Below are 288,358 nucleotides of genomic sequence, written 5' to 3'. Positions count from 1 at the left end.
GATGCTGGTTTACACCAAAGATGGACACAAAATGCTGGAGTGACTCAGCGGGACAGGCGGCTTGTCCACAAAGTGGATGGGGTGCAGCAGCATCTATGGAACGAAGGAAATAGGCAACGTTTCAGGCCGAAACCCTTCTTCAGCCCGAAACGTTGCCTATTTCCTTCGCTCGATAGATACTGCTGCACCCGCTGAGTTTCTCCAGCATTCTTGTCTACGTTCGATTTTCCAGCATCTGCAGTTCCTTCTTAAACACAAAGTGGATGGGGTCAGCTTTCCAGCGTTGGGGGTGGGAGGGAGTGAGGAGTGAGAGGGGGAGCAGCTTTTGGCACTTCTTGTCATCGCTGAGCTTTAAAATTAGTACGTTTTGGTTTCATCCGCCCACTCCCGCCCAGCACCATCATCTACACATTAAATCACCCATTGTTCCATCCTCACCCACCAAATATCTAAAGTCACAAACAATCAATCATGTGGCAGTTTAATGCATTCATCACAGCCAAGAAAGCACATTTTAATCTTATTCACACAGATTGGGCTCAGCAATTTTCAGCCTCTCATCGGCGCTACAAGAAATAAAAAGCAGGGATCGTTAAACATAACGCAGGAACGATATGCTTCTTTGGGGGGAAGCTGCTAATGGCATTCACTTAATGTCCACTTAAAGCCTTTTTAAAGAAGCATAAAATATATTGCCATGTCAGTAAATTAACATTCATTAAGATTTGGCTCATAGGATTCAGATTCGGAATCACCTCTCTCACAATATCAATAGACAATAGACAATAGGTGCAGGAGTAGGCCATTCGGCCCTTTGAGCCAGCACCGCCATTCAATGTGATCATGGCTGATCATCCCCAATCAGTACCCCATCCTGCCTTCTCCCCATATCCCCTGACTCCGCTATTTTTAAGAACCCTATCTAGCTCTCTCTTGAAAGCATCCAGAGAACCGGCCTCCACCGCCCTCTGAGGCAGAGAATTCCACAGATTCACAGACTCCTCCAACATCAGGAACATGTTTCCTACCTCTAGCGTGTCCAAGCCCTTAACAATCTTATATGTTTCAATGAGATATTCACTCATCCTTCTAAACTCCAGGGTATACAAGCCCAGCTTGCTCCATTCTCTCAGCATATGACAGTCCCGCCATCCCGGGATTTAACCTGGTGAACCTACGCTGCACTCCCTCAATAGCAAGAATGCCCTTCCTAAAATTAGGGGACCAAAACTGCACATAATACCCCAATACTCACTAGGGCTCAGTACAACTGCAGAAGGACCTCTTTGCTCCTATACTTGACTCCTCTTGTTATAAAGGCCAACATGCCATTCGCTTTCTTCACTGCCTGCTGTACCTGCATGCTTACTTTCATAGACTGTTGTACAAGGACCCCCCAGATCCCGCTATACTTCTCCTTTACCCAAATTGACGCCATTTAGCTGGTAATCTGCCTTCCTGTTTTTGCTACCAAAGTGGATAACCTCACATTTCTCCACATTAAACTGCAGCTGCCATGCATCCGCCCCACTCCCCCAACCTGTCCAAGTCACCCTGAAGTTCCTGAACACATCCTGGATGGCACGGTGGTGCAGCGGTAGAGTTGCCGCCGTACAGCGACAGAGACCTGGGTTCCATCCCGACCACGGGTGCTGCCTGTACGGAGTTTGCACGTTCTTCCCGTGACCCGCGTGGGTTTTCTCCGAGATCTCCGGACACGTCCCACATTCCAAAGACGTACAGGCTTGTAGGTTAATTGGCTTGGTATCAACGTAAAATTGTCCCTAGCGTGTGTAGGGTAGTGTTAATGTGCGGGGATCGCTGGTCGGTGTCGAGTCGCTGGGTAGAAGGGCCTGTTTCCATGCTGTATCTCTAAACTAAACTAAACGTCACGTCCATTGACGGAGAAGAACAAGTATTTTGACATTCGTAACACAGGGAGTTAGTTCAACCACGGATGTATATGTAATCTCTCCGAAATGGACAACAAAATGAGAAATGTTCTGTTCTCCCCTCTCCTTGTCATGTTACATCTCAATGACATTTTATTTGTTCCCTTCCTCCCTTCCATAGCTGCACAGAGTCTGATATCCAGCACATTCTATTTCTATTTCTTTCTATATCTATTCTCAGTGAGAGAGACACACGGAGTGCTGGAGTAAACTCAGCGGGTCAGGCAGCATCTCTGGAGAACATGGACTGGTGACGATTCAGATCGGGGCTCTTCTTCAGAAGAAGGCTCCCGACCCGAAACGTCGCCTATCCATGCTCTCCAGAGACCCGCTGAGTTACTCCAGCACTCTGTCTCTTTTTTATTTGTTGCAAACCAGCATCTGCAGTTTCTCTGTCTACATTCTCACCGAGCTTAGGGCAGGCTACAAACACAGGATTCACCATGCACATCTTAACTTCACAGCAAGGCACACAATAGTTCCCATGCCTTTTCTGCTTAATTACACAAGAAAGCACAAACAACTCAATTTGCAAGCTGGATCTAACAGAGGCAACACATTTCATGATACGCTGAATATTCTCACATTTTAAATCTGCTGCTTTCATTCATAAGTGATGGAAGGACTCGAGCCACATATATTGAACGGCGAACACAGAAGGAACGATATTCGTGCCTTTACATTATTTCTTCATGTTTAACAGACCTACCTTGATATGTAGTCGCTGTTGCCAGAATGCTCGATGTCAGAATAATTCAACTATACCATGGTAACAGAGTTATTTTCAAATGGTTCTCAGGAAATAATGTGCTTAAAATGAATCATAGCATCATGGAAATAGGTATAGCTTGAACACCCAATAGATACAAATCTGCATCATTATCTTTTATGTAATTTGTTCAAATGCTTTGTTATGTAATATCATTTCATGCCCGTCTAACATGCCATTTTCCTTTTTAATTTTTTTCTGACCTACTGTGGATACAAATTTAGTGATTTGATGGGAAGGACTGTAATTATTAGTACTCGAATGAAAAGATGATGAAGTTTATGCTAAAATCTGTCCTAGATAAAATAATTTTAAGTGGTACAATGTTGGACCCAAAGAACAAAGGTCTGGTATAGGATAGAAGGTCATCATAAGGTCATCAGTGTTAAGAGTAGAATTAGGCCATTCGGCCCATCGCTGGGATCTCTGGTTTCCTCCCACACTCCAAAGGTGCACAGGTTTGTAGGTTAAATGTGTAGGAAGGAACTGCAGATGCTGGTTTAAACTGAAGATAGACACAAAATGCTGGAGTAACTCAACAGGACAGGCAGCATCTCGGGGGAGAAGGAACAGGTGACATTTCGGGTCGAGACCCTTCTTCAGACTGGAGTTAATTGGCATTAGTAAAAATTATAAATTGTCCCCAGTTTATAGGATAGTGCTAGTGTACAGGGATCGCTGGTCAGTTAGGGTGGGCCGAAGGGCCTGTTTCCATGCTGTATTTCTAAACAAAACAAAACTATATTCTGCACTCTGTATCTGCCCCTTTGCTCTACCTATAGTCCTTGAGTTTCAACTGATTGTATCTTTGTATGTTACATCTGATCTACCAGCGTGTGTAGTTCCGTGTTTCTCCATGCCAAAATAATATTTTCTCAGAATCAGAATCAGACTTTATTCGCCAAGTATGTTTTGCAACATACGAGGAATTTCATTGGCCAGGTCAGTCATACAATTAAAAGCAACAGATAAACTAAAAAACGCATTTTAACATGAACATCAACCACAGTGACTCCTACACATTCCTCACTGTGATGGAAGGCAAAATAAAGTTCACGTCCTTCCCTTAGTTCTTCCTCGGTCGTGGGCCTCGAGCCCCCGTTGACGGGATGATCTTGACTCTCGTAGCCGGCGGCGTTCGGGCTCTCCGCGTCGAGGCGATCAGTTCCTGTATCGGGGGGGATGTCAGCTCCCCCGCGCCGGGCGATCGAACCTCGGGTCGGGGCTGGTCGAACCTTCCGCGACGTTGGAGCTTCCCGACTCAGCCTCACCCGAGACTGCGAGCCCTTGATGTTGATTCCATGGTGGCTGCGGTGGGAGCAATCCCAGGCAAGGGATCCCAGGCAGAGTGCCCGGAGAATGTGATCTGAAAATTAATCACATCTCCGGGAAGGTAAGAACTTGAAAAAAAAGTTCCCCCCAATCCCCACCCTCCTCCCACATAAAACAAACCAAAGAACATTAAAACAAACTGTTAACGCACTAAAAAATAAGAAAATGGATGACAAAACGAACAGACTGCCAGCGGAGCAGCCATCGCACCAGCGCCCCTGGTGGTTTCCGTAGATAATTAACAACTTTACATTCAATTCAAAGGCATCCTGTTTGTACGCTTCAATAAGTTTCATTATGGTTGGATTGTTTAATGGTAATTGTTGGGGAATAACTTTTTTTTGGAAAGATTCATTTCACCACCCAGCTTTCTTCTGCCTTCATTAGATAATAATAATAATAATAATAATAACTTTATTTGTTAAGCACCTTAAAAACAACCAAAGCTGACCAAAGTGCTGTACAGAAAAAAGAAAACAAGCAAGACATCATAAAACAGGCAGAACAACAGAACATACAACTAACACGAGGCGCATAAATTACATACAAAAATCCAAACAATAAATTAAAAAACATAAAACACGAGTACGAACCACGCAGCAAAACCAAGCAAATAAAGTTAATAAACAATTCAACACCTTACTGGTCTACAAAGGCCATGGAGAATAGATATGTCTTCAGGAGTGACTTAAAAACAGCTAGAGAAGGGGCCTGTTTAACGTGCAGAGGCAATTCATTCCACAATCTCGGAGCCGACACAGCAAAGATACCCTATTTCGTTCTCCGAAAACATCTATCTATCGTTAGTTTCTGATGGCGGACATGATATTTAGTTTAAGAAAGAACTGCAGATGCTGGAACAATCGAAGGTAGACAAAAATGCTGGAGAAACTCAGCGGGTGAGGCAGTATCTATGGAGGGAAGGAAATAGGTGATGTTTCGCGTCGAGACCCTTCTTCAGACTGAACTCTTCGAACCCTTCTTCGGACTTTAGTTTAGTTTAGAGATACAGCAAGGAAACAGGTCCATTGGCCCACCAAGCTAACCAGCGACCCCCCCATACACTAACACTGTCCTACACACACTAGGGACTTCTTTAGACTCAGCACGGAAACAGGCCACTTTGGACCACCAGCGATCCCCATCGACTTGGTCTGTCCTATACACTAGGGACAATTTAGAGAATCCAATTAACCAACAAACATGTACATCGTTGGAGTGTGGAAGGAAATCGGAGCATGCGGAGAAAACCCACGCAGGTCATGGGGAGTAGGTGCAAACTCAGGATCGCAGGCAGGATTGAACCCGGGTCTCTGATGCTGTGAGGCAGCAGCTCTACCGCTGCATCACCGTTGCATTTCATGAGCTAGAACACAAAGTGCTGGTGTAACTTAGCTGGGTCAGGCAGGCTTCTATCTAAGTCAATGGGACAAAAAGCTGTGCTAAGTGTTGTTGCTTCAGGGAAAACCCTTTGCACCATTTGCCAATTTCAAAAAGAAGCATTTACTCTCTTTCTATCTTACAATTTCGAAAGGACAGCCTGTGAATAACCACTCTGGCAGTCTGAAGAAGGGTTCAGACACAAATCCTCGTCTATCCATGTTCCCCATAGATGATGCCTGACCCGCTGAAGTACTCCAGCATTTTGTGTTCTACTTAAGATTCCAGCATCTACACGTCTCTCTTCAAATGAGGAACTCCTTGGGCTAAAAAGATAATAGCATAACTACAATAGACAGTAGACAATAGGTGCAGGAGTAGGCCATTCGGCCCTTCCAGCCAGCACCGCCATTTAATGTGATCATGGCTGATCATCCCCAATCAGTACCCCGTTCCTGCCTTCTCCCCATATCACCTGACTCTGCTATCTTTCAGAGCCCTATCAAGCTCGCTCTTGAAAGTATCCAGAGAACCAGCCTCCACTGCCCCCTGAGGCAGAGAATTCCATAGACTCACCACACTGTGTGTGAAAAAGTACATCTAAAAACTGCAGTGTTTACTGATTTCTAAAGAAGCACTTACTTTTATAGAGGCATAGATAGAGTCATACAGCGCGGAAGAAAGCCCTTTGGCCCAACTCGTCCATGCTGACCAAGGTGCCCCATTTTAATGATTGTCAGAGCTCAAATTGGTGGAACAACACCTCATATTTCACTTGGGCAACTTACACTCCAGCAGTATGAACAGTGACGTCTCTAACTTCAAGTAACCCTTGCTCTCCTTCTCTCTCCATCGACTCCCCCTTCCTGGTTCTGGCTGCCTCTGATTGCATTTTATCTCTGTTTCCTTTTGTTGTTACGTTCTCCCAGCTAACAATCATCTATTCAATAGTTTCCTTGATCTCCATTCCCTTTGTCCTGTTTTCACACCTTACACCTCCTTATCTACCGTCTTTCGTGCCCACCTTCCATGTTTCAAATGTTGACATCGCTGTCATCGTCCGTCCTGAAATCTTCCGGCGCCAATCAGTGGAGCCATCGCTTGTTGCAATAGATGATGGTGGTAGCAGAATTAGCTCAGGATACTTCCAGTTTCCAAACCCCCCCGCCACATGGACACTTCTGCTATGGGGCCTTCCTTATCTATGTATCTCCCTCGCTCCTGACATCAGTCTGAAGAAGGATCTCGACCCGAAACGTCACCCGTTCCTTCTATCCAGAGATGCTGCCTGTCCCGCTGAGTTACTCCAGCATTTTGTGTCTATCCCCATTTAAACTAGTCCCATTTGCCCGCATGTGACCCATATCCCTCTTAACCTTCACTACATATGTTCCTATCTGTGTCTTTTAGATGCTGTTATAGTCCCTGCCTTAACTACCGATTAGAGGGAGTTAGATGTGGCCCTTGTGGCTAAGGGGATCAGGGGACATGGAGAGAAGGCAGGTACGGGATACTGAGTTGGATGATCAGCCATGATCATATTGGATGGTGGTGCAGGCTCGAAGGGCCGAATGGCCTACTCCTGCACCTTTTTTCTATGGTTCTATGTTTCTATAACCTCTGGCAGCTCGTTCCATACACCCACCAACCTCTGAATGAAAAGGTTGCCCCTCTGTTTCCTATTAAATCTTTCCCCTCTCACCTTTAGCTTACTATCGCAACGTATAAGAAACATTTGGACTGGTACATGGAGAGGATATGTTTAGAGGGAAACGGGCCAATCACAGGCAAGTGGGACGGGCGTAGATGGGACATGTTGGCCGACATGAGCAAGTTGGGCTGAAGGGCCTGTTTCCATGCTCGATGACTCTGTGACTCATCATTTTGCACTTTTAAAACAACAGCCCAAGCATAACTGAGCTCTGGCTGTCTGAAGAAGGGTCCCGACCCAAAACGTCACCTATCCATGTTCTGCACAGATACTGCCTGACCCGCTGAGTTACTCCAGCACTTGACGTTCCATGCAAGACCCCAGCACCTGCAATTCCTGGTGTCTCTTTCATAATATTCCTCTGCTCAGTTCATTGTCACGTGTACTGAGGTACAGTGAAAAGCTTTTGTTGGGTGCTAACCAGTCAGCGGAAAGACAATGCATGATTACAATCGAGCCAATTATAGTGTACGGATACATGCTAAGGGAATGACGTTTAGTGCAAAGTTAAGCCAGCAAAGTCGGACCAAGGATAGTCCGAGGGTCACCATTGAGGTAGATAGTGGTTCAGCACTGCTCTCTGGTTGTGGTCAACCTCCTGATTGTGAACTCCTTGGGCTAAAATTAATTAGCTTCACAGCAGCATCACTAAGTCTAAAACCTGCACTGTTTGCCAATTTAAAAATACGTACTTACTTTTGTGTTGAGACTCGAGACCCTTCTTCGGACTGCGTCTCTTTTCCCGTGACTCTCAGTCTGAAGAAGGGTCTCGACCCGAAACGTCACCCATTCCTTCTCTGCAGAGATGTTGCCTGTCCCGCTGAGTTACTCCAACTTTTTGTGCCTATAATCTTTGGTTTAAACCAGCATCTGCAGTTCTATCCTACAAAACTTCCATTTAGGACTTAGATGAGGACAAACTTTTTCACCCAGAGAGTTGTGAATCCAGAACCAGGGGAATCCAGAACCAGGGGCCACAGTTTATAAGGAGTAAGCAATTTAGAACGGAGACGAGGAAACACTGTTTATCACAGAGAGTGGTGAGTTTGTGGAATTCTCTGCCTCAGAGGGCGGTGGAGGCGGGTTCTCTGGATGCTTTCAAGGGAGAGCTAGATAGGGCTCTTAAAAATAGCAGAGTCAGGAGATATGGGGAGAAGGCAGGAACGGGGTACCAATTGGGGATGATCAGCCATGATCACCTTGAATAGGCGGTGCTGGCTCGAAGGACCGAATGGCCTACTCCTGCACCTGTTGTCTATTGTCTATTGAATTCTCTGCCACACAGAAGGCAGTGGGGGCCGATTCACTGGATGTTTTCAAGAGAGAGTTGGGGCTCTTGGGGCTAAGGGAATCATTTGGCTCTTAGGGCTAATAGAATCATTTAGTTAGATTCAGCTCTTGGGGCTAACGGAATCAAGGGATATGGGGAGAAAGCAGGAACGGGGTACTGATTTTGGATGATCAGCCATGATCACATTGAATGGCGGTGCTGGCTCGAGGGGACAAATGGCCTACTCCTGCACCTGTTGTCTATGTTTCGATGTTTCGACTCGCTTTTGTTCTATCTTGTCATTTGACAAGCGGCAGCCTAAGAATAACTGTGCTCTCGCCCGCAGGCAAAAGAGATGCGGAAGATGGTGAAGCTGGAGGCAGAAATGGCTCGTCGACCAGCGACAGTGGTCTGAATTCCCCAGAAGCCGACTGAGGCGACACGCAACCGTCACGCACACAACGAATGACGACGTCCAAACACCGCCGACCCCCCCCCCATCCACGACTTCGCCATCTCTTCTTACCTCACGAACCTTTTTTGTCGCCATCTATTTCCAGTATCAAAGATTCGACATACACTGATACAAGTGGCTTCGATGTCAAGAGCACTTTAAAGATTGTTAATTCCATTTAATACGTGTCCCCAAGTAATGTTACTTTCATCGCCAATTCCTGGTTAAGGTAGTCCGTAAAGCCAGTGTCGGGATTTCATTTCGAGTTCAAGTTCAGATTCACATTTATTGTCACCGATTAAGGTGCAGTGATATTTGAGTTACCATACAGCCATACAAGTAAAAATGGAAACACAATACACAATACATTTAGCATAAACATCCACCACAGTGGAATCCCCATTCCTCACCGTGGTGGAAGGTTATAAAGTCCAGTCATCTTCCTCCTTTGTTCACCTGTGGGTGGTCGAGGCTTTTGAACCATCAGCGTTGCCTCTGACTACAGTCCGCTGTTCAAGTGGTTTAACTAACAGCTGTTAGATGGTAAAATGGTAACTTCAGCGGGAAAGGAACTGCAGATGCTGGTTTATACCCAAGATAGACGCAAAGTGCTGGGGGCAACTCAGCGGGTCAGGCAGCATCTCTTGAGTAAAAAGGATGGGTGACGTTTCATGTCGGGACCCTTCCAGCATAGCAGGTACGGGGATGGAGTGGTGGAAAGTCAAAGAACTATAAATGAAATGCACAGGAATGGAAAGGTTACACAACAGGACCTACCTTGTGATCTGCAAAGAAGTCTTTTTTTATCCAATGTGATCAGTGTCTAAATGTGCAATCATTCCCAATATATATATATATTCAGTCTGAAAAAGGGTCCCAACCCGAAACGTCGCCTGTCCGTTCCCTCCACAGATGCTGCCTGGCCCGCTGAGTTACTCCAGCACTTTTACTCATATAGATATGGGCCAGATACTTTAGGGTAGCGCAGCGGGTAGAGCTGCTGCCTCACAGCGCCAGAGGCCATGGTTTGATCCCGACCTTGGGAGCTGTCTGTGTGGAGTTTGCACGTTCTCCGTGACCGCGTGGGTTTCCTCTGACTGCCTCACTTCACCCAAACACGTGCAAGTTTGCAGGTGAATCGACCCTCTGTAAAATCGCCCCTAGTGTGTAGGGAGTGGATGAGAAAGTGAGATACCATAGAACTAGTGCGATGGTCAGCATCACCATGGTGGGCCGAAGGGCCTGTTTCCATGCTGTATCTCTAGATTAAAGATACGCACACCATTGCTGGTCTGGCTGTAGAACTCTTTATCAATTATATTTAAATTATAAGATATATTACTCATGATTTGAGGTGTCTAGGCCATAATTACAGTTTCAACGAGAAAGATCTTGCCCGTGTAATATATTGCCAAAACCTTTTCACCCTCCAAGTACACGGGATGGCACGGTGGCGCAGCGGTAGTGTTGCTGCCTTACAGCGCCAGGAACCTGGGTTTGATCTGGCTACTTGTCTGTACGGAGTTTGTACCTTCTCCCCGTGACCTGCGTGGGTTTTCTCCTAAGACGTGCAGGTTTGTAGGTTACACAAAAAAGCTGGAGAAACTCAGCGGGTGCAGCAGCATCTATGGAGCGAAGGAAATAGGCAACGTTTCGGGCCGAAACCCTTCTTCAGACGGGTCTCCAGCTTTTTTGTGTAACCTTCGATTCTCCAGCATCTGCAGTTCCCTCTTAAACACAGGTTTGTAGGTTAATTGGCTTCGGTAAAGATTGTGATTTGTGTCCCTAGTGTGTGAAGGATAGTGCTGGTGTACGGGGACCCGTGGTCAGCGCGGAGCCAGTGGGCTGAAGGGCCTGTTTCCGCGCTGTGTCTCTAAAAATATTAACCAAACTACAAGACAAAACATTGATTTATCATAATTGGTTATAAAAGTAGAAACGGTTTCAAGGAGGTGGTTCACTATTCCCCACATCAACAACAACAAACACCACATCCAGAAAAATTCAACTCGGCATCAGTTTTACGCACTATAACAATAACAGTATCGAACCCTACTTCGCCACTAATGTAACCATTCCTTGTGTTACACAATACACAATACACAATACAATTTATTTGTCACTTAAACCTCATAGAGGCTCAAATGAAATGTTGTTTCTGCAGTTATACACACATGAAAAAAAAGACCCAAGACACAACACAATTTACACAGACATCCATCACAGCGCATCTCCTCCTCGCTGTGATGGAAGGCAAAAACTTATGTTACAGGTCTCATTACACAGTCCTGCATAATAAATTAATATATTGTACCAAAAAAACAAAAATAATTGAGAAACAGTGAATCAGGGAGTCCCAATTAATATTCTAGGCACATAATGTGAACAAATTCTATATTATTACACTTGTGCAGGAATGTCGAGGGTCTATTTCTGATCAATAGCAAATAATAAAACGTCAAACATTATTTTCTGAGGTTTGGACAAAGATTTGGAGTAAGATTCTTGTAATCCAGCCAGCAAGTCAGAAAGAAAAATACGCATCACTCTGCACCAGAGATTCAAGAATCACTTTCCTTGTAAGTGAATGAGTGGTGTTCTTCGGGAAAAAAGTTGAAATTCAAAGCATTTCCCATTTGGCTAGTGAAACACTGAACAGAGGCAAATAATTTATGATAATATGTCTTTAAATGTAACATTAAATGATCATCGTTAAGAATGCTGCTTGTAGCAAAGTGCGAGGATCGCTAAAATGCACCATCTCTTGTAAAACGCTTTGAAGAGAGGGGTCAAATCTGTGTCGAAAAACTATTTTAAAATGTTGTTGCCAAATGATGTTATCTGATGTACATTAATGATCGAAACACTTTTTTTTTTTTCCATTTTGACAGAAGCGCCGTACAACAGAAAGCAAACTTAGTAACGTTGAAAATATTGTCATGAAATATTGTCTGTAAATATGTATTAATACCATACCCATCATTTAAGACCAAAATGTGTTTTAAGGCATATCAATTATACTAAGGGCTGTGTAATTGTGTAAAACTTGCAGACTTGCTAAGAATATATTTGTCTATCGGAATGCAAAATTTGTGTTATCAGCCATTTTGAGGAATCCTTCTCCAGCAAGCCATTTACCCCAGTATAACAGGTAGCTATGACAGCACATCCATTATGGTATTGTATATGTAGGTATTACCGAAATGTATTGCATAACTACTGTAACAATCCTTTCGACGTACCTCTGATGAAACTAACTGGTACTAGAATTGCTGCTTTCACAAGGAAACAAAGTGCAATGTCAAAACATTGGAATCATCTAAATTCTGCAACTCGGGTATATAGATTTTAAAAGCAAAATTCTATTTGCTGGTAGATAACGCCTTTAAATGGCTGTTTTACATTGAATGATTGTCCCGCTGCTTATAGAATTAGCGATAGTAGGTTTGCTGAGAAATCATGTATTGGTTTTGTTTAAATATATATATTATATATAGAAAGAGAGATTTGGTGAAAGGTGTTTTATATTTATATTGTGTCTCAAATTACAAGGTAGAAGATCATGAACCTTAATCAATGTCCTCTTGATTCTTTAATACGATTTTATAGTTTCTGTACCCCCATTATAATTAAACAAACAAAACTGAGAAGTCAGTGGCTGGCTGGAGTACTGTTTTATAGAAAAGCCAATAGTGAAAGGGCTGGATAGAGTGGGTGTGGAGAGGACTTTTTCGCTAGTGGAAGAGTCTAGGACCAGAGGGCACAGCCTCAGAATAAAAGGACGTTCCTTTAGAAAGGAGATGAGGAGGAATTTCTTTAGGCACAGGGTGGTGAATCTGTGGGATTCATTGCCACAGACGGCTGTGGAGGCCAAGGCGATGGATAATTTTAAGGCAGAGATTGATAGATTCTTGATTAGTACGGGTGTCAGGGGTTATGGCAGGAGAATGGGGTTAGGAGGGAGAGATAATCAGCCATGATTGAATGGTGGTGTAGACTTGATGGGCCGAATGGCCTAAATCTGCTCTGATAACATAGAACATAGAAACATAGAAATTAGGTGCAGGAGTAGGCCATTCGGCCCTTCGAGCCTGCACCGCCATTCAATATGATCATGGCTGATCATCCAACTCAGTATCCCGTACCTGCCTTCTCTCCATACCCCCTGATCCCCTTGGCCACAAGGGCCACATCTAACTTATGAAATAATCATCCTGTATATCACAGTTTTTTTTGCAATTAGAAGCAAACTTCTTGGAACTATTTACAAATTTTGCTTCAGCATAATACAGTCACTGTAAGAATAATACGAGTTTTAATTTCCGAAAACATATTCAGATTGGTGTTGAAAAGAAAAAGCAAGAATAGAAAATATACTGTTAGTGCTACATTCGAATCATTTTTCACTCCTAAGTTTTAAAGAGGTAAATAAACCCAGTTTAGGTTCAAAATGATTTGAATGCCAGTTATGGTTAGTTTAGAGATACAGCACGGAAACAGGCCCTTCAGCCCACGCAGTCCTCGCCAACCAGTGATCCATGCACACTCATGCTATCCTACACGCATTCGTGACAATTTTACAATTATACCAAGTCAATTAACCTCCAAACCAGCACCTCTTTGGAGTGTGGGAGGAAACCGGTGCACCCGGAGAAAACCCACGCAGGTCACGGGGAGAACGTACATACTCCGTGCAGGTAAGCACCTATAGTCAGGATCGAACCCATGTCTTTGGCGCTGTATAGCAGCAACTCTACCCCTGCGCCACCGTGCCGCCCATATACCTCACACAATAACTGCATATCATCTGCCCAAGAGTTAAAAAAAAATCTAGTGCCCCCCCCAATGTCCCATAGATAAGAGGTGAGTGGTCCTGAGCTACTATCTACCTCATTGGAGATCTTCCAACTATCTTTAACCATCTTTCGCTGGATTTTATCTTGCCCTAGCTCTTGTGTATGCCCCAGCTGAGTACTGCGCACCTGTATGGAGTAGTAGTAGACATACTAGCCTGGTAGACACGAGCCTGAACAGCACCTTGCGAACCATCACTGGGTGCCTTCAACCTACTCCAGTCGAGCAGCTCCCTATACTTGCAGGAATTCTGCCTACAGGGATTCGAAGGCAAGCAGCAACTCTGGCACTATCTCGTCATGCCATGGACCCAGATCACCTCCTCCATCAGGCTATCAGCAGAGAGCAGAGGCCACCCCGACTGAAGTCCCGTCACCCATTTGCTCCACATGGAAAACAACTCCGAGCATCCATCCAGCCAACTGAGACAAAACTCACTGGATAGCCACCAAGTGGTCACAGGAGTGGAAGGCAACCTCATCTCCATTACACAGCTACATCTCTTCACCACATAGAAGCTGTCCAGGGTCTCACCTCCCCAGAGGAGCGTGGACGGGTGAAGCTCCACAGACTTGGTACTGGAGTTGGGCGTTTCAATGCCTGCGTGTGGAGATGGGGGCTCCCTCTGCCAGAGCCCAGCCTGTGAATGCGGAGCAGAACAACCAGACAGCCAACCATGTCATCTCTGGGTGCCCGCTCTACCACCCCACCAAATGGAGCTGTGTCAGGGCCTGGCAGACATTGACGCCACCAGAGGCAACAACCTGGCTGCTCAACACCCGGCTTGATATCTAACTATTCCTTTGGTTTATTGATGTTTCATTCGCAAGAAGAAGAAGATCTTGCACCTAACGTTCCACCCTTCATCCTGTATCTGTACCCTGTGGACGGCCCGATTGTAATCATGCATAGTCTTCCCGCTGACTGGCAAGCACGCAACAAAAAGCTTTTCACAGCACCTGCGACAATATTAAACCAAACTATAAACTCATATCAAAGTTCCCAATTATGCAAATATATATTTGTGTCAATGCTTAACAAAATGTTGAAAAACCCTTTGTCATTTTTAAGCACCAAACATAGAAACATAGAAAATAGGAGCAGGAGGAGGCCATTCGGCCCTTCGAGCCAGCACCGCCATTCATTGTGATCATGGCTGATCGTCCCCAATCAATAACCCGTGCCTGACTTCTCCCCATATCCCTTGATTCCACTAGTCCCTAGAGCTCTATCTAACTCTCTCTTAAATCCATCCAGTGACTTGGCCTCCACTGCCCTCTGTGGCAGGGAATTCCACAAATCCACAACTCTCTGGGTGAAAACGTTTTTTGTCACCTCAGTCTTAAATGGCCTCCCCTTTATTCTAAGACTGTGGCCCCTGGTTCTGGACTCGTCCAACATTGGGAACATTTTTCCTGCATCTAGCTTGTCCAGTCCTTTTATAATTTTTATGTTTCTATAAGATAACCCCTCATCCTTCTAAACTCCAGTGAATACAAGCCTAGTCTTTTCAATATTTCCTCATATGACAGTCCCGCCATCCCAGGGATCAATCTCGTGAACTTACGCTGCACAGCCTCAATCACAAGGATGACCTTCCTCAAATTAGGGGCCAAAACTGTACACAATACTCCAGATGTGGTCTCACCAGAGCCCTATACAACTGCAGAAGAACCTCTTTACTCCTATACTGAAATCCTCTTGTTATGAAGGCCAACATTCCATTAGCTTTCTTCACTGCCTGCTGTACCTGCACGCCAATTTTCAGTGACCGGTGTACAAGGACACCCAGGTCTCGCTGCACCTGCCCCTTACCTAACCTAACCCCATTGAGATAATAATCTGCCCATTGAGATAATAATCTGGACAGGAAAAAGTGATATTTTATCATTGCCCTTGGTGTGACCCAACACCAGTTTGTTCCCATGTCCAGCATGCTTTCTCAGCTAATCTTCCAATCAATTCAGTTCCTGCCTCTTAACCCCATTTCTATCAAACAGTTGACAACAAAATAGAAACATAGAAAAATAGATGCAGGAATAGGTCAAACTAAACTAAACTAAACTAAAAGATGAATATATATCACTGATCATAATGTTCTAGATTTAGGGAACACTTTGCTATTTTAATTCTACTCAATGCAATCTCTTGACATTGATGAAATAGTAATAAAATGTAGAGTCTTTTTAATTTTCATCAACTTGGTTTTAACTTGTGCAGCATACAATACAATGCAATACCGTTTATTGTCATTTGAACCTCAAATGAAGTTCAAACGAAATTTGGTCTCTGCAGTCATACAACAAGAAAAGAACCAAGACACACAATTAACACAATTTACACAAACATCCATCACAGTGAATCTCCTCCTCACTGTGATGGAAGGCTAAGTCATTGTCTCTCCCCTGCTCTCCATTCTTCTCCCGATGTTGAAACCGCGCGGGGCGATGTGAGGCCCCGCTCCGGGTCGTTTTCAGCCCCGCAATTTGGGCGGGAGAACTTGCCGTTGCGGGAGCTCTGAAAAGCGGTCTCCCACCAGGGACCCGCGAGCTCCCGTGTCACCGTCCACCGTGCCTGCGGCTGGAGCCTCCAAAGCTCCGAAGTCGGGTCGCAGCCGCGCGCCACCACAGCTCTCCACGCTCCGAAGCCAGCCAGCTCCGATGGTCAGTCCGCAGGCTCTGCAACTGGAGCCCCCAAGTCGAATCCGGTTGGAGGCCGCTCCACGGTGCTAGGCCCCAACGACAACGGAGACCCGACAGGGAAAAGGTCAGGTCCCCCGTCCAGGGAAGAGATTTAAACGTTTCCCCCCCTGCCCCCACATATACACAGTTACAAACAATATATAAACCACTACAAACTATACACTCAACAGGACAAAAATTAAAAAAAGACAGAGGGACTGCAGAGGCCGCTGCAAATGTCGGTCGAGCCGCATTTAAGGGCCCGTCCCACTTAGGCGATTTTTTTAGGCGACTGCCGGTGACTAAAACAATGGAATTCACCGAAGGCTGCACCGGCAACAACGTCCGACAGCCCAAATTGTCGCCACTGTCGGCGAAAAATTTTCAACATGTTGAAGATTTTTCGGCAGTCACCTATAGTTGCCCAAAATCGCCTAAGTGGGGCAGGCCCTTTAAATTCCCAGTGAGTTCCACTGTAATTGGGGACATTTTTAAAACTAGAAAGCTTCAGTAGTGATGATAGACACAAAGTGCGGGAGTAACTCAGCGGGTCAGGCAGCATCTCTGGAGAAATGGATCGGGACCCTTCTTCAGACTGAGAGTAGAGTGGATAGGGGGGAGGGGGGAGGGGGGAGGGGGGGTGGAGATTGAAGGTGGGAAAAGACCAGAACAAACGGGGGGCCGGCAACAGATGACCAAGGAAAGGTGGAGCCCACAATGGCCCACTGTTGGCTGGGGAAGAGATGATAACAAAGAGATACAAGAATGTGATCAAGAAGGAACTGCAGATGCTGGAGAATCGAAGGTAGACAAAAAAGCTGGAGAAACTCAGCGGGTGCAGCAGCATCTATGGAGCGAAGGAAATAGGCAACAGCACCTCATATTCCGTTTGGGGAGTCTGCATCCTGGGGACATGAACATCGAATTCTCCCAATTTTGTTAGTCCTTGCTGTCTCCTCCCCTTCCTCAGTCCCCCTGCTGTCTCCTTCTATCCCCCAGCCATCGGGCTCCTCCTCCTTTGTCCTTTCTTGTCCCCGCCCACCCCCGCCCCCGATCAGTCTGAAGAAGGGTTTTGGCCCGAAACGTTGCCTATTTCCTTTGCTCCATAGATGCTGCTGCACCCGCTGAGTTTCTCCAGCTTTTTTGGATACAAGAATGTGAACTGTGGAACTAGCAGAACATAGAAACATAGAAAATAGGTGCAGGAGTAGGCCATTCGGCCCTTCAAGCCAGCACCGCCAATCAATATGATCATGGCTGACCATCCGAAATCAGTACCCCGTTCCTGCTTCCTCCCCATATCCCTTGATTCTGTTAGCCCAATCAGTAAATCTAACTCTCTCTTGAAAACATCCAGTGAATTAGCCTCCACTGCCTCTGTGCCAGAGAATTTCATAGATTCACAACACTCTGGGTGAAAAAGGTTTTCCTCATCTCAGTCCTAAATGGCCTACCCCTTATTTGTAAACTGTGTGACCCCTGGTTCTGGACTCCCCCAACATCGGGAACATTTTTTCCTGCATCTAGCCTGTCCAATCCTTTATGAATTGTGTATGTTTCTATAAGATACCCTCTCATCCTTCTCAATTCCAGTGAATACAAGCCTCAATTCGTTCATCATATGTCAGTCCCGCCATCCCGGGAATTAATCTCTTAGACCATAAGACATAGGGGCAGAATTTGGCCATTCGGGCCATCAAATCTACTCCGCCATGTTAAATTTGTGTTGACTATGTGTTTTTGTCATTTTTTTAAATTATATGTATGACTGCAGGGAAACAAAATTTTGTTCAGACCGAAAGGTCTGAATGACAATAAACAAATCTAATCTAATCTAATCTAAATCATTTGATCATGACTGATTTATTTTTCCCTCTCAACCCCATTCTCCTGACTTCTCTCAATAACCTTTGGTGCCCTTATTAATCAGGAATCTATCAATCTCCACCTTAAAAATACCCAATGATTAGGCCTCCACACCTGTCTGTGGCAATGAATTCCACAGATTCACCACCCTCTGGTGAAATAAATTCCTCCTCATCTCCTGTCTAAAGGTACGTCCTTTTATTCTGAGGCTGTGGCCTCTGAGCCTGGACAGGGATGTTCTGCCCAAAGATCCTATAGCGAGCAAGGTAGATCACTCAACGAAAAAGACGTAGTACGGTCATGGGCAGATTCGTGGGGAATTTTCGGGCTTCCGTCCCCGCACCAAAGATCCCGTAGCCGAGCAAAGATACTAGTGCGGAGTCGGAAGCCAGTTCGGTTACGGAAACATCCTCGTAAAATTAAAAGTTATTTGGTAAAAATCTTCTCCTCATTTTCAGAATTATCATTTATTAACACAAACTGTTCCCCCGCAACGTTGATTACACTGCGAGTCGGGTCGGGTCGGGTCGGGTCGGGTTACTGAAATGGATGAAAAAAAGGCCCACGTTCCACTCCGTTGCGTACTACACCGTCAGCCCATTGCATTTAGCAGGAGTGGTCTATCTTGCTCCGCTATAGGATCTTTGGTTCCGCCCTTTAAAATGACTAATAGTTCTCAGATGATGTCTCTCCCAGATCTGCCACCTCCCTTTTCTCTCTAACTTCAAGTAACCAAGGAAATCACGGAATAAAGGCCTAGACTATTTTCTAAATTGGGAGAGAATCCAGAAATCGGAGGTGCAAAGGGACTTGGGACTTGGGAATGCTGGTGCAGGATTCCCAAAAGAGTTAATCTGCAAGTCGAATCGGTAGTAAAGAAAGCAAACTCAATGCTAGCATTTATTTCATGAGGACTTGTATACAAAACCAGGTGAAGTAATGCCTAGGCTCTATAAGGCGCTGGTCAGGCTGCATTTGGAACATTGTGAGCAGTTTTGGGCACCATATCTGAGGAAGGACGTGCCGGCTCTGGAGAGAGGGTCCAGAGGAGGTTTACAAGAACAAACTCAGGAATTAGTGGGTTAACATATGGTGAGCGGGGGACCTCATTGAAACGTACAGAATAGTGAAAGGCCTGGGTAGAGTGGATGAGGAGATAATGTTTCTACTTGTGGGAGAGTCTAGGGCTAGAGGTCACAGCCTCAGAATTAAAGGACGTTTTTTTAGGAAGGACGTGAGGAGGAATTTCTTTAGTCACAAATTTTTTTCAGGCCATGTCAGTGAATATATTTAAGGCAGAGATAGATATTCTTGATTAGTACGGGTGTCAGAGGTTATGGGGAGTAGGCAGGAAAATGGGGTTAGGAGGGAGAGATAGATCAGTCATGACTTGATGAGTCGAATGGCCTAATTCTGTTCCTATCACATGATCTTATGAACCCCTGCATTCCCTCTTTCTCCATCCCACCCCCACCCAAGTCGCACCAGCTTCTCGTTCACACCTAGCAAACAGCTATCAATGGCCCTGCTTACTTTATCATCGTTTCTTCTTTGCATTATCTTTCATTCATTTGTTCTATAGCTCTCTACATCACCGTCTATATCTCTCTTTTCCCTTTCCCCTGACTCTGAGACTCGACCCGAAACATCACCCATTCCTTCTCTCCAAAGATGCTGCCTGACCTGCTGAGTTACTCAAAGGCAGACAAAAATGCTGGAGAAACTCAGTGGGTGAGGCAGATTCTATGGAGCGAAGGAATAGGCGACGTTTCAGATTGAGACCCTTCTTCAGACCCATATGGGTCTCATATGGTCATAAGGAATAGGAGTAGAATTAGGCCATTCCGCCCATCAATTCAATTCCATCCACTCCACCATTCAATCATGGCTGATCTATCTCTCCATCCTAACCCCTTTCTCCTGGGGTGCTGCCCGACCTGCTAAGTTACTCCAGCTTTTTGTGTCTACCTTCCTTTTCCAGTCATTCTCATGGGTGCAAACACAGAGCTTGCAACCCCAGCTAGGCCTTTGATACTATGTATATCCCACTCTATATACACTGCAGAATGGTCTCAACCCGAAACGTCACCAATTCCTTCTCCGACCCGTCAAGTTAGTTTGTGTCTACAATCAAAATACAAGCTGTTTGAAAGAGAATCTTCACCCAATTTCCTCCATTGAATCGTTGACTATTGAAACTCTCCAGCGCATGTTTCTGGATGGTGGAGAGGAGATCGCAAGGGTTTTAATCCTTGAGTTTGATTTATTGTCGCACGTACAGTGAAATGCTTCTGGTACGTGTTAACCAGTCACCTCCAGAGATGCTGCCCGACCCTGCGGAGTTACCGCAGCTTTTTGTGTCTATCTCTAGCGAAAAGACTCTACATGATTACATTCGAGCTGCCCACTGTGTACACGCATAGGATAAAGGGAATAACGTTTAGTGCAAGATAAAGTCCAGTCAAGTCCAATCAAAGATAGTCCGAGCGCCTCCACTGTGGTTGATCAGTCAGGACTGCTCTCTAGAGACATAAGAATCATTCAGTCATAGAATGATACATCGTGGAAACAGGCCCTTTGGCCCAACTTACCCGCACTGGCCAACGTGTCCCAGCTGCACTAGTCCCACCTGCCTGCGTTTGGCCCATATCCCTCCTATCCATGTACCTGTCTAACTGCTTCTTAAATGTTTGGATAGTCCCAGCCTCAACTATCTCCTCTGGCAGCTTGTTCCATACACCCACCACCCTTTGTGTGAAAAAGTCAGCCCTCAGATTCCTATGAAATCTTTTCCCCTTCACCTTGAACCTATGTCCTTGATTCCCCTACACTGGGCAAGAGACTCTGGGCGTCTACCCGATCTATTCCTCCCATGATTTTACAGTAGACATGTCTATAAGATCACCGCTCATCCTCCTGCGCTCCAAGGAATAGAGTCCCAGCCTGCTCAACCTCTCCCTATAGCTCACACCCTCTAGTCCAGGCAACATCACGGTAAATCTTCTCTGTACCCTGTCCAGCTTGACACCATCTTTCCAATAATATGGTGCCCAGAACTCTAGTTGTTGGTCAGATGGTTCAGTTGCTTGATAAAATATATCGTCAGTAGACAGGGGGGAGTAGTACCGTGAGGAATATTCAGTGAGAAGTTTAGCATTAGAAGGAAGGGCAGGGATTCAGCGATATCACAAAAAGCTGGAGTAATCTCAGCGGGTCAGACGGCATCTCTGGAGAAAAGAACGTGACATTTCGGGTCGAGACCCTTCATCAGACCATTTTCTCCAGAGATGCTGCCTGACCCACTGAGTTACTCCAGCTTTTTTTTGTCTATCTTCAGTGTAAACCAGCATCTGCAGTTCCTTCCCGCACACTAGGAAATTCATGGGATCGATGGAATCCGGTTTCACTCTCAAAAATATGTAAAAATTAATGGAGAGAAAGGGCACAGCCGCAGAGTAGCTGCCTCCCAGCGCCAGAGACCCGGGTACGATCCTGACTGCGGGTGCTGTCTGTACGGAGTTTGTACGTTCTCCCCGTGACAGTGTGTAGGATGTTGCTAGTGTGGGCGGAATAGCCTGTTCCCACATTGTATCTCGAAACTAAACCAAACTAAGCTTAAAATTAGCTGGGGTGCACAGTGGCCGATCTTTTCACGGAATCATACAGCGTGGAAGCAGGCCCTTCAGCCCAACTTACCCATGCTGGGCACCAAGATGCCCCATCTACACTGGTCCCATTTTCCTACACATGGTTCACATCCATTCACACCCAGCCTGTCCACGTTCCACATCCTCGTGAAGAGAAACCCAGTAACGTTCATGACCACTGTAGACATGCCCAGAAGTCTGTGGAGGCCAAGTCAGCGGATATTTTAAGGCAGAGATAGATAGATTCTTGATTAGTGCGGGTGTCAAAGGTTATGGGGAGAAGGCAGGAGAATGGGGTTAGGAGGGAGAGATAGATCAGCCGTGATTGAATGGCGAAGTAGACTTGGTGGGCCGAATGCACCGAGCCCACACCAACCAGCGATCCTACACAGAATGTTTTACAATTATACCAGGCCAATTAACTGACAACCCAGAATGTCTTTGGAGTGTGGGAGAGAGTTAGGTCGAGCTTAAAGATAGCGGAGTCAGAGGTGGGGTAGACTGACTCCCCTGCCCAATCTTTGTACACCTCGCAATCCGTTCCACTCGTCACTCTAATTGCATGTTTCATGTTTCTTGTGTGTTTTTATGACTGAGGGATCAATTTCCCTCCTGGAATAAATAAAGTTCTATCGTATCGTATCGCCCCGACTGGAAACGTCGCCTACGACCCAAACTCCCCCCTCCACCGATGCTGCCCGACCCGCTGAGTTCCTCCAGCACTTCGTGTTTTGCCTGAGATTCCAGCACCTGCAGTTCCTTCCCGTACCTCCATTGTAAAAAAATGTCTAATTATGTCAGTAAATGCGTTGTTTTAAGGAAGTCGTGGGATGGGTGGATGGGTTGGTGGAAAAAGTGCGTGTGTGTGGGACATACACACACACACACACACACGATGTCCAATTAGTACTGCGGCGATAATGGGTGGAGTTTGACACCTAGAGTTTGATACTGTGTGGGGAAATGGGGGTAACGTGTAATCGGATTCAGATTCAATTTTAATTGTCATTGTCAGTGTACAGTACAGAGACAACGAAATGCAAAATTATCCTGTGAGATGAGAGAGACGCTGGCCGCTGTCTAAAGATGAAACAGAACATGTTTCAAACAGCGGTGGAATGACATGTATATTTAACACCCACCGATGGACAAACGTGGGAAGATATTTAGGATTTTTATATAAAATCATTCTTATTTGCAAAATTAGAACCCAAATTCGGGAATGGTGCATTTGGAACCACGGGGGGTAGGATAATGTCGTGCAGGTTTACAGATGATTCTTTCACCAGTTTTAAGACTCTTTTGCAGTCGTGACATTACAATGTGTGGGCTGCAGGCAGCCGCGACCCCCCGGCGATGCGTCGGCGTGGCTCATTGCTGGAGTTGCTACTGATGATAGATAGCACTCTGCCGCAGCGCTGCACACCGGAGATCTGACCCCCTCTCTCCCCCCCTCTCTCCCCCCCTCCCGTCCACACCGCTGGGAGCCTCCACAAATACCTCCGTTACAAAGTGCCAGCGCTGTGCAGCTCAGAGCCAAAGCTACAAACCTCTCTCTCTATCTATCCATATCTCTCTCCCCCTCTATCCAGCACAGAGTTGGTGCGCTGCTCTGTGATATAGTCACACAGCCACACTGCACCAAATAATCCACTCTGGGATTCCTCAGCGCTGCCCTGCGTATTTCAAGAGAGAGAGAGAGGGAGACGCGAGAGAAGAAGGATTAAAAAAAACCCTCTCTCTACACACGCTCGACATTCAGCCACATCTCGACTCACGGCGCTGGGAATTAGAGCGACTGGCCTGAGCGGCGAGCTCTGAACCGTTCCGCGTTTCCCTGCCTTTGACCAGAGCTTCCAGCTCATCCAGCGCTGCGGACAACACGCCGGCCGGCCACGACTCGGGCGATGGAAACACTGAGGAAGCTTCACTTCACGCCGGCACTGCATGTAATCGCCTTCATACTCAGTAAGTACACGCGGCGGCGAGGCGAGCAAGCGGGGATTAGACCTCTCCACTGATGCCAAGGACACTTGTCTTGCATATACATGCAACACCCAAATATCAACGAGTAAACTCAATAATTAAAACTAGAGAGGGAACTGCAGATGCTGGTTTAAACCGAATTATCATTAACTAGATGTCTGTGCCGTAGAAATGAGATTTGTGCTGTTATACGTCATGTTTCTCGGGGTATCTAAATGTTATCTAAATGTTATTAGTTGTTCAAGTTATGATATCGGATGGAAGCAGCAGGCACAAATCTCGTTGCACATATGTGCAATGACAATCAAATATATTATTATTATGTTATACATCTTAACCCCTTGAGCATTCCAATGCATATTACTGTTGCACCATAAAGGTTTGCATTGACGAGGTCGACCTTACATAGGGCGACTGGGCTTATTTGTATGATGTGCAGGAAGGAACTGCAGATGCTGGTTTAAACCGAAGATAGACACAAAATGCTGGGGTAACTCAGCGGGACAGGCAGCATCTCTGGAGAGAAGGAATGGGTGACGTTTCGGGTCGGGACTCGGGACCCTTCTTCAAAGTGAGAGTCAGGGGAGAGAAACACCTTACACCCCCATATCTCTGTGTCTTCCCCCCTCCCCTGAATCTCAGTCTGAAGAAGGGTCTCGACCCGAAGCGTCACCCGTTCCTTCTCTCCAGAGCTGCTGCTGTCTGTCCCGCTGAGTTACTCCAGCATTTTGTGTCGATCTCACTTGTAACATGTTACACTGATCGTTTGATGGGCGAGGGGGGGGGGGGGGGGGGGGGGGGAGGGGTGGGGGGGGGGGGGAGAGGGAGAGAGAGAGAGAGAGGGAGAGAGAGAGAGAGAGAGAGAGAGAGTGAGAGAGAGAGAGAGAGAGAGAAAGAGAGGGGGTGGGGGGGGGGACTACTGCAGTCTTCACACAGACAAATCCCGCGGACTTAGCGAACGCTTGTGAAATATTATTCAGATGGAAAAATAACACACAAGAAAAATTCTGCAAAAAAAAAAAAAGAGGGGTCTGTTTGGGATGGGATTTCTTGACTTGAAAAGTGAGGGTTTTTAATACGTGCGGGGAATCCGTTTCCCAGTAAATTACAACAGACTTCACCGCAATACTGCCTGGGATGTTAAAATGCAATTCGACCATCCATACTGTGCAGTGTTTACCACAGACACTGTTGCCATCACCCCCTCCATTGTACACACATGCAGATACTCCAAGTTATTAGGCATTCTTTGCTAATGTGTCCCCTTGCAAATACATCCAAGCCTTTCAATGAACTGTGCGTCGGGGGGAACTGCAGATGTTGGTTTACACCGGAGATAGACACGAGATGCTGGAGTAACTCAGCGGGAATGGCATTCCACGCCGGTGGACCACATGAGTGGCAAGGGTGTGGGGTCAAATTGTGATTTGGGGAAACTGTACTGAATGTATGTATGTATAGACTCCGTGAGCCTCCGTATGTATTGTATATATCTCTCGAATATATTTCTCGAATAAAGTCTATATTTTGATTTTTTTTTTTAAATCATCTCTGGAGAGAAGGAGTGACTCGACCCGTTCCTTCTCTCCAGAGATGCTGCCTCTCCCGCTGAGTTACTCCAGCATTTTGAGTCCACCATCGACTTAAACCAGCATCTGCAGTTCTTTCTTCCACATACATGTAAATTATCCCTAGTGTGTGTGTAGGATAGTGTTATACTCCAGCTTTTTATGTCCATCTCGGGAAGATTCATCAAGTCGTGATGCAACTACATAATGTTATGTTAGACTGCGTTTGCAGTATTGTGGGCAGTTCTGGTCGCCCCGTTGCAGGAAGGGATGTAGATGCGGTGCTTGGGACAGGGTATAGAGTAGTTTTACCCAAATTGAGTTTTAGTAGATTTACCAAAAGGAATGGGTCGAAACGTGTGGAATTCTTGTGGAATTCTCTGCCTCAGAGGGCGGTGGAGGCAGGTTCTCTGGATGCTTTCAAGAGAGAGCTGCATAGGGCTCTTAAAGATAGCGGAATCAGGGGATATGGGGAGAAGGCAGGAACGGGGTACTGATTGGGGATACACAAAAATGCTGGAGAAACTCAGCGGGTGCAGCAGCATCTATGGAGCGAAGGAAATAGGCAACGTTTCGTTGCCTATTTCCTTCGCTCCATAGATGCTGCTGCACCCGCTGAGTTTCTCCAGCATTTTTGTGTACCTTCGATTTCCCAGCATCTGCAGTTCCTTCTTGAACACTGATTGGGGATGATCAGACATTGAATGGCGGTGCTGGCTCGAAGGGCCGAATGGCCTACTCCTGCACCTGTTGTCTATTCAGGCATGAACCCGTGTTAAGGAACGTCACCCGTTCCTTCTGTCTGTATACCCTCTTTCAGTGACCTATTGGTTTTGCAGAATGGCACAAAACCGTGTAAGACTTTGGTGATTGTATTAATGATGCATATGACTAACATATTCAGGTTTTTTTTCCAACCAATTTCTATTTTTTTTAACACAATTACCTCGCATGTTCTCTGCAAGTGGCCGGGGTACTTTATCGAGCCTTTTGGAGAATTGGGAGTCATTGTGTCCATTTTTTTGTGGTTGCAGATCTCTTTCCGGGCGTCGGCGGGGAACAGGAGACTGAGAATCTCTCGGGTCTTTCCAATGACCCCAATAAAGATATTTTCGTGGTCCGGGAAAACGGCACGACGTGCCTGATGGCCGAATTTGCAGCGAAATTCATTGTGTCCTACGACGCGCGGGCCAGCAACTACGTGGATGTAAGGACGGACCCAACACACACACACCATCAATCATGTCCTGATTGAAATAAGCACGAGTTAACCAGTTTAGATTTAGAGACACAGCGCGGAAACAGGACCTTCGGCTCACCGAGTCCGCGCTGGCCAGCGATCCCCGCACACTAACACTACCCCACGCACAATCTACGTGTATACCAAGCCAGTTAACCTACAAACCTGGACGTTTTTGGAGCGTGGGAGGAAACCGGAGATCTCGGAACAAACCCACGGGGAGAGAACGTGCAAACTCCGTACAGGCAGCACACGTAGTCGGGATTGAACACAGGTCTCTGGAGCTGTGAGGCAGCAACTCTACCGCTGCGCCGCCCTGAAAAGGGCGGCGCAGCGGTAGAGTTGCTGCCTCACAGCTCCAGAGACCCGGGTTCGATCCTGACTACGGTTTCAATGCAGATTTTTAAATTTAAGTTTAAGTAATTAAGTAAAAACTTAATTACTTAAACTTAAATTTAAAAATCTGCATTGAAACTATGATCTTGAGATAATCGCTCTGTATATTTTAATTGGGCTAGTTGGTCAGGACATTTCCCCCCTCGTTTACTTATTTGACCCGCAATGTGTATGGTTTACCCCCACCCACCACCCCGATGTAATTCGCTTGCACTTTTCTTTGCTCTTAGCTCATTACTGAACAAGCTGACATCTCCATCCCTCGGAGCGCCGCTGTTAAAGGAAGATGCGGGCGAAACGAATCCGAATTGCATATTTCATGGGCTGACAACGCGTACAGTTTTAAACTCAACTTTGTACAGGTAAAATAAATCAAAGTTACCGCACTCATTTATTCCCAACTTCCATTGACTCCATCTACACCTCACGCTGCCTCGGCAAGGCCAGCAGCATCAACAAGGACCAGTCTCACCCAGCTCACTGCCTCTTCTCCCCTCTCCCAGCGGGCAAGAGGTACAGAAGTGTGAAAACGCACACCCCTCCAGATTCAGGGACAGTTTCTTCCCAGCTGTTATCAGGCAACTGAACCATCCTACCACAACCAGAGAGCAGTACTGAACTACTATCCACCTCATTGGAGATGCTCGGACTATCTTTACTGGATTTTACCTTGCACCAAACATTATTCCCTTTATCCTGTATCTATCTGTACACTGGATGGTTCGATTGTCAGCATGAATAGTCTTTCCGCTAACTGGATAGCACGCAGCTAAAGAGCTTTTCACTGTACGTGGTCGACTAAGCAAAACTACAATAAAATGGTTATATTAATATTATAATAAACAAAAATAATACGGCTTCATGAGTTCTAGGAGCAGAATTTGGCCATTCGGCCCATCGAGTCTACTCCGCCATTCAATCATGGCTGATCTATCTCTCCCTCCTAACCCCATTCTCCTGCCTTCTCCCCATAACCCCGGCCACCCGCACTAATCAAGAAGATTCATAGAGGTTTATAAAGAGAGAATCTATTCTCTGGGTGGCTACGGAATCCTAGACAAGTCACACTTGCTGCCCGACACACTGCTTTGCTGAAGACCCCAGCATCTGGAGCTCCTTGTGACTGTAAGTTTCACGTAACTCATCTGACAGTTAACGCCCAGTTGGTTAAATATTTGTACAATGTTACAAGCGAGTCAAAGGGAATGCGTGGACACAATTCTGCGTCAAAATCGCCATCTCGTTTTCATAAGTTCATAAGTGATAGGAGCAGAATGAGGCCGTTCGGCCCATCAAGTCTACTCCACCATTCAATCATGGCTGGTCTATCTTTCCCTCTCAACCCTCTCAGCGATCAGCCATGATCACAATGAATGGCGGTGCTGGCTCGAAGGGCCGAGTGGCCTCCCCCTGCACCTATTTTCTATGTTTCTATGTAACCCCATTCTCCTGCCTTCTCCCCATAACCCCTGACATCCTTACTGATCAAGAATCTATCTATCTCCGCCTTGTTCCAAATGTTGGGCGAGTCCAGAACCAGGGGCCACAGTATTAGAATAAAGGGGAGGTCATTTAAGACTGAGGTGAGAAAAAACTTTTTCACCCAGAGAGTTGTGAATTTATGGAATTCCCTGCCACAGGGGGCAGTGGAGGCCAAGTCACTGGATGGATTTAAGAGAGAGTTAGATAGAGCTCCAGGGGCTAGTGGAGTCAAGGGGTATGGGGAGAGGGCAGGCATGGGTTATTGATAGGGGACGATCAGCCATGATCACAATGAATGGCGGTGCTGGCTCGAAGGGCCGATTGGCCTCCCCTTGCACCTATTTTCTATGTTTCTATGTTATAAATATCCACTGACCTGACATCTACAGCCAACCTTCTGTGTTTTTATTTGCGATGTTTCTTGTTTAAAATCCCGCTCTGTTGATTTTATTGCTAAGATTGTTATATATGTTATAATTAAGTGTTTGCAATCTATAAACTGGCCTTGCAGGAAACGCGCAATAGAAACGCACATCAAGAACACTTCTGGAAAGTCAATGAGGTTCAGTTCGTTTATGATATCTCGGAATCCGGCCCCTTCAAAGACTCGGCGAACCGTGAGTTAACCCCTTGTTATTTCTCATGTACGCGGCTTACAATGAATGGCTCGTCTGAACACGGAGTAGATTTACAGATAGACACGAGATGTTGGAGTAACTCAGCGGGGCCGGCGCGGTGGCTCTGGAGAGAAGGAAGGGGTGACGTTTCGGGTCGAGACCCTTCATCAGACTGAGAGTCAGGGGAGAGGGGGAGACACAGAGATATGGCAGGGTGGGGTGTTAAAACGAGAGATCAGAGGAAAATGTAGAATACATATTTGTTAGCTGAGGGGAAGCTGACACCGAGGGATACAAAATAAAATGTAATCAGGAGGACAGTGAAACTAGTCGGGGAACTAGCGTGGGGGAGGGATGGAGAGAGAGGGAAAGCAAGGGTCGCTTGAAGTTAGAGAATGCTACACTTTTGTTAGATGCGGTTGATGCTAAACTCTGAAGATCCCAAATGTCACCTATCCCTTTCCTCCAGCGATGCTCTCTGACCCTTTGAGTCCAGCTTTTCATGTCTTCGGTTTAAGCCAACATCGGCAGTTCCTTCCCACACACATCATGTGTGTGTGTGTGTGTCTGGATTAATTCCTACCAACTAGAGACAGTCTTCGCGTATCACTGAGAGGAGGTCCCTAGGGTTATGTGTAGGAAGGAACTGCAGGTGCTGGTTTACACCGAAGAGAGACCCAAAGTGCTGGAGTAACTCAGCGGGTCAGGCAGCATCCCTGGACATCGCAGACTGAAGAAAGGTCTCGACTGGGAACGCCATCCATTAGACCTCTCCAGAGATGCTGCTTGTCCCGTATTTTCCTATTCCAGCATGTTGTGTCTTATTTCCCGAGTAATATAGGTCTTAGTATACCTGTCAAATGTCCGCCGTCATTTGGTGCATAATGTTATAGACCCCAATTTCTGAGCAAGGATGTGATATTGGCTGTAAAGGCCAAACAAACCCTGTATAAACGTAGATCAGAACGATTATTCGGGGCATAATATTATATTGAATTAAAAATAAATAAAAGATGGACTTAGAAACGATCATAATTGGAATTCTCTGCCTGGTGGAGGCCGGTTCTCTGGATGCTTTCAAGAGAGAGCTAGATAGGGCTCTTACAGATAGCGGAGTCAGGGTATATGGGGAGAAGGCAGGAATGGGGTACTGATTGGGGATGATCAGCCATGATCACATTGAATGGCGGTGCTGGCATGAAGGGCCGAATGGCCTACTCCTGCACCTGTTGTCTATTGTCTAATTGGGGGCATTGATGTGGCAAATCGATCACACAAACTATTGTAACGTCAGTGCGAATTTAAACGTGCGACTGCTAGCGACCCTATCTAGCTCTCTCATGAAAGTATCCAGAGAACTGGCCTCCACCGCCCTCTGAGGCAGAGAATTCCACAGACTCACCACTCTCTGTGAGAAAAAGTGTTTCCTCCGTTCTAAATGGCTTACCCCTTATTCTTAAACTGCGGCCCCTACTTCTGGACTCCCCCAACATCGGGAACATGTTTCCTGCCTCTAGCATGTCCAAACCCTTAACAATGTTTCAATGAGATGCCCCCTCATTCTTCTAAACTCCAGAGTGTACTATTGTATTGTATTGTATTGTATTGTATTGTATTCAAATTTATTGTCATTGTCTCAATTAGAGACAACGAAATGAATTTCCCTTTACAGTCAGTATCATAAAAATAAATAAATAATAAATATTAAAACATATTAAAAAAATAAAATAGAATTAAAAAAAAAAAAAGCCCAGCTGCTCCATTCTGTCAGCATATGACATTCCCGCCATCCCGGGAATTAACCTTGTAATCCTACGCTTCACTCCCTCAATAGCAAGAATGTCCTTCCTCAAATTAGGGGACCAAAAGTACACACAATACTCCAGGTGTGGTCTCACTAGGGCCCTGTTCAACTGCAGAAGGACCTCTTTGCTCCTATATTCGATTCCTCTTGTTATAAAGACCCACATGCCATTCGCTGTTCGATTCACCTCTACCCCATTGTGGACATTGGACTTTGTCCCTGGAACTGGTGCGCCACTGATAACTACATTCCGTGCTCTGTATCTTCCCCTTCGCTCTACCAGTCACGGTGGCGCAGCGCTAGAGTTGCTGCCTCACAGCGCCAGAGACCCGGGTTTGATCTCGACCACGGGTGCTGTCTGTACGGAGTTTGGACGTTCTCCCCGTGACCTGTGTGGGTTTTCTCCAGGAGCTCTGGTTTCCTTCCACACTCCAAAGCCGTACAGGTTAATTGGCTTGGTAAATGTAAAAATTGTCCCTAGTGTGCAGGATAGTGTTAGTGTGTGGGGATCGCTGGTCGGTTCGGACTCGGTGGGTCGAAGGGCCCGTTTCTGTATCTCTAAGCTAAACCACTGTACTTGGTTGTATCTGTGTATGGTATTATCTGATTTGATTGGATAGCATGCAAAACATACTTGTTTCTCCGTCCCTTTGACAATAATAGTGAAACCAAAGAAATAGTGTACACATTGCACACACAAGTGCATTTAATCTGCAAACCACGATAGATGATCCTTCTGCTAATGATGGACACAAAAAGCCGGAGTAACTCAGTGGGAAAGGCAGCATCTCTCAGGCAGCATCTCTGGAGAAAAAGAATGGGTGACGTTTCTTGTCGAGACCCTTCTTCAGACAGAGTCAGGGGAAGGGGAACTGAGAAAGCCGATCAGTAGCTAGAACCAACAAATGGAATAGATGCAAAAAAGCAATGGTAATCAAGGAAACGTGGAGCCACAGTGGGCTTGTCTCGGCCCGAAACGTCACCCATTCCTTCTGTCCAGCGATGCCGCCTGTCCCGCTGATTTACTCCAGCATTTTTGAGTCTGTCTTCGGTTTAAACCCATCTGCGGTTCCTCCTTACATATCATTCAGCCAACGTTGGATGATTTAATATTTTGTCATTGCATTCTCTCTATTACTCAATACAACATCAGTAAGAATTTAGACACAATATGCTGGAGTAACTCAGTGGGGCAGGCAGCATCTCTGGAGACGAGGAATGGGTGACGTTTCGGGGCGAGACCCTTTTTCAGACGGTGCTTCTGAACTTCTCAGTCTGAAGAAGGGTCTCGACCCGAAACGTCACCCATTCCTTCTCTCCAGAGATACTGCCTGTCCCGTTGAGTTACTCCAGCATATTGTGTCTATCTTCCACGTATAACCGGCATGTGCAGTTCCTTCCAAAACATCAGTAAGAATTTGGTTTGTAGAAGGGTCCATACCTGAAACGTCACCCATTCCTTCTCTCCAGAGATGCCGCCTGTCCCGCTGAGTTACTGCAGCTTTTTGTGTGTTTGTTCACCTCAGTATAAGGCAGCTACTGAAATGGAAAGAACCCTTTAAATTACCGCTGACATTAAGGTTAAAAACTCTTAAGATCAAATTCTATACTTAGCCACAGACGTCAGGTGAGGGCCTAGTACCGTGTAGGCCACGGACAGGTCCAGAGAGCCACCGACAGAGGCTGTTTTCCGTAAGACTTTGTTCCCTTGTTTGTTGCAGCTGGGAGACACACGGCCACCTCTCGTCACCTCCATCTCTTCCACACCCCGCTTGGGAAATCGTACAAGTGCGAGGCCCAGGAAACCATCTCCGTCATCTCCAGCGACCACCAGAAAGTAGTGGCCATCCTTCTATCTCAAATACACATGCAACCCTTCGGCTTCAAGCGCGACTTCATATTCAGTGAAGGTGAAGTATATCCTGCATACCAGTGAGACCACACTGCCCGATAATCTTTTCCAAATAGCCCATGCTGACTGCGACCTATAATATGGCCTCAGGTGAGAGGGACACAGTTCAAAGTAAGATTATTCCCTTTTGGGATTCTCTTTGAAATGCCATTGAGCTCGAAGATTGAGGGGGGATATTTAGAAGATTGTGGGGGGAATCTTATAGAAACTTACAAAATTCTTAAGGGGTTGGACAGGCTAGATGCAGGAAGATTATTCCCGATGTTGGGGAAGTCCACAACAAGGGGTCACAGTTTAAGGATAAGGGGGAAATCTTTTAGGACTGAGATGAGAAAAACATTTTTTACACAGAGAGTGGTGAATCTCTGGAATTCTCTGCCACAGAAGTTAGTTGAGGTCAGTTCATTGGCTATGTTTAAGAGGGAGTTAGATGTGGCCCTTGTGGCTAAAGGGATCAGGGGGTATGGAGAGAAGGCAGGTACAGGATACTGAGTTGGATGATCAGCCATGATCATATTGAATGGCGGTGCAGGCTCGAAGGGCCGAATGGCCTACTCCTGCACCTATTTTCAATGTTCTATGTTTCTATGAGCTGGTAACAACTTCTCTTTTGTGAAGCAAGGAGAGGGAAGAATTACATTTCATGTTTTTCTACACTCCTAATGGGCCTGTCCCACTTTGGCGATTTTTTTGGGCGACTACAGATGACTGCCGCAAACTTTTCAATATGTTGAAAATATTTCGGCGGCAGTGGCGACAATTTTTGCTGTCGTAGGTTGTCGCCAGGTGCCGTAGGTGAATTCCATTAAAACTCCTCCTTGGCAGTCGTCTAAAGAGGGGCAGGCCCTTTACAATGCTACATACGACAGTGATCGCAACTTCTACTGAAGTGTGGATGGCCGTTGGCTCACTGGAAGCTTATCCCCCCCTTTGAGCATGGAGAGCTAAGTTTGTGATCGGTGTTTAAAGAATGGGCTGAATGACTTTACACAATGCAATGTAAAGACTAGAGAGCATAGCGCAAAAAATTAAGAGGGTAAAATTAAAAATTAAATGTAATTAAAATGAAGAATATGTATATGCATACATATACACGCACATACATATATATTCATACATATACATACACACACATATTTTTCTATACACACATATATATATATATACACTCACACACTGTATTATGGTGTTTACAGAGTACTACAATTACGTGCCTGTTCCTTGTGGGGAAAGTATGTAACACAGAGGGTGGTGGGTGCCTGGAACACGCTGCCATGGGTGGTGGTGGAGGCAGATTAGATAGTGGCGTTTAAGAGCGCCGCATGTATATGGAGGGAATGTGTAGGAAGGAACTGCAGACGCTGGTTTACACCGAAGATAGACAGAAACTGCTGGAGTAACCCAGCGGGACAGGCAGCACCTCTGGAGAGAAGGAATGGGTGATGTTTCGGGTCGAGATCCTTCTTCAGACTGAGAGCCAGGGGAGAGGGAGACTAGCGATTTGGAAGGGTATAGGTGTGAACACACACACACACACACACACACACACACACACACACACACACACACACACACACACACACACATACACACACACACACACACACACACACACACACACACACACACACACATATATATACACACAAACACACACACACACACACACAGATATATATATATATATATATATATATATACACACACACATATATATACACACACATATATATATATACACACATACATACACTCGAACACATATCACATACACATGCACATATATAAACACACACATACACCTATATATACCCAGACATACATATATACATACTGTATATGCATACACATATCTATACACAGACACATACACATATATACACATACACACAAATATATACACTCATACACACACATACACAAATACTGTATATATACACATACACTCACACACACATGTACAGTGCATTAAGAAAGTATTCAGACCCCATTTACTTTTTGCACATTTTGTTACGTTACAGCCTTATTCTAATATTCATTGTTTTTATCATCAATCTATACACAATGCCCCATAGTAAAAAAGCGAAAATAGGGGTTTAGAATATTTTGCAAAGTAATTAAAAATAAATAACTGTAATATCACATATACATAAGTATTCAGACCCTTTACTCAGTGCTTTGTTGAGGCACCTTTGGCAGCGATTACAGCCTCAAGTCTTCTTGGGTATGATGCTACAAGCTTGGCACACCGGTATTTGGGTCATTTCACCCATTCTTCTCTGCAGATCCTCTCAAGTTCTGTCAGGTTGGATGGGGAGCGTCAATGTACAACTATTTTCAGGTCCCTCCAGAGATGTTCGATCGGGTTCAAGTCCGGGCTCTGGCTGGGCCACTCAAGGACATGCAAAGACTTGTCACGAAGCCACTCCTGCGTTGTCTTGGCTGAGTGCTTAGGGTCGTTGTCCTGTTGGAAGGTGAACCTCCGCCCCAGCCTGAGGTCCAGAACACACTGCAACAGGTTTTCATCAAGGATCTCTCTGTACTTTGCTCCGTTCATCTTACCCTCGATCCTGACTAGTCTTCCAGTTCCTGCCGCTGAAAAACATCCCCACAGCATGATGCTGCCACCACCATGCTTCACCGTAGGTATGGTATTGGCCAGGTGATGAGCGGTGCCTGGTTTCCTCCAGACGTGACACTTGGCATTCAGGCCAAAGAGTTCAATCTTGGTTTCATCAGACCAGAGAATTTTGTTTAGGTGCCTTTTGGGAAACTCCAAGTGGGCTGTCATGTGCCTTTTGGGTGGGAGGAGGGTGTCCCCCTCCCATTGGAATTGTGCAATATGGTGCATACTGCAGCGAGTCTTTTAACTTACACTTGAATACAATATATATGCTTTAAATTGGATTGGAGTGTTTTTGAAAGGGGGGAGGCTGTGCGATCACTGACCACTGGCCTTGGGGGTACCCGGTGAGGGAGTGGAGCAACCGAGTGGGGAGAGGGTGTGGAAGAAGGATGTCCCCCCTCCAAGGGTAGGAACATTTTGAATTAAGGGACAGAAGTTTAGGGGTAACATGAGGGGGAACTTCTTTACTCAGAGAGTGGTAGCGGTGTGGAATGAGCTTCCAGAGGAAGCGGTGGAGGCAAGTTCGTTGGTATCATTTAAAAATAAATTGGATAGGCATATGGATGAGAAGGGAATGGAGGGTTATGGTATGAGTGCAGGCAGGTGGGACTAAAGGAAAATAATTGTTCGGCACGGACTTGTAGGGCCGAGATGGCCTGTTTCCGTGCGGTAATTGTTATATGGTTATATGATTTCAATGTTTTTTGTATGAAGTATTTTTAAGAGGTAACTTTTTAAGGGGTAACTTTATCCACACAAAGGGTGATGGGTGTATGGAACAAGCTGCCAGAGGAGGTAGTTGAGGCAGGGACCATCCCAACATATAAGAAAAAGTTAGACTGATACATGGATAGGACAGGTTTGGAGGTATGGACCAAAAGCAGGTGCGTAGCTGGGACATGTTGGGGGGTGTGGGCAAGTTGCGCCGATGGGCCTGTTTTCACACTGTATCACTCTATGACTACATTATACCTCCCCCATGCATGAATGCTTCAAAATCAAGTGATCGAGTTTTATTGCCATATACTCAAGCATAGAAAATAGGTGCAGGAATAGGCCATCGGCCCTTCGAGCCAGCACTGCCATGCAATATGATCATGGCTATTCATCTAAAATCAGTACCTCTTTCCTGTTTTTTCCCCATATCCCTTGATGTCGTTAGCCCCAAGAATTAAATGTAACTCTCTCTTGAAAACATCCAGTGAATTGGTCTGCACTGCCTTCTGTGGCAGAGAATTCCACAGATTCACAACTCTCTGCGTGAAGAAAGTTTGTTCTCATCTCAATCCTAACTGCCCCCCCCCTCTATACTTAAACTGTGACCCATGGTTCTGAACGCCCCCAACATTGGGAAACATTTTTCCTGAAGTTACAGCAAGTGAAAATTTAGCAGGCAAGCAGGATGCTTTCACTAACCACCCCCATTTGTAGTCCACTATGTTCCACCGTTTCTACCCAGTGCTTGGTACTTACTTCCAGCAGCCACTGGTTGTCCTCCAGGATGCACTCTCAACCCCCCTCTCTCTCTCTCCCCGCCCCCCTCTCTCGCTCTCCCCCTCTCCCTCTCCCCTCCTCCCTCCTCCCCCCCTCTCTCTCGTCTCCTCTCTCTCCCCCCTCTCCCTCTCTCTTCCTCTCTTTCCCCTACTCTCTCTCTCCCCTCTTTAATCCCTCTCTCTCCTCTCTCTCCTCCCTCCTTTTCTATCTCCCCCTCTCTCCCTCCACACTCTCTCCCTCCTCTCTCTCCCCTCTCTCTCTCTCTCTCTCTCTCTCTCTTTCTCCTCTCTCCTCTCTTCCTCTCTCCTCTCTCCTCTCTCCTCTCTCCTCCTCTCTCCTCTCTCCTCTCTCCTCTCCCCCCTCCCCCCTCTCTCTCCTCCTCTCTCTCTCTCCCCTCTCTCTTTCTCCTCTGTCTCTCTCTCCTCTTTCTCTTTGCTCCACCTCTCTCTTTCCCCTCTCTCTCCTTCCCCCTCTCCCTCTCTCCCAGTCCTCTCTCTCTACCCCTCCTCCCTCTCTCTCTCTCTCTCTCTCCCCTCTCTCTTTCTCTCCCCCCTCTCTCTCTCCCTCTCCCCCCCCCCTCCCCCCCTCTCTCTCCCCTACCTCTTTCCCCTCTCCTCTCTCTCTCTCTCTCCACTCCTCCCCCTCTGTCTCTCCCCTCTCTCTCCTCTCACCCCGCTCTCTCTCTCTCCCCACTGTCTCCCTGTCTCCTTCCCCCCCCTCTCTCTCCCCTCTCTGTCTCCCTCCCCCCTCTCTCTCTCTCCACCTCCCTTTGAGAGTCTGTCCCTTCGGCACAGAGACTCTCACGGCAGCGGAGCTTCCGACGCCTCCGACGGCCCGGGACACTCGCACTGTCCGGAGTGTTCCATGGCCGAAGTTGCAGCGAGCGACTCGCTAGCCGCGCAAATACTCGTCAGCCCCCGCAAACTCACCGGCCCCGGCTCCCCGCATCTGTATCCGCCCGCTGCTTCCATCCCTCCCTCAGCCCCAGCTCTCCAACACCCGCGGACCATGCAGTTTATCCGAGTTTTTACATTTTTGTTGATCACAGAATTTCTCTCCACAGAGCGTGAGAAATTTCTGATCAGCGTGAGGGTGTGAGAGTTTGCTTGAGGGCGTGAGTCTCACGCTCAAAGCGTGAGAGTTGGCAGCCCTGTTCACTGTTCATACACACTAATAATAATACAAACATTTTATACAAGTTGGACAAAGATCACTTATTACTGCTTTATAAGAGTTAAGTTACTTTAAGACCATTTCAGAAATTATGGCAGTCAACTAACAAATTAAAGCAAACTAACAAAAAACATGTTCCCTTTCCTGACCACCTGATAAGTACTTTAACGCTGTTAAATAACATAGGGATATTGATCTCAAGATTCAAAATGTGAAAAGTGGGAGCAATTTGGCTTAAACGGTCATTTTAAACCCATTCGGATCTGCATAGTCAGTTATGCAACATGTACATGGCTGGCACAATTTGTCCATGATGATTAAGTTGGCATTCTGCGTGCCCAGGGGCTGGCTGCCGTTCCCAGATCAGCTCGCGTCCCAGGGACTGGCTGCAGTTCTCAGGCCGGCTGGCCTGCCCCGACCCCGCAAAAACGAATTGAAAAAAAAACCCCGCGGTTTTTCGGGTTATGGGCCGAAAACCCGTATATTGCATATTGGGAACAGTTTGCAAAAGATCTAAACACACTACTGAGGACTCCTCGTATTTATACTTCATTAATAATCCATGGCCATTCCGAAACACCCCCCCAACCAACCCCAGGTTTTACAACTGATTCTCCTGGTTAGTTCCATCTCCGGCTGCTTCATGTTGTCGGCAGCTGCACATCCAACCAAGAAAGAGAAGAGGCGCACCGTCACTCACAGCCGCCAACTGAGCCGCTTCCCCGGACCGCACAGATCCCTGGCACACGGCGCTAAGGGACAAATTGCGCAGGGACTTAACTCAGCGTGAGAACTTGGCCGTGAGCGTGAGGGTGTGAGAAATTGCTCCAGGGCGTGAGTCTCACGCCGAAAGCGTGAGAGTTGGCAGCCCTGCTTTTACTGAGGAGTGGCTTCCGTCTGGCCACTCTACCATGAAGGCCTGATTGGTGGAGTGCTGCAGATATAGTTGTCCTTCTAGAAGGTTCTCCCACCTCCACAGAGGAACTCTGGAGCTCGGTCAGAGTGACCATCGGGTTCTTGGCCCCCCCTTTGACCAAGGCCCTTCTCCCCCGATGGCTCAGTTTGGCCGGGCGGCCAACTCTATGAAGAGTCCTGGTGGTTCCAAAGTTCTTTCATTTAACAATGACGGAGGCTACTGTGACCTTCGGTACCTGCAATGCTGCAGAAATTGTTTTATACCCTTCCCCAGATCTGTGTCTCGACACAATCCTGCCTCGGAGGTCTATGGACAATTCCTTCATCTTCATGGCTTGGTTTTTGCTCTGACATGCACTGTCAACTGTGGGATCTTAGATAGACATATAGACTGGTGTGTGTCTTTCCAAATCATGTCCAATCAATTTAATTTACCACTGGTGGACTCCAATCAAGTTGTAGAAACATCTCAAGGATAATCAATGGAAACAGGATGAACCTAAACTCAATTTCATTTCACTGCACATCTCGTATGTGTATGTGATGAACAAACTTGACTTGAATTTTGAGTGTCATAGCAAAGGGTCCGAATACTTATGTAAATGTGATATTTCAGTTATTTAATTTTAATTACTTTGCAAACATTTCTAAACACCTGTTTTCGCTTCTTCATTCTGGGGTATTGTGTTTAGATTGATGATAAAAAAAAAACGAATTTTTATAATAAGGCTGTAACATAACAAAATGTGGAAAAAGTGAAGGGGTCTGAATACTTTTTGAATGCACTGTATACACACACATACACACATGCACAGACACACACATATATATATATATATATATACACACATATATATATATAAACACACATACATATATATATATATATACACACATATACACATATATAGACAATAGGTGCAGGATTAGGCCATTCGGCCCTTTGAGCCAGCACCGCCATTCAATGTGATCATGGCTGATCATCCCCAAATCATCCCCAGTCCTTTTTTCACACAGAGAGTGGTGAATCTCTGGAACTCTCTGCCACAGAGGGTCAACGAGGCCAGTTCATTGGCTATATTAAGAGGGAGGTTAGATGTGGCCCTTGTGGCTAAGGGGATCAGGGGGTATGGAGAGAAGGCAGGTACGGGATACTGAGTTGGATGATCAGCCATGATCATCATTGAATGGCGGTGCAGGCTCGAAGGGCCGATGGCCTACTCCTGCACCTAATTTCTATGTTTCTAATCAGTACCCCGTTCATCCCCAATCATACACACATGCACGTATATACACACACACATATATATGTATATACAAACACACACACATATATATATATACATATATACACATACATACGCACACACATATGTATATACGTACACACACACACACACACACATATATATATACATACACACGCACACACACATATATATATATATATACACCCACATATACAAACACCCACATACCCACAACTACACATATATACACACACACAAATATAAATACACATACATACATACACTACACACATATACACACACGCATATATATACATACGCACATATACAGCCACACATGTATAAACACGCACATACACACATATATATATATACACACACACACACACATATATATACACATATATATATATATATATATATATGCACACACACATATATACACACACGGACATATATACACATGCACACATGTATCTGTGTAAATACCTATACATATGTATAAATGCACATGCACAAACACACACATGTGTATTCTAATATTTATAGGGCAATATGTTCACCTATCGGTTGTGCAGCTGTCAGTAAATATAAATAGTGTTGCATGTGGTGACATCTGGCAATAAACCACTCATGAACCGTGCCCGCGTTCTGGGTTTAACACCATGCTGTTGATTTCCCCTGCAGCCTCCACTTGCGTGGTTGACCAACAGGAGGAGCTGGAGGAGATCCTGCCGCTGATTCTGGGGCTGACTCTGGGACTGCTCATCGTGGTGATCCTCGCCGTCTATCACATCCACCATAAACTCACGGCTGCCACCCAGGCCCAGATACCCAGGGACAGATCCGAGTACAAGCACATGTAGCGCGGTCCCTGCCAGCGCAGTGAGTCGCTGCAATGTAACGTAAACCAACAAAGAAGCACGTCAGGGGATAATATATATATTTTTTGTTTTGTTTTGTTGAAATTTGGCGGAACACATAATTAAACGCCCCGGGGGCTGTTGCTGTACATATCTAGGCGCTTGTTTAGTGATTAGCACCGCACCATAACTGGTGACAAACCAAAAAATAAAAACTCAGCAATCTCGTCACAGCTCGCAACGATAACAGAATGTGAACGAAACCATTAAACTGCGACATTAGTAACCTAATCCTAGTAGCGTTTGGTGATTAGCGTGGCGTCTTACCTTTGCTCCAGTTATATAGAGACTGGCGCATTTTGCAAGATGGGATCTGACTTACCCCTGTCTCACGGTACGAGTTCATTCCAAGAGTTCTCCCGAGTTTGTCCTGATTCGAACTGGGAGATTTACGGTAATGGCCGCTCGTCAGTACTCGGGGCTCTCGTGGACATTTTTCAACATGTTGAAAAATCTTCACGAGTCTTCCCGAGCTTACCTGCCATTAGCGAGTCTTACCGAGTACCTGCCGCTAGCGTTACGAGCCGCTAAGAGACGTCCCCGAGCTCTGACGTACCCGCTACGTTCATTCTCCGTGCTTACCACGAGTTTGATTTTTTTTAAACTCGGGAGAGCTCTTGGAATGAACTCGTACCGTGGGACAGGAAAGATCATTTACACACCACCTGCTAAATCACGACCCCCTAATGTCACCTATTCCCTTTCTCCAGAGATGCTGCCTGTCCCGCTGAGTTACTCCAGTATTTTGCGTCCATCTGCTAAATGGAAGATAGACACAAAATGCTGGAGTAACTCAGCGGGCCAGGCAGCATCTCTGGAGAGAAAGAATGGGTGACGTTTCGGGTGGAGACCCTTCTTCAGACTCAGTCTGAACTTCTCAGTTTGAAGAAGGGTCTCCACCCGAAACGTCACCCATTCCTTCTCTCCAGAGACGCTGCCTGTCCCGCTGAGTTACTCCAGCATTTTGTGTCTATCTTCGGTTTAAACCAGCATCTGCAGGTCCTTCCTACACATGTACCAAGTGGTGTAGCATTGCCACATCGAATAATAATGTTATTCAGTGGTTGGGAAATGATGTTACCAGCACTCTTTCAAGCCTAACCCAATAGAAAGCAGTTTGCTCTTGTTTTAAGTTTCGGGCTTTGCGTGTACATCGAATCCAAGTAAACGTTGTGGACTTTCTGCAAAACTTACACAAAGTACGGACACATTCACGTAAGAACAAATGACCGAGCGAGACATCACGAGAGTAGCAGAGATCCGATTATAGCATGAAATCTTTCCTTTCCAAATTGTTGGGAAGTTTGGTTATTATTAGACACTTGCTTTGCAGGAATGGCCATGTTTCGTGTAGTTTAGTTTACTTCATAGATACAGCGCGGAAACAGGCTCTTCGAGAAACTCTTACAAGCACAACCTTAATAGAAAAATATATATATATATATAGTTGCTTAATCAATGATTTTGAATGGAAGTCTACTATGGAAATAAACTGAAGCCTTTTTCTTTGATTAGTTTTTGTTTTGTGTAGAGAAACAGCGCGGAAACAGGTCCTTCGGCCCATCGCCGACCAGCGATCCCCGCACATTAACACTATCCTACACACACTAGGGGCAATTTACATTTATACCAAGCCAATTAACAGACAAACCTGTACGTCTCTGCAGTGTGGGAGGAAACCGAAGATCTCGGAGAAAACACACGCAGGTCGTGGGGGAGAACGTACAAACTCCGTACAGACAGCGCCCGTAGTCGGGATCGAACCCAGGTCTCTGGCGCTGCAAGGCAACAACTCTACCGCTGCGCCCCCGTGTCGCCGTTAAAGACTGCGCGCGTTACTTTATTGTCGATCAGAACGACTTAGCCAATTAACTCAATGAAATTCCCTCATATAGGGGGGTTGCACGCAAGGTCATCAGGTCAAAGGGCGTGAGCAGCTCAATCCATGTGGAGTACATGGCAGCTTCCGGCATACACTGTTAATACACGAAACGCGTATTTTCTTACCCGTTAAAAACGCTGAAATGGTCATTTTTTGCGCTGTAAATAATGATGGAAATCGGGGCAAGCGTGAGAGACATTTATCCGACTTCAGAATTCCAAAAGTGAGGAGAAATGAAGGTAGAGAGAAGTGGCAGCTGAAGGGACAACGACAGGTAAAGTGCTTGGCGAACATTGGCCGTGCAGATATCAAGATTGAAAATATTGGGAATTATCGCCTTTGCTCACTGCATTTCATCAACAGTAAGGCATTATTTGTGTTTTTTCTTGTTTCCTTTGGTATCTAAAAAGTTTCAGACGTGATAAATCTGGCTGTAAATTTTTTTAAAATCACCCATGGTTCTGAAGTGGGTTTTTAGATGCAAAAAAAAAAAAGCTTCTGAAGCTAAATTTATCATTAAAAATTCTCCAGAGGTACGATTGGTGTGTGGAAAAGTAAGTCTTCTATCATTATCCTATTGAGATGTATATTTTGGCAAATAATAAAATGCCTTGACAACTGAAACACCCACTCCCTTTCAATAGGTTATTGTCAATTTGCTGAGGTTGATTATGTTCAATTAACAGCTGACAATTATGCCATACCATGGCTTACATCTGAGTAAAATGTAATTCAAAACCCACGTACGGTTAGCGATATTTTTAATGATGAAGGAAGGCAGGAACGGGGTAATGATTGGGGATGATCACATTGAATGGCGGTGCCAGCTCGAAAGGCCAATGGCCTACTCCTGCACCTATTGTCTATTGTCTAATCCAGTTGGTAGACTGCGACGAGGGGGGAGAGGGCACGACTCGGATAATAGTCGTGTCCTCGCCAGGAAGTGACTGAAGGACGGTTTCCCCCTTACCCTACTCTCTCCCCCACATAAAATACTAAACAAAAACCCCAAAACATACTTTAAACATACTAAAAATTAAATTAAATAAAAAGACAAACAGACTGCAGGCGGAGGCAGCCATCAACAGCGCCACCAGATGTCCCCATCAGGGAGAGGGAATGCAGGAGTTACTTGAAATGAGAGAAATCAATGTTCATACCGCTGGGTTGTAAGTTTATCTCCACCCAGTTTAATCAGGTGCTAAATCTGCGAGGAATTAATCTACTTGTCAACATAATTCAGAGTATTTCAGTCACGATCCAAATCCCAGGTGATAAGGAATAGGAGTAGAATTAGGCCATTCGGCCCATCAAATCTACTCTGCCATTCAATCATGGTCTGAAGAAGGGTTTCGGCCCGAAACGTTGCCTATCTCCTTCGCTTCATAGATGCTGCTGCACCCGCTGAGTTTCTCCAGCATTTTTGTGTACCTTCGATTTTCCAGCATCTGCAGTTCCTTCTTTAACAATCATGGCTGATACATCTCTCGCTCCTAACCCCATTCTCCTGCCTTCTCCCCATAACCTCTGACACCTGTACTAATCAAGAATCTATCTATCTCTGCCTTAAAAATATCCACTTGACTTGCCCCCCACAGCCTCTGTGGTAAAGAATTCCACAAATTCACCACCCTCTGACTAAAGAAATTTCTCCTCATCTCCTTCTTAAAGAACATCCTCTAATTTTGAGGCTTGTCCCAGTCACCCCCACTAGTGGAAACATCCTCTCCGAGTCCACTTTATCCAAGCCTTGCACTATTGTACTCTCCTCCTGTTGCATTGAAACTGGGATTGAAAGGCATAGGAGTGGTCTTTCCATCAGGGCTGATCGGAACTTGGTATCAGCTTCACTTTCCTAATCAATGCCGTAATCAACAACCCCTCTACAGACAAAAATGCCCCAGTCTCACTATTGTGTCAGAAGAATGGTCCCGACCCGAAACGTCACCTATCCTTTTCCTCCAGAGATGCTGCCTGACCCGCTGAGTTTGCCCAGCACAATGTGTCTGTCTATCTTTGGAAAAACCAGCATCTGCCGTTAATTGTTTCTACATTCAGTCTTGAATGTATTCAGTGACTCGACCTCTCAAGGCGAAGAATCTCATAGATTCACCTCCCTCAAGGGGGAGAACTTTCTCCTCCTCTCGCTCTTAAATGGGGACCCCCTTCTTCTGAAACCATGGCCCCGAGGTAGGAGGGAGGAAGGTATCCCTCTGTGAAGCCCTCTCAGAATCTTACCTTTGCAGAAGACCACCTCTCGTGCTAAACATTAGTGAGAATGGCCCCAAAATTCCTCACCATTTCCTCAGGCTACCAGCCTTTAAATCACCAAACTCAACCAGTCAGCTATCTCTGAAATGCTTCCCATTGCAACTACAACCCCCTTCTTAAGTCAGGACCTTTAAAGATATCCATAATTGAATATAATGTTTAGATCCCATTCCTTGCCATGGCAGCCTCGCCAACGGTCTGTCTGTTTTTTCGTCTTTTTTGTTATTTTTTGTGTGATTTCAAAAGTATGTGTTCATGTTCTTAGGTTTGTTTTATGTGGGGGGTGGCGGAGGAGGTTGGGGGAAATGTTTTCAGTCTCGTACCTTGCCAGAGATGCGATTGTTTTCCGGATCGTATCGCTGGTCGTTCTGTGGCCTAACATCATGGAGCTGGTGGCCTTGCTCGGGACTGACTTTGAACCCCACTGCGGGGACATGGAGTTACCATTGGAGCCTGTGATCCCTTGCCTGGGATCGACGCTCCAACCACAGCCTGCGGATTGCAACATCGAGGAGCTCGCAGTCTCGGGTAGAGACTGATGTCGGGAAGCTCCAAAGTTGCAGGAGGTTCGACCAGCCCCGACCTGGGGTCCGATCGCCCAGCGCAGGGGAGGCTGAGATCCCCCCCCCCGATGCGGGAGCTTGATCGCCCCAACGCAGAGGGCCCGACCGCCGGCTACGGGAGCCAAGATCGTCCCGTCAACGGACGGCTCGAGGACCCCGACCTCGAGCCTTCCGTTGGAGAACAAAGAAGGGAAGAAGATTTAGCTTTTTTTTCGCCTTCCATCACAGTGAGGAATGTGGAGGAGTCACTGTGGTGGATGTTTATGTTAAAATGTATTTTGTGTGTTCTGTTGCTTTTTATTGGTGTGACTGTATGGCAAATCAAATTCCTCGTACGTTGCAGAAGCATGTTACTTGGCTAATAAAGTATGTTTATGATGATATTAGTATAGGGGAATATTGGAAAGACAAAAGACAACCCACACTTGCTGAAGAGAGAAATGTAGTTAGCACCAAATGGGGGAGCTTGATGGAGGTCATAGTGTGGAGGTGATGCAGTGTGGAAACAGGCCCTTCAGCCCAACTTTCCCACACCCACCAACATGTCCCATCTACACTCGTCCCACCTGCCGGGTGAGGAGGGCAAGTGTAGTACAACTAGAAAAACAATGTACCTATAGTTTTATGTCATATTTTTCCAGCAGGATTCTTGGCACAATCCTATTTAATAATGCAAATGCATTACCTCTATGTAAATTACACTAAAACCTTGAGGTGAGTCCAATATATCCACCCAGTGTATCTGCATGGACTCCATATTGTGATATTGCCCTTTCATTTGCTTCAGCTAGCTTACGTTTTCAAATAGCTTTAAGATGGTAAAGGGTTTCGGCCCGAAACGTTGTCTATCTCCTTCGCTCCCCAGCAGTTTTTTTTTGTGTACCTTCGATTTTCCAGCATCTGCAGTTCCTTCTTAAAAGCTTTAAGATGGCATTCGACATCAAAAGCTCTTGTTTATTTCACGTGTTCTGCCACCAGTCCAGTGCTCTCGAGGAGTTTGTGCAGTTCCTCCTTTGGCAATGGCCAACATATCTGCTAATATATTATTTGTGGGGAACACAACATGTCTGCAACAGGGGTGTGTTTTGGAAAAAACATGACTTGTCTTTGCAGCACAGCTGATCATTAGCTCCTAACTATACATCTGTCGATTCCTTTAGGTCTGTTTTAATTAATGCTAAACCAGAGAAGAAAGCTGAAACATATTTCACAACACAACCGTGGACTTGTTTAAGATGGCACCGTGGTAGAGTTGCTGCCTTATAGTGCCAGCGATCCTGGTTCAATCCTGACCTCGGGTGCTGTTTGTAAGGAGTATGTCATCCATGTGACCATTTGGGTTTTCTCCGGGTGCTCTGATTTCCACCCACATCCCAAAGACGGCAGGCTTGTCTGAAGAAGGGTCTCGACCCGAAACGTCACCCATTCCTAGATTCCAGAGATGCTGCCTGTCCCGCTGAGTTACTCCAGCTTTTTGTGTCAGTCTTCAGTTTAAACCAGCATCTGATTGATAAAAATACTTCCTACCCAGGTTTGTAGGTTAATTAGCTTCTGTAAATTGTCCCCAGTGCAGGGGCCACGGAACATTTTTGAAAGTGGGGGGGCTGAGCAATCACTTATCACCGGCCTCGGGGGGGGTACCCTGTGGGGGGGGAGCACAGGGGGGGGGGGGGGGGGGGGGGGGTGTCACAATTACTATTTTTTTGTTGTTGCTCGACCTCCAAAAACTGGGTGGAATTTTTTAAATGTGTTATAGTTTCTATAATGTGCTATTTTTTTTCTCATTTTCACTTTCTCTTTCTCTCGGGAGCAACTCTCTCTCTCTTCCCCTCCCTCCCTTCCGCTGGGCGACTAATCACAGCACTTCATTCACTGCCCCATATCTCGGCTATAAACCGCACTGTGATTAGCTGTTGAGCGGGAGGGAGGGAGGGTTTTGAGTCGCTTTCCTCCACTGTGTGCGGCTTGTTCTGAGTTTCTGGATAGCTGAGGTCCTCAGAAGAAGAGAAAAATACGCCTGCGGGCCGGATAATTTCGGGTTATGAAGCATGTCTCGCCAAAAAAAAATGGAGGGGCTACAGCCCCCCCCCCCAGCCCCCCCCTTGATTCCGCGGCCCATGCAGTGTGCAGGATCGCTGGTCGGCACAGACTCGGTGGGCCGAAGGGCCTGTTTCCACGCTGCATCTCTCAAAACAATCAGTACGAAAAGTTGCTTAAATTTGCACCAATTTGGAAACACTACAAATTATCAGATATATGGGAATATCGGAATCAAAGTTAAAAATATATCAGTTGTCTAACTAAAAAAAATGAAAGAAATCGAGCTCCATTAGGATTGTTTTAGATTGTATTTGAAACGTTACTGCTTAAATTGGATGGAGCTTCATGCACGCTTTGAAACATAAAATTGTAATTAACACAATTAGCACAGGAAAGCAATTGATAGTGATTTTCAACTTTGCTTAAAAAGCATATTAGTAATAACCTCGTTCAAGTGAGTTTATTGTCATGTGTCCCTGATAGGGCAATGAAATTCTTGCTTTGCTTCAGCACAACAAAACATAGTAGGCATTGACTACAAAACAGATCAGTGTGTCCATATACCATTATATAAATATAATACACATGAATAAATAAACTGATAAAGTGCAAATAACAGATAATGGGCTATTAAATGTTCAGAGTTTTGTCCGAGCCAAGTTTAACAGCCTGATGGCTGTGGGGAAGTAACTATTCCTGAACCTGGTTGTTGCAGTCTTCAGGCTCCTGTACCTTCTACCTGAAGGTAGCAGGGAGATGAGTGTGTGGCCAGGATGGTGTGGGTCCTTGATGATTCTGCCAGCCTTTTTGAGGCAGCGACTGCGATAGATCCCCTCGATGGAAGGGAGGTCAGAGCCGATGATGGACTGGGCAGTGTTTACTACTTTTTGTAGTCTTTTCCACTCAAGTTGTGATTTAAAATTCTACGAAAGTTGAGGACAGAAATCCAACTGACACTCCAAAGCAGTGTTGAGGCAATGTTGAACACTGCATCAGTTTTCACAGTGTTCATTTTTGATTAGACCATATTGAAATCTTCAGACGTTCTGTGTACAAAGGAGCTGCAGATGCTGATTTAAACCGAAGATAGACACAAAATGCTGTAGTAACTCAGCGGGACATGTATGAAGTACTGAAAGAACGAGTCGTTTAACTTCATATAAAGTTTAATATCCATGTACAAGTCAGACACTACACAAAAGCCTCTGCGTAGTTTTACATCTTATCAAAACTTGCCCAGCTAACCGCACACCTCAAGATGGCATTGTGAAAACCCAGCATGGATCATGGATTGGGTCAGCAATATAGTAAAACCGGGCATGGATCAGATCAGTATTATAGTGATTGATCTATAGCACAGGCAGCATCTCTGGAGAGAAAGAATGGGTGACGTTTCAGGTCGAGACCATTCTTCAGACTGAAGAAAGGTCTCGACCTGAAATGTCACCCATTCCTTCTCTCCAGAGATACGGCCTGAGTTACTCCAGCATTTTTTGTCTATCCTCAGATGCTCTCTCAGACAGATAGAATAATATTCTGAAGAGGATGAGGAGTCAATCCTGTAGTAATTGCCAAAGAATATCCTTCAATCAATATCGCTATTACAAATGTTCTCCTCAATATCATAATCATAAGCTCATAAGTTCTAGGAACAGAATTAAGCCATTCGGCCCGTCTCTCTACCATTCAAACAAGGCTGATCTATCTTTCCCTCCCAACCCCATTCTCCTGCCTTCTCCCCATAACCCGTCATCCTTCCTAATCAAGAATCTTTCCATCTCGTGTTAGAAATATCCATTGACTTGGCCTCCGCAGCCGTCTGTGGCAATGAATTCCACAGTTTCACCACCCTCTGACTAAAACAAATCCTCCTCACCTCCTTTCTAAACTTAGTCCTTTTATTCTAAGGCCTCTGGACCTAGACTCTCCCACTAGTGGAAACATCCTCTGTTTTAGTGGTACGTTTCTTCCCGAAACGTCACCTATTCCATCGCTCCATAGATGCTGCCTCACCCGCTGAGTTTCTCCAGCATTTTTGTCTACCACTGTAGTTACATCCTCTACAATCCCTCAATGTAACCCATCATCAGATCCAGGGAATTCGCTGGCTTTTATTCTAATTTAGTTTTCATTACATATTCACCTTGTTGATCTTAATCATCTTCCCTTTGCTCTCTTAATCTGACAACAGATATAAAAATATTGGATTCATATCTTTCTATTCACTGTCACATATGCTGGTGACACTCTCAAAGACACGTGCGATTATCCTCATTACTCTCTTTTCATGTAAGTGCAGCATCTCTATCCATCATACCGGCCTGACACATGCATAATCTAAGCTGACATATCACACACCCACCCAGGACACTGAGATTTAATTGCAAATGTAAATTGAGGTGCTAGTAATTCATTGTAGAACCAACCTGGACGTATCGCTCGCTTAAAATCTAACTAAAGTTATGGAATTATTAACATATACTAGAACAAATGAGCAACATTCCACCTGATTTTTGTTCAGAATGGAGGGAGTTGGATAGTCATAGAGTCATACAGCGTGGAAACAGGCCCATCCACACTAGTCCCACCTGCCTGCGTTTGGCCCATAACCCTCTGAACCAACTTTCTCAGACATTTCAATAATGTAACACTTCTGAAATGATTTCAAGCCCCAGTTTAACTTCCAGTGAATGTAAGCCCAGTCGACTCATTCTTTAAGGCATCGGAGGACCTCAACATCATCATATGCAACTACAAAACAGTGCCGTTGCCCAGACCAAGGGCCTTTATGGTCATGTTAACGCTCTTTGACATCTTTAAAAACGTTGAACGTGAAGGGTAAAAGACAGTGTCAGAAACGTAGCTACGCTTGTGTACTGCCTCAGTGGAATTACTATTTTTACACTCTTGCGAGTATGATTGTGCCTTTGTCGAGACCCTTCTTCAGACGCTGAAAAGTCTCGACCCGAAACAGTAGGAAGGAACTGCAGATGCTGGTTTAAACTGAAGATAGACACAAAAAGCTGGAGTAACTCAGCGGGACAGGCAGCATCTCGACCGCAACGTCACCCATTCCTTCTCTCCAGAGATGCTGCCTGTCCCGCTGAGTTACTCCAGCGTTGTGTGTATAAGCCAGCTACTGAAGTGGAGAGAGCACTTTAAAATATCACCGGCATTAAGGTTAAAACCTCTAAAGATTAAATTATTTACTTTTCATTTTGGCTTGTAGAAAATAAAATTAAAGCACCAAATTAATTAAAAACATTAACTAGAGGTTGGTGTGGCAGGAATTATTGCAAAGTTTAAGAAACAGTTAAACAGGTACATGGATAGGACAGGCTTAGAGGGACATGGGCCAAATGTAGGCAGGTGGGACTAGTGTAGATGGGACATGTTGGTTGGTGTGTGTGAGGTGGGCCTGTTTCCACGCTGTATGAGTCTATGACTCTCAAGGGAAGCAATTAAAAAGAACTTACCTTTCCTTTGCCTCTTAATCCACTGCTCTGTAAGTCTTTACTGAAATCCTTATCATGGTCCCATGGTCGACTTTGGTCTAGATATGGATGCAATGGATAGATACGGATAGATATAAAATCTCTACAAGGCGACTCCATTTCATGGGGAGCACAGCGGTGCAACAAATCTACAGACTTGGAATGTCTGGGACTCTGCAGGCAAGTCTATAATTCATTGGCATTATAGAAACATAGACAATAGGTGCAGGAGTAGGCCATTCGGCCCTTCGAGCCTGCACCGCCATTCAATATGATCATGGCTAATCATCCAACTCAGTATCCTGTACCTGCCTTCTCTCCATACCCCCTGATCCCTTTCGCCACAAGGGCCACATCTAACTCCCTCTTAAATATAGTCAATGAACTGGCCTCAACTACCTTCTGCGGCAGAGAATTCCAGAGATTCACCACTCTCTGTGTGAAAAATGTTTTCCTCATCCGGATGTGTGTCAGGTCCAGACACACATTTACGAGGATGATGCCAAGACTAGACGGCATAAGCTGTAGGGAGAGGTTGGTCAGGCTAGGACTTTATTCCTTGGAGCGCAGGAGGATGAGGGATGATCTTATAGAGGTGTATAAGATAGTGATAAGAACAGACAGGGTAAATGCAGCCTTTTACCCAGAGTAGGAGAATCAAGAACCAGAGGACTTAGGTTCAAGATGAGGGGGAAAGATTTAATAGGAACTCGAGGATCAACTTTTTTATATGGAATAGGCTGCCAACGGAGGTGGTTGAGGCAGGTGCTATCACGTTTACGGAGCATTTGGACAGGACGTAGATAATAAAGGTTTGGAGGAATATGGGCCAAACGCAGGCAGGTGGGACGTGTAGATGGGGCATGTTGGTTGGCATGGGAAAGTTTGGGATGATGGCAGCATCTCTGAAGAAATGGAATAGGTGGTGTTTCGGGTCGGAACCCTCCATCAGGCAGTCTCAAATCGAAACGTCACCCATTCCATTTCACCGGAGATGCTGCCTGACCCAGCTGAGTTTCTCCAGAATTTTGCGTCTATCTTGGGTGTCAACCAGGATCCTCAGTTCCTTCTTACACGAGTTTCAGAACTTCTTTGTTAAAGTACAACTGTGCTGAAATGCTGCAGTTATGCCCCTGTCCCACTTAGGCTATTTTTTTGGCGACTATAGGCGACTGGGGTGTCGCCTGTAGGGTCATGAGTCGTCTACTCAGTCGTCCAAAGAATCGTAGCGTCTTTCTGTTCGCTGCTGGATTTTGAAATGTTCAAAACTGTTCGGTGATGGTTGGCTTGATGCCAATGAGCGTAGCTTGACTTCTCCTGTCATAGGTTGTTGCCAGGTGACGTAGGTTGTCGCCAGGTACTGACTTTAGTGAAGTCCATTGGCGACCACCTACGTCAACCTACGACAGGTACCGGCGACTGAGTTGTCTTAAGTTGGCACCGACAGGGTCGTACCTTGTCATAGGTGTGGTCGCAGGTGGACGTCCTGATGGTTCGCCAGTTGTCGGTAGCTTGCCATCGACTAGGTGGTAGGTTGTTTTAACATAGTTGTGGACATTGTCATAGGGGGCCTAAATGGGACAGGCCCCATTATTGTTAGTATCATTGCAAATGCTGACCTGAACGAGTGGTGGCGCTATCGAGTGTGGCAGCCCCGCCAGCAGCTGTCTGTCCTTTCATCCTTTTTTGTGATTTTTAGTCTGTCTAAAAGTTTTGGAGGTCGTTTAGTCTTTTTTATGTGGAGGTGGAAGGGGGAAACCGTCTTCTCATTCTCTACCTGGTCGAGGATGCGTCTTTTCTCCGAGCCACATCTTCCCCCCCCCGCGGCCTACCAACTGGATTGGCACGGCAGCGTGGCCAGAGCTTCAGCAGCGGCGCAGCACTGAAGTACCATCGCAGATTGGGCGATGCCTTACCGGGGATCGCCATGTTGGAGCTCCGGAGTGTTGGGCCTGCCGACTTTAACACCGTGGAGCTGTGGTCTGCAGAGCAGCGAGCCACGGGCGGCGCTGACTTTAACATCGCGGAGACCTGGCATCCTTCGCCGAAGATCGCCAGTGTTGGAGCTCCGTCCAGCTCGGCCTGTGGACTTCGGAAGCCGCGGCCCCCGGTAGGAAGCGGCCGATTCGGATGCTCCGGGCCGCTGAGAGTGTTCTTCCGTTCTGACGCCGGAGTTTCATCATCCCGGCGAGAGGGCCTGAAACATCGGGCCGCCGTTACGGCGACTGCGGAGGCCTCAATAGGCCCCGACCACGGGTGAACAAGAGGAAGAGGACTGAACTATGTTGCCTTCCCTCACAGTGGGAAACGTTGATTCCGCCGTGGGGGATGTTTTATGTTAAATTCTATAGTATTGTGTTTATCGTGTTTGCGTGCTGCATGGTAACTCAAGTTTCACTGCACCAATTGGTGTCTGTGACAGTAAATGTAGCTTGAACTTTATTTAGCATTGGGCCATATGAATGATGAGTTATACCTGACATTATTTTAACCATTAATATTTCAGTCATTCTTTGCAAGCATTGGACTTCAAAATAAAGACATTTATTTTTAATAAATAACCAGCATCATTTATTTCATCTATAGGGACGCACATATTTATTTCACTCCACGCCGCACTATAGCTTACTAATTTCCCATCAAACTCTGCATGACTGTTAAAACATGCAATCACGCATCACAAACATCACATTTAGATTAATGAAATAAACATTCACTTACGAGTAGAAAGCAGCAAAAATATTTTAAAAAGTCATTAAATAACACGTGATTAAACAAAACTGTTACTTTATCAAATTGAACAGGTTCATTAGTGCCTCAGGTCAGAAACAAACTGTTTCAGTAATATTGTGAACAAGTCTATTCTGTTCTGCAACTCATTGCTTTTTTGTTTATAAAGTTCCTAACCCACCCCTCCCACATCAAGGGAAAAACAAAACCCCTCTCAATACTGTTTGCTATCACAACAGTCACTTCACCACAAAATACTGTTTTAGATCATCAGAAAAGAAATCCCAGTAAGGTACAAATCCAATCCAGAACACAGTGCACAGCCAGAATGGTAGAAAAGTGCTTACCAAAGAAGAGTCACAACTTTAGAGAAATACAAATCCCACACATTTCAATGAGCAAAATTCTCTCAACGAGTCCTAAGTGTGCCGTAATCTAATACAATGTCAGAGCCAGAGAACTTGATGTGAATGCCATCCCTGGCTCATGGGGAAAGGCAGACAAACTGACCTCCCAAGGAAAGTACGTTCAAGACGACAGCACTCAAAGCCAACAGAGCCACGTTATGGGAGATACTACTCACAACTGCCTGACTGTTTACGCATGGCACTGTAAATCCAAAAATAGGAAAATGGTAGCTCAGGCAGCTCCTAGAACAATAGATTTAGTAAATTACTTTATTTCGCTGTGTAAAATTTTTGTCCAGCCATCGATTTTAATATTCTTCATTCTTCATTTTCTGATGCTATCCTGAATTGCTTAAATTTCGTACGAACATTGTGCTAAGATTCTTAAATCCACTTCATTCAACGGTATCTATATTGCCTCATGAGAGGTACAATGCAGGAGGGTGGTCCGGCTAACTTGAGGAATGGATGTTTTAATAACTCCTGGGCAGATGCCCTTTGTAAAGGATCCCTTACTGACATCGAGTCCAAAAATCCCCGCAGTACCGATGAAGCCTAAAGGACATCAAGAGAAAAAACATTAAATAAGGGCTCTCAAAAACCTGAAATTCAGTAACATTTAACATGTAATAAAAGAATCAAAGACAATGCACGATTTAGTTTTAAATCATTAAATAATTAATTTCAATTTATTAAATAATAATGTAAAAATAAATCTTAATTATTCTATCATAAAATTAGAATAAAAATGTAAAGATAAATCTCACATTGATTCCTTGATTATTTTATTGCAATTAATAATTTAAAATAATTCTTACATCACCCTTAATTATTTTATATAATTACAATTAATAATATAATAACTCTTATATTATTTATTTAAGATAATAAATTATCACCCTTACATCACCCTTAATTATTTTATAATATATTTACAAAAAATACTTTAAAAATAAATCTCACATCATCCTTCATTATATAATTAGAATGAATAATTTAATAAATAGGGGCGGCATTGAGTCGCAACGGTAGAGTTGCTGCCTTACAGCGCGAGAGACCTGGGTTCGATCATGATGACTACGGGTGCTGTCTGTACGGAGTTTGTACGTTCTCCCCGTGACCTGTGTGGGTTTTCTCCGAGATCTTCGGTCTTCTTCCACACTCCAAAGACGTACAGGTTTGTAGGTCAATTGGCGATGTGTAATGTAAATTGTCCATATGTGTGTGTAGGATAGTGTTAATGTGCGGGGATCGCTGGTCCGTGCGGACCCGGTGAGGGCCTGTTTCCGTGCTGTATCTCTAAACTAAACAAAGGTAAACTATACTAAAATCTTGCATCACCATCTTTTTATTATATAATTGTATTAGTTCATGACAGTAGAGCTAATAGGACTTGATGTTTCAATCCCAGTAATAAGTCGGCACTCTTAATATTGGCAGTGGTGTTGGAGTGGTGAAAGGTAGGGTAGGTACGTCATCGGAGTCATCATGTGGGCACCCTCCTTCTTTGACGTTTCATTGATAAGCCCACAATGCCTCCAGAGAGCTGAACGGTGATACCTGGCGTCCCAGTTACATCCCCCTCAGTTCCATACTCTCCTGTCTTCATCTTGCTGCCCAATTGTTGTCTTTTCTTTTAATCCAAAGCCAATTGCTGCTTTTCTTCTGCTGAATTTGACAATGACTTGATTGCTTGTTAGAGGGAGCGACCCCTCACCCCCATTATCTTCAATAGATTGGTCGTAGATATAGCAACAAATCCCCTGCTTCCCACTTCTACAGGGAAAATCTTGGTCTTCCAGCCATTCTGGGCAGCTTCAGTTGCCAGTTCAGAGTACTTGGTCTTTTTCCTCTCATAAGCTTCTTCAACACCATCTTCCCATGGTCAGTTCCATAACGTATGCCAACTTGGCTGTTGCGGACCACAGGGCAATGTCTGGCCGGAGCGTTGTAGCCACAATGTCTGAGGGAAAGACGCTTTTTTTCCCCAAGTCCACATCCATTTTCCAATCCCGAGCAGATTGCAGAATACTTGCCTCCGTTGATGCTCTGGAGCTTGGCCTGCCGGTACAAATGTTTTGAAGTAGACATTTCATGCCGATGTTTGTGGGGAAGCATTTTTGCTCATTCGCCTCTGTTCCAGGATTGATGCCAGCTGTCTGAGATCTTGGTGTGCCACCAAGTGTAGCGCCCTTGGGCGAGGCATGATTATTCAGTCAAAAAAAAAAAATCTCTCGTCTATCCTCGCGCAGACAAGGCATAAAACTAAATGTATGAATCACATTTATGCATGGGAACAATATTACTTGCATGAAGGGTGTACAAATTCTGTGTTAGTGAAACAATGCAGAGCATGAAAGCATTACAGTTCAGCATTTGGAAACAGACAGAGACAGACGCACGTGCACACACCATGAAATTAAAGTACAAACAAGAACTTCAATGGAAAACAACCTATTTACAATCCGTTGAAAGATTAGATACTTTCCCCACAACCGCCTCAAAATGTTTGAGCAATTCACACTCCACCAAGTAATCAGTAATACAAAGGGAGACGGGTAAGGAATTACATGCAACTTCTCTCTGTTTCCAACTCATTTTAAACAATTTTCCCTCACTTGATACTTTACTTTAGAGATACAGCGCAGTAAATGGCCCTCTGGCCCACTGAATCCGCACCGACCAGCGATCACCTCCATACATTAGCACTATCCTACACACTTGGGACAATTTACAATTTTTAACTGAAGCCAATTAACCTACAAACCTGCACGTCTTTGGAGTGTGCGAGGAAACCAGGGCACCCGGAGGAAACCCACCCAAAAACGTACAAACTCCGCACAGACAGTACCCATAGTCAGGATAGAACCCGGGTCTCTGGCGCTGTAAGGCAACAACTCTACCACTGTGCCACCATACTTGTGTATTAGATTCATTACATGACTGTTAAAACTATTATGGATGACTGATATACCAAAGCCAACCATCAAAACAGATTAAAACTCTACAGGATCACACAGACAAATTACATTCAAGGAATAATCATCTTTGGTTTTCTACGGTTTCGTTAAAGGTAACGAAACTCCAACAAGTTGCATTTTGAAAGTAAAAGCAGGTCAATCAGCAATAGTAACCAAATTGTTGTAGGGAGTGCTGAGGAACTTATTTCCTGATCATATAGATTAAGATATGATATGGCATTTAAGAAACGTTTTGATAGGCACATGGATATGCAGGGAATGGAGGAATGTGGATTATGTGCAAGCAGCTAATAGTTGGTCTATTCATTGTTTTTATCAGAGTGTTTCTAATAGCCCTGTCCCACTGTACGAGTTCATTCCAAGAGCTCTCCCGAGTTTAAAAAAAAATCAAACTCGTGATAAGCATGGAGAATGAACATAGTGGGTATGTCGGAGCTCGGGAACGTCTCTTAGCGCGGACGGCAGGTACTCGGGAAGACTCGCTAATGGCAGGTAAGCACGGGAAGACTCGTGAAGATTTTTCAACATGTTGAAAAATGTCCACGAGAGCCCCGAGTACCGACGAGTGGCCATTACCGCAAATCTCTGAGTTCGAATCAGGGCAAACTCAGGAGAGCTCTTGGAATGAACTCGTACCGTGGGACAGGGGTTTTACTCTGCCATCTCAACAGAAACTGACCAAACTGACAGTTCAAATGCAACTTACTCACTGAGGCTCTTTTCTTTTCTCAGGAGGTTTAGGAGAATGATCTCAATGGGTTATGGAGAGAAGGCAGGAGAATGGGAATGAGAGGGGAAAATAGATCATCCATGATTGAAAGGCACAATAACCTAATTCTGCTCCTATGATGTAAGAGTTGTGAAGTGCTATCTTTATTATAGGGTGACCACTTACCAAAGGGGTCACAACCGCATTACAGCTGTATAGGTTTTAATTAGATTCCACGTAGAAATTTGAGTTTTGATCAGAGGTGGAAGAGGGCGGACTAGTGGGAGGAATTGGTACATGAAAGAAAGAGGCAAAAGGGTAGTAGTGTTCCTTAAAATTGGGAAATTCAATGTTTATTCCATTGGGTTCTGAGTTTTCGCGGACTCGGTGGGCCTGTTTCCGTGCTGTATCTCTAAAACTAAAACAGCCACGATTGAACGGCAGAGTAGACTTGATGGGCCGAGTAGCTTAATTCTGCTCCCTTCACATGACCAGACCTTGTTAATTCCCAAATCATTCTCGTCAAATAGCTGAGAGAAATTGTCACCTCAAACTACAATTTTTCCATTATGACTTCTGAGAAGGCTTCACAAATCATGGGGATTGCTTGGACTCAAGTCAAGTCAAGTCGAGTTTATTTGTCACATACACATATGAGATGTGCAGTGAAATGAAAGTGGACTTTTGTGCAAAAGACAAACAACCAAACAACTATAAACACAATCATAACACACATATTCTTTTACATAATAAATAATGGAAGGAAAAACGTTCAGTAGAGTTAGTCCCTGGTAAGATAGGCGTTTACAGTCCGAATGGCCTCTGGGAAGAAACTCCTTCTCAACCTCTCCGTTCTCACCGTATGGCAACGGAGGCGTTTGCCTGACCGTAGCAGCTGGAACAGTCCGTTGCAGGGGTGGAAGGGGTCTCTCATGATATTGTTGGCTCTGGAGTTGCACCTCCTGATGTATAGTTCCTGCAGGGGGGGCGAGTGAAGTTCCCATAGTGCGTTCGGCCGAACACACTACTCTCTGCAGAGCCTTCTTGTCCTTGGCAGAGCAATTCCCAAACGAGATGGTAATGTTCCCAGACAAGATGCTTTCCACCGCCGCTGCGTAGAAGCACTGGAGGATCCTTGGAGACACTCTGAATTTCCTCAATTGCCTGAGGTGGTAAAGGCGCTGCCTTGCCTTACTCACGAATGCTGAGGCGTGTGATGCCCATGTCATATCCTCGGACATGTGGACTCCCAGATATTTAAAACTCATGTCCTCATTTACAGTACTCCAACTCCATTTAAATCAATATGCCATCAAGTTAAATGACATGGATAAGTTGTAGTATCAGTGACTTCAGGTGCCACTGTTTAAGAATAAGGAGTAAGCCATTTAGAACGGAGACGAGGAAACACTTTTTCTCACAGAGAGTGGTGAGTCTGTGGAATTCACTGCCTCAGAGGGCGGTGGAGGCGGGTTCTCTGGATGCTTTCAAGAGAGAGCTAGATAGGGCTCTTAAAGATAGCGGGATATGGGGAGAAGGCAGGAACGGGGTACTGATTGGGGATGATCAGCCATGATCACAGTGAATGGCGGTGCTGGCTCGAAGGGCCTAATGGCCTACTCCTGCACCTATTGCCTATTGAATTGAAACCAAGGCCATGAATGTGTTTTGCACTCATCTGTTCAAAGCCTGCTTAAGGTGACTCATCAAAAGGTGAATTTGATGGAATCTTTTGAAAGAACATAAAAATTCTACCTTGTGCATATCCTTTAACCTTGGCGGAAGATTGTCTCGTATTCTCCTCATGGCCTGAAGTGGTGGCTCATTGAAGTACGGCGGCTCCCCATCCACCATTTCTATCACCATCACACCGAGAGACCATATGTCCACCTGAAATACAGTAATGTCCTTTCATTCATGCAAATACTCCAACACAATGATTACTGCACTAAGACTTGGCTTATACTCTCTAGAATTTAGGAGATTGAGGGGGGATCTTATAGAAACTTACAAAATTCTTAAGGGGTTGGACAGGCTAGATGCAGGAAGATTGTTCCCGATGTTAGGGAAGTCCAGGACAAGGGGTCACAGCTTAAGGATAAGGGGGAAATCCTTTAAAACCGAGATGAGAAGAACTTTTTTTCACACAGAGAGTGGTGAATCTCTGGAACTCTCTGCCACAGAGGGTAGTTGAGGCCAGTTCATTGGCTATATTTAAGAGGGAGTTAGATGTGGCCCTTGTGGCTAAGGGGATCAGGGGGTATGGAGAGAAGGCAGGTACGGGATACTGAGTTGGATGATCAGCAATGATCATATTGAATGGCGGTGCAGGCTCGAAGGGCCAAATGACCTCCTCCTGCACCTAATTTCTATGTTTCTATGTTTCTAATGCATAATGCAGTAAGATTATAGCCTGAAATATAGTCGCTGAAGTTAGGATGGAATGTAGGATTCAACAATTTCTTGTGCAAATGGGCTCAAAAGACTGAAGGACATTTCATTACAATTTTATAATTCAGAGAGAAACAACATGCATTTTGGCTGGAAAGCTGCTGAAGATGAGTTGAGAAGAATGAGGGGGGGGGAGGGGGATCTCCTTGAAACATACACAATAGTGAAAGGCTTGGATAGAATGTGTAAGAAGGAACTGAGATGCTGGTTTAAACTAAAGATAGACACAAAAAGCTGGAGTAACTCAGCGGGACAGGCAGCATCTCTGGAGAGAAGGAATGGGTGACGTTTCGGGTCGAGACCCTTCTTCAGACTGGCTAGGGAGAAGGGAAACGAGAGATATAGACGGTGATGTGGTTCAGCAGCTTTCCAGCCAAAATGCATGTTGCTTGTCTCTGAATTATAAAATTGTAATGAAATGAAGGCGGTAGGCGGCGCAACTCTCGTCAGCAGCGGCCTCTGCAGCCCGTCCGCGTTTTTATTATTTTTTGTCTATGTTTACATGTAGTTTTTTTGTTATTTTTTGTTGGGGTGGTGTGTGGGGGGTTGGGGGTTGGGGTGGGGTGGGAGGGAGGGGGTAACTTTTAAATCTCTCCCTGCACTGGAGACCCGACCTTTTCTTGTCGGGACTCCGTTGTCGTTGGGGCTGAAATGAGGAGCGGCCTCCAACAGAAGAAACCGGGGACTCTGGTGCCGACTCACCTCACCGCCGCGGAGCTGGCCGAGTCCAGAGCGGGTGGAGCGGTGGTGGAGTGCTGCTGCTGCTGCTGCTGCTGACTCGGAGGCTGCAACTGCGGGTCTGGCGGACGGCGGCACCGGGAGCCCGCGGGTCCCTGGAGGGAGACCGCTTTTCAGGGCTCCTGCAACGGCGACTTCTCCCGCCCGAGTTGCGGGGTCGAAGAGCTCCTGGAGCGGGGCCTTTACATCACCGCCCCGCGCGGCTTGGAATGGCCGCGGGACTCTGCGAGCGCACGCGGGGGCTCTAACACCAAGACCCGGTGTGCGACCTTGCACCACCCGGCGTGGCTTTAATGGCCGGGGGACAATCGCCATCGCCAGCCGGGGGCTTTGACTTTGACTCTGTTATCAGCGGGGGGGGGGAAAAGAGTGCAGTGGAGAGATAAGTTTTTTTTGGCCTTCCATCACAGCGATGTGATGGATGTTTATGTAAAATGTAAATTATGTTGTGTCTGGGGTCTATGTGTTTGTAATGTATGGCTGCAGAAACGGCATTTCGTTTGGACCTCAAGGGGTCCAAATGACAATTAAATTGACTCTTGAGATAAAGAACAACGAATGAAAGATATGCAAAAAAAAAAAATGAAAATAAAGGAAACAGGCCATTGTAAGCTGTTTGTAGGGTGAAAATGAGAATGTGGAGAGGATGTTTCCACTAGTGGGGGAGTCTAGGACTAGAGGTCATAGTCTCAAAATTAAAGGACATTCTTTTAGGAAGGAGATGAGAAATTTCTTTAGACACAGGGTGGTGAATCTGTGGAATTCTTTGCCACAGAAGGCTGTGGAGGCCAAATCAGTGGATATTTTTAAGGCAGAGATAGATAGATTCTTAATTAGTACGGGTATCAGAGGATATGGAGAGAAGGCAGGAGAATGGGTTTAGGAGGGAGAGATAGATCAGCTATGATTGAATGGCGGAGTAGACGAATGGCCTAATTCTATTCCTTATGACCTTATGAACAACAACATACGGTCTTGTCCTTACTTCGGTTCCATAGGGTAATCTAGAGATGACCTCTGGTGCCATCCAGTATGGTGTGCCAACTAGTGACTTCCGCCTGGGGACTTCTTTTGACACTTGGGCGCAAAACCCAAAATCCGACAATTTAATCTAAAAAAGATAAAAAGCAAACTAGTTGAATCACTTTGCTGCATTTAAAAAGAAGAAATGAACAAATTAAATTGACAGATGTGGTTCATTTGGGGCAGTTTATCTCGGCAACATGTTCGACACAACCGAAGATGGACACAAAAAGCTGGAGTAAATCAGTGGATTAGGCAGCGTCTCTGAAGAAAAGGAGTGGGTGAAATTTCGGGTCGAGACCCTTCTTCAAAGGTCACCCGTTCCGTTTCTCCAGAGATGCTGCCTGACCTGCTGAGTTACATAGAAAATAGGTGCAGGATCCATTTGGCCCTTCGATTACACTCGCATTTTGCGTCTATCTTTGGTGTAAATCAGCACCCGCGGTTCTTTCCCACGTATTTTGTGAGCCGAAGGGCCTGCCCCTGTCCTGTGCCGTACAGTTCTGTATTCTTTGGATGTTTATCACCTTATCTCCATTAACTTAAAATTGGAGACAAGTTGAAACACAACTATTGGGGGAGCAAAAAAAAACAACTTCTTGTTGATTATTAAAGATTCAAATTATATTAATATTAATCCAATTAAGATATACAACCATAAATCTGGATTGTAGGAAGTAACTATAGTGCTTACCCTTCCATCACTAGTGAGAAGTATGGAGTCACTCTTGATATCCCTATGGATAACACCTTGAGAATGTAGATAGGCTAGAGCTTTCAAAACAGATAAGCAAACAGTTGCTATTTGTTCTTCATTCATTCTGCAATTGAAAAAAAAAAACATGATCACAACTACTTTATCCCATGTCAAAAGATTTTTCTGTCTCCAGGCTGATTGCTGATGTTTTCATTACCCGTTTCATAGACTCTATGCTCTTCAAAGAAACTCTAACCCTCTGCACATAATGTTTTTTGCTTTCTGTTTTTTTGTTAATGACAATCTAAACGTTTTGATAAGTGTTTCACCTCATCATGTGCTCCACTAAAAAAGTTGCACAGTGGCGACTCTTAAAAAGTTATAAACTAGATTTTCACATTTTTAATACAGAATGATACAGTGTGGAAACACACTCTTCGGCCCAACTTGCCCACGCCGGTCAACATGTCCCAGCTACGCTAGTCCCCACTTGCCCGCGTTTGGTTCATAACCCTCCAAACCTGCCCTATCTGTCCAAACCTGGGGAGAAGGCAGGAACGGGGTACTGATTGGGGACGATCAGCCATGATCATAATGAATGGCGGTGCTGGCTCGAAGGGCCGAATGGCCTCCTCCTGCACCTATTTTCTATGTTTCTATCCATGTATCTGTCTAACTGTTTCTTAAACGTTGGGATAGTCTCTGCCCCTATCTCGTCTGGAAGCTTGTTCCATACACCCACCACCCATTGTATGAAAAGGTTACCCCTCAGATTCCTATTAAATCTTTTCCCCTTCACCTTAAACCAATGTTTTATGGTCCTCCATTCAGCTACTCCGGGCAAGATACTCTGTGCATATTCCCAATCAGGCCCTTTGACATTTTAAGTAGCTTATAGGCTGGTGATTTACCACAGACACTAGTAACAAGGAATGAAATGAAAAAATGAAATGAAATGATTCAATTTATTGTCATTGTCAGTGTACAGAGACAACGAAATGCATTTTTAGCATCTCCCTTGAAAGGGAGACACAGGGCGTCGCGGTGTGCCCGCGCCTGCCGCCGTAACATTCCATTACAGGCAAAGGTGGGTGAAGTGTCTTGCCTAAGGACACAACGACAGTATGCACTCCAAGCGGGATTTGAACCGGCTACCCTCCGGTCGCCAGCCGAACTCTTAGCCCATTGTGCTATCTGTCGTCGAATGATTTGCCAACCGGCATGTTTTTGTGAACAAAAGAAGCACTGAGGTTAAATATACTGGTTTTGATCTTTAGATCTAGAATATTTGTCAGAAGCTCATTTCTACTGCTGATAAGTATTCAGTGATGAGCACGTTAGGAAAGTATCAAGCCACCTGAAAATGCTTTCGAATTTTGCAGCCTTGCTCGGGAAGTTGCAGAGTCGTAGAGTGATACAGCGTGGAAACAGGCCCTTCAGCCCAAGTTGCCCACACCAACCAACATGCTCCACCTACACTAGTCCCACCTGCCTGCATTTGGTCCATATCCCTCTAAACCTGCCCTATCCATGTACCTGTCTAATTGTTTCTTAAACGTTGCGATAGTCCCTGCCTCAACTACCTCCCCCGGCAGCTTGTTCCATGCAGCCACCTAAAGTTAAAAATGGGTAGGGCAAAAGCATATGAATATACAGGTGTAGACTGGTGAATTTCAGCGTTGGGAGTTAGAAGATAGTGTCTTTCAGCTTAGGGATCTTCACTCACATATGATACGCAACTCAAATGTTCACTTACGTAAAATGCAAGTCTGAAAAATTCTCAAATGTGCAATGGGTGAAAACATTCCATTGAGTGTATAAACGCCACAAATTGCTACAAACACCAAATACAGCTGGAAGAATCTTCTGTAATCTTGCATATTACAGAATGGTTACACATAAGAATACTTTGACAATTCATCCAATGTAAATAAAAGCAGTAAATAGATTCCAAGTGATCAAAATAAATTAATCTGATTGATTGAAAGAGACAGCATAGAAGCAGGCCCTTCGGACCATCAATTCATCCATTTCACCCTCAACAACTTTACGTTTGACTCCTCCCATTTCCTCCAAACACAAGGCGTAGCTATGGGCACACACATGGGCCCCAGCTATGCCTGCCTCTTTGTTGGGTACGTTGAACAATCCTTGTTCAATACGTACCAGGGCCCCATCCCCGACCTCTACCTCCGTTACATTGACGACTGCTTTGGGGCCACTTCCTGCACCCACAAACAACTGACTGACTTCATCCACCCACCGCCAACTTCCATCCGGCACTCAAATACACCTGGACCATTTCCGACACTTCCCTACCATTCCTTGACTTCACCATCTCCATCGCAGGGGACAGGCTTCTGACCGACATACACTACAAACCCACTGACTCACATGGCTATCTGGACTACACGTCTTCCCACCCTGCCCCCTGTAAAGACTCCATCCCCTACTCCCAATTCATCCGCCTACGCCGCATCTGTTCCCAGGATGAGACGTTCCACACCAGGGCATTGGAAATCTCCTCGCTCTTCAGGGAACGGGGATTCCCCTCCGCCACCATAGATGAGGCTCGCACCAGGGTCTCTTCCATACCCCGCAACACTGCTCTCTCTCCCCATCCCCGCACTCGCAACAAGGGCAGAGTCCCCCTAGTCCTCACCTTTCACCCCACCAGCCGGCAATACAACAAATAATCCTCCGCCATTTCCGCCACCTCCAACGTGACCCCACCACTCGCCACATCTTCCCATCTCCCCCCATGTCTGCCTTCCGCAAAGACCACCCCCTCCGCAACTCCCTTGTCAGTTCTTCCCTTCCCTCTCGTACCACCCCCTCCCCAGGCACTTTCCGTTGCAACCGCAAGAAATGCAACACCTGTCCCTTCACCTCCCCCCTCGACTCCATTCAAGGACCCAAGCAGTCATTCCAGGTGCGACAAAGGTTCACCTGTATCTCCTCCAACCTCATCTACTGCATCCGCTGCTCTAGATGTCAGCTGATCTACATCGGGGAGACTAAGCGGAGGTTGGGCGATCGTTTCGCCGAACACCTCCGCTCAGTCCGCAATAACCAACCTGAACTCCCGGTGGCTCAGCACTTCAACTCCCCCTCCCACTCCGTCTCCGACCTCTCTGTCCTGGGTCTCCTCCATTGTCAGAGTGAGCAACACCGGAAATTGGAGGAACAGCACCTCATATTCCGCCTGGGTTGCTTGCGTCCGGATGGCATGAACATTGAATTCACCCAATTTTGCTAGCCCTTGCTGTCTCCTCCCCTTCCTTAACCCTCGAGCTGTCTCCTCCCATCCCCCTGCCCTCGGGCTCCTCCTCCTCCCTTTTTCCTTCCTTCTCCCCCCCACCCCCCCATCAGTCTGAAGAAGGGTTTCGGCCCGAAACGTCACCTATTTTCTTCGCTCCATAGATGCTGCTGCACCCGCTGAGTTTCTCCAGAATTTTTGTGTACCATCCATTCACACTTGCTCTGTGTTATCCCACTTTCTCATCCACTCCCTGCAAACCAAGGGCAATTTACAGCGGCCAGTTAACCTACAAACCTGCATGTCTTTGGGATGTGGGAGGAAAGCGGAGCACCCGGAGGAAACACACACGGTCACACGGAGAATGTGCAAACTCCACACAGACTGCCAAGACTACTTGCGGAGTTTAAAGCACATATCACTGGCAGCTTCTTTGAAAAGGACACCAGATTGGCCTTTTGCAACACGTGACCCAAGTTGGTCAAGGAATATTGGCTTGTGCATGAATCATCCTCCATAATTTCAAGCATGAGTTAGGAGCAATGTAATAGGCAAAGGTGATGCCTTCTTACTCCACATGACCCCAGTAGTAAATTTACTCTCCTCCCTTGAAATAAACCCGACCAAAACCGTAACCTAACTGATGGTAGTTATAGATTCAATTACAACTTTGCAAAGGGAATCAGATAAATACCTTGAGAAGGTCTTACAGAGATACGTGGAAAAGAGCAAGAGTGTGGAACTAAATGTTCTTCGAAGGAGCCATTAAAGACTTGATGGACCAAACGCCTTCGCTGCTGCTCTGCTTATTGTTTTGAATTCCGTGTCAATTGTCTACCGAGGTTGCCTGCTGTTGGATCAGATTGCAATTCACTGCCAGTAACACTCAAATATTTCAGTAGGTGGCTCTAGTCCTGTTTAATGCCAGGTTTAAAATTAAAAAAAAAAAAATTGTGTGAATATTGGGTGCGATTAATCAGGTATTGGGTGAAATTGAAATAAATTAGGATCGAAAAATCTTTTTTCAGGGTAAAAAAAAAAAGATCTTGTCATCTTTTCCAATGCATAAAAAAAGCCAAGAAATACTAATTATTAGGATTGATAATTATAGCATAAATCATGATGACAATCTCTACCATTGCGCTTGGCATGCCATGCACAAAGATTTGTTAACCTACTGGGAAATGGTTCAGTGGGTATCCTTGATCGGCCATATGGGACCATGAGACCATCTGTTCGACAAACCCACTGCGGGTAAAATGCGAGAGGAATGGATGAAATGGAGCAATGAAACATCACAATGACAATAACAAGACAGATGCATTAAAAACATGGAGTTTAAAAAGCTAACATAAAATAATAACAAGTGCACAACAACTGGCATTTAAATATATTTCTAGTTTTCTTTCTTGGACTACTACAATCATATTTTACATTTCAAGATTCAAGATTCAAGATAGATTTAATTGTCACGTGTGCCTGATGGCACAGTGAAATGAATTTCCATACAGCCATACAATAAAAATCAACAGGACACAACACACTATAGGGTTTGACATAAAACATCCCCACACAGCAGAATCAAAGTTCCCCACTGTGTGGGAAGGCACCAAAGTCAGTCTTCTTCCTCCACTATTCCCCGTGGTCAGGGTCTCCCCGTGCCCTCCGCAGTTGCCGCTACAGGATTGCATAAGTTCATAAGTGATAGGAGCAGAATTAGGACATTCGGCCCATTAAGTCTACTCCGCCATTCAATCATTGCTGATCTATCTCTCCCTCCTAACCCCATTCTCCTGCCTTCTCTCTATAGCACCGACACCCGTACTAATCATTGATGCCCAGGACAAAGGCTTAATAGGAGCCCCAACCAAGGAGCCAGTTCCTAGCAAGGTTCTACCTTCATAAATAAATTGTGAAAGACACTACAAAGATTGCCTGACCCGCTGAGTTACTCCAGGTTTTTGTGTCTATCTTCGGGGTTTAAACCACCATCTGCAGTTCCTTCCTACACTTTTACAAAAATTATATATCACATCTGAAAATACAACTGACCTAGTAAAAAAAGTAATTTACTCTTTACACTTCCTACTGTATTAACTGCTCATCACACACTTCTCTATACATTTAAATTGTTCCACTTTCACCAAATGCTTTCCGTGTTTTTAAATATTTTGCTTTAGGATGCAGAGCTCAGAGGGATTTCAGATAACACATATTACCTAATAATAATAATAATAATATCTTTTATTGTCATTGCACGTCAGTGCAACGAGATTTAGTATGCAGCTCCAACCGATGAAAAAGAAAAGTAAAATAAATAAATAAGCTGTGTGTCGTGACCATCCGAGGGAGACAGTCCATGGGGGGGGGCACTCAGCAGGGCCGGTTCAGAGCCGCTATAGCTCTTGGAATAAAGCTGTTTCTGAGTCTGGAGGTTCGGGCGTAGAAGGCCTTGTAACGTCTGCCGGAGGGAAGTAGTTCAAACAGTCCGTTACAGGGATGTGATGAGTGTTTATGGATGCTGACGGCCTTCCTGAGGCACCGTGTGTGGTAGATGCCCTCCAAGGCTGGTAGCTGTGTCCCAATGATCCTCTGCGCTCTGTGGACGACGCGCTGAAGAGCTCTGCTCTCCGCCTCCGTGCAGCTGAGATACTGCACAGAGATGCCATACGTTAATATGCTCTGTGGTGCAGCGGTAGAACGTTGTCAGCAGCTGTTGGGGCAGACCAGTCTTTTTTAATGTCCTCAGGAAGAACAGTCGTTGCTGTGCCTTCTTGACCAGCGCAGCGGTGCTGGTGGACCATGTGAGGTCCTCTGAAATGTGAGTGCCCAGAAACTTAAAGCTGGACACTCTCTCCGCACTTTCCCCGTAGATGGCGATTGGGGCGTATTCTCCATTATGGGACCTCCTGAAGTCAATAATCAGCTCCATGGTCTTGAAACAAAGAAGGGTCTCGACCCGAGACATCATCTGCTCCTTTGCCCTAGAAATGTCACCTATCCTTTTTCACCAGAGATGCTGTCTGACACGCTGAGTTACTCCAGTTTTTTGTGTCTTTGTTCAAAGCACTGCAATGATGGTTTATACCAAAGATAGACACAAAGTGTTGGAGTAACTCAACGTGTCAGGCAGCATCTCTGGTGAAAAAGGATAGGTGACATTACGGGTCGGGATCCTTCTTCAGAGGGGTGTCTAGCAGCCTGAAGAAGGGTCCCCACCTGAAATGTCATCTAACCTTTTTTTCTCCAGAGTTGCTGCCAGATTCGCTGAGTTACTCCAGCACTTGTGTGTCGACTACCTTTGGTATTTTGAACTAACATCGGCAATTTGTTTCTACACCTATTCGGATCCTGTCTGACATGGGTCAAATGGCCAGGGTTTAAATGCAGTAGCATTCTCCTTAGTAACTGTTCCCCCTCCAGTTTCACATCCTCATAAATCTATCCACCCATTTATCTGCACACTGACATTCAGACAACTCATACTCTTTCAACCTACATAGGCACTGCTGACAAGTCAAACACTGCTCTTTAACCAAGTAATTTATCACATATAATTATATATAATCACATTTCTTTCCTTTTCCTGCACAAGCGTGGCAGCAGCAGGACTTGACGGGGGTGGTGCATGGTGGTTAAGCTTGTTCCATGAGATCACTTTCCATGACTGCTGGCGGTGAATGGAATTGGCAGGGACAGTGGTTGGAGACACAGCGAGGACATACTGCTCGAGGTATGTGGCCTCGCCAACCTCCTCACTTCAGGTCAATTATTCCAAGTATACCTGAACTCTCCAAATCCACTTGGTTTCATCATGCACATCCTTCAATGGTAGCCCAACATGCTCTGGCCCATTACTGTTGGCTTTAACGCTGCAAACCACCCTCCTCCCCTTTCCACTCACTCCATTCCCCATGTGCTTACACCCAGCCCCACCCCAGTGTGAAACGAGTTAGCCACTCTTGGGAGAAGAGTAAAGAGGACTCAGCGGGCCGAAGGGACTGTTTCTATACTGTAACTCTAAAGTCTCTCATCAACTTCTACAGTTGCAACTTCTACACCTTCTTGGTTTGGCTACAGCTCTGTCCACGATGGCAGGAAGTTGCAGAGAACTGTGGAGGTAGCCCAGTTCATCACGCAGACTAGTCTCTCTGCCAACTCCAACTACACCACACTGCCTCGGGAAAGCAGACAACATAATCAAGGATCATTTTCATCCAAGTCATTCCCTCTTATTTATTTATTTTTTAGTTTTAGAGATACAGCGTGGAAACTGGCCCTTCGGCCCACCGAGTCCGCTCCGAACAGCGATCCCCGCACATTAACACAATCCTACACGCACTCGGGACAATTTATACTTATACCAAGCCAATTTACCGACAAACCTGTACGTCTTTGGAGTGTGGGAGGAAACCGAAGATCTCGGATAAACCACACGCAGGTCATGGGGAGAACGCACAAACTCCGTACAGACAGCACCCGTAGCCAGGATCGAACACGGGTCTCCGGTGCTGCAAGCACAGTAAGCCAGCAACTCTACCGCTGCGCCACCGTACTGTCCTCTTTTCCCCTCTCCCGTCAGGAATAAGATACAGAGCTTCAGATTTAGGAACAGCTTCTTCCTCGCTGTTATCAGACTTCCATGAAACTACGATATAGTTCTGATCTCCCAAGCAACCTCATTGCAGTCCTTACACTTTTTTTTTAATCTGCACTTTTTCTACAGCAGTAAATTCATAAGTTCTCGGATCAGAATTAGGCCATTCGGCCCACCAAGTCTACTCCGCCATTCAATCATGGCTGATCTATCTTTCCCTCTCAACACCATTCTCCTGCCTTCTCCCCTTAACCCGACACCCGTACTAATCAAGAATCTGTTAATCTCCGCCGTAAAAATACCCAATGACTTTACCTCCACGGCCGTCTGTGGCAATTAATTCCATGCTATACTACTGTGTTATTGTCTGCACATTGGTATTTTGTGCTTTGCATTACCTGTAATACTTGTGGATGGCTTGATAGACCTCATGTACAGTATAATATGCTTTGACTGGAATGTAGGCAAACTAAGCTTCTCATGGTATGAAACTGTACAACTCCTCCCCCTTCTGTCGTGGGGTGGACTGACTCTCACTTTAACCCCCCCCCCACCCCCCCCCCCTCCAAAACTTTTGCACATCCCCAATCTTTTCCACTCGTCACTTTTATTTAATGTTTCATGTATCTTGCATTTTATGACTGTTGGCAGATCAATTTCCCTCCTGGGATAAATAAAGTTCTATCGGATCACATCGTATATCTTGGTACACGACAATAATTAACCAAAGATAGACACAAAAAGCCAAAGTAATTCAGCAGGTCAGTCGGCATCTCTGATGGAGAAAAGATGGTGACCTTTTGCGTCATTAGTCCAGCTTTATATGTCCATCTTCGATTTAAATCAGCATCTGTAGTTCCTTCCTACACCTAATAATAAACCAAAACCACTCCAGGGGCCTGGCCTCCAAAATTCCTTGCCTGTGACCCAGTAATCACCTGGCCAGCAAGATAGGCCCCTTGCATCTGACCCAGTTAAGCTCAAGTGAGGGCAAATCATGAATGAATTCTGGAAATGAGCGGCATAGTGACGCAGCTGGGAGAGATGCTGCCTCACAGCGCCTGACACCCGGGTTTGATCCTAACTGTGCTGTCTGTACGGAGTTTGTACGTTCTCCCTGTGACCGCGTTGGTTTTCTCTGGGTGATCTGGTTTCCTCCCACACTCCAAAGATGTGCAGGTTTGTAGGTTAATTGGCTTCTGTACATTGTAAATTGCCCCTAGCGTGTAGGATAGTGCAAGTGCATGGGGTAATTGCTTCTCGACACTGACTGGGTGGGTTGAAGGGCCTGTATCCACGCTACGTCTCTAAAGTCCACTACAGAGATGTATGGGGTTACATTCTGGAGACATGACATTCCAGTACTTTTACTGCAAGCACATTCTTTTCATTTTAAGCTTCTGATAGTCTTTTACAATCTTCATGGCAATGGCACATGCGATTATTGTACCAAGTATAACTGATCAATGGTGTTTTATCATTAATGTTTTATTATTATTAATGTTTAGTGTTTTCGGAGTCATTCGTAACTGTCAATGTATGTCATGTTGTTGTTACTTGTGGGCGGAGCACCAAGGCAAATTCCTTGTATGTGAATACTTGGCCAATAAACTTACTTACTTACCATAGAGAAAGCATCATTTCAATGTACTTTACTCAAGTCTACCCAGTAAATAGATGAATGAAAGAAACATTATTGGAACTGCAGCATTATGTGCAGATTCATTGGCCTTTATGGAACAAATCAATAAAATTAATTTTGTAGGGCTCAAATTGTACATTTAATTAACTACAGTTAATTATTTTTTCCATTAAATATAATCAAAGCAATATAGTTGGCAGATCGGAAAATTGATTGTTACAATAGTTTTGTTGAAAAACAATATTTAGAGAATTGAAAGCAAACCTTGTATGTGTAACAATATCTGTCAAAGCGCCACCTTCCAGGAACTCCATAACTACCCACAGTTCGTCTCCAACCAGGTAACTGTTGTACATGTCCACCACATTTTCATGGTGGTAATCACGCATTATGACAACCTTCAGATTTAAAACAAAAAAATATACATTAGGAAGTCATAGATCTCTGAAGCAAAACATAAAAGACAGGACACAAATTGCTATGTTTTACATTTATATACTCTTTCTAAATTCATAGTGATAGTTCCCATAGGATTAAAAACATCATCCCGAATAAAGAACGTGGTGGTACATTAGTAGGACAGCCATTGACAATTCTGTAGGCATTCTCCAGCCTTGAAGCTCTGCTAAATCTAGCATTGAGGGACAAAAATATTAAGGCTGAAGAAGGCAATCCAGACCTGGGAAAAGGAACTGATAAATATTTTGTCTGAAGAAGGGTCTCGACCCGAAACGTCACCCATTCCTTCTCTCCAGAGATGCTGCCTGTCCTGCTGAGTTACACCAGCATTTTTTGTCTATCTTCGATTTAAACCAGCATCTGCAGTTCTTTCTTACTGATAAATATTTTCTTGGACTTCAAACAAGTCTATGAAAACAGTGCATGGACAGAGTGCATTATCATTCAACGTTCAAGATTTGGAATAAGAACATCTACTGAAGTAGCCTCTGTTAAAATTGAGCACAGGAATCATGTTTGGAGGTAAACAAAAACAATAATGCAAGTGAGATCCCCAGAGATTTATTGGACCAGAATTTCCTGCTAGTAGTGCTCGTCACTCATGTACAGCACGGAAGCAGGCCCTTCAGCCCAGATTCCATGCCGGCCAAGTGGCTTATGGGGTCAGTCCTGTCCGCCTGCATTTGGCCCATTGCCCTCTAAATTCTTATTGATATATTTGCCACAAAAGTCTTTTAAAAGCCATGATTGTATCTTCCACAATTTCTTTGGCAGCTCATTCCAGATATTTTCTGATGGAAAATATTATTCCTGATGTCCCTCTTAAATCTCTCCCATCTCACATTAAGAGAAGCCTCTGCCCTCTAGTTTCAGAATCCTCTACCCTGGGGGTAAAAAAACGGAAGTTCACTTTAAGACACAAAGCGATGGAGTAACTCAGCGGGTCAGGCAGCATCTCTGGAGAACATGGATAGTGACGTTTGACGTCGGTATTCTCTTATTCACCCCCCCATGATCTTGTACTCCGTAATAAGGTCACCTCTAAGGTCCCAGCCTATCTAACCTTTCCCCACAATACAAGCCCACAAGCCCAGGCAACGTCCTGATGAATCAATTCATTCAAAACACATTAATTACCTGAAAAATAAATTTATTTTGCTTCGGAATGATACAGTTTAGTTTAGTTTAGAGATACAGCGTAGAAATAGGCCCTTTGGCCCACCAACCCGCAATCTCTGTACACTAGCACTATCCTACACACGAGGGACAATTTACAATTTTACCAAAGCCCAACCTGTGCGGCTTTGGAGTGTGGGAGGAAACCGGAGTACCCAGAGAAAACCCACACAGGTCACGGGGAAAACAAGCAAACTCCATACAGACAGCGCCCGTAGTCAGGATCGAACCCAGGTCTCTGGCGCCGTAAGGCAGCAACTCTACGGCTGTGCCTGTGTTACTGACCTAAGCTGGTGTAAGTTCAATATGTAGACTTCGCATTGTATTTGCATGGCATCGGTGCTGCACTGTTGGATTCCATAAAGGGTTTAATATCCAAGTGAAACTGCTGTCATTTCTCAAGAAAATCAGTGCCAATACTCTTCATAACTAATTTGTAATTAAGTCATTACTTTAAATGTAGACACAAAATGCTGGAATAACTCAGCGGGACAGGCAGCATCTCTGGAGAGAAGGAATAGTTGACGTTTTGGGTTGAGACCCTTCTTCAGGCTGTAATTAAATGTATCATTACCTTGAATATAACATTAAAAAAAAGATTGATTTCTGTTAATTTATCACTAGATTGCCCTGATGATAGCACAGCGGTGCAACTAGTAGAGCCACTGTCTCAATGTCAGAGGCATGGGATCAATCCTGAGCTCGGGTGCTACCTTTCTGCAGTCTGCACGTTCTCCCAGCGTGTACATATGTTTCCTCCCACATTGCAAAGATTGCAGGTTGCTGAGTTAATCGGCAAATGTCAATTACCCCTAGTATGCGTTGAGTGGGTGCCATCTGGGAGCAGTTATTCAAAATATGGAGAGAATGAAAACTAAGGAATGGTACAAGATTGGTATAAATGGGTGGTCAGTGGTTAGAGTGAACTTGATGGGCTGAAGGGCCTGTTTCCATGCTCTTTATCTCTGTGCTTAATATTTTTTCATTCTACATTAGGATTATATATTCAGTTGCTTCCCTTTTCCATCACTGATCAAATGTTACTCAAGGGGTAATCAAGGGATGGCACAGTGGCACAGCTGTAGAATTGTTGCCTTAGAGAGCCAAAGACCCGGGATTGATCCTGACTATGGCTGGTGTCTATACAGAGTTTGTACGCTCTGCCTGTGACCGTACAGGGTGCTCCGGTTTCCTCCCACACTCCAAAGACGTACAGGTTTGTAGGTCGATTGGCTTCGGTAAAATTAGTAAATTGATCCCAGTGTGTGTAAGATAGTGTTAGTGTACGGGGATCACTGGTCGGCACGGACATGGTGGGACAAAGGGCCTGTTTCCACACTGTATCTCTAAAGTCTAAAGTCTACTGCCAGCAATGTCATGCAAATCATAAATTAGAAATATTTTTATTAAAAAAATAATTCAACAGAACTAGCTCTACAGTCACTTTGTTAAATAAATGCTCACATATACCTCTTCTAGCTTACATTCTTCACTAGCCTAGTCTCAGTGTTTCCAAATAACATTTTCATGTTATTATACCAATTACACCAAGCCAATTAACCTACAAATAACATTCTCATATTATTACATGTCATTATAAGATTACATGAGAACAAGACCAGAATGGATTTATATGTAATCACTTGATTTAAAATAGACATTTGGATGATGGCCTTGTCAATTTTCTCTGGTAACCATCTCATTTTTGATAATCACCATAAATCTATGTAATGTTTTCTAAATTATTTTTATTGAGGCAGATATTCCACTGATGCACAGCTTATTGGCCACGCTCATATTCTTTCTTTCAGTGTGGTGTAGAGGTCAACCTTCCCCTGGGAATCTGGCTCTTAGATCAATGGACAGGCCCATTCTGTGCTGACAGAAAGCAGCACGGCACAGTGGCACAGCAGTAGAGTTGCTGCCTTACAGCGCCCACCGTGTCTGCACCGAATAGCGACCCCCATACATTTACAGTATCCTACACACACGAGGGACAATTTACAGTTAGACCAAGCCAATTAACCTACAAACCTGGATGTGTTTGGAGTGTGGGAGGAAACCGGAGCTCCTGGAGAAAACCCAGGCAGGTCACGGGGAGAACTTACAAACTCCATACAGGCAGCACCCATAATCAGGATTGAACCCGGTTCTCTGGTGCTCTAAGGCACTATAAGGGCCTGTCCCATGAGCATGCGACTCAATGCGGCAAGCGCGACCTAACGTGGTCGCTTGGAGTTGCCGGCCCGCAGCCGCCTCGACGCCTTACGCAGCGTCTTGACGCGCGGTCGTCCCGCGGACTTCACTTGAACTTCATGTCACTCACTCGACCTCCGCGTGGACCCCGATTCCGGTTTGGTCGCGCTCGCCGCATGCTGGTGGGAGCGGCCCTGTACGGGAATCACTCGACCTCCGCGCGGCCCCCGCTTCCGGTTTGGTCGCGCTTGCCGCATGCAGGTCCTTAACTCTACAGCTGCAGCCAGTGTTTTATAGCTGGGTTGCAATATTTAGGACATAATGTTTACTTTGTCTGTTTACTTTTACATTCCACTGCTCTCATAATAAACCACAAATATCATGTAAAATGCTCTCAAAATCACCAACTTTTCCTGCTGGCCATAAAGGAAATTAGGAAGCTATCTTCCTAATTTACCAAGTTGTGTTTTCCCGCTGGAGACTAAGGTGTTTAAAAACGGCAACGTAATGGATCCCAAAATGATCCTTGAGAAGCACTAATTTTAAGGCTTTTCAAAATTAAAAACCAATGCCTCAAAGAGATCAAAAAATTAGTTGATACCAAACTCAAGAGGGAGAGATTAGAACAGTTAAACCGCTGTTAGGTTTTGAGAAAGCTGGTTAAAGGTGCAGGATGAAGGGGAGGCACTTAGTTAGGCTGAGCATTTAATGGAATTGAAGACTACCATTGCTAGTCGTTCAGTTAAAGGAATGGTGGTGTATAACGGGCAGATGACCAAAGGACAGGGATACATGACTCATGGAGTTTGCATTAAGAAGGTCGGAGAAAATGACAGAATTGAAGCAAAACATCGCAGTAACAACAAACCTAATCCCCTTCCTAAAAATAAATGCTCTTTTCTAGATTAACAATCAGGGTGTCAGTTTAGAAGGCTGCAGATTAGTCAGGAAGGATGATGAGAATGCTGGAGGGTTTTTGTTGGGTGGGGAGGGAATGTCCAGATAAATTCATCATAAAATATCAATAAATTGATTTCTGCAGTGGAACATTGTTTAGTGTAGGAAGGAACCCATTCCTTCTCTCCAGGGATGCTGCCTGTCCTGCTGAGTTACTCGAGCATTTTGTGTATAGACAAAAATGCTGGAGAAACTCAGCGGGTGAAGCAGCATCTAAGGAGCGAAGGAATAGGTGACGTTTCAAAATCTCCAGCATTTTGTGTCTACCTGTGGAACATTGCTTGGCTAGTTTATGCTAAGACTGCCGAAAAGAACAGCTGCAGCATCAATTTGTCACTGCTATCCGTGCAGGAAAGAACTGCAGATGCTTACACTGAAGACAAGACATAAAATGCTGGGGTAACTCTGGATAAAAGGAATGGGTGACGTTTTGGGTCGAAACCATCTGAAGAAGGGTCTCGACCCGAGACGTCACCCATTCCTTCTATCCAGAGATGCTGCCTGTCCCGCTGAGTTACTCCAGCATTTTGAGTCCGTGCTATCTGGTGTTCAGGTGAGGATTACAGAGTGTCCAACACCTGAGATTGCATTGTATTTAGGGGCCAATTTAGAAGATTTATCAGAGGTTAGACTTTTGAAGGAGAAATAACCCCCTGCCTGAAATTGAAAATAATATTTTTTCATTGATTGATCCCTTCAGATCAGAAACAAACTTTCTTAATAAATATCTCCATTCCTCTCTAAAGTAGTAGAATAATTCCTGCCTATAATATCAGAACTGTGGTTAAGAAACATGTTGGGATATTACTGTGTGTGAGAGTTGGGAAAAAAAGCTCAGAGTTTGTTCCATTTCATGTCTGACTTCTTATGTCTGACTTTTCTTTAGTGAATCCAAGCTGTACCCCAAAATATTCTACGCAAAAATCTGCATTTGTTACCAAAATAAAGTGCGGCAAATACAAAGGAGTTCTGAACAACCAACAAATAGAGAAGTTAAAACTCTTGAGGAATTTAATTGAGAGTAGTTTTAAATTAACCAAATTACCATACAACAATTACAGCACGGAAACGGGCCATCTCGGCCCAACAAGTCCGTGGCGAACAATTATTTTCCCTTAGTCCCACCTGCCTGCACTCATACTATAACCCTCCATTCCCTTCTCATCCATATGCCTATCCAATTTATTTTTAAATGATACCAACGAACCTGCCTCCACCACTTCCACTGGAAGATCATTCCACACCGCTACCACTCTCTGAGTAAAGAAGTTCCCCCTCATGTTACCCCTAAACATCTGTCCCTTAATTCTGAAGTCATGTCCTCTTGTTTGAATCTTCCCTATTCTCAAAGGGAAAAGCTGGTCTACATCAACTCTGTCTATCCCTCTCATCATTTTAAAGACCTCTATCAAGTCCCCCTTTAACCTTCTGCGCTCCAGGGAATAAAGACCCAACTTATTCAACCTTATTCTGTAACTTAGTTGTTGAAACCCAAGCAACATTCTAGTAAATCTCCTCTGTACTCTCTCTATTTTGTTGACATCCTTCCTATAATTGGGCGACCAAAATTGTACACCATACTCCAGATTTGGTCTCACCAATGCCTTGTACAATTTTAACATTACATCCCAGCTTCTATACTCAATGCTCTGATTTATAAAGGCTAGCATACCAAATTTGCTTTGGAAGTTTAACTATCAAAGGAAAAGACCAGGACAACCTTCACCTATGAAGTGCTCTGCATGGTTAGCTTTTGATTGCAAATTTTAAAGAACTAATCAGAAACACACTACAACCCTTTCAATTTGCATTAACAGATCTTTGGAAATTAAGAATGGGATTAAGAATGGGAATACTCTATAGAGTAAACACCCAAATCATGTCCATAACACCCAACCTGTATTTCTGTATGCGAGAAACAGCTGGAACTGGCTTGTATACCTCAGCATGCATCTTTCTCCATAATATATAAAGAATATAATATATATTCATAATATATTAACATAATTTAATTATATAATAATGACGTATTACATTTTATAATATAATTTATAAAATATATTTCACAATAGATTAATATATATTTTATAAAATATTACTATAATATATTTATTATATGCATTGTATACAATACAAGTATCCAGAGATGCTGCCTGTCCCGCTGAGTTACTCCAGTATTTTGTGTCTACCTTTGATTTAAACCAGCATCTGTAGTTCTTTCCTACGCAAGTATATATTATATTCTTTATATTTATTATACACATTATATATAGTGTACTATATTTCATATAATATATATTCTATTATATATTGTGATATAAAATAACATTATATTTTATAATACATAAATATACATAATATCTATATTTATGTATTATTCAATATAATATTCTATTATGTATATTATGTTATATATATAATAGATTATACAATATAATAGATATTATAATACATTTACTAAATAAATACTTATATATAATACAGATCAGGAAAATAGTCAGATGCTATCACAGAGAGCTAACTAGATCTACTCATTGGGTCAGTATCAATTTGGGTAATATTTTACATCAAGCCAAAGACATTTTCATGTGAAATAGAGATGGTCTCTAACCTCGTTGAAGAGCAGTTCCCGCCTCTGCTGTTTCCTGAGGTCCATTTTCTTCACCGCCACTTGCTTGCCAGTGTGCTTCTCCGACACGATGCACACAATGCCGGTGGAGCCCTCTCCAATCTTGATGAAGTTTTCCAGGTACTCCCGCGGGTCGCCGGTGTTGACCACGAGTTGCAGGGCCGCTCTGAACTGTTCGTGGGACACGCGAGTTGGGGGCTGCTGTACCGAAGAGCTCCAACTCGGATACTGGTAAGCACCTTGGTTAACATATTGAAAATTCGACTGAGGAGGCGTGTTGTGGCACTGAGATGTTTTGGAATATGGTGATGAAAAATAATGGCTTGATGCTGCGTAGATGGGGTTCGCTGGATACTGAGGTAGTTTTGATGGGCCTCGAGGATAGGTGTCTGACCCAGTCATGTGAGGACTTACACCCCTTTGTGGTTTTTCATAATCCACCTATAACACAAAATAAAGGGATAATCCAATTATGCTCATGTATTGCTCACTGCACACCTAATAACCCCTGCCAGCATGAAATAACCTCTTCATGACAAAATGTACAGAGTTTCAATCGAAGACCTTAGGCGTAGCCTCATGATGTATCACAATTGCAAATAATTACAAACGCTGATTCATTTAATCAATCACTTTGACCAGCAGAGCTCGTGGACGGACAGGACATAAAACACAACAGCGCTATCAATTGCCAGCACCGCTGCTGGCTGCCTGCCAAGAGTCCCTTGATCCATGTTAGTTAATTGCGCATTAATCTGAATTTGGCAGAGTAATCAAGGACCCAACTGAACTGTGAAATTGAATTCTGCTGTAGAACATCGTTCGGCTAGTTTATGCTAAGGCTGCAGAAAAAGAACTGCCGCAGCATCAATTTGTCACTGCTATCTGGTGTTGAGATGGGGATTACCTGAGTTCTAGATCCACTAACATGCACCTGAAATCTCGAGTAACACCTGAGTTTGCATTGTACATGGGGGCCAATTTAAAAGATTATCACTGAGAAGTTAGACTTTTGAAGGAGAAATAATTCCCTGCCTGAAATTGAAAAAGAGAAGAATTTTTCATTGATCGATCCCTGGAGAGGAAAAGACTACAAAAAGTAGTAAACACTGCCCAGTCCATCATTGGCTCTGACCTTCCTTCCATCGAGGGGATTTATCGCAGTCGCTGCCTCAAAAAGGCTGGCAGTATCATCAAAGACCCACACACCATCCTGGCCACACACTCATCTCCCTGCTACCTTCAGGTAGAAGGTACAGGAGCCTGAAGACTGCAACAACCAGGTTCAGGAATAGCTACTCCCCCCACAGCCATCAGGCAATTAAACCTGGCTCGGATAAAACTCTGATCATTAATAACCCATTTTCAGTTATTTACACTTTATCAGTCTATTTATTCATGTGTGTATATTTATACAATGGTACATGGACACACTGATCTGTGATCAAATACAGTAAATGCCTACTATGTTCTGTGTGCTGAAGCAAAGCAAAGTTCATTGTCCTATCAGGGACACATGACAATAAACTCACTTGAACTTGAAGAACAGTTTCAGTTTAGTTTATTGTCACGTGTACCAAAGTACAGTGAAAAGGTTTTGTTGCATGCTAACCAGTCAGCAAAAAGACAAATCATGATGACAATCAAGCCATTTACAGTGTATAGATACATGATAAGGGAATAACATTAGTGCAAGGTAAAGCCAGCAAACAGGGAGAGGGTAATTGTGAAGTTGCTTCTCTACATGTTTGATCAGCTGTTTTCAATATGGTATTGGTGTGGCAGCTGAAGGGGCCTGTCAGTCCCTTTGGCATAAAGAACAAGTCGCTTGGAGACAGCAAGAATACGGAGTGCAAATATAAATTACAGACAATTGCTAGATAACTATTAGTGAACCTCATTACCGTATTAAGGGGCTGTCCCACTTGGGCGACCTAATTGGCGAGTTTAGAAGAGTTTGAAAAAATGACATGTTGAAGACCTCCTTCGACTAGCTATGACTAGCTACGACTAACTTCGGGAAAATTGGACACCGAATAGTGGAGAGTGAAGACGACCTCCTTCGATTATGATGAAGACTATCTACGACTGCCTTCAACTACCTTCGACTACCCTTGATTACCTACGACTAACATGCCGACCTACTACGACTAAACCTACGAGTAAAAAAAGTATCAATTTTTTCCATGGCGACCTTTTTTTACTTGCGGGCATTTAAAAAAATATATTGAAAAAAACGCCGCGACCTAGAATATGTGGAGACCACTCTTGAGCATGAAGGAAAGTTACGAAGACCTCCTACGACCATGCTGCGCGTACGAGTTTTGGGCGAACTCGCCAGAACTCGCAGATTAGGTCGCTCAAGTGGGACAGGCCCTTTAGGATCTCAATCCTAAACTAGGAAAACTAACTTAGATTGTTAATCACCATGGTTAACATTTAATTTGTGTCATTTATGGTCAAAGAAAATATTTAGGATTTCTTATTAACTGGCAGAGCTGTAAGGAAGTTTAAGCTTCAATGCATTTTACTCCAATGTGGCAGAATAATTGCCCGTATTCTTAAGGGGCCTGTCCCACGAGCATGCGACTGCATGCGGCAAGCGCGACCTAACGTGGTCGCTTGAGCCGTACGGCCTCGCGGGACCGGTCCCACTTCGATCGCCGGAGCCGTATGGAGTTGTGCGGAGCTGGTCCCGACATCCCACGGGGCTCCGAAAAACTGACACTGTTCAAAGATTCTGCGCGGCAACGGCCTGCTGGCTCGCAGCCGCATTGAGGCCGTACGCACCGCCTCGACGGGCGTACGCACCGTCTCGACGCCGTACGCAGCGTCTTGACAGCGTACGCCTAGCGAGAACTTCACGCGGACTTCGCTCGAACTTCACGTCAATTCGTACGGGATCACTCGACCTCCGCGGGGCCCCTGCTTCCGGTTTGGTCGCGCTCGCCGCATGCAGTCGCATGCTGGTGGGACAGGCCCTTTAATTTTAAGATTCCTAAGAATGCAGTTAGGTGATGGGTAATACTTAGCAGTAAAGGAAAATTATTTGCAGATCTGCAGATGCTAGTTTAAACCGAAGACAAACACAAAAAACTGGCGTAACTCAGCGGGTCAGGCAGCATCTCTGGAGAAAAGGAATAGGTGACGTTATAGGTGGGTCGAGTCGAGTCTTTGCCTCCTATTTATTATTTGATTGTTTTACTACTGCCTATGAAATGCTGCAAAATATGAACCCAAAAGACAAAGATCCAAGATAAATGGATGCAGTGGAACAAATTGAACAATTGTATCTAATATGATATAAATGAGATTTAACACATATTCAACTTGTTTCTCTAAGTTATCTTGTATCATTTACGATTATATTATTTACACCAAGGTTTTACAACAAAGTGGTTATGTTCCTTTCTCCCCTTCCAACTACAACTTACGACTAAAGAAAATCAAGGCAATTTAACTTTTGCCGAATTTCTGACTTAACGGAAACAAAAAGCGATTAAAGTTATAACCTTTCCATTCTGCGTGACTGAGTCGAAGGCCAACACGATAGTAAGCACTGTGGATAACTTCATTAGTTTTATTTGTTTGAAAAAGAAGTGAATTTAAAATAACATACATGTGTAATATTATCTGGATGATCTGCCATGATCATAGTGATGGTTCAAAGGGCCAAATGGCCTATTTTCCTCCACCTATTTTCTATGTTTCTATCTCTTCTGTGCATTTACAAACATAAAATATATACATAATGTATAAGGCTAATAAAGTATAATTTCTAATAATAATACATTGAACAAATACGAGTATGTGACAAGCTATAAGCAGAAAGCCTTCAACAGCATTCCCATATTCATCAACATCACTAGCAAGAAGCATGGCTGTTCCAGTTCACTGCTGTAATAGCATAGCTTTGTGTCTGGATAGGGGAAATGCGTAATGTGTCCTCCGATACTATTTTGCCGCATTACTGTTTAAAAGCATCTGCACGTTGCTAAGAATTAACGAGTTCCCGAGTAAAAACCTTTCGCAGTTTGCAAAAAAAAAATCGTCGCCATTCAAGATCAGGTCAGCGTTGCAGATGATGTTACATCACAGGATCTTTCACAGAAGCCCAGGAAAATGTAACAGCTTGATGCTGCAGAGTGCGTTTATTAAGTCACAGTAGACCTTTTCTCTGGCCAAACATCCCCATCACGAGAACAGTATGCTTTTTGTAACAGGGCTAAAAATCTACGAGTAAATTGATGGGTGGGTTACGTTGCAGAACTTATCCAAGTGGAAAATCGTTGCCGTAAATTAACATTAGATACAAAAAAAAAAATCTGTAAGCTGTGTGCTCAGCAATTCTTTTGCCGAACATCACCATGGCAACACGGCGTGTGAATCGAGGAAAGGATAAGTGGAATAAATACTTCAGATTCCTTCTGTTACCAGAAAGCAGTGCCACCATGGGGTCTGGGAAGGAATATTGGTAAAGGAATTAAGAAACCAGCGTGCAGCAACACAGAAATAAATACCAGTCACAGAGTGCAAATTACTACAAAACTTAAATGGATGGATCTATCAGACAAATTCCGTTGTTATACCCCCCATGCCATCCTACCTAATTGCTTACTTAAGGTGTAGGTAGAAACTACAGATGCTGGTTTAAACTGAAGATAGACACAAAAAGCTGGAGTAACTCAGCGGGTCTGACAGCATCTCTGGAGAAAAGGAATCGGTGATGTTTTAGGTCGAGTCTGAAGAGGGGTCTCGACCAGAAACGTCACCCATTCCTTTTCTCCAGAGATGCTGTCTGACCCGCAGAGATACTCCAGCTTTTTGTGCTTACTTTGGGTAAATCTTTACATTTATTTGCACAGAAAAAATATAATTTATAACTTTAACACAAGACATATCAAAATATAGTGGTCGACACAAAATTCCGGAGTAACTCAGCGGGATAGGCAGCATCACTGGAGAGAAGGAATGGGGGACAGTCACAATCCTACATCTACAACTGTCTGTGCTCAGTATTGCCAATCACAGGTGGAGGCTGTTGTGTAAGAAACCACATCCATACAAGACTGACTGAAGACTTCATACAAGACTGAAGACTGAAGAACAGTCTCGACCCGAAATGTTACCCATTCCTTCTCTCCAGAGACACTGCCTGACCGCCTTTATCGAGTAGACAGTACTATTTTGGCTGTCACTCCAGCATTTTGTGTCTATCTCCTTCCAAGACTGCTGTTCTTGTTTGTTTCCAACAAATATCTTCAACAATGTTCAAGAAGGAACTGCAGATGCTGGAAAATCGAAGGTAGACAAAAGTGCTGGAGAAACTCAGCGGGTGAGGCAGCATCTATGGAGCGAAGGAAATAGGCAACGTTTCGGGCCGAAACCCTTTAGTTTGAATTTTCACCGCTGAGTTTCTCCAGCACTTTTGTCTACCTTCTAATATCTTCAAATATTCCTAACAGTGTCAGCCCCCAAAACTGGAGAACAAAAAATGACTTCTATCACCAGCTGCTTACTTTTTTACCTTTTAATCTCTGGTATTTTTACATACTCCTCAAATTTACAACCTATGAATAAAACTCTCCAGTTAGCATTGTTATATGCTTTTGCCCATTTCATCTTTTAAATTGATTTTTGATGGAATCACAATATGCCCACTAATCCCTTCTAGTTTTGCTATGCTGAACTTTGAATTGGGAGGTGTCACTCACAGATTAATTTGCCAAAGAGCATGCTACTATACTAGATAATAGGCATGGATTGCCTGAGGAATAACTGTGCGAAGAAAGTTGACCAGTTGTCTCTGGGTATTCCCGTTTCAGAATGCTTCTTTGAAAGTGAATAATCAAGGAAGAGGGAAAGTGGGGAGTTAGAAACTATCAATAGTCATCCACACACATTTATAATGTCCTGTCGCAGCGGCAGCAGACAGTCAGGGTGGGCAGTAGGACATCAAAAACCATAGCCGTGAGCACTGGCTCACCCCAAGGCTGTGTCCTAAGCCCCCTTCTGTTTAGTCTGCTGACACACGACTGTACTGCCAGACTCAATAACAACTTCATCAGCAAGTTCGCTGATGACACAACAGTAGTGGGTCTCATCAGTGACAACGATGAATCGGCGTACAGGATGGAGGTGGAGCTGCTCACAGGTTGGTGCAAATCCCACAACCTCATTCTTAACGTGGGAAAAACTAAGGAGATGGTGGTTGACTTCAGGAGGGCGGGGAAACATCACCATGCACCTCTGCACATCGACGGAGCTGATGTGGAAAGGGTCAGCAGCATGAAGTTCTTAGGACTACATCTGTCTGATGACCTGACGTCCACGGCCAACACCACAGCTCTGGTCAAGAGAGCCCAGCAGCGACTTCACCCCCTCCGAAGACTACGGAAAGCAGGCCTCTCCACCACACATCTACGGACTTTTTACAGGGGGACTGTCGAGAGCACACTGACATACGGCATCACTTCCTGGTTCGGGAGCTGCAAGGCGTACGAACGGCACCAACTGGACAGGATAGTGAAGACAGCAAGCAGGATTATTGGTGCTCCACTCCCCTTCCTGCTGGACATATACAAGAAGAGATGCATCAACAGAGCCATCTCCATCATCAAAGACCCTTACCACCCATCGCATGACTTTTTCACCATCCTCCCATCTGGGAAGAGGTACAGGAGCATCAGCTGCAAAACCAGCAGGATGCTCCTCAGCTTCTTCCCACAGGCTATAAGACTGTTAAATGAACTTTCCCCCCTGCCAAGTATCGCGCACAAACCCCCCACACTGCAGCAGAGCCACTGTTGTGCCGCTGCCGGTCGGAACGGCTGTTGAATGTTATTGAATGTTATTAGAGGGTTAAATTGTTCATGACATGTATTTTAATTTTAATTGCTATTTATTTTGTAACGAAAACTGAATGGACACTGGTTGAGAAACGTTTTTTTGTTTCCTCTGAGTATGCGAATACTCAGGAAATGACAATAAAGATTTACAACTTACAACTTATAAAGCTTAGTTTAGATTAGTTTGGAGATATAGCGTGTAAATTGTCTTTCTAAAAGTAGGGGGCGCCGTCGAGTATGGCTGCCCTGCCAGTAGCTGTTAGCCCTTTCACCCTTTATTTATTTTTAGTGAGGTAAACGTGTGGAGGTCTTTTAGTCTTTTTATGTGGGGGGGTTGGGGGAAAGGGGGAAACTATTTTTCTCAGTCCCTACCTGGTCGGAGATGCGGCTTTTCTCCGAGCCGTGTTTTCGCCCCTTCCCCGCGGCCTACCAACAGTCTGGAGCGGCGTTTCCTGCCGGGACCGGCCAGGACTTCAGCTTCGGCAGCGGCACAGCGCTGAAGCACCATCGTGGAGTGGGCGATGCCTTACCCGGGTTTCCGTGCGGTAAGCTCCGGAGTGCTGTGACCGCCGACTCCAACATCGCGGAGCTGCAGTCTGTGGAGATAACAGCCGCGGGCGGCGGTGAACTTTAAACACCGCGGAGCCTGGGATCTCACGCCGAGGTCGCCAGTGTTGGAGCTCCAACCAGCGCGGCCCGTGGACTTCAGGAGCCGCAGTCTCCGGGAAGGAAGCAGCCGCTCCAGACACTCCGAGCCGCTGAGATTGTTCACCCGACGCCAGAGCTTCATCATTCGGCGAGAGGGCCTGAAGCATCGGGCTGCCATAGCGGCAACTGCAGAGACCTCAATAGGCCCGACTGTGGGTGAACAGGGGACAGGACTGGACTTCTGATGCCTTCCCCCACAGTGGGAACTATTGTGGGGGGATGTTTTTATGTTTATTGTTAAATTCTTTAATGTTGTGTCTTATCTTTATTTGTGTGCTGCAATGGCAAGTCAAATTTCACTCGACCAATTGGTGTATGTGATAATAAATGTCCTTTGTAGTGTTGAATTGTAAACAGGACCTTTGGCCTACCGAGTCCGCACCAACCAGTGATCCTCGCACATCAACACTACCCTTCACACACTAGGGACAACCTTTACATCTACACCAAGCCATTTAACCTACAAACCTGTATGACTTATAAGTGTGGGAGGAAACCGAAGATCTCGAAGAAAACCCATGCAGTTCAAGGGGGGAACGTACAAAACTCTGTACAGACAGGCACCTGTAGTCAGGGACAAACCCGGGTCTCTGGCACTGTGAGGCAGTAGCTCTACTGCTGCTCCACCGTGCCACCCCCAAAAAATGGACACATTCAACTTTGAGATTAAGCATGTGAACGTTACGTTAATTTTCATCTTTGAGTATATGATCGTCCTTTGCCAGCAGAAAAACAATTAAACTGAATGCAAATGCACCGCCAGTTAATTTAATAATGATGAACATGAAGTTAGCGAAGCAGATAAGTTATATTCCATCCTTCCAATATCACCATATCAATAACCACTGTTAGATCCACTACTATTTGAAACAGCTGGCATGCTTAACATATTGTAACCAGCACATTTGTAAGTGAACCTTAATATAAAAGCAAATAGTACTCTTTCCTTGATAGAAGCGGTCACCAATCGACAAGCGGTAACTATGGATGATGTGGTGGTGTAGACCATACATGCATCCAGCTGCCCGGAGTAAAGGAGGTGATGGACTACCAGCTGCTGGGAAATCGGTAGTGGACCTGTATTACACGTTCTCCCTTAGCATGCTGACTATTCTTTCTTGATGTTTTCCTTGAGGTTTTCTCTTCAGGTCACATTATACAGATGCAACTATCAGCAATATTGAAAATTAAAATGTGTGCAGCATTTGTCCATAAATTACAACCTAGGTGGGAGACGGGGGTTAACTGTCACAATTATATTTCCACCTGTCATAAATTCATGAGTGACAGGATCAAAAATAGGCCATTCGGCCCATCAAGTCTACTACACCATTCCATCATGGCTGATCTCTCCCTCCCTCCGAACCCCATTCCACTGCCTTCTCCCCATAACCCCCGACACCTGACCTAATCCAGTATTTATCTATCTCTGCCTTAAAAATATCCATTGACTTGGCCTCCACAGCCTTCTGTGACAATGAATTCCACAGATTCACCACCCTCTGACTAATAATGACTCTGTCCCATAAGCTCCTTCCAAAGTAACAGTGAAACAGTTCGTATCCCCTGATAAAGCTCAGGAGCCTCTACAACTTTAGGCTTTGCACTCCATACGCAAGAAGAGTAAGTCAGCAACAATGACCAAAAATTATGTTTTACGTTCTCGTGGCATTTGCTACCAAGTTAAAAAAAAAAAAAATGACTGAAGCCTAACCTGTAAAACGGCCAAGTACCTTTCAGTTAATTTTTCCACACTGATATTTCCATTCAAGAGTTAAGTCAAGAGCATTGACCATATGTACTTGTCATCTCTGAACTGCTATTAATCAACTTTGTAAAATTTATACACAATCATTTTTGATACCATGCTTTAATTACTGTCCTTCATGCTCAATTACAATCTAACACATTTAACCCAAATACACAAATCATATTTTAATGTTATCATAAGTAAAAAATGTTATCATTTTCTCCAACATTTATTACGAAGGCTGATTATTACATTTGTCATAATCAAAATCAGTTATACAAGCTCTTTGGCCCAACCTGTCCAAGATACCCCATCTAAATTTAGTTTAGGGATACAGCGAGGAAACAGGCCCTTCAGCCGACCTGAGATTCCCGCACATTAACACTATCATACAAACACTATCCTACATACAGTAGGTCTATAGTACCTACCCACTGGGCAGGTGCTATAGACCTGCACGGGAAGGTAGACGCTCCCACCCCCACGAGTCTCGGGCAGATGGGGCTCGTCAGCCTGGGAAGGCAGTCCATCTAGGAGAGGGAAAACTCTGATTTAAAACCTCCACTGCCTTGTGGCCATATCCAGTCATGGAAAAGGCTCCAGGAGTAAACCTCAAGAAAATCCAGTCGGATCCCCTAAGGCAGTTCGTCGTTGTCTACAACCTCGCTCTGGCAGCTCCTTGGACGGCGCTGGTGCCAAACTGTAACAGTCCTGCTGTTCCTTTGGATCGATCAGCGATGTGGAGAGGGGGGACGTGCTGCATGGGCAACAGCCTGTCCTCCATATGACATTGCCCAGGCTTGCTTCCGACCAGGATGCTTCACCCATGGTCAGTCATGACCGAGGGGGGCCTATTACTAACATACACCAGGGACAATTTTTACATTTACCAGGCCAATTAACCTACAAACCTGTACGTTTTTGGAGTGGAAGGAAACCGAAGATCTCTGAGAAAACCCACGTAGGTCACGGGGAGAACGTACAAACTTCGTACAGACAGCACGCGTACTCGGGCTCGAACCCGGGTCTCCGGCGTTGGAAGGCAGCAACTCTACCGCTGCACCACCGTACCGCCCTAATTATTAATGAAACAAATGGCTTGTCCATTACATCAGCCACAGAAGTCACTGATGGGAAACCAAAGGTGACTAAGACAATAGACTTGGGAACCTTCTTCCCACTACATTTTTTGAGGGGAGGAGCATGAAAGCAAGTGGCATAGAGTCATAGAATGATACGGTGTGGAAACAGGCCCTTCGGCCCAACTTGCCCACACCCAGCTACTTATCCCACCTGCTTATGCTTGGTCCAGATCCCTCCAAACCTGTCCTATCCATGTACCTGTCTAACTGTTGTTTAAACGATGGGATAGTCCCAGCCTCAACTGTCTCCTCTGACAGTTTGTTCCATACACCCACCACCCTTTGTGTGAAAAAGCTACTCCTCAGATTCCTATTAAATCTTTTCTCCTTCACCTTGAACCTATGTCCTCTGGTCCTCGATTCCCCTACTCTGGGCAAGAAAATCCGTGCATCTACCCGATCTATTCCTCTTATGATTTTATACACTATAAAATCACCCATTCTCTTGCACTCCAAGAAATAGAGACCCAGCCTACTTAACCTCTCCCTGTAGCTCACAGAAACATAGAAATTAGGTGCAGGAGTAGGAAATTCGGCCCTTCGAGCCTGCACCGCCATTCAATATGATCATGGCTGATCATCCAACTCAGTATCCCGTACCTGCCTTCTCTCCATACCCTCTGATCCCCTTAGCCACAAGGGCCACATCTAACTCCCTCTTAAATATAGCCAATGAACTGGCCTCGACTACCCTCTGCGGCAGAGAGTTCCAGAGATTCACCACTCTCTGTGTGCAAAAAGTTCTTCTCATCTCGGTTTTAAAGGATTTCCCCCTTATCCTTAAGCTGTGACCCCTTGTCCTGGACTTCCCCAACATCGGGAGCAATCTTCCTGCATCTAGCCTGTGCAACCCCTTAAGAATTTTGTAAGTTTCTATAAGATCCCCTCTCAATCTCCTAAATTCTAGAGAGTATAAACCAAGTCTATCCAGTCTTTCTTCATAAGACAGTCCTGACATCCCAGGAATCAGTCTGGTGAACCTTCTCTGCACTCCCTCTATGGCAATAATGTCCTTCCTCAGATTTGGAGACCAAAACTGTACGCAATACTCCAGGGTGTGGTCTCACCAAGACCCTGTACAACTGCAGTAGAAACCTCCCTGCTCCTATACTCAAATCCTTTTGCTATGAGAGCTCAGACCCTCTAGTCCTGGCACATCCTCGTAAATGTTCTCTGAACTCTTTCAAGCTTGACAGTATCTTTCCTATTACATGGCGCCTAGAACTGAACACAATATTCTAAATGTGGTCACATACAACTGCAACATGACCTCCCAACTTCTATGCTCAATACTCTGACGGATGAGTCTATACTTCCATTCCAATGATGATTATCAGAGAAGTGGGATAGCTACTCCCCCAATCACCCATCTCTCACAGTCATAGATCATCGCATTTCAGGCCCGCTGGTAGTAATGTGGTTTCCACTGAAAGCAGACACTCCACGAGTTCCCCCCATGTGTGGGAGAAGGAACTGCAGATGCTGGTTTATACTGAAGATGGACACAAAGTTCTGGAGCAACTTAGCAGCTCAGGCAGCATGTCTGGAGAAAAGGGATGAGTGACATCTTGGGTCAGAACCCTTTTTCGGGCTGAAAGTAGAGGAGGAGGCGGGGGGGAGGCCGGAGGTAGGAAACGGCCAGAACAAACCAACAATGGGCCATTATGGGTTTCACCTTTCCTGCCGGAAAGGTGGAGCCCCTAATGGCCCATTGTTGGCTGGGGGACAGGTGATAACGAAAGGACACAAGGATGTGAACAGTGAAACTAGTAGGATGACTAGGGTGGGGGAGATGCTGCCTGACCCGCTGAGTTACTCCAGCACTTTGTGTCCATCCATGGGAGATCATGCTTGCACACAGTTACCATTGGCTACATGGAAATCCAAGAGCAATAGTTTACTTGCAAACCTTTTCCACATCACACATGCAGGTAACAAGCAGATGCAAGTCCTATGTGCAGCATCATTTATTTTTTAGAGATATAGCACTGAAACAGGCCCTTCAGCCCACCGAAGTCAGTGCTGACCAGCAATCCCCGCACATTAACACTATCCTACACACACACACAAGGGACAATTTTTTACATTTATACCAAGCCAATTAACCAACAAATCTGTAGGTCTTTCGAATGTGGGAGGAAACCGAGTATCTCGGAGAAAACCCACGCAGGTCACGGGGAGAACGTACAAACTACGTACAGACAGCGCCCGCAGTTAGGATTGAATCCTGGTCTCTGGCGCTGTAAGGCAGTAGCTCTACCGCTACGCCACCATGTCACCCTTAACCATCTTAATATCTTGCATATGCTGCAACATTTAAGACCGTCACTTTTTAAATTCATTTTGGCATCCATCTTCCATTGTTCATGGAGTAATTAAAAAAGTTAGCAGCAACCACAGCAGAATATTAATGCTTTATTGAATTGATTCAGTCTAGGCTCCATTCAATTAACACTTAATTGTTCAATATCAAAATGCAGCTCTACTTTCCCGGCATCCTCACTTTCACAGAGACATCAGGTTCTAGATGTATGATTGTGCAGTAGGAATCTCATGAAATGGCTGCTTCCAACTCAATTTAAGTGAATCAGATAAGCATTATATAGTAGCATCTGAATGTCTATCAGATGGACATGTATCACTACAGTTTCATGCCAATTCCTGAAATTAAAACAAAATTGTTTCATACATTGTATATTTTCATTGAAAATCAATATTTCATTTTTTTGTTCGAGCTAACATGAAGTAAACGTAATTCTAGTCAACGTGATAGAAGTCATTAATTAATTGAAAATACCTGTATTTTCAACAACTCTAAACATCACTGCAAATAAGCTAGAATCCCATTTGCAATGTTGATTACACATCCTGTCCTTGACAAAACTCCACAGAATCAAATCAGCATGCAAGGAAAGAAAATGAAAAGGCTTAAACAAACCCTTTAGATAAATGATCATATACATAATATAACACTAGAAAATCAGTTAGATAATTACTTACAGTAGATGCAGTCTAATCTTATCATTGTTTTCATTTTAATGTCAATGGAATTAGAAGTTCCTGCATTGAAAATACATTAAAAAGGAAAGATTGTCTGCCGAATGATCAATTTTGAAGAAGAATTCATATTTTGCCTGATTTCCAAAAAGCTTTCTCATATTTCCAGCATCTGAAACTGTATTATGTACAGTATTAACATTCAACTTCAAGAAAAGGTATTTTTAGGACATTGCAAATCTAGTGGGTTGAGACATTATTCCAATGTACTGCCATTGCATGCATAATGTAGATGTGGCTCTGTGATCTTCTGCCGCCAATTGAACTGTAGTTCAGAAACAATGGACACACACGACCGCCACTATAATGGAAGATCAATGCAAAGGTCTAATGTTTAGTCCAACAATGTTTTGCTGAGAAATAAATATGGACCAGGAGGCCCAAATTGGATGTCTAATCTAATGAACCCGGAGATCCTAACGATGGCAGTAGGAGGGTGAGGCAAATGGTCACAGCTCATGTCCTGCACAACTGAGGAGACAGTAAGGGATTACTTTGACTGGAAGTGGCTCTGTCAGAAAGTGAGCATCCATATGTCAGCTAAACAGTGAATGAAACTCACATGTCACACTCACATCACATCCATGACTGCTCTGTTTCAGTTCATGGACGTATATAAAATTATGAGAGGCATATACATTTACAGGGCGGCACAGCAGTAGAGTTGCTGCCTTACAGCGCCAGAGACCCAGGTTCGATCCTGACTACGGGTGCTGTCTGTACGGTCTTTGTATGTACTCTGTGACCGCATGGGTTTTCTCTGGGTGCTCCGGTTTTCTCCCACACTCCAAAGACGTTCAGGTTTGTAAGTTAATTGGCTTTGGTAAATTGTCCCTAGTGTGTAGTATAGAGCCAATATACGAGAATGATCGGCAGTCGGTGTGGACGGTGGGCCGAAGAGCCTGTTTCCATACTGTATCTCTAAAGTCAGTCAGAATCTTTTTCACAGCTATAATGTCAAAGACTAGAGAGCATAACTTTAATGTGAGAGGGGCAAAACCTGAAGGAGATGTACGGGGCAAGTCTTTTTATAGCGAGGGTAGTGGGTGTCTGGGATGCGCTGCCAGAGTGGTGGGAGATGCAGTTTCAATAGTGGCGTTTAAGTCTTTTGCCTTCCATCAGTGAGGAGGTGCCTGGTAGACTCACTGCGGTGGATGTTAAACTGTGTTCATTGTGTGTTCTGTTATTTTATTCTCTGTTATGACTGCAAGGTATTTAATTTTGTTCAAACTAACAAGTTTGAATGACAATCTTCTTCTTCTTTCGTGTGGCGTGCACAGCCTAGAGTTGTTGGACAACTTGTTCTATTTGATCTTCCGTATGTGCACGTCGAGTTGATTGCATTAGTCGAAACAGGGCGGACCACGTGAAGGTTGCAATCTTCCACGTGTGAATGACAATAAAGGATACTTAATACTTTATAGACAGGCACATGGAGATGCAGGGAATGTAGAGGTAAGGATTATGTGCAGGCAGAGGCTAGTTTGTCTTGACATCATATTCGGCATACATTGTGGACTAAACAGCCTGTTCCTGTGCTGCACTGTTCTATGTTCCATATTCTATGTTCACACATAATGGATGCACATTTGGATACAATGGTAAATATGTATGGAGAATGATAGTCAAAATTTTACTTTGAGAGGAGAATTTAAAAAAGATAGCGGCATGTAGCCATACAGAAGAATAAACAAAATGTCACACACAAAAACTGCAATACATCTAATAAATCAAAACTAATTAGCTGCGAGTCTTCTGCTATGAACTAAAAATGGCTAAGAATATTGCTGGATACAATATCTGCTTTAGTTTACCAATACCACCAGCAGCTAAGGGCAGTACGGTGGCACAGCGGTAGAGTTGCTGCCTTACAGCTCGAGACCCAGGTTCGATCCTGACTATGGGTGCTGTCCGTACGGAGTTTGTATGTTATCCACGTGACCTGCCTGGATTTTCCCCGGGAGATCTAGTTTCCTCCTTCACTCCAAAGACGTACAGACTTACAGACGTAAGTTGATTGGCCTGGTAAAATAGTAAATCGCCCCTAGTGTGTGTAGGGTGTGGGGATCACTGGTCGGTGCGAATTTGTTGGGCCACAGGGCCTGTTTCTGCGCTGTATCTCTAAACTAATAAAAAACTAAATTAAAGCTTCTCATGTTAGAACAGAATTCAATCAAGCACACATCTCTGTCCTCCAGTTCCTGCGGACATCCGCCGCTGGAAGTATAGCATTTTGGTGTGTGTGTGCTTTATCATCGTTCCTTACGATGCTTCGTACGACAGTGATCGCAACTTCTACTGAAGTGTGGATGGCCGTTGGCTCGCTCAAAGCTTATCTGTCCTTTGACAGGTCTTGTTTTTGGTCCTGCTGGGGGTCCACAGCCCCCTCCTCACCTGGCAAGTTAAAGTACAAAAGAGATGCCAATATACCTGCCCTCCATAAATATTTTGCTGTTGCCCATTTCTAATGAGCTCCACATGGTGTTATCTTAATTTGACAGCACTGTTGCAAGAGACCCCAGCAGCTTCTTGATCCATTCTCCCAGCTGTAGTGCAAATTCATCTACGTGTTCCAATAGTGGCTGGGGGGAAATTAGGTGATCTTTGTTATCAACAAAAGATCCTGTGGTAACAGCATTCAAAACAATTTACTGAATAAATGTGATGTGTCAGAGAAGCAAAGTAGGGCTTTTACCCTTCAATTACAGCAGAATCAGCACACAATTCCATCCAGCATTATTTCAGAATAGACTTTTAAAAGTAGGAAAAAAATTGGTTGTCATGTAAACATGAACTGATGCAATACTGGGTGTGAAATATTGGACGAGTAATGTGCAAAATCAAAGGAAGCAGTGTGTAGAATGATTCTCTGATTTGCAAAATATCAGCAGGATACAGAGCACCTTATCCAAAAACGGATAAATTATCAAGATATTCTACCAAAAGGACAACTCTTCAGATTAATTGATACTTTTAGCCACCCAACTACTGTCTCCTTCAAATTATGTATTCCTTCACTTAATTACATGTAAATACAACGACTGAATTATTATCCTACTTACCCTTTTTTTTTGTACTCTGTAAACCAATTAAGACTAAACATTGCATCTTTGAAAGCATGTAGGAAGGAACTGCAGATGCTGGTTAACCAAAGATAGACACAAAATGCTGGAGTAACTCAGCGGGACAGGCATCTCAATCCATGCCGTCTCTCTATCCACTTTAAATACACTCAGCACCTCAGGATACAAGCGATGGCCAGAGATGCTGCCTGTCCCACTGAGTTACTCCAGCATTTTGTGTCCATCTTAGAAAGGAATTGGCTTCAAAAGAAAAGCAGACCAATTACATTAAAAAAAAAATCAGCCAAAATGGAGGATGAAAAAAAACTGAAGCTAGGGAGGAAAGAAATCCAGTGAAATCACACACCCCAGAGCCACACCGAGGTGGAATGCAGATGCAAACACAAGTGTTGAAGATTTGAATATGAATGCGGCATTTACCTTAGGAATGCATGATACAGCCGTCGTCTCAGACAGCCTGGGGTAAGTGTATGAACTATATGAATGTCCAGTGGGTCGTGTTGACTTAAATGCACTGGCAGCGTGTAGCATACTTGGCTCCTGTAGTCCAGATCCTGATTTTGATCTCTGTCTCATGGCTGGTTGAGGGCTGGTTGGTGTGACATAGGATGACTTTGGCCGCTTATCTACGTCTTCCCTTTGTGGCTCTGGACCCAAGTCCTTTTCTTTATATTCCAACTTTTCAGTAGGAGCTTCTCGTTGAGAAGCAGTTCGAGAAGGTGTAGATTGCGGGTGTCTCCTGTGACCTAATGGTGACTTTTGAGCTGCTGGGGAATCCCTGCTTGTCACAATGTGATCTGTCGGCCTAATCCTTGACACCATGTAGGCATGGTAGTCTGGCAGTAATCTACCAAAATCCATCTTTTGTACATTATCTTCTAAATAATACGTTTCTACAGACCGAGCTCTGTTCAAATCCTGGCCATTCTGTTGAGCTGCTTTGGTGTTACATGTGTAAAATCTATCCCAGTCTTCTGCGCGAGTTCTCTGTTCTTTGAATTTCCCTATGGTGATATCTTTTGAAGGTTCAATATCATATGTGTGTCTGAAATAATAATGGCTGTAGCCATTCTCCTCAGGACTGCATGCGCTATGGTTTGAATTTATCTGTGGAACAGCTGGTGGACTCTCTCTACGCAGAGAGTTTGAGCGAGTTACAGAAATATCATTGAACTCTTCCAAAAGGCCATTTATAGAGGCGTCTTTCCATGCTCTGTTTCCTCTGACTATAGTCTGCAACAAAAAATAAATCAGTTAATGCAGACAGATGGGACGTTTTCAAAATATTTAACATCAGAATACAATCCTTTAAAGCTCAAACTCATTCCTTTACTTAGAATAAACACTTTCTCTGTGAAAACACAATGTTAAACAAATACAAATATTCATGCATCTGCAATTTTAAAATATCAATCTGTAGAAGCTGTCTTTGTCCATCCTTCTTCAACAATTCTTGATGGGTAAATTCTTGATTAGTACAGAGGTTATGGGGAGAAGGCAGGAGAATGGGGTTAAGAGGGAGAGATAGATCAGCCATGATTGAATGGGCCAAATGGCCTAATTCTACTATTATCACTTTATGATCTTATGATTTGTTAAGTCTGTCTTACGTATATTGCGACCTCTTGGTCTTAATTAATTGAAAGAGCTGGAAATCACAGGGTTGGATTGAAAAACTCAATTCCACCATCTGGGATACAAATTGGTGATGTTCCACTTGGAAAGTTTTCTGTTATGAATTGAATTGAAAGATACAGATTGGAAACTGTCCCTTCGGCCCACCGAGACCACGCCAACCATCGGTCACCCGTTTACACCAGTCCTGTATTATTGCACTTTCTCATCCACTCCATACACACGAGGGGCAATTTATAGAGGCCATTTTAACCTACAAGCCCGCACGTCTTTGGAATGTGGGAAGAAACTGGAGCACCCAGAGGAAAGCCACGTGGTCACAGGGAGAATGTGCAAACTCCACACAGCAACCCGGGGTCATGATCGAACCTGGGACTGGTGCTGCGAGACAACAGCTGTACTAGCTGCGCAACTGTGCCCCCTTTTTCTCCGAGCGATCTTTTTGAAAACTTCTCTAAAAATGCAAGGAAAAAAAAAACGAATGCTGGAAGAACAGAACACATCAGCTATTATCTGAAGAACAAAACAATTGTGATGCTTTTTAGCACAATCTTCACCAGGAACCTTGTGTATTTTCAGCATGTTATGTTTTTATACAATGTTCCATCTGCGTAATATTACAATCCGTTCCACAGTAACTAGTCACTTGAAAAATAATTTAAATGTTTTTCAAATCATAAAATCATTGTTGGTAATTTACATTGTTTAATTTTAAATTGTTGTACAATTCAATTCTTAATTCAGAAAATGACTCGTTAGCAAGACTTGTATCTGAAGGATACATGCAAATGCCTGTCATGAGAGGTCTCATGCATTCTCAGATTAATAGAACAAATTTTACAAGCACAAAATCAAATATATACAAGCAGCTCAAATTTTATTCAGGGGTTCCTGAAATGCAGCACGTGATTCAAAAATGGGTAAATGACACATATAAATCTAAATATTTCAACGGGCGTAAATTTGAAAAAATATTAATATTAATTAAACAATATTATCATTGCAGAATATTATCACAAATTATAAATCAAATACATAATATGCGAGGTGCCTGTATTTATCGTAGCACACAATTAGTCATTTTTAAATTAATGCTTTGATACTTTTAAAGTATCATTCTGTATCCCATCAACAGTTATACCCATGTCAGATTATCAAACTATTATATTTAACTGTTGTGTAATATGATGTATCAACCTTGCTCATTCTTTCCATTTGCAACTCTTACTCAAATAGAAGATGGGAAATGTGGACAGGTGGTAGGAATGAGATAAAAAGTTGAAGACATGTGATAAATTCCTTTAGTCATTTCTCAGCATTAAGATGAAATAAAGGCTTTGTTTGGCAAATGGGGAATAAGGAAAGAAAATTAACTTGCACTTATCGACTGTCTTTCAAATCTTAACATTTTCTAAATGGCTTTACAGCCAATTAGATCACACTGAGATGTAGTCACTACTGTAACGCAGGAAATGGCTATCAACTTTGTAATGCCACAAATACGGGTCATGGCAAAATTAGATGTATAAGTATGTGTTGGTGTATTGGAGAAATTCTGCTACTTTTCTCTGAACGCTTTAGACTTTAGAGATACAAAGAAGAAATGGGCCCTGAAGTCCCACTGAAGTTGACCAGCAATCACCCATACACAAGCCCTATCCTACTCACGAGGAACAATTTACAAAAGTCAATTTACCAACAAAAACCTGTACGTCTTTGGAGTGTAGGAGGAACCCAGAGCACCTGGAGAAAACCCATGTGGTCACAGGGAGAACGTACAAACACCACAAATACAGCACCTCTAGTCTTTGGGTCTTTGGTGCTGTAAAAAAGATTCGATCTGCCTGTAAAGTAATTTCAGAGGGTGGTGAATCTGTGGGATTCTTTGCCACAGAAGGCTGTAGAGGCCAAGTCAGTGGATATTTTTCAGGCAGAGATAGATAGATTCCTGATCAGTACAGGTGTCAGAGGTTATGGGGAGAAGGCAGGAGAATGGGGTTCGGAGGGAGAGATAGATCAGCTATGATTGAATGGCGAGTAGACTTGATGGGCTGAATGGCCTAATTCTACTCCTATTCTTTATGATTCAGAATATCATAGTTTTGGGATACAATTTTAGAATCAGATACCAGCATGAAAAATATGTCAAAACTTGAAATGGATATAAAGTGTGAAAACAAACTTTAATGAGCAGTTTCTTAATTAGGTAAAAGGCAATGTTTGAAAGTAGTTTTTCAGTCAGTGAAATGTACAGGGTGTGAAAGAAAATAAAATATATTTTTCTGAAAGATGATGTACACAAAAAATGGCAAATATCAAAGAAACAATATAGGAGAGAGATTTCGATCATTTAAATTGTAAAATGTATACATCTTAAAATGCATGAGCAAACATATTTATTTCACAAGGGCAATAAAACCCCATAAAGCTAATTTAAACATGATACCTCAATGTTAAAGTTAACAACGGTAAATTGAAATTTAACAAATTAAATTTAATTGTTAAATCTAAACAACTGCTCATCAATGGTAGGTACTATGTTGTCAAATATACCTAGGTACGGTGACATTTTTTTTTGCATAAAATTCAGCAAAATCTTACTTTAGACAAGCACAATCATATACAATCATACACAAGCACAATCTTATATCGCAAATACAAATAAACCAAACAATCAAATGGTTTTTCCCCTCCCAATACCATTCATACAACAATGAAAAGCAATAGCACTGGCCTTAAACTCAATGTTTTGCTCTGTCCGCACCTTAACTTGATGATTTTGTCGTCAGGTGTCTTAAGGGCCTGTCCCACTGTACGAGGTAATTCAAGTTCTCCCGGGTTTTCCCGATTCGAACTCGTAGAATGTCCGTAGCGGGTCCGTAGGAGTTTGTGGATGTCTCATAGCGGCTCGTATGAGTAAAAAGTAACCATTTTTCTCATCATGAGTATTTTTTACTCGTGGACATTTTTTGCAGTGTTGAAAAAATGTCACGAGATTGCCGGATTGCCCGAGTACCTACCGTTAGCATTACGAGTCGCGACGAGACATCCACGAACTCCTACGGACATTCTCCGAGTTCGAATCGGGGGAAAACTCAGGAGAACTCTTGAATTACCTCGTACAGTGGGACAGGCCCTTTACTTGGTGTCAATGAGTAAACTCCCCAAATTACTGAAGTAAGCTTTGTTTTAGTAAAGTAAACTTTCCTGAAAAAGTAAGTAAACTTTGGCCTCAACAAAACTATGTTATTAACATAGAGCATAAAACAGAAGATAGACACAAAATACTGGAGTAACTCTGTGGGACAGGCAGCATCTCTGGAGAGAAGGAATGGGTGACGTTTCGGGTTTAGACCCTTCTTCAGACGATAACATAAAACAGTACAGGATAGGAACACCGGCCCTTCGGCAAACACAATATTTGTATCGAATGAGATGCCAAATTAAACTAATCCTTTTTGCCTCCACATGATCGATATCTCTCCATACCCTGCATATCTTAAACCATTTTATAGAACATTTAGTTTTAGAGATACAGCATGGAAACAGGCCCTTAGACCCACCGAGCCCTTGCCGACCAACAATCACCTGTACATTAGTTCTATCCTACACACCAGGGACAGTTACAGAAGCCAATTAACCTACAAGCCCGCACATCTTTGGGATGTGGGAGGAAACCAGAGCTTCCACAGAAAACCAATACGATCACAGGAAGAAGGTACAAACTCCATACAGACAGCATCCTTGGTCAGGATCGAACCCGGGTCACTGCAAGGTAGCAACTCTTCCGCTGCGTCACTGTGCCTCCATACATCTTTCATATCATTCCACATATTTCCATAATCTGCTGACATATGTGTTCCTCCATCTCCTGCTGAGATTACAACGTTGGAGGTCCTGCATTTTAACCTACTGCGTTACCTCATCTCTTTGATTAATATGTCATTGGGACCAATATGGACCACAATTTCTGGCTGTTCACCCTCGCCTTTCAATGTCCTGTGCCCACTCAAACACAAATAAATCACTTCATAATTCATTCCAAACCCATTTGAACCGAGGTAAGAGCCAAGGGTAAAGGGCAGTTTCTAATTGACAAATGTTATCTAACTTCAAATATCAGTGGTTCATAGGGTCATTCCACATATAGCAATTTAAAAAAAGTGATTACTTTAATTTAATGTTATTGCTTTTTGCAAGTCCTTGGTGTTTGTTCTTGTTTTCAGTGAGAAAGGCCCTTCATCATATGGCAATTTGAGAGTGTGTTTTTTAATGATAGGCGGCATTGGAAAAACATTTTTAAACCGCAGAACATTCATCAAAGAAACCAAATTAGCAATGATGGGTAGCAGCATTGAATTAATAACTATCTTTTTCAAGGATTCTTATCAATTGTTCTTCATACATTAAAAAAAAAACACCCAATGCAGTCTTGCAAGGTTCTAGTTGTACCAAACTGCGTGTGGAATCACCTGCATATGAAATTCATGAAACAAATTTTAATTTTGACCAACAATCTAGTATTAAAACTGATTCCATCCATGTTTTTTTTTTAAACTTAACTTTTTCCCCAGCTAAGTGAATTACAACACCCCAGCTCCCACAGAAGTTATAAAACACTGCCTTCAAATGAGTAGCCCTGGCCTCAATATTATGTCCCATGCCTCAGGCATTATGCTACCCAACTTCAAATTAATAAATTACAGAATAAATGAATCCTACAGAAAAGGTGAGAAATTCATCCCCTTTTAGAAATACTCTACAGTACTTGGAACTGCAAATGCCGGAGTAACTCAGTGGGACAGGCAGTATCTCTGGTGACGTTTCGGGTCGAGACCCTTCTGCAGACAGAAGTTCCAGAGATACCGTATGTCCCGCTGAGTTACTCCAGCATTTTGTGTCTATCTTCGGTTTAAACCAGCATCTGCAGTTCCTTCCTGCACATTATGAGCCTCATCATACTATCTTCAAATACAGAGAACACTTGGCAGAAAAGGATCTTAAATTGTGCCAATGGATATTTTTGTACCTTAAATTTGAATTAAAATTAACAATAGCATGTGCAGCTATGCTGCATTGAAAATCAATTGATCACGTGTGTATGTATACATATTCCTCAAATTCATCAACTGAACTGAAGGTTTTGTTTTTTCCAATTATTAGAAACTGTGGATTTTAAACTTCATATTATATCTCAGATTAATCAAGAACTTTTGGAATATGTGAACAGTAACCATATTAATGATACAGAAAATCATTTGCTTTAGGAAAAACCAGGCCCTTCGGCCTATCGAGCCAGCACCGACCAGCGATCACCCCATACATTAGAACTATCCTACACACTTTACAATTTAACTGAAGCCAATTAGCCTACAAACCTGACGTCTTTGAAATGTGGGAGGAAACCGGAGCACGCAGAGAAAACCCATGTGGTCACACGGAGAGCATACAAACTCCGCACAGACAGCACCCGTAGTCAGGATCGAACCCGGGTGTCTGGAGCTGCAAAAAAAAAAAGGTCCAATCTGCTTGCAAAATAATTTGATTCAGAATACTCATACTTTTGGGATGCAACTTTAGAATCCGATACCAGCATGAAAAATATGCCAAAACCTGAAATGGATATTTAACAGGAAAAACACACTTTAATGAGCAGTTTCTTAATTAGGGAGAAGGCAATGTTTGAAAGTAATTTTCCAGGCACAGAGTAAAATGTAACAGGGTGTGAATGAATATAAAATATATAATTTTATAAAATATAACATTTTTCTGAAAGTAAAGATGTACACAAAAAAAAAAAATAATTTTCAATGAAACAATATAGGAGAGAGATTACGATCATTTAAATTGTAAAATTTCATGTCTTAAAATGCATGAGCAAATATACACTTCATTTCACAAGGGCAATAAAACCATAAAGCTAATTGATACCTCAATGTTAAATTTTACACACTCCCTACAGGCAGTACAGAGACCAAGGTCAGGATCGAACCTTGGTCTCTGGCGCTATCAGGCAGCAACTCTAGCGCTGCGCCACCATGCCGCACCATGGTGCCCTCTGTTGCAGCTTCACCATTTTGATACCTCATTTTTAAACATGCCTCTACTGCTGCTGTCAGTCCACAGATGCTCACGGTTGCCCAGTTTTGATTTGTGAATGAGAACTGGAATGTTCAATAAATATGAATTAAACCCTCATATAATTTTTTTTCTTCTCTACTTGAGTACTGATTCAATTTTATATCCATTACAGAAGATATTAATCATGCACTGCCTGTTATATTGATTAAACAGTGGAACTATTTATTGGAAATTCAATCATCATATCCAATATTGTTCCCTCTCTCCATATTTTCTACTGCCATGCCAAAAATTTGCTAAATTTACAGTATAATCAATTCTTCCTTGTTAAATTCGGTGACCTTTGACGTTTCCAGCTCGTGTTTGCCAAGATTTTTCTCAGCTGCAAGAAACTGTTAAAAAAAACATTCAAGTGGGAGGATTTTGAGAAGGTAATCAAAAAATGAATAATTCTTTTCAAGTTGCTGTTTAGGGATAGTGATTCAATTAATAATCAGACCATATTGTATTACATTAGTGTGTAATCATTCTATGTGCGTTGAAAAAGAGAAGATACTGTTGCATTTTTAATAGTACTATTGTTCACTTGCTTAGTTTAGTTTAGAGATACAGCGCGGAAACAGGTCCTTTGGCCCAACGAGTCCTTGCCCAGTAGAGATTCCGTACACTTACAGCACTATCCTACTCACACTAGGGACAATTTACAATTTTACCAAGCCAATTAACCTACAAACTTGTACATCTTTAATGTAGGAGGAAACCGGAGCACTGGAAAAAACCCGGTGAAACGTCCAAACTCCGTACAGACAAGCACCTGCAGTCAGGATCGAACCCGGGCCTCTGGCGCAGCAAGGTAGCAACTCTACTGCTGCGCCAATGTGCTGCCCGGTTTACCCATGACCTGTGTGGTTTATCTCTGAGCTCTTCAGTTTCCTCCCACACTACCAGGTATGTGGGTTTATTGGCTTGGTGTAAATGTAAATTGCCCTTAGTGTGTGTAGGATAGTGTTAATGTGCGAGGATTGCAAGTCTGTGCAGACTCAGTGGGCCGAAAGGCCTGTTTCCATGCTGCATCTCTATACTAATTTAATATGTTATTCAAACAAGGAAAAACAAAATATACGACTGAATGGTCCACTCAAAGCAGCGACCCAACTTTCACATTCAGGCACTGACTGAATTGCTGCTCATTTACCTACAATGATATTTATCCACAACAATTTTTTTTGCAGCCCATTACTTATCCGTAATACATTTATTTGCAGACTGTTTATAATTTCCAATAGCTATCATTTACTTCTGTGACAGTGGGTAAAATGAATCTCAATTTGTGATATTGTTTCACTCTGATAATATTTATTATTTAACCCTACTGCAGTTGTACAGGGCCCTGGTGAGACCACACCTGGTGTATTGTGTGCAATTTTGGTCTCCTAATTTGAGGAAGGACATTCTTGCTATTGAGGGAGTGCACCAGGTTAATTCCCGGGATGGCGGGACCGACGTATGATGAAAGAATGGGTCAACTGGGCTTGTATTCAGTGGGATTTAGGAGGATGAGAGGGTATGTTATAGAAACATATAACATTCTTGGATTGGGCAGGCTAGATGCACGAAAGATGGGGGGTGGGGGTTCCAGAACCAGGGGTCACAGTTTAGGAATAAGGGGTCGGCCATTTAGGACTGAGATAAGGAAAAAACATCTTTACCCAAAGAATGGTGAATCTGTGGAATTCTCTGCCACGGAAGGCAGTGGAGGCCAATTCACTGGATGTTTTCAAGAGAGAGTTAAATTTAGCTCTTAGGGTTTAGGGAATCGAGGGATAAGGGGAAAAAGCTGGAACGGGGTACTGATTTGGATGATTAGCCATGATCATATTGAATGGCGGTGCTGGCTCGAAGGGCAGAATGGCCTACCTCTGCACCTATTGTCTATGTTTTCCAGGATATAACAACAAACAATTATAATTTCTCTAAAAGATTAGCACAGCTGAAAGTCTTTTGGATAAAATATTACTGTTGCTCCATGTACTTTCCCAGATACACGTAAAAGCTATTAATGCAGTACTTTGAAGGACAGAAGCGGGACCCCCTTTGTGCTGGTCAATAGTTAGCCCTCAATCAACATCATTAGAACTGATAATCAGGGTATTATAATTTCATGTTCATAAGTAACAGAAGCAGAATTGGGCCATTCAGCCCATCAAGTCTACTCCGCCATTCAATCGTGGCTGATCTATCTCTCCCTCCAAACCCCATTCTCCTGCCTTCTCCCCATAACTCCCGACACACTGACGTATTGCATGGAAGTTTGTGGAAGCTTGCTGTTCTCAAGTTGGCTGCTATATTACATTAATGGCAACACTTCAAAAAGACTTCATTGGCTATAAATACTTTCCGATAGCGCAAGTTTAAAATACATTGTATAAACAGGAGTTTTTGTTCCTCATTTCAAAGCATACCAGCACGGTTAAGCTGCCTAAATATGAAACAAAGCACGAAGGAACATACAGGTAGTTCTGTTATAACACGGATTGGATATAAAGCAATTGACAAATTAGGGAACAGTACTTGGATTACTTGGACTGATTGGTTATAAAGTGATTTTGATTGGGAACGAGAGAATCACTTTAAAAATTGGCAAGCAGAAAAAAGGTGTCCTGGGAAAAAAATGTTTCCATGTAGTTTCCTGACAGCAATAGACACCAATGTGTCTTAAGAACACAGCTGCTACTTTCACTCAGGGAGGCCATCTGAAATTAATTTCTCATCACTCCCACTCATTTATCTCATTTGTTTTCTCAACACTTATTTTCTCCGTTTATCTCTACTTTATCATTACACCCGTATCCTTGTCCTAACAATTTCCCCATTTACTACCTTCAAAAGAATCGAGTAACGTTCCGGCACAGTAAAAGATCGTAAGCTCATTAACCCTCTGCTCGTTTGGGAAAAGTATTAAGTTATTCCCATTCCCCTATTCTTCCAAAACCTACCATTTTTTTCCCTTCCAGAATGTATCCGATTCTCTTCTGAAATGTATTAACTAAATTTACTTTCAAACAGAGACACAAATTGCTGGAGTAACTTTGCGGGCCAGGCAGCATCTCCGGAATAAAGGAATAGGTGACATTTTGGGTCGACACCCTTCACAGTTCAGTTTAGTTTATTGTCACGTGTACCGAGGTACAGTGAAAAGCTTTTGTTGCTTGCTAACCAGTCAGCGGAAAGACAATACATGATTACATTCTTCAGACTGAAGAAGGGTCTCGACCTAAAATGTCACCTATTCCTTTTCTTCTGAGAAACTGCCCAATCTGCTGAGTTACTCCAGCATTTTGTGTCTATCTTCGGTGTAAACCGGCATCTGCAGCTCCTTCCTACAAATTTACTTCCAATCACTGTTCAAGTAATGCAGATTGAAATACAGAGCTGAAGTAGTATTGGGAAGCACAAAAGAAGAGGCTAACAAATAGACTTAATGAAAGGATAATAATCCTAAGGTTCATATACAGTGATGGTTGGTCAGGAAATATTAGGCCAGTGAGAAAAGAGGCAACAATAAGTAATATGCTCAGCATCCATGGTAGGTATGAATTAAACTGGACACCTCTAGAGGGCAGCCTTAGTTCATACTCCTTGCAAAAAGGTTTGACAGAATTATATTCTGCACAAACTTGTGTGCAGCTTGCACACCAGAATAATAATAAGGTTAGTAATTAACTTGGTTTATACAGGTACTCAAATATTACTAAAGGAGTATGAAACTACGATAAAATACATAAGATTTTCAGGCATGTGATATGAACAATGTTTAAAGTATTCATGTTCATTTCTAATTACAGAAAGTTGTCAAGCTGGCATGACTATGCCTCAGACTATATTGAGCTGGAGAGAAAGACAGCATGGTGACAGCTCTGCTTTCATGTGGGCAGAGGTTTTCACAGATAATGACACCATTCACCAATCTATTTATGTCCTGTGAAGCACTGAAGAACAAGCTTCAAAGCATCCACAAGACTGTGAAAATCGCTAGAATAAAACCAAGGCCCTTAACAAATGTTTTTCAGGAGTATTTTCCATTATCACTTCCCATGAACATCCTTTATTGCTAACATTTCACACAGTTATACACATGTTATAGCTAACATTTCACACAGTATAATGTACACTTATCAGATGCAAACTTTCCCAGACATTTCAGCATTTCCTACCCTGCTATTATAGAAACATAGAAACGTAGAAAATAGGTGCAGGAGTAGGCCATTCGGCCCTTCGAGCCTGCACCGCCATTCAATATGATCATGGCTGAGCATCCAACTCAGTATCCTGTACCTGCCTTCTCTCCATACCCCCTGATCCATTTAGCCACAAGGGCCACATCTAACTCCCTCTTAAATATAGCCAACGAACTGGCCTCTACTACTTTCTGCGGCAGAGAATTCCAGAGATTCCCCACTCTCTGTGTGAAAAAGTAGTTATGAAATGTGATTTATTCCAATTGCTAAATGAGGATTAAAATCTCACAGATTGTTAAGTCACATGAGACACAGGCAGCACAGTGGTGCAGCAGTAGAGTTGCTGCCTTATAGCACCAGAGACCCAGGTTTGATCCTGTCTATGGGTGCTGTCTGTACGGAGTTTTGTACGTTCACCCTGTGACCGCGTGGGTTTTCACCAGATGCTCTGGTTTTCTCCCACACTACACAGACGTGTCGGTTTGTAGGTTAATTGGCTTCGGTAAATTGTCCAGAGTGAGTATAGTGCTAGTGTGAGGGGATCGCTGGTCGGAGTGGAGTCAGTGGGCCCAAAGGGCCTGTTTACACGCTGTATCGCTAAACTGAACTAAACACGTGAAACAAAAACGCTCGCCTGAGAAAATAGTACAATATTGAAAATGGGCCATTTTCAGGTCATTTCATCAGAGTATTGAGTATAGAAGCTGGGTTGTCATGTTGCAGTTATATAAGATGTTGGTGAGGCCACATGTAGAGTATTGTGTTCTGTTTTGGACTCCATGTGATAGGAAAGTTGTTGTCAAGCTGGAAAGGGTACAAAGAAGATTTACGAGGATGTTGCCAGGGCTCGAGGGCCTGAGCTATAGGGAAAGGCTGAGCATACTGGGAATCTATTCCGTGGAGCGCAGGAGGATGAGGGGTGATCTTATAGAGGAGCACAAAAACATGGGAAGAATAGATCATGTAAACACACAGTATCTTGCCCAGAGTCAGGGAATCGAGAACCAGAGGACATTGGTTTAAGGTGAGGTGGGAAAGATTTAATAAGAACTCGAGGGATAGCTTTTTTCCACAATGGATAATGGGTGTATAGAACGAGCTGCAGGAGGAGGTAGTTAAGGCAGGTTTCACGTTTAAGAGACATATAGACAGGTATATGGATTGGAAAGGTTTCGAGGAATATGGTCTAAACTAGTGCAGATAGGATATATTGGCAGGTATGGGGAATTTGGGCCGCAGGGTCTGTTTGCACGCTGCATTACTCTATGACTATGATTTTATGGCCTGCTTCTTTGTGCAACTATAATCTTTTTCAACCCTCCAACATGTCAGCATTCCTCCATTTCTAGACTCAATTGTTCCACCAGTGGCAGCCAAACTTTGAACACCTTCAAAATACCTCCTTCACAAAGACGTTGAATACTGCACTAATATGTTCAAATGTGGCTTAGTAAAACAAATTGGAATGTTCCTATGGGATATTTATTTATGTTAATTATTTCATGTATATACAATTTAATGTTGCCAAATGAAAAATCTCTTACATTTTTCATAAAGTTATAAAGTTTGTGAAAGAGCATGTGAGAATTTCCTGTGGGATCCTGAACAACTGAAGTTGAAGCCCTTTTTGCTTTGTAAGTATTTTTGAACTATATCTATTATATAACCTTATCCTGTATCTGTACACTGTGAATGGCTCGATAGTAATCATGTATTCAAGTATTGTCTTTCGGCTTGTACTCGCTAGAATTTAGAAGATTGAGGGGGGATCTTATAGAAACTTACAAAATTCTTAAGGGGTTGGACAGGCTAGATGCAGGAAGATTGTTCCCGATGTTGGGGAAGTCCAGAACAAGGGGTCACAGTTTAAGGATAAGGGGGAAATCTTTCAGGACCGAGATGAGGAAAACATTTTTCACACAGAATGGTGAATCTCTGGAATTCTCTGCCACAGAAGGTAGTTGAGGCCAGTTAATTGGCTATATTTAAGAGGGAGTTAGATGTGGCCCTTGTGGCTAAAGGGATCAGGGGGTATGGAGAGAAGGCAGGTACAGGATACCGAGTTGGATGATCAGCCATGATCATATTGAATGGTAGTGCAGGCTCGAAGGGCCGAATGGCCTACTCCTGCACCTATTTTCTATGTTTCTGCTGGCCGATTAGCACTCAACAAAAGCTTTTAACAGCACCTCGGTGGACGTGACAACAAACTAAACTAAATCTAAGACTATATTGTAGGACAGAACTGCAGATGCTGGTTTACATCAAAGATAGACATAAATTGCTGGAGTAATTCAAGCACCATCTCTGGAGAGAAGGAATGCGTGATGATTCGGGTCTGGAGAAGATTCTCGACCCGAAACGTCACCCATTAGAACAGGGGTTCCCAACCTTTTTCGTCCTGTATACCCCTGGCAACTTTAATAGCACATAACAATGTTATTTCACTTATTTATGAACTAATGATGAACAGATACCGGTATACCAGAACTAAACACAGTCAGTCAATGAGAAAAAAGATGTACAAATCCAGAATACACAAATTTACCCCCTGGGTAGGCAAAGTTTTACCCCAGGTTGGGAACCCTTGCATTAGAGTAGTGGTTCTTAACCTTTTTGGCACCAGTACACACATACATGAACAAAATACTGTATGTGGTATATACCTTTGTTAGGTTCCTAAACATGGGTTCAACAAATTGATATGTTATTTGTGTCCCCTTCATGACCCCCGGCAAAGCCCCAAATGAGGGGGGGTCACGACCCCCAGGTTAAGAACCACTGCATTAGAGTCTGAAGAAGGGTCACGACCCAAAACATCACCCATTCCTTCCCTCCAGAGATACTGCCTGTCCCGCTGAGTTACTCCAGCATTCTGTATCTACCTAATCTACATATTGTGGATCTGCACTTGAAGCCAAAATAATTTACTCTGGAAGTGTTACATTTTTAAAATATGGAAGTATTTTCACAAACAATAGTTGAATATTCATTCTGATAAATCATTTTAAACATGGGTGTGTGAAAAAAAACTTGTCCAAGGCAGCAGTAAAGATAAAACACAAAACATCATACAAGCTAAGCAGAAATACCATAGGGCTTAGTGATCCCACAATCAATGAATGAATTCAAAGCTCCATGGAATTGCATTAGATCACGGGATCAAGGAGAGATAGCTGAATGGATAGAAAATTGGCTTCATGGAAGGAAGCAGAGGGTGATGGTGGAAGGCTGTTTTTCGGACAAGTGGTATGCCTTCGGGTTCAGTGCTGGGCCCATTCTGTTTGTCAAGGTTAAGAATTTCCATCCAAAAGACAGCATGAGAACCTGCTGCTACGATGCCAGACATGTTACGGCCCAGAGATATGTAGCAGGACATATGCCCAATGCCACTTTGAAGAATATCCATTAATATGAAACAGTCAACTAATTTCTATATCTTGGACATATAATTTATCTACTACTTAGGCAGTAGTCCCAATGGGTTTTGAGCAATACCCGATTAGTTTAAAGATTTAGTTTAGAGATAAAGCGTGGAAACAGGCCCTTCGGCCACGGGTTTGCAAGGATCAGCGATCCCCGCACATTAACACAACCCTACACACACTAGGGACAATTTTACATTTTATAGCAAGCCAATTAACCTACAAACCTGTACGTCTCTGGAATGTGGGGGGAAACCGAAGATCTCGGTGAAAACCCACACGGTCACGGGGAGAACGTACAAACTCCGTACAGACAGCGCCCGTAGTCAGGATCGAACCCGGGTCACTGGCTCTGCAAGGCAGCAACTCTACCTCTATGCTGCAATGGCTGCTTCTAATATCACATAAGAAAAAACAGAAAAACTGGCAATCTAATATAACATAACCGATTGACATTAGGCTTGGCTACACATTTCATTAAGGAACGCATGTCCATTGGTGGCAATTTACTGAGTTAAAAACATTAACGACTTTGAACATTAGCATTCATTTGCAAGAAATTTGATTCTTGAACTATTAGAGAAATATTATAATGTTAGCTTTCCAGTGGTTAAAGTGATGGCAACATTCTGACTTCAACCCAAGTTCACTCTGCAAAAGGATAAGGCTTTGGTGCAGCCGACAAAAGTCACGAATATAATCAATTACAGTGAATAACAAAGCAAAACGTAGACCCATCTGTTCATTCAGTGATCAACCAAAAACATTTTTTGTTACGGACATGACCCAGGCAAATCAGAACAGTTATTTCCAATCCCACTGCTCCGAGCCTTTCACCAGGAAACCAGACATCACCAACACTGCTCACCATCTTAATCTAATTTGCACACCAAGACTGCCTGGATATAGTATTCTTCAGGACTTTCACATCAACATAGTAGCACGTCTCAAGAGTTTCTAAATTGGCAGATATGCATACAAACCAACTACTTTTACCTTCACGTGGTAAATTACCCAATCAGTAGGATAAAAATTGAACACAAGAACATTATTTACCGACTATTCATCTTGATTCCAAGTTCGATTGCTACATTACAGGGATGTAATGCTAAGGCTTTATAAGGTGCTGGTCAGGCTGCATTTATAGTACAGTGAGCAATTTTGGGCCCCACATCTGAGGAAGGGCGTGCTGGTGCTGGAGAAGGCTCAGCGAGGTTTACGAGAATGATCCCAGATGAGTGGGTTAACATATGATGAGCATTTGATGGTGTTGGGCCTGTACTTGCTGGAGTTTTGAAGGATGGAAGGAGATCTCACTGAAACTTACTGAATACTGAAAGGCATGGATAGAGTGGATGTGGAGAGCATGTTTCCACTCATGAAAGAATCTAGGACCAGAGGTTATAGCCTCAAAATAAAAGGATGTTCCTTTAGGGAGAGATGGGGAGGAATTTCTTCAGAGGATGGTGAATCTGTGGAATTCATCGCCACAGACGGTTGTGGAGGCCAATGGATATATTTTATGGCAGAGATAGATAAATGTTTAATTAGTGCGGATGTCAAGGGTTATGTGGAGAAGCCAGGAGAATGGGTTGAGAGGGAGAGATAGATCGGCCATGATTGAATGGCAGAGTAGACATGATGGGCTGGATGACCCAATTCTGCTCCCATCACACAAACTTATTACGTAAGAGCAGCTGGCTTCTCAATATAATAAAATACATGTAAACTGCACTGCAGATTCGAAATGATATGACCAAGACAAAGAACAAAATCTGTACCTTCATAGGAGCTAGCTGAATAGGTGTGATACAAGACGGATCAACCACAGGTTTTGGTCTATTTGCCGTATCTGCAAGCAAGCTTTGCCATTGCTGAGGAAGTCCTATGAATTTCTGCTCATGGTGGTCAAATCCAGTGTGAACTCGATGTTCAAAATTAGAAGGTGCAGAGATTTCAAGGCGTTTCTTCTTCTTTCCAAACATACTGGAAAATTCTAGTAGACCTGCAAAAATATTAGAGGCTGCGTTATGATATAGTGCTGGTCAAACGTCTTTAACATGTAAAATAGGGAAAACAAACGTGATTAGGCATCATATGTACCTTCTGAATTTGTAATCGTTAGGGAAGTACTCTGCATATCGGCAACGTGGATGTGTTGTGCACACTAACCTGCTGTTAGTGCCCCCTTAAAACTGTCTAAGTGAAGGTGATTTGACTATATTGTTGTCTAGTTATTCCATTCCCTTAAGGTTCTTACAAAGAATGAGTTCTTATAAATATCTGTCCTAGCGAATGGGGTTTCTATTTGCATATCATTTCTCTTTCTTGTTCTCCTTTCTGTTTAGTATGTTATGTATCTATCTGCAGTTATGCCCACAATATATTATAGGAAATATTATATTATATTAAATATTATATTATATTAAATATTATATTATATTAAATATTATATGACTTCATATTACATGAAACCAAAATATCTGAAGACATTTTCAGGTTGTTCTACATTTGTAATGGAGCAGTGCAAGCAGAAATAAATAATTTACAAAAATATCAGAGTCAGGAGTCAGGATAAATTTATTAGGCAAGTATGTATACATACAAGGAATTTGACGGTGCATTGCTCACACATGGTAAAAACACAATATACACCAGACAATTAAAAATAAAACATTATCATTTAAACATGTGAAAATAAAGTACCAGAGTACAATGAGGCTACAGACTTTTTGATGTTGAGCAGAGCTACTGCTCGTGGAAAAATGCTGTTTTTATGTCGGGCTGTGGAGGCTTTGACAGTCCAGAGTGGCCTCCCAGAGGGAAGTACTTCAAAGAGTTTGTGGCCAGGGGTCAGGGATGATCTTACCCGCTCGCTTCCTGGCCCTTGCAGTGCACAGTTCATCGATGGGTGTAAAGTTACAGCCAACTTCCTCGGCTAATCGAACGATGCGCTGCAGCCTCCAGATGTCATGCTGGGTGGCTGAGCCAAACCAGACCATTGAAGGTAAGGACAGACTCTATAGTGGTAGTGTAAAACTGGACCATCATTGCCTGTGGCAGGTTGTGTTTTCTCAGCTGTGTTGGAAGTACATCCTCTGTTGTGCCTTTTTGACTGTGGAGTTGATGGTGGCCTCCCATTTAAGGTCATTGGAGATTATGGTTCCCAGGAACTTAAATGACTCCACAGTAGTGATTGTAGTGTTGTTGATGATGAGTGGGAGCTCTCCTAAAGTCTACAATAAATTCCACTGTCTTAAGAGCATTGATCTCCAGGTTATTGCGATGGCACCAGGACGCCAGCTGTGTCACTTCCTGTCTGTAGGCAGACTCCTGCCTATGCTGGATCAGTCCAATCACAGTTGTGTCGTTCGCAAACTTGAACAACTTGACAGAGGAGTTTGTGGAGGTGCAGCCATTGGTGTAGAGAGAGTAAACAAGAGGGGAGAGTACGCAGCCTTGCGGTGCTCCTATGCTGAGGGTCAACGCAGGTCCGAGATGTACTTTTCCAGCCTCACATGCTGCTTCCTGTCCGTCAGGAAGTTGGTGATCCACTGATAGAGGGGTTCAGGCACAGTCAGCTGGGAGAGTTTGGAGTGTAGTAGCTCTGGCACAATGGTGTTGAATCCAGAGCTAAAATCCACAAACAGGACCCTCGCATAGGTCCCCTGGTGGTCTAGGTACTGGAGGATGAAGTGCAGGCCTAGGTTGACCGCATCATCCGCTGATCTATTGGCCCGGTATACAAACTGCAGGGGGTCAAGCAGGGGGTTTGTGATACTTTTTAGCTGGGCCAGCAGAAGTCTTTCAAGAGTTTTCATGATTACAGAGGTCAGTGCGACAGGCCTGTAGCCATTAAGATCAGTAATCCTTGGCTTTTTGGGTACAGGAACAATACTGAAGACTTTGAAGCAGGAATGGACAGTGCAGGTTTGCAAGGACTGATTGAAAATGTCTGCGTTTGGCCCGGTGCCAGTTGTTCGACACAAAGCTTGGGGGTAGAGGGGGAAACATTGTCCGTCCCTGGAGATTTCCGGCTTTTCTGTCACCTGAAATGTATCCATAATTTACACGTTATGATGAAAATCTTTTTCCTGGGATTTGCAGGTCAGTATTGAAAGCATTGACCAAGCTAATTTAAAAGCAGTTAAATTGCAGTTAAAAAACAAAAAATGGTGGAATCAACAGTGTCAATGCCCCAGATCAAAGACCCTTCTTCAGAACTGGGAAAGAAAAAACATGTTAGATTTAAAGGTCGGTGGGATGGATTGGACAAAGGGAATATCTCTATGACAGCGAGTCCAGGTTGACCTTAGAAATAAGTTATAGGGGGGTAGTTAAACAAGAAAAAGAAAATGAACAAAAGCAGTTTGATTTTGATTGATATTTATCCCAGGTTGCTAAACTGACTACAATGGTTTCGAATCTCAAAATTCATAATTGCTATGCACCCAATATTACAATATGATATTACTTGCTTAAAAATAGAAATTACAATAAAAAATATGTAAAATGTCCCTTGTTGGGTTATACTTTGAATTTCTACAAAATAAAATCATGAATGTAATATTGTCCTTGACCATGCATAATCAAGCACTTATGATTTAGTTTCCCAGTATTACTGAGAATTTATTGTATTATTGATAAGTGTACAATTATTTATTGTTCTGTTGTGTTTACAGGCCGATAATGTTGCAGCAAGTAAGACTATCTGTTGCCAGTACATATGTCAATTAAACACCCTTGGCTATTGATAAGCAATTTTGGAATGTATTTGCATCTTATGTTTGTTTACCATCATGAAGAGCTTCTTAAAAGTGGTAACTTGGTGTTGTTGGATAAACATTTTAAATAAGGATATCCTGCCTTCAGGTTATGAAAGTCTTGACCTAAAACCATTAAAAACGACTTTTGGAAACGTAATCTAAACTGTTTAAGGATAAAAATTGTCAGGTTTATATAATATTTTTAACTTGAAACTTAAACTTAAACTCCATTTCAATGACTGATTATCTAAGAAATTGAATTCAATCTCAAAGTCTTTTTTGAAGTGTGCAACTGCTAGAATCATATCATGGTGAATGTTGGAATGTAGTATTACTAATTGGACTGGAGTTAAATCCTGTACCACCATAATAAATCATGAAACTCCCACGGGTACATGGTCTTGGATGTAATCCAGTTCTTGTTTTAAATTTCCTGATCCTTTGTGCTACTTCGATCAATTCTGCCCAGAAATTCAAAGGAATTGAATTGCTGAAAGTGCCACTGAAAACTCAATGGGCTGAAACGTTCACTGGTCCATCCAACAGATGTGAATGTCATGTGTAGGAAGGAACGGCAGGTGTTGGTTTTACACCAAAGATTGACACAAAATGCTAGAGTAACTCAGTGGGACAGGCAGCATCTCTGGAGAGAAGGAATAGGAGACATTTCGGGTCGAGGACCTTCATCAGCCTGAAGATGGGTTGAGACCCGAAACGTCACCCATTCCTTCCCTCCAGAGGTGGAAATGTCAGCCTTACTTTATTTGAGAAACAACAGCTTCTGGCTGTCTGCTCACTGAAGCGGTTGGACCCAGCTGAACTGCTGCCAACTCACGGCTTTAGTGCATGGGCAGATGGTCTCCACCGTTCCACCAATCCATCTCCAGCGAAAGGGGCCAAAAATGGTGGAGGCCTCCAGCCAAGTTAATCTCCAACCCTTCCTCAGGTCTCTGCATTAATCTGGGATTCTGGGAGGCAAGAATGGGAATTTTGTAAACACTGTCTCTCCATTTATTGGACTTTGCATCACACGGACCATTATTCCCTTTACCATGCATCTACACTGTGGACGGCTCGATTGTAATCATGTATAGTCTTTCCGCTAATTGGTTATCAAGCAACAAAAGCTTTTCACTGTACACATGGCAATATACTAAGCTAAACTAATTTAATTTAATTAATCAACAATTCAGAGGCAGTTTGGGCACTGATTAAATTAAGAGTAAAGTTGATGCTAATATTTTTTTTAATTGTTTTAATAATTTTCAAATTCCAACCATGGAACTTCCAGAAGATAGACCCAAATGTTGGTGTATCTCAGCAGGTCAGGCAGCATCTCTGGAGAAAAATAGATGATGTTTCGGGTCGAGACCCTTCTTCTGATGTCTGAAGTTGTCTTAGTCTGAAGAAGGGTTTCGACCTGAAATATCACCTATTCCTTTTCTCCAGAGATGCTGCTTGACCCATCGAGTCATGATCACATTGAATGGCGGTGCTGGCTCGAAGGGCCGAATGGCCTACTCCTGCACCTATTGTCTATTGAGTTACTCCAGCATTTTGTGTCTATTATTGCTGTAAACCGGCATCTGCAGTCCCTTCCTACACGTGGAAATTCCAGAGATGGTTACCAGCTGTATCCTTTTTTTTTAGGGCCAGCAGATTCGTATGAAGTCACATCTGCTACAAAAAATAGAACACAGATGAGGAACATCACCAAGGATTTCAATGTCAATTGCCGATTGAACTGAATTGCACAGAAGCTGCTTTGAGGTTACCCTGTGGAAATTAGCCAAGACTTCTTCACTGCTCAAGGTTATTGGCAGTGAATGTCTAGTCAGATAGTCCAGTACCTTAAACATTTCTCTTTCCACAAATGCTGCCTAAACGTTAACCTAAAATCTACTATAATTTCAGGATTCCAGCTTCCATAATAGATTGTTTTAGTATTTATTACATATTTCAGTGTTCACTTGTGGAAGCCTTTATCCAGTAAAGATAACCCCTCTGTCCCTTCAATACCTCTCACCTCCCCATCCTATATTGCTCTATTCTACACACCTCCATCCCCTCACCTCCTCCCCACGCCCCTCCACAAAGGATCAGAAGCTGTTCCATGTTCAGTGCTTGCACGCATGTGCAGTGCGTTCACGGGTAGAACGTGTGTAGTAATGTTTTTGCAAATATGAGACAGATTTGCCACTTATACGACAAGGCCACAATGGCATTTTTTTGTAATCTTCTGAGATCCTAGCAACAGAATCAAATGCAGCACGAACAGACGGGCCCAAGATTCAGTAAACAAAATCAACCATTCGCAACTACAATGTGGTTTCTCTTTTCAATTCTAAATAGCAAAGCTGTAAGATGAACATCTGTTTTGCATTAAAGGTGGCAATTATAGATAAGTTATTTCATTTCCAATTATTAAAGAAATAACAAACTCAATTATAAATCAAACGACTGGCCTGGAATGGTATTTTGCATAAATTTTGTATTCTTAAATGTATCTGGTACGTTCTGAAATTCTTAAATGATAACTGAATGCCAAGAAGATGCAGAGCTGGTTTAAACCGTAACTCTGCGGGTCGGAAGCTGGGGCTGACGTTTTCTGAAATATCTATTTCGTAGACACTAAGTCTGCTGAGAGTAACTCGTGCCGACTGAATCAGTCTGAGTGATGTAGGTTGAACTGACCCACTGATTACCACAGCACTTTGTCTTAAAATGAGTAGAAGTAGAATAGATTTGTCCCATCAAGCCACAAAATACTGAGTTGGGATCAGCCAGTCATAACTGCAGGCTCGAAGGGGATGTTTTCTATTCTCTTGCCTTCTCCCCATAACCACTGACACCTGGCAGCCTCTCTGGGACTAAATAAATTTCTCCTCATCTCCTTCCTAAAAGAACATCCTTTAATTCTGAGGCTATGACCTGTAGTCCTAGACTCTCCCACTAGAAACATAGAAAATAGGAATGGGTGACGTTTGGCTCTTGACCCGAAACGTCATCTATTTGATAATGGCTGACCATCTAAAATCAGTACCCCCTTCCTGCTTTCCCCCCCATATCTATTGATTCCTTTAGCTCTATAAGAGCTAAATCTAACTCTTTATTGAAAATATCTAGTGAATTGGCCTCCACTGCCCTTTATGGCAGAGAATTCCGCAAATTCACAACTCCCTGGGTGAAAAAATGTTTCCACTTCTCAGTCATATATGGCCTACCCCTTATTCTTAAACGGCGACCCCTGGTTCTGGACTGCCCCAACATCGGGAAACACAGAAAATAGGTGCATGAGGAGGCCATTCGGCCCTTCGAGCCAGCACCGCCATTCATTGTGATCATGGCTGATCGTCCCCAATCAATAACCCGTGCCTGCCTTCTCCCCATATCCCTTGATTCCACTAGCCCCTAGAGCTCTATCTAGCTCTCTCGTAAATCCATCCAGTGATTTGTCCTCCATTGCCCTCTGTGGCAGGGAATTCCACAAATTCACAACTCCATGGGTGAAAACGTTTTTTCTCACCTTAATCTTAAATGGCCTCCCCTTTATTCTAAGACTGTTGCCCCATTTTTTCATCATATGTCAGTCCTACCATCCTGGGAAATAACCTGGTGAACCTACGATGCACTCCCTCAATAGCACTAATGTCCTTCCAAAATTGCACACAATACTCCAGGTGCGGTCTCACCAGGGCTCTGTACAACTGGAGCAGTACCTCCTTGCTCCTAAACTCAATCCTCTTGCAATGAAGGCCAACATGCCATTAGCTTTCTTTACTCCCTGCTGGCATGCTTACTTCATTGACTGATGGCCCATCCCAGTTCTCGTTGCCCCCATCCGTTCAATCATGACACCATTCAGATAATAATCTGCCTTCCTGTTCTTGCCTCCAAAGGGGATAAACTCACATTTATCCGCATTAAGGGGTTGGACAGGCTAGATGCAGGAAGATTGATTTCACATTTAGTTCCCGATGTTGGGGAAGTCCAGGAGTTACTAGTGGAAACATCCTCTCCACATCCGCAAGCCTTTCACTATTCTGTATGTTTCAATGAGGTCCCCCCTCATTCTTCTAATTATCCCAGTGCGGATAAACGCTCATCATAGGTTAACCTACACATTCCTGGGATCATTCTTGTAAACCTCCTCTGAACCCTCTCCAGAGCCAGCGCATCCTTCCTCAGATATGGTGCCCAAAAGTGCTCACAATATTCCAATGCAGCTTTACCAGTGCCTAGTAGAGCCTCAACATTACATCCCTGTTTTTGTATACAAGCCCTCTTGAAATAAATGAAAATAAATGTGGCCTTTCGGTGGCTGAAGAAGAGTTTGCTGGTGCACCTTGCGAGTCGGGAGTGGGGTCGGAAGATGGGGCTCTAAACAGCTGTGGAGATGGTGTGAGCCGGGGACGGGTCAGCAGGACCGTCCACTATATATAGCATCTCTTATAAGGGGGACGTAAAAACAAGGGTTTACTGTATTGTCTTTGCAAAACAGTTTGGAGAGAAGATTGAGAGCATAGTTAATTCTTTCACGACAGAGGGACACGACCGGGAAGAGCGCTCACTGCTCGCAATGCCATCCGTGACCGCTCAGGGAATTTCAACTAAGCTCTCGTAATTTTGTCCGAATTATTGGAGTGGGCAGGCTAACAGTTGCCGGAATACCTGTACAAGACCTACAGCTATATAAACCGGTACAAGACCTACAGCTGTATTAACCTTGCAAAAACAAAAGCTGCATCAACTTTGCTCCTCAATTTATACCCATGATATTTATAGAATATTTTTTTACATTAAAATTGCCAAAGGCAATCCAAGAAACATTGTAAAATAATTTGTTATTGACCAAATGGGACTATCTTAGATCTTGGTTGTCATGAATGAGTTGTGCTTCTATGCCATATGCCACCATAACTCTCTATTCTAACGTATTTGAGTCCTTTTCGACCGCAGTTTATTTTTGTGCTTAACTCATATTTTTTCTTACTAAAGTAGTAAGTTCAGGGTAGACAAAAGTGCTGGAGAAACTCAGAGGGTACGGCAGCATCTATGGAGCGAAGGAAATAGGCAACGTTTCAGGCCAAAACCCTTCTTGTACAGGGTCTTGGTGAGACCACACCTGGAGTATTGCGTACAGTTTTGGTCTCCTAATCTGAGGAAAGGCACTCTTGCCATAGAGGGAATACAGAGAAGGTTCACCAGACTGATTCCTGGGATGTCAGGACTTTCATATGAAGAAAGACTGGATATACTCGGCTTGTACTCGCTAGAATTCAGAAGATTGAGGGGGGATCTTATAGAAACTTACAAAATTCTTAAGGGGTTGGACAGGCTAGATGCAGGAAGATTGTTCCCGATGTTGGGAAGTCCAGAACAAGGGGTCACAGTTTAAGGATAAGGGGGAAATCTTTTAGGACCGAGATGAGAAAAACATTTTTCACACAGAGAGTGGTGAGTCTCTGGAATTCTCTGCCACAGAAGGTAGTTGAGGCCAGTTCATTGGCTATATTTAAGAGGGAGTTAGATGTGGCCCTTGTGGCTAAGGGGATCAGGGGGTATGGAGAGAAGGCAGATACGGGATACTGAGTTGGATGATCAGCCATGATCATATTGAATGGCGGTGCAGGCTCGAAGGGCCGAATGGCCAACTCCTGCACCTAATTTCTATGTTTCTTCAGACTGATGCAGGGTGGGGGTGGGGGGCGGGGGTGGGGCAGGAAGAAGAAAGCTCAGTTCAGATTCATTCACATTATATTACATCTGCCTTTTTTTTTTACACAGTTGCCCAATCTGTTTAAATTGTTTTGAAGCCTCTTCGAAGTTTTATGTCCGGCACGATTCACAGTTCACTTGGTTGATTTTGTAAAATTACATTAGGTTCCCTCATCCATATTGTATTAAAATAGCTGGTTTCATTGAGCAGAGAAATATATTTAACCATTCACATTCAGAATCAAACTTTAGAGAAATTAAAAATATTAATTTTACTATATATCACTAACATATTTTTACACATGGAATTGTGAATAATTGCACTTAGAGAATTAAAAAAAAAAAAAAAATTGTACCTTGACAAGAAATCAACAATTATAGTAAAGCAGAATCAGATTTTACTGGACAATGCCTAACATTTCTAATCTGATGTCAATTGCTGTGCCATGTCAGATAGAGCACAGGATCTACAATCCTATTGACCTGAATGAGGAACGAAGCACTACAGAGAAAAAAGCAAAGGCCACTGCAGTAGAGTTGCTGCCTTACAGCTCCAGAGACCCGGGTTCGATCCTGACTACGGGTGCTGTCTGTACTGAGTTTGTGTGTGACTGGTGTGGGTTTTCTCCTGGTGCTCCGGTTTCCTCCCACACTCCAAAGACGTACAGGTTTGTACATCAATTGGCTTTGGTAAAATTGTAAAATTGTCCCTAGTATGTGTAGGATAGATAGTGCTAGTGTCGGAGCGGACACGGTCGGAGCGGACACGGCAGGCCAGAAGGTCTGTTTTCACGCTGAATGTCCAAACTAAACTAAACTAAACTGATTTCAATATGGTTAAATGGTTGCTGTGGACTTGCAAATTAAATTGAGAATGTTGTGGTGGGACTCGCGGATATCCAGCCAGGAATGAAACGGGACACAAGGTTTGTGTAAGCAATCGGTGTTTAATCGTTCTTCAGTACAGTTCCCTACTCCTTCTCTGGGGCACGGGCATTGCCCGACCTTATATACTCCCCGGGGAGCTCCGTGACCTACACCTCCCATCACCGTGACACTTGACTCCTCTCTCCAGAGCCGAGGGTTCGCACTGCGCGTGGCTCACCACCAGGTGCCCCCACAATGTGGTCATTACCAAACATTCCCATCTTATGATGGAAAGGTGGTTTTTGATGAAGCAGTAATGCAGGTGTTTCAACTCCTGCATTGATGCCCTGCAACTCAAACCTTCTTGTTTTGTGCAATGTGTAACCCCAACCATTGGAATGTTTCAGCTTAATGTATGTTGCCTCCCATTTTAATTTTTTTATTTTTAAAGTACTCTTTGGTTCCACACTTGATCAAATTACATCTTGATATCAAGAGCTGAACTCGCAACACATTGGTGATGAGAAGTCAGAGGAACTGCGAAATAAGCTCCATTTGCCGACTGAGTGAATAAATTAAATGAGCGACGTAGTGCGAGTGTTTAATAAATGAACAAGGGCGGCACAGCAGCGCAGCGGTACAGTTGCTGCCTTACAGTGCCGGAGATCCGGGTTCTATCCTACCGCATGGGTTTTCTCCGGGTGCTCCGGTTTCCTCCCGCACTCCAAAGACCTGTGGGTTTGTAGGATAATTGCCCTCTGTGAATTGCCCCTAGCATGTAGGATAGAACTAGTGTGATCTTTGGTCCGATGGGCCTGTTTCTGCGCTGTATCTCTAAACTAAACTAAACCTACCAACAATGTAATCGCTTCACAACCAACACCAAAATGATTTTTGGTCTCGACCCGAAACGTCCCCCCTTTCTTTCTCTCCAGAGATGCTGCCTATCCCACTGAGTTACTGTAGCTTTTTGGGTCTATCTTTAATTAAATCACATAATGGATGGGAAAAAAAATTAGAAACAAAATAAAAATGTTACATCAAAATCTGAGCGTCAAATCACATCAAATGTGCATCCAACAGTGTGATTTGTGCAACAGACCACATCATATTCTGCTGCTCAAACAGAGGCCCTAAAAATAAAGTATAGTCATTAAAAGGAAAGGTTGTTGGCTAGCACAGCGGGATTTGTTATTGGTGATTTCAATACTTTAAGCAGAAATGTGCCTATTATCCGTAAGGAATGAAAATAATAAAGAATTGGGAGGAAATGAAATGTCACAGTGAATGACTACAATTTCCTACAACAAGATTAGTCTCTCAGCAAATCATGACAAATCTAAGAAATTGGCACATCACACTGAACACCTGCACAAAGTGCACATCACGTCTAATTCATTGAAGGAATTGAGCACGACTGCAAGAATATTATGGTTCCATTAGAATAATATATTCAATGCCTCGCAGTTGGTTATTATTATCTTTGTTCTGAGCTGTGGTGAGTAACTTCTCTCCAAAGAATGGTTACTTAAATACTTAAAATATATAGAAACAAATTGAGGAAGGGGAAAGCATTTGGTGGCGTACATAATATTCAGACTAGAGACCAATTTCAATCTCTTAAAGAATAACACAAAAATGCAGCATTTAAGGTGTATCAGTGAATATCCTTTGAATAATTTAAATACAGGAGCAATTCAGCCGGGCAGGCAGGATGTGTAGGAAAGAACTGCAGATGCTGGCTTAAATCGAAGGTAGACAAAATACTGGAGTAACTCAGTGGGACAGACAGCATCTCTGGAGAGAAGAAATGGGTGACGTTTCGGGTCGAGATCCTTCTTCAGCATTTTGTGTCTATCTTTGATTTAAACTAGCACCTACAGTTCCTCATTGTTTAAGAAATTGTATTTCAGTCACCATTGGTTGCCTGGCCTTCCAACAAATGTCACACCTTCAATGTAAAGGTAAATAGTCTGACTATGAAATATCAAATTACCATTCCTTACTTTATCCTTAACACCTATAGAATGCAACGAATGTACCCCGCTGGAGATGGAAATGCTGTTAAAGGTGATAAAAGGCCAGAACAAATCAAGGCAGGCAACAGATGACCTCAGGAAGGGTGGAGTCCATAACTGCCCACTGTTGGCTGGGGAAGAAGTGCTAACGAGAGGGATACAAGGATGGAAACTGGTAAGACGCCCAAGGTGAGAGTGAGGGGTAGGAAGGGAATGCAGGAGTTACTTGAACTTAGAGAAGCCAACGTTCATACCGCTGGGCTGTAAGCTGAACAAATGAAATATGAGGTGCTGTTCCTGTTCCTCCAATTTGCATGTGGCCTCACTCTGACAGTGGAGGAGGCCCAGGACAGAAAGGTCAATATGGGAATGGCAGGGCTGCCAACATTGGGTGAGACTTGGGAGTGAGAAATTACGAGAGACCAAGCCCAAGGGAGCATAGCGACCGGGGCGGGGGAGGGTGATTGGTACAGAACATTTGCATTTTTCAGCTTGAAATTGTGTGATATGGTGCATACTGTAGCGAGTCTTTTAACTTACACTTGAATGCATATATATGCTTTAAATTGGATTGGATTTTTGAAAGGGGGGGGGAGGCTGTGCGATCACTGATCACTGGCCTTGGGCGTACCCGGTGAGGGAGTTGAGCAACCAAGTGGGGAGAGGGTGTGGAAGTTTTTGAAATTTGATGTATTAAAATCATGTTTTAGTGTACTGTAGAAATATGATTTCAATGTTTTTTAAGAGATAACTTTAAGGGGTAACTTTATCCACACAAAGGGTGATGGGTGTATGGAACAAGCTGCCAGAGGAGGTAGTTGAGGCAGGGACCATCCCAACTTTTAAGAAAAAGTTAGACTGATACATGGATAGGACAGGTTTGGAGGTATGGACCAAAAGCAGGTAGCATAGCTGGGACATGTTGGCGGGTGTGGGCAAGTTGCACCGAAGGGCCTGTTTTCACACTGTATCACTCTATGACTACATTTTACCTCCACCATGCATGAATGCTTCAAAATCAAGTAATCGAGTTTTATTGCCATATGCTCAAGCATAGAAACATAGAAAATAGGTGCAGGAATAGGCCATCGGCCCTTCGAGCCAGCACTGCCATTCAATATGATCATGGCTATTCATCTAAAATCAGTACCTCTTTCCTGTTTTTTCCCCATATCCCTTGATGTCGTTAGCCCCAAGAACTAAATATAACTCTCTCTTGAAAACATCCAGTGAATTGGCCTGCACTGCCTTCTGTGGCAGAGAATTCCACAGATTCACAACTCTCTGCATGAAGAAAGTTTGTTCTCATCTCAGTCCTAACTGGGCCCCCCCCCCCCTTTATTCTTAAACTGTGACCCATGGTTCTGAACGCCCCCAACATCGGGAACATTTTTCCTGCAGTTACAGTAAGTGAAAATCCAGCAGGCAAGCAGGATGCTTTCACCAACCACCCCCATTTGAAGTCCACTTTCTTCCACCGTATCTACCCAGTGCTTGGCACTTACTTCCAGCAGCCACTGGTTGTCCTCCAGGATGCACCGAGCCGCAGCCTGATCCATGCTGGTCACCTGGGTGAATTCGGCACAGAGACTATCACGGCAGCGGCGCAACGCTTAGACGCCTCCGACGGCCCGGGACTCTTGCACTGAGGCTGCTCCATGGCCAGAGCTGCAGTGAGCGACTTGCCAGCCCGGCAAACACTCTCCAGCCCCGCTCCCCGTCACCATCTGTCCCCGCCGCTGCTTCTGCTTCCAACACCCATGGCCCATGCAGTTGATATGAGTTTTGAAATTTTCGTTGATCACAGAATTTCTTGCAACAGAGCGAGAGAAATTTGTGATCAGCGTGAGAATTTGGTGAAATGCGTGATTTCTCACACTCAATGCATGGGAGTTGGCAGCCCTGCCTCTCTATCCCCCCCCCCCTCCTCCCTTTCTCTCTCTCCTCTCCCATCGTTCTCTCTCTCCCCCTCTCTTCCGCTCTCTCTCCTCTCAACCCCCTCTCTCTCTCTCTCCTCCCGTCTCACCCCTCTCACTCTCTCCCCTTCCTCTCTCTTCTCTCTCCCCCCCTCTCTCTCTCTCTCTCCCTCCCACCTCACTCTCCCTCTCTCCCCCTAACTCTCTCCCTCTCTCTTTCCCCCCTAACTCTCTCTCTCTCCTCTTCCCCTCTCTCTCCTCCTCTCCTCTCTCCCACCTCTCTCCCCTCTCTTTCCCCTAACTCTCTCTCCCCCCCCTCTCCCTACACATTCTCCCCTGTCTGTCTCTCCTCTCATCTCTCTCTCTCCCCTCTTCCCCCTCTCTCTCCATTTCTCCCTCCCATCTCACTCTCCCCTGGCTCTCTCTCCTCTTTCTCTTTGCCCCCCATCTCTCTCTTTCCCCCTCTCTACCTCTCTCTCCCTCTCTCTTTCTCTTTCTCTCTCTCTCTCTCTCTCTCTCTCTCTGTCTCTCTCTCTCTCTTCCCCCCTCTCCCACCTCACTCCATTCACGCCCCCTCTGTCTCTCCCCTCTCTCCCCCTGTCTCCTTCCCCTCTCTCTCCACCTCCCTTTGAGAGTCTGTCCCTTCGGCACAGAGACTCTCGCGGCAGCGGCGCTTCCGACGGCTCCGCGGCCCGGGACACTCGCACTGTCCGGAGTTCTCCATGGCCGGAACTGCAGCATCAGCCCCGCAAACACTCTACAGCGCCGCAAACACTCGCAAGTCCCGGCTCCCCGCATCTGTTCCCGCCGCTGGTTCTGCTCCCATTCCTCCCTCAGCCCCAGCTCTCCAACACCCGTGGACCATGCAGTTTATCCGAGTTTTGAAATTTTCGTTGATCACAAAATTTCTCACCACTGAGCGTGAGAAATTTCTGATCAGCATGAGGGCGTGAGAGTTTGCTTGAGGGCGTGAGTCTCACGCTCAAAGCGTGAGAGTTGGCAGCCCTGGAATGGGGAGGGGAGTTAAAAAGTTTGGAAACCGGGAGATTGTGTAGGTCAATGCGGACTGAGTGCAAGTGTTACAATCCTGCAACTGCAGTTCCTTCCTATACATTTTGCAATGTGGAATACTGGAAAAGGTCACGGGATCTGGAAGCATTAAATTGAAATGATAAATAAGCAAATTACTTCTGGTGTTGAAATCTTCAAATGTAAGAAACCAAATATTTGAAATAACCAGCAAGGCAGGGAATATTCTTGGGGAGAAAAACAGCACTGCTTGCTATCCCCAAACAGCCAAGGGTAATTACTCAACTTCATCCAATCACATTTCCAAATGTGGTTTTTGTTCCCTTACTTATCCCTTCATCAATCTTTCACCTTGCACCTTTCTCTTTGTTCTCTCATCCTTTTCAACTCTTTTAATTTTAAAACTTGTTTATCATATCCCAGTTCTGGTAAAAAACATTTATTGCTACACAGAAGCTGCCTCTTCTGGGTATGTCCATAATATTCTCTTTAAGATATTTAAGAAGAAAATGGAGACAGGGTATAAATAAGACAAGTCTTATAGCTTGTGATCTGTCCACAAATTTGTAACCAGTAGATCTTCTCATTTGGAGAACAAACATCATTCAAGATAGAAGCTAAACAATGTGAGAAAGTGGCAGAACAACATTTAAAATGGGAAAACTTGCAGCAAGATTAAAATAACAATTCAAGAACATTTTAGGACAAGTTTGCTAATTCCGACAACTACTGGTGGTACTGCCTCCCATCGCTAGAGACATGGGTTTGATCATAATCTTGGGTGCTGTGTGGAGTTTGCATGTTCCAGTGTGACCATATGGTTTTCCTCGGGGGGGGGGGTTCCGGTTTAGAACCTCAGGTGATCAACCCCGGTGGGTAAAAAACGCTGTATCTCTAAACTAGCTTAAAAACATCCAGAGCAATACAAATCATCCAGAACAATACAACACCTGTACGGCAACAACTCTATCTCTGCGAACTCTGTCGCCCGTGTTAATAGCTTTGTCAGTTAATTTTTTTTCTGTTAGATGAAGAACTATGGGGCATGGGTTAGGTGAGAAGGTGTTTTAAAGATGATTTGGGGATGTTATTTAAATACAAGGTGATTGCCAGCAGAAAATCACTGACAGAGGAGCTGGTGGAATCGGATAATAATAATAATAATAATAAACATAGAAATTAGGTGCAGGAGTAGGCCATTTGGCCCTTCGAGCCTGCACCGCCATTCAATATGATCATGGCTGATCATCCAACTCGTATCCCATACCTGCCTTCTCTCCATACCCTCTGATCCCCTTAGCCACAAGGGCCACATCTAACTCCCTCTTAAATATAGCCAATGAACTGGCCTCGACTACCCTCTGCGGCAGAGAGTTCCAGAGATTCACCACTCTCTGTGTGAAAAAAGTTCTTCTCATCTCGGTTTTAAAACATTTCCCCCTTATCCTTAAGCTGTAACCCCTTGTCCTAGACTTCCCCAACATCGGGAGCAATCTTCCTGCATCTAGCCTGTCCAAAACCCCTTAAGAATTTTGTAAGTTTCTATAAGATCCCCTCTCAACACCTGTATGGCAGACAGTATAAACCAAGTCTATCTCTGCGAACTCTGTCCGCCCGTTCAGAACGAAAGCAGACAAAAAAATACATAAAATAGCTTCGTTAGCAATAAATACTTCATAATTATTTTCTGTTAGATGAAGAACTATGGGGCATGGGTTAGGTGAGAAGTTGTTTTAAAGATAATTTGGGGAATTTCATGAGAGGGCGCCCGGAGTTGTCGAGGATGACCTGCACCTTGCTCCTCGTACGCCTAAATACAAGGCGATTGCCAGAAGAAAATCCCATTGATGTTGTTGCCCCAGCATACAACAGCGTAGAAAAATGACACTTGCAACCACAGTACAGTAAAATAGGTTCAATAGTAAAATAGGATTAGATTAGATAGGATTACTATGTTTAAACTACTTTTTAGCATTTAAATAGGCACGACAACTCACCTGATCTATGCCCCAGGATATGGACCATATGCTGGTAGATGGGCAATAATGCTACCTTGGACGTAGTTTGCTAAACGGTCCATTTATGGACTGTCAAGTGCCATTCTAGATATTGAAGCATAAAAGTCTACGATGTGAATTCAGTATTGTACTAGAGGTGTCAGTGTTCAAGTGAGATGCTTGAAGATGCCCCATCTGCACTCTCACATGGCAAAAGCAAAATCATGTTCGTCTTATATATAGAATGAGGCTAGGCAGCTTAGCCAACATTCACCCTTCACTCAAACTAATTAGAATTCGATTACTTTGACATCAGAGCTTACTGTACACAACGTGTAGGAAGAATGACCTCTCTTGGACCCACAATACCTCAATTCTGGTAAAGAAGGCTCACCAGTGTCTCTTCTTCCTGAGGAGACTAAAGAAGGTCTATCTGTTTCCTCCGATTCTGATGAACTTCTACCGCTGCACCATCGAGAGCATCCTTACCAACTGTATCACAGCATGGTATGGCAACCGGAAAGCACTGCAGAGGGTGGTGAAAATTGCCCAACGCATCACTGGTTCCTCGCTCCCCTCCATTGAGTCTGTCCAAAGCAAGCGATGTCTGCGAAGGGCGCGCAGCATCGTCAAGGACTGCTCTCACCCCAGCCACAGACTGTTTACCCTCCTCCAATCCGGGAGGCGCTACAGGTCTCTCCGTTGCCGGACCAGCAGGTCTAGGAACAGCTTCTTCCCTGTGGTTGTTACACTACTCAACACTGTACCTCGGTGATCGCCAATCACACACCCCCACCCCGGACACTCCTTCCACCAGGAAAAAAAATACTATGATTGTTTGCAAGTAAATAGATTTATTTATTGCTCATATTTATGTCGCTCTTCTAGGGAGATGCTAACTGCATTTCGTTGTCTCTGTACTGTACACTGCACAATGACAATAAAGTTGAATCTGAATCCGAACTGCAGATGCTGGTTTGCACCAAAGTTAGACAGAATCCTAGGGTAACTCAGCGGGTCAAGTAGCTTTTCTGTAGAAAAAGAACAGGTGCCCTTTTGGGTTGAGACCCTTCTTACGACTGCTTAACATATGGTCAAAGAGTTGGAGGAACAAGTCTGAAGTAGAGTCTAGAGTCAATAGAGTCTGAAGAATGGCCTCAAACCAAAACGTCACCTATTCCTCTCCAGGTGCCTGACCCACTGAGTTACTCCAGCATTTTATGTCTATCTTACTGTATACAAAGTGGTTAATATGCTGCCTGATGTTACAACAGGGATCACATTCTTTGTTAGTTTAGGATAGAGATACAGCGTGGAAACAGGTCCTTTGGCCCACAAGCCCGCACCGACCAGCGATCTCAGCACATTAACACCATCCTACATACACTAGGGACAATTTACACCTATCCCAAGCCAATTAACCTACAAACCTGTACGTCTTTGGAGTGTGGGAGGAAAGCGAAGATCTTTGAGAAAACCCATGCGGTCACGGGGAGAACATGCAAACTCTGTACAGATAGCAACCACAGTCGGGATCGAACGCGGGTATCTGGCGCTGCAAGCGCTGTAAGACAGCAACTCTACCGCGGCGTCATTGTGCCACCCTGTAAAAATTAGCTGTAAAACAGTTAGTGATACCTTGAGGTCATGAAAATTAGCTTATAAATGAAAGCCTTTCTTTCTTGCAAGGGTCTGACCGTATCAATGACAATTACGAAAAGTCAACTAAGTTTGCAACCATCCTAAACAAATTACAAGCAGAGCTGAAAAATACTCTTGTAAAGCTGGTTGTAATGGGGACAGTGATAAAGGCTTTGTTAAGTAATCTTTAACTACTATCAAGTACATTCTAAGCTGGCTGTGATCCATATTGAAATATCGATGAGGAACCTCCAAGACCTTTACTGTAAATTATGTTCACAATGCATTTAAAAAAAAATAGAGGAATCATACAAAGATGAGCAGTGGTGTATAGGAAGGAACTGCAGATGCTGGTTTAAACCAAAGATAGACACAAAATGCTTAACCTTTACTCTCTGTCTGAGGAAGGATCTCAACCCGAAACATCACCCATTCCTTCTCTCCAGAGATGCTGCCTGTCCCGCTGAGTTACTCCAGCATTTTGTGTCTATCTTCTAGTAAAGAGGAGATTAAAGATTAAATTTGATTGCATTCTGATTTTGTAGAATTTATCAAATTATCATATTTACCCTGCAATATAACCTCCTCGCTCAATTCAATAACAATGATTAGGTTTCAAGTGTTAACAATAGTATACGCAGTCTTGTATACTCAAGACTAATGAAAATCCAATGTTAAATATTATGCTATATATTCACATTTTTTAAACAACAGGGTAGAAACAAAACATTAAATATATTAAACAAATACATTGATAGAGCATGTGCATTATAAAATGATTAATTAATGCAACATAGCAGGCTTATCCCAGGCAAAATAGTATTTTAACTGAAAATATTGCAACTAATGCTAAAAAAACAAATTCCCCCTTGTACACGAGATTCTCCCCCCCATATAAAACACTTACCCTCATAATGGTGGAAAACAAATATCAGCCAAAGAACATGTACTGCTCATCTGGACTGCATTCCATCTGCAAAAAAAAAATCAAGATATTCTATTTATGAGATAGTGTGAAATGAGTATGTTGCCTGCCATTTATCTTGATGATCTATGCACCACATGATACCACTGAACACAGTGCCTTGCTCAAAGCCAAAGCTGTTGTCTTTGGCAACGCACTACAGCAGTGATGGACATTTCTAGACAGCAGATTCTAGTCATTCATCAGTTAAACAAAAGGTGCAGGTGTAGCATTAGTCAAAACATAACACCTAAAAGGCTTGAGTGAGATCCAAGGAAGCACAGAACGCATCAGGTTTTTATCAGGGAGCCATGGAATCGAATGAATCAGCTTCCTTACCTGCTGATGCAGAGGCTGGCTGCATCAGACCCAATGTTCAACAAGCAGTTCAAGGGAGGTCACCGTACACTTAGAATTTCTTCACAAATCATGATGTTTTCATTTTATTTTACATGCATTTAAATACATGAATATAAACGTGATGGGGATTTGGATAATCCAATTTAAAATTGAAGTAATTAACTATCCCGTCTCAGGTGAATTTGTTAATACTGGCCAAATTAAAAACACCATAAAATGGCGGATCCCTGCATTTGTCAGAATTGCTTAACCCTTATCAGGTGAAATTTACAGGCTTTGGATGGCACCAGCTAGTCTAGGCTCAGACTGGTATGCAGGATGGTGAGGGGTCCAGGTGTTCTCCTTGTTTCTCCTAAATTGATAAAATGTATAGCAGTTTTGCAAACGAACCCTAAATGCATCTTTTCGATTGGATCGCCGCAAGGGCATTGTAAATAGTATAAATAATGTTGCGAGACGGTCATCCTGTTGGTTGATGATTGGTCGATCATTCGCGGGCTTGGGAAAGGGTACCAACGAGATCGTAGAACAGAGACTAGCAATCACAGAGGGGTGGGGGGGGGGGGGGGGGGGGGGGGGGGGGGGGAGGGTGGATAGCATTCCATAAAATAAGGGTGACGAGTGACCCAAAACTTGGTCGTAGTTGGTAGACTGCAGCTGCTTACGAGAACCAAACGCGCAACCTGCCCAAAATTGGGTATCCAACTGGTGGGGTATTGAAATACAAGTATATTGAGAGTATATTGACCTATGGCATCACTTCCTGGTTTGGGAGCTGCAAGGCTTGTGAGCAAAAACAGCCAGCAGGATCATTGGTGCCCCACTCCCTTTCCTGTTGGAGATCTATAAGAAGCGGAGCATCAGCAGAGCCATCTCCATTATCAAGGACCCCTATCATCCATCACACCACATCTTCTCCATTCTGCCATCTGGGAAGTGGTACAGGAGCATCAGCTGCAGAACCAGCAGGATGCTCCACAGCTTCTTCCCACAGGCAATAAGACTGGTTAACGGACTGTGTCCCCTCCCCATATATCGTTCACCAACACATTCAACCTCGCCCATACTTTGACAGCTAGGCACCTGTCAAAGAAAAGCCACTGTCGGTCGGAATATCTGTTTTTATTTTATTGTAAATTTTAGGCCTACTTTCTGTTTTTAGATATGGTAATTTTAATTTTTTTTAAAGCTCTATGTATTTATCCTGTTTTTTATTAACCACACTGAATGGGAACTGATTGAGAAACGTTTTTTTCGTTTCATCTGTGTATGCAAGTACTCAGTTAAAATTATATTGAATAAATACTTAATACTGAAGTCTGGTTTACGAGCCAAGCTGTGAAGCATTTGACCTGTCGTTGCTGGGAGCACTAATTGGAAAGGTGCGTTCCAAAAATCGGCACCGACTGCCAACGCGAAGAGGCTAGGCGCTGACACCCGGAGCCAAGCAGGTGTAAAGGAAATCCTTTTGTAGAGATAAAACCTAGGTTGGTTCGAGGCCACGCCTGTGTGAAGATACCTAGATCCCTCCATGAAGTGACGGACGATAAATCTCGGAAAGGCATTGGGCTTGGTGGCTAGAATATAGATAGGCTGGGAATACTCTAGTCCATTCGCGATTTTTTTGAGCAATTTAATTTGAATTCGAGAGCCCGCGTATGTGCAGGAATAAGCACCAAAACTAGTTGGTCCGAGAACGAGTTTAGATTTGCAGAATCAAATTTCCAAATACAGAATTTCACATTGAAGTTCTGCCCGTACGGTAGAATTCGAATTCTCTGTAAATAGAACTTCGAGTCTGTGAATGTTTGAGATTGGTTTCGAATAGCGTTTGATCAACAGTGAATAGTAACCCTCTGATTGATTGTTGATTAGTACCTGATAGCGAAGAGTAACTGAGAGGGAACTTGGTTTACTTGGTGAAAAATACCCGGATGTGAGAGGTACCCCTAATTCTGTAGGACTTAAGAGAGGAGGGATAGAGGTCCCCCTTATTGAAGTCCAGTCTTAGCACGGGAAAGTAACATTTAGGAGGAGAAGTAGTCCATTTAAGAAGTAGTACCCCCCAGCAAAGAGTACCCTAGGAAGGGGAAAATCTTCGGTGTCAGAGGGAGAGGTTCACTGATTGATAAAAGCACGACACGGCATTGAGATCGAGTGTTTGTAAACTGTGCACTAGCGTGTGAAATTATATTCGTAAATTGTAGAAATCCAGCGTCGTCTTTTTAGCATCTTTATCGGATTTAAATTGTGGTAGAATTATTACAAGGAACAAAAAGCAAATAGAGGGGTGGGATGAATGGCAAGTTGGAAGGAAGCAACTCTAAAGAGGGGGATAAAATTAGAGGATACTGAAACATTTGAACCTCCAGGTAGCCTAAGGGAGGAGCCTGAAAGTATTAAAGATAAGGGGAAACGAAAATCTTCCACAGAGAAACTGGCATCCTTAAGTTTTAAGCGTGAGGATCCGATGGTTGGCACTGGGTACGAGGGGGATGACGATCATTAATTAGAAGATTAGAAAGTGTTAAAATTGGGAATTCACGTCCACCACCTTATTCATCATGCAATCCCCATGTCACAGATACACATTGTGGAGCTTGTGAATGGAATAGACAATCAGATTCCATGGCACAGACTTCCTTAAACCTGACCGCTCCATCTATTACAGATGGACATAGAGTTCACGGTACCAAAAGCCAGACTAGAAAAATAACTCAATTAGTTAAGGAGAAAGAAGAGCGTACCCCCAGACAAGTTGGACGAGCAGTTAAAGAAGGAAAGAAATAATTTAGAAGGTATCAGGAACCCCCTGGTGAAGGGGAAGATACATCTGGGGGCGAGACAACCATTGAAGAAGCCAAGGTAGATCTTGAAACTAAACAAACAACCCTTGGACAGTTCCCTGTAAGGGAAATGCCTAATCCTCTTTTGGTCCAACCAATGCAGTGAGTGCAAATAATCCCCGTACAATTAGAGTCAACTCCCCATGGAAGCCTAACGAGATGATGGCTATTTTAAGTCAAATACCCGATCGTAGAAAATCACCCTCTTCTTTTGTGGATCACTTAGGAACTAAAATGCGCGTTTATCATGCAGATTCCCGAGATTTATGGGCGGTGATCCGGCAAATAATTACCCCAAGCATGCGCACCAGATTCCTAACGAACTTAGGGCATCCGTCACATGAAGCTCTTGCAAATATAATGGTTCAAGGGAAGAGGCTGTTTTAACACCCTTCAAAAGCCAATCGATTTGGCCAGAATACTAGATGTAAGACCAAAAAGGGGAGAAGGAGCGGATGAATTTTTAGAGCGATTCTCTGAATTATATATGGACCAATCGGGTGACTTAAATTACAGAAATGGAGTATATTCCCCTCAATATTGTGCCATCTTATTGAATTGCCTTCCCACCAATGCAGCAGAATCCATTAAGTATTCTCTGTTCTGTATTCATGCCAACTATATTCTGCTGTGCTGAAGCAAAGCAAGAATTTCATTGTCCTATCTGGGACACATGACAATAAACTCTTGAATCTTGAATCTCTTGAAGACCTATAATATGGACTGGACAGAAAATAGTGCCAGTCAAATGGCTAGGGCTGTAAGATATCACTGGAGGGACATAAAAAAGCAGGATAGCTCGCCTGCAGTAAAACTAAAAACTGAATATGTGATCAGAAAAGAAGTACCAAAATTCGACACTAAACCATGGATCCCCAGAGTACCAGCAAACCATGGAATGGGAGAAATTTGTCCCAGAATATCCAGTCCAATATTAGAGAGAAGCATCTGCCCTAGAGCCAGTCCTCCAAAGACCAGGGTCGAGGACATACCACTATGTTGTTGAATTTTATCAGGCCCCAAGGAAAGTTGTTACCCACTTCCGTCATCATCTAGGGAGTGAGGCATACTCGACCCGAGTGCTTGACTCAGTATCTTATTGACTGAAACTAGACTGGGGGGGGAAGCTTAGAACAAGCTATTACAAATTCACCACTGAATATCTCCCTCAGCTCTGCATGATGATGAGATACTTGGCTCAGAATTTAGCTCTAGGGAGACGCAGGGTAAAAGAAAAAATAACGCTGTACTGGTCAGGCAGCATCTCCTAAGAATGTGGATAGGAAGGTTTTGGTTTGGGACCCTTCTTCAGAAGGAGGATGACACATGTTCGCCAGAGATGCAGCCTCATCTGCCGAGTTTCTCCAGCACTTTATGTCTTTTGTTTGTCCACTATGTTCATTTAGTCTCATGTATTATCTCTGGAAATGTACATTTTAATGCAAATTTAGGAAGTATAGCAAATATTATATTTAAAAAAAGATGAAATCAGTCTTTTGAGCAATTAATTTATTTTCAAAAATAAATTTATTTTCAACTTTGTGTGAAAAACCTGTTATAATGTTAAGACTAGATGATATCACTACCAATCGATGACTAACATAGTTGCTGTGAACAGACCACAAATTATTTGTAGCTTCCACCACTAAGAATCATACAATTAGCTTCTCTTATGAAAGAAATTGCAATACAAAATGGTTCAATGAATACATATTTGCTTGGTTTGGTACAATAATCAGATGGAATTTAAAAAAAAAACTATTAAAAATTGTGTGAAATTCCCAAATGACAATTTCAATTTGGGAAGTAATCAAAGGTTAAATTCCCAAATATAATTTATGATAGGATATAGCTCATAAGTTCAGAAGTTATAGGAGCAGAATTAGGCTATTTGGCCCATCAAGTCGATTCTGCCATTCAATTACGGCTGATCTCTCTCTCTCTCTCCGTCTCAACCAAAGATTATAGAGGAGCATTTGCTCTCAACCCCATTCTCTTGCCTTCTCTCCATAACCCGACACCCATACTAATCGAGAATCTGTCAGTCTCTGCCAATTCCACAGATTCACCACCCTGTGACTAAATACATTTCTCCTCATCTGCTTTTTAAAGCTATGTCCTTTTATCCAAGACGTTGCCCTGTTTCTCGACTCTCCCACTAGTGGAAACATCCTCGCCACATCCACTCTATCTAAGCATCTCACTATGGTTTAGGATGAAATATTCAAATAGCAATTTCATGATTGGAGATTAATTTAGAATGAAATTCCCAAAATAGGAGGATGCCCAACACTGACAAGGAGATGTTTCTACACAATATAAGACTTAGGATTTTGATGAATGGGATAATTTTAAGGCATGATAGTGCAGCGGTAGAGTCGCTGCCTTACAGCGCATGGGACCTGGGTTCGGTCCTGACGAAGGGCTGCTTTCTGTACAGAGTTTATACGTTCTAACCGTGATTGCGTGGGTTTCCTCCAATATCTTCGGTTTCCTCCCACACTCCAAAGACGTGCAGCATCTGTAGGTTAATTGGTTTGGTACCAATGTAAAACGTCCCTAGTGTATGTAGGATAGTGTTAATGTGCGTGGATCGGTGGGGACTCAGCGGACCGAAGGGCATGTTTCCGCTCTGTATCATTAAACTAAAAAAAACTTGAGGGGGTTATCTCTTTTTAGAATCCAGTAAATTTTACAATTAGCCTTTGACTTAACTTTAAATTTTACTTACAATTCCTTTTCATTGTGGTCAATATTAGGCGCATTGTTAATTCGATGGCTAGCCAGATCTGGTTATCTGTTAATTACTGTCAAACGAGGGGATTTAGAATTTTAGTTAGTATAATACAGAAGGATCAATCCTTGCTCAGAGAAAGTTGCATGGAAAATTATTTTTACAATATATGGAAATTATATTTTTGGTGAATGGAGTAATTTGATGACATGGAAAGACATTAGCCCAAAATGTCTCTGTCGAACATGATGTCAAGACAAACTAATAGAAAATAGGTGCAGGAGTAGGCCATTCGGCCCTTCGAGCCTGCACAGCCATTCAATATGATCATAGCTGATCATCCAACTCGGTATCCTATACCTGCTTTCTCTCCATACCCCCGATCCCTTGAGCCACAAGGGCCACATCTACCTCCCTCTTAAATATAGCCAATGAACTGGCCTCAACTACATTCTGTGGCAGAGAATTCCACAGATTCACCACTCCCTGTGTAAAAAAATCTTTTTCTCATCTCAGTCCTAAAAGAGTTCCCCTTTATCCTTAAACTGTGATCCCTTGTTCTGGACTTCCTCAACATCGGGAACAATCTTCCTGCATCTAGCCTGTCCAACCCCTTAAGAATTTTGTAAGGTTCTATAAGATCCCCCCTCAATCTTCTAAATTCTAATCTCATCTACCTGCCCTCTTGTGTCCATCCAAAAGCTTTTTAAAAGTCACCATGGTGCCTCCGTCGCCAGTGCTGGCAGTGCATTCCAGAGACCCACCACTTTCTGTACATGCATATTGCTTTACGGATGCAGCATGCTAACTTTCCCCTTAAATACAACCAAAAGAAAATAGACTCCCCCGAGGTCTAGCAGGTATGCAGCCATAGATAAGAATCACGCAGATCAGTTCCCTGCAGTTGTAATATCTGATGGTCCATTACATCCGCTCTATTAGAGACACCAAGGCAAAACAAAGTTCGCTGAAGAGACTTAATACTCAAGGCACACAAGAGAATGAAGATCAGAATCTCATGGGTTGAAAACATGCAACTTCTTGGTGTGCACTTGCTACAAGCAGGAATATACTTGTGTAGTTTGGAATGGAGGGCCATACAATACGTTTTTCCCCTTGCACGTTACTAACCTGATTTGCTATTCTGTTACACTCTCCTTCAGTTGGATGTGTGCAGTGATAATTCAGTAAAAAAAAATCATTATTGATACTTCCGATGTGAGATTTATTATTTCTTTAAATCTTCAAGTATTGACTATGAGAGCTTTTTTTTTTTTTTTTTTTTTTTTAAATTGAAAATATAATCTATGTGGAAAAAAAATATACAATCATTAGCATTAAAGAAAATAGCAGTCCAAAAAATGAAAATAATGCTTTGTTTATCTCTGGGTTTTTTGTTGAATTGGTACATTGTCCTTACTGTCATAATTCTGGTTGTTAGATTAATTGTTTTTTATAAACAAATGCAAGTGCAGTTGGATGGAAGAAACAGAGTGGAGATGTTAATGGCTTGTTTGAAAGCAATCATACAATTACATATGAAGAAAATTGCAATACCATATGGTTGAATGAATACATAATTACTCGGTATGGTATGGTATAGTAATCAGATAGTATCAATAATTTCATTAAAATTGTGAAATTTTCAAATGGCAATTTCAATATGGAAAGTATTCCAAGGTAAAATTTACAAAAATAATTTATGATAGAATGAAGTTCAGGGGGAAATATTCAAATAGCAATTTCATGATGTGAGATTAATTCAGAATGAAATTCCCAGAATTGGAGGATGTCCAACAAGATGCTTCCACATAGTATAAGACTTGGGATTGGCAATTTGGGATAAGAGTGGAGCAATTTTCAAGGCTTCGGGGGTTGATCTCCTTCAGATTCAGTTACATTTTACAATGAGCATTTTACTTAACGTTGACTTTTACTTACAATTCCTTTCCATTATGGTCAATGTAAAGGCACATTGTTAATTAGATGGCAAACTAGATCAAGTTATTTATTAATTACTGTCAACCAAAGCTTTTTGTTATGGGAAATAAGTAGGGGAAGAGGACTAATTGAATTTGTCTGGGTGCTGGTATGGATTTGATGCCCTTCAAAAGTGGGAAATGATGAGAAATATTAGAATTCAAGTTCTGAATCTTGGCCCTTTCACTGAAAGCATCAGGAAATTAAAAACAAATGAAACACCAAATTTACATTTTACAACTGATGTGCAGAAGAGAGTATATTAATTTTTTTGTGATACTGGTCATGCACTGTTTTATCAGGGCAGCAACATTATATACTCCCAACCATTTATAATTGCTGGTAAACATTTCCCTGCATCAGGGAACACAATAAAACTAGAAAAAAGGTTTGAGGCAGCCAAATGGCTTTGTGCGAATTATAGTACCTGTACCAACATTTTATTCAACTGAAGGGGAGAGTACTAGAATGAGAAAGCAGGCTAATTATTTGAGAGGATAAAAAAGCAGACACATTTATGGCACAATGGTGGGAATTCAACCCATTAATTCCATGCTGGTTATGCATTTCAAACACGGTCCAAAAATAATTTGTGGTAAGGATTTATATCCCCATCACTGTTATTAAATAGTTATTTTCAACTCAACATTGTCTGGAGTAAAATAATTTTACAACTCATCTCTTATCTTTCACCCATTTATTTAGCATCCAGAACCCCAGATATTTCTTTCCACGAGAAAGGAAACAATTCTATTTATTTTAGAAAGTTTTTTTTTAATTGTTTAATGACCCTACATTAAATCTCCCCTCATTCTTCTCTATTTCAAAGAACATACGCCCAACCAGACTAATTTAATAAGAATGTGTATGAAGGAACTGCAGATGCTGGTTTATACTGAAAGAAGACACAATATGCTGGATGAACTCAGCAGGTCAGACAGTATCTCTGGAGAAAAGGAACGGGTGATGTTTTGGGTTGGAATCCTTCTTGAAATTCTGAAGAAGGGTTCCGACCCGAAATGTCACCTATTCCTTTTCTCCAGAGATGATACCCGAGCAGTTGAGTTACTCCAACATTTTGTATCTAATTTAATAGGAATCCTGAGAGGCAGCTTCTTCACAGAGGGTGATGGGTATATGGAATGAGACACATTTATGGGCACAATATTCAGGATTTTCTATCCCCATCAATGTTATTGATTTTCCATTGGATCTTATCTTTCAAAAAGCAGACATTCTATTTATATTTATGGATTCCCCCCTCATTCTCATTCAAAGAACATACGCCAGATGAAGTGGATGAGGCAGGTACAATAACAACATTTCAAAACATTTGGACAGATACATGGATTGGAAAGGTTTAGAGTGATAGGGGCCAAACGAGGGACTACCTTAGATGGGGCACCTTGGTTGGCATGGCCGCATTGGGTCAAAGGGCCAGTTTCTGTGCTGTATGACTCGATTGTACTGATTGTGGATGATCAGTCATGATCACATTGAATGGCGGTGCTGGCTCGAAGGGCCGAATAGCCTACTCCTGCACCTATTGATAATGACCTTAGATGGGGCATCTTGGTTTCTTCCTGGTTTCCTGCCACATCACAAAGAAATGTAGGCCGGTAGGTTAATTGGCCATTGTAAATGACCCCTAATCTGTAGGTCAGTAGAAGAATCTGAAAGGAATTAAGGGAAAAGTGGGGAGAATGAAATGGTGTGACAATTGGGCTGGAAAGTGGACTAGAGGTGCAGGAACAACAATGATCTATTGAACAGCAAAACAGACTGCTTTAATGTATTGTGTAGGAAAGAACTGCAGATGCTAGTTTATACCGAAGATGGACACAAAATGCTGGAGTAACTCAGCTGGACAGGCAGCATCTCCGATTAGAAAGAATGGGTGATGTTTCCGGTCTAGACTCTTCTTTAGACCTGAAACATCGGCCATTACTTCTATCCAGAAGTGATGCCTGTCCCGCTGAGTTATTCCAATATTTTGTGTCTATTTTTGCTTTAATGTTCTATTTCGCTGCTGGTTGTGAGACCTGACTGCATTCTTACTGTTAGGAGAGTTTGAAAGTACCCGAAGAACATGCTATTTTGTACAGGTAATCAACAGCATTAAAGTTACTCTAAAGCTTTTGGTGCAGTGTGGTTCCACAATGAAAATGTTTTGTACCATTTTGGCTAGATGTTGCATGGGGTATCAGGAGGAAAAGAATACTTGTCATCGAAAGGAGATGGGTAGGCTCTGTAATTGCATTGTGAGCAATCCTGTTCTACACATACTTCCTGGAAATGTCAGCCATTACAAAAGCTTTGCCAAATAAAGGTCAACGCCACAGACTTCCTCACAGACGTTTTTTCAAGTTAGCATAAAAAGCAAGTGAAGCCCGATGCATTTTGCAGACATCTCACATATCAAAATGGAATTTTGGTCTAAATTTCCACAAAGGCCTATTATGCTTAGCCTTGAAACATTTCCTAACTTTCTGTACTGCTAATAATCATAAAATGTATTGACATTTATGTGCAGCCAATAAATGTCAGTTGAGTAGCATTTTAATGGCACTGATGAAGAAATGTAATCTATTTACTTTATATTTTAGAGATACAGCGTGGAAACAGGCCCTTCGACCCATGGGGTCCACGCCGAGCAGCGATCACCCTGTACAAGAGTTCTATCTTACACACTATGGTCAATTTGCGGAAGCCAATTAACTTACAAACCCGAAAGTCTTGGAATGTGGGAGGAAACCAGAGCACCCGGAGAAAACCTACGGTCACAGGGAGAATATACAAACTCCGTACAGGCAGCATCGAACCCGGATATCTGGCGCTGTAAGGCAGCGACTCTACCACTGTGCCACCATGCCGGAGAAAACCAACGGGCACAGAGTGGCATTGATTTTAATTTGTGTTTTGGTGATGTCTTTATTATTTATTTTATTCCTATTATATGTTTTATTATTCTTGTTAATCTCTGTAAGGTGTCCTTGAGACTTTTGAAAGGCACCCACAAATAAAATGTATTATTATTATTGAATTGAGAGTCCATTAATGGAGAAAACAGTGCAGGAATAACAGATCTCTTTTGCATTAGGCAGCTATATCTGTATGGTGCTATAATGATGAGCAACAACAATTAGTACTTGGTTTAGTTTAAAGATACAATGTGGAAACAGGCGCTTCGGCCCACCGAGTACACACTGACCAGCTATCCCAGCATACCAATACTCTCCTACACACACAAGGGACAATTTACACATACCAAACCAATTTACCTGCATACCTGGACGTCTTTGGAGTGTGGGAGGAAACCAAAGATCTCGGAGAAAACCTACGTGGTCACGGGGAGAACGTACAAACTCTGTACAGACAGCATCCATAGTCAGGATCAAAACCGGGTCTCTGGGGCTGCATGTGCTGTAAGGCAACAACTCCACCGCTGCACAACCGTGCCACTTTGCTTATTAAACCAAGAAAAAACTAGTTCCAATTTCTTCAGCCATTTACTTCTTTTAAATCTCTCTTCTCTTATTCTGACAAAGGGCCCCTAACCGGAAACTGTTTCTGTTTCTCTTTCCGCACCTGCTCCCTGACCTATTGTGAGCTTCCAGTATTTAATATTTTTATTAAAATATCCAGTTTTATTTGTGGCACAAAACTAAGTAATGGTATGAACAGTAAAAGAGATGCAAAAACGATTTTAAGAGAATTTCGGAAGGCTCGGGGAATGGGCAAGGATGTGATAAATGAAATATAATAGGTAACAAATAAAGTTACCCACTCCAGAAGAAAAGTACAAGACCAGTTGCTTGATGCACTTTGGATATTTGGGTCAACACATCCTATGTACAGAAAACAGCATACCATTCATGAAAACAAAAAAAAGTTTAGTAAATGCAAGAGATATATAGATAGATATATATATACATATATATATATACACATATATATACATATACATATACATATATATAACTCTCTCATCTTGTTTGTTTGCCGGTTTGTACCCACCAATATTTGTGCAAAAATGGTACACGACAGCGCTACAAATTTTGCACCACCTTACTCACCATTGTCCTTTGATGTCAATTAAACAAGTTTTGTTCACATTGATGGTATATTTTACAAGTTATTTACATTTTAAACTTCACAAAAAACACTTTATTTTCCACTTGCCCTGCCCGTCAGCAGTGTTCCACCCCACAACGACATCACAATGGGATCTCATTTACATAAAAAAAAACCCCGATGTTTTTAAAAATACAGCAGCGTTCCACCTCACAATGACGCCAAGGGGGGGGTAGGGAGATGAGAGGGCTTGTAGAGGGAGGGAGGGGTGACCGAGGGTAGGGGAAAGGAGAGGTAGGGGGAGAGGGGAAAGAAGAGTGAGGGTGAAGAGGTGGGGGAGGAAGTGCTGGGGATGAGGGGGAATGGAAAAGGATAGGGGTAGGAAAAGGGATGGCGAGGACGGTTGCCGTGACTCGCATCACAACGGGGATCTCTGGCGTCACAATGGGAACCCGTCAGCCACGCCTGCGCAGTTGGGGGCTATGGGTCAGTGGTAGAATATTGCATTGGGGGACCATTGGGTGACAGGGACCCAATGGGACCCACTTGGTCTAGTGTATTTCTAAAAAAGGCCTTTGCGGGAAAAGTTCATAAATCATTCACAATTTGAGAAATTACTCCATGGTTTAAATGGTTACAGACCAAAAATGTTGATGTTCATAAGGACCTGGGTCTCCTGCACATGAACAACTGAACATGAACAAGGCAAATCATGCATTGACATTTATCACGAGAGGGTTTCAGTTCTAAGTAAAAATGTCTTACTGTCATTGGCCCGACCCTTAGTAAGACTGAATCTGCAATATTGTGTATTGGTTTGATTGTCCTATCTAAGAAAGAATAGAGGAATTCCATGAAGGTTCACTAAATTTATTCCAGGAATGGCAAGATTGTCCATTGAAGAGGCCTACACTCTCCACAGTATAAGAGATGGTCTCATTGAAATACAAGAAAGATTTTATATGGCTTGACACAGAGATTGTGACAATTCCATTAAATAATCTGAAAAAATTTGGCTTGTTAATCTGTTGTAATTTAAATTTGCAATTGCCAATATAAAAAGTACTGACCCGAAACGTCACCTATCCATTATCTCCAGAGACGTTGACTGAGTTGCCTGAGTTACTCCAGCATTTTGTGTATCTTTGGTATAAAGCAGCATCAACATAACAGATGTTAACCAATAGCTTCAGGTCAACATAGCTAAGAGGAAATATGCAAGATGGAGGTTCCATTTCATGGCATATGCTTTGGCAAATATTCAGAAATGTTACGACTCCGGACATTTTGCAGCAATAATTGAAGAACCAGCCTGTTTGGGGATCGTGCGCGAATTGATACAAGCGTCTTCATTCTAAAATCTAAACTGTGAATCATCTTTACGTGGAGAATTTCCAGCCAGGGGGCAGATGTCAATATATTTTGCAGTCCATCCTCGATTAATGCTTTCTGCTGTATTATCTGATTGAATTGAAAGGCAGAAGCCCCTGACTTATTTAAATGAATCTTGCAGACATCAAAATTACATTTTGTAATCTAGACAATAAATACAGGCACTCTCCAATTTACTTTCCGTGAACCCTCGCGCAAGTCAGGTTTTACTCAAGTCAGAATCGCCGATTGTTGGTTTCCATTCCCCTGTCCAAGATAACTCACTGAGAGTAGTAATTGCAATCCCTCCTTGAATGCTCGACAAAGGCTTGTCTCTCTCCTCGTTCAAAACGCGAGTCAATACTGCTGAGCTAAAGATCGCTGTATCAGCGAAGTCCAGCTGTGACTCTGCACCAGTTAATGACTTAAACATTCGCCACAGCATCTGTGGAGGAAATAGACGTCCATGTCCTCCAGAGCGCTGATGGAACCACTAAATTACTCCAGTGCTTTGGATTTTGCTCAAGTTATTTGTAAACTCGAGTTCAATCTCGTCGATGGAGCACTTTCTGTGGCGCGTAGGTTTCTGGATAAGCATCGCCGCCATTACCAGCATGCTTCCGCCCCCTGTCTTGCAATGGTTTAGTCACAATGAACTACAGATGTAAACACGAGTGATCGCACAGTTGTGGAAATTACAAACTACCTTGATTGCCGAGACAAACTAACAGTTTTACATGTTAAACACTTCTAATTGTGTACCAGTTCGGTTTCATTTATTTCCCTTTTAAGATGGTTTCCTTAATGTCCTTAATTTAAGCATGATTGACAGCTTTCATTATTTGATTTTACACTCATCAAATAGGGGTTGACAAGTTTCCTTAATGTCCATATTAATTTAAGCATGATTTAATGACACGCTTTCATTATTTGAGGTAGGTTTACACTCATCACATGGATAGGGGATACAAGATACAAGTGATTCAAACGAAACCATTTCTGCAAAAAATCACATTTCTATCACATCATTGTTCCATATCTTAGTTAGTGAGAGACAAAATATATTCATGCGAGGTAAAAGACGGGAAAGATGTTAGAGCCCCCGGCGTGCGCTCGCAGAGTCCCGAGGAACCCGGGGTGGTGCTGTAAAGGAGTAGCTCTTTTTTCGACGCAAAGGGTGGTAGGTGTACCTGTAACGAGCTCCGGCTGCAGAGCAGCAGCAGTAGCGTTGACCCGCTCCGGTCGGCCAGCCCCGTACTATTGCAACGCTTCAGAAACCCGACGAAAAAAATTAGAGGGAGAGTACATCCCCCCCCCCTCCCTCCCACCCCACCCCCCCACACACACACACACCCCAACAAAAAATAACAAAAAGGACAGACAAAAAATAATTAGAGGGATGCAGAGGGGCGACGAAGTGCAGGCAGGTGGGACTAGTGCAGGCAGGTGGGACTAGTGTAGATGGGACATGTTTGTCGGTGTGGGAAGGTTGGGCTGAAGGGCCTGTTTCCACATCATAAGATTCTATAACTATGTCGTTTATCGACGTACAAAAAATGTGATGGATGTCCATGTCAGGACTTTGCATATATCTAAGATAAGATTAGCAGCAACCAAGTGGTTTTGTATAATTCTAAACAGTTGTATCAAACTCTAAACAATACTTACAAATTGAATAGTGAAGCTTATTTGCCAATGCAAGATACAACTACAAATAGACACAAAATGCTGGAGTAACTCAGCGTGACAGGCACCATCTCTGGAGAGAAGGAATGGGTGATGGTTCGGGTATATCCATTGCAAAAAGAAACAACACAACACTCACAGAATGATTACTTTGTGAGTACAGTGAGAGTATAAAAATATTAGTTAAATTACTACTAGATTTTTAATCCAGAATTATGTGCTCAAAAACAACCCATGACAGCTGGATAAATTAAATACAACTAAGTAAATTTGGAATCAAAAGTGCAATGCCAGCAATAATGAGAAGGCTCCCGACACAAAACATCACCCATCCTTATTCTCCAGAGATGCTGCCTCACCTGCTGAGGTGTGCAAATTAACTGCTCATGTTGCACATGACATATAAGCAATATTTTAAGCAAATACAGTGCCCTCCATAATGTTTGGGACAGACCCATCATTTATTTGTTTGCCTCTGTACTCCACAATTTGAGATTTGTAATAGAAAAAAAAAAATCACATGTGATTAAAGTGCACATTGTCAGATTTTATTAAAGGCCATTTTTATACATTTTGGTTTCTCCATGTAGAAATTACAGCTGTGTTTGGTGTATGGTGTACAGTGAATGGTGGTGCTGGCTTGAAGGGCCGAATGGCCTACTCCTGCACCTATTGTCTATTATCTGCTCAAGTGCAAACAAATGCCTAAAAACTGGCCGGCAGTTGATTTCTACAGCAAGACAATGATCCCAAACATACTGCTAAAGCAACAAAGGAGTTTTTCAAAGCTAAATAATTGTCAATTCTTGAGTGGCCAAGTCAATCACCTGATCTGAACCCAATTGAGCATGATTTTTATATGCTGAAGTGAAAACTGAAGGGGACTAGCCGCCAAAACAAGCATAAGCTAAAGATGACTGCAATACAGGCCTGGAAGAGCATCACCAGAGAAGACACTCAGCAACTGGTGATGTCCATGAATCGCAGACTTCAAACAGTCATTGCATGCAAAGGATATGCAACAAAATACTAAACATGACTACTTTCATTTACATGACATTGCTGTCCCCCAAACGTTATGGTGCCTTGAAATGGGGGGGGGGGACTATGTATAAACACTGCTGTAATTTTTACATGATGAAACCAAAATGTATAAAAATCGCCTTCATTAAAATCTGACAATGTGCACTTTAACCACATGTGATTTTTTAAATTTCAAATCCCAAATTGTGGAGTACAGAGGTAAATAAATAAATTATGGGTCTTTGTCCCAAATATTATGGAAGACACAAGATGCACGTATTTTCACTATGAACATGATCTCAAACAGACCATGCAGCAAAAGTATCTCAGTGCTGCTACGCTTGAAATGGCCTGAAGATTCACATTTTCCTTGGGTTATTGCCTTGGTTATTGCACTCTGGGATCTATTTAATTAATGCATGAAATTATGAAATGGCCATGCTCACTTTCACAGCAATAACCTAATGAAAGATGTTCATAGTAAAGTTACATTTTCTCGTCCTTTTTCTTGCTCCTCGAGCAATTATTTGGATAGTTAGACTGGTAAAGTGTTTGAATATGGGGAAGAACATATTCCTCTGCTTCTGAAGATAAACACAAAATGCTGAAGTAACTCAGAGGGTCAGTCAGCATCTCTGAAAAAATGGATAAGTGACGTTTTGGGCAGGGACCCTTCTTCAGACTGATGGAGGGCGAGACTGGAGACATGAAAAGGCTAGGACAGGTGAACTCAGGCATGGAGGTTCCCTGATGGGCCAATTGTTGGCTAGGGACAGCGTGATCCCAAGAGGGATACATCGTTGCAAACATCGTTGTGGAATTGGTTAACTAGTTAACTCTGCTTCTACCTCAACTGATTAGCATGTTTAAGATAGTAAATGTTTTTCGATTTTCCAGCATCTGCAGTTCCTTTTTAAACACAAATGTCTTTAGTTAATAAGCATACTAAACAAGTACTAAACACATTATTTTGAAGTCCAACTAGAATCTACAACACAATCCGTGTACACTATTGTTCACGGTACAAGTTTGTAACTTGGAAATACAAATAGAAACGGAATGTCAATAGTAAGTTTCGCAATATTCCAAAGCTGAAAAGAACAAAATGTGGATATGTTATAAAACTTAAGTACATTGTGTTCCCATGCAAGATTAGATCAACAGGTTTAAAGAAAGTTGCTGTTATTATTTAAAGCAACACATAGATTTTATTTCAGCATTATTATACTTCTGTTGAGTGCCTGTTTAAATGTCCGTTAACTCTTTTAAATCAATTAAAACTGGAATATTAAGTAAACATTTCTACCCCAGTGTAAGAATTTTCTTTCTTGAGGACCAGATGACATAGGTTTAAGGTGAAGGGAAAAAGATTTAATAGGAATCTGAGGGGTAACCTTTTCACACAAAGGGTGGTGGGTGTATGGAATGAGCTGCCAGAGGAGGTAGTCGAGGTTGGATCTATCCCAACATTTAAGAAACAGTTAACATGGACTACACAGGTTTGGAGGGATATGGGCCAAACGCGAGCAGGTGGGACTAGTGTCACAGGGAGATGCGGGCCAGTATGGGCAAGTTGGGCCGAAGGGCCTGTTTCCACACTGTATCACTCGGTGACTCTTCACAAGAATGATCTTTAGTTGCTCTCCAGAAATAACCTTTGGACATCGTTGGGCATCAAGTGCAGGGGTTCCTGTTTGGATCAGAGCTTAAATAATCTGCTAGTAAGCTAGAGTCCAATGAAAATCAGTCATAAAATGATGCATGGTTTGTCACAAGTTGTAACATTTTTGTTTGTTTATTTTTATCGTATTTCACCACCCACAATTTTCTGCCAGCTGATTCTATTTCAAGGATCTACCTGGCACTTCAACCCATGTTGTCAAATAAAGTCATTCTAGCAAAGGTTAAAAAAAAAATATATGATCTCTCCTTTGTAAAATCCTACATCGTAATACATTGAACAATTTCTTCCTGTGAGATATTTCATCAGAGAGGAGTGTTGAGCACAGCACAAATAAGCAAATGCACCATGGATGCAGTGTCATATCTGGATTTCACTGAAGATTTAGGAAAACTGCAGCCCCTTGCAAATTTATTTCAGTTCTATATTGAATAAGATTCTGTTTATAACTTTCCATCTCAGCTCTAACCAAAAGCTAAAATGAGCCAAAAGAGGAAATATTGGAATGAGCAGCAAAATATTGTGGCAGAGCTATATGAAGAAGGTAATAAAAAAAGGTAGACAAAAATGCTGGAAAAACTCAGCGGGTGAGGCAGCATCTATGGAGCGAAGGAACAGGTGATGTTTCGGGTCTAGACCCTTCTTCGGAATGATTGTAGGTGTTGGGGGGGGGGGGGGGGGGGGGGGGAAATTGGAAGAAAGACCAGGGCAAATCAAGGCTGGCAACAGATGACCTCTGACAAGGTGGTTCCCTGATAGGCCAATTGTTGGTCTTGGGATCACACCGCTCCTAGTCAACTGATTTGTCCTAATCTATCCTTGCTTCCTGGTTTTACCACCCCTCCCACCTCCTCCACTCCCCAAGTCAGTCTGAAGAAGCGGCCCAACCCGAAACTTTATCCATCCATTTTCTCCAGAGATGCTACCTGGCCCACTTGAGTTACTCCAGCATGTTGTGTCTACCTTCTGTTTGAAGAACGGTTAGGTTTACAGACAAAGGGGTAGGCAGAGACTAATAAAGAATGAGATCAAGCTTGAAGTCAACAACAGTGGGATTGAATGGTAACATAATGGTTGCGTTATTGGACTAGCACTAGTTGGAGGTAAAAGCGATCTGAAGATGCCAATAAGTCATACCAGAGTAGCTGGGGAATATAGATTCAAACAATAGACAACAGGTGCAGGAGTAGGCCATCGACCCTTCGAGTCAGCACCGCCATTCAATGTGATCATGGCTGATCATCTACATTCAGTACCCGTTCCTGCCTTCTCCCCATATCCCCTGACTCCGCTATGTTTAACAGCTCTATCTAACTCTCTCTTGAAAACATCCCGAGAACCGGCCTCCACCGTCTGAGGCAGAGACAGACTCACAACTCTGTGTGAAAAAACTCACAACCCCCTCTGTGGCCCCTGACAAACATGTTTTCGGGCCGAAACCCTGAATTCTTCAGACTGATGAATTAGGGTACACGCACAGGGGGGAGGGGCTGGGGAGAAGAAAGAAGAAACTGACAATACTACAGGCATGGTCCCAACCAGGGCTGACTGCAGGAGAGCTCCTGAGAAGGGGAGGACGACAGCACTGCCTGCTGGGCATACCGGAAATTGGAGACTACAAGAAATCCCTTGTAATTTTGTTTCGTCTGCTAACCAATTTTCTAGCCAGGTCAGCACCCTACCCCCAATACCATGTGCTCTAGTTTTGCCCACTAATCTTCTATGTGGAATCTTATCAAATGCTTTGTTCTGAAAGTCCAGGTAAATACTACATCCCACTGGCTTGCTCCCTTGTCCATTTTCCCCTACCTAGTTACTGCATGCTCCTCAATAAATTCCAGCAGATTGGTCAAGAAATACGATTTCCCCTTCGTCAGAATGGGGGGGGAGGGGCGGGGAGAAGAAAGGAGAAAGGAAGAGCAGCCCGAGGGCTGAGGGAGAGCTGAGAAGGGGAGGAGACAGCAAGGGCTACCGGAAATTGGAGCTACCAGAAATCCCTACTTTTTGTTTCGTCTGCTAACCAATTTTCTAGCCATGTGCAACTATTTCATCTTTTATAATTGACTCCAGCATCTTCGCCTCCATCAACGTCAGGCTAACTGGTCTATAATTCCCTGTTTTCTCTCTCCAAATGTGCCACTCTCTCTCCCGCCTTTCTTAAAAAGTGGGATAACATTAGCTATCCTCCAATCCACAGGACTGATCCTGAATCTATAGAACATTGGAAAATTATCACCAATGCGTCCACGATTTCCAGCACCACCTCCTTAAGTACCCTGGGATGCAATTCCACAATTCCACACAAGAAACTACTGGATTTCTGTGAAAACCCACCCAGTTCACAAGATGGAAAATTGTTCAACTGACCTTGGTCTGGCTCACATCCAAGTCCAGACCCACTTCTGTGGAAAATTGGTATGCAGGCGAAAAGGTTGGTCTGAAGGCACATCATATGACTGAAATAATGAAAAAGTATAGTAACAGCAGAATTATAGTGAGTGTAGAATCGAACATCAGCAGCAAAACTTGGAACACTGAGGCTGCAATGTGGAAGGCTTACATGGCATACCTCTCATAATCCTACATACCTCTATCAGGTCACCCCTCTGCCTCCTCACTCAAGGGAAAACAAGTCCAGCCAATTCAATTTCCACCCCAAGCAACCTCCTAGTTAATCTGTAGGAAACAAGGAACTGCAGATGCCGATTTATACCAAAGATAGACCCATGGTGCTGGAGCAACTCAGCAGGTCAGGCAGCATGAAGGTAGATACAAAATGCTGAAGTAACTCAGCGGGACAGGTAGCATCTCTGGAGAGAAGGAATGGGTGACGCTTCGTGTCGAGAACCTTCTTCAGACTGATGTCAGGGGAGTGGGCGGGACAAAGATAGAATGTATTTGGAGACAGTGAGACTGGTCGAACTGGGAAGGGGGAGGGGATCGAGAGGGAAAGCAAGGGCTATCTGAAGTTAGAGAAGTCAATGTTCATACCGCTGGGGTGTAAACTACCCAAGCGATATACGAGGTGCTGTTCCTCCAATTTGCGCTGGGCCTCACTCTGACAATGGACAGAAAGGTCAGATTGGGAATGGGAGGGGGGGGTTAAAATGCTGGGCAACCAGGAGATCAGGTAAGTTACGACGGACTGATCGGAGGTGTTCAGTGAAACGATCGCTGAGCCTGCGCTTGGTCTCGCCGATGTAGAGAAGTTGACACCTGGAACAGCGGATACAGTAGATGAGGTTGGAGGAAGTGCAAGTGAACCTCTGCTTCACCTGGAAAGACTGTTTGGGTCCTTGGATGGAGTCGAGGGTGGAGGTAAAGGGACAGGTGTTGCATCTCCCGAGGTTGCAGGGGAAAGTACCTGGGGAGGGGTGGTTTGGGTGGGAAGGGACGAGTTGACCAGAGAGTTGCGGAGGGAACGGTCTCTGCGGAAAGCAAAAAGCGGTGGAGATGGGAAGATGTGGGCAGTAGTGGGATCCCGTTCAAGGTGGCGAGGATGTTGGAGGATTATATACTGTGTGCGACAGCTGATGGAGTAGAAGTTGAGGACGGGGGGGGGGGGGGGGGGGGCGGAGCTGCGGGAGTCGAGATGCGGAGCTGCTGGGATATCAAGACCCTAAGTAGGGGATAAAGTCTTTTCTGACCCATCCTTTTTCTCCAGAGATGCTGCCTGACCCACTGAGTTACTCCAGCATCTTGTGTCTATACCTGGTTAATCTTGTCTGTCAGGCAAATATCACCATCAAGCAAAGTTAGTTACCTTTCCAATGCTTATTATTCACATGGGAAACGATACATGCTTCTCACCTCCATATTTTAAAAAAAGGTATAACGTACTCTGCAAAAATTCCCTTCAAGTCACACTTATGCAGACAAATCAGTTCTACACTCAGCAATGCATGAATCAACAACGGAATTCACACATATGCCGAATTATAAAAATACCAGCAGTATATTACCAGCAGTACACTGATGCTGGTTTACACCGACGATTTAAACAAAATGCTGCAGTAACTCAGCAGGACAGGCAGCATCTCTCGATAGAAGGAATGGGTGACGTTTTGGGTCGAGACCCTTCTTCAATATCTTTCTGGATAGCATCTTTCTTTGCACCAATCTGATTATTTTAAAATGATATTCATCCAAATCTGCAGACCCGAGCAATTATAAACAAAAACTACAGACTTCTGCTTTGCCATCTGATTCTGCATGGACTACATGGTGCACGTTCCAGATGGCTAGGCATCATGAATAGAATGCTTCTCTCAGCATCTGGTCTTCACAGTTGCTTCCAAGAGTTAGCTATGTTTAAATCACTATCGACTGTCAAGCTGATAGAATGGAAGATCAGGTTAGTTAGTTTAGTTTATTGTCACATGTACCGAGGTATATTGAAAGGCTTTTGTTGCATGCTATCCAGTCAGCAGAAAAATAATACATGATTACAATCAAGTCATGATTACAGCCAACAGATACATGATAAGGGAATAACATTTAGTGCAAGGTAAAGCCAGCAAAGTCCAATCAAGGATAGTCTGGGGAAGACAAAAATGCTGGAGAAACTCAGCGGGTGAGGCAGCATCTATGGAGCGAAGGAATAGGCGACGTTTCGGGTCGAGACCCTTCTTTTGACCTGAAAGGGTCTCTACCCGAAACGTCGCCTATTCCTTCGCTCCATAGATGTTGCCTCACCCGCTGAGTTTCTCCAGCATTTTTGTCTACCTTCAGTTTTTCCAGCATCTGCAGTTCTTTCTTAAACAAGGATAGTCTGTAGGTCACCAAAGATGTAGATGATAGTTCAGCACTGCTCTCTGGTTGTGGTAGGATGATTCAGTTGCCCAATAACAACTGGGAAGAAACAGTCCCTGAATCTGATGGTGTGCATTTTTACACTTCTGTACTCCTTGTCTGATGGGAGAGGGGAGAAGTGGGAGTGGCCAGGGTGCGACGTCCTTGATTATGCTGCTGGCGTTGTCGAGGCAGTGTGAGGTATCATGTGGGAGATCACACTTTAACACCTAAAAGGAAAGCACTATGACTGACAGAGCTGCCATCATTTTATTATTAATTCTAGATGTTTGGCAATACACCTGCGTCACTCAGTAACCAAGCACTGTGGACAGCTAATTGTGCTCAGATTTCACTGTGCTACAGTTTGTGCTGATGTAACATTATTTGTTAAAATCCTTGGGATTATTCTGCACAATGAGTTATTTTGCTACCTCTGCCACTTCATCCAAATCCGTCTGAATGAAACTGCACGGAACAAAGAAAAAGTAACCACCAGCTGTTTTCAACTACAAATGTATTGTTCCTATTATAAATAGCATCATACAACATGGAAACGGGCCCTTCGACCCAACTTGCCCACACCGGCCCACATGTCCCATATACCTCATCCCGCCTGCCTGCATTTGGCCCGTATCCCTCTAAACCCGTCATATTCATCTATTCAATAATTATATTCAATGTTTTACATTCATTATTTTAGACAGAAAATCTGTAAAACTGCCATGTTGTCATGCTTCTGAAAATAAGTGATGGACCCAAACTTTATGGAGGGAGGGAAAAGGGGCAAAAAGAACAAATTAATAAATAAACAACTAAATAATTTGGTGCTTCTCGACAGTTTTTTCCTGATATTGCAAGTCTCGGGAAATTTTTCATGGAATCCAGTGGTACAAACATAGAAAATAGGTGCAGGAGTAGGGCATTTGGCCCTTCGACCCCGCACCGCCATTCAATATGATCATGGCTGATCATCCAACTCAGTATCCCCTACCTGCTTTCTCTCCATACCCCCTGATCCCTTTAGGCACAAGGGCCACATCCAACTCCCTCTTAAATATAGCCAATGAACTGGCTTCAACTACCTTCTGTGGCAGAGAATTCCAGAAATTCACCACTCTGTGTAAAAAATGTTTTTCTCATCTCAGTCCTAAAAGATTTCCCCTTCATCCTGAAACTGTGACCCCTTGTTCTGGACTTCCCCAAAATCGGGAACAATCTTCCTGCATCTAGCCTGTCCAACCCCTTAAGAATTTTGTAAGTTTCTATAAGTTCCCCCCTCAATCTTCTAAATTCTAGCAAGTACAAGCCGAGTCTATCCAGTCTTTCTTCATATGGTAGATTGTTGAACAGCCCGTAGGCTGAAAATCAGTCTGTGAAACCTCCAATTGAATCGAGAGAACAGTTTATTAAGGAATAAGGTCAAAATTAGATAACTTACATTGTTTAATTAAATGCCTAACTAATGAAAAGTTGTTCATGAGTTTCAATTAATTAAAAAAAAAAAATGTAATTAACTGATTGAAGGTTTCTGAATGTCACAGGCATTCAATAGTTTTGGCAGGCAAGCTGATCTGTTGGGATGGTTTAGTCAACTGTCAGCATGTTTGTTCCAGCTGTTTTATGGGCAATGCTTGATCAACACATTCATCTGGGCGTCACGCTGGCGCAGCGCTAGAGTTACTGCTTTACAGCGCACGCTGTATCGCTAAACTAAACTAGTTGTGTTGAAGGGATGAGTGAAAAGACTTGCTGCCTTGCTCAATCTTGCTATCAAGTATTTGAAATGCAAGCTGATGACAGCAGTTCCACAATACACATTCAAACTTACCACAAAGGTCAATAGCAACTCACTGCTGACACAGTTTAGTTTAATGTCACAGGTACCGAGGTACAGTGAAAAGCTTTTGTTGCGTGCTATCCAGCCAGCGGAAAGACAATACATGATCACATCAATGGTTGAAAGGGTCAAGAACTTCAAATTCCTGGACATGCATATTTCCAAAGTTCTTTCCTGGTCCCAGCACACTGATGTAATCATAAAGAAGGCACATCAGTGCTTCTACTTCTTGAGAAAATTACGGAGAGTCGGTATGTCAAGGAGGACTCTCTCGAAATTCTACAGGTGCACAGTGGAGAGTATACTAATGGTTGCATCGTGACTTGGTTCGGCAACTTGAACGTCCAGGAGCGGAAAAGAATGCAGAAAGTTGTGACCACTGCCCAGTCCATCATCGGCTCTGACCTTCCCACCATCGAAGGGATCTATCGCAGTCACTGCCTCAAAAAGGCTGCCAAGATCATGAAAGACCCACACCATCCTACCCACACACTCATCTCTCTGTTGCCATCGGGAAGAAGGTACAGGAGCTTGAAATCTGGAACATCCAGGTTCAGGAACAGCTTCTTTCCCACAGCCATCAGGCTATTAAACATGACATTTAACAAAGTCTGAACAATAACAGCCTATTGCACTTTATCTGTTTATTTATGTGAATATATATATGGTCTATGGTATATAGACACACTGAACTGTTCTGCATTATGCTTACAATATTCTGTGGTGCTGCAGCAAGCAAGAATTTCATTATCCTATCTGGGACACATGACAATAAAACTCTTGACTCTTGATTACAATCGAGCCATTTACAGTGTACATATACAGATAGGAACGTTCCAGGAGACCCTTGGATTATCTTTAATTGGACTATCTTGCACTAAATGTTATTCTCTTTATCTGTACACTGTGGACAGCTCAATTGTAAGCATGTATAGTCTTTCCGCTGACTAGATAGCATGCAACAAAAAGCTTTTTCTATATACCTCGGTACACATGACAATAAACTAAACTAGGCCCTGCATATTTCCTTATAACCAACATAGAAAAATAGGTGCACAAGATCCAAAATCAGTAAACCTGCTTTCTCACCATATCCATTGATTTTGTTAGCCCTAAGAGCGATTTCTAATTCTCTTGAATATATCCAACAGTTATGGAGAAAATGATCTTCCAGGTTTAGTGAAGAAATCATTGGTATACTCAGGTAGACACAAAATGCTGGAGAAACTCAGCAGCATCTATGGAGAGAAGGAATTGGTGATGTTTCAGGTCGAGACCCTTCTTCAGACTGATATCAGGGGAGGGGGTAGGGCAAAGAAAGAAAGTGGGCGAAGACAGTGGGACTAGTGGGGGGACTGGGAAGAGGGAGTGGAAGGAGAGAGAGAGAGCAAGGGTTACCTGAAGTTAGAGAAGTCAACGTTCATACCACTGGGGTGTAAACTACACAAGTAAAATATGAGGTGCTGTTCCTCCAATTTGCACTGGGCCTCATTCTGACAATAGAGGAGGCCCAGGCCAGAAAGGTCAGATTGGGAATGGTAGGTGGAGTTGAAGTGCTGGGCCACCGGGAGATCAGCTTGGTTAAGACAGACTGAGCAGAGGTGTTCAGCGAAACGATCGCCGAGCATACACCTGTTCTCGCCGATGTAGAGAAGTTGACACCTGGAACAGTGGATGCAGTAGATGAGGTTGGAGGAGGTGCAAGTGAACCTCTGCCTCACCTGGAAAGACTGTTTGGGTTTTTGGATGGATTCGAGGGGGGGTAGGTAAAGTGACAGGTGTTGCATTTCCTGCGGTTGCAGGGGAAATTACCTGGGGAGGGGTGGGTGGTTTGGGTAGGAAGGGACGAATTGACCAGTGAGTTACGGAGGGAATGGTCTATGCGGAAAGCAGAATATATACTCAGTATATATTTACCAGTATTTTACGACTAACTATTGGCCTGGCCTGTCAGCATCATTGTTAACTGTGTCAATGTTGAATTTCAAGTACACAAAGAGCTGCACAAAGAGCAACCAACACAAAGTGACATGCCTCAGTGTAGGTTGCCTTGTGTGAAAGTAAATGGATTTAAAATATTGACATACTGTTGGGTGACCAGATTTATACTTAGTATATATTGTATACAGATTTATTATAAGCCTGCAACTGCATGGCTTTTCAAATATTAAAATATTCAAATATTAAGTCTTGCAAAGATGAGCACATGCACATCTGAGGGACCATTTCTGCAGTTGGAGCTCCATGAAACTTAAATCAAAATCAAAGACTAGACATAAGAGACTCCACAATACTAAGGGATAAAATCACTAAGGATTACAGAAGAGTTGTGTAGGAAGGAACTACAGATGTATAAGAAAGAACTGCAGAAGCTGGTTTATACCGAAAATAGACAAAAAATTATGGAGGAACTCAGCGGGTCAGGCAGCATCTCTGGAGAAAAGGAATAGGTGGCGTTTCGGTCCGGAACCCTTCTTCAGACTACATTAGAGTTGGTTTGATTATATAGTTGCGCTTAATTCTGAAGGATATGGGTCCTGGTTTCACCACCAACCTACAGTTTGTTATTAAGGTTAATTGATGCTCAGAAGTGAATAAAATAATACCACTCTACAAGTGCCACTCCACTCTTTCAGATGAGATGTTATGAAAATTTAGAGGGATGGAAAAGAGCTCATTTCACTATTCCCAATTAAAGCAATTCTTCATCTGTGCCATCAGCTGGCGGTAAAAGATTCAACTCAAGAGGGAGTTGCCTCAATATTCTGAACAAAATTCCTTTCAAAAAGAACTGAGAATTAACTCGTTGATCATTTAGCTGCTGTTGTGCGATATATGATTGTCATAGTCATAGGGCATGGAAACAGGGCCCTTTGGCCCAACATGTCCAGGATGACCAAGATTCCCCATCTACGCTAGACACATCCGTTTGCTTTTGGCCCATATCCATCTAAAACTATCTATGTACCTGTACAAATGTGGTTTCAATATTGTTTTAGTACCTGCCTAAATTACCTCCATGAAAATGTTGTCCCTCTCGTTTTCGTTAAATCTTTCCCCTCTCACCTTAAACCTATGTCCTCTGCTTCCTGATTCCCCTTCTCTGGGATAAAGACTGTGCATTCACCCTATCTATTTCTCTCATGATTTTATACACCTCTAGAAAGTTACCCCCTCAGTCTCCTGTACTTCAAAGAATAAAGTCCTAGCCTGCCCAAACTCTCCCTACAGTCCTGGCAACATCCTTGTAAATCTTTTCTGCATTTTTACCATCTTACCAACATCCCTCCTATGGTAGGGTGACCAAAATTGAACACAATACACAAATGCAGCCTCGCCCAATGTCTTGTACATTTGTAATATAACATCCCAACTTCTCTACTCAACACCTTGTCTGATGAAGGCCAATGTACAGAAAACACTTTCTACCTGGCAGGAAACTATGTACCTGCACTCCTATATACCTCTGCTCTACAACACTCACCAAGTCATTGTATGACTTCCCAAAATTTTAGTTTAGTTTATTGTCACATGTACCGAGGTACAGTGGAAAACTTTTATTGCGTGCTAAGAAGTCAGTAGAAAGAGAATACACAAATACAATCAAGCTATTTACAGTGTACAGATATATAAGAGAATAACGTTTAGTGCAAGGTAAAGCCAGCAATGTCTGTTCAAGGATAAACCTTAGGTCACCAATGAGGGAGGTAGCAGTTCAGCTCTGCTCTCTGGTTGTGGTAGGACGATTCAGTTGCCTGATAACAGCTGGGAAGAAACTGTCCCTGAATCTGGAGTTTTGGGATCATGTTATCAAATAACAGAGATCTGTATTTGCTGTAAGTGGTAAATGCTTACAATTGACTAAAAGATTAAGGGTGTTTGATCTGAGATCATACGTCATTCAAAACTTAATATGGTATAATATGATGTGGTAGTGTGGTATGGCTCATACTAAAGGATCAGGAACCTGGGTGTATAATGTACAGTGCATTCAGAAAGTATTCAGACCCTCTTCACTTTTTTCACATTTTGTTACGTTACAGCCTTATTCTAAAATGGATTAAATTCTTTTATTTTTTAAATCATCAATCTGCACACAAAACTTCACAATAAAAAAAGCAAAAACAGGTGTTTAGAAATTTTTGCAAAGTAATTAATATTAAATAATTGAAATATCACATAAGTATTCAGACCCTTTGCTATGACACTCAAAATTGAGCTTAGGTTCATCCTGGTTTATCCTGTTTCCATTGATTATCCTCGCGATGTTTCTACAACTTGACTGGAGTCAACCAGTGCTAAATTAAAAAAATTGATTGGACATGATTTGGAAAGGCACACACCTGTCTATATAAGATGCCACAGTTGACAGTGCATATCAGGGCAAAAACCAAGCCATGAAGACGAAGGAATTCTCCGTAGACCTCTGAGACAGGATTGTGTCGAGACACAGATCTGGGGGAGGGTATAAAACAATTTCTGCAGCATTGCAGGTCCCGAAGAGCAAAATGGCCTCCCTCATTCTTAAATGGAAGAACTTTGAAATCGCCAGGACTCTTCATAGAGGTTCACTTTCCAACAGGACAACGACCCTAAGCACACAGCCAAGACAACGCAGGAGTGGCTTCGTGACTAGTCTGTGAATGTCCTAGAGTGGCCCAGCCAGAGCCCGGACTTGAACCCGATCGAAGGACCCGAAAATAGCTGTGCATCGATGCTCCCCATCTAACATGACAGAGCTTCAGAGGATCTGCCGAGAATGGGAGAGATTACCCAAATGCAGGTGTGCCAAGCTTGTAGAGTCATACCCAAGAAGAGGCTGTAATCGCTGCCAAAGGTGCCTCAACAAAGTACTGAGTAAAGGGTCTGAATATTTATGTAAATGTGATATTTCAGTTATTTCTTTATAATTACTTTTAAAAAATTCTAAACATCGGTTTTCGCTTTTTTACTATGGGGTATTGATTGATGATTTAAAAAAAAATGTAATCCATTTTAGAATAAGGCTGTAACAAAATGTGGAAAAATTGAAGGGGTCTGAATACTTTATGAATGCACTGTAACAGCCTGAAGAAAGGTCACCGATTTCTTCTCTCCAGAGATGCTGCATGTCCGCTGAGTTACTCCAGCATTTTGTGTCTATCTATAATGTAACAATAGTCAATCAAGCTAAGGGATCCTCATCGAATGCGAGTTTCTAACCAGGAAGCTCAAGTTTGAACATGTAATTCAATATCATGCATAGAAATGGACATCCTTCATCTTTTTGGTTCTGGTGGAAGATTGCAACCTTCACGTGGTCTGCCCTTCTTCGACTAATGCAATCAATTCGACGTGCACAAACGGAAGATCAAATAAGAACAAGTTGTCCTACAACTTTAGGCTGTACACGCCACACGAAAGAAGAAGCAGAAGATGCATAGAAATCATGAAGAGAGGTGTAGCCCCAAAAAGATGGCGGGAGCTTTGCAAACCCCCCGCGTATTTGGGGTTGAGGGCAGGCCTGATGTTTTCACGCCTCAAGTTGTTGGGAATTAAAATCTTCTCCGTGGAAAAATAGTTTGGGTATCAGAAATTATATTCCTCATTTAAATTGTTCATTTTCAGTACAAGAGTTCTTGTTTAACAGTAATAAAGATTAATCACTTACAAATGAATGAATGACATGTGATTTTTGGTTTGTGATCAAGTATTGCTATTGCATATCGATTAAAAGAATTTCAATGCCAAATGTATCTCAAGGCATTCAGTATTGTGCAGCTTCTGGAGAAGTACCTCATTAAAATCATACACTTGCCATTAAAACTACCCCCTATCTCAACCTGCACCTAACCATTTAAATGTAAACTACAAATATAAAAACACAGTTCAGACTGACAAAAACACATGTGCAAGTTTGTTCAATGCAATAAACACTTATCTCCGGATTTCAAGTATGTTATTACCCTGATAAATGCAGATTCATACAGTACACTACCTTCCACACCGTATTTTAACTGTTGGTATCTTATTACTGTGTACCATCCTCTGGGGGGAAACTGGATTTAGATTTGGCAGAAGAAAATTGTTAAAAGCATATACAGTATGCAGTAAGGGCGGAATAGTGGCACAGCGGGTAGAGCTGCTGCCTCACAATGCCAGAAACTCAGGTTTGTTCCTGACCTTAGCTGCGGAGTTTGCACATTTTCCCTGCAACCATGTGGGTTTCCTCCTACATCTCAAGATGTAGGGGTTAGTAGGTTAATTAGCCTCTGTAAATTATTCCTAGTGCGTAAGGAGTGGATGCAAAAATAGGATAAAGATATAATGTGAATGTGTGATTAATGGTCTATCAGGGAGATTATGAAGTGAGCTGCCAATTTATTTCCACATTTTATGTTAACAACCATGTTTGATTTCATCCCCAATTAATACATCTGTATCACAACAATTTTTCACACGGCGGCTGATGTTTTAAGGAAACTGGTTAATAAATTCAGTCAACCAGCTACATAATAACTGTCTCTAGTTTCCCTCTCCCCCGACTCTCAGTCTGAAGAAGAGTCTGGACCTGAAACGTCACCCATTCCTTCTCTCCAGAGATGCTGCCTATAACTCTGAGTTGCTCCAGCATTTTGAGTCCATCTTCGGTAGAAACCAGCATCTGCAGTTCCTTCCGACACATAATTTATTGTCAAAAATCTCCTACGCATGTGGTAAATACTAACCCATTGTCCAATATAATTCCTTTGGAAAATAATTTTTTAAAATAATACACAAATGCTAAATTTATTTGCTTGTAATCCATTGCCTGTCTGCAATAAAGAATAGTCGAAAATAATGTCCAAAATGCAGGTTCTTAGTTGTAGTGTATAAATCTGATAATCCAGGGTTGCATTTATCAGACATCCTGATGTTCAGCTCCTGGTTCACTCACGCATCCAGAATACAAGCTGGGATCCCAGAGTGCAAGGAGAACATGTGGCTGGGGTTGGAAGTTTGGATTGTGACCTTCAGTGCAAGCTGGAGCTGGGGTTGGGGCCTGAAACACCAGCGGTCAGGAACACCGGTGGGTTTACAGCTAAAATCAAGGTGTACAGACAGCACCCGTAGTCAGGATCGACCCCGGATCTCTGGTGCAGTAAGACAGAACAGCTGTACATTTCCCGCTGCCTGTAAACTCACCAACTTCTCCGTAAATGTATTATACCGCAGTGTAACACGTTAAAAAAAAAAAGTAAAATAAAAGCTTGTCTATTAATAGCAGTAAAATCCAGTAGCCTGAATATTCTGTTGGAAGGAACTGCAGATGCTGGTTTAAACCGAAGATAGACTCAAGAAGCTGGAGTAACTCATCGGGACAGACAGAATCTCTGGAGAGGAGGAATGGGTGACATTTCGGGCCGAGACCTTTCTTCAGGCTAAATATTCTGCTACTCCAGCACTACCCAATCCCAAGAGTAGACATAAAGTGCTGTAGCAACTCAGCGGGTCAGGCAGCATCCCTGGAGAAAAAGTAATAATTGATGTTTTGGGTCGGAACCCATCTTCAGAATAAAAGTAGCGGAGGGGGGGGGGGGGGAAAGAGGAGAATATATTGGATTATCGGAGCTTTACTCTGCATGGCATGGACATTTTTATCAAGATATTTTAAGTAAAAAAAAAATGAATTACCGGTACTCACAAAAAATTTGGATTGAAAATAATCTCAAGGCTCAATAAAATAAATTGACAAAAATTGCACAATATTTCAATATATTAGTGAAACCAAGGAATAAGAGCAATCTTAATATCTTGCTGCTTTTAGATAATGAATATGCAATACAAACTCTTCAAAGCAAATTAAATTCAATCATTCAGTATACAGTGTGAAGGAGAAAGAGAGGCATTTTGTCTTGGTCAAAGGACATGCGACAACTAAAGATGTTTCATCTGCCCAGAAAGCTAAGAGACACCCTTTACAGCCCACCACTCAATCAGACTCGCCTCTGTGTATTTCATTAATTCCACCTCAAAGATATAATGATTTTAACATTAGGTAAGGAAACAGAAACCCAAGAGATAAATGAATGAAACGCTCTTAAAGCATCTTGGAAACGAAGAGTTTTGGATGTTAATAGGTTTGAAGATTTGCATTTACTAAATGTATTGGCATGACTGTTGGAATACTTTGGACGCGGAAACAGGCCCCTCAGCCCTCTGAGACTGCGCCGATCAGTGATCACCCTGTATACTCGCTAGAATTTAGGAGATTGAGGGGGGATCTTATAGTAACTTCCAAAATTCTTAAGGGGTTGGACAGGCTAGATGCAGGAAGATTGTTCCCGATGTTGGGGAAGTCCAAGACAAGGGGTCACAGTTTGAGGATAGAGGGGAAATCCTTTAGGACCGAGATGAGAAAAAACATTTTTCACACAGAGAGTGGTGAATCTCTGGAACTCTCTGCCACAGAAGGTAGTTGAGGCCAGTTCATTGGCTATATTTAAGAGGGAGTTAGATGTGGCCCTTGTGGCTAAAGGGATCAGGGGGTATGGAGAGAAGGCAGGTACAGGATACTGAGTTGGATGATCAGCCATGATCATATTGAATGGCGGTGCAGGCTTGAAGGGCCGAATGGCCTACTCCTGCACCTATTTTTCTATGTTTCTATACTAACTTACACACACTAGAGACATTTTTTTTTTTACAACTTACCGAAGCAAATTAACCTACAAACCTGTATGTCTTTGAAGTGTGGGAAGAAACCGGAGCACACGGAGATATCCCATGCGGTCACAGGGAGAACATACAAACTACTTGCAGGCTGCATCCGTAGTCAGGATCAAAACCAGATTGCTCTTTTGACACATTCCCTATCCATCCCTCAAAACTGTTAAAAGGTTCAAAAAGTTGGGACAGCCTAGGCAATTGAGAGAATTCTTAAAAAGAATTAAGCTCAAGCAATTTTAATTGGCAATGCAAATTGTAAGTTAATCGAGGTGTTAAAAAATAAATGATGAATCGAGAGGTGATTAAAACCACCTGAGAATTCCTAAATACACAGTAATTTAATACAGATCAACCAATTTGTTTGTGTGCTTAAAACTAAACTGTGGGACAATAACTGAGAGAAAAAAATCAACCATTCTTGGCAACTTGCCAACATTGTAATCTATACTCTACCAAAATTATCTGCAGAATCACTAATGAAATGTTGAGTAGCATTCAACCAGTTCCAGTCCCTTGTGTACTTTTTCCAAGTGGAAAAGTAATTATCAATAAATGCAGGACTGAGAATTGAACTTTACGTCTTTCCCTTCAAATACATTGACCACAAGGTGCTTCCAACAATACCTGATACCTGCCACACATCTATATTCTTCAGTTGCAAGCAATGAGTGACTTCCAGGGTTCAATGACCAAGGATAAATTATCCTGATTCAATGTCCACACAGGCAAATTTCTAACTCAGGTCACTGAGTAACAATCAAGAACATCAGGCTAATTGCCCCATTCCTTATCAACAGATGACAAGGTTAATTGTTAAAGGGGACCCAATACACTTCTCAGATGTCATCAATTGAATCCAGAATTTACTAGTTAATAACTCACATATGCTTGTAGTCCAAATAGATGGAGGTTTGTTGAAAGAAGATAGAAAATTGCTAGAAGGGGAGCAATTTTGAGAATTCTAAGATATCATTAAGCTCAAACAATTTTAATTGCGAATGCAAGCTGGAAGTTAATCGAAGCCATAGCCTTAAGTCTTAAAAATAAATGATGAATTTATAGGTGATTAAAACCACCTGCGAATTCCTAAATGCATGGTAATTTAATCCAGATCAGCCAATTTGTTTGTGTGTTTAAAACTAAACTATGGGGCAATAACTGAGAAAAAATATCAACCAATCTTGGCAACTTGCCAACATTGCAATCCATACTCTACTGAAATTATCCGAAGGGAATTTTTGTTATTAGAAGGGGAGGAATAGTGGTAGTCGGGAATTATGATAAATTAAATAGATGTTTGATATTCTGTTTCTTTTAGGAGGAAAACTGCAAATCTTTCTTGTAAAGAAGCAGATATCCAATTTGTCCTAATTCCTTACCTTGCATCTATTCCTCACCCTTATAATAACAAAGATTTTCCATCTTTTCTCAACAAACCTCCATCCATTCAACAGAAAATCTTTTAAAGTTTAGTTTTGTTTAGAGATACACCACGGAAACAGGCCTTTCGGCCAACCGAGTCCACGCCGACCAGCATTCCCCGCACACTAATGGTATCCTACACACACTAGGAACAATTCACAATTATACTAAACCAACTATAGAACTAACAAACCTGTATGTCTCTGGAATTACGATCAAACCCGGGTCTCCGGCACTGTAAGGCAGCAACTCTACCGCTGCGCCACCATGCCGCCAAACTATTTATGTGGTTGGTTACCATCTCTGATTGGACAGAACACCATCACATATTAATATACTGAAACTTTAAAAGATTTTACGAAATATTAATGATTATTTGCCTTGGATAAGTGGCTATTCGTTGTGGTATATCCTTATGTGATATTCAAATCTAAAAAGAGCCCCTTCAACCCAAGATAAAGCTAGCACAGTTGGCAAATGAAATTTTGTGCAACTTTGTCAACATCTTAACCGACATATGAGTAATCGATACAATACGATAGAACTTGTATCGTAACTTTAAGAATAAGGAGGAAGCCATTTAGAACGGTGACGAGGAAACACTTTTTCTCACAGAGAGTTGTGAGTCTGTGGAATTCTCTGCCTCAGAGGGCGGTGGAGGCCGGTTCTCTGGATGCTTTCAAGAGAGAGCTAGATAGGGCTCTTAAAAAAGTGCGGTCAGGGGATATGGGGAGAAGGCAGGAACGGGGTACTGATTGGAGATGATCAGCCATGATCATATTGAATGGCGGTGCTGGCTCGAAGGGCCGAATGGCCTACTCCTGCACCTTTTGTCTAACTTTATTTATCCCAGGAGGGAAATTTGTCTGCCAACAGTCATAAAACACGACAAAATACATGAAATTGAAGTGATGTGTGGAAAATCTGTGATTGGGGATATGCAAAGATTGGGGAAGAGGGAGGGAGAGAAGGGGAGTCAGTCTACCCCACGACAGAAGGGGGAGGAGTTGTACAGTTTGATAGCCACAGGGAAAAAGGATCTCCTGTGGAGGTCCTTTCTGTGCTGCATCTTGGTGGAACCAGTCTGTTGTTGAAGTTGTTCCTCAGGTTGACAAGTGTGTTGTGGAGGGGGTAAGCTGTATTTTCCAAGATGTTCCGCAGTTTGAGGAGCATCCTCCCCTCCAAGATCACAGGGCTGCCAACTCTCACACTTTGAGCGTGAGAATCACGCCCTCAAGCAAACTCTCACGCCCTCACGCTGATCAGAAATATCAGAAACGCTCAGTGGTGAGAAATTCTGTGATCAACGAAAATTCATGCGATTCAAGATAAACTGCATGGTCCGCGGATGTTGGAGAGCTGGGGCTGAGGGAGGGATGGAAGCAGAACCAGCGGTGGGAACAGATGCGGGGAGCCGGGACTGGCGAGTGTTTGCCAGGCAGTCGAGTGTTTGCGGGGCTGGCGTGTCGCTCGCTACAGCTCTGGCAGTGTAAGTCCCGGAGCGTCGGGAGAGAGAGAGGGGAAGGAGACAGGTAGACAGTGGGGAGAGAGGGGGGGGTGAGAGGAGAGAGAGGGAAGAGACAGAGGGAGGAGTGATGGAGAGAGAGAGAGAGAGGAGGGGGGGTAGGGGGAGAGAGAGGGGGGCAGAGTGAGGTGGGAGAGAGAGAGGGGGGGTGGAGAGAGAGGGAGGGGAAGAAAGAGGGAAGAGAGAGAGGGGGTGGAGAGGGAGGGGAGGGTAGGGAGAGGAGATGGGAGAGAGGGGGAGAGAGGGACAGAGGGCGAAAAGAGGAAACGGAAGAGGAAAGAGAGGGGGGGGCAAAGGAGCAAGAGGAACGGGGAGAGGGAAGGAGAAAGAGGGAGAGAGACCAGGGGGGAGTGAGTGAGGGAGAGGAGGGAAGTGGGGAGGAGATAGGGGGGAGAGGGAAGAGAGAGGAGGGGGAGGAGAGAGAGAGGGGGAAGAGAGAGAGGAGGGAGGGAGAGAGGAGAGAGGGGGAAAGAGAGGAGAGGGAGGGTGAGAGGAGGAGGGGAGGGAGGGGGAGGAGTGAGGAGAGGAGAGAGAGAGAGGGGGAGAGGGAGGGACAGAAAGAGAGAGGGAGAGAGACAGAGAGAGAGAGAGGGGAAAGAGAGAGAGAGGGGGGGAGAGAAGAGAGGGGGGGTAGAGAGAGGGGGGGGGGGGAGGAGGGAGAGAGGGAGAGGGGGAGGGAGGGAGGGAGAGAGAGAGAGGAGAGGAAGAGGAGGGAGAGAGGGGAGGGGGGAAGAGGGAGGGGGAGGGAGAGAGAGGGGAAGAGAGGGGAGAGAGAGGGAGATAGAGGGGGGGAGAGGGAAAGATAGAGGGAGGGAGAGGGAGAGAGGGAGGAGAGAGGAGAGAAGGGGAGAGGAGAAGGGGAGAGGGGAGAGGGAGAGGAGGAGAGAGGGGAAGGGAGGGGAGGGAGAGAGAGAGAGAGAGGAAGAGAGAGAGGGAGAGAGACAGAAAGAGAGGGAGAGGGAGGGGGAGAGAGAGAGAGAGAGAGATAAAGAGAGAGAGGGAGAGAGAGGGAGTGAGAGGGAGAGAGAGGGAAGGGAGATGGAGGGGAGGGAGAGCAGGGGGTAGAGGAGGCGGGTTTCAGAGGAGGGGGGGAGATGGGGGAAGAGGCTGGAGGAGGAGGAGAGAAGAGAGGGAGAGGAGGGGGAAAGAGGGGAGAGAGAAAGAGGGGGGAAAGGAGGGAGCATAGAGGGGGGAGGGGAGGGATGATAGAGAAAGCTTTCTGCTGAGGGGAGAGGAGGGAGGAACGAGAGGAACATAGGAGAGGGAGGGGCTAGGCGTAGAGAGGGAGAGGGAGAGTTTAGTTTTAGAGAGGGGAGACGGGAAGAGGAGGAGAGAGAGAGGGGAAGAGGGGAGATCAGAGAGAGAGTTGGGAGGGGGAAGGGAGTGAGGGCCAAGAGATGGGCAGGCAGACCAATTCAGAGGATGGGAGAGAGAGAGAGGACTGAGAGAGTTCTTGGGGACGAGAGGAGGAGATGAGGAGGGAAGAGGAGAGTGGAAGAGGGGAGGAGATGAAGAGGGAGAGAGGGAGAGAGAGAGGGAGGTAGGGGGAGGGAGAGAGAGAGAGAGAGATAGAGAGAGGGAGAGGAAGAGAGAGGAGTGGATAGGGAGAGGGGGAGGAGGAGCAGGAGAGAGCATAATGAGAGAGCATACTTGTTAAGCATAGGATGAGGAGGGGGGGAGAGAGAGAGTAGAGAGGGTGAGAGACACTAGAGAGATGAGAGGAGAGAGAAAGGAACGAGAGAGAGGAGAATCAGGAGCTTCTCTGGAGGGAGAGGGGATGAGAGCACTACGAGAGGGGAAGAGTTTCCATAGCCTGGGAGAACCTTTGTGTGGATAAAGGGAGAGGAGGGGAGGAGAGGGGGAAGGACTTCATAGGGGAGAGGGAGAAGAGAGAGAAGTGATTAAAAACATGGGGGAGAGAGGAGGGGAAGTTCCTAGAGGGAGTTGGGGGGAGAGGGGAGAGGGAGAAGTGAAGGAGACTCGGGACCGGGTACCCCAAGGGGAGAGGAGGGATCGCACAGCTTCCCCCCTTTCAAAAACGCTTAGAGAGGATTTAAAGCCTTCATAGATGGGGGAGTGATCAGCTAGGAAGGAGGGGAGAGAGGGTCACAGATTTCAAGGAAAGAGCAAACGTTGAGTACCAATGGGAGGAGGGGTCCCTGTGCCGAATTCGCCCAGGACTGGCCATGGATCAGGCTGCGGCTCAGTGCATCACTCCTGGAGGACAACCAGTGGGCTGCTGGAAGGTAAGTACCAAGCACTGGGGTAGAAACGGTGGAAGACAGTGGAATTCAAATGGGGGTGGTTAGTGAAAGCACCCTGCTTCCCTGCTAAATTTTCACTTACTGTAACTGCAGGAAAAATGTTCCCAATGTTGGGGGTGTTCAGAACCATGGGTCACAGTTTAAGTATAGAGGGGGGGGGGCAGTTAGGACTGAGATGAGAACAAAACTTTCTTCACGCAGAGAGTTGTGAATCTGTGGAATTCTCTGCCACAGAAGGCAGTGCAGCCCAATTCACTGGATGTTTTCAAGAGAGAGTTATATTTAGTTCTTGGGGCTAACGACATCAAGGGATATGGGGAAAAAACAGGAAAGAGGTACTGATTTTATATGAATAGCCATGATCATATTGAATGGCAGTGCTCGCTCGAAGGGCCGATGGCCTATTCCTGCACCAATTTTCTATGTTTCTATGCTTGAGCATATGGCAATAAAACTCGATCACTTGATTTTGAAGCATTCATGCATGGTGGAGGTATAATGTAGTCATAGAGTGATACAGTGTGAAAACAGGCCCTTCGGCGCAACTTGCCCACACCCACCAACATGTCCCAGCTATGCTACCTGCTTTTGGTCCATACCTCCAAACCTGTCCTATCCATGTATCAGTCTAACTTTTTCTTAAAAGTTGGGATGGTCCCTGCCTCAACTACCTCCTCTAGCAGCTTGTTCCATACACACACCACCCTTTGTGTGGATAAAGTTACCCCTTAACAAGTTACCTCTTAAAAATACTTCATACAAAAAACATTGAAACCATATCACTAACGAGTACCCCCAAGGCCAGTGATCGCACAGCTTCCCCCCTTTCAAAAACGCTACAATCCAATTTAAAGCACATATATATCGCATTCAAGTGTAAGTTAAAAGACTTGCTACAGTATTTCTCAAATAAAAGCACTCAAATGAAAAGAGCAGGTATTACCTGCCATGGAACAGCAAGAAATTATTTCTACAGACAAAGTGGAACAAAATGAAAATCAAGAGAGACCTGAGCATGACAGCTAGTTCATCCTTTCTACACCCCTTGCAGTCAGTGCCTGGAAACAAGGTAGAACTAAACAGTTAGACACAAAGTGCTGGAGTAACTCAGCTCTTGGAGTGACTCAGCTGGTCAGATAGCATCTCTGAAGAAAAGAGATGAGTGACATTTCGGGTCTGGACCCTTCTTCAGCCTAAACATATGGAGGAGATGGGAGATGAAGAGCTGGAGGCGAGGAAAGACCAATCAGGGCCAGCCACAGTTTACCTCAGGCCGGGAACGAGCTGGAGCTGGAGCTGGAGGTCTGAAGAGCCCCGACCCAAAACATCACCCATCCCTTTTCTGCAGAGATGCTGATTGACCCGCTGAGCTACTCCAGCATTTTGTGTCTATCTTTGGCATAAACCAGCATCTGCAGTTCTTCATTTCTACAGAACTGAACAGTTGTTAGAAATGCTATATTATGTTGACTGGCACTGCAAAATTCCAGTCATCATTAGCTGTAATGAAATTCAGACTACAAAATACAGAAATATCCTCTCAAGACCCTGAATTCAAGCATTAATTATTAAGAACTATAGAAGCGTGATCATCAATAATATATATAGGCCACAATATAAAGTGCATAACAATTGCTAAACACCACTCAAAATTTCCCTATATGGGTGTCTATGATCTTTTGTAATTCCCATATTTAAAATAAGCACATTTAAAATTAGCGGCATGGTGGCGCGTCTGTGGAGTTGCTGCCTTAAGGGCCTGTCACATTTGGCCATCATTTGTGCGCCATTTATGCGACCTCCAAAAATGTGGGCGTCGCGTTGTGACACACAGGTAGCATGTGGGTAGCGCGGGACGGGCGCATGGAGAGGCGTGGAGGAGTGTGGAGTTACGCGCAATATCTCGCCGCGCTCCAGGATTTCGTGCTGTACCAAATCCTCGCGCGCCACCTGCGTGACGTATCGCGTACGCACGCTGATGTATTGGTGTCGCAAGCTGGTATCCGGGCGTCTCACGTGTATCGCGTGGTGACGCATGGTCACGTCACCGTGTGTAACCGCGCACCACAGGGTATTCTAATGACGTCACGCGCTCCAGACGGCATGATGACACGTGATTTGCGCGCGACGTCGAGCATAACGACCTATTTTACATATGACGCGTAAATGAGGCGCAAATGACGGCCTAGTAGGACAGGCCCCTTACAACGCTTGCAGTGCCAGTGACGTGAGTTCCAGCCCGACTACGGATGCTGTCTGTACGGAGTTTATACGTTCTCTCTGTAATTGCGTGGGTTTTCCCTGGGCGCTCCGGTTTCCTCTCACACTCCAAAGAAATACAGGTTTGTTGGTTAATTGGCTTCTGTAAAAATTGTAAATTGTCTCCTGTGTGTGGGATAGTGCTAGTGTGTGGGAATTGCTGGTCAGCATGGACTCAGTGAGCCGAAGGACCCGTTTCTGCACTTTATCTCTAAACAAAACTAAACATGCATATTCACACACACACTCATAAACTACAAACAATAATAGTGCAAAAAGACAAAACCAATGCCCTCCAAAGTCTACCTAGTTCAGAGCTTATTTGGAGGTTGTAGTGTGCAGTAGCCTGATGGCTGTGGGGAAGTAGCCGTTCCTGAACCTGGATGTTACAGTTTTCAGGCTCATGTACCTTTTTCCCTATGGCAGGGGTGAAATGAGTGTGTGGCCAGGGTGTTGTGGGTCTCTGACGATGCTGGCTGCCTTTGTGAGGCAGCGACTCCTGTAAACCCTTTAGATGATGGGGAGGTCTGTGATGGACTGACCCCGTCAGACGGACAGGCAGAAACATCTGTGCTTACTCATTAGTTTACGCCTCATAAATGTGTAATGAACTCAAGAACAATGTCAAGTAAATAACACATAATTATTTTGTCAGCCAAGGCTCAGCGGGTCGCACTTTCTATTACCTCCTAGAAGGAGGGTCGTGGGTTTAAGTTTCACGAGAGAGAGAAAGAGAGAGAGAGAGAGAGAGAGAGAGAGAGAGAGAGAGAGAGAGAGAGAGAGAGAGAGAGAGAGAGAGAGAGAGAGAGAGAGAGAGAGCAAAATTCAGGTGGTTTGATTTGTCAGAGATGCCTTGTTTCAGGGTTAAAGCCAGAATTTATCCACTCCAGAGGGTTTGCATGAAAGATCGTACAGTGGCACGGTAGCGCAGCGATAGAGTTGCTGCCTTACAGTGCCAGAGACACGGGTTCAATCCTAAATGTGGACCAAGTTGTCTGCATGGAGTTTGTATGTTCTTCCCATGACCTGCATGGGTTTTCTCCAGGTGCTCCGATGTGATCCAAAAAAAGGTTAACTGGCTTGGTATAATTGGAAATTGTCCCTAGTGAGCACAGGATAGTGTCAATGTGCAGGAATCGCTGGTCGGCACGGATGTGGTGAGCCAAAGAGCCTGTTTTAAAAAAAAATTAAAATATAATCCTGAATAATATTTATCCCTCAAATAAAATCAAACAAAAAAATTGGGGGGTTATTATTAAATAGTAATTTGTAAGAGTTTGGTTGTGTGTAAATTGTCTGCTGTGTTCCCAACATTTGAACTGTGATGCAATTTACATCTTACCATGCGAGGTGGTGGAAGGTGCTAGGCAAATGCAAATATTTCATCGGTGGGATTGTACTACTCATGTGGGCGGCACGGTGGTGCAGAGCGCATTGGTGGCGCAGTGGTAGTGTTGCTGACAGAGACATGGGTTCGATCTTCGATCCTGACTACAGGTGCTGTCTGTATGAAGTTTGTACAAGGTTCTCCCCTTGACCTGCGTGGGTTTTCTCCAAGATCTTCGCTTTCCTTTTAAAGAGTAGGGATTAACAATTCCCTTTCAGAATGGCAGCCAGTGACTAGTGGGGTACCGCAAGGCTCGGTGCTGGGATTGCAGCTATTTAGAATATACATCAATGATTTAGATGAGGGGATTAAAAGTAACATTAGCAAATTTGCAGATGACACAAAGCTGGGTGTCAGTGTGAACTGTGAGGAGGATGCTATGAGAATGCAGGGCAAATGCATGGCAGATGCAGTTTAACGTTGATAAATGGGAGGTTATGCACTTCAGTAACAAAAACAGGAAGGCGGATTACTGTCTAAATGGTGTCAAGTTGGGAAAAGGGAAAGTACAACGGGATCTGGGGGTCCTTGTTCATCAGTCAATGAAAGTAAGTATGCAGGTACAGCAGGCAGTGAAGAGAGCGAATGGCATGTTGGCCTTTATAACAAGAGGAGTTGAGTATAGGACCAAAGAGGTCCTTCTGCAGTTGTATAGGGGCCTAGTGAGACCACACCTGGAGTATTGTGTGCAGTTTTAGTCCCCTAATTCGAGGAAGGACATTCGTGTTATAGAGGGGGTGCAGCGTAGGTTTACAAGGTTAATTCCTGGGATGGCGCGACTGACATATGCTGAGAGAATAGAGCAGCTGGGCATGTACACTCAGGAGTTTAGAAGGATGAGAGGGTATCTCATTGAAACATACAAGATTATTAAGGGTTTGGACACGCTAGAGGCAGGAAACATGTTCCTGATGTTGGGAGGGTCCAGAATCAGGGGCCACAGTTTAAGAATCAGAACCTCATTCAAATAAATGGTGAGCCATTTAGAACAGAGATGAGGAAACACTTTTTCTCACAGAGTTGTGAGTGTGGAATTCTCTGCCTTGGAGGCCAGTTCTCTGGATACATTCAAGAGAGAGCTAGATTGGGCTCTTAAAGATAGCGGAGTCAGGGGATATGGGGAGAAGGTAGGAACGGGGTATTGATTGGGGATGATCAGCCATGATCACATTGAATGGCGGTGTTGGCTCGAAGGGCTGAATGGCCTAATCCTGCACCTATGGTCTATTGTCTATTGCCCTCCCACACTCCAAAGACATACTTGTTTGAAGGTTAATTGGCTCAGTATTAATCTAAATTGTTCCTAATGTGTGTAGAATAGTGTTAGTGTGTGAGGGTCGCTGGTCGCTGCAGAAGGGCCTGTTTCCACACTATATCTCTAAACAAAACTAAAAATTGGCAAACCTGTAGAAATGCAATGAGGATAGACACAAAATGCCGGAGTAGCTCAGTGGGTCAGGCAACATCTCTGGAGAAAAGGAAAAGGGGATGTTTCAAGTGGAGACCATTCTAAAGACTGAGTCAGGGGAGAGGGAAACAATAAGGTATGAAACGGTACATTTTCATACTTCTAGTTTCCCTTTCTCCTGACACTCAGTCTGAAGAAGTGTCTCGACCTACACCATCGCCCATCCTTTTTCTCCTGAGATGCTGTCTGACCTGCTGAGTTACTCCGACATTTTGTGTCTATCCTCATTGCATTTCTACAGGTTTGCCAATTTTTAGTTTTGTTTAGAGATATAGTGTGGAAACAGGCCCTTCTACAACTTCGGTGTAAACCAGATTCTGTGGTTCCTTCCTACACAGCTAAATGAAATGTATGGGTTAGCGTGTTCCTGACCTCCATGCTTTATTTAAGTAACAATTCTATGTCTGCTTATATTTGGTTGATGCACAAGTTCATGTGATTGGAGCGGAATTAGGCTATTCGGCCCATCAAGTTAATTCCGCTATTCAAACATGGCTGATCTATCTTTCCCTCTAAACCCCATTCTCCTGTCTTCTCCCCATAACCCATGACACCCGTACTTATCAAAAATCTGTCAATCTCTGCCTTAAAAATATCCATTGACTTGGCCACCACAGCCATCTGTGGCAATAATTCCACAGATTCACCAGCCTCAGACTAAAGAAATTCATCCTCATCTCCTCTGTAAAGGAACGTCCTTTAATTATGAGGCTCTGGACTTGACTCTCCCCAGGTGGAAACATCCTCTCCACATCCACTCTATCCAAGCCTTTCACTATTTGGTAATTTTCAATGAGGTTCCCCCCTTATTCTTCAGGCCGAACATTAATCATTTGTTAACCCAATCATTTCTGGGATAATTCTTGTAATCCTCCTCTGGACCCTCTCCAGCGCCAGCAAACCCTTCCTCAGATATGGGGCCCAAAATTGCACACAGTGGAGTTAAATTGCACTATATGCCTTTCTCTTTTTTAAGGTCTGGGTTGTTTTGGAGAAAGAAAATAGATTGCAATGAAAATGTGTTTCTGCCTTTTATGTAAATACCATTCTATGAGTGCCAGTCTCCAACAATGCGTTAAAAAAGAACTGCAAATGCTGGTTTATACCAATGATAGGCACAAAATGCTGGAGTATCTCAGCGGGTCAGGCAGCATCTCTGGAAGAAATGGATAGGTGATATTTCAGGTCAGGACCCCTTTCTTTAGTCTGAGTTACTCCAGCTTTTTGGGTCTTTCTTTCCTACAATGTGATATTCAGTTCTGTCAGGTAGTGACTTTTAAGACTTTTCTTATACCCACCTAAACTGACAACTAACTAATCTCCAGGAGAACCATAGCTTTCCCACTATTGAAGATAAACTAATGGCATAATTCTTCAGGAAAATAAGGTGATTTGGTCTCACCACTGGTTATAATGGTTGTTTTGAATTGATTGATTTTAGGGATTAGATATTCTACAGATAAATAGGTGGCATGGTGGTGCAGCGGTAGAGCACCAGAGACCAGGGTTCCATCCTGACTACACATGTTGTCTATATGAAGTTTGCACGTCCTCCCCGTGACCTCCGTGGGTTTTCTCCAAAATCTTCCCACACTCCAAAGACGTGTAGGTTTGTAGGTTATTTTGCTTGGTATACATGTAAAACAATTGTCCCTAGTGTGTGTAGGATAGCGTTAATGTGTGGGGATCGCTGGTCGATGCAGACTCGATGGGTTGAAGAGCATGTTTCTGTACTTATCTCTAAACTAAACTAAAAATAAATGCTGACTTACAAGTAACAACTTATCGTAAGCACGGCTGACAACCAATGCAAAAGTTCAGGTCAGATTTCTTTTAAATGCTCCTTTATTTCCATTTTTATTTATCTTCAATTAATTTCTAGTAGTTCAATGCATTTAAAATGTTAAAAATATTTTTTTCTTCAAATCCATTTCAATGGTGTTGCTGATCAGCTGGGTCATATTGTTGATAGTACAGAACTACCATAGACTATCGAGTGAGCACAGGGAAGGTGTATCCAGTTCAACCACACAGACGTTCATAAGTGATCGGAGCAGAATTAGTCCATTCAGTCAATCAAGTCTACTCCCCCATACAATCATGGCTGATTTATCTTCCCTTCTTAACCCCATTTTGCTGCCTTCTCCCAATAACCCCTGACACTCGTACTAATCAAGAATCTATCTGTCTTTGCCTTAAACATTTCCATTGACTTGGCCTCCACAGCCTTCTATGGCAATGAATTCCACAAATTTACCATACAGGATTCCTCCTCATCTCCTTCCTAAAGGAGCATCCTTTAATTCTGAGGCTATGATCTCTGGTCCTAGACTCTCCCACTATTTGTTATACATGGCCCGCTCCATCTTGTAAAATGGCTGTGGAGAGGAGGCATCCAATACAATGAATCCCACAGACGCAATAGCAGTAGAGTGCCGTCATGGGAATTACACACAAAGGCAAATCAGAGGCTTAGAAAAGCACAATTCAATCCATTACTTTGAAATGCTTCCGTGAAGAATCCCGGAATATTCTACTGTATTGAAGGCCCCTGTCCTAATACAAGCTGTCATGTTTTCTACAATGAGCAAACCACTTTAGGGTAAACCTTTCAAATGATTATGTAAATCAGAATTATTGCAGCTGCAACAGAGAGGAATTTCTGAGTTGATTAAATCACTAAGGGTAACAATGGCGAAAGTTCAAACGTTGTAAAGCTGCCCCATGTGATCACAGGGGAAGTATACCTTTCTGTATTTGAATTCAAATAACATCAAATTCAATCAAAATGATTACATGCTCTGTCTGACAACACTAAGGCAGGGGAAACAGTCGTTCAGCAAATACTGATGTCCTTTCTAATTGTTTACAATGTTGACTAGGCACGTCCAAACAATTATTCATTATATTTTGAACAACAGGCATTGTGTAGCCCACGTGATTTATAAACTGAGACTGACAAATAAACAAAGGAGGCTCTTTAATATAAATAGGATCAGTCCAATTTCTTGAATTAGTCAGAATTATTCAGCACAGAAACAGTAGCTTCTGCTCAACTTGTCCACGCTGACCAAGATGCCCCCATTTAAGCTATTTTCTCATATTATACCCATCAAATAATTATTTTAGAAACAGGATAAAAGGTATAACATTTAGTGCAAGATAATGAGCAGTAAAGTCCGATTAAAGATAGTTCGAAGATATCCATTGGGGTAGATTGGAGGTCGGGACCGCTCCCAACTTGATGAGATGACCGTTCAGATGCTTGATAACACTTGGAAAGATACTGTTCCTGAATTTGGAGGTATGGGTTTTCTAACTTCTGTAGCTTCTTGCCTGATGGGAGAGGGGAGAAGAGGGAGGGCAAGTCTGGTCCTTGATTATGCTGGTGGCCTTACTGAGGCAGCCTGAAGTGTAGATGGAGTTATTGGAAGGGAGGTTGGTTCACAACTGGATCCACAACACTGCAATTTCTTGCAGTCCTGCATAGAGCTGTTACCAACACATGCTGCGATGCATCCCGAAAAAAATGTTTTCTACTGTGCATCTGTAGAAGTTGGTGAGGGTTGTTGGAGACATGGCGAACTTCCTAAGCCTCGTAAGGACGTTACATCTTGATTGGAATCGTGTCGTCTTTCCGCTGACTGTATAGCACGCAAAGCCTTTCACTGTACCTCGGTACACATGACAATAATAAACTAAATTAATTTAAAATGTTATCTATTTGGGGAGATAGAGGGGGATTATGGGGGAATTTGTATTATACATTGCACACAGCAGTCACGCACACTTTGGTCATGTGAGAGTCTGTGTACAATGCAGATTCTATTAATACCCGAGCAGGCAAATATTGTTTTTTTAAGAAGACCAAATCCCTGTTCCTTCAGTAAATCTTAAATAAACCCGAATCATGGCGTACATTTTGTTTTTTTATGTAATTTAAGAGATAGTATATTCTCAGACAGCTCAGACCATCCTTGAATTTTTTCATATACTTCACTCGAAATAATAAAGACTTGCAGATTCATTATCACCTTGCTATTATACTACTAAAATAGAGTAACATTTACCACATTGACAATTGTGTTGTTTTTTTCTCTCGCCATTACTGTTGAACCTGCTGCGTTCCTCTAGCAGTTTGTTTTTTTGATTTCCAAAAATAAACAGCATTCAGAATAAAAAATATATACCAAACGTATAGAAAACAAGACCAGTGCAAAAACTCTTCTGACATTCTCAAGGTCATCAGTCCCTCCCTCCACTGCCATCTCCCATCAAACTTCTAATCTTTTAACTTCACTTCCATCAAGTAAAGTATTGATAATTAATGTGGAAAAATATATCAAAGAATTTAAATTCTGTGAAGCAAAATTAGTAGAGTACATTGACATCAGATAGAAATCCCAAATTAAAATCAATTATCTCTTCAGAAGAAGTCTTTGAAGCTCGCAGTGCCTTGACCTAACAAGGTGCACCATGTATGGATTGAAGCACTGAGATCAATGCTCCATCTGATCACAGCCATCTGGCTGCTCAGTTAACAGAGTAGTTCAATATTTCCTGTCATGTGTTTTTCCACATTCCTTCTAATTAGGGCACATCTTACCTTAATTAACACAATGATTTAGTTTAGTTTTTTAGTTTTAGAGATACAGCGCAGAAACAGGCACTTCGGCCCACCGAGTCTGCACTGGCCAGCGATTCCCCACACATTAACACTATCCTACACACACTCAGGACAATTTATAATAATACCAAGTCATTAACCTGCAAACTTGTACGTCTTTGGAGTGTGGGAGGAAAACAAAGTTCTCGGAGAAAACTCACACGGGGAGAACATACAAACTCTGTAGAGACAGCACTGTAGTCAGGATCAAACTTGGGTCTCTGGCGCTGTAAGTGCTGTAAGGCAGCAACTTTACCGCAGCGCCACCATGCCTCTCCTAAGCTCCAATGACGCAAAGGAGTTAGTCATGGCGCTGTACAGCATGGAAACAGACCCTTCGGCCCACCTTGTCCTTGCCAACCAAGGCATACTGGCCAAGTTTAATTTGCCTTTATTTGGCCCATATTCCACTAGACCCTTCCAATACATAATCTATCTACATGTATTTTAAAAACCATAATTGTATCTGCTTCTGTCCCTTCCTCTGACAAAGGTGGACTACTCTCCAAGTGGAAAAAGCTGTCCCTCTCAAATTTCTCCCTTAAGCCTTTGCGCTCTAGTTTTAAAACTCTCTACTCTGGAAAAAAATTCACTTCAGCCATGACTCTCATGATCTTGTACACCTCAATAATGTCATCCCTCAGCCTCCTATGCTTCAAAGGAAAGAGTCCAGGCCCATCTAACTCCTCCCTATAATACAAGCCTGCAAGCCCAGGCAACATCCCGTGAATCTCTACTGCATCCTTTCCAACTTCACACAGAGTTGTGAGTCTGTGGAATCCTCTGCCTCAGAGGGCGGTGGAGGCCAGTTCTCTGGATGCTCTCAAGAGAGAGTTAGAGCTCTTAAAGATAGCGGAGTCAGGGGATATGGGGAGAAGGCAGGAACGGGGTACTGATTGGGGATGATCAGCCATGATCACATTGAATGGCGGTGCTGGTTCGAAGGGCCAAATGACCTACTCCTGCATTTATCATCTATTGTCTACTGATGATATTTTTCCACCAGTACTCCAAATAGGGTGTGACCAACTGCTTGTACAGCTGTATCATGATGTCCCAACTTCTGTGCTCAATACTCTTCCCAATGAAGTGAAGACAGTCTTCAGCACACTGTCCTCCATGATTTCTGTGTTTTACAACACTCTCTATTTATTGTGCAAGTCCTGCTGAGGTTTTACGCCTGATAACAACTGGGAAGAAACTGTCTCTGAATCGGGCGGCATGGTGGCGCAGCGGTGGTGTTGCAGCACCAGAGACCCTGACTACGGGTGCTGCCTATACGGAGTTTGTACATTCTCCCCGTGACCTGTGTGGGCTTTCTCCGGGATCTCTGATTCCTCCCACACGTATAGGTTTGTAGGTTAATTGGCTCGGTATAATTGTAAAGTGTATCTAGTATGTGCAGGATAGTGTTAGTGCGCAGGGATCGATGGTTTGTGCGGACTCGGTGGGCCGAAGGGCTTGCTTTCGCGCTGTACCTCTAAACTAAACTGAAATCTGGAGGTGTGCATTTTCACACTTCTATATCTCTTGATTGATGGGAGAGGGGAGGAGAGGGAGTGACCGGGTTCAGACGTGTGAATGTTTCTGGACAAGAAGCAGCTCCAGATTTCCATGTCTCTGAGCTATGTCCCCATATATTCCGTCATCTGTTACTCTAAATAATTTCAACCAGTTCAGCATCCACAGGATTTTGTGACAGGAAATATTGCTTTCCAACACCTTTCTTAACCATATAACCATATAACAATTACAGCACGGAAACAGGCCATCTCGGCCCTACAAGTCCATGCCGAACAAATTTTTTTCCCCTTAGTCCCACCTGCCTGCACTCGTACCATAACCCTCCATTCCCTTCTCATCCATATGCCTATCCAATTTATTTTTAAATGATACCAATGAAACTGCCTCCACCACATCCCACTGGGAGCTCATAAACACCGCCACCATTCTCTGCGTTACAAGAATATTCCCCCTCATATTGACCCCTAAACTTCTGTCCCTTAATTCTGAAGTCATGTCCTCTTGTTTGAATCTTCCCTATTCTCAAAGGGAAAAGCTTGTCCACATCAACTCTGTCTATCCCTCTCATCATTTTAAAGACCTCTATCAGGTCCCCCCTTAACCTTCTGCGCTCCAGAGAATAAAGACCTAACTTATTCAACCTATCTCTGTAACTTAGTTGTTGAAACCCAGGCAACATTCTAGTAAATCTCCTCTGTACTCTCTCTATTTTGTTGACATCCTTCCTATAATTTGGCGACCAAAATTGTACACCATACTCCAGATTTGGTCTCACCAATGCCTTGTACAATTTTAACATTACATCCCCAGCTTCTATACTCAATGCTCTGATTTATAAAGGCTAGCATACAAAAAGCTTTCTTTACCACCCTATCTATATGAGATTCCACCTTCAAGGAACTATGCACGGTTATACCCAGATCCCTCTGTTCAACTGTATTCTTCAATTCCCTACCATTTACCATGTACGTCCTATTTTGATTTGTCCTGCCAAGGTGTAGCACCTCACATTTATCAGCATTAAACTCCATCTGCCATCTTTCAGCCCATTTTTCCAAATGGCCTAAATCACTCTGTAGACTTTGGAAATCCTCTTCATTATCCACAACACCCCCTATCGTGGTATCATCTGCATACTTACTAATCCAATTTACCACACCTTCATCCAGATCATTGATGTACATGACAAACAACAAAGGACCCAACACAGATCCCTGAGGCACCCCACTAGTCACCTTCCTCCAACCCGATAAACAGCCATCCACCATTACCCTCTGGCTTCTCCCATTCAGCCACTGTTGAATCCATCTTGCTATTCCTGCATTTATATCCAACAGTTGAACCTTCTTAACCAACTTTCCATGAGGAACCTTGTCAAAGGCCTTACTAAAGTCCATATAGACAACATCCACTGCTTTACCCTTGTCAATTTCCCTAGTAACCTCTTCAAAAAATTCAAGATTAGTCAAACATGACCTTCCAGGCACAAATCCATGTTGACTGTTCCTAATCAGACCCTGTTTATCTAGATGCTTATATATATTGTCTCTAAGTATCTTTTCCATTAATTTGCCCACCACTGAAGTCAAACTAACAGGTCTATAATTGCTAGGTTTACTCTTAGAACCCTTTTTAAACAATGGAACAACATGCGCAGTACGCCAATCCTCGGGGACTATTCCCGTTTCTAATGACATTTGAAATATTTCTGTCATAGCCCCGGCTATTTCTACACTAACTTCCCTCAATGTCCTAGGGAATATCCTGTCAGGACCTGGAGACTTATCCACTTTTATATTTTTTCAAAAGTGTCAGTACTTCTTTTACTTTGTTGTGAAAAGCGTTAGCTTTTAGTGATTCGTAGACACAATCTCCCAATTCCATTTGCTGCATTCTCTCATTAAAAGAAATACTGCACGTAGCTCTAAAGTAATTTGAAGTTAAAAGTTTCTAAACAAAACAATTTCCTTTTCACAGGACTATTACTATGTTAAAACGTCCCATTAGACTCCATAAAAATATTAATAACATTTAAATCTGAGTTTACAAGTAGATATTCAGGCAAGTCATGAAAATCTTGACCCAAGAGATAGGCTGTATAGAACGTCTCAAATGGTTTAATGGTTCTTTTATTGTCCCATATTGACCAAATCAAATCTACCTCGTTGGTGACTCTTGAACTGATCGGACTTTGCTGGCTTTACCTTGCACTAAATATTATTCCCTTATCAGGTATATACACATACACTGTAAATGGCTCAATTGTAATCATGCATTGTCTTTCCGCTCATTGGATAGCACGCAACAAAAGCTTTTTCACTGTACCTCGGTTCAGTGGACAATAAACAAAACTGGTTTAAAGGTAGTGAAATACATTGGAGGCCAAGTCTTCGGGTATTTTCAAAGCAAAGATTAATAGGTTCTTGATTAGCAAGGGTGTCAAAGGTTATGGGGATAAGGCGGGAGAAGGAGTTGATATGGAAAGATAGAGCCATGATTGAATGGCGGAGTAGACTCGGTGAGCTAAGTAACCTAATTTTACTCATATGACTTATGAGCTTATGAAGAATTGTAGCGGGACATATATCCAATGGTTTCTGGACAGGAGGCAGCTCTAGAGATGAAGGAACTCAAGTAAACAACGGAAATATAATATGTACAGCACTTTTATCACCAGGAACTACAGGGGAATGTTCCCGATGTTGGGGGAGTCCAGAACCAGGGGCTACAGTTTAAGAATAATGGGTAAGCCATTTAGAACGGAGACGAGGAAACACTTTTTCACACAGAGAGTTGTGATTCTGTGGAATTCTCTGCCTCAAGAGTTCTCTGGATGCTTTCAAGAGAGAGCTAGATAGGGCTCTTAAAGACAGCGGAGTCCGGGGATATGGGGAGAAGGCAGGAACGGGGAACTGATTTGGGATGATCAGCCATGATCACATTGAATGGCGGTGCTGGCCCGAAGGGCCGAATGGCCTACTCCTGCACCTATTGTCTATTGAGAAATAAACAATGGACATCAGCACACATCTGATGGATTATGTTGTTTGGCCAGAACAAAGATATGCTACCTGGGAACAGATTGCTGTCAGTTCACTATTGATTCCATCAATGAACGTGCTCTTCAAGGGAGAAAGCAACTTATATTTCTTAGCAATGTGGTTGTACTGCAAAAATGATGATTAAACCCATTCATTCCAGCCAATTTCTTGCCGATACAAATGCCAGCTTATTTTTGTATGAAGGAACTGCAGATGTTGGTTTAAACCAAAGATAGACAGAAAATTAGATTAGATTAGATTAGATTACTGGAATGCTGGAGTGACTCAGCGGGACAGGCAGCATCTCTGGAGAGAAGGAATGGGAGACGTTTCGGGTTGGCTGAAGAAGCGACACGACCCGAAACATCACTCATTCCTTCTCTCCAGAGAGGCTGCCTGTCCCGCTGAGTTAGTCCGGCTTATTTTCCCCTCCAACTCCTGTCATGTGGGAGTCACAATTAAGCTCTGGGAAGATTTCACTTGTACTGTGAGCTTTAGAGAGCTAGTGGTCAACACTACAGAAACTCATTTGTACCCCACATGTGCCATACAACAAGTTACTATGGTCTATTATCTAAATTATTATCTAAATGGTGGCCGATTGGGAAAGGGGGAGATGCTGCGAGACCTGGGTGTCATGGTACACCAGTCATTGAAGGTAGGTATGCAGGTGCAGCAGGCAGTAAAGAAAGCGAATGGTATGTTAGCTTTCATTGCAAAAGGATTTGAGTATAGGAGCAGGGAGGTTCTACTGCAGTTGTACAGGGTCTTGGTGAGACCACACCTGGAGTATTGCGTACAGTTTTGGTCTCCAAATCTGAGGAAGGACATTATTGCCATAGAGGGAGTGCAGAGACGGTTCACCAGACTGATTCCTGGGATGTCAGGACTGTCTTATGAAGAAAGACCTGGATAGACTTGGTTTATACTCTCTAGAATTTAGAAGATTGAGAGGGGATCTTATAGAAACTTACAAAATTCTTAAGGGGTTGGACAGGCTAGATGCAGGAAGATTGTTCCCGATGTTGGGGAAGTCCAAGACAAGGGGTCACAGCTTATGGAAAAGGGGGAAATCCTTTAAAACCGATATGAGAACCTGTGTTTTCACACAGAGAGTGGTGAATCTCTGGAACTCTCTGCCACAGAGGGTGGTGAGGCCATTTTCATTGGCTATATTTAAGAGGGAGTTAGATGTGGCCCCTTGTGGCTAAGGGGATCAGGGGGTATGGAGAGAAGGCAGGTACGGGATACTGAGTTGGATGATCAGCCATGATCATATTGAATGGCTTTGCAGGCTCGAAGGGCCGAATGGCCTACTCCTGCACCTAATTTCTATGTTTCTATGTCTGTAGGACACTACCATGAAAAACTATAAGCATCAGCCATTCCCTGAAAGCGTGAAAATCTTTGTAGATTTCATTCAAAGCCAACTGCTGTTGATTCCAAAAGGAGTCACCGTCTTTGCTGCTCACTAGGTGAGACTCCACATTCAAATAGTAGGGCAAGTACAAAGGCTGTATCATGGGGGAAATACAACAAAAAGTTGCCAACATCACCGCACAGTTTATAAACACAGTTTGGCATTATTGGTGGAAAACACCACCAAGTTAATACTTTGCTTAGTTATTTCCATCTGGCTTTCTTTTAGTTTAGTTCAATTTAGTTTAGTTTAGAGATACAGCGCAGAAACAGGCCCTTCAGTCCACCGAGTCTGCACCGACCAGCGAACCCGGCACATTGACACAATCTATACATCTAGGGACAATTTACTTTTATACCAAGCTAATGAAACTACAAACCTACACGTCTTTGGAGTGTGGGAGGAAACCGAAGATCTCAGAGGAAACTAACGCAGGTCACGTGGAGAACATACAAACTCCAGACAGACAATCACCCAGGGACCTGGGACTCTGGCGCTGTAGGTAGCAATACTACCGCTGCGCCACCATGACGCCCATGTAATGGAATGCTAGAATTTGGCGGGAATAATGTAATGTACACAAGATACTTAGACTCTGGGTGATCCTCAATATTCTATTTCCATTTGGTATCCATTGTCTATACTGGTAGATTTATAATTTTTCTTTTGACAGCACAAACAAATGTCTTTGCTCTCTCCACAGGCATCCGAGATGACATGTGCTTGAATCATCATCTGTAATTGCTACAGAGGACCTCTCAGTAGTTAAACCGACTGCTACTATTAAATTCAACCAGTCGTACTTCCAGACAACAGGAAGGGTTGTTCACATAATTGCACAGATGTCTTTTCCTAGTGCCAATGTTACATATCTATTAGATTAATTTACAGGTGGTTATCGTGTGCATGCGTGTGAGTGTTTATATTTTCCCGTTTTACACTCCGTGAACGAGTGCAAGCATACTGATGGGCCTGCACATCGACTGTCATAGAGTCATACAGCATGGAAACAGGCCCTTCGGCTCAACTTGCCCACAGCGGCCAACATGTCTCAGCTAAACTAGTCCCACTTGTCTGCGTTTGGCCCATATCCCTCCAAACCTGTCCTATCCATGCACCTGTATAACTTCTTAAACGTTGGGATAGTCCTTCCCTTAACTACCTCCTCTGGCAGCTTGTTCCAAACCCCCACCACCCATTGTGCAAAAAAGTTACCCCTCAGATTCCTATTAAATATTTTCCCTTTCACCTTAAACCTATAGCCTCTGGTCCTCAATTCACCTACTCTGGGCAAGAGACTCTATGCATCTCCCCGATCTATTCCTCTCAAGATCAACCCTCATCCTTCTGCGCTCCAAGGAATAGAGTCCCAGCCTACTCAACCTCTCCCATCTTTTTGTGTGTCACTACATCCATGCAGACAATGTTAGTCTCACTTGTAATGGACCCCCTTGTTTTGTCAAGTACGTCGGACAACTTGTGTAATAACTATGCCATGTTAAAAGGCATCATGCTTGCATGAATTCCACTTCTCAATAGGTTCAGAACCTGAAACGTCAGTTTGCTCAAAGGCAACGGCAGCAAAGTTAGACCAACATAATTAATTCATAACAATATAAGCTAAAAGATAATCATTCAAAAGATAATCATAATTCATAACAACATAATTCCTGGGAATGCATATCTCTGAAGATCTGTCCTGGACCCAGCACATCGATGCAGACATCAAGAAAGCCTATCATGCCTTCTACTTCCTTAGAAGATTGAAGAGATTTGGTATTTCAACTAATAGTCTCTGCAGGTGCACGATTGGTTCACTATTGCATTTTTAAAAAATCAGTCTTACTTAATCATGAATCAGTCTAGATGACCATGCACAGAGCTGATGGGTAAGAACCAAGAAGCAGGATTCTGGATGACATCAAGATAATGGAGAGTTGAATCTAAAGAAACGAGCTAGCAATGCCGTGGAAATAATCAAGTCTAAGGGTATTAAAGGAAATGTGCGAGTGTCACATCCTTACAGGATGATAACTTTTTTTAAAATTGAAGTTCAGCCTTCATATGTAATAACAGAACAGTCGGCTGCACAAATCCCCTTCAAGAAGTTTTTTTGAAGACTAACAGTAGTGAGTCTTGAGACTTTAGAGATATAGCACAGATACAGGCCCTTCAGCCCACCAAGTACGCACCGACCAGCAATCACTCCATACACTTGCATTATCCTACTCACAAGGGACAATTTTACCAAAGCCAATTAACCGACAACCCACATGTCTTTGGAGTGTGGGAGGAAACCGCAGCACCCGAAGAAATCCCATGCAGTCATAAAGAGAACGTACAAACTCTGTACAGTCAGCACCCATAGTCAGGATCGAAACCAGGTCTCTGGTGCTGAAAGGCCGCAACTCTACCCCTGCACCACTGTGCCACCTAGCTATTTAAATACACTGACTTTCATAAACGTCTGGGCACTCTCGGACATTTTAGAATAGATAAATAGGTGTACTGCAGGGCCCAACGTCAGAAAGTGTTCTCAAGGATTATACAGTACGTGCAGGAAATGTGCTGTATCTTCAGCTGTGCAGAAACGTACTTTCAATGAATTTCACACAAACAAGAACGAAAATGGCTTGCTCCAAAAGACATTGACCTTGCAGCAAATTTGCAATTATAATTAAGGAGGAATTACCATTATTTTAGAAGGCAGCTGTCGTTTTCCAACATTTAATTTTATTGGCCAAAGTAGTTAAGGAGATTTTCCTTCTGGGTTAATTCAGCTGCTACCCAAGGTAAAGCTCCCTTTCATTAATGGAGTTATGCAAATCTACTAAACATATATAACAACATTAAAAAAAATGGTTAAAAGCTAGGGTGTGCTTAAAACTTGTTAAATTGCAATTTTTTTTTAGTGTTATTGATATGCTTTAGATGGCTAAAGGAATATTAATATTGTTCAATTACATTCAGGACAATAAACGATGCATAGAGAGTAAGAAGATGGATCAGCCAAACAAATGCCAGACCTTCAGATCAGTCTTAGTGAACTGTTTGTTGTTTTATATCAGTTCAGTTCAGTTTAGTTTACTGTCACGTGTACCGAGGTACAGTGAAAAGCTTTTGTTGCTTGTTAACCAGCCGACGGAAAGACAATACATGGTTACAATCGAGCTATTCACAATGTACAGTGTTTAGTGCGAAGTAAAGACAGTAAAGATAGTCTGAAAGTAGTTCAGAACCATAATGTTGCCTGATAATAGCTGGGAAGAAACTGTCCCTGAATCTGGAGGTGTGCGTTTTCACATTTCTCTATCTTTTCCCCGATGGGAGAGGGGAGGAAAGGGAGTGGCCAGGGTAAGACTCGCCCTTGATTAAGCTGCTGCTCTTGCCGAGGCGGCGTGAGGCATAAATGGAGTCAATAGAATGAAGGTTGGTTTGTGTGAAATGGTTGTCTTGGTAATATTCAAGTCTGAAATCATATAATTTTACTTCCAACACATTTTGAACATAATTCTTATCTTCATTTTTTGCTGTGTGGCATTATTTCTCAACCAAAGATGTATTTGTTGCACAAATTTCATTTTGAAGAGAATTGTGAAGCATGAACAGAACCCAAAGGTCCTACTTTGTTCTAGGTGTTAGAATTGATATTAGAACAAGCAGAAAGTGCTCAAAATCAAGACCCTCTTTTTTAAAAAAAAAGTGAAACAAAAGCATTATTTTAAGTTTATATTTTCACATTGTTTTTAAAACTAGAAATAAAATGTAATGTTATTTTTTGTAGTTTGAACAATCCTGCAGATGCGTACCGATACCGAAAAAGATGCATGCTAAGTTGTAGTGAGAGAGCCTGACGTTTGAATAGTCTCTAGTTAACATATGGTGCTTTGCTTGGTAACAGGGAGGACCGGAAAGGCTGTGGGCCCCTGTTATTGGGGGCCTAATAGCACCTGTTGGAATGCTATTGGCTAGTAGTGCTATGGCGATCTCTTGTTTCAGTTTAGTTTAGAGAGACAGTGCAGAAACAGGCCCTTCACTTCACCGAGTCCGCACCGACCAGCGATCTCCGCACACACTATCCTACACACACTAGGGACAATTTACACTTATACTAAGCCAATTAACCTACAAACCTGTGCATCTTTGGAGTGGGGTGGGAACCGAAGATATCAGAGAAAATCCATGAGGTCACGGGAAGAACGTACAAATTCCATACAGACAGCACATGTAGTCGGGATCAAACCCAGGTCTCCAGCGCTGCAAGCCTGGTAAAGCAGCGACTCTACCACTGCTCCACCGCGCCACAGTTGGTATAAAGCAAGTGCCATCTTCTTTGTCCCCACCAAAGGGTCACCGGTAGGCTGTGATCATAACCGGCACGTCGGAGGGGGGCACTGAGAGGGAGGTGTGCTGTTGGAGAAAGAGCCCTGCGCATAGCTGGATAAGTAGATATTTACTCTCTATTGCCAGGAAACATGATTCATACTATAACTCAAGCGTGAGCCTTTTTCTGTTCCATCAGTCAGATCCTTGAACCTGTTCCCTTGCAACGTAAGTTGAGTAGCAATGTCATTGCTTTGGAATCAAAGTCGGTCGTTCAGGCATCAAATACCCAAACAAGTTATCAGTCGGAAAAGTGTCAGAGAAACCACCAAACTAACAATCTATATTACTAAAAGTCTGATCTTGACCGCTTTTGGCTCGCTGTGCTGTGATTTCCGAGAGAACGCCGCCACCTACAGCCGTGATTTTTGGCCACATCGTTCAGAGCCCACCTCAGCCTGCCTGGACTGGACGATTTTTCCCATCGATGAAAAATCAGAGATATATTAATGTTTTAAAAAATGTTGCCATTCTCTCTGCTGCCCCTGCTGGTGGGTGAGGGGAGGGACTATAAAACCCAGAAGTGGTGTGCCTCACTCAGTCTCTGCAAGATGGAGGAAGCGAGAGGTTCACGTCTCTCTGAGCTCTGAATAACACTGAACACATGTCTACTCAACTGTGAGTACTCTTAATGTGGTTTGAAAATGAAAATATGGTTGGTTTGAAGTAAAAAGGCAGTGAAAATGGTTGTTTAGGGGGGTTTTGGGTTGAAGTGAAAAGGCAGTGCAAATGGTTGTTTGGCTAAACTTGACAACTTCCTGTTTGCACTACATTGATTTTAGATGAACATGAATTTGGCGACCTTGCACCCTGCTTGAAGTGGTATGAAACTGCACTTGAATTTTGTTGCCTTGCACCCTGCTTGAAATGGTAGGAAATGGATTTGAATTTGGTGGCCTTGCACTGCTTGAAATGGAATTTAAAGGAATAGCCGTGAGTCAACTGCCAGCACATCAGGCTTGAGGAACTGAACTGCCACGCCAAAAATCCATTTGGCCCACAATGTCTATTCTAGCCCTCTGGAGACCAGTAGTCCCTGCAGCCAACAACACCCATACCAGCACTCGAGAAAGCCCCCCCCCCACTGGCCACCAATATTGGAATTGGTGGAGAGGTGGAATATTGCGTTGGGGGACCAGCCCTCCCGTGTGAACATGGGACCCAACGGGTCCCACTTAGTCTAGTATATTATATAAACTTAAGTTTGTCATTTAAACTAGAGTTAAAAGTTTCTGTTGCCTTTTCAATTAAAAGCAGTACAGTTCTCCAAATTTCTGGACAATATTTATTGCTCAATCAACATCTCAATATATTGACTAGTTACCTCAAAATACTATCTTGTTTGCTCAGGTGAAAGATCATTAACCTGATTTGTTAAATTCGGTTTTTCACTCCAAAAATCTGCCAAGTAATTCTAAATGTTTCTGTTTCTATCTTAAAACACTATCTGGTTATAAATCTCATGTTAATTTAGAGAACATAGAACAGTACAGCACAGGAACAAGCCCTTCAGACCACAATGGCTGGTCCGAACGTGATGTGAAAATTGTATTGTATTCTTTGTATTCAATTTATTGTCATTGTCTCGATTTGAGACAACGAAATGAATTTCCCTTACAGGCAGTATCATAAAAAAAAAAATCACCAAAAAATAAATAAATAATAAATAAATAATGAAACACATTAAAAATAAAATTGAAATTGAATTAAAAAAAAGCACAAACACAGAAAGTCCACGACACAACATAACATAAATGGCACCAAGGTGAGGATGGCACCATAGTCCAGCCAGCCTCCCCTCCGTGTTCATCCGTGGTCGGGGCCTTCCGAGCACCCGCAGTCGCCGCCCCGGGTGGCCCAATGTTCAGGCCCTCACGCCGGGCTGGTGGAACGCCGACGCCGAACCCCGACGGTGAGCATCCTCCTCCTCAGCGGCCCGGACCTCCTGATCAGCCGCCTCCCGCTGCCGGAGTCTGCAGCTCCTGAGTCCGCAGGCTGAGCCGGGCAGAGTCGCAGGACCCCGCGCTATCCATCAGCGCCGCCCGCATTGGGAGCTCCGCAAACCGCAGCTCCAGGATGTCGGTGCAGCAGGTCCAGCACTCCGGGCTCCAGACGGCGACCCTCGGTAAGGCATCGCCAGCCCCGTGATGTATCAGCGCTGTCCTGCCACTGCAGGAGCTCCGGTCGATCCCGGCAGGAAGGCCGCGCCAATCCAGGTAGGTAGGCCGCTGTGGGGGGAAGGGGGGGGGGCGAGGACGCGACTCGAATAATAGTCGCGTCCTCACCAGGAAGCGGCTGAAGGACGGTATCCCCCGCACCGTGCCCTCTTCCCCCACATAAAAACACCAAAAAAACACACTTTTACATAACTAAATAAACAAAAAAACATAAAAAATACAGGGCTGTAGGTGGAGGCTGCTGGCACCATCGCCACCGGAAGTACAACAACCTGAAATTAAACTAATCTCATCAGCCTGAACATGATACATATCTCTCAATTCTCTGCATATCCATATGTCTAACTAAAAGCCTCTTTGCACTATCATATCGCCCTCCATACCACCCTTGCAATGTGTTCCAGGCATCACCACCTCCTGTATATATATTAAAAAAAGACATGTCCGACACATCACCTTTAAGCTATGCCCTCTAGTCTTTGATATTTCCACCATGAGAAAAAGGTTCTGACTGACTACCCTGTCTATGCCTCTGATCACTTTATAAACTTCTATCAGTTCGCCCCTCAGCCTCCGATGTTCCTGAGAAAATAATCCTAGTTTGCCCAACCCAGGCTTCAGGTGAAGCAAACATCTAGACTGAAAAAATGTGATGCAATCCTCACTTGGTAAGGCTTTTGGTATTCACTGAGTGAATAACTCTTCTGCTATCTTCATAACCACCTAAATACATACACGTTTCAGCAATGTGTAGGAAGTAACTGTAGATGCTGGTTTACACCGGATAGACACAAAATGCTGGAGTAACTCAGCGGGATAGGCAGCATCTCTGGAGAGAAGCAATGGATGACGTTTCGGGTCGAGACTCTGAGTTGAGAACTTTGGGTCTATATTTCAGCAATGATTATTGAGGATGTTATTGGACACACTGTCAATTGTTCCCATCTTTAATTCAAGGGCATAATCACCTGTTAAAAATCAACCATCATAATTTTTTTCTCATTGTTATGAATCAAGTCAATCACTAGATTAATCCTCATTGAAGTTGTGCAGATACCCAAGCTGCCATTGCAGAATCCTTAATGCACAATACCCAACACAATCTTTATTGTTTTCAGGCTCTAGGTATAATGTTATATTTTGCTTAAATATATATGGGAACGTTTCTTAATTTCACAGTTATAGTCATTTGAATGAAATGATTTATATCCAATTTAACTGAGTGCAAGCAACCAAAACACGTTTGTAACACATTGGATTTTGCTTTTTCATTAAATTACATTAATAAATGAGAGATTTTATTTTATTCTAAAAACAGAAAACCTTAAACCTTAAATCAACTACAAATATTTAACACTTTATCACGCCATTTACAAGTTTACTTCTTGAATTTAGTTCCATATAAATAAAAAATAAATATTTGCATGAAGTTAAACAGCTTTCGTCTCTCAGCAAATCTCGCTACCAGCAGAGGAGCAGGTAAAAGGTAATTTTCAAAATAATGCAAGGAATACTCAAGATTATTTCTGTCAAATATTGAGAAGAGATTTATTTCAAAAATAAAATCGATGTTACAGAATAGATAAAAGAAGTTGAAGAACTATTTTGAGATTTTTTGAAACATACTCAAAAAATTTGACACTTCAAAGAAAGCCTATGACGCACAACAGACGGCACAGAGAAAGATTACAGAAACGAAGACTGACGGGCTACTCTGGTCAAGCCTGCTGCATGCACAGTGGTGCAGCGGTAGAGTTTCTACCTTATTTCGCCAGAGACCCGGGTTCGATCCTGACTACGGGTGTTGTCTGTACGGAGTTTGTACGTTCTCCCTGTGACCGCATAGGATTTCCCCAGGTGCTCTGGTTTCCTACCACACTCCATAGACGTACGGGTTTGTAAATTAAATGGCCTTGGTAAAAAATAATTAATTATCGCTAATGTGTAGGATAGTGCTGGTGTACGCGGGTCACTGGTCGGTGTGGACACATGGGCTGAGAGCCTGTTTCTGCACTGTATCTCTAAAGTAAACTAAACTAAGAACCTATAGAATACAAACTAAACTAACATTAGATGGGTCAGACCACTGCACTATGAAGGCAATTCTGCGGCCTTTACGTGTAAGAATTGTAAGCTTAATATTCCAGCATGGGAGAAGAACCAACATCACTATCATTCCACAATTTTAATAGACAATAGACAATAGACAACAGGTGCAGGAGTAGGCCATTTGGCCCTTCAAGCCAGCACCACCATTCACTGTGATCATGGCTGATCATTCACAATAAGCACCCCGCTCCTGCCTTCTCCCCATATCCCTTGACTCTGTTATCTTTAAGAGCTCTATCTAACTCTCTTGAAAGCATCCAGAGAATTGGCCTCCACTGCCTTCTGAGGCAGAGGATCTTATGAAAACATCTCCCAAAAATAGAAAATTATCAAGAACTTGAATCGCATTCTCTACCTCCACACATAGATTACCTTTTTGGTCCTCAATAGTTAATTCTCTGTTATCTTCTTACTCTTTATGCAGCTATAAAACATATTATTTTTAAGTTTTCTCACCTGTTTTATTCTTATAGTTTTACATTTTCTGCTGCATTAAACTATAGGTGTCCCATATAAGTTTTTTTTTGTCTTTATGCATATTGTCATCCAAGGACTTCGAGTCTGGCAGTTCCCTCTTCATTGCAGGAGCATATATACCCTGAACCTATTCAACCTCCTTAAATACCTCCTATAGCTCTGAGACTGATTCATTTTCCCTCAGCTGAGACCAGTCCACTCTTGCTAAGTCACTTTACAATCTAGTCTAGTTCAGTTTGGAGACGCAGCGCGGGAACAGGCCCTTCGACCCACCGAGTCCACGCGGACCAGTGATCCGCGTACACTAGCACTATCCTACACACTAGGGACCATTTACAGTCTTTACCGAAGACAATTAACTTCCAAACCTGTACATCTTTGGCGTGTGGGAGGAAGCCGGAGCACTCGGGGAAAATCCACGAGGTCAGTGAGAATATACAAACTGCTTACCGACAGCATCCGTAGTCAGGATGGAACCCGTGTCTCTGGCACTAGAAGACAGCAACTCTACCGCTGCGCCACTGTGCTGCCCGTAGTCCTACAAACCTTTATGAGAAAATAAAATCTAATACTTAAGCTTTCAGCCATCAATTATCTCTTTCACATATGAACTTCAACTCATGAAGTTTGGCTCATAGCTGCTTCCTCTACACAAACACTTCGACAATGGATAGTTTTAAAAGAACGCCATTTGGGTGAAAAGATGGAGAAACGAAGCTTGGGGCTTACATGGGAAGGTATTGCCACCAGCAGTGTGGGTATACCCGCACCTCAAGGACCGCAGTGGTTTATGAAAACAGCCAATTGCCACCTTTTCAAGGGCAACTATCTATTCCTCTCATGATCTTATATATCTTGAACTCTATAAGTTCAGTTTAGTTTATTGTCACGTGTACCAAGGTACAGTGCAAAGCTTTTGCTGCATGCTATGCTGTCAGCAGAAAGCAATACAATGATTACAATCAAACCATTACCGGGTATAGATACATGATAAGCGAATAACGTTTAGTGCAAGGTTAAGCCAGCAGAGTCCAATCAGTCTGAAGAAGGGTCTCGACCTGAAACATCGCCCATTCTTTCTCTCCATATATGCTGCTTCACCCAGTTAAGCCAGCAAAGTCCGATCAGTCTGAAGAAGGGTCTCGACCCGAAACATCGCCCATTCTTTCTCTCCATAGATGCTGCCTCACCCGCTAAGTTACTCCAGCATTTGTGTCTACCAAAGTCCGATCAGGGATAGTCCGAGGGTCACCAATGAGGTAGATAGTAGTTCAGCACTGCTTTTTGGTTGTGGTAGGATGATTCAGTTGCCTGATATTTCCCTGAGAGGATCAATAAAGTATTTATCATTATTATTATTATTATTATTGATAACAACTGGGAATGGGAAGATAAATGCTGGCCCAACCTGCAAAGACCACATCCCTTGATGAAGAGGACTGACATTGCAGAAGATACAAGATGCAACGGGAACATATTAAATTGTGTAATGCGACTTGGTACCTAGGAGGCCACTGTTTAAGTGCACATCGCAGTATCCTGGCTTGTTGTAGTAATTTAATGGCAAGGCATTATTTTAAAATACGTATGATGAAGATTTTAAAACTGTTAGATATCAGCGCAAAGTCACTGTAGTCATCTTATGCTATTCTTTACGGTCTGATAAGTATTTTATTATTTGGGTATCTGTATTAAAAAAATTAGAATACTTTTCTATTCTTTGTATTCCTTGATAATTGTTGCAATTCATTTCAGTCTTCTTTCCTAATCCTTTTATGACTTTAATCATTCGCTAAGTATATGCCTATTTTTTAGTTTCAATGTAGCTCCCAACTCTAAATTCATTATTTCCGAGTTTGTGCCTTTTAGCAGAATTAATTTATCATATATATTCTTCGTTAATTTCCATACTGTTCAATCAATTTAATTTTCAAAAAGTTTTATAATTTATCTTTCTTAGTTCTATTCTCATTCTCTGAAATGTAGTTGTTTCCCCAATCCCTATTAGTGTGCAAATGTGCATGCCTTACATTTCTTAAACATTATGTTATGATCAGTATTGGCCGGATTAGAAAACAGAGCACGGTGGTGCAGCGGTAGAGTTGCTGCTTTACAGCGCCAGTGACAAGGGTTTGATCGTGACAAAGGGTGCTGTCTGTACTGAGTTTGCACATTCTCCCTGTGACTGTGTGGGTTTTCTCCAGGTGCTCTGGGTTCCCCCCACACTCCAAAGTCATGCAGGTTTGTAAGTTAATTGGCTTTGGCAAAAAGTGTAAATTATCGTAGTGTGTAGGATAGTGCCAATGTATGGGGTGATTGCTGGTCAGCGGGAACTCGGTGGGCTGAAGGGCCTGTTTCCGCATTGTATCTCTAAACTAAACAACATAGCAAGGGTCCACAGAACGTTTTTGAAAGTGGGGTGGCTAAGTGATCACTGATCACCGGCCTCGGAGGGATTTTTAAAAATTTGATGTATTAAAATCATGTTTTAGTGGATTGTAGAAGTATGATTTCAATGTTTTCTGTTTGATGTATTTTTAAGATAATGTAGGGCCTACATCAGTTATAGGCGCGACTTACAAAAACTGGGGGATAATAATACAGGCCATCCCTCACCCCAAAAAGTGGGGGGATATATCCCACATCCCCCCACCCCCCGAGATCGATGCCAGCGTCTTCCATGGTACAGAAAATATGAGGAAAAAAACGTTTAAATGTGACATAAGTTCGTGCTATTTTTCTTTAAAGTTGGAAAAATGGACAAGAAATAATCATAACATTTCCTGATTTTGCAAAGTCATACAAATTATGTTTTGCTCGGGGGGAAAAAAATCAGAGCCTTTTGAAAGTCGGCGTTCTCCTTTTGACATATATTTCATTTTGATTTGAAGTTAAAATCATCAAACCATGACATTAATAAAGTGGTTATATGTTTGTGAAAACGTTACTTTTTTAAATGTAAGACTTTCGAGAAATCTAAAATGCATTAGAAATATACCTTTTTTTGCACTGAGTCGCTTGCCCAGAGTAGGTGAATCGAGGACCAGAGAACAGATTTAAGGTGAAGGGGAAAAGATTTCATAGGAATCTGAGGGGTAACTTTTTCCACACAAAGGGTGGTGGGTGTATGGAACAAGCTGCCAGAGGAGGTAGTTGAGGCAGGGACTATCCCAACATTTAAGAAACAGTTAGACTGATACATGGATAGGATAGGTTTGGAGGGATATGGGGCAAAAGCAGGTAGTGTAGCTGGGACATGTTGACGGGTGTGGGCAAGTTGGGCCGAAGGGCCTGTTTTCACGCTGTATCACTCTATGACTACATTATACAGGTGCACAACCTTTTATCCGAAAGCCTTGGGACCAGACACTTGTCGGATTTCGGACAGTTTCGGATTTCAGAATGGAAGATTTTTAGCGTAGATTAGGTAGGTAGCGCGGGCGGCTTGAAAAGTCTGGAGCTGCTGCCTCCTCCCGGGTGACCGGGAGAATCATTGCATAAATGTTAGTCAGTTAGTTTGGAGGGATTTTATGTGGTGGTGGTGGAGTCGGGGTGAAGGGGGAAACTTTAATTCTTAGTCCCCTACCTGGTCGGCGACTCCCAACCTCGCGGAGCTGGGGGCTCCGTCCGGCCGCGGGCGGCGCCGGTTGGAGCTCCGAACCCGGCAACTCTACCCCTGGCTGCGAGGCGCTCCAAATCCAGCGCCGCCCGCGGTCGGACGTCCCAGCTCCGGGAATGTCGGGAGTCGGCGCGTCGCAGCGCTGGGAAACCAGCGGGGAGCGGGCAATGCCTTACCGGGTCGCCGTGCGGCAAGCTCCGGAGCGCTGTGGCCGCCGACACACAACATCGCGGAGCGTCGCTGGATTTGGAGCCGCGGAGCTGGGGGCTCCGTCCGGCCGCGGGCGGCGCCGGTTGGAGCTCCAACCCCGGCAACTCTACCCCTGGCTGCGCGGCTCCAAATCCAGCGACGCTCCGCGATGTTGTGTGTCGGCGGCCACAACGCTCCGGAGCTTGCCGCACGGCGACCCGGTAAGGCATTGCCCGCTCCCCGCTGGTTTCCCAGCGCTGCGACGCGCCGACTCCCGACATTTGCGGAGCTGGGGCGTCAGGCCGCGGGCGGCGCTGGATTTGGAGCGCCTCGCAGCCAGGGGTAGAGTTGCCAGGGTCGGAGCTACAACCGACGCCGCCCACAGCCCCACCGGCCACAGCGCTGCGGAGCTTACTGCACGGCGACCCGGTAAGGCATTGACCGCTCCCCGCCTCTCCGACCAGGTAGGAGACTAAGAATTAAAGTTTACCCCTTCACCCCCCTTCACATAAAAGCCCTCCAAACTAACTGACTAACATTTAAGCAATGATTTACAGATGTTTAAGCGTCTCCCGGTCTCCAGGGAGGAGGCAGCCGCTACAGTAGTACAGACCTGGGTTGACCGTGGGTCGTTTTGGGTCAAGTTTGGCGCCAAACGCGAGCTTTGGTGCGCAGACGACATCTGGAAAAAATGGCCGGTTTTCGGAGCTTTTCGGTTTCTGGAACACCGGATAAAAGGTTGTGCACCTGTACCTTCACCATGCATGAATGCTTCAAAATCAAATGGTCGAGATTCATTGCCATATACTCAAGCATGAGCAAGTTACATAGAAACATAGGAAATATGTGCAGGAAAAAGCTATTCGGCCTTTCAAGCCAGCACCGCCATTCTATATGATCATGGCTGATCATCTAAAATCAGTACCCCTTTCCTGTTTATTCCCCCACATCCCTTGATTTCGCTAGCCCCAAGATCTATATCTAACTCTATCTTGAAAACATCCAGTAAAGTGGCCACCACTGCCTTCTGTGGCAGAGAATTACACAGATCCACAGGGGCTGCAGCTCCCCCCCCCCCCCCCCCCCCCCCCCCCGGTTCCAGGGCCCTTGCATAGTACAGTACAATACAGGACATCCATGACGTCAGGGTTGAACACGACTCCAAAATAAATTAATCTCCTCTGCCTGCACATGATCCACATCCCTCCATAACCATGTGCCTATCCAAAAGCCTCTTAAATGCCACTATCGTTCCAACACCACCCCTGGCAGCGTGTTTCAGGTACTCACCACTCTCCTGTGAAAAAGGAATTCCACACATCTCCTTTAAACTTTCTCCTGGGAAAAAGTTTCTGACTATCTACCCTTTGTTCCTATTATTACTTCCATTAAATATCATTTATTTGTCATTTGCAGGTCAGATAATAGTATCCTTTCTCCTTGACTTTTGTACATACCTGACGAGAATAGGTCCTTTTAAACAAATCAATAATCACAAAGTTCTGTATGAGCTCAGCGTGTCTGGCAGCATCGGTGGAGGGGCTGAACAGGCGACGTTTCGGGTCGGGACCCTTCTTCAGACCTTTTAAACAGGTCGAAGATAAACACAAAATGCTGGAGTAACTCAGCCGGGACAGGCAGCATCTCTGGATAAAAGGAATGGGTGACCTATCGGGTCGAGACCTTTCTCCAGCCTTCAAACAGGTCATAGCACAAGGGCAGATAGCACATATTCATGGAAATTTAAATAGGCTGATGGAACAATGAGCACAGCGTTTACAGATGCGACCCACACCACAGTCACAAGCCACATGATAATGTATTCAAGCGACACATAGGTTGGTATCAGCTGCACCACACACCACCGCTGTTCCTCATACAAATAAACTGCCCACAAAATGCTTTCTGGAAATCATTGGGAGGGACCTTATACTCAGTGGCGGACTGGCCAAGATGTCAGCTTGCCCGATGGCAAGTGGGCCCCTGATGAAGTGGGCCCCCTATATCAAGTGGGCCCCTGATGAAGTGGGCCCCCTTTGTCTCCTGGCAACCAATATTTTTAGACCCAGTCCACCACTGCTTATACTTCCTGTCCTGTGAATATCCATAATTATTTTCAAGTATGTCTAGTCAGAGCTGAACTATAACACTCTAAATTTCCTACTTGAAATTCTAACCCGTTTTTAATGTTGCTCAAAAATGAATGTGTACAACGAATGTCTCAAACATAAACAGTAATTAACAAGTGAATTTGACTATTGTAAACACATGCCGCATGCTGCCATTCTGCTTTGCCTAAAGCTTTCAATAAAATAGTAATCTGAAATCATTCTGATGAATGTTCAGTAATGGCATTAACTAGAGATGACACGAACAAATTCACAGAAATTGTCCTTGCCTTGACTAGTCACAACAATCTACGCAAAAATCATCCAGCACCTATTTACAAAATGCAATCATTCTTGTTTATAAATTATCACCACTACCCTGCAAAAAAAAACCTTTTTCTGCAGAAAATGCCAGAAACTCAGTAGACCAGGTAGTATCGGTGGAGTCTTGCTCGTTTATTATATTTACAGTGTATCATGTTTACATATTCTGTTGTGCTGCTGCAAGAATTTCATTGTTCCATCTGAGACACATGACAGTAAAACACTCTTGTCTTCATCTGAAATATTAACTCTTTTTCTTTTTCTGCAGAAGTTGCCTGATCAGCTGAGCGTTTTCTGCATTTTCTGCTTTTAGAAACATAGAAAAATAGGTGCAGGAGTAGGCCATTTGGCCCTTCGAGCCAGCACTGCCATTCAATATGATCATGGCTGATCATCTATTATCACTCCCCCCCCGTTCCTGCTTTTCCCCCATATCCCTTGATTCCTTTAGCCCGAAGAGCTAAATCTAACTCTCTCTTGAAACAATCCAGTGAATTGGCCTCCACTGCCTTCTGTGGCAGATTATTCCACAGATTCACAACTCTCTGGATGAAGCAATATTTCCTCATCTTAGTCCTAAATGGCCTGCCCCTTAAGAATCAGACAGCACAGAAACTGGTCCTTTAGCCCAACTCTCTCAGGCCAACAAAGATTCCCCATCTATTCTAGCCCCATCTGCCCGCGTTTGTTCCATATCCTACTGTACCCGATCAAATTTATTTTCATTTTACTTCAGATTTCCAGTAAACTGCAATTTTGTTTTCATTTACAATACAGTTTCAACGCAGTCTTTTCTTGATTCAGAAGACTGTTTCAGACAGCACTGTTTAATTTCCAGCAAAAAATAACTTTCCCTTACTTCAAGCCCTCAAATCAAATAAATTATAGTGTACTATGTGACATGCAAACTGTCTATAAAACCATCATTGCACAAAGCCTATTTCAATACAACTCAGACCTGATCAGAAAGGGTTACTGCAATCAAACAAAAAAATAGCAAAAATAGAGCATATTGAAATTCCATATTTTAAAGCGACTTGCATTAAGGAACAATGATATTTCATGACACCAGCAATGCGACTCACGGCTTTGAAGAGGGTTTGCAAAGCCCACAGCAGCTGTCAGATGGGAGTACACCTGTTCTTCTCCAGGGTGAACGCAGGTACATTGACAGCCCCTGGACACAGCAAATAAACCCCCAGCCTCACATACATACGGTGCAAGGCGGACTAATCCATCCCATGCTCTTTGTCTGCTCACGGTAGTCGGGGAGTTAATTTTTCTCCTCGCTCTCTCTCTCTCCCTCCCACACACACACACACCACGTTTGATGCAAACAATGCTCCTGTTAGAGGCGGGCTCTCATTTTTGTCTCCCTCCCACTCTTGCACCCTCCTCTCTCCCTTCCTTTCTCCATCCCTCCCCCTCTCTCGCTATCTTTCCCTCCCTCACTCTCATTCCATCCCCCTCTCCTTCATTCCCATCATTGGCTCCCATTCCTTCTCTCTCTCCTTCCCCCATATCATTCTCCCCCTTGCACTCTCCCCATTCCCTCTCCACCTTCCTCCCTCCTTGCTCTCTCCTTCATTCCACCCTTCTTTCTCTCATTCCCTCTCCCCATCCCTCTTCCCCTCTCATCCTCATTCTATCCTTCTCTTACGCTCCCTCATTCCCTCCTTCTCTCTCCCTCCCATCCCTCTCCCTGCTGATTCTCGCTCTCCATCATTCCCTCCCTCCATCTCTCATCCCTCTCCCCCTCCCTTCCCCATTCCCTCTCCCTCCATTCCCTTCATCCCTTCCCCATTCCATCCCTCATTTCCCCATTCTCTCTCATCCCTCTCCTCCCACCTCATTCTTTCTCCCCCCTACCCCATCATCCCTCCCTCATCACTCTCCCCCTCCCTCTATCTCTTCCCCTCCCTCCATCCTTCCCCTCCCTCCCTATCTCCCTCCTTTGTCTTATCCCTCCCTCTTTCCCTCCTCCCCCTCATTCTCTCCCACCATCCCCACCTTCCCCATTCTCTCATCACTCTCTCCTTCCCCCTCTTCCTCTCTCCCTCCATCCTTCCCCTTCCTCGTTCATCTCCCCCTCATTCATTCATTCCCCCCTCTTCCTCTCTCCATCCTTCCCCTCCGTCCTTCATTTCTCGTTCCCCCCCTCCTTCTCCCCCTCATTCTCTCCTTCCTCTCTTCCTCCTTCCCTCTCTCCTCCTCTCTCATTCCCTCCTCCCTCCCTCTCCCTCATTCATTCCCTCCTCCCTCCCTACTTCCCCCCTCTTTTCCATTCCCCTCCCTCCCATTCTCTCTCCCTCATTCCCACTATCCCGATTCCTCCTTCCCTCCCTCTCCTTCCCTCCTCCCTCCCTCCTTCATTCCTCCCTCCCTACTTTCCCAATATCCCTCCTCCTCCCCCTTATTCCCCCCCTCTCCTTCCCTCCCTCCCTCCTTCATTCATCCTCCTATCCTCTCTCTCACACACATTCCCATCCCTCTCCTCCCTCCCTCTCTCCCCCTTTCCCATCCGACATCCCTTCCTCTTATCTCCCCCTCCCCTCTGCCCCTGGTGTGTGTGAGAGTGAGTGTGTCTGTGTGTGTACCTGCGGCCGCTGCTGCTCCCCGCTGCCTGGCAGGAGGACGGGCGGGCGGCACGGCTCCCGTTATCCCGCCGCCGTTGCCGCCGTTGCCGCCATGTTACTGTGTGAGGGCGAGCCCGGGGAGCGCGAGCTGACTGAGCCCGGGGACGGAGCTGGCGCTGACACTGAGCCCGGGGACGGAGCTGGCGCTGACTGAGCCCGGGGACGGAGCTGGCGCTGACACTGAGCCCGGGGACGGAGCTGGCGCTGACTGAGCCCGGGGACGGAGCTGGCGCTGACTGAGCCCGGGGACGGAGCGCGAGCTGGCGCTGACACTGAGCCCGGGGACGGAGCGCGAGCTGACTGAGCCCGGGGACGGAGCGCGAGCTGACACTGACTGAGCCCGGGGACGGAGCTGGCGCTGACTCTGAGCCCGGGGACGGAGCTGGCGCTGACACTGAGCCCGGGGACGGAGCGCGAGCTGCTGACACTGAGCCCGGGGACGGAGCGCGCGCTGACACTGACACTGACTCTGAGCCCGGGGACGGAGCGCGGTCGGGCGGGCGCGAGACTGAAGGGCCTGTCCCACTTGCATGCGTTTGGCATGCAAGGGAGGGGGGTTTCGGGGACCAGATGCAAAGAGCGTAGATGCTGGAATAAAAACTCAGCGGGTCGGGCAGCATCTCTGGAGAGAAGGAATGGGTGACGTCTCGGGTCGAGACCCGTCTTCGTGACTGAAGAAGACCTTCGTCACCCATTCCTTCTCGCCAGAGATGCTGCCTGACCCGCTGAGTTACTCCAGCATTTAGTGACTGTCTTCGGTTTAAACCAGCATCTGCAGTTCTTTCCCATGCAAAGGGCGTAGAGTCACAGGTGCAATGGGCCAGGGAGCGGCTGCTTGCAAACGGCTGGGCACCACCAGTGCAAAGCAGGGCAGGTGCAAGGACTTGGGTGCAACGGTCGGGTTGAATACAAAGGGTTGGGCATGAGCGGAGGGGATGGATACAGAGAGGGACCAGGTGCAAAGTGGGGTGGGAAGTTGTCAGGTGCAAGGGGCCATGAGAAGCAGATGGGGTTGAATGCAAAATGTTGGGCACCAGGTGCAATGGAGGGGAGAGGGCGTCAGGTGGAAGGGGTTGGGTGTAATGTGCCAGGGACGGGATGCTTTCAAATGGATTGGCACAAGTGCAGAGAGTGGAGGGCAGGTACGAGTGCTTGGGTGCAATGGGCCAAGAGGAGCAGGTTGGTTGAATGCAAGGGGCTGGACACCAGTGCAAAATCAGGAAGGCAGATAATGGGCTAGGAGGGACAGGTGGGGTTTAATGCAAACGGCTGGGCATGCACTGGAAGACCTGGTGCAAAAAGTGCCATTCAGATGCAGCGACTTTGGTGCAATGGGCCAGGGAGCGCTGCATGCAAATGGCTGGGCACCAGTGCAAACACAGAAAAGCAGGTCCAAGGGGTTGTGTGCAATGGGCCAAGAGGAATTGGTGGGATTGAATACAAAGGGTTGGGCATGAGAGGAGGGTATGGATGCAAAGGGTTGGGCATGCAGGTGCAATGGGCCCAGAGAAGCAGGTGGGGTTGCATGCAAAAGGCTGGGCACCTGAGGAGGGACCAGCTGCGATGGAGGGGAGAGGGTGTGGCGAGAGGTGTGCATGCTGGGGGGGGTGGGCATGCTGGAGGGATGGTGCAAAGAGGGACCAGGTGCAAAGTGGAGCGGAGAGGTGTCGGGTGCAAGGGGTTGGGTGCAATGGGCCAGGGAGGGGCTGGGTACCAGTGCAGAGAGAGGAGGGCAGGTGCATGGGCTTGTGGTGCAATGAGCTCAGAGGAGCAGGTGGGGTTGCATGCAAAAGGGCTGCACAGGTGCAAAGGGTTGGGCAGGAGAGGAGGGACCAAGTACAATGGAGGGGGTAGAGTGTCAGATGCAACGGGCCAAGAGGAACAGGTGATGGTCGAATGCAGAACACTGGGCACATGGGGAAGGCCCGGGAGCAAAGGGTTGGGCACCAAGGAGGAACAAGGGCTGGGTTGTAGTTTTCAGGTGAGAGGGGCCTGTGTGCAGAGGACCAGAAAGGGCCTTGCAAAGATGGGGTTGAACTTACAGAGTTGGGGTGGAGGGGAAGTGCTGGGCGTAAAGGGCTAGGTATGATGGAAAGGCTGGCACGAGAGGGGTGGGGTCAAGTGCTAAGGGTCGGGGGCAATCGGCCAAGGACAGCAGATGGAGTTGAATGCAAAGAAATAGGCGTGAGGGAAGAGTCCAGGGACCAAGGACTGGGCACAAGGATGCTGGGGACATCCAGTCCCTGTGTACACCTCACCTTCACATCGAATCTGTTCTCCCTTATATATCACACCTGTCCCTATACCTCACACACATCACACATGTCCCTACACCTCCCTCACAATCATCCAGGAACCCCAGAGGTCCTTCCAGGTGAGACAGGTTCACGTGCACCTCCTCTGCCCACATCTACTGTACCTGGTGTTTCCAATATGGTCTGTACGTTGCCAAGACCAAGTGTAGACTCGGCGAACTTTTCCTGAACACCTGCACTGGATCGCCCACGGGCTACTGGATCTCCTGGTTGCTAACCATTTCAACTCCCCTTCCCATTCGACCTTTCTGCTCTGTGCCTCCGACATTGTCAGTGTAAGGCCACATGCAAGCTTGAGCAGCAACACCTCATATTCAACTTAGGTGGCTTGGCCCTTTGGCCCAACTTGCCCACACCGACCAACATGCCCCATCTAGTCCTAGTTCCCATCTCACCAGTCCTACAAGCCTAGGTTTGGCCCATATCCCTCTAAACCTGTCCTATCCATCTACCTGTCTAAATGTTGCTGGCCGCTGATTTTCTCCGGGCATGGTCCCTGCTAGTCAATGTATGGGGACAGCGCCTCATTCGTCTGCCTGCTCGTTTTTATTCCTCCGGTTTTCTGGGGGGGGGGGGGGTCATGTGGCGCCATCTGGTGGTTGAGCCACTTATAGATCGAACCCTCGTCAGTAGAGGTGGAACTGGCACGTGACCGAGTTTGGCGGGAGTTTGCAAGGAAGATCGTCATCAGTCCACGGGTGTGTCCTACTACAGTAGCAGAGCCCTTGCTAGAGCCCTGACTTAGTGCGAGTGTGTCTAACAGTTGTATTCGCCAATAAAGATTGTTTTCTTCACACCGCGTGAATTACCACATCCTATATGTTGTGACAGTCCCTGCCTCAACTACATCCTGACTGCCAGACTGATTCCTGGGATGTCACGACTGTCTTATGAAGAAGGACTGGATAGACTTGGTTTATACTCTCTAGAATTTAGGAGATTGAGAGGGGATCTTATGGAAACTTACAAAATTCTTAAGGGGTTGGACAGGCTAGATGCAGGAAGATTGTTCCCGATGTTAGGGAAGTCCAGGACAAGGGGTCACAGCTTAAGGATAAGGGGGAAATCCTTTAAAACCGAGATGAGAAGAACTTTTTTCACACAGAGAGTGGTGAATCTCTTGAACTCTCTGCCACAGAGGGTAGTTGAGGCCAGTTCATTGGCTATATTTAAGAGGGAGTTAGATGTGGCTAAGGGGATCAGGGGGTATGGAGAGAAGGCAGGTACGGGATACTGAGTTGGATGATCAGCCATGATCATATTGATCGTATTGATCATATTGGCGGTGCAGGCTAGAAGGGCCGAATGGCCTACTCCTGCACCTAATTTCAATGTTTCTATCCTTCGGCAGTTCATTCCATACACCCACCACCCTATGTGTAAAGAGAGTTGTCCCTCAGGTTCCTATTAAATCATTACCCCCAATGTCCTCTGGCTCTTGATTCTCCTACTCTAAGTAAGACTCTGCATTTATCCTCCCTATTTCCTATAATTATTTTGTACACCTCTATAAGATCACCCCTCATCCTCCTGTGCTCCAAAGAATAAAGTCATAGCCTGCTAGACCTCTCCCTTTTGTTCAGGCTCTCAAGTCCTGGGAACATCCTCATAAATCTTCATGCACCCTTTCAACAACACCATTTCAATGGTTTACTAGCACCCATGATCACCAGCCACCAGATGGAACCTCGAATGCTGTGAGTTGCCTGTGCGGCTTCTGCAGTATCTCTGGAGATGAAGCCTGAGCAAAGATCCAGAGTGTAGAATATAGATCTCAATCAAGAAAGTCAAGTGTTTATATTATATATTATTCGCATATATACCGGAACGGTACAATGAAATTATTACTTGCAGCAGCAGCATAACAGGTTTGTAAACACAGGAGAGCAATGGATAATATAAACAAATAAAAAAGGTTGGACATAAAAAGCTGGAGTAACTCAGCGGGACAGGCAGTATCTCTGGATAGAACGAATGGGTGACGTTTTGTGAGGAGACCCTTCTTCAGATTATTCTCACCAGCAACTGCAGTTCCTTCCGACAAAAAAAGTTCAATAAATAAGGCATCCCATACAGAATAAGGTGTTGGAAATGAATTCTAGATGGAGACCGAGGCCCATCATGTTTTACGAGGATGTTGCCAGGACTAGAGGGTGTGAGGTTGCATCCCAGAAGAATTTTGTCAGGAGTAGTTCTCGCTTTATGTATCAAAGGTATTTTATTGGTCACATTCACATACACCTAGGTGTAGTGAAGTGAAATGCTTCTTGCCATTTTGCAGCACATAAAGAAGGAATACAGACATAACATTAATAAGAATTTTAAACATAAAGAACATCCCCCCACAATGGTTCCCATTATGAGGGAAGGCACAAAGTCCAGTCCCCAACCCCAGTTCACCCATAGTCGGGCCTATTGAGGCCTCCACAGTTGCCTCTACGGAGGCCCGATGTTCCAGGCCGTTCTCGCCGGGTGATGTTGCTCCGGCGTCGGGAGAGTCCTCTCAGCGGCCTGGGAACCCTGGAACGGCCGCTTCCGTACTGGAGGCCGCGGCTTCCAAAGCCAACAAGGCCGCGCCGGTTGGAGCTCCACAACTGGCGATCTCATCTAGAGGGGGCGCTGTCCTGTGCATGGCTGCCCAGCCAGCATGGTCTGTCTGTCTGTCTTTTCATCTTTTTTATTTTAAGTTAGTTAAAGTGTTTTGTTTGGAGGTCTAGACTTTTTTATGTGGAGGGTGGGGAGGGGGGGAGAAGGGGGAAACTACCTTTCAGGGTCCCTACCTGGTCGGAGAGGCAGCTTTTCTCCGGGCTGCAGCTTCGACCCGTCCTTGCGGCCTACCAGCGGGCCTAGAGCGGCGTTTCCTGTCAGGGACCGCCCAGAACCTCGGCTTCGGCGGCAGCACAGCGCTGGAGCGCTATCGCGGAGCGGGTGATGCCTTGCCCGGGTCGCCGCGCTGGAGCTCCAGTGAGCTGAAGATCGCTGAGGAAAACATCGCGGAGCTGCGGGACTGTGGAGCGACCAGCTGCAGGCGGCGGCGCTCTATTTAACAATAGAGTCATGGGAAATGTTAAACCGCCGAGAGGAATGCTTGCTGAAGGATTTAGTTAACCAAATGGGCATTGCAATTTCAGAGCGCATATTGAGCCCATGATTATAACAATACACAATAGGTGCAGGAATAGGCCCATCGAGCCAGCACCACCATTCAATGTCATCATGGCTGATCATCCACAATCAGTACCCCGTTCCTGCCTTCTCTCCATATCCCCTGACTCCGCTATTTTTAAGAGCCCTATCTAGCTCTCTCTTGAAAGCTTCCAGAGAACCTGCCTCCACCGCCCTCTGAGGCAGAGAATTCCACAGACTCACCACTCTCTGTGAGAAAAAGTGTTTCCTCGTCTCCATTCTAAATGGCTTACTCCTTATTCTTAAACTGTGGCCCCTGGTTCTGGACTCCCCCAACATCGGGAACATGTTTCTTGCCTCTAGCGTGTCCAAACCCTTAACAATCTTATATGTTTCAATGAGATCCCCTCTCATCTTTCTAAACTCCAGAGTGCACAAGCCCAGCCGCTCCATTCTCTCAGCATATGACAGTCCCGCCATCCCGGGAATTAACCGTGTGAACCTACGCTGCACTCCCTCAATAGCAAGAATGTCCTTCCTCAAATTAGTGGACCAAAACTGAACACAATACTACAGGTGTGGTCTCACTGGGGCTCTTTAGGGCTCTAGAGTCATGGGAAATGTTAAACAGCCTAGAGGAATGCTTGCTGAAGGATTTAGTTAACCAAATGGGCATTGCAATTCCAGAGCGTGCATTGAGCCCATGATCATAACTGACAAGGTATACATATAAAACTCTCAACCTTGTTTACAAATCACCTTGTAATGTTGACCATTGCTGCTACTGTAATCCTCTACAAGCCTCTGCACATCTCGGTCTGGCCATATGGGCTTCCTCCACTTGAATTGCTCTGCCACTGAAGACTGTGTTTATAAGTTCTAGGAGCTGAATAAAGCCATTCGGCCCATTCAATCATGGCTGATCTAACCCTCCCTCCTAACCCCATTCTCTTGACACCCGTACCAATCCATCTCTGCCTTAAAAATATCCACTGACTTCTGTGGCAATGAATTCCCCAGGTTCACCAAGAGTGTTTTATTGTCATATTTCCCAGATAGAACAATGAAATTCTTACTTGCTGCAACACAACAGAATATATAAACATAATAAATAATATACCAAAAACTCAGAAAAAAAGAACAAATAATAACAGTGCAATAATAATAGCAACTCGTTACATTGCTGGCTCCTGCAGATTATTTTATACAGATGAGCACAGAAATATTATAGTTGAAGATTTTCTGTTGTGCAACTAGCAAAATGTCGCCACTGGCAGGCACCATCTTAGACACCCTCTGACTAAAGAAATTCCTCCTCATCTCCTTCCTAAAGGACCGTCCTTTTATTCTGAGGCTGTGCCCTCTGGACATTCACTTTCCCACTAGTGGAAACATCCTCTCCACATCCACCCTATGCCATTGAAGACTGTGTTCAGCAGCAGAAACAGGCCACTCATCCCCTTGAGCTTGTTTTGCTTTTTATTTTGACACTGTTGTTCTTCAGGCAAGAGGTACAGAAGTGTGAAAACGCATACCTCCAAATTGGTGGACAGTTTCTTCCCGCCTGTTATCAATCAACTGAACCATCTTCTCACTAACTAGAGAGCGGTCCTGAACTACCATCTTCCTCATTGGAGGCCCTTCGACTATCTTTAATCTGACTTTTATGGGCGTGATCTTGCACTAAACGTTATTCCCTTTATCTATCTGTACACTATGTAGCCTTTCCGCTGACTGGATAGCACGCAACAAAAAGGCTTTTCGCTGTACCTCGGTACATGTGATAATAAACTAAACGTAACTAAATAAAATCACCTGCTTTCTTCTGTCGAATAACTATTGTTAAATGAAAAGGAATGCGTTGCATGTGTTAAAGGAGCTCAGCTCTTGGATCTGTAAGATAGACACCAAATGCTGGAGTAACTCAGCGGGTCTGGCGGCATCTGTGGAGAAAAGGAATCGGTGGACGTTTCGGATCGAGATCCTTCTTCAGAGAGTCAAGGGAAAGGGAAATGAGAGATATAACAAGATGCATAGAAGGTCCCCTGAATCTCAGTCTGTAGAAGGGTCTTGACCCCAAAACGTCACCTATTCTTTTTCTCCGGAGATGCTGCCCAACCAGCTGAGTTACTCCAGCATTTTGTGTCTATCTTCTGTGCAAATCAGCATCTGCAGTTCCTTCCTACACACTTGTATCGGTAATTTATTTTGGGGTCGTTCAATCCTCAAGTCAAGAGTTGTAAATGTGGTAAATTTAAACCAGTAGTTTATTGCCAAAGAAAATCAGAGGACAGTTCAATTCAAACTATTCTTGGACAAAGTCTCAGTTGCCAAATATAGAGTGGAATTGAGAGACACTTGGAAGCTGGTTCCCTGTCGATCTTCTCAGCAAGGAATTGGCACATGATTTATGGAGAGGGCTTTAGAAGGAGAATAAGGTGGGCAGGCAAAGGTCTACATCTACAATTCAAATTAAATCACATGGCACATGAATTTAGAGTAGCCAGTGGGTGGTGAATCTGTGGGATTCTTTGCCACAGAGGGCTGTGGAGGCAAAGTCAGTGGATATATTTAAGGCAGAGATAGATAGATAGATTCTTGATTAGTATGGGTGACAGAGGTTATGGGGAGAAGGCAGGAGAATGGGGTTAGGAGGGAAAGATAGATCAGCATTGATTGAATGGTGGAGTAGACTTGATGGGCCGAATAGCCTAATTCTACTATCACTTATGGTCTTATGAATACATCTATACACTGGCAGAAATCCCAGAAAAATCACTTTGGCCAACCACCAACATGTATTGTACAAAATGGCTCTTAAGCTGCAAAACTTACAAAATTCTTAAGGGGTTGGACAGGCTAGATGCAGGAAGATTGTTCCCGATGTTGGGGAAGTCCAAGACAAGGGGTCACAGTTTAAGGATAAAGGGGAAATTCTTTAGGACCGAGATGAGAAAAAACATTTTTCACACAGAGAGTGTTGAGTCTCTGGAACTCTCTGCCACAGAAGGTAGTTGAGGCCAGTTCATTGGCTATATTTAAGAGGGAGTTAGATGTGGCCCTTGTGGCTAAAGGGATCAGGGGGTATGGAGAGAAGGCAGGTACAGGATACTGAGTTGGATGATCAGCCATGATCATATTGAATGGCGGTGCAGGCTCGAAGGGCCGAATGGCCTACTACTGCACCTATTTTCTATGTTTGTATGTTTCTATAACACCTATCTGGTCTTTTTTTAATAGAACTTATTTATCTGAAACAGGCTTAAATACTCCAGATTAATCGCAACTTCCACAAGGTTAACTTTCCGATGATGGGTGCTAAATTCATTGTGAGATGGGATGGGTGAAGCAGTGGCACAGCTGGTAGAGCCCCTGCCTCACAGCACCAGGGACCTGGGTTCAATCCTGCCGTCGGGCGCAGGTGTTCAATGTGAACAGTTTGCACGTTCACCCTGTGACCATGTGGGTTTCCTCCAGGTGCTCTGGTTTCCTCCCACATCCCAAAGACGTGCGGGTTTGTAGGTCAATTGGTCCCCTGTAAAATTGCCCCGACTGTGTAGAGCATGGGTGGGACAACATAGAACCAGTTTGAACGGGCAATCGATGGTCGGCGTGGACTCAGTGGGCCTGTTTCCATGCTGTGTCTCTAAATGCTAATTGGCAAAAGGGTTGATGTTATGAAATATGAGTTTGATGAATATTACATAGAAGTTTATTATAAATTATTTATCAAATTTATTCATGTAAAGTAAATTCTAGGAACTAATTCAGATAAACTAAATTGCATGTTTTCAATGAACCATAAATAGCATAAATCATCCAAAGTAACTATTGAAGTGAAAGAATTGATAAGAAGACAGATTTGCTAAAGCAGGAAAGGTAATGTCAATTTACAGTTCAAAGTTCTATGTGTGTAACAATAAAGAAGTTTCATTCTCACGGTGCTAATTTCTGTGATTCGATTGTCACTGAAGAGTATGGCTCCTTTACAATATTTATCAAATTAAAACTAATTGTTTTAGTCAACATTTTGTGAACAATGTATTGAAAATCTCCGAGGAAATTTAGTCATCCAAAAAGATTAAAGTCAGAAAAATGAGAAGCAATTTTAGTTTGGAAAATTCTGTTATCTAATTTAACAAAATCAACTTTGTAAGTGATAGAGTATCAACAAGGAACTGCAGATGCCGATTTACAACAAAGAAAAAGACGCAAAGTGCTGGAGTAACTCAGCAGGTCAGGCAACATCCCTGGAAAACAGGGAAAGGAGACATTTTGGGTCGAGATCCTTCTTCAGGCTGATTACAGTCACGAAGGTGCTAGTCTTTAAATTTCTGTACTTTGTAATTAATATGCCATTTTGAACCGGAAAATCTAACATGTGAAATCACATCCAAACCTTTACTCAAGTAATGTTGTTTGATGGCTATATACCCTTGAAAACATTAGGAAATTCACATCATTTAGTTCAACATCTACCAACATTTTTGAATGGCGGCTCAGTGTTAGAGCTGTTGCCTGACAGCACTAGAGCGCCAGGTTCGATCCTGACTACGGGTGCTGTCTGTATTGAGTTTGTGTGTTTTCCCAGTGATCGAATGGAATTCATCCGGGTGCTCCGGTTTCCACATTCTCCTATAAATTGTCCCCAGTGGAGGATTGCTGGTCAGTGTGGACCCGATGGGCCGAAGGGCCTGTTCCCATGCTGTATCTGTAAACGAAATGGAATTAAGCATGTACTTCCCAAATAACGCTGAATGGAAATATAGGGAAAGCTATGTATGTAAAAACTTGCACTTAATATATAATTAATTTGTGTGTGCCTGAATATTAAACACAATGTCCTTCACTTTGACATTTAGCAAGCATTTTTGCGAGTTCCTTCATTATCCAATCATTCCTCCAGCTTTTCCCACATATGATAAGGATGAGGTTAAGGAAAAAACAACCACATTCTAGCTTACAATAGTTTAGTTTACAGATACAGTGCGGACAGCGCCGGATTTAGATGAAGAGAGGCCCTAAGCTGTTCCACTTATGAGGCCCCCAACGACCGGACAGCCATGGCGGCCAAATCTCCCACAATTCAAAGCGAGGGAGAAAGTGCCCAGCGCCGACCAGTTGCCGTTGCAGTGCGCATGCGCAGGGCGGCTGATGATGCGCTGGCCGTGGTTGTGCGCATGTGCAAGGCGGCCTGCCGTGCCGGCGGATGAGGAGAGCGGAGCCCGGCGGCCCGGACACGGATAACGGGGGGAGATGGAGAGAGAGAGATAGAGAGGGGGGCCGCCTAGAGTTGAACGGTAGGTGTTCTGCCTTGGCCGGAGGCCCCCCTAGACCTCGAGGCCCATCAATTTTTTTGGGGGGGCCCCCTAGAAAGTGGGGGCCCTAAGCTATAGCTTGTTTAGCTTATATGTAAATCCGGCACCGAGTGCGGAAACAGGCCCTTCGGCCCACCGAGACCACACTGACCAGCGATCCCCGCACATTAACACTATCCTATACACACTAGGGACAATTTTTACATTTATACCAAGCCAATTAACCTACAAACCTGTACGTCTTTGGAGTGTGGGAGGAAACCGAAGTTCTTGGAGAAAACCCATGCAGTCACAGGGAGAAGGTACAAACTATGTACAGGCGGCACCCGTAGCCAGGATCGAACCTGGGTCTCTGGCGCTGTGAGGCAGCAACTCCACCAGTTGAATCAACTAGTTCATGGTTTTCACCAAAAAAAGGTGAAATGTGATTTGCTTACCCTCATCAAAAAAATCAAGCAAATCCTATAATCCCAAGTAATAAAACTGGAATGTGACTTACTCAGTCACCATGAGCCGATGCTCCTTAGATGAACACACAGCACATGTTCACAATGATCCTTTAACACCCTCAAATACTCCAAATCGCTTGAAATAAAAGTGGAATTTAACCCAGACAGCAGTTAAACCAATCTTCTGTGGAAAGTAATGGTTTTAATATTTTGTAAGCAGAAATTAAAAAAAATTAAGTAATTTCTTTCAAAAGCTACACGGCCTGCTATCTATAAAGTGCATTAGTATGATGGATTATACTCATATGAATTCCATTGAAGCATATTTATAATAAATCATAATTATTTTTCTATTTCAGTTTCTCATTTTGTGTCATGTACTCGTGCTTACAGTGTCTCTTAATTTAATTATATTTACTTACTGCTGCTGTTTAATGCAAACTTACTTTCATGCCTGCTTCATTGTAAATGGTTTAATGGTTTCTTTGTACCAAAGATACAGTGAAATACATGTTTTGCTTATAGATCAATGCGATTTTAGGCCTTGCGCAGACAAACCCTGATTTGGTACATCCCACTGTCCATATGCTATTGTTTAGTTTAGAGATACAGTGCGGAAACAGGCCCTTCGGCCCACCGAGTCCGCGCCGACCAGCGATCCCCGCGCACTAACACTATCCTACACACTGGGGACAATTTACAATGACACCAAGCCAATTAACCTTTAAACATGTAGGTCTTTGGAGTGTGGGCAGAAAACAGAGAAAACCAACGCAGTACAAATTCCATGCAGGCAGCATCCATCGCCAGGACCGAACCTGGGTCTCTGGCGCTGTGAGGCAGCAATTCTACCGCTGCGCCACCGTGCCGCCTTTTCAATAGTCGCCTGATTCTGGCTCCATTTTACACGGTCAGCTGCAGTGGGCAAACAAGCCCGTTGTAGTCTTCACCTCATTCCTTTCGGCAGTGAGCCGTCCTCCCCCTCTTCGGGTCTTCAGCACCTCGTGGCTCCTCCTAGGCCTGGCCACGCCGGCCATCCGCGAGTCACGGCGCCAGGTGGAAGAGGCCTCTGCCAGAGCCGGCTGCCGGGGCTACGTCCGCGCCCAGGCAGTACTAGAGAGGGACTACGCGCCGTCCACGGGCGCCCTGGGGGATTTCCATGACCACTGGTAAACATCCTTGACAAGGATTGTAGTATATTTAGTTCTAAGTATATAAGAAAGCTTAATAGTTTTAGATAATTGGGTGATTTTGTATTATGGTGGTGTGTTTGTTTGGCAGTGTTAGGTAAGATAGATAGATAGATAGACAGACAGACAGACAGACAGACAGACAGACAGACAGACAGACAGACAGACAGACAGACAGACAGACAGACATTCAGACATTCAGACCGAAGTCTGAACGAAATTACAGCAGTCATACATATAATACCATACAATAAAACAACAATAAACACACAACATCCACCACAGTGAGTCCACCCAGCATCTCCTCACTGTGATGGAGGCAAAAGTCTTTGGTCTGCAGTCTCTTCCCTCCTCTTCTCCCTCTGCGCTGGGGCGATACCCCCGGGGTCATGTTAAGAACAGGAGCGGCTCAATTAGGCCCATTCGGCCCATCAAATCTACTCCACCATTCAATCATGGCTGATCTATCGGCCTCCCCCCGAAACTCTCTCCTGCCACCGCCGCCATAAACACCCGCAGCCACCCTGTACTAATGAGTACCGTACCGTCTTATCCTCGACTTGGCCTTCCGTGGCGCCGAACCTCCCCCAGATTCACCCGCCCTCGACTTGGGCGCCGAACCTCCCCCGACCGGGCCCACCCACACTTGGGTTAGAAGTTCTTCCCCCAGAGTTGAACACACTCCTTGGCATCCGCGGACGACTCGGTCTGTCAGCGTGCTTCTTGTGCGAGGTCGGCCGCTCCGAAGGGAGATCGTTCCAAACTCGGGGGCCGCGACGTGAAACCTCTTCCAGCCCTCAGCCGGACCACCCTCACGGGAGCAAGCTCAGGGCGAGTCCTGACGGTGCTCTGCCTCCGGAGCCTCGAGGTCGTCAGCTCCATTAGGCCTCAGCGCAGACGGAGGGAGAGACTGTTAACCCCGTTTCAACCCCCCCCCCCCAAAGATAGACAAGCTAAAAGCCAAAACAACGGACTCACCAAGCAAAATAAAACTGGAGAAAAACACAAAGACCACGTTTCGGGACGAGACCGCTGCAGCCAGACGCCGCGAGGGCACCATATCTGCAGGAATATTATTGCTGGCAATTAATACATTCCATTTTCAGGTTTAAAAAATGATCCCAGGGAATTGGGGGGCTCCTCCCAGGAATGATCCCTTGAAGGAGAGTGTTAAGGTGCTGTGCTGGCCTTTTATCCAGCATCCGCCAGTGTTGCCGACTCTCTCTTCCTTCCGGTTCCCCGTCTACAGTGGTGACCGGGAGCCTTGAACCCACTCCGTGGTTCCACGGCTGGCTACCCATCGGGGTCATGAGGAACAGGAGCAGAATTAGGATTGGGGATGATCACTCCACCATTCAATCATGAATGCTATCTCTCCCTCGAAACTCCAAATGGCCTACTCCCCATAACCCCCGACACCCGTACTAATCAAGAATCTATCTACCACACTGACTTGGAGGCCAAGTCACTGCCTTCTGTTTTAAGGCAGAGACAGATAGATTTTGATTCTTATCGAGTCCACACACAAGTTAGAAGAGAAGGCGGCCAGACTCGGTTATCTGCGGAGAGGGTGTCTGTCTTGAATGGCTTGTGCGAGGTGGTGGAAAGATTGGTGGAAACAGGGGCCGCGACGTAAACGCTCTTTCCTTCACCCCACCAGCCTCTGACTAAAGATCAGAGGTTCGGCAAATCTTGCCCGCAAGGCCCTCTGGGAGGTTCCGCCACTCCGTCGGACAACGTTTGTTTTTGTCAGGTATACTTCACCGGATCCAAAGATAGACACAAAAAGCTGGAGTAACTCAACGGTTCAGGCAGCATGTCTGGAGAAAGGGAAGGGGCCACGTTTCGGGACGAGACACTTCCTCAGACTGAGGGCACCATATCTGAGGAAGGACGCAAAAGCACTGGATTAGGGTCCAGACAGGAGGTTGAAACAAGAATGATCCCAGTATTGTGGAGTCTGTGGATTTTGTCTGCCGGCCTCAGAATAGTGGAATCATTCATCTGGATGCTGTTCAAGAGAGAGCTAGATTTGGCTAAAAATCAAGCGGAGTTTTATATGGGGAGAAGGCTTTAAATGAAACACTGATTGGGGATGATCTGCCATAATCACATTAGGCGGTGCTGGCTCGAATAGTTGGCCTACTCCTGCACCTTGTGCCTATTGTCTACTTCAATGAGTAGGTTAACCACTTGTGGCAGTGGAGGCCAAGTGGTATATTTTTAAGGCAGCAGATAGATAGATTTTGATGAGTACAGGTGTCAGAGGTTATGGAGAGAAGGCAGGAGAATGGGGTTAGGAGGGAGAGGTAGATCATGATTGAATGGCGGAGTGGACTTGATGGGCCGGGGCCTGATTCTTCCTCATCACTGGTTAGTGACTGGGGAAACGAGAGATATAGAAGGTGCATAGAGAGTCCCCGGACTCTCAGTCTAAAGCAATAAAAGTCTTGACCCGAAGATGTCACCCATGAAGGAATAAGTTTCTGGTCAAGATTCACATACAAGGAATTTCCCGCTGAGTGCTCCTCCCGCTTATGTGACATCCATGACATAAAAGCATCTGACAAGCTCATCCAACACATTGTCATACAAATTTTTTCTCCCATTGCAAAAGCACTGATAATTATTAGTTTTTCAGACAGTATTGTCTTGAAAGTAGAAACAGTAGTCCCAAAGTTTCATTCATTTTGTCTGCCGGTTTTAACAAATAGAAAAATCATTGATCTGAAAATCTGTTCATTCCAAAAAGCTTATTTTGAATAAAGATCAATGTTTTAAATGGAAATAACCTTAAATGAAACACATTCCATATTCTGCAGATAAAACATAGGAACTAACCACAAATAGTTAGCTTCAAACTAACTTGTGTTAGAACTTCAAATCTCCTTGCCACTTGTGGATTTGAGATAATGGTGGTGACATTAATTGTGGAGGAAAAAAACTGGTTTAAAAAGATAGATACAAAATTCTGGAAAAAAATCCGGGAAATTCCTCTCCTGGACCCCAAGGAATGGGTGATCGTTTTGTCCAGGAGATCACTCAGGTCTTACAGACTGGTTAGGGATCCATATCCCTGAGATCCCGTAGCCGGTGATATCCCCTTGGCAGAAAAAAACCATCTTTTTAGTAACGATAAATAAATTTAAAGAATGAATGAATCCACTGCTCCCTGGGGCATTGAATTCCATAAATTCACAACAAGGAATTTCTGGGTGAAGAAGTTCTTCCTCATCTCAGTTTTAAAAGAGCCCCCCCTTATTCTGCAACTATGTCCCCTAGTTACATGACATGTCATACAGAAACAGGCCATTGTAAGCTGTTTGTAAGGTGAAAATGTGTGGGGGAGGGATAGAGAGAGAAGGATTGCTGGGGCCACCTGAAGTGAGAGAAATCATTAACGGGTATAAACTGCATATTTTGCAAATGGATGTTAGATTATATACTTTTATTATCAAAGTGGCAAGTCACAGTGAGATACATTGTTTTGCATAATTAGGCATACAAAGATAGATACAATAGCTCTTCGGGCTAACGGAATCAAGGGATATGGGGAGAAAGCAGGAACGGGGCACTGATTTTGGATGATCAGCCATGGTCATATTGAATGGCGGTGTTGGCTGGGACGGCCGAATGGCCTACACCTGCACTTATTTTCTTTCTTTCTAAAGTGCTGGAATAACTCAGCGGGACAGGCACCATCTCTGGAGAGAAGGAATAGGCGACGTTTCGGGCCGAGACCCCTCTCCATACGAAGAGTCGCCTCGTAATTATTACGTTGTCCTGATGTTATACTTATGTTAATTACTACAGTTAGTCATTTTAATTTCATGTATCTTGTGTTTTTATGAATGTTGGCAGATCATTTTCCCTCCTGGGATAAATAAATTTATATGGTATCGTATCGTATCGGGTGCCAGAAAAGTCATGCTCATTCACTTATACACTCATTCACTTATACACTCATTCAGTCAACATAGAACATTGAAGTTAGTAATTAATGAACCTCAAACCGCATAGAGCGATGGCACTTTTATAGGCCAAGCGCCTCCTAAATTATTAAATTTGCAGAAAGTAATCTAATGCGTTCAGATCAGCTTTAGTTTATTTTTTTTTATTGTTTAGAGATGCAGCGCGGAAACAGGCCTTTTGGCCCAACGAGTCCCTACCGACCAGCGATCCCCGCACACCAACACTATCCTATACACACTGGAGACAAATTACACTTATAACAAGTCAATTTACCGGCATGCCTGTACATCTTTGGAGTGTGGGAGGAAACCAAAGATCTCAATCAGTACCACTTTCCTGCCTTCTCCCCATATCCCCTCTCCACTAACTTTAAGAGCCCTATCTAGCTCTCTCTCTCTATCCATGAACCTGTCCAACTGTTTCAACTACCTCCTCTGGCAGCTCGTTCCATACACCCTCCACCCTTTGTGTGAAAAATCTACCCCTCAGGTTCCAATTAAATCTCTTCCCCTTCACCTTGAACCTATGTCCTCGGAGCCTCCATTCCCCTACTCTGGGCAAGAGATTCTGTGCACCTATTCCTCTCAGAAGTGACTTTCACCAGGGTCAAACTGAGAATCAATCAAATCTCCCAAATCTCAGGATATCAGTGGTGGGACACACACTGGGGGAATTATGATCTTGCCATTTCTGGAACATCCAGTAGATGGTGCTATATGCACACAAATACAATTACTTATGGTACACAAAAAAGCTGGAAAAACTCAGCGGGAAGGGTTTCGTCCCGAAACGTTGCCTATTTCCTTCGCTCCATAGATGCTGCTGCACCCGCTGAGTTTCTCCAGCTTTTTTGTGTACCTTCGATTTTCCAGCATCTGCAGTTCCTTCTTAAATACAATTACTTATAATTGACACAAAATGCTGGCGTCAATGGCTTTCGGGCAGCATGTTGGCTCAACGGCAGAGTTGCTGCCATAGGGTTCGTTCCTGACTACTGGTGCTGTCTGTATGGAGTGTCTACGGTCTCCCTATGACCGTATGGGTTTTCTCCAGGAGCTCTGGTTTCCTCACTCCCTCCAAAGACTTGTTTGTAGGTTAATTGACTTTGTAGGTTAATTCCTTGGTAAAATTGAAAATTGTCCCTAGTGTGTAGGATAGTGTTAGTATGTGGGGATCGCTGGTCGGTGCGGACTCGGTGGGCCGAAGGGTCTGTTAACGCACTGGATCTCCAAATTAAACTCAGCGGAAACTCAGGCAACATCTCTGGAGAGAAGGAATGGGTGACGTTTTCGGGCCAAGATCCTTCTTCAGACTGATGGAAGGATCAGTGGTGACGTTTATACAATTCCTTATAGAAACATAGAAACATAGAAAATAGGTGCAGGAGTAGGCCATTCGGCCCTTCGAGCCTGCACCGCCATTCTATATGATCATGGTTGATCATCCAACTCAGTATCCTGTACCTGCCTTCTCTCCATACCCCCTGATCCCTTTAGCCACAAGGGCCACATCTAACTCCCTCTTAAATATAGCCAATGAACTGGCCTCAACTACATTCTGTGGCAGAGAGTTCCAGAGATTATATTTCCTTTAAGTGAATGCAAGAATGTTTTTAAAAGTAACCCAGGACATCAAACTCTGCATTTTTCTTTGAAGATATAAAGGATCATAGGCTCTTAGTAAAAGGCCATCCATGCTGTCAGAACAAATTTGCCATTAACTACAGAATTTCATATATTTATTTTATTTCTTTCCCCACTGGGTTTTTCTGTATTCTAGTTTAATTTTGTTTAAAGATACAGCATGGAAACAAGGCCATTCAGCCCACTGAGTCCGTGCTGACCATCGATCACCCATTCACACGTTCCATGTCATCCCACTTTCATAAGGTCATAAGTAATAGGAGTAAAGTTAAAGGCCATTCGGCCCATCGATACGCCGCCATTCAATCATGGCTAATCTATCTCTCCCTCCTAACCCCATTCTCCTGCCTTCTCCCCGTAACCCCTGACACCTGTACTATATTTTGCATCTACTCCCTACACAGTAGGGGCAATTTTGCAGAGGGCCGATTAACCTACAAACCCACACGTCTTTGGGATGTGGGAGTAAACCCGAGCACCAGGAGAAAACCCACGGGGTCACCCTTCCCCAATACGATGGAGACACAAGGAACTGCAGATGCCAGTTTACAAAAAAAAGACTTGAAGTGCTGGGGTGACTCAGCTGGTCAGGCAGCATCTTTGGAGCATCTCTGTAGCACGACACAGTGGGGCAGCTGGTGGTAGCGCAAGCTTCACAACACCAGCTACACAGGTTCGATTCTGACCTCGGGCGCTGTCTGTGTGGAGTTTGCATGCGCTCTCTGTGACCACGTGGGTTTCCTCCGGGTGTTCCGGTTTCCTCCTACATCCAAATGATGTGCATGTTTGTAGGTTAATTGGCTTGTGTAAATTGCCCCTAGTGAGTAGGGAGTGGGTGTGATAACATCGAACTAGTGTGAACGGGTGATCGATGGTCGGCGTGGACTCAGTGGGCCGAAGGGCCTGTTTCCATGCTGTATCTCTCAGTACTAAGTTCTAACATGGATAGGTGACATATTGGGTTGGGACCCTTCTTCAGACCTACCATGTTGAAGTTAAACATGAGACCAGAGCATCAGCCAGTAGCTTATAAACTGGGCACTTATGTTTTTGATGCCTTGCACTGAAAGATGTACCGCTGCTTCTCGACCTACGATGGGGTTAGTTTCTGATGAACTCATCGTAAATCGAAATTATCATAAGTCGAAAACGTATTTAATACAATTTGACTGGAATTGAGCGGCGGATCGCTGTCGTTGACGAGTGTCTGCATCATCGGATGGACGAAATATCGTAAGTCGAAGCATCGTAAATCGGGGAGCATCTGTACCTTTATCTGTGCATGTTGGGCGGCACGATGGCGCAGCGGTAGAGTTGCTGCCTCACAGCGCCAGAGATCCGGGTTCGACCTTGACTATGGGTGCTGTCTGTACAGGTTTTGTACATTCTCTCTGTGGCCGTGTGGGTTTTCTCCGGGTGCTCCGGTTTCCTCCCACGGCAATTTTTTGGCAAAGGTTGTAAATTGTCCCTATTGTATGTAGAACCTGGTCCTCAACACCAGCAAAACCAAGGAACTGATTGTGGACTTTGGAAGGAGTAGGAGGGGGACCCACAGCCCCATTTATATCAACGGGTCGATGGTTGAAAGGGTCAAGAGCTTCAAATTCCTGGGCGTGCACATCTCTGAAGATCTTTCCTGGTCCAAGAACACTAATGCAATTAACAAGAAAGCTCATCAGCGCCTCTACTTCCTGAGAAGATTACGGAGAGTCGGTTTATCAAGGAAGACTCTCTCTAACTTCTACAGGTGCACAGTCGAGAGCATGCTGACCGGTTGCATCGTGGCTTGGTTCGGCAACTTGAGCGCCCTGGAGAGGAAAAGACTACAAAAAGTAGTAAACACTGCCCAGTCCATCATTGGCTCTGACCTTCCTTCCATCGAGGGGATTTATCGCAGTCGCTGCCTCAAAAAGCCTGGCAGTATCATCAAAGATCCACACCATCCTGGCCACACACTCATCTCCCTGCTACCTTCAGGTAGAAGGTACAGGAGCCTGAAGACTGCAACAACCAGGTTCAGGAATAGCTACTTCCCCACAGCCATCAGGCTATAAAACCTGGCTCAGACAAAACTCTGAACATTAATAGCCCATTATCTGTTATTTGCACTTTATCAGTTTATTTATTCATGTGTGTATATATTTATATTATGGTATATGGACACACTGATCTGTTCTGTAGTAAATGCCTACTATGTTCTGTGTGCTGAAGCAAAGCAAGAATTTCATTGTCCTATCAGGGACACATGACAATAAACTCACTTGAACTTGAACTTGAACTTGAACACTAGAATAGTGTCAATGTTCGGGGTGATCGCTGGTCAGCGTGGATTCGGTGGGCTGAGGGGCCTGTTGCCGCACTGTATCTCTAAACTAAACTAAACACTGCGGACAGATTGATTGTAATCATGTATAGTCTTTCTGCTGATTTGATAGCGCGCAAACTGTACCTCGTTACACATGACACGAATAAACAAAACTACACTCACCTCAACTAAATTAAACTAAACTCAACGAGTCTGAACAAGGGTCTCGACCTGAAACGTCACATATTCCTTCACTCCAGAGATGCTGCCTGTCCCGCTGAGTTACTCCAGCACTTTGTGGCTATCTTCGGTTTAAACCAGCATCTGGAGTTCATTCCTACACTAAACTCAACTACACTAAAACCAACTGAACTAAACTAAAATATATATTCAAGCTGATGATTTATTGTTATTTCACTTTCAATCAATTAATGAAATCACTAATGTCTAAAATAGTGCACTACATTTACACTCTAAGGTAATAGATGTGGATAAACAGGTTGAGCCAGCTGCTGTAGGATCGTGTAACAGATTCGGTGGACCACGACGGCCTTACCCTTTCTGACCCTGAAGCATTCCACCGCCAGCAACAACAAAGGCAGGTCTAATTTCATTGGGATTCCTGAACGCAGGTGAAGGATATAGTTTGATGATATCCTGCTGTTCACAGTCCTTGAGAACATGAGGGGAGAGGGGTTGAGGCACAGAGATTTCGTCAGGGTGGGGAAAATATTAAAGGGCCTGTCCCACTTAGGTGATTTTTTTAGGCGACTACAGGCGACTAGGCTGTTGCCACATGGTTGCCGGGGTGTCGCCTGTACGGTCGTGAGTCGTCTCCTCAGTCGCCCAAAGAGTCGTAGCGTCTTTCTGGTCGCCGTTGGATTTTCAACATGTTGAAACATTTTCGGAGACAGTCGGCGACAGTGGGTTTGACGCCAATGAGCGTAGCGTGACTTCTCCTGACGTAGGCGCTGTCGTAGATTGTCGCCAGGATAACGTAGGTTGTCGCTGGTGCTGACTTTGATTTTTTTTTGTTGTTAAAGTAATGATTCTGTTTCAAACTTTATGTCGAAGGAGGGATCCAGTCGCCGTTTTTTCAGCGACCTGCTGCGACTATGACAGTCGCTTAAAAATAGCCTAAGTGGGACAGGCCCTTAACTGAAGGAATACGTGGGAAGAAACAAGAACTGAGTTTAGTTTATTGTCACGTGTACCGAGGTACGGTGAAAAGCTTTTGTTGCGCGCTAAAAGCTCAGTCCCACGGTACGAGTTCATTCCAAGAGCTCTCCCGAGTTTGCCCTGATTTGAACTCGGAGATTTACGGTATAGGCCGCTCGTCGGTACTCAGGGCTCTCGTGGACATTTTTGTTGAACATGTTGAAAAATCTTCACGAGTCTTCCCGTGCTTACCTGCCGTTAGCGAGTCTTCCCGAGTACCTGCCGTTAGCGTTACGAGCCGCTAAGAGACGTCCCCGAGCTCCGACGTACCCGCTACGTTCATTCTCTGTGCGTACCACGAGTTTGATTTTTTTTCTAAACTCGGGAGAGCTCTTGGAATGAACTCGTACAGTGGGACAGGGCTTTAACCAGTCAGTGGAAAGACAATTCATAATTATAATCAGAAACAGATACAGATACAAGATAAAGGGAATAACGTTTAGTGCAAGATTAAGCAAGTGAAATCCGATCAAAGATAGTCCGAGCGTCTCCAATAATGTACATAATAGTTCAGGACATAACTAACCTGCAGATAACTGTGAACAACCTGTTTGTTTGGCAGTCCATTCCCCGTCCTGAAATTCCAGGCAGTCACATGGAGATCATGTAAACTCCACACGGAAAACACCAAGATTCAGGCTCGATCCCGGGTCTGCGATGTGAGGCCGCAGTTTTAAGCTGGGAGCGGCACGGTGGCGCAGCGGTAGAGTTGCTGCCTTACGACGCCAGAGACCCGGGTTCGATCCTGACTACGGGTGCGGTCTCTACGGATTTTATACGTTCTCCCCATGACCGCGTGGGTTTTCTCCGGGTGCTCCGATATCCTCCCCCACACACCAAAGGTTTACAGGTTTGCAGGTTAATTGGCTTCGGTAAGGGATGCAAATTGTCCCCAGTATGTAGGATAGTGTTAGTGTACGGGGTGATCGCTGGTCAGTGCAGATTTGGTGGACCAAAGGGCCTGTTTCCGCGCTGCAACCCTTTGCTAAACTAAACTAAACTGTGTTAAAGTCTGTGAAGATGGGTCTGGATTTACACATCACCCAAGGAATTTACCCCATATAACATATAACCATATAACAATTACAGCACGGAAACAGGCCCTCTCGACCCTTCTAGTCCGTGCCGAACACTTAATCTCCCCTAGTTCCATATACCTGCGCTCAGACCATAACCCTCCATTCCCTTCCCATCCATATAACTATCCAATTTAATTCTTAATTCAATATATCCCTCACTTTATACATGGCCTGATGACAACTGTTATCAGGCAACTGAATCATCCTGCAACAATCGGAGAGCAGTCCTGAACTACTATCTACCTCATAGAAACAGAGAAAACAGGTGCAGGAGTAGGCTATTCGGCCCTTCGAGCCTGCACCACCATTCAATATGATCATGGCTGATCATCCAACTCAGTATCCAGTACCTGCCTTCTCTCCATACCCCTGATCCCTTTAGCCACAAGGGCCACATCTAACTCCCTCTTAAATATAGCCAATGAACTGGCCTCAACTACCTTCTGTGACAGAGAGTTCCAGAGATTCACCACTCTCTGTGTGAAAAATGCTTTTCTCATCTCGGTCCCAAAGGATTTCCCCTTTATCCTTAAACTGTGACCCCTTGTCCTGGACTTCCCCAACATCGGGAACAATCTTCCTGTATCTAGCCTGTCCAACCCCTTAAGAATTTTGTAATTTTCTATAAGATCCCCCCCCTCAATCTCCTAAATTCTAGCGAGTACAAGCCGAGTCTATCCAGTCTTTCTTCATATGAAAGTCCTGACATCCCAGGAATCAGTCTGGTGAACCTTCTCTGTACTCGCTCTATGGCAAGAATGTCTTTCCTCAGATTTGGAGACCAAAACTGTAAGCAATACTCCAGATGTGGTCTCACCAAGACCCTGTACAACTGCAGTACAACCTCCCTGCTCCTATACTCAAATCCTTTTGCTATGAATGCTAACATACCATTCACTTTCTTCACCGCCTGCTGCACCTGCATGCCTACTTTCAATGACTGGTGTACTATGACACCCAGGTCTCGTTGCATCTCCCCTTTTCCTAATCGGCCACCATTTAGATAAAAGTCTACTTTCCTGTTTTTGCCACCAAAGTGGATAACCTCACATTTATCCACATTATACTGCATCTGCCAAACATTTGCCCACTCACCCAGCCTATCCAAGTCACCCTGCAGTCTCCTAGCATCCTCCTCACAGCTAACACTGCCCCCCAGCTTCGTGTCATCCGCAAACTTGGAAATGTTGCATTCAATTCCCTCATCCAAATCATTAATATACATTGTAAATAGCTGGGGTCCCAGCACTGAGCCTTGCGGTACCCCACTAGTCACTGCCTGCCATTGTGAAAAGGACCCGTTCACTCCTACTCTTTGCTTCCTGTTTGCCAACCAGTTCTCTATCCACATCAATACTGAACCCCCTATACCATGTGCTTTAAGTTTGTATACTAATCTCTTATGTGGGACCTTGTCGAAAGCCTTCTGAAAGTCCAGATATAACGCATCCACTGGTTCTCCCTTATCCACTCTACTAGTTACATCCTCGAAAAATTCTATAAGATTCGTCAGACATGATTTACCTTTCGTAAATCCATGCTGACTTTGTCCAATGATTTCACCACTTTCCAAATGTGCTGCTATCCCATCTTTAATAACTGACTCAAGCAGTTTCCCCACTACCGATGTTAGACTAACTGGTCTGTAATTCCCCGTTTTCTCTCTCCCTCCCTTTTTAAAAAGTTGGGTTACATTAGCTACCCTCCAGTCCTCAGGAACTACTCCAGAATCTGATGAGTTTTGAAAAATTATCACTAATGCATCCACTATTTCTGGGGCTACTTCCTGAAGTACTCTGGCATGCAGCCTATCTGGCCTTGGGGATTTATCGTCCTTTAATCCATTCAATTTACCTAACACCACTTCCCAGCTAACCTGGATTTCACTCAGTTCCACCATCTCATTTGACCCTCGGTCCCCTGGTATTTCCAGCAGAATATTTACGTCTTCCTTAGTGAAGATGGAACCAAAGTAGTTATTCAATTGGTCTGCCATGTCCTTGTTCCACATGATCAATTCACCTATTTCTGACTGCAAGGGACCTACATTTGTTTTAACTAATCTCTTTCTCTTCATTGGTGACCCTCGGACTTTACTGATCAGACTTTACTGGCTTTACTTTGCACTAAACGCTGTTCCCTTAACGTGTATCTATGGCTCAACTTTAATAATGTGTTGTCTTTCCGCTGGCTGTTTAGCCCACGACAAAAGATTTTCACTGTACCTCGGTACACGTGACAATAAACTAAACTAAACTGAACTGAACATGAGTGCTGAGTTTAATGGCTCAGTCCATCTAATTCTACATGTGTAGGCAGAATCTCACTGTTTTATTGTTTTAAGATACAAATTGATGAGTTTCAATCATGCAGTCATTATATACCAAGAATAAATGTGCAATATATTTTGCAAGACAAGACAACATTCAGGTATATTTGTAAAAATGTGACTGCTTTATTACTTTAAATAGTCTTCCTAACTCAGACTCACATTAATAAAAGAATACCTTTCAATCTTTTCTTGCAATAAAATCTTTGTTTTCGCATCTGCCATTTATTCACATAATTTTCCGTGAGATCATTTTATTTTTCCAAATTCTACTGCTAACAACGTGCAATTTTCTCGCTACTTGGCATCTGTACTTTATAGTTCTTCCAATTTTGCTTTGATGTTTTTTCTAAAAGGCATTAGGAAGTCATTAAAATCCACTTCATAAGTGAATCTCCCTCGATTATATACTCTCTTCTCAATTAGTTTCTCAGTCATTGGCGGGTTACTCCATACCTAAAAGAAAATGGAAAATTAGCTCTCCACCACATATAATTCAAATATAGCAAACCTACAAATTCCTAAGCAGAATGTTTATCATGTGCATGTCAAACTGCAAAAAACTCCCCCGGTGTTTCAGATGACAGAGGGCCAGAGCAGAGGGATCTAAGAGTGCAGCTGCATGGTTCCTTGAAGGTGGAGTCGCAGGTAGATAAGGTGGTCAAAAAGGCTTTTGGCACATTGGCCTTCATCAGTCACAGCATTGAGTATAAAAGTTGGGAGGTCATGTTGGAGTTGTATAAGACGTTGGTGAGGCCACATTTAGAGTATTGTATTCAGTTCTGGGCACCATGTTATAGGAAAGATGTTGTTATGCTGGAGAGGGTACAGAGAAGATTTACGAGGATGTTGCCAGGACTAGAGGGTCTGAGCTATAGGAAGAGGTTGAGTAGGCTGGGACTCCATTCCTTGGAGTGCAAGAGGATGAGGTGTGATCTTATAGAGGTGTACAAAATATTGAGAGGAATAGATCGGGTAGATGCACAGAGTCTCTTGCCCAGAGTAGGTGAATCGAGGACCAGAGGACAAGAGTCAAGAGTGTTTTATTGTCATGTGTCCCAGATAGGACAATGATATTCTTACTTGCTGCAGCACAACAGAATATGTAAACATAGTACATATCGGGAAAAGAAATAAAAGTTCAGTGTGTGTATACACACATGCACACATACTCAATAAATAAACAAATATAGTGTAATAATAATAATAGTCTGTTGCAGTTCGGAGCTTATTTGTTGCCGTGTTTAATAGCCTGATGGCTGTGGGGAAGAAGTTGTTCCTGAACCTGGACGTTACAGTTTTCAAGCTCCTGTACCTTCTTCCCGATGGCAATGGTGAAATGAGTGTGTGGCTAGGATGGTGTGGGTCTCTGATGATGCTGGCTGCCTTTTTGTTGCAGCGACTTTGATAGATCCCTTCGACGGTGGGAGGTCAAAGCCGGTGATGGACTGTGCAGTGGTCACGACTTTCTGCAGTCTTTCCCGCTCCTGGATGTTCAAATTGCCGAACCAGGCCACGATGCAATCAGTCAGTTTGCTCTCTACTGTTAAGGGTAAGGTTAAGGGGTAAAAATATAATAGAAATCTGAGGGTACATCTGTGGGTGTAAGGAATAAGCTGCCAGAGGAGGTAGTTGAGGCTGGGAATATCCCAACATTTAAGAAACAGTTTACATGGATAGGACAGGTTGGGAGGGATATGGACCAAGCGCGGGCAGGTGGGGAATGGTGTACATGGGGCATGTAGCTGGGACATGTTGGCCGGTGTGGGCAAGTTGGACCGAAGGGCCTGTTTCCACACTGTATCATTCCATGACTTACAATTCCCATGCAGAATAAATGTATTATGAGTATGCCAAAATTAAAAAAATATCTCCCGATGTTACAGATGAAATAAAAACTGAAAATGTTTGTTACGTTCTCCCTGTGACCTGCGTGTGTTTTCTCCGAGTGCTCCGGTTTCCCGCAACCTTCCATAGATGTACCGGTTTGTAGTTTAATCAGCTTTGGTAATATTGTAAATTGTCCTTAGGCATGTGGGATGGTGCTAGTGTGCGGGGACCACCAGTCGGCACGGACTCAATAGACAATAGACAACAGGTGCAGGAGTAGGCCATTCGGCCATTCGAGCCAGCACCGCCATTCAATGTGATCATGGTTGATCATCCCCCATCAGTACCCTGTTCCTGCCTTCTCCCCATATCCCCTGACTCCGCTATCTCTAAGAGCCCTATCTAGCTCTCTCTTGAAAGCAACCAGAGAACCGGCCTCCACCGCCCTCTGAGGCAGAGAATTCCACAGACTCACCACTCTCTGAGAGAAAAAGTGTTTCCACGTCTCTGGCTTACTCCTTATTCTTAAACTGTGGCCCCTGGTTCTGGACTCCCCCAACATCAGGAACATGTTTCCTGCCTCTAGCGTGTCCAAATCCATAACAATCTTCAATAAGATTCCCTCTCATCCAGAGTGTACAAGCCCAGCCGCACAGGTCCCTTTGCTGGGGATCCACTTCGGGAGCTCCAACGCGGGAGCCTGCGGACTTAACATCGTGCTCGCGGTCCCTTGGTTAGGGACCGACTTCGGGAGCTCCAACCGCCCCGACGCGGGAGCTTCGATCACCGGCTGCGGGAGATTCGTTCGCCCAGACTGTGGATGGTTCGACTACCCCGACCGTGGGCGAAAAGGAGGGAAGAAGATATTATGTTATTGCCTTCCATCACAGTGCGCTGTGGTGGATGTTTATGTTAATTTTATGTAGTGATGTGTCTTGTTGCTTTTTTTGGTATGACTGTACGGCAAATCAAATTATTTGTATGTTTTTACATGCTTGGCTAATAAATTAATTACAATTACATTTAGACATGTACATGGATAGGACAGGTTTAGAGGGAAATGGGTCAAACACAGGCAAGCGGGACTAGTTTAGATGGACATGTTGGTCAGTGTGGGCAACGTTGGGCCAAAGGGTTTCGGCCCGAAAAACGTCGCCTATTTCCTTCTCCCCATAGATGCTGCTGCACCCGCTGAGTTTCTCCAGCATTTTTGTGTAGTTGGGCCAAAGGGCCTGTTTCCACACACTGAGTAGTTTCATGGGTGATAGGAACAGAATTAGGCCATTTGGCCCATCAAGTCTACTCCGCCATTCTATGGCTGGTCTATCTTTCCCTCTCAATCGCATTCTCCTCCCTTCTCCCCATAACCCCAGACACCCCATATGACTCAATGACCCAGCACCGTTGTTTGTTCTCCAGTCATGGGGATCTTAATAGTCTGTTAAAAAAAAACCCACATTTAAACAAATGTTGCACTTACACTTTTTGGTACAAATGTTATGTCCACTCTCTTCGGTGTTCCACTATTTAACATTTCACTTTTCTTTGCTATGCTGTCCTTAATAAATTCCCTCTTTGGTACTCTTGCCGAAGGAGGAGGTACTGATATCTGCATTTGTTAGATAAAAGCGAGTTCAGAGTTAAAGATCAATATTTATTTTGAGCGGGATTTCATTTATCATAAACACACTTCATATTGACCAGTGGGCCAGTTGACCTGTCAATCCACAGAAATAGGCCACATTTTGATTGGAATAAAGACTTTTGACAGGTGCATTTATTCACTAGATGGCAGGTCTTTAATATGGCTGACAAACTTTCTACTGTAGTATTTCACGGAGCCCATAATGTAATCAAAGTCCTTTGTCGAAAAATACACTGGGTCTTGTAATTGCAGCATTCGTTGTCACTGTGTTGTGAAACTGGTAGTGATTTCTTAATCATGCAGGAATTGGCAAATGAATGTATAAGTTCACCCGGAGATTCCCCACTATTCTATTATGTTTCAGATGCTCTTATGTTTCGGATCACTGGTTGGCACGGACTTGGTGGGCCGGTGAATCGGCCTCCACTGCCTTCTGTGGCAGAGAATTCCACAGATTCACAACTCTCTGGGTTAAAATGTTTTTCCTCATCTCAGTCCTAAATAACCATATAACCATATAACAATTACAGCACGGAAACAGGCCATCTCGGCCCTACAAGTCCATGCCGAACAAATTTTGTTCCCCTTAGTCCCACCTGCCTGCACTCGTACCATAACCCTCCATTCCCTTCTCATCCATATGCCTATCCAATTTATTTTTAAATGATACCAATGAACCTGCCTCCACCACTTCCACTGGGAGCTCATTCCACACTGCCACCACTCTCTGCGTAAAGAAGTTCCCCCTCATATTACCCCTAAACTTCTGTCCCTTAATTCTGAAGTCATGTCCTCTTGTTTGAATCTTCCCTATTCTCAAAGGGAAAAGCTTGTCCACATCAACTATGTCTATCCCTCTCATCATTTTAAAGACCTCTATCAGGTCCCCCCCCTTAACCTTCTGCGCTCCAGAGAATAAAGACCTAACTTATTCAACCTATCTCTGTAACTTAGTTGTTGAAACCCAGGCAACATTCTAGTAAATCTCCTCTGTACTCTCTCTATTTTGTTGACATCCTTCCTATAATTTGGCGACCAAAATTGTACACCATACTCCAGATTTGGTCTCACCAATGCCTTGTACAATTTTAACATTACATCCCAGCTTCTATACTCAATGCTCTGATTTATAAAGTCTAGCATACCAAAAGCTTTCTTTACCACCCTATCTATATGAGATTCCACCTTCAAGGAACTATGCACGGTTATACCCAGATCCCTCTGTTCAACTGTATTCTTCAATTCCCTACCATTTACCATGTACGTCCTATTTTGATTTGTCCTGCCAAGGTGTAGCACCTCACATTTATCAGCATTAAACTCCATCTGCCATCTTTCAGCCCATTTTTCCAAATGGCCTAAATCACTCTGTAGACTTTGGAAATCCTCTTCATTATCCACAACACCCCCTATCTTGGTATCATCTGCATACTTACTAATCCAATTTACCACACCTTCATCCAGATCATTGATGTACATGACAAACAACAAAGGACCCAACACAGATCCCTGAGGCACCCCACTAGTCACCTGCCTCCAGCCCGATAAACAGCCATCCACCATTACCCTCTGGCTTCTCCCATTCAGCCACTGTTGAATCATCTTGCTATTCCTGCATTTATACCCAACAGTTGAACCTTCTTAACCAACCTTCCATGAGGAACCTTGTCAAAGGCCTTACTAAAGTCCATATAGACAACATCCACTGCTTTACCCTCGTCAATTTCCCTAGTAACCTCTTCAAAAAATTCAAGAAGATTAGTCAAACATGACCTTCCAGGCACAAATCCATGTTGACTGTTCCTAATCAGACCCTGTTTATCTAGATGCTTATATATATTGTCTCTAAGTATCTTTTCCATTAATTTGCCCACCACTGAAGTCAAACTAACAGGTCTATAATTGCTAGGTTTACTCTTAGAACCCTTTTTAAACAATGGAACAACATGCGCAGTACGCCAATCCTCCGGCACTATTCCCGTTTCTAATGACATTTGAAATATTTCTGTCATAGCCCCGGCTATTTCTACACTAACTTCCCTCAATGTCCTAGGGAATATCCTGTCAGGACCTGGAGACTTATCCACTTTTATATTTTTCAAAAGTGTCAGTACTTCTTTAACTTTGAACCTCGTAGTATCCATAGCTACTCTACTAGTTTCCCTTACCTCACATAATTCAATATCCTTCTCCTTGGTGAATACCGAAGAAAAAAAATTGTTCAATATCTCCCCCATCTCTTTTGGCTCTGCAGATAGCTGTCCACTCTGTCTCTCCAATGGACCAATTTTATCCCTCCTTATCCTTTTGCTATTAATATAGCTGTAGAAACCCTTTGGATTGACTTTCACCGTACTTGCCAAAGCAACCTCATATCTTCTTTTAGCTTTTCTAATTTCTTTCTTAAGATTCTTTTTACATTCCTTATACTCCTCAAGCACCTCATTTACTTCATGCTGCCTATAATTATTGTAGATCTCCCTCTTTTTCCGAACAAGATGTCCAATTTCCCTTGAAAACCAGGGCTCTTTCCAATTTTTACTGTTTCCTTTCAACCGAACAGGAACATAAAGATTCTGTACTCTTAAAATTTCCCCTTTAAATGTCCTCCATTTCTCTTCTACATCTTTCCCATATGGCCTGCCCCTTATTCTTAAACTGTGTGACCACTGGTTGTGGACTCTCCCAACATGGGGAACATTTTTCCTGCATCTAGCCTGTCCAATCCTTTAAGAATTTGATATCTTCAAGTTTAAGTTCAAGTGAGTTTATTGGTATGTGTCCCTGATAGGACAATGAAATTCTTGCTTTGCTTCAGCACAACAGAACATATGAGGCATTTACTACAAAACAGATCAGTGTGTCCATATACCGTAATATAAATATATACACACATCAATAAATAAACTGATCAAGTGCAAATAACAGATTATGGGTTATTAATAATCAGAGTTTTGTCTGAGCCAGGTTTAATAGCCTGATGGCTGTGGGGAAGTAGCTATTCCTGAACCTGGTTGTTGCAGTCTTCAGCCTCCTGTACCTTCTACCTGAAGGTAGCAGGGAGATGAGTGTGTGGCCAGGATGGTGTGGGTCTATATCTTTCTATAAGACGCCCTCTCATCCTTCTAAATTCCAGTGAATACAAGCCCAGTGGACCCATTCTTTCATCATATGTCAATCCCGCCAATAGCTATACTCCCAGTTTGCTGTCTGTAACAATTCTCCAAATTAATTTGCTGATCAATCTGTTAGATAGCTCATGCTACATAGCCAGCTAAGTCTTAGTCTAAAGTCATCAGAGTGTACTTCCTTTGTCAGCATGGGCAAGCTGGCCGAAGGGCCTCTTTCCGTGCCGCAGGGCTCTTGGAATAGATCGGGTAGATGCACAGAGTCTATTGCTCATAGGTGAATGGAGGGTCAGAGGACATAGGTTTAAGGTGAAGGGGAAAAGATTTAATAGGAATTTGAGGGGTAACTTTATCAAACAATAGTGGATGGAGTGTATGGAACAAGCTGCCAGAGGAGGTGGTTGAGGCAGATACTATCCCAATGTTTAAGATACAATTAGACAGGTACATGGATAGGACCGGTTTACAGGGATATGGGCCAAACGCAAGCAGGTGGGACTCGTGTAGATGGGGCATGTTGGTCGGTGTGGGCAAGTTGGGTGGAAGGGACCGTTTCTATGCTGTATCACTCTGAATAACCAAATCGTCTGCAAATTCAACCAAATTAACTCTGATTAACCAAATCTCTGCAGTTGCAAAGCCCGCATGACTTAGACCGACAATGTTTTGGTTAACATCATAAAAAGTTTTGAGCATTTTTGAAATGTTGAACATTTATGAAAATGGGCATTTTGTACTTTTTTACATTTTTGAACAAATGCACAAATGTACAAATGTACACATGTGAATGGACAAAATGTTAATGTGTACATTTTTGAACATTTTGTCCATTTATTTGTACATTTGTGCATTTTTACATTGTATACATTCATAGTTGTAAATCTGTGCATTTTTGCACAAGTTTGAAGATTTTGTACATTTTGAACAAAACGTTGGCAATGTACATTTTGACCATTTTGATCCCGTTTTGAACAATGAATGTTTTTTAAACATAAAATGTCTTGGTTACCAGCTCCGCAAGCACAGGGGCCGCTCCGGTTGTCGGTGGTCTTGAAGATGCTGCACTCCCCCCTTTTCCTGCTTTTGCTTTGCCTTTTCCTTTCTCTTTCTTCGGAAGACTGTCCATCTTGGCTTTGACCACATCAATTATCCTGATGTCGGCGTAGGCGTTAGCTATGTCCAACGCATTTTGCCCTAATTTTGCAAAGAAAAATCAATGTGTGTTCGGTATAACAGCACATTGTTGAATGCTCCATCCATAAAGGACAGCTTCTCTTGCTGATTCGGTTCAGTTCAGAGATACAGGGTGGAAACAGGCCCTTCGCGGCCCTCCGAGTCCGGACCCACCAACAATCCCTGCACATTAACACTATCCAACACACACTAGGACATTTTTTGTTAACTTTATACAATGATACCAAGCCAATTAACCTACAAACCTGCACGTCTTTGGAGCGTGGGAGTAAACCGGAGCACCCGGAGAAAACCCACGCGGTCTCTGGGAGAACGTACGAACTCCGTACAGGCAGCACCTGTAGTCAGGATCCACCCCGGGTCTCTAGCACTGTAATGCCCCTGTCCCACTTAGGAAACCTGAACGGAAACCTCTGGAGACTCAAGGTTTCCGTGCATTTCCCGGAGGTTTTTGTCAGTCTCCCTAATGGTCGAAAGTGGTTTCCGCTTCTTCTATGTTCCGGCGATTATTTCAAAAATTTCAAAACCGGCCGCAACTAAAAATAGGTTGCCGTTTTAAAAATCGGTAATTTTTTTGTCAAAGCCTAGTTGTGATGCGAGCTGAAGGTGGTTGCCGGAGGTTGCAGGTGGTTGCTGGAGGTTGCAGGTAGTGGAAGGTAACCTCCAGCAAATTGTCCCTAATGTGTATTGCAGAACTAGTGTACAGATGGTCGGCGCAGACCCAGTGGGCCGAAGGGCCTGTTTCCACTCTGTATCTCTAAACTAAACCACTCTAGAGGTCTGGAGACTGATTCGACACAGAGAAACACAACAGTGACTTTGCACAAATAAGATAAACTGTCAATCATTCTTTCGGCATGTTGGGCGAGGGAAACATATATTGTCGAGAATATAGGAAGAATTTCCTGGATCTGCTACAAACATTGCCATGGGAATTTTTGAGAGCTCTTGACTGCGGGCAAAAGTTTGGTTTGGAGATACAGCGCTGAAACAGGCCCTTCGGCCCATCGAGTTCACGCCGACCAGTGATCACCGCACACTGTCACTATCCTCCACGTGTTAGGGACAATTTACAGTTATGCCAAGCCAATTAACCTACAAACCTGTACGTCTTTGGAGCGCGGGAGAGAACTGGATATCCCGGAGAAAACCCACGCGGGTCACGGGGAGAAGGTGCAAACTCCGTACAGACAGCACCCGTAGTCAGGATCGAACCCGCGGTAAGGCAGCAACTCTATCGCTGCGCCACCGTGCCGCCCAAATTGTTCATCAGCATGCATCAACCCCAGCTATCCCTTGTTTCATTCTCTTTCATTTTGAACTAGAAACTCCTCTAAATAACAATGGTTACAGCAAACGATGATGCCCTTTAGTTTAGAGATACAGCATGGAAACAGATAATAAGATCATTTTGTTAACAGCATTGTGATTACTGGTCCGCAGCATAAGCGGGATAGATTCAGGTTCAATTTTAATTGTCATTGTCAGTGTACAGTACAGTATAGTGGTCCACCGAGCCCACACCAACCATCGATCACCCTAGTTCTATGTCATCCCATTTCCCCATCCACTTCCTGCACACTAAGGGCAATTTACAGAGGGACGATTAATCCACAAGTCCGCACGTCTTTGGGATGTGGGAGGAATCCGGAGCACCCGTGAGAAACCCACGCGCTCACAGGGAGAACATGCAAGCTCCACACAGACAGCACCTGAGGTCAGGATCAAACCGGGATCTCTGGTGCTGTGAGACAGCGGCTCTAACAGCTGTGCCACCATGTTGTCTATGCTGTGGAGCAGTAATACATTGAATCTCAACAGATTGGTGTTAGCAAAATTCAAGATAGACACAAAACGCTGGAGTAACTCAGCGGGACAGGCAGCATCTCCGGAGAGAAGGAATGGGTGACGTTTCGGGTCGAGACCTTTCTTCCAGAAAAGTCGCCCATTCCTTCTCTCCAGAGAGGCTTCCTGTCCCGCTGAGTTACTCCAGCATTTTGCGTCTTTCTTCGGTTTAAACCAGCAACTGCAGTTCCTTCCTGCACTGTTAGCAAAATTATCTTACTAACTGTTTAAGAAAGAACTGCAGATGCTGGAAAAATCAAAGGTAGACAAAAAATGCTGGAGAGACTCAGCGGGTGAGGCAGCATCTGTGGAGAGAAGGAATTGGCCTTTAGTAGTCAGTAGATTTCAGGTCAGTAGATTTCAAAAGCTGACAGTGGTGCTGTTACCACTATGACTATCCTCAGCAGTTCCTCACCAACCGGCCCCAGACTGTGAGACTCGGCCCCCACCTCTCCTCCACTCGCAGGTTGAGTACCGGTTCCCCACAGGGCTGTGTGCTAAGCCCCCTCTTATACTGTCTCTACACCTACGACTGTAGTCCGGCCCACAACAACAACCGCATCGTCAAATTTGCTGACGACACTACTGTGGTCGGACTTATTTCGAAGGGAGACGAGGCAGCCTACAGAGAGGAAGTCCTGAAGTTGACAACCTGGTGCTCAGAAAACAATCTGGCTCTGAACACCAGGAAAACAAAAGAGCTCATTGTCGACTTCAGGAGGCACAGCACCGACTTAGCCCCCCTACACATCAACGGCGAGTGTGTGGAGAGGGTCAACACCTTCCGGTTTCTCGGTGTCCATATCGCTGCTGACATCTCCTGGACGGACAACACGACAGCGGTCATCAAGAAGGCTCAGCAGCGGCTGCACTTCCTGAGGTTCCTCAGGAAGCACAACCTGGACTCTAACCTGCTGCTGACCTTCTACCGCTCGTCCATCGAGAGCCTGCTGACATACTGCATTACAGCATGGTATGGCAGCTGCACCATGGCAGACAGGGAGAGGCTTCAGAGGGTAACCAGGACAGCGCAGAGGATCATTGGCTGCCACTCTCCCCTCCCTGATGGACATCTACACCTCCCGCTGCCTTAGCAGGGCAAAGAAGATCATCAAAGACAGCTCCCATCCTGCGTTTGGACTGTTCGACCTGCTGCCCTCTGGAAGGCGCTATAGGTGCATCAAATCCAGGACAAACAGACTCAGGAATAGTTGCTTTCCGAGAATTATATCTACCATAAATTCAAATTCACACATGCACTGACTACACCGCCCAACATGGACTTCCATCTGTATATATGTATATATGATATATGTATATATGTCCCCCCCCCCCATCTCCCTTCTGTTTTTTGTTTTTTTTCTGTTTCTTGTTTTTTGTGCTAAATTGTATGTATGCACTGAGTACGAGCAGCTTTCAGTTTCACTGTACATGTATAGTGACAATAAATGGCATATCTATATCTATATCTACTATCCAAAAAAAACCAAACAAGGTTGAAAAGAAGAAGACCAAATAAAAGATGTTGGGTTTCTTGCTCCTTGTAATATGTAGTGTCAGTTCCGCAGTCCCTAGCCCTAGATATTTCCACCCTGGGAAACATATCTCTGCGTCTCCCTCACCCCAGACTCTCAGACTGAAGAAGAGTCTCGTGCCAAAACCTCACCCATTCCTTCCCTCCTGAGATGCTGCCCGTCCCGCTGAGTTACTCCAGCTTCGTGTGTCTGTGACAGGGCAATATCCGCACACATACCTTTCTGGTTCACCAGTTCCACGTCGGCGCCGCGCTCAATCAGGTAGTTGACACAATCCACTCTGCAGCTTTCTATTGCCCTCATCAAAGGCGTGGCTCCGTTGATGGAGACGGCATTGACTGTCGCTCCGGCCTTCACCAGCATCTGCACAATGTCCAGTTGCCCCGCATGGCACGCATGGTGAAGGGGCGTCCACATTAAATTATCGTAGGTGTTTACATTAGCACTAGGAATGCAGAACACATTGTAAGAGCATGTTCAGGAGGGATAGAGAGAAAGGAAAAGGAGGTGGGGTAGCGTTACTGATTAGAGAGGGGATTAATGCAATGGAAAGGAAGGACATTAGTTTGGAGGATGTGGAATCGGTATGGGTAGAGCTGCGAAACACTAAGGGGCAGAAAACGCTGGTGGGTGTTGTGTACAGGCCACCTAACAGTAGTAGTGAAGTTGGAGATGGTATCAAACAGGAAATTAGAAATGCGTGCGACAAAGGCAAAACGGTTATAATGGGTGACTTCAATCTACATATAGATTGGGTGAATCAAATTGGCAGGGGTGCTGAGGAAGAGGATTTCTTGGAATGTATGCGGGATAGTTATCTAAATCAACATGTAGAGGAACCAACGAGAGAGCAGGCTATTTTAGACTGGGTATTGAGTAATGAGGAAGGGTTAGTTAGCAATCTTGTTGTACGTGCCCCCTTGGGAAAGAGTGACCATAATATAGTTGAGTTCTTCATTAGGATGGAGAGTGACATTGTTAATTCAGAAACAATGGTTCTGAACTTAAAGAAAGGTAACTTTGAGGGTATGAGACGTGAATTGGCCAAGATTGATTGGCAATTAATTCTAAAAGGGTTGACGGTGGATATGCAATGGAAGACATTTAAAGACTGCATGGATGAACTACAAAAATTGTTCATCCCAGTTTGGCAAAAGAATAAATCAGGGAAGGTAGTACATCCGTGAATAACAAGGGAAATCAGGGATAGTATCAAAGCGAAGGATGATGCGTACAAATTAGCCAGAAAAAGCAGCATACCGGAGGACTGGGAGAAATTCAAAGACAAGCAGAGGAGGACAAAGGGCTTAATTAGGAAAGGAAAAATAGATTATGAAAGAAAACTGGCAGGGAACATAAAAACTGACTGCAAACGTTTTTATAGATATGTGAAAAGAAAGAGATTAGTTAAAACAAATGTAGGTCCCTTGCAGTCAGAAACAGGTGAGTTGATCATGGGGAACAAGGATATGGCGGACCAATTGAATAACTACTTTGGTTCCGTCTTCACTAAGGAAGACATAAATAATTTGCCGGAAATAGCAGGGGACCGCGGGTCAAAGGAGTTGGAGGAATTGAGTGAAATCCAGGTTAGCCTGGAAGTGGTGTTGGGTAAATTGAATGGATTAAAGGCCGATAAATCCCCAGGCCAGATAGGCTGCATCCCAGAGTACTTAAGGAAGTAGCTCCAGAAATAGTGGATGCATTAGTAATAATCTTTCAAAACTCTTTAGATTCTGGAGTAGTTCCTGAGGATTGGCGGGTAGCAAACGTAACCCCACTTTTTAAGAAGGGAGGGAGAGAGATAAAACGGGGAATTACAGACCAGTTAGTCTAACATCGGTAGTGGGGAAACTGCTAGAGTCAGTTATTAAAGATGGGATAGCAGCACATTTGGAAAGTGGTGAAATCATTGAACAAAGTCAGCATGGATTTACGAAAGGTAAATCATGTCTGACGAATCTTATAGAATTTTTCGAGGATGTAACTAGTAGCGTGGATAGGGGGAGAACCAGTGGATGTGGTGTATCTGGACTTCCAGAAGGCTTTCGACAAGGTCCCACATAAGAGATTAGTATACAAACTTAAAGTACACGGCATTGGGGGTTCAGTATTGATGTGGATAGAGAACTGGCTGGCAAACAGGAAGCAAAGAGTAGGAGTAAACGGGTCCTTTTCACAATGGCAGGCAGTGACTAGTGGGGTACCGCAAGGCTCAGTGCTGGGACCCCAGCTATTTACAATATATATTAATGATCTGGATGAGGGAATTGAAGGCAATATCTCCCAGTTTGCGGATGACACTAAGCTGGGGGGCAGTGTTAGCTGTGAGGAGGATGCTAGGAGACTGCAAGGTGACTTGGATAGGCTGGGTGAGTGGGCAAATGTTTGGCAGATGCAGTATAATGTGGATAAATGTGAGGTTATCCATTTTAGTGGCAAAAACAGGAAAGCAGACTATTATCTAAATGGTGGCCGACTAGGAAAAGGGGAGATGCAGCGAGACCTGGGTGTCATGGTACACCAGTCATTGAAAGTAGGCATGCAGGTGCAGCAGGCAGTGAAGAAAGCGAATGGTATGTTAGCTTTCATAGCAAAAGGATTTGAGTAAGAAGAAAGACTGGATAGACTTGGTTTATACTCTCTAGAATTTAGGAAATTGAGAGGGGATCTTATAGAAACTTACAAAATTCTTAAGGGGTTGGACAGGCTAGATGCAGGAAGATTGCTCCCGATGTTGGGGAAGTCCAGGACAAGGGGTCACAGGTTAAGGATAAGGGGGAAATCCTTTAAAACCGAGATGAGAAGAACTTTTTTCACACAGAGAGTGGTGAATCTCTGGAACTCTCTGCCGCAGAGGGTAATCGAGGCCAGTTCATTGGCTATATTTAAGAGGGAGTTAGATGTGGCCCTTGTGGCTAAGGGGATTAGAGGGTATGGAGAGAAGGCAGGTACGGGATACTGAGTTGGATGATCAGCCATGATCATATTGAATGGCTGTGCAGGCTCGAAGGGCCGAATGGCCTACTCCTGCACCTAATTTCTATGTTTCTATGTTTCTATGTATTGTAAAGATATTTCGCACCAGGTTTAGCTTAGTTTAGTTTGGAGATGTAGTGTAGAAACAGGCCCTTCGGCCCAACAAGTCCGTGCTGACCAGTGATCACTCCGTACACTACCACTATCCTACACACTACGAACAACTTACAGTTATACCAAGACAATTAACTTACAAACCTGTACGTCTTTCGAAACATAGACAATAGGTGCAGGAGTAGGCCATTCGGCCCTTCGAGCCAGCGCCGCCATTCAATATGATCATGGCTGATCATCCAAAATCAGTACCCCGTTCCTGATTTTTCCAGCCCATATTCCTTGATCCGCTAGCCCTAAAGCTGTATGATCTTCAAATCATCCAGTGCCTTCGTGGCAGATTCCAATTTCCCATTTCCTTGATCCTTGAAAACCTATCATTCCAAATGGCAGAGAATTCCACCATATTCCTTGATTCCGCTAGCCCTAAGAGCTGTATCCAACTCTCTCTTGAAAACATCCACTGCCTTCTGTGGCAGAGAATTCCACAGATTCACAACTCTCCGGGGGAGAGAGTTGAACTCATCTCAGTCCTAAATGGCCTACCCCTTATTCTTAAACTGCGACTTCTGGTTCTGGACTTCCCCAACATGGGGAACATTGTTCCTGCATCTAGCCTATTCAATCCCTTAAGAATTTTATACGTTTCTATAAGATCCTTTGGAGCGTGGGTGGGAACCAGAGCACCCAGAGAAAACCCACGCAGGTCACGGGGAGAGCGTGCAAACTCCGTAAAGACAGCATCCATAGTCAGTATCGAACCCTGGTCTCTGGCGCTGTAAGGCAGCAACTCTACCGCTGCGCCACCGTGCCGCCCAATTTCCAGAGGCCAATTAACCTACAAACCCGCACGTCTTTGGAGTGTGGAAGGAAGCCAGAGAAACCTCTGATTGTCCCTAGTGTGGGTAGGATAGTGCTGGTGTACAGGTGATCGCTGGTCAGCGCAAACTTAATGGGTTGAAGGGTCTGTTTCCATGCTGTATCTCTAAAGCTAAACTAACCTTAAAAGTCAGCACTCATTCACAGTAGAAAAGGGTGAGGGGGATATATCTACAACATCAACCAGAAAATAAACTGACCTTGCTTCCACTAGGTATTTGACACATGGTGGTGGAGGCAGATATGATATTGGCGTTTAAAAGGCTTTTGGATAGGCACATGGAAGTGCAGGGAATCGAGGTGTATGGATGAAATACTGGCAGATGTTTAGTTTAGTTTATTGTCACGCATTCTTGCCATAGAGGGAGTACAGAGAAGGTTCATCAGACTGATTCCTGGGATGTCAGGACTTTCATAGGAAAAAAGACTGGATAGACTCGGCTTGTACTCGCTAGAATTTAGAAGATTGAGGGGGGGATCTTATAGAAACTTACAAAATTCTTAAGGGGTTGGACAGGCTAGATGCAGGAAGATTGTCCCCGGTGTTGGGGAAGTCCAGGACAAGGGGTCACAGGTTAAGGATAAGGGGGAAATATTTTAGGGCCGAGATGAGGAAAACATTTTTCACACAGAGAGTGGTGAATCTCTGGAACTCTCTGCCACAGAAGGTAGTTGAGGCCAGTTCATTGGCTATATTTAAGAGGGAGTTAGATGTGGCTAAAGGGATCAGGGGGTATGGAGAGAAGGCAGGTACAGGATACTGAGTTGGATGATCAGCCATGATCATATTGAATGGCGGTGCAGTCTCGAAGGGCCGAATGGCCTACTCCTGCACCTATTTTCTATGTTTCTATGTGTACTGAGGTACAGTGAAAAGCTTTTGTTGCCTGCTATCCAGTCAGCAGAAAGACAATGCATGGTTACAATCGAGCCGTTTACAGTGTATGGATAAATGTTGCTGCAGGAGTAGAGATGTATGGGGGTGGAGGGATTGTGAAATGCGATTGTAGGTCTGCTTCTGCAGCCAGCAAGTAAATAGTTGCCGGGGGTGGGCGCCATCTTGGAAGCGGATCATGTTGGTCACAAACATTGTGGGCAGAAGGGCCTGTTCCTGTGCTGTACTGTTCTATGTCCCATGAACAAAAATGGCAAGAAATTAATAATAGGTGGTGATCCCACAGTTTGCGTTCTACATGCTCCAAGGACAAGAGATGAGAATGTAGGAGGCTGACCGCGTATCTCTCTCTGGAATATCAGAACGTATGTAGTTGGAGATGCAAAGATTTTCACCCTTTTGGGGAGAAATATATGCAGTAGCTATGAAAATAAATGCAGACATTTTAAGAAAAAGAGCTGGAGTGACTGAGCGGGTCAGGCAGCATCCCTGGAGAACCTATCCCTGGATAGGTGACGTTTTGGGTCGGGACCCTTCTTAGGACAGGTTGTTGTGGGATAGACAATAGACAACAGACAATAGGTGCAGGAGTAGGCCATTCGGCCCTTCGAGCCAGCACCGCCATTCAATGTGATCATGGCTGATCATCCCCAATAAGATTGAGAGGGGATCTTATAGAAACTTACAAAATTCTTAAGGGGTTGGACAGGCTAGATGCAGGAAGATTGTTCCCGATGTTAGGGAAGTCCAGGACAAGGGGTCACAGCTTAAGGATAAGGGGGAAATCCTTTAAAACCGAGATGAGAAGAACTTTTTTCACACAGAGAGTGGTGAATCTGTGGAACTCTCTGCCACAGAGGGTAATTGAGGCCAGTTCATTGGCTATATTTAAGAGGGAGTTAGATGTGGCCCTTGTGGCTAAGGGGATCAGGGGGTATGGAGAGAAGGCAGGTGCGGGATACTGAGTTGGATGATCAGCCATGATCATATTGGATGGCGGTGCAGGCTCGAAGGGCCGAATGGCCTACTCCTGCACCTAATTTCTATGTTTCTATGTTTCTAAGTACCCCGTTCCTGCCTTCTACCCATATCCTCTGATCTTTAAGAGTCCTATCTAGCTCTCTCTTCAAAGTATCCAGAGAACCTGCCTCCACCGCCCTCTGAGGCAGAGATTTCCACAGACTCACAACTCAGTGTGAAAAAGTGTTTCCTCGTCTCCGTTCTAAATAATAATAATAATAATAATAATAATAATAATAATAATAATAATATATTTTATTGTCATTGCACATAAACGCAACGAGATTTGGTACGCAGCTTACTCCTTATTCTTAAACCATGGCCCCTGGTTCTGGACTCCCCCCAACATCGGGAACATGTTATAGGGGAGTTAGAAAGCTGGAAGAGAGGAAGGGCAGGACAAAGGTAAATACAGGCGAGAGGGAGACATTGAAAACATCAGCCAGAAAGTAAACTCACTCAGCTTCCACGAGGAATTTGGCCAGTGTATAATTCCCATCCGTACAAGCTGCCATGAGCGGAGTTGTGTAGTATTTGTCCTGTACATTGACTGACACTCCCTGGTAGAAGGCTTTCTTTAAAGATTGCACGTCATCTGCTTTTGCTGCGTAGTTAATACTGGTGTACACTTTCTCCGGTTTCTCCAAGTACCACGATGAATCATCCTGCAGCGGATGTTCAGGTGGCTTGTCCCGGGTGAACCGATTTGTGTCTGTAAAGTTCCTGAAGCGTTCTATCATAAAGTCTGGTGGACCCCCATCCTCACGTCGCTGCATGTACTCATCTGGGACAGTGCAAATGGGTATTGGTATGTTCAGCTTGCCCTTCTTGCCCCTCCTGCCCCTCTTCCCCTTCTTCCTCTTTGGTTCGTACGAGGACATGAGGTAAGCCTTCTCGAGGTACTTGGCGCCCTTGAAGAACTCGCTGACGTCGATGATTCCCGTGCGGGCTTTGTCCAGGGCGGTCATCAGCATCGTGACCCCTTCTTCCTGAATCGGCGCGTTCCTGTCGGCCAAGATGGTGGCAAAGTCCTCTCTGGTCAGCGTTCCGTCCCCCCTGTCCATGGTGGCGAAGGCGTTGCGCAGAGTGTGCTCGTGATAGAGCGCCCAGTCGTAGAGGTGGATGAGCCAGGGCGGGCTGGGGTTCTTCACGCCCGGCTTGGAATACTTTGTCAGGAGCCGCTCAACCTTCCGCAGCTCCTTGGACACCAGTTTAAACCCAAGTCCTTTGGCAGCGACCCTGGGAGTCTTTAACTGTAAATTTTTCAACTTGGGGTTGCTCCCTGAAAGGAAAGGCCAAAGGAGGAATTACAAGCTTTGCGTTGCATTAGCTTCCAAAAACATTGCCCCATTGTTTCCAGCTTTTTCCCCCACGAGTAGTAGCTCTACTCAATAACCAAAAATCTGTATCCTCCTTGTGCTTTGGTATTTCACATGTTTAATCAATAATGTTTTATTATTCATGTTTAACGTTTTATGTGACATTCCTAACTATCACTGTATGTCATGTTGTCACTTGCGGGCAGAGCACCAAGGCAAATTCCTTGTATGTGAATACTTGGCCAATAAACTCAATCATTCATTCATTCATTCATCATGCATTCATTCATTCATTCATTCATTCATTCATTCAATCATTCATTCATTCATACATTCAATCATTCATACATACATTCAATCATTCATTCAATCATTCATTCAATCATTCATTCATCATGAATTCATTCATTCAATCATTCATTCATGCAATCATACATTCATTAATTCATCCATGCATTCATTCATACTTCTTCTCTTTTTTTCAAGTTCCGCCATAATCAGAATCAGAATCAGAATACCGTTTATTGTCATTTGTTTTGTTTCTGCAGTCATATACGAACAAGAAAAAAACCAAGACACACAATTAACACAATTTACACAAGCGTGGAAGAAAGAACTGCAGATGCTGGTTTAAATCGAAGGTAGACACAAAATGCTGGAGTAACTCAGCGGGACAGGCAACATCTCTGGAGAGAAGGAATGGGTGACGTTTCGGGTCGAGACCCTTCTTCAGTCTTCTTCCTCCATATACTTCGCAGATAGGTTATTCTTCAGTCTGAAGAAGGGTCTCGACCCGAAACGTCACCCATTCCTTCTAGATTAGAATAGATTAGATTCCTTTATTTGTCATTCAGCCATTTCGGTCTGAACGAAATTTTGTTGCCTGCAGTCATTCTTATAATAATAAATAACAAAACACACAATAAACACAAATGAACATCCACCACAGTCAGTTCACCAGGCACCTCCTCACTGTGATGCAAAAGTCTTAAAGTCACTGTCTCTTCCCTCCTTATTCTCCCTCTGCGCTGAGGCGATATGTTGTTACCCCACCGGGCGATGGTAGTCAGTCCCGCGGTTCAACCGAGATGCTGCCTCTCCAGAGATGCTGCCTGTCCTGCTGAGTTACTCCAGCATTTTGTGTCTGTCCGCCATAATAATATTGAGGAACAATAAATTTAGAGTTAAGAGATACAGCATCGAAACAAGCCCTTCCGCCCACCGTGGAAATAGGCCTTTCGGCCCCTCGAGTCCTTCACCGACCAGCGATCCCCATACACCAACACTATCCTACACACAGGAGGGACAGTTTTTACCGAAGCTAATTAACCTACAAACCTGCACTTCTTTGGAGTGTGGGAGGAAACCGGAGCACCCGGAGAAAACCCACGCAGTCAAGGGGGGAAGGTCCAAACTCCGTACAGACAGCACCCGTGGTCAGGATTGAACCGAGGTTCCTGGCGCTGTAAGGCAGCAACTCGACCACTGCGCTGCCACGTCACCCCATGTGAGTTTGGAGCCTGGATCTTTAACCATCGTGGCACAGCGCTAAAGTTGCTTCCTTAAAGCACCAGAGAGACGTTTTTGATCCTGACTACGGGTGCTGCCTGTACGGAGTTTGCACGTTCTCCCCGTGACCTGCGTGGGTTGCCTCTGGATGCTCCGATTTCCTCCCGCACTGCAAAGACGTGCAGGTTTGTAGGTTAACTGGCTTGGTTTAAATGTAAATTGTCCCTAGTGCGTGTTAGAATAGTTTTAGTGTGGGGGGGATCGCAGGTCGGTGGGCCGAAGGGCCTGTTTCCGTGCTGTATCTCTAAACACAACTAAACACTAACTGTAAACAGGTGCATTTTGGATGCTGTACTGGGAGAGGAGAATGCGTGGGAAGCACTTTGCCTGCCTTGTGGATTTCATCCCCATACCTCGTTGTGCCAAGAATTTGGCACAGTCAGCAAATCCTCCTAACGCTGCCAGATGCAGAGCAGTATTTCCATCTGTGTTAATGATATCGATATCACAGTTGTAAGCAACCAAGGCTCGAATGACCTACAAGAGATGAACACATCAGCAAACAGTCGGTTTATTTAGATAGGGGCCTTTTCGGCTCGGGGCCCTACTGCAGACTGAAGACGGAAGAATGGTCCAGACCTGAAACCCGACATCTATCCATGTTCTCCGGGCATGCAACCTGACCCACCAGGTCCAATGTTGACCATCTTAACACAAATTCTACTTCAATCTCGAAGATAGACACAAAGTGCTGGAGTAACTCAAAACGAGTCAGGCAGCATCTCAGGAGAAACATTTCTTTCACCTTGGAACCCTATTTTGCTGGTGCAGGATTCCCAAAAAGTTAATCTGCAAGTTGAATCGGCAAACGCAATGCTACCATTTATTTCAAGAGGGCTAGAATACAAAAACAGGGATGTAATGCTGAGGCTCTATACAGCGCTGGTTAGGTCGCATTTGGAGAATTTGAAGATGTAACTAGGAAAATGGACAAGGGAGAGCCAGTGGATGTAGTGTACCTGGACTTTCAGAAAGCATTTGATAAGGTCCCACATAGGAGATTAGTGGGCAAAATTAGGGCACATGGTATTGGGGGTAGAGTGCTGACATGGATAGAGAAGTGGTTGGCAGACAGGAAACAAAGAGTAGGGATTAACGGGTCACTTTCAGAATGGCAGGTAGTGACTAGTGGGGTATCGCAAGGCTCGGTGCTGGGACCGCAGCTATTTACAATATACATCAATGATTTGGATGAAGGGATTCAAAGTAACATTAGCAAATTTGCAGATGACACAAAGCTGGGTGGCAGTGTGAACTGTGAGGAGGATGTTATGAGAATGCAGGGTGACTTGGACAGATTGAGGGAGTGGGCAGATGCATGGCAGATGAAGTTTAATGCGGGTAAATGTGAGGTTATCCACTTTGGTATCAAAAACAGGAAGGCAGATTACTATCTAAATGGCGTCAAGTTGGGAAGAGAGGAAGTACAACGGGATCTGGGGGTCCTTGTACATCAGTTTATGAAAGTAGGCCAGGTTCAGCAGGCAGTGAAGAAAACCAATGGCATGTTGGCCTTTATAACAAGAGGAATCGAATATAGGAGCAAAGAGGTCCTTCTGCAGTTGTACAGGGCCCTAGTGAGATGACACACCTGGAGTATTGTGTGCAGTTTTGGTCCCCTAATTTGAGGAAGGACATTCTTGCTATTGAGGGAGTGCAGCATAGGTTTACAAGGTTAATTCTCGGGATGGCGGGACTGCCATATGCTGAGAGAACGGAGCAGCTGGGCTTGTACACTCTGGAGTTCAGAAGGATGAGAGGGCATCTCATTGAAACATATAAGGTTGTTAAGGGCTTGGACACACTAGAGGCAGGAAACATGTTCCAGATGCTGGGGAAGTCCAGAACCAGGGGCCACAGTTTAAGAATAAGGAGTAAGCCATTTAGAACGGAGACGAGTCTGTGGAATTCTCTGCTTCAGAGGGTGGTGGGGGTAGGTTCTCTGGATGCTTTCAAGAGAGAGCTAGATAGGGCTCTTAAAAATAGCGGAATCAGGGGATATGGGGAGAAGGCAGGAACGGGGTACTGATTGGGGATGATCAGCCATGATCACATTGAATGGCGGTGCTGGCTCGAAGGGCCGAATGGCCTACTCCTGCACCTATTGTCTATAGTCTATATTCTATAGTCTATAGTAAGCAATTTTGGGCACCACATCCGTGGAAGGGTGTGTTGGCTCTGGAGAGGGTTCAGGAGAGGTTTACAAGAATGATCCCAGGAATGAATGGGTTAACATATGATGAGTGTTTCACAGCACTGGGCCTGTACTCGCTGGAGTTGAGAAGAATGAGGGGGGGACCACATTGAAACGTACTGAATAGTGAAAGGCCTGGATAGAGTGGACGTGGAGAGGATGTTTCCACTGGTGGGAGAGTCTAGGATTAGAGGTAATTTCTTTAGTAAGAGGGTGGTGAATCTGTGGAATTCTTTGACACAGAAGGTGGTGGAGGCCAAGTCAGTGAATATTTTTAATGCAGAGCCAGATAGATTCTTGATTAGCATGGGAGTCTGGGGTTATGGGGAGAAGGCAGGAGAATGGGGTGAGGGGGGGAGAGATAGACCAGCCACGATTGAATGGCAAGTAGACTTGATGGGCCGAATGGAGTAATTCCACTCCTATCTCACATGACCTAATGATATAAACTGGGTTCCTAGATCCAGAAAATGACCTACTAGCAAAGATTGGAAAGAGACTTTAAAATGGAAAGAGAGCAGAGAAGATTTACAAGGATGTTGCCAGGACTTGATGGCCTGAGCTAGGGGGAGAGGTTGGGGCAGGGTGGGACCTTGTTCTTTGGAGCACAGTAGGATGAGGGGTCATCTTGTTGAGGTGTTTACGATCATTAGGGAAATAGATAAGATAAATGTGCAGAGTTTAATCCCCACAGTAGGAGAATCAGGAACCAGGAAACATTGGTTTAAGGTGAGAGGGGAAAGTTTAATAGGAACCTGAGGAGCAACTTTTCAATGTAAAGGGTGGTTGGTATATGGAACGAGGAAGTTAAGGCACATAATATCACAACATTTAAAATAAATTTGGAGGGGAAAGGTTTAAAGGGATATGGGCCAAATGCAGGCAGGTGAGACTATTGTAGATGGGGCGCCTTGGTCGGCATTGGAAAGTTGGGCCGAAGGGTCTGTTATGACTGCCAAAATTAAAAATGTAGTCAACCGCAAGTAACAGGCTATTCAACTGGGCGGCACAGTAGCGCAGCGGTAAAGTTGCTGCCTCACGGCACCAGAGACCCGGGTTCGATCCTGACCACGGGCGCTGTCTGTACGGAGTTTGCACGTTCTCCCCGTGACCTGCGTGGGTTTTCTCCGAGATTCCATTTATCCTCCCGCACTGCGAAGACGTACAAGTGTGCAGACTACAACCCGGAGAAAACCCGCGCAGGTGATGGTGAGAATGTGCAAACTCCGTACAGGCAGTGCCCGTAGGCTGGTTCGAACCCGGGACCCTGGCGCTGTAAGGCAGCAACTCTACCGCTGCGCCACTGTGCCGCCCTTAGAAGAACTAGTTGTGAAGAATGTGGAGATGGATACCAGGGTTGAATTGATGGTTTATTGGCGGACTTCTCAGCAACGTTGCCACACGAATCACTCCAACTCCTTGGATCCTTCAACACATTCTGTGGCACAACTGTCAAATAGCGTGCATCTAAGCGTTGCTTTGAAGTTGAGAAGACAGCACAGGCTGAAGGAAATAAAAACCTTCCCATTTTACAATGTTAGACTGATGCCAAGAGAGATTTAAACAAACAATTCATTCAATGATCAAACCTCATAGTTTAGTTTAGTTTAGAGATACAGTGCGTAAGCAGGCCCTTCAGCCCATCGATTCAGAACCTATCCCGGTACGCTAAAGGGCCTGACCCACTTGGGCGTCATTTGCGCATAATTTACGCAACATCATGTACGCATCACGACGCATTACGCGCGCATGGTACGTGGTGACGTAGGCAGTGACGTGTGGTCGCGTGTGGCGCCTCAGGATTTTGGGATGCACAAAATCTTTGCGCGCCATCTGCATGACGTGCAAATGGCGCCCAAGTGGGACAGGCCCCTTAACACAACCCTACACACACTAGGGACCATTTACATTTACATCAAGCCAATTAACCTACAAACCTGCACGTCTTTGGAGTGTGGGAGGAAACCGAAGATCTCGGAGAAAACGGGGAGAACGCACAAACTCCGTACAGACAGCCCCCGTGGTCAGGATCGAACCCGGGTCTCTGGCGCCGTGAGGCAGCAGCGCCACCGTGCCGCCCCAGTTGATGATGACAAATGTTGATTTCCGTACCTCTAAGGATCCTGATTGGGCGGCGAAGTGGGCAGCGTTGTACCGATCAATTTGCAGAAGGTTGACCTCGCACCCTTTCTCCAGGATGGCCTGGACGACATCCTCGGCACCTTCCCTGGACGCTTCCATCAGAGCGGTGTGACCTGTGGCCTGCAGAAACCCACCACAAAATAAAAACGAGCCATCGGCCGCCGTGAACAGAGACCCAAACGGCCGCGTGAGGGGGAAGCTCGGAGACCGGAGAGTGGAGGAGGAGAGGGCCGCTGTGATGACGGAGGCAAGGAGTGGGTCGATAGGAGAGGGTCTAGGTTGGCGGCTTCAAGATCCGCTGCAGTTGAGTTAGAAACATAGAAAATACGTGCATCAGAAGGCCATTTGGCCCATCGAGCCAGCATTGCCATTCAATATGATCATCCAAAATCAGTACCCCGTTCCGGCTTTCTCCCCATATGCCTTGATTCCGATTGCCCCAACAGTTAAATCTAGCTCCTCAAGGACCCACACCACCCTGGCCACACACTCATCTCCCTGCTACCTTCAGGTAGAAGGTACAGGAGCCTGAACACTGCAACAACCAGGTTCAGGAATAGCTACTTCCCCACAGCCATCAGGCCATTAAACTTGGCTCGGACAAAACTCTGAACATTAATAGTCTGTTATTTGCACTTTATCAGTTTATTTATTGATGTGTGTATATATTTATATTATGGTATATGGACACACTGATCTGTTTTGTAGTCAATGCCTACTATGTTCTGTTGTGCTGAAGCAAAGCAAGAATTTCATTGTCCTATCAGGGACACATGACAATAAACTCACTTTCACTTGAACTTAACTCCCTCTTGAAAACGTCTAGAATCGTCCTCCACTGCCTTCTGTGGCAGAGAATTCCACAGATTCACAACTCTCTGTGAAAATATTTGTCCTCATCTCAGTCTTAAATGGCCGACCCCTTATTCTTAAACTGTGTGACCCCTGGTTCTGGACTCCCTCAACATCGGGAACATTTTGGCCTGCATCTAACCTGTCCAATCCCATAAGAATTTTATATGTTTCTATAACATACCCTCTCATCCTTCTAAATTCCAGTGAATATAAGCAAAGTCGATCAATTCTTTCATCATATGTCAGTCCTGCCATCCCGGGAATTAACCTGGTGAACCTACGCTGCACTTCACCTACATTGAGTTGAATATATTATGTCACGTGTACCGAGGTACAGTGAAAAGCTTTTGTTGCGTGCTAATCAGAGTAAACCCACGCAGGTCACGGGGAGAATTTACAATCTCCACATATACAGCAACCGTAGTTTGGATCAAACCCGGGTTTCAGGCGCTGTAATTAGACAGAAACTCTACCGCTGCGCCCCTTCATATTTTACCCGTCCTCTGAATCCAGTTTGAGATGTAATTGTTTCTGATCTACTTTGTGATTGATTCTTCTTCTCATCCATTTGCAGGCTCTTAATTTCTATTTTGAAACATGCGTGCAGAATTTAAAGGACCTGTACGATACTCTGCACTATGCCAGCTACCACTGTCAGTGGAATCCTCCTTGCAGTCACAGAGCGATTGAGTGATAGACCCATAGAGTCATCGAGCCATATAGTGTGGAAACGGACCCTTCGGCCCAACTTGCCCACATTGACGAACATGTCCCACCTACACTAGTCCAACTGCCCGCGTTTGGCACATACCCCTCCCAACCTGTCCTATCCAGGTACCTGTCTAACTGTTCATTAAACGTTCGGATAGTACCTGCCTCAACTACCTCCTCTGGTCTATTTAGTTTAGTTTTTCTGATCCAAGCATAGGTCACTTTTATCAGCTCTCATCCCTGTACTCATAGACATTAACACCACCAAATCCCCTCAATATTTACAAAGAACTTAAATGAACTAACCATGTCGAAATGGTGCTTACATATATATGCAGCTCAGAAAACCTTGGAAATATATTTACTTTCTGAATGACCCCGAGCTGGATTTCTTATTATTCACATTGGGTGACCATTGTGTCGTTAAATAGTGATAGGAGCAGAATTAGACCATTCGGCCCATCAAGTCTACTCTACCATTCAATCATGGCTAATCTATATTTCCCTCTCAAACCCATTCTCCTGCCTTAGGCAATAGACAATAGGTGCAGGAGTAGGCCATTTGGGCCTTCGAGCCAGCACCGCCATTCAATGTGATCATGGCTGATCATCCCAAATCAGTACCCCGTTCCTGCCTTCTCCCCATATCCTCTGATACTCGTACTAATTAAGAATCTGTCTATCTCCAACTTAAAAATATCCATCCACTTGGCCTCCACAGCCTTCTGTGGCAAAGAATTCCACAGATTCACCACCCTCCGACCAAAGTAATCTCCTTTCTATTCTGAGGCTGTGCCCTCTGGTTCAAGACTCTCCCACTAGTGGAAACATCCTCTCCACATTCACTCTATCCTGGCCTGCTACAGTGTCCTACTGGAAGAACTAGAACTGAAGCCAGAGCAGTAATTACAAAGGACATGCCACCCCCCCCCCCCCCCCCCCCCCCCCCCCCCCCCCCCCCCCTTTAAATTTCAGCATCAGGGATTTTATTTACTTCTGATTAGGAGGGAAGTATTGGGACTGCTGTGTTGATTTTTCAAACCCTCAAATTAAAACAAACATTCTTCTTCTCTCTTCAATCCATTCTGTCCTCCAACATATCCAGCCCATAATTTTACACCAGTACACATCTGCTGCAGCCTTCATCCGCCTTCCCAGCCGTTGTGACGCTCCACTAAGGTCAGCCATCATCCTCTGCATTGTTCCACTGTTGAGGTCTTGGTTGGATTGCTCTTTGTCAGAGACCTCCCCCTTGAACTCGCCGCCATGGGTGGCCCTACCAGTAGCACAGCTCCAGACAGCATCGCTCTTAGGATCTCAGGTCCACACAAGCTTCACCACCATGACAACATGTATCACCCTTCCTTCTTTCCATCTGTCTTGGGTCTCTACACCTCTATCCCTCTTGCCTTTGTGGTTGAACAGTTACACTTCAGGTTAACGTTCCAGAGGTTGGTGAGATTGCTTGTCCACAAGGTGCAGTGATGGGCTATCCAATTGAATGGAAATGGAAATTGAATTTGAAATTAAATTTGAATTGGAATTGGAATTGGATTGAACGGAACTGAAATGAAATTTAATTCAATTAAATTGAATTGAACTGAAGTGAATCAAATTGAATTGGATTTGAAATTAATTGAATTGAACTGAATTGAAATGAATTGAATTGAATTGGATTTGAAATTAATTGAATTGAACTGATTTGAAATTAATTGAATTGAATTGGATTTGAAATTAATTGAATTGAACTGAATTGAAATGAATTGAATTGGATTGGATTTGAAATTAATTGAATTGAACTGAACTGAATTGAATCAAATTGAATTGAATTGAAAGATACAGGATGGAAACAGGTGGCCCTTCGGCCCACCGAGTCCATACCGACCATTGATCACCCGTTCACACTAGCCGTATGTTATCCCACTTTCTTATCCATTGCCACACACAAGGGGAAAATTTTAGAGGTCGAGGAGGAATTTCTTCAGCCAGAGGGTGGTGAATCGGTGGAATTCATTGCCACAGAAGGTTGTGGAGGCCAAGTCAATGGGTATTTTTAAAGCGGAAATTGTCAGGTTCTTGATTAGTACGGTGTCAAAGGTTACATGGAGAAGGCAGGTGAATGAGGTTGAGAGAGCCATGATCAAACGTCGGAGCAGATTAGTTCAGTTTAGTTCAATGTAGTTTAGTTTAGTTTAATTTAGTTTATGTTATTATCGTCATGTGTACGGAAATACGGTGAAAAGCAGATTTGTTGCATGCTATCCAGTCAGCGGAAACACCACAAGGTGTTCACAGTGTACAGATACAGCATAAAGGGAATAATGTTTAGAGCAAGAAAGGGTCCATAAAATCCAATTAAAGATAGTCCAAGGGTCCGATTCGACGGGACGAAGGGATTAAGGGACACGCTAGGCAGGAAACATTCCCGATGTTGGGGGAGTCCAGAACCAGGGGCTACAGTTTAAGAATAAGGGGTAAGCCATTTAGAACGGAGACGAGGAAACACTTTATTGCACAGAGTTGTGAGTCTGTGGAATTCTCTGCCTCAGAGGGCGGTGGAGGCCGGTTCTCTGGATGCTTTCAAGACAGAGCTAGATAGGGCTCTTAAAGATAGCGGAGTCGGGGGATATGGGGAGACGGCAGGAACGGGGTACTGATTGTGAACGATCAGCCGTGATCACATTGAATGGCGGTGCTGGCTCGAAGGGCCGAATGGCCTATTCCTGCGCCTATTGTCTATTGTCTATAATTCTGCTCCTATGCCTTGTGGTCTCACCTCATACTTGGAGTTTGGGTCGGCACCCCTCTCGAGAATCTGCAGGCACATTTCGGAGCAGGCGTCCGCCTGTTCACAAGCCAACAGGAAGACTGGCTTGCCCTCTTTTGAGCAGTTGTTGACGTCGGCTCCATGTGCCAGAGCGATCTCCAGGCAATGCAGGTGGCGCATGGTTGGGGAGATGCAGTAGTACAGAATGCCTGAAAGAAATTGGTTGGAAAATGTCTGAGTAAACTCGTAGACTAGAAAAAAACCCAAAAACCATCACCTTTTTCAACTTTCAACGAGGGTGGCACAGCGGGTGGAGCTGCTGCCTCACGGCGCCAGAGACCCCGGTTCGATCCTGGCCTCGGGTGCTGTCTGTGTGGAGTTTGCACGTTCTCCCTGCGACCGTGTGGGTTTCCCACGGGGTGCTCCCACATTCCAAAGTCATGAGGGTTTGTAGGTTAATTGGTCCTCTGTGAACAGGCCCCAGTGTGTAGGGTTTAAGAAGGAACTGCAGATGCTGGAAAATCGAAGGTACACAAATATGCTGGAGAAACTCAGCGGGTGCAGCAGCATCTACGGAGCGAAGGAGATAGGCAACGTTTCGGGCCGAAACCCTTCTTCAGACAGACAATGACAATTGTGTACCCTGTGTGTAGGGAGTGGATACGAAAGTGGGCTAACATAGAACTAGTGTGAATGGGTAATAGATAGTTGGTGTGAACTTAAGGGCCTGTCCCACTGTACGAGGTAATTCAAGAGTTCTCCCGGGTTTCCCCTGATTTGAACTCGGAGAATTACGGTAATGGCCGCTCGTCGGTACTCGGGGCTCTCGTGGACATTTTTCAACATGTTGAAAAATCTTCCCGAGTCTTCCCGAGCTTACCGCGTTTCCTGAGTACCTGCCGTTAGCGTTACGAGCCGCTAAGAGACGTCCCGAGCTCCGACGTACCCGCTACGTACATTCTACGTACTTACCACGAGTTTGATTTTTTTTTTAAACTCGGGAGAGCTCTTGAATTACCTCGTACAGTGAGACAGCCCCTTTAGTGAGCCAAAGGGCTTGTTCCCATGCTGTAATGTTTCTTTGCAAACTGGCCCCAGTGCGGAGGGAGTGGATGAGAGAGTGGGATCACATAGAACCAGTGTGAACAGGTGACTGATGGTCGGCACGGACACGGTGGGCCAAAGTAAGTAAGTTTTATTTATATAGCACGTTTTAAGTCAACTCGCATTGACACCAAAGTGCTTTACATAAATTAAATAATAAGTTTCCATACAAACCATAGAAAAAGGTTAAAAAAAAAAGAATAAAATAGACGCAACACATTATAGAGTTCAACACATACGTCCCCCCACAGCAGAATCAAACATTTCTACTGTGGGGAAAGGCACCAGAAAGTTAAGTCCTCTTCTTCTGTGAAACACGCGAGGTCGGGGCCCATTTGTGGCCGTGCAGCCAGTCCGATAATTTTCAGGGCCCTCTTGCCGTGAAGATGGAACTCCGATGTCGGGTGAAACATTCCACAGTGGCTTGGAAAGTCTGGAGCGGCTGCCTCCTCCCCGGAGACCGTAGACCGGGGCACTCATAGCCCTCAGGCCGCGCCAGTTGGAGCTCCGACCCCGGCGAACTTGATCCCAGGCTCCGCGGCGCTACCAAATCCAGCGCCGCCCGCGGCCGGACACCCGCAGCCACAGCTCCGCGATGTTGGGAGTCGGCGGCCACAGCGCTCCGGAGCTTGCCGCACGGCGACCCGGTAAGGCATCGCCCGCTCCGTGTTGGTATCCCAGCGCTGCGTCACCGCCGCCGAAGCTGTAGTCCCGGCCGGTCCCGGACAGGAAACGCCGCTCCATTCTCGATGGTAGACCGCGAGGACAGGGCGAAGGAGCAGCTCGGATGGATGCTGCCTCTCCGACCAGGTAGGGGACTAAGAAATAAAGTTTCCCCCTTCCCCACCCCCACCCTCCACAGAGAAGACCTCCAACTAACATTTTTTAACAGGACTTAAAATTTAAAAAAAGGTGAAGGGCCTGTTTCCATGTTGTATCTGTGATCTAAATGAAGCTTCAACTTACAAACCGGTTGTTTGCGTGCCAATCGTGACGACAAGCGCAGGTATGTTGGCCTTTTGTTGCAGTGAAATTCTGTGAACTTAAAAGTAAGTTGTAGCATTGGTAGCCACAACACAGTGAAAAGATAATATTGCCTTGTGAATTCGAGCCGATCGTGTTACTGCTCAATTGCTGCTCTGGTGACACTTAATACAAGTGTAACTGTTTTTTACCCATAGTTTTCAGCCTACATCCAAACATACCGTTGCAATGGTCAAACAAAACCCATTTATACTACGGAACTGTTTCAAAAATTGCTTTGCAATAATGGCTTGGGGAGCTGATGCTTTGGAAACTGTTCTGTGTGGATCGCTTTACAGGCACAGTTGGCTATGTCAGGCGGTTCATTACTGAAAGTGGCCTCACCAATGTTGAAGGTAGACAAAAATGCTGGAGAAACTCAGCGGGTGAGGCAGCATCTATGGAGCGAAGGAATAGGTGACGTTTCGGGTCGAGACCCTTCTTCAGACTCACCAATGTTTAGTTTAGTTTAGAGATGCAGCGTGGAAACAGGCACTTCGACCCACCCGCGTCCGCGCCGACCAGCGATCCCCGCACGTTAACGCTGTCCCACACGCACTAGGGACAATTTATACCAAGCCAATTAACCTACAAACCTGTACGAATTTTTGGAGTGTGGGGGGAAAACTGAAGATCTTGGAGAAAACCCACGCAGATTACGGGGGAAAACATACAGGCTCCGTACAGACAGCACCCGTAGTCAGGATCGAACCCGGGTCTCCGGCGCTGCATTCGCTGTAAGGCAGCGACTCTACCGCTGCGCCACCGTGACTCGATACTCTGAAAGTGGCCTCACCAATGTCTTGTACAACTGTAACATGACCTCCCAACTTCTATACTCAAATACCCTGACTGATGAAGACCAAAAGCCTTCTTGACCACCTTATCTACCTGTGATGCCACTTTCAAGGAACTATGTACCTGCACCCTGAGATCCCTCTGCTCTACTACTTCCTGATATAGATTCTCAAGGGTTATGGGGAGAAGGCAGGACAATGGGGCGAGGAGGGAGAGATAGATCAGCCATGACAGAATGGCGGAGTAGACTTGATGGACCGAATGGCCTAATTCTGCTCCTATCACAATGAACATGAACTCCCCAGAGCCCGGCCATTCACTGGTTTGACTTTCCAAAGTGCTACCTGGGACCCTGTGGGCTAATCAACAATCGAGGGGGAGTAACAGTGAAAGCCTGGGGAGAGAGACACGGGGGGGGGGCTAAGGGTAAGAGATCTAGTGCAGACCATAGCTGGCTGAATTTGTAATGTGGATCCTCAGGAAGAACGGATTTTGGAACTTAGTTAAAGTTCAGATCCTTCACTTTGATTGAATTGAATTGAATTGAATTTCTTCATTTGTCATTCAAAAACAAGTTTGAACAAAATTTCGTTACCATGCAGTTGTAACAGTAAAAAAGCAACAAAACACACAATGAAACACAATTGAACACAAACATCCATCACAGTGACTCTCCTCCAGACACCTCCTTCACTGTGATGGAAGGTAAAAAAAGTCTTATCTCTTCCTCGCTCCTTCTCCCCTGGTCAAGCAGCCAAACTGCTGCGTTGAGGCGATCGAGGCTCCCGCTACTGAAGCCCCCGTCGGGCGATGGGAGATTCCGCGGCTGATTTTAAGCTGCGCGGGGCGATGAAAGGCCCTGCGAACGAGCCGGAAATTTGGACGCCAACCAGGGAAACAACTTCAGTGAAACAACTTAATGCTTCCCGTTTAAAATGGTCTTTCTACCTTTCTAGTGGACGGCTCCAGCTGACTACTTCAGAACCAATAACTTGATTGTTATGCCAGCCTAGGATGAGCAGCACAGCTTGTATAGCTGCTGCCTCACGGTGCCAGAGACGCGGGTTCGATCCCGACTATGGGCGCTGTCCGTGCGGAGTTTGTACTTTCTCCCTGTGACCATGTGGGTTTTCTCCGGGTGCTCTGGTTTCCTCCCACATCCCAAAGACGTGCAGGTTTGTAGGTTAATCGGCCCTCTGTAAAATTGTCCCTCGTGTGTAGGGAGTGGATGCGGGAGTGGGATAATGTAGAACTGGTGTGAAGGGGTAGAGACAAAATGTTGGAGTAGCTCAGCGGGACAGGCAGCATGTCTGGAAAGAAAGAATGGGTGATGTTTCAAGTCGAGGCCCTCCTTCAGACGGGTCAGTGTGAAAAGGTGATCGTTGATCGGCATGGACTCAATGGGCCGAAGGGTCTGTTTCCATGCTGTATCTCTGAACTAGAGACTGGGACTTTAGTTTACTCCTTCTACAGCAGTAGGAACCCTCAATAACACAACATTCCCTTGATCTGTTAGCCTGGATACATCGGAAAAATCAGTTCTGGTCTGATTGTCTACTCAATCATTGTATCAAGCAGCAGTAAACAGAAGCACTATGGAAACAAGACTTTGTATGCCGAGCTTGAAGTGCAAAAATGCCAGCACCAGCTGCAAGTTCAATGTGATATATTTGGAGGAACAAACTAAATCGCCTCCAGAGACTGTATTCCTAAATTGTCAGTAATAGTTCTACGTCTTGAAACTCACTTGGCCAGAACTGACCAATGCAAACAGCAGGTAGACACAATAATGCTGGAGCAACTCAGCGGGTGAGTCAACATCTCTGGAGCGAAGGAATGGGTGACATTTCGTGTCGAGACCCTTTTTCAGATCTGTTTTAACTGATGTAGTAGTAGTAGTAATATTTATTTATATAGCACTTTTAAACAAAATCACTTTGAACCAAATTTCTTTTCAGATATTCATTAAACTAATTGAATAGATTAAATGTCAATAAATCCATATAAAATAAAAAAGAAAAGAAAAAAGACACAGAACAGTACACTATAGAAATCAACAAGAAACGTCCCCCCACAGCAGAATTCACTGTAAGGGAAGGCACTAAAAATATCCAGTTCTCCCCCTCATAGTCCACCCGAGGTTGGGGTTTATATGTGGCCTAAAACATAGAATCCTACATGTTTTCAGGCCCTCTGCCGCAAGGCTGGATCGTCATATGACACTGCGGTTCTTTCCAGCCCCGTGACATCCTGCGTGTGGGTTCGACGCGAAACGTGAGCTTTCCTTTTCCTCCCAGGTGCTGCCTGTCCCGCAAAGACGTACTCCAGCATGTAGGTTAATTGGCTTCTAAAAGCAAAAATACGTCCCTAGTGGGTGTAGGATAGGTTAGTGTGCGAAGGGATCGCTGGTCGGCACGGAAGATTTATGTTGCGATAGGGCCTGTTTCCACGCTGTATCTTTAAATTAAAACTAAAACATAGAATCCTACATAGGACTTGAGTCCTGGCAACATCATCGTAAATCTTCTCTGTGCTCTTTCCAGCTTAATGACATCCTGAAGAAGGGTCTCGACCCGAAACGTCACCCATTCCTTCTCTCCAGAGGTGCTGCCTGTCCCGCTGAGTTACTCCAGCATTTTGCGTCCATACTCTCTATAAGCATAGGATACGTAGGAATGCTTGTAGGAAGGAAGTCATCAGCTAGAGACGCTGGATGCACGGAATGGGATTTATGAGATGTTGCCGGGTTCTTGAGGCCTGAGCTATGGCAGCATTTTGGGCACACTAGGACTTTATGCCCAGAAAAGGTGCTGGGGAAATCTCATCGGGTGGCATTAAATCACGGAGAGGGGGGAAATAGATAACGTTGTCCCGAAATTTCCTATTCCTCGCTCCATAGATGCTGCTGCACCCGCTGAGTTTCTCCAGCAATTTTGTCTACCTTCGATTTTCCAGCATCTGCAGTTCCTTCTTAAACACTCGGACGGGTGCATTGATAGGAGAGGTTTAGAGGGATATGAGCCACATGTGGGCAAATGGGACTAGTTTAGATGGGGCATCTTGGTTGGCATGGACGAATTGGGCCAAAGGGCCTGGTTCTGTGCTGTACGACTCTATGTACATTAAGTTCCGTTTCAATGAAGAGTTACCGAATAAAGAATCTGAACTGCGACTAAGTTTTTAAATCAGTGTTTTGGTGTATGTGAATTGGTCCGAATACAGGCGGTCACACGGTGGCGCAGCGGTAGTGTTGCTGCCTTACAGCGAATGCAGCGCCGGAGACACGGGTTCGATCCCGACTACGGGTGCTGCCTGTACGGAGTTTGTACGTTCTCCCCGTGACCTGCATGGGTTTTCTCCGAGATCCTTGGTTCCCCCTCCCACGCTCCAAACACATACAGGGGGTTTGTAGGTTAATTGGCCTGTTATAATTGTAAATTGTCGCTAGTGTAGTATAGGGTTAGTGTGCGGGGATCGCTGGTCAGATCGGACTCGGTGGGCCGAAGGGCCTGTTTCCGCGCTAAATCTCTAAACTAAATTAAAGGAGGAATGGGGAGGGGGGGGGAAGGGAGGTTATATGTCAGCATCGAGAATAGGACAAAAATGAGGTCACATCACAAACACAAATAAACTTTTCTGTTTAATTAAAGCACGTTTCATTTTTATACAGCACTATTTTGGGTTGTGGTGTGAAAATGCAAATAATTAATTAAAAGTCAAGCTATTTTTATTTCTCGTTAGTATATTATACAGACACTATGATACACTGTCTCCAGCCTCCAGAGAAGGGCGGCTCTTAAAGGCATAGACTGAAAAGACTAAAAGATTTAAGGGCCAGTCCCACTTGGCGATTTTTTTCGGCGATTGTTGGCATCATTGACTGACGTATCAGGTCATCGAAAAATTTGCGGCGTTTTGCGCGTGGCGATATATTGACGCGCGATGTTTTTTCACGTGTCGCAACATTTTATTTGTCGCCGCTGTTTTTTGAAATGTTCAAAATCTTTCGGCGACGCTGATATGACGCCGGCAGTCGCCAAAAAAATATCGCCAAGTGGGACAGCCTCTTAAGAGGCATTTGGACAGGTACATGGATAGGACAATTTGGGATGGATATGGGCCAAATTGGATTGGTGTAGCTTAGTTTGGTTTAGAGATACAGCGCTGAAACAGGCCATTCGGCCCACCGAGTCCCAGCCGACCAGCATCCCCCGCATATTAACACCATCCTACATTGACTATACACCTTACATTTATACCAAGCCAATTAACCTACAAATCTGCATGCCTTTGCAGTGTGGGAGGAAACCGGAGCACCCGGAGAAAACCCACGCAGGTCACGGGGAGAACGTACAAATTCCGCACATAATAATCGGAAAAAAGCTTATACTTAAATTTTGGAAAAATGCTCCAATACCAACAACAAAAATGTGGATTTCAAACATGTTCGAAACATTACACTTGGAAGAGATGAGACTCCTCCTAGCAGGTAAAGCAGATCACTTCCAAAAGACGTGGTCTGCATTTATGGAACTATTACAAGCTAAGGTGCAATAATAAGTTAAAATATAAAGGCTACCAGGACCGGGTAATGGGGGGTATAAAATACATTTTTAATAAAAACATGGTTGGTATATCCTTTTTTGCGGAGTTTTGTGTTACAATAGAGCGACTGATTTTCCTTTTTTCCTTTTTTTTCCTTTCTTTCTAGGGTCTTAATTATTTTCTTTGCTTCCTTCTCTAATTCCTTCCCTAAGGGGTTCTCCCAACACTTTCCTGCACCTTCACGATTCTTGCTTACTTTTCTTACTTCTTTTATTTCTTTCTCTTTTAAAGCTCAAAAAATGAAGTGGTACAACATAATGTAATAAGATATATGCGATGTATTAATGTGATTTACTGTACTGCTAATAAAAAAAAAAAAAATAAAAAAAATAAAAATCCGCACATTCAGCACCCGTGGTCAGGATCGAACCCGGATCTCTGACGCTGTGAGGCATCAACACTGCCGCTGCGCCACTGTGCATGGGAGCATTTGGGCCACGTTTGCACCGAAGGGTCCGTTTCCATGTTGCACGATTCTGTGATTGCACCAAAAACTCCATCTCTTGTGATGTCAACAACACAAGCCCAATATTTTCAATAGAGCCAATTTTTCCATATCAGCCCTCATCAGTCTGTGTCCTTGTTCTGTTTGTTTGTTTGTAAGAGTGCCCGTTCATGGCCAGTGCTTTGAAGCCGTCATCTCTACCCACTTTCTTCAACGGCTGGTTTCAGATAACGATCCTGCAATGCCACTCGTGGATTAATTGGCTTCTGTGAAAAAATATTCCGCTAGTGCGTATGCAGGTGATAAGAAAGTGGAATAGTATAGAACTAATGTGAATGGGTGATCGGTGGTCAGCGTCGAATTGGTGGGCCGAAGGGCCTGTTTCCACGCTGTATCTCTAAACTAAACCATGAAATAATTTTTCAGACGTAGTGAAAAAGGGAGGTACACAAAAAAAATAAAAAATGCTGGAGAAACTCAGCGGGTGCAGCAGCATCTATGGAGCGAAGGAAATAGGCAACGTTTCTTCAGTAGTGAAAAGGGGACATGGTTCAGTAAGATTGATAGGAAAAAGGAAGCATAGAAACATAGAAAACAGGTGCAGGAGGAGGCCATTCAGCTCTTCGAGCCAGCACTGCCATTCAATATGATCATGGCTGATCATCCAAAATCAGTACTCCGTTCCTGCTTTCTCCCCATATCCTTTGAATCCGTTAGCCCCAAGAGCTAAATCTAATTATATCTTGAAAACATCCAGTGAATTGGCCATCCACTGCCTTCTGTGGCAGAGAATTCCACAGATTCACAACTCTCTGGGTTTTAAACAAAGGGCTAAAATGAGTCGGCTGTGATATTTGGCTCCGAAAGGAACTACTGGTTGTCTGTCACTGGCAGGTCAGTGTGTCCTAGCCTTACGGGCTCCAGCCAAATCTGGAACACTCTGACAGTAACAGACGTCAGGGCAAAGATCACCCCGCTCCATCAAACAAGGAGACTGAGATGGAGCCCAATCACGCTTGAGGTTCATTTCAATGTGAGCCCTCAAGACATAGGAGCAGAATTAGGCCATTCGGCCCATCAAGTTCATTCCACCATTCAATCATGGCTGATCTACCCTGGCAGCCGGAAGGGTGATATCAGAGACGCAGAATGCCAGCGATCATAGAAACATAGAAATTAGGTGCAGGAGTAGGCCATTCGGCCCTTCGAGCCTGCACCGCCATTCAATATGATCATGGCTGATCATCCAACTCAGTATCCCGTACCTGCCTTCTCTCCATACCCTCTGATCCCCTTAGCCAAAAGGGCCACATCTAACTCCCTCTTAAATATAGCCAATGAACTGGCCTCGACTACCCTCTGCGGCAGAGAGTTCCAGAGATTCACCACTCTCTGTGTGAAAAAAGTTCTTTTCATCTCGGTTTTAAAGGATTTCCCCCTTATCCTTAAGCTGTGACCCCTTGTCCTGGACTTCCCCAACATCGGGAGCAATCTTCCTGCATCTAGCCTGTCCAACCCCTTAAGAATTTTGTAAGTTTCTATAAGATCCCCTCTCAATCTCCTAAATTCTAGAGAGTATAAACCAAGTCTATCCAGTCTTTCTTCATAAGACAGTCCTGACATCCCAGGAATCAGTCTGGTGAACCGTCTCTGCACTCCCTCTATGGCAATAATGTCCTTCCTCAGATTTGGAGACCAAAACTGTACGCAATACTCCAGGTGTGGTCTCACCAAGACCCTGTACAACTGCAGTAGAACCTCCCTGCTCCTATACTCAAATCCTTTTGCTATGAAAGCTAACATACCATTTGCTTTCTTCACTGCCTGCTGCACCTGCATGCCTACTTTTAATGACTGGTGTACCATGACACCCAGGTCTCGTTGCATCTCCCCTTTTCTTGATCCTCTTGATTTGACACATACCAACGTTCAGAAGATGCTCAGATCCTGACGAGCATCTGTGTGAACAGTGGCCATAGTTGTCCCTTCGCCAATCACCATGAAATCCAGGCCTTTCTTTTCCAAACTATCATTCTGCTCCACCATTCAATCGTGGCTGATGCATTTCACCCTCGCAACCCCATTCTCCCAACTTCTCCCCATAATCTTTGACGCCCTTACTAATCAAGAATCTACAAATCTCCGCTTTAAAAATACCCAATGACTTGGCTTTCACTGCCATCCAACAGATTCACCATCCTCTGGCTAAATAGACAATATACAGTAGACAATAGGTGCAGGAGTAGGCCATTCGGCCCTTCGAGCCAGCATCATCGCCATTCAATGTGATCAAGGCTGATCATCCCCAATCGGTACCCCGTTTCTGCCTTTTATTGTGAGACTGCGCCCTCTGGTCCTAGACTCTCCCACTTCCTTGATCGGAATTTGCTGGCTTTACCTTGCACTAAACGTTATTCCTTTATCATGTATCTATACACTGTAAACGGCTCAATAGTAATATTGTCCTTCTGCTGCCTGGATAGCATGCAACAAAAGCCTTTCACTGTACCTCAGTACATGTTACAATAAACTAAACTAAACATATCTCCACATGGACTCTAACTGGATCTTTGAATTATTTGGTAGGTTTCAATGATATCGTCCCTCACCCATCTAAATGTCTTGCCAGCCTGGATTTAAGGGAGAGAATCGCAAATCTGGTCATTTACATTTGAAGAACTCTACTTGATTTTAATGCTTCTAATTAGTTGGTAGCATTTTGCTGTGTGGTTTTAAATTTATTTTTCCAAGGCTCTTCAAATACAGGCAATAGGTGAGCTGAGGCCTTGCAGGGTCTCGACCTGAAACGTCACCCATTCCTTCTCTCCAGAGATGCTCCCCGTCCCGCTGAGTTACTCCAGCGTTTTGTGCCTACCTTGATATTTTTGTCACCTTGCTATAACATGCCACAAATTTCCAAGATCAGGGTTCCCAGGATAACTCTCCACACTTCCCTATAGGGTTAGTTTTGTTTAGTTTAGAGATACAGAGCGGAAACAGGCCCTTCGGCCCACCGAGTCCGCGCTGACCAGCGATCCCCGCACACTAACACTATCCTACACACACACTGGGGACAATTTACATTTATACCAAGCACATTAACCTACAAACCTGCACGTCTTTGGAGTGTGGGAGGAAACCGAAGATCCCGGAAAAAACCCACGCAGGTCACGGGGAGAGAACGTACAAACCCCGGTACAGACAGCACCCTTAGTCGGGATCGAACCTGGGTCTCTGGCGCTGAAAGGGCTGTAAGGCAGCAACTTCACCTCTGCACCACCGTGCCGCCCCTAGTACAGTTAGTATGGGAATGGTGAGATGACAGAGGGTGAGTCTCAATAACAGACTAAGCAGAGAATGATTCAGCCAGTGCTTGGACAAGGAAAACAAAATGCAAATAATCCAATCTTCAAGGGCTGTTTTATACAGAAAAATGTCTATGAAATGCAAACGATTTTATAAATAGAAATAATAAATTATAAAAGGAAGTACTTTGAATGAGCTGGTAATATTGGTTAGGCCTTGGAAGATATTTGGTGCTCTATTTTATAATAGATACTAGACTAAGTGTGACCTGTTGGGTCCCACTCACACGGGAGGGCTGGATCCCCAACGAGACCCATTCCCCAACGCAATATTCCACCACTCACCCGTTCCGAGTGGTGGCACCATCAAGTGTGGCTGCCTAGCCTGCAGCTGTCTGTCCTTTCAGTCTTTTTGTTATTTGTAGTCTCTTTTAAAATCTGTTTCTGGAGATCTTTTAGTCTATTTTATGTGGGGGGAGGGGGTAACTGTTTTCTTGGTCACTTCCTGGTCTATTTATGTGGCCCTAGTGGCTAAAGGGATCAGGGGGTATGGAGAGAAGGCAGGGTTGGGATACTGAGTTGGATGATCAGCCATGATCATATCAAATGGCGGTGCTGGCTAGGCTCGAATGGCCTACTCCTGCACCTATTTTCTATTTTCTATGTTTCTATTTTGTTATACAGGTACTAGTTTTGAAAATTAACAGGTGCAGTGTTAGAAAGTCCAATCTACAAAATATATGGTCTGGATCATTTTCATAGCAGCAATAGCAGCGATAATAATATATATTCATACTATGAATCAGAGAGGTTGGAGTCTGAGTGACACGGTGAACAAACACTGTATGCAACAAATGATAGACACAAAATGCTGGAGTAACTCAGCTGATCAGCCAGCATCTCTGGAGAGAAGGAATAGATGACGTTTCGGTTCGAGACCCTTCTTCAGACCAATTCCTTCTCTCCGGAGATGCTGCCTGACCCGTTAAGCCACTCCACAATTTTGTGTCTATCTTCAGTTTAAACAAGCACCTGCAGTTCCTTCCTACACACTGTAAGCAACAACCTGTATTTATATTCCATGTTTAATGTACCAAAAAAAAAAAAATCACTGGGCATGTTCTTAAACAAAGCTTGTCAGTAATTCACACGGCTATCAAAAATAAATCTATCAGGGCCTGTGCTCACTGGAGTTTAGAAGGATGAAGGGGTGAATCACATTGAAACTTACTGAACAGTGAAGGACCTGGATAGAGTGGATGTGGAGAGGATGTTTCCACTAGTGGGAGAGTCTCGGACCAGAGGGCCAAGCCTCAGAATAAAAGGACGTGCCTTTAGCAAGGAGATGAGGAGGAATGTCATGAGCCAGAGGGTGGTGACTCTGGAATTCATTGCTGCAGACGGCTGTGGAGGCCAAGCGCAGATTGACAGGGTCTTGATTAGTAAGGGCGTCAATGGTTACGGGGAGAAGGCAGGAGAATGGGGTTGAGAGGGAAAAATAGACCAGCCATGAACAAGTGATAGAACAGACTTGATGGGCCGAATGGCCTAATGCTGCTCCAATATCTCATAATCTTGTGAGACGTTAGGACAGCTAACCAAAACTTGGCTGAAGAGATAGGATTTACGGATCGCTGAAAGGAAGAGAGAAGTAGACACAATGACATGTTTTGATTGGGGTTTTAAAAAGAGTTTAGCAGTGTGGAGGATGAAGGGACGAATGCCAATGGTGAAACAAATAGAGTTGGCATTTGATGGGCAGCCTACCTGCCCGCACGCATTTGGCCCATATCTCTCTTCCTTTCTTTCTTTTAAAATCTTTTTATTAGTTTTTTTCAAAAGCAAAAACAAGACAACAAAAAAATAATGATATTACATAACAATGATATTGATACATAGGGATCAGGGTTACATTAATAACCTAAATATGAGTCTAGTGTCAAAATACACATTGAACATAGACCTCCCGGTCTCTATGTAAATATAGTTAAGTGTTCAAAATAGAACTTATATGTGTAAAAACAAAAAGATAAAAAGAAAAAAGAAAAAAGAGAAAAAAAAATGAAAAAACAAAACCCCCTTAAACTTAAAAAAATAGAAAAAAAAGAATCTGAGCTGCAAAGAATTTCAACAATTTAAGTCCCTCTTTGTCGTCAAGTCCGTTCCATAGTATAAAGGTAAAAGAATTATTATAACAGTTGGAAAGGGGACAATGTACGTTGTATGAAAATGGCGTATGTCAATATCTCTCTGAACCTTGGACACATACATAAAAAGTGCTGGAATAACTCAGCGGGACAGGCAGCATCTCTGGAGAAAAAGGATAGTTGAAGTTTCGGGTTGGGGTCCTTTTTCAGACGGGACCTTTCCTATCCATGTCCCTGTCCAAGTGTCTTTTAGATGCCGTTATAGTAACTGCCTCGCCTACCTCCTCTGGCAGTCTGTTCCATAAACCCACTCACTCGCTGTGTGAAAAATCCACACTGCCAGAAGGATATCAATGCCAGAGATCCTCTTCTTCTTCTTCTTCTTCTTCTTGCGTATGGTGTGCACAGCCTAAAGTTGTAGGACAACTTGTTCTGTTTGATCTTATTTGATTGTGCACACCAGGATTATTGCATTCGTCGAAACAGGGCGGACCACGTGAAGGTTGCAATCTCCCACCCCAGAGATCCTCTTTGATTTGTCACCTACCAACGTCGGAAGATGCTCAGATCTTGATGATAGACGTGACAATAAACTAAACTAAACTAAAGATAGACACCAACTCAGCGGGTCTGACAGCATGGCAGACACACAATGCAGGAGCAACTCAGCGGGACAGGCAGCATCTCTGGAGAGAAGGAATGGGTGACGTTTCAGGTCGAGACCCTTCTTCAGACTTAAAACGTCATCTATTCCTTTTCTCCAGTGATGCTAAGTTTAGTTTATTGTCGCGTGTACCAAGGTACAGTGAAAAGCTTTTGTTGCAAACCAGTCTGCAGAAAGACAATACATGATCACAACCGAGCCATTTACATTGTATAGATACATGATAAGGGAATAACGTTTAGTGCAAGGTAAAGCCAGCAAAGTCCGATCAAGGGTCACCAATGAAGTAGATAGTAGTTCAGCATTGCTCTCTGGTTGTGGTAGGATGCTGTCTGACCCGCTGAGTTACTCCAGCTTTTTGTATCTATCTTCGCTGTAAACCAGCATCTACAGTTCCTGTGGCGCAGCGGTAGAGTTGCTGCCTTTCGGCAAATGCAGGGTTCGATCCCGACAACGGGTGCAGTCTGTACAGAGTTTGTACCAAAGATCCTGTTGCGAGCAAGATAGATCACTCGACGAAAAAGACGTAGTACGGTCATGGTCAGATTCGTGGGTCATTTCCGGCCCCATTTCCGTAACCAGCTTCCGTCTCCGCACCAAAGACCCATAGGATACTAGTGCGGAGACGGAAGCCGGTTACGGAAACATCCTCATAAAAATGAAAGTTATTTGGTAAAAATCTTCTAATTTTCAGAATTATAATTTATTAATACAAACTGTTCCCCCGCAACGTTGATTACACTGCGAGTCGGGTCGGGTCGGGTTACTGAAATGAATGAAAAAAAGGCCCGCGTTCCGCTCCGTTGCGTATTACACGTCAGCCCATTGCATTTAGAAGGAGTGGTCTATCTTGCTCCGTTATAGGATCTTTGGGTTGCACGTTCTGCGTGGGTTTTCCCCGTGATCTTCGGTTTCCTCCCACACTCCAAAGACATGTGCAGGTTTGTAGATTAATTGTCTAGGTGTAAATGTAAAAATTGTCCCCAGTGGGTGTAGGATAGTGTTAATGTGCGGGGATCCCTGGTCAGCGCGGACCCGGTGGGCCGAAGAGCCTGTTTCCGCGTTGTATCTCTCAACTAAACTTAAACCAAACTAAAATTAATTGCTAGAATGTTAAACTGCTGTTACCTTTGCCGTCCTTGTCTACGATGGTCATGTCGGCGTTTGCCTCTGCCAACACCTCCATGGTGAGGTCGTGGCCCGCCTCGGCAGCAACCATCGCTGCCGTCCGCCCGTCCAGGTCCACCATGTTGGGCTCGGCGCCGAGCGACAGCAGCAGCTTGCACGTGTCAACATCGTTGGCCAAGGCAGCCACGTGCAGGGCAAACTCCCCTTGGCTGGGCTCGCTCAAGTTGACCAAGTGAGGCACGCCCAACGCCAGCAGCTTCTCAATCTCCGCCTTCTCCTGCTGCCTGACGAACTGGATGAGTTTGTAGACCTGCAGAGTCTGAAGCCGTCCCTGTGCCATGTGTGACATCTCGCCATTGTATCATCAACTCACCCTCTTCGCATCTGGGGCCGTTCTGGGCAAAAGACCACGAGTTATTAATATTATCAATCCAACAATTCCTGCTGCATTATCTCTCATTCCCAGCCCCTTCTCCTCACCCTCAGGCTGAGGAAGGGCTTCCTTCGTTGGAGGTTCCTGGAGCGGGGCCTGACATCACCGCCCCGCGCGGCTTGGAATGGCCGCGGGACTCTGCGAGCGCACACCGGGGGCTTTAGCACCAAGACCCGGTGTGCGACCTTGCACCACCCGGCGTGGCTTTAATGGCCGCGGGACAATCGCCATCGCCAGCCGGGGGCTTTGACTTTGACTCTGACATCGGGGGGGGGAGTGCAGTGGAGGGATAAATTTTTTTTGGCCTTCCATCACAGCGATGTGATGGATGTTTATGTAAATTATGTTGTGTCTTGGGTCTATTTGTTTGTAATGTATGGCTGCAGAAACGGCATTTCGTTTGGACCTCAAGCGGTCCAAATGACAAATAAATTGAATTGAATTGAATTGAATTGAATTGTCACCTTCCCCTCCCCCAACAATGAACCGTTCTGCAATTCCTTGACCACCGTCCACTTTGATCTGTCCTTTTCACACTTTACCCTTCCATATGTCTAGTCTCCCCCTCCCCTGCCTTTCAGTCTGAAGAAGGGTCCCGAACCAGAACGTCACCCATTCCTTCTCTGCAGAGATGCTGCCTGTCCCGCTGAGTTACTCTATCACTTTGTGTTTAAGAAGGAACTGCAGATGCTGGAAAATCGAAGGCAGACAAAAATGCTGGAGAAACTCAGTGGGTGAGGCAGCATCTATGGAGTGAAGGAAATAGGCGACGTTTTGGGTCGAGACCCTTCTTCAGACTGGCCTATCACTTTGTGCCCATCTTTGGTTTTAACCAGCATCTGCAGTTTCTCTCTACACAATTCCTGGAGATACAAGGATGCCGGAATCTACAATGGAATGGAATGCAGACACAGAGTGCCGGAGTAACTCAGCGGGTCAGGCAGCATCTGTGGGGAATATGGATAACTCAGCGGGTCAGGCAGCATCTGTGGGGAATATGGATAGGTGACGTTTCACAGAGTGCTGGAGTAACTCAGCGGGTCAGGCAGCATCTGTGGGGAACACGGATAGGTGACGTTTCACAGAGTGCTGGAGTAACTCAGCAGGTCAGACAGCATCTCTGGAGAGAAGGAATGGGTGACATTTCAGCATCTGCAGTTCTGTCCTGCACAAGAACTGCAGAAGCTGGTTTATACCAAAGATAGACACAGAGTGCTGGAGTAACTCAACAGGCCAGGCAGCATCTCTGGAGAGCATAGATAGGTGACGTTTCACAAAGTGCTGGAGTAACTCAGTGGGTCAGGCAGCATCGTTTCAGATTGGGATCCTTATCTGCTGAGTTACTTGACCACTAAGTGTCCTTTTTTTTTGTAAACCAGCAAATTCTTTGTTCATAAATTCATACGTTCTAGGGCCAGAATTAGGCCATTTGGCCCATCAAGTCTATCCCACTATTCAATCATGGCTGATCTACCACATTCTCCTGCCTTTATTTCTCCAATCCTTTGAAACTGCACTGTAGAATTCCCTCAACTTCCCTCATCGGCCCTCTGGTCTACATTATTATGAGAAAACCTCATTCAAAAACTGGAATTTAGAAGGATGAGAGGGATATTATTGAAACATATAAGATTATTAAGGGTTTGGACACTGCTAGAGGCAGGAAACTTGTTCCCGATGTTGGGGGAGTCCAGAACCAGGGGCTACAGTTTAAGAATATAGGGTAAGCCATTTAGAACGGAGATGAGGAAACACTTTTTCAGAGAGTTGTGAGTCTGTGGAATTCTCTGCCTCAGAGGGCGGCAGGAGGCTTTGAAAAGAGTTAGATGGAGTTCTTAAAGATAGCATAGTTAAGGAATATGGGGAAAAGGCAGGAACGGAGTACTGATTGTGCATGATCAGCCATGATCACATTGAATGGCGGTGCTGGCTCAAAGGGACAAATGGCCTACTCCTGCTGCACCTATTGTCTATTGTCTATTGTCGAAGTTAGCCAGCCACAAATTGCCTTTTAGAAAGCACAAAGTGCTGGAGGAACTCAGTGTCTGTGCGATAGCAGCATCTGTGGAGGGAGTGGACATGGGACGTTTCGGGTTGGGACCCTTCCTCAAACCTCCTCTGTCCATTCCCTCCACAGAAGCTGCTTGGCCCGCCGAGTTCCTCCTGTACTTTGTGTTTTGCTCAAGATTCCAGCACCTGCAGTTCCTTGTGCCAGCAGCATCAGTGGAGGAAATGGACAGGGGTCGTTTGAGGTCGGGGACCTTCCTCCGACTGAAACACAAAAGTGCTGGAGTAACTCAGCTGGAGTAACCTGGTTAGGTCACTCCAGCACTTTGTGCCTTTTAACCCGCATCTGCAGTTCCTTGTCTCCAAACTGGCTCTCGACCCGAAACGTCACCCGCTTCTCTGACTCTCCAGAGAGATGCTGCCTGTCCCGCTGAGTTACTCCAGCACTTTGTGTAGACCTACCTTCTGTGCAAGCCAGCATTTGCAGTTCCTTCCGACACACTTTTTTCCCCCCAAACTGGTTCCTTTGCGTTCGTTACTTTTTTCTTTTACTTACACCGTAAATTTAATTTCCTGCTCGCTTCCACCGAAGGAATAAAAGCAAAAAAATATAAAATCACGGTCCATTAAGCCTCGCGTGTTGGAATTTAGCTTCGAGAGAGAGATAGGGAGTGCAATTAACTCACCTCGTTCTGAGAAACTTCACTGCTTTTCAGATGGTAGAAAGGTTACTCCCAGTCTCCCTGGACGTTTATATCAAGGGCTTCGTCTCTCCTCGACCATGGAGTGCGGAGATCACAGGCTAACAGGGGAACTAACAGCAATGAACGAGGCAACTCCGGACTGCAGCGCAAACTAGTGAATGGTCTTTGGAACCTAACGACAATGCTGCCATGGCGACATCACAATGAACGCGGTGTAACAAGGAAATGGCAACGTTTCCAAGCCACGCGGGAAAGACCAGCAAACCATTTAAAGGACTCCTTTTACTTTCTACAGCTACAGCGAAGAAATGCATGGGTTTCTCACCCCCAATACAGTAGACAATAGACAATAGGTGCAGGAGTAGGCCATTCGGCCCTTCAATGTGATCATGGCTGATCATCCCCAATCAGTACCCCGTTCCTGCCTTCTCCCCATATCCCCTGACTCCGCTATTTTTAAGTGCCCTATCTAGCTCTCTCTTGAAAGCATCCAGAGAACCTGCCTCCACCTGAGGCAGAGAATTCCACAGACTCACCACTCTCTGTGAGAAAAAATGTTTCCTCGTCTCCATTCTAAATGGCTTACCCCTTATTCTTAAACTGTGGCCCCTGGTTCTGGACTTCCCCAACATCGGGAACATGTTTCCTGCCTCTAGCGTGTCCAAACCCTTAACAATCTTATCTGTTTCAATGAGATACCCTTCTCATCCTTCTAAACTCCAGAGTGTACAAGCCCAGAGTCTTTGATGAAAAGTGTCTGGCATGAAACTGAAAGACGTTGCAGATTTCACAGAGACATCGAACATCTATAACTCCCCTTCCTTAGCCCCCCTGCTGTCTCCTCCCATCTTCTGGCAAATATCCTTTTCCCTTGTGCCCCCACCCAAACAGCCCCCGATGCTGAGGGTTTCGGCCGAAGATGTTTTCGGCCCGAAACGTTGCCTATCTCCTTTCCATAATGCTGCTGCACCCACTGAGTTTTCTCCAGCTTTTTTTGTAACCATCTATAACACAGACATCTGCAAATATCTGTGTCGCAAAACAGCAGCAGATGCTGGTTTAAACCGAAGATTCACACACACACACACACACACACACACAAATGCTGGAGTATCTCAGCGGGTCAGTCAGGCAGCATCTCTGGAGAAAAGGAATCGGTGACGTTTTGGGTTTGAGGCCCTTTGTATTGTATTGTATTGTATTGTATTCAAATTTATTGTCATTGTCTCAATTTCAGACAACGAAATGAATTTCCCTTACAGGCAGTATCATAAAAAAAATCACACAAAAAATAAATAAATAATAAATAAATAATAAAACATGTCCTTCTTCAGACTGAGAGAGTCAGAGGGAAAGGGAAACGAGAGATATAGAGGGCGATGCAGAGAGATGCAGAACAAATGAATGAAAGATATGCAACCTGGTCCCAATCCGAAAAGTCACCCATCCATTTTCTCTGGACCCACTACCTGGCCCACTCCAGCACTTTGTGTCTATCTTCAGTGTTAAGCCAACATTTGCAGTTGTTTGCTACTACTAGTTTCTTAATGCCCCTGTCCCACTTAGGAGACCTAAACAGCAACCTCTGGTGACCTTGCCCGCCACCCAAGGTTTCCATCTGGTCACCAGAGGTTTTGGTCACTCTCCCTAATGGTCGAAACTGTTTTCTGCGTGTTCGAGGCTTAATCTAGGTCACTGCTATTTTTTCATCTTGTTTAAAACCGGCCTCGACTAAAAATAGGTTGCCGTATTAAAAATCGATAATTTTGTAGTCGCAGGTCTAGTCGAAGCCGGTTTTCTTCACAGTTGAGGAAGGTTTTCAACATATGCGTGGGAGGTGGTAGCAGGTTGCAGGTCACCTTGACCTTGATTTTTTTTTGGGTGGTGGGCAAGGTCACCAGAGGTTGCTGTTTAGGTCTCCTAAATGGGACAGGGGCTTAAGTGTGCCGGCCCATCTTCCATATGTTGGTGGCTGTTTGTTACTGAAAGTGCAATCATCTTCCATTATATTAGAATCATATTCATATCATCATATTAGAATCATATTCACAGTTCACCTGCTAGTATTGGTGTAGAAGGAGCTGCTCCTGAATACTTTTATAAGATACGAACAACAACTAAAAGCCCTGTCCCACTGTACGAGTTCATTCCAAGAGCTCTCCCGAGTGGTAAGCAAACTCGTGGTAAGCACTGAGAATGAACGTAGCGGGTACGTTGGAGCTCGGGGACGATAGTGGCTCGTAACGCTAACGGCACGTACTTGGGAAGACTCGCTAACGGGAAGACTGATGAAGATTTTTTAACATGTTCAACAAAAATTAAAAATGTCCACGAGAGCCCCGAGTACCGACCAGTGGCCATTACCGTAAATCTCCGAGTTCGAATCAGGGCAAACTTGGGAGAGAACTCGTACCGTGGGACAGGGTTTAACTCTTCTTAATTGCATCCAAGTTAATCATGGCAAAAAAAACGGGGTTATATAAATTCAAACTAAATATTTGTACTTTAATATTTCAGAATGATAGGTTTGTGAGTCAACCCTGTATTATTACATTGCTAGTGTAATTTTCATTCACTGTTTGACTTATTAGTTTACCTTGAAGCTGTGATTTTTTGCATTCTTGTTTCCTCACACTGTTTAATTGTTTTTTTAACTGAATAATGTTATCATTTCTAAGCTGCAGAAGTTAGACAAATTATTACAAATATCCTGAAACTTTTAACATAGAACAATGGTGGGGAACCTGTGGCCTTAAGGCCACTTGCGGCCATCTAGGCCATTAAGTGCGGCCTTTTGAATGAATCCAAATTTTGTAGAACAAATCCTTTTATTTTTATTAATATCAAGTCAAGTCAAGTCAAGTTTATTTGTCACATACACATACGAGATGTGCAGTGAAATGAAAGTGGCAATGCTCGCGGACTTTTGTGCAAAAGACAAACAGCCAAACAACCAAACAAATTATAAACACAATCATAACACACATATTCTTTTACACAATAAATAATGGAAGGAAAAACGTTCTGTAGAGTTAGTCCCTGGTGAGATAGGCATTTACAGTCCGAATGGCCTCTGGGAAGAAACTCCTCCTCAACCTCTCCGTTCTCACCGCATGGCAACGGAGGCGTTTGCCTGACCGTAGCAGCTGGAACAGTCCGTTGCAGGGGTGGAAGGGGTCTCTCATGATATTGTTGGCTCTGGAGTTGCACCTCCTGATGTATAGTTCCTGCAGGGGGGCAAGTGAAGTTCCCATAGTGCGTTCGGCCGAACGCACTACTCTCTGCAGAGCCTTCTTGTCCTGGGCAGAGCAATTCCCAAACCAGATGGTAATGTTCCCGGACAAGATGCTTTCCACCGCCGCTGCGTAGAAGCACTGGAGGATCCTCGGAGACACTCTGAATTTCCTCAATTGCCTGAGGTGGTAAAGGCGCTGCCTTGCCTTACGCACGAGTGCTGAGGCGTGTGATGCCCATGTCATATCCTCGGAGATATGGACTCCCAGATACTTAAAACAGTTCACCCTTATCCACAGGATCCCCATTTATCCTCAATGGAGTGTACGTCCTCGGATGATGTGCCCTCCTAAAGTCCACGATCAGCTCCTTCGTTTTTTTGATGTTTTTGTTCGTCTTTTATTATTTTAATTTTAATCTTAAAATGAACGTATTTAAAATACCAAAGAGTAAAAGAAGATTCAACAAAATAATCCTCCCCGACTGACGGACACATTTAAAACATTAGTAAGTCATGAGGGCTATTTTAACAAAATAATGTACATTTTGATTCATATCTGATTGAAGTATCTTGGATGCGGCCTTATTAGATTACAGCTAACAATACGACATTCCAACATGGAAAGGTTCCCCACCCCTGACATAGAACATAGAATAGAACGGCACGGTGGTGCAGCGGTAGAGTTGCTGCCTTGCAGCTCCAGAGACCCGGGTTCGATCCTGACCATACGTGCTGTCTGCACGGAGTTTGCACGCTCTCCCCGTGACCTGCGTGGGTTTTCTCCGGGTGCTCCGGTTTCCTCCCACACTCCAAACACGTAGAGGTTTGTAGGTTAATTGGCTTGGTATTAAAGTAAATTGTCCCTAGTGTGTGCAGGATAGTGTTAATGGGCGGGGATCGCTGGTCAGTGCGGACTGGGTGGGCCAAAGGGCCTGTTTCCGTGCTGTATCTCTAAACTAAACAGTAGAACACAGGAACAGGCCTTTTCGATCGATAATATCCGTAGTAAACTTGATACCATGTTAAACTAATCTCCTCTACCTGCAAGTGACCCATATCCCTCCTTTCCAGCGTATCCATGTGCCTATCCAAAACCATTTTTAACGCCACTATTGTATCTGCCTCCCCCTGACCCACCATCTACCCATTTATTATCTAAATGGTGGCTGATTGGGAAAGGGGGAGATGCAGCGAGACCTGGGTGTCATGGTACACCAGTCATTGAAGGTAGGCATGCAGGTGCAGCAGGCAGTAAAGAAAGCGAATGCTATGTTGGCTTTCATTGCAAAGGATTTGAGTATAGGAACAGGGAGGTTCTACTGCAGTTGTACAGGGTCTGGGTGAGACCACACCTGGAATATTGCGTACAGTTTTGGTGTCCAAATCTGAGGAAGGACTGTATTGCCATAGAGGGAGTGCAGAGACGGTTCACCAGACTGATTCCTGGGATGTCAGGACTGTCTTATGAAGAAAACTGGATATTTTGTTTATACTCTCTATAATTTAGTGTTTGAGAGGGGATCTTATAGAAACTTACAAAATTCTTAAGGGGTTGGACAGGCTAGATGCAGGAAGATTGTTCCCGATGTTAGGCCTTTCCAGGACAAGGGGTCACAGCTTAAGGATAAAGGGGAAATCCTTTAAAACCGAGATGAGAAGAACTTTTTTCACGCAGAGAGTGGTGAATCTCTGGAACTCTCTGCCACAGAGGGTAGTTGAGGCCAGTTCATTGGCTATATTTAAGAGGGAGTTAGATGTGGCCCTTGTGGCTAAGGGGATCAGGGGGTATGGAGAGAAGGCAGGTACGGGATACTGATTTGGATGATCAGCCATGATCATATTGAATGGCGGTGCAGGCTCGAAGGGCCGAATGGCCTACTCCTGCACCTAATTTCCATGTTTCTATGTTTCATTGGAGACCCAACTATCTTTAAACGGACTTCACTGGACTTTATCTTGCACTACATGTTATTCCCTTTATCCTGTATCTGTACACTGTGGACGGCACGATTGCAATCATGTATGGTCTTTCCGCTGACTGGATAGCACACAACAAAAAAGCTTTTCACTGCACATTGGTACACATAGAAACATAGCAACATAGAAAATAGGTGCAGGAGTAGGCCATTCGGCCCTTCGAGCCTGCACCGCCATTCAATATGATCATGGCTGATCATCCAACTCAGTATCCTGTACCTGCCTTCTCTCCATACCCCCTGATCCCTTTAGCCACAAGGGCCACGTCTAACTCCCTCTTAAATATAGCCAATGAACTGGCCTCAACTACCTTCTGTGGCAGAGAGTTCCAGAGATTCACCACTTTCTGTGTGAAAAATGTTTTCCTCATCTCGGTCCAAAAAGATTTCCCCCTTATCCTTAAACTGTGACCCTTTGTTCTGGACTTCCCCAACATCGGGAACAATCTTCCTGCATTTAGCCTGTCCAACCCCTTAAGAATTTTGTAAGTATCTATAAGATCCCCCCTCAATCTTCTAAATTCTAGCGAGTACAAGCCGAGTTTATCCAGTCTTTCTTCATATGAAAGTCCGGGAATCAGTCTGGTGAATTTCTCTGTACTCCCTCTATGGCAAGAATGTATTTCCTCAGATCAGGAGACCAAAACTGTACGCAAAACTCCAGGTGTGGTCTCACCAAGACCCTGGACAACTGCACACGTGACAATAAACTAAACTAAACTAAACAGGTGGCATAAATGGTTGCGATTTGCAATGACATAGGATTTCCCTCCCCCCCTCCCCCCCCCCCCCCCCCCCCCCCCCCCGCCCCCCCCCCCCCCCCCCCTCCCCCCCCCCCTCCCCCCCACCAACAGCATGAGACAATAACAAAAATGGATGATTTAACAGAACAAAGTATGAGATATGTTGGACACACACACAATGCATGTCGTTCATTTTACAAGAATGAATCCTTCACAGTACAAATGAGAACAATCTGTGCCGTTCATACATTCAGTTGTTGTCGACTGTTCTGCAACCAAAAGATAAAAAGAAACGCCTTGTCTAATGAAAATAATGGCACCAGACTTTTATCTGGGAAGCAAACGGCCGAGAGATTATGTCAACAGGGCAAAGAGGCTATTAAAAAAGATAATGCTGCATTTAGATAGCTAGGATTTTGAAAGGAAAATGATAATATTCATGGTAGCAAATAGATATTGGAAACCTCCGCAGGAATCATAGCCTAGAAGAAAGCATTTGACTAATTTTGTTTAGTTTTGCGATACAGTGCGAAAACAGGCCATTCTGCCCACCAAGTCCATGCCGACTGAGTTAGATAGAGCTCTTAGGGATAGCAGAGTTAAGGGATATGGAGAGAAGGCAGGATCGGGATACTGATTGGGGGTGATCAGCCATGATCACATTGAATGGTGCTGGCTGGAAGGGCCGAATGGCCTACTCCTGCACCTACTGTCTATTGTCTATTGACCAGCAATCATCCATACACTAGTTCGATCCTACACTCTAGGGACATTTTACAGAAACCATTTAACCTACAAACCCAAATTCTTTGGAATGTGGGAGGAAACCGGAGCACCTGGAAAAAACCCACGCGGTCTATGATGAATCTTTGAAGGCAGCATTCTGTCTTATCTATAACCTGGGTTTTCCCCGGGTGCTCCGGTCTCCGCCCACATTCCAAAGTCGTACAGGTTTCTAGCTTCGGAAAAGATTGTAAATTGTCTCTTGTGTGTGAAGGTTAGTGTATGGGGATCGCTGGTCGGTGCGGACTCGGTGGGCCGATGGGCCTGTTTCTCTAAAGTAAAGTAAACTAAACCGCTTAATTCACCATTGAGTACCAATCCCTTGCCTTCACAAAGGTTTATGGAGCCAGTCTCTATATTCTTTTTAGAAGCTGTGGTTTTGGAACTTGTGGACAAAAAATCTCCTTGTCTCTTCTTTGGATCTTTTTCCAAAAACATAAAATACGACGTATATATCTGAACATATGAGCCTGAAGAAGGAGCTCGACCCAAAACCGTCAACCATTCCTTCTCTCCAGATACGCTGCCTGACCCACTGAGTAATGGGCCTATCCTACTTTGGCGATTTTTCAGCGGACTGCCAGCGACTATCAGGTTGTCAACTGGAACGGCGACTGTCAGAGTGGAACACACACACACACACACACACACACACACACACCACTTCCTTCACCAGCCCGTTATGCAGGCGGGGGACAGGGCAAGTGGGGGGGAGCGCTGTCTAAAAAAATCACACGGTGCAAAGCCAATGTGATACAGACACACACCGCGATGAACAGCCACACACTGCGATGAAGGTTGGCGCTGTAATTAAGACAGCTAAAGCACAGTGTACGGTAAGTCCTTTAAAAGAGTGGGGGGGGGGGGGGGGGGGGGGGGGGGGGGGGGGGGGGGGGGGAAGGGGGAAGACGGAGTGGAACAACATTTAAGAAGCCAGTGTTACACGGCTGTGAAGCTCGGCAGACATTTAACATTACCGGTCGGTTATCCTTGGTTCTGAAAACTACTGCTTACCTTTTTTTTCCCCAATGAGCCAATGAAATTCACTGGTCAGCACCGGCTACAACCTACGAGAACCCACTAGGACCTCCCGGCAACCCACTAGGACCTCCTGGTGACCCACCTACTGCACGAGAATTCTCGCTACTCTCCATGTTGAAACATTCGCAGCGACCACAATGAGGCCGTGACTAGTTCCCAGGATGCGGGAACTCCTCACGACCATGAAGGCGACTCCCCGGCAACCGCCCGCGACCACGTGGCGACTGCATAGTCTCCTGCAGTTGCCTAAAAAGTCGCCTAAGTGGGACAGGCCCATTACTCCAGCATTTTGTGTTTCTCTTCAGTGTAAAGCAGCATCTGCAGTTCCTTCCTACACAAATAGAAGATATCGCACTACAGCACAGGAACAGGCCATTCTGCCCACAATGTCTATGTCGAACATAAATAGGAAGGCGTTTAGAGGGCTCTGGGCCAAATGTAGGCAACTGGGACTATCAGAATATGTATGGACGTCGGGCCAAAGGGCCTGTTTTCATGCCGTTAAGCTGGATAACTCTATGATGCGGACGTCTTTTTTAAAATCCAGGACAAGGGGTCACAGCTTAAGGATAAGGGGGAAATCCTTTAAAACTGAGATGAGAAGAACTTTTTTCACACAGAGAGTGGTGAATCTCTGGAATTCTCTGCCACAGAGGGTAGTCGAGGCCAGTTCATTGGCTATATTTAAGAGGGAGTTAGATGTGGCCCTTGTGGCTAAGGGGATCAGGGGGTATGGAGAGAAGGCAGGTACGGGATACCGAGTTGGATGATCAGCCATGATCATATTGAATGGCGGTGCAGGCTCGAAGGGCCGAATGGCCTACTCCTGTACCTAATTTCTATGTTTCTATGTTTCTAAATAGAAGGAAAAGAAAAGTTTATGCAAAATACAAGTTACGTCTGAACAAAGACACAAAGTGCTGGAGTAACTCAGTGGGCCAGGGAGCGTCTCTGGAGAGCATGTATAGGTGACGTTTCGGGTCAGGACCCTTCTTCAGACTGACTGTGGGGGGTGGGGGGAGGGGGAGAAACTGGAACGGTGATGGGGGGGGCAGGACAAAGGCTGACAAGTGATTGGTGGATATGTCAGGAAGGAGGGTTTAAGAGGCACATGGATGGACAAAAGTCAGAGATGAAAAGAGAAAATGTGCATAATAAGGATAGAAGATGTACAAATTGTGAAGCTGGAGGAAAGGATATAGGGGACAGGGGAGAGGGAAGGGGATAAATAGATGCAAAATCAAGGTGGGACACAGGGAGGAGAGTGGGGGAAAGGGGGTTGTTTGCAGGTTAGTTAACTGAAATAGACAATAGACAATATAGGTGCAGGAGGAGGCCATTCGGCCCTTCGAGCCAGCACCACCATTCAATGTGATCACGGCTGATCTTCCCCAATCAGATGTTCCTCCCTTCTTCCCATATCCCCAGACTCCGCTATCTTTAAGAGCCCTATCTAGCTCTCTCTTGAAAACATCCAGAGAACCTGCCTCCACCGCCCTCTGAGGCAGAGAATTCCACAGACTCACCACTCTCTGTGAGAAAAAGTGTTTCCTCATCTCCGTTCTAAATGGCCTACTCCTTATTCTTAAACTGTGTGGCCCCTGGTTCTGGACTCCCCCAACATCGGGAACATGTTTCCTGCCTCTAGCGTGTCCAAACCCTTAACAATCTTATATGTTTCAATGAGATATCCTCTCATCCTTCACTCTGACTCGTCACATGTGGCTATAGATTGTTCAATTCAATTCAATTAAAATTCTCCCCGTAAACTTAGAAGCCCTTACTACCTAAGAGGGGCCGGGGTTGCCGCTGAGAGCGAGGACGGTCCCCGTGCGAAGACAGGCCTAGCTCACCACTGCAAGAAGAAGGTGAATCTGTGGAACTCTTTGCCACAGAAGGCTGTGGAGGCCAAGTCAACGGTTATGTTTAAGGCAAAGATTGATCGATTCTCGATGCGTATGGGTGACAGGGGTTATGGGGAGAGGGCAGGATAATGGGGTTAGTGGGGGAGAGACAGATCAGCCGTGATTGAATGGCGGAGTAGACTTGATGGGCTGAAGAGCCGCAAGGGCCTGTCCCACTTAAGCGACCTTTACAGGCGACTGCTGGGACCTGGCAACCAGAACGACGCTACGACTCTTTGGAGACCACTCACAACCATAGGAGACCACTCACAACCATAGGAGACCCCTCACCACCACGGTCCTATGGTCGTGAGAGGTCACCTGCGACATGTCGCCAGGGGTCGCCTGTATGGTTGTGAGGGGTCTCCTATGGTTGTGAGAGGTCTCCTATGGTTGTGAGAGGTCTCCAAAGGGTCGTAGCGTCTTTCTGGTCACCACAGAATTTTCAACATGTTGAAAATTTCGGCGACCTGTCACGGGTGCCCGGCAGTCGCCTGTAAAGGTTGTGAAAGTGGGACAGGCCCCTTATTCTGCTCCTATCACTTGTGAACTCTTAAATATAGCCAATGAACGGGCTTCAACTACCTTCTGTGGCAGAGAATTCCAGAGATTCACCACTCTCTGTGTGAAAAATGTTTTCCTCATCTCGGTCCTAAAAGATTTCCCCCTTATCCTTAAACTGTGACCACTTGTTCTGGACTTCCCCAACATCGGGAACAATCTTCCTGCATTTAACCTGTCCAACCCCTTAAGAATTTTGTAAGTTTCTATAAGATCCCCCATCAATCTTCTAAATTCTAGCGAGTACAAGCCGAGTCTATCCAGTCTTTCTTCATATGAAAGTCCTGCCATCCCAGGAATCAGTCTGGTGAACCTTCTATGTACTCCCTCTATGGAACAAAGGCCAGCGATAAAAACAATAGACATGAGACAGGTTTGGGGAGTTGCGGATTGCAGTGGCAGAGGGAGGAAAGTCGCAGGTTTGCAGCTTCGGAATGACGGCCCTTATATCTACACCTTCCGCCCACAGAGACTGGGCACTAACATTTAACGAAGCATGTAATGCAATGGCAAATCTGTACCCATATGGATCGGAGCCTTATTTACACATATCGCACCATCTGCTCCCTTCACCGAGTGAGAGGAACAAAGTCACACTCCTCCAGAAACTGGAAAAGCAACGCTCACCAAGGCACCACCTGTGAGCACACGTGCTCTGCTCTGACACAATTACAACACGTTGCAAGAATTAGTTAGCGATGTTGCAGTTGACGCAAGGTCAGCTCCGCGTGGCTGCGGTCCAAAGCAATTCACGGGCAATAAAATATTTTGATGAGTAATCGCTATTGTAATACGGGAAAGGTGGCATTAAATTACACAGCAAAACCACTTGCCGAATAATGACCAGATAATCTCATTCACTGATGCTGTTGAGGGATAAATGCTGGTCAGGACATCAGAGATAACTTCCTCGTTATTCTTTAAAAAAGTGGCCACAAGATCGTATACATCTGCTGAGAGGGTCAACCACAGGCCCAGTTCCAATGGTGCAGCAAAACTAGGCCCCATCCGTAGCCATAGAGTAGCACA

At 44.4% G+C, this 288,358-nt stretch overlaps 4 protein-coding genes across 16 annotated transcripts in view; 2 read left to right on the top strand and 2 right to left on the bottom strand.

Annotated features, from left to right (window-relative positions):
- LOC129699284 (1-phosphatidylinositol 4,5-bisphosphate phosphodiesterase beta-4) overlaps positions 1-14,245 on the top strand; it is a 524,489-nt gene extending 510,244 nt beyond the window's left edge. For 5 of the 7 annotated variants that reach the window (XM_055638943.1, XM_055638941.1, XM_055638942.1 and 2 more), the window contains 2 exons: positions 8,761-10,450; positions 10,618-14,244. In XM_055638943.1, the coding sequence (XP_055494918.1) occupies positions 8,761-8,849 (89 nt within the window). In that variant the 3' untranslated portion in view covers positions 8,850-10,450; positions 10,618-14,244. Of the gene's footprint in view, positions 1-8,760; positions 10,451-10,617 lie in introns of all 7 variants that reach the window. The other 2 variants (XM_055638946.1, XM_055638944.1) reach the window with 1 other exon arrangement.
- A 9,033-nt stretch (positions 14,246-23,278) lies between these two features.
- lamp5 (lysosomal associated membrane protein family member 5) lies at positions 23,279-42,088 on the top strand. Its single transcript, XM_055638940.1, has 6 exons — positions 23,279-23,884; positions 26,505-26,677; positions 27,337-27,468; positions 29,100-29,205; positions 32,731-32,919; positions 41,067-42,088. Exons 1-6 carry the CDS (start codon positions 23,824-23,826, stop codon positions 41,243-41,245), a joined length of 840 nt encoding a protein of 279 aa, XP_055494915.1. The 5' UTR covers positions 23,279-23,823; the 3' UTR covers positions 41,246-42,088.
- An 11,355-nt stretch (positions 42,089-53,443) lies between these two features.
- pak5 (p21 protein (Cdc42/Rac)-activated kinase 5) lies at positions 53,444-205,295 on the bottom strand. 4 transcript variants are annotated; one of them, XM_055638936.1, is made up of 10 exons: positions 205,120-205,295; positions 133,030-133,095; positions 113,952-114,175; positions 97,212-98,024; positions 80,186-80,644; positions 73,051-73,184; positions 63,286-63,412; positions 62,554-62,679; positions 60,135-60,269; positions 53,444-55,244 (listed from the first exon to the last, which is right to left on the bottom strand). In XM_055638936.1, exons 3-10 carry the CDS (start codon positions 114,153-114,155, stop codon positions 55,089-55,091), a joined length of 2,154 nt encoding a protein of 717 aa, XP_055494911.1. In that variant the 5' UTR covers positions 114,156-114,175; positions 133,030-133,095; positions 205,120-205,295; the 3' UTR covers positions 53,444-55,088. The 4 variants fall into 4 exon arrangements, with proteins under 4 accessions (XP_055494911.1, XP_055494912.1, XP_055494913.1 ...); XM_055638937.1 differs by lacking the exon at positions 205,120-205,295 and adding an exon at positions 203,608-203,867; XM_055638938.1 differs by lacking the exon at positions 205,120-205,295 and adding an exon at positions 153,209-153,297.
- A 24,994-nt stretch (positions 205,296-230,289) lies between these two features.
- Positions 230,290-277,768, bottom strand: ankef1a (ankyrin repeat and EF-hand domain containing 1a). 4 transcript variants are annotated; one of them, XM_055638933.1, is made up of 11 exons: positions 277,069-277,768; positions 276,845-276,962; positions 273,943-274,337; positions 258,733-258,932; positions 254,361-254,510; positions 250,408-250,531; positions 247,626-248,448; positions 241,498-241,724; positions 237,715-237,899; positions 233,413-233,541; positions 230,290-230,558 (listed from the first exon to the last, which is right to left on the bottom strand). In XM_055638933.1, exons 3-11 carry the CDS (start codon positions 274,289-274,291, stop codon positions 230,418-230,420), a joined length of 2,328 nt encoding a protein of 775 aa, XP_055494908.1. In that variant the 5' UTR covers positions 274,292-274,337; positions 276,845-276,962; positions 277,069-277,768; the 3' UTR covers positions 230,290-230,417. The 4 variants fall into 4 exon arrangements, with proteins under 4 accessions (XP_055494908.1, XP_055494909.1, XP_055494907.1 ...); XM_055638934.1 differs by having other exon boundaries at positions 276,845-276,955; XM_055638932.1 differs by lacking the exon at positions 276,845-276,962 and having other exon boundaries at positions 277,069-277,767.
- Between the last annotated feature and the right edge of the window lie 10,590 nt (positions 277,769-288,358).

The sequence above is a fragment of the Leucoraja erinacea genome, chromosome 8 (genome assembly GCF_028641065.1).
Source record: "Leucoraja erinacea ecotype New England chromosome 8, Leri_hhj_1, whole genome shotgun sequence".
NCBI lineage: Eukaryota > Metazoa > Chordata > Chondrichthyes > Rajiformes > Rajidae > Leucoraja > Leucoraja erinaceus.
This window is presented reverse-complemented; position numbering and strand designations above follow the sequence as displayed.

Excerpts from the sequence above, each read along its gene's own strand:
- lamp5 (XM_055638940.1), top strand. The coding sequence starts at position 23,824 with ATGGAAACACTGAGGAAGCTTCACTTCACGCCGGCACTGCATGTAATC. Across the intron at positions 23,885-26,504 it reads TGTAATCGCCTTCATACTCA|ATCTCTTTCCGGGCGTCGGC; the intron begins GTAAGTACACGC and ends TTGTGGTTGCAG. Across the intron at positions 29,206-32,730 it reads CTTCAAAGACTCGGCGAACC|CTGGGAGACACACGGCCACC; the intron begins GTGAGTTAACCC and ends TGTTTGTTGCAG.
- pak5 (XM_055638936.1), bottom strand. The coding sequence starts at position 114,155 with ATGTTTGGAAAGAAGAAGAAACGCCTTGAAATCTCTGCACCTTCTAAT. Across the intron at positions 80,645-97,211 it reads CTGTATCATGCATTCCTAAG|GTGGATTATGAAAAACCACA; the intron begins GTAAATGCCGCA and ends TTTGTGTTATAG. Across the intron at positions 63,413-73,050 it reads GATATTGTTACACATACAAG|AATGAATGAAGAACAAATAG; the intron begins GTTTGCTTTCAA and ends TTTCAATTGCAG.
- ankef1a (XM_055638933.1), bottom strand. The coding sequence starts at position 274,291 with ATGTCACACATGGCACAGGGACGGCTTCAGACTCTGCAGGTCTACAAA. Across the intron at positions 250,532-254,360 it reads CCCAATCAGGATCCTTAGAG|GTCATTCGAGCCTTGGTTGC; the intron begins GTACGGAAATCA and ends CATCTCTTGTAG. Across the intron at positions 241,725-247,625 it reads AAATTCCTCGTGGAAGCTGA|TGCTAATGTAAACACCTACG; the intron begins GTGAGTTTACTT and ends CTGCATTCCTAG.